The sequence below is a fragment of the Hippocampus bargibanti genome, linkage group LG14 (assembly GCF_051943395.1).
Source record: "Hippocampus bargibanti isolate YZ-2025 linkage group LG14, ASM5194339v1, whole genome shotgun sequence".
Lineage (NCBI taxonomy): Eukaryota > Metazoa > Chordata > Actinopteri > Syngnathiformes > Syngnathidae > Hippocampus > Hippocampus bargibanti.
The window spans coordinates 12,198,640-12,432,626 of record NC_142747.1 but is presented as its reverse complement, the minus strand read 5'-3'; the positions used below and the strand labels follow the sequence as shown (position 1 = coordinate 12,432,626).

General features: G+C 40.4%; 5 protein-coding genes across 25 annotated transcripts; 4 read left to right on the top strand and 1 right to left on the bottom strand.

Annotated features, from left to right (window-relative positions):
• Positions 1-2,152: 2,152 nt before the first annotated feature.
• rap1gap2a (RAP1 GTPase activating protein 2a) lies at positions 2,153-66,884 on the bottom strand. 10 transcript variants are annotated; one of them, XM_089013594.1, is made up of 24 exons: positions 66,795-66,884; positions 57,918-57,953; positions 22,975-23,059; positions 18,283-18,318; positions 15,013-15,045; positions 14,518-14,550; positions 14,210-14,431; positions 14,008-14,111; positions 12,906-12,984; positions 12,758-12,811; positions 12,253-12,336; positions 12,072-12,172; positions 10,838-10,967; positions 10,591-10,746; positions 10,441-10,512; positions 9,824-9,910; positions 9,583-9,723; positions 7,095-7,244; positions 6,703-6,815; positions 6,507-6,605; positions 6,286-6,406; positions 6,036-6,138; positions 5,035-5,108; positions 2,153-4,529 (listed from the first exon to the last, which is right to left on the bottom strand). In XM_089013594.1, the coding sequence occupies exons 1-24, from the start codon at positions 66,833-66,835 to the stop codon at positions 4,521-4,523; spliced, it is 2,163 nt and encodes a 720-aa protein (XP_088869720.1). In that variant the 5' UTR covers positions 66,836-66,884; the 3' UTR covers positions 2,153-4,520. The 10 variants fall into 10 exon arrangements, with proteins under 10 accessions (XP_088869720.1, XP_088869721.1, XP_088869722.1 ...); XM_089013595.1 differs by lacking the exon at positions 66,795-66,884 and adding an exon at positions 59,664-59,844; XM_089013596.1 differs by lacking the exon at positions 15,013-15,045.
• A 5,849-nt stretch (positions 66,885-72,733) lies between these two features.
• LOC148888344 (uncharacterized) lies at positions 72,734-76,175 on the top strand. The gene is made up of 7 exons (XM_089014140.1): positions 72,734-72,988; positions 73,122-73,183; positions 74,117-74,191; positions 74,392-74,536; positions 75,558-75,665; positions 75,732-75,786; positions 75,856-76,175. The coding sequence occupies exons 1-7, from the start codon at positions 72,734-72,736 to the stop codon at positions 76,080-76,082; spliced, it is 927 nt and encodes a 308-aa protein (XP_088870266.1). The 3' UTR covers positions 76,083-76,175.
• Positions 76,176-81,579: 5,404 nt separating this feature from the next.
• Positions 81,580-90,001, top strand: LOC148888343 (uncharacterized). Of its 4 annotated transcripts, XM_089014271.1 has the most exons (10): positions 81,887-82,168; positions 82,293-82,458; positions 82,550-82,835; positions 84,652-84,937; positions 85,013-85,074; positions 85,155-85,229; positions 85,653-85,812; positions 87,313-87,420; positions 87,539-87,593; positions 87,983-90,001. In XM_089014271.1, exons 3-10 carry the CDS (start codon positions 82,567-82,569, stop codon positions 88,111-88,113), a joined length of 1,146 nt encoding a protein of 381 aa, XP_088870397.1. In that variant the 5' UTR covers positions 81,887-82,168; positions 82,293-82,458; positions 82,550-82,566; the 3' UTR covers positions 88,114-90,001. The 4 variants fall into 4 exon arrangements, with proteins under 4 accessions (XP_088870399.1, XP_088870397.1, XP_088870398.1 ...); XM_089014273.1 differs by lacking the exons at positions 81,887-82,168; positions 82,293-82,458 and adding an exon at positions 81,580-81,642 and having other exon boundaries at positions 82,529-82,835; XM_089014272.1 differs by lacking the exon at positions 82,293-82,458.
• Positions 90,002-91,134: 1,133 nt separating this feature from the next.
• Positions 91,135-99,406, top strand: LOC148888342 (transcription factor 7-like 1-B). 2 transcript variants are annotated; one of them, XM_089014126.1, is made up of 8 exons: positions 91,135-91,229; positions 92,610-92,687; positions 92,760-92,868; positions 94,315-94,376; positions 94,465-94,542; positions 96,492-96,651; positions 98,795-98,902; positions 98,982-99,406. In XM_089014126.1, exons 2-8 carry the CDS (start codon positions 92,614-92,616, stop codon positions 99,015-99,017), a joined length of 627 nt encoding a protein of 208 aa, XP_088870252.1. In that variant the 5' UTR covers positions 91,135-91,229; positions 92,610-92,613; the 3' UTR covers positions 99,018-99,406. The 2 variants fall into 2 exon arrangements, with proteins under 2 accessions (XP_088870252.1, XP_088870251.1); XM_089014125.1 differs by having other exon boundaries at positions 92,610-92,868.
• A 2,852-nt stretch (positions 99,407-102,258) lies between these two features.
• Positions 102,259-227,968, top strand: mecom (MDS1 and EVI1 complex locus). Of its 8 annotated transcripts, none has more exons than XM_089014044.1 (18): positions 102,259-102,522; positions 150,389-150,744; positions 203,505-203,639; positions 209,681-209,786; positions 209,891-210,004; positions 210,529-210,637; positions 210,823-210,970; positions 211,097-211,250; positions 213,578-214,967; positions 215,202-215,292; positions 216,665-216,691; positions 219,521-219,687; positions 220,237-220,314; positions 221,247-221,416; positions 222,757-222,901; positions 224,418-224,666; positions 224,745-224,931; positions 226,267-227,968. In XM_089014044.1, the coding sequence occupies exons 1-18, from the start codon at positions 102,486-102,488 to the stop codon at positions 226,384-226,386; spliced, it is 3,783 nt and encodes a 1,260-aa protein (XP_088870170.1). In that variant the 5' UTR covers positions 102,259-102,485; the 3' UTR covers positions 226,387-227,968. The 8 variants fall into 8 exon arrangements, with proteins under 8 accessions (XP_088870170.1, XP_088870167.1, XP_088870168.1 ...); XM_089014041.1 differs by having other exon boundaries at positions 211,097-211,274; XM_089014042.1 differs by having other exon boundaries at positions 211,094-211,250.
• The last annotated feature ends 6,019 nt before the right edge of the window (positions 227,969-233,987 follow it).

The window sequence follows — 233,987 nt, the reverse complement described above, 5'->3', positions numbered from 1 at the left end:
GTCATATTATTTTTTATTTAGTTTTTTTTTGTTCTTTTGACTTCAAGACGGCACCCCGACAGTGGCTGCCTTTCCAGCAGCTCATGTATTTTGTTTTTCTACTTTCATTCCTTTCATCACTTTGCTGCGGTGAAATGTAATTTTCTCCACTGCAAGACTAATAAAGGCAAATCCAATCCAATCCAAGGCAAATCCACTATTTTTATTTGTATGGCTTTATATGTGCACTAACTTTCACTTTCCCTGTGGTTACTCTGGTCTGATGGGAGTACTCTGCCGTCTGGCTTTCCTGTTTTATGTGCTACTCTTTGTGCTTGTTTTTCTAACCCCTCCCCCTTCTCCTCACTGCTGCGTGTCTGTTATTTCCCCTTCCCTCATCTACCACGAATCTTGACCAATTACGTGCGGCTTTAACCGAAGACTGGGGGCGGGGAATAGAGGACAAAATTTCGGCTCCCATTCCTTGTTAGAAGCCGACTCTCTTCGTCCACTTCAGAGATCCGGCTCGTTCGCGAACGACACATCACTTGTGCATTCACCGAACCCCTCTTGAGTGAAAAATAAAATACAGGTATGGTATACACTGACTATACACTGATGAAAATGTTTCTTTAGCCGTCATCTGTACTTCTTTGAGGGTGTCGGCCGTTTCGCCCCTTATCCAAGATGCTTCTTCAGCGAACTAAAGTCTCACGAACTAAAGTAAGACTTTTAGTTCGCTGAAGAAGCATCTTGGATAAGAAGCGAAACCTCCGACACCTTCAGAGAAGTACATGTGACGGCTGAAGAAACCTTTTCATCGATGGACGACTCCTGTACGACTGAGAGTTTACACAGACGTATGGTGTATGATACTCATGGAACGGATTATTCTCATTTTAATGGTTTCCTATGGGACATTGATGTTTGGAAGACACACTTTTTGCCTTCAATCCACTTTTCGGGAACCAATTAAATGCGTAAGATGAGGTATCACTGTAATTGTATATGGTCCTTGAAAATTACACCTGCATTTAGTATACGGTTATCAATGCAAATTAATTCAATGAATCCAAAAGACGAGTAGGCTGCATGGTGTGTGTGCCTCCTAGTTTTGAGTTTAGTTATATTTTGAGTTTGAGTTTAGTTGTATCGTCTCACACTCATCTGTAACTGATTGAGTAAGAGTATCTAATAATAATCATAACAATACATTTTATTTATAAGCATAAATACATATTTGGGGGGTGATTTTGTCTGCTTAACATTCAATCTAATCCCATTTGCAAATGGAAAAATGACAAATGCAAAACTCACACAAAATACATTTTATTTGTTGAATAAATTTCCAGCAGCACATAATGTAATGATATATACATTTACATATTTATACAGCTTTAAAATTCAGAAATCGTCTCCCAACATATCATTTCATTTGGTTTTGTACCTTTCCGTTATTTTTTTACAATGCTCAATAAAATATATTTTAATAAATTAAGTCATTTAACAATCAAAGGGGTGCAAGTCACTAAGGCTGCTGCAAACTCAATGACAAATATTATTCTAACCTGTGTCATTATTTGTGCCTATTTTCTTTTCTCCAGATAACCATTAAAATTCCATTTCCCCCTCAATTTATAAATAAAAATTATTTCTAAAAAAATAATTCTGTCAAATAAAAGTTTAGCCATTGCTAGAATTACAATAATCCTAGGCAGTATGGATATTCCTCTTTTTATCACTACCTCTTGTCAAGTTGATATCAGCCTGTTGTATTTTAAACTAGTCTTGCCTTTCTGTGCATGTATGCAACTACTGTATGTTTGCATTGTACATCTAATGGACGGCATACAAAAAGCAGCAAAAAAACCTAAATAAAAATAATAATTACTTCAACGATGAAAAGGTTTCTTCAGCCGTCATCTGTACTTTGAAGGTGTCGGACGTTTCGCTTCTTATCCAAGAAACTAAAGTGTGCGTAAACTAAATGTAAACTAAAGTCTCATTGGTAGTTTAGGCCCTATATATATATATATATTCCTCAGGTTCCAATATGAGGTCTTTGATCCTCTCTACAAACCCTGTGGTGTTCTCTACGTGATATTCTGTGATTTTGTCTGCTTAACATTCAATCTAATCCCATTTGCAAATGGAAAAATGACAAATGCAAAACTCACACAAAATACATTTTATTTGTTGAATAAATTTCCAGCAGCACATAATGTAATGATATATACATTTACATATTTATACAGCTTTAAAATTCAGAAATCTTCTCCCAACATATCATTTCATTTGGTTTTGTACCTTTCCGTTATTTTTTTACAATGCTCAATAAAATATATTTTAATAAATTAAGTCATTTAACAATCAAAGGGGTGCAAGTCACTAAGGCTGCTGCAAACTCAATGACAAATATTATTCTAACCTGTGTCATTATTTGTGCCTATTTTCTTTTCTCCAGATAACCATTAAAATTCCATTTCCCCCTCAATTTATAAATAAAAATTATTTCTAAAAAAATAATTCTGTCAAATAAAAGTTTAGCCATTGCTAGAATTACAATAATCCTAGGCAGTAAGGGTATTCCTCTTTTTATCACTACCTCTTGTCAAGTTGATATCAGCCTGTTGTATTTTAAACTAGTCTTGCCTTTCTGTGCATGTATGCAACTACTGTATGTTTGCATTGTACATCTAATGGACGGCATACAAAAAGCAGCAAAAAAACCTAAATAAAAATAATAATTACTTCAACGATGAAAAGGTTTCTTCAGCCGTCATCTGTACTTTGAAGGTGTCGGACGTTTCGCTTCTTATCCAAGAAACTAAAGTGTGCGTAAACTAAATGTAAACTAAAGTCTCATTGGTAGTTTAGGCCCTATATATATATATATATATATATATATATATATATATATATATATATATATATATATATATATATATATATATATATATATATATATATATATATATATATATATATATATATATTCCTCAGGTTCCAATATGAGGTCTTTGATCCTCTCTACAAACCCTGTGGTGTTCTCTACGTGATATTCTGTGTTACCAATCAACGGAGTTAAGATAGTTTTTAAATATTTGGCTACATTGTATGTAGAGGAGTCAATGCTACAAACTGGGTCTGAGGGGGAACCCTTCTTTATGTATTTTTGGCAGGCCATAGATACATGGCGTGGCCTCTCCCGGGTATAATCTAAAATACATCTGCTTGTCTATATGTTTTCCTTTCTCTAACTTTTGTAGACAGTCTATCATTTCTTTCTTGTATCTATTGAAAGGGTCCCTTTTTAGTTCCAAGACTTTAGTTTGCTGACGAAGTTTCTTGGATAAGAAGCGAAACGTCCGACACCTTCAAAGAAGTACAGATGACGGCTGAAGAAACCTTTTCATCGATGGACCACTCCTGTACGACTGAGAGCTTACACAGACGTAATTACTTCAACTTCACATTCAGTGTGTTTTTTGCCAGAACTGGTTTAAAGGTAATTCAGTCTTTCTCATGTCATCAAGTAATGACAAGAAAATATATATCATCCACAAAGTGCACACGTAGGGTGATCTAGCAAGCCTCTCGAGGAGGTGAACTGTTTTTGTTTAGCATACTGAACTACGAAAGTCTGTTTCGAAAAAAATATGGGTAGTAAAACAATATGTGGTGACATTTTACTGGCACACAATGTAAATAATAAACGACTAAAGTATAAGAAGAGAATAAAACCATGACATATTCACGCAGTACCATGTACTGCACATAATTTTTCAGACAAAAACACATCAAATCAAGAATTTAACATCCTGACAAAAACAGAAATACTATTCCATGGGTTGACTGAATTCCAGCAGCATTCATAGTGCAGCACCTAGCAAGGTAACAAAAGATTACGCAATACAAATGAACAATTATCATACACATGACAAACTCGAATCAAACACTAATATAAGTTAGACTTCCAATACTTCACAACAGGATCTGTTTCAGGATGCCCTAATTTCCTAACTGGCCAGCAGCTGATAATGCTAAAAAGTAAAACCATGACTAAGCTTTAAACTCATGTTTCCATTTAACATGGGTACATTCTTCAGCTAACAGACGACAACCTGTGAAATGCTTTGGAGAGTTGAGCTCACCGCAACACTCACAGTATCACAGCCTGCTCAGGGTTTCTGAGTCATATGAAAATTTGACCACAAATCTGTATCTGCATCAGATCTGTATCTAAATACAGATATGTCTGTATCTACATACAGATATGTATCAGCATCTGTAAAATAATTTAGCATCTGTAAAATAATTTTCTGTCGACCATAAGTGTATCAAAACGAACCCCAACAACAGTTCTGCACTATACACACAGTTTTAAGAGTTATTTTAAGGGGCTCTGGTGCCCTTGCGAGTCTTGCCGGATCACCCGTGGCTTAGCGACATGGTTCGATAATAATTTGGTTTTGAAATTGTGGTTGTGTTTTGCATTCTCCATTCAACCCACATGGGGCCCATCAAGGCTGGTCATCAAGTTACTCTGACTGAAAGAGAAGTAAAGAGATATTGATCTGTTAATGGTTGACAGAATGTAATTTCATATATCAGGTCAAACAGAATATATTGCACATATAAAAATATGGCTTTGATTGCCTGGGGAAGAGGCTGTTTAGTGTATTTATTCTACATTTTATAGTTTCCAGAGGGCAATGAGAGAATTGGGAATGTCATGGTGGAGCACAGGAGAACATGAGCACAGGAGAACAACTTGACACATGAAGGACGCAGCCGGAATTGAATCTTAAACCTCCAAACTGTGAGGCTGATGCACTAACCACTTGAACAATTTGAGAATTTCTTGACCTTTTTTTCTAAAACTTCCCATTCGCAATTCTCATAACAGTTTTCAAATGGACGTCAATGTCTTGTAAAAGGTCACCCCTTCACAACTGTTCACAGCAATTCATATTATTGGCTAAGAGATTGTTTGAAACCTTTCATCGTTTTTTTACTACTTTCTATCATATAAATGAAAAATAAAAGTCTTACATGTGTGGATGAGTGGCTGATTTTGTCAAATTTAAACTTCAAGTTAGACCTCGGTGATGTCTTATTCCTCCCATCTGCAGAAAGAGGAAAAGGGAGAATGAACAACGCACATTTAAAGGACAACCGGCACCATTTTTTTGTTTCAGAAAAACGTATTATAGCATTTAAAATACCCAAAACACGCAGGGTGATATTTTTAGTCAAATGCAAAATACCAATAAAAATGACTTAAAGTGTCCCAAAACTGCCACAAATGAGCTCGTAACTGGGGAGATTCAAAAAGTCCCGCCCCCTTGTTCGCGATGTCACGCCAGGATACTCCTTCACAAACTACCTTGCTCCAGAATCAAAACAATGGCTTCAGAGAGGTCAGATTCGGAGAAGATGCTTTCTTGTTACTCATCCAGTTATGAATATGATTCAAATAGTTCTGAAGAGGAAAGCTTAAATGTTTGCAATCGATTAAAGAAGTATCAATTCGAGCCATCTGCAGGCGATGAAACCGGTGAAGATCTGAACTCTGATGTAGCGCCCAGAAAATGCACAAGACGGCGCACAAGCTCCATTGGAAATGGGCTGATTTATCCGCTGGGTATTTGTGTAAACTTACACCTTCTTGCGTGTTACCGCAATTGGCTGCCACACACAACAATTCACCATCACGTTATTTATGTAGTTTTCCTTCTAATTTCGCGATCAACACAGTGTTTTCAGACAAAAAAAGGACCAAAAATGCATTGTGTGTCGCTTTCTAGGTCAGGGGTGTTCCCTACGTGACGTCACTTCGGCAATCATCATCAACTCGAAAATAAGACTTCATGAATAATCAGTGCGAGTCTTAGAACGTAAAATATAGCTATATGCGGTGGAATCTTTGTAAAATGCGCTCAGTAAAAGTCATTTGAAGTGATTTTACAAATTATGGACGCAACTTGTCCGGAGGTGTTTGTTGTCCTTTAAGAGGTTCAAAGTGGTGATCATTATAGCAGTATATACTGTACCTGTGGAACCTCGGGACATGATGATGGGAGTTCCTGAGACTGGACTGTCAATGCTGATTGAAGGACTGAAGGCAGAGGATGATGCTAAGGAAGGATGACTGGCCTAGGGAGAGAAGAATAAAAAATGAATGAAACCAACCCCCTGGTATAGTGTTGCTGTATGGAAGTCTTAGTTGAATCCCATATATAACCATGTGGCACGTAAATAGTGGAAGCACAAGACAAATCTATAAATGAAGACCGTACTCACTGTCTCAAGGTCTTCCAAAGCTTCTGGATCTCCCGTAATGCTGCTGAAACTGCTGGTGCTTGATGAAGACCGAGAAATGTTTGGCTTGTTGCCCGTGTTATCCTTCAGTTTAATGAAAGGTCTGGAAGAGGAATTAGGTAAGTTTACCAAGTCAATAGATATTAAAAATAACATCTATTTTCTACTTTGTTCATCATTAGGGTCATGGGAGCCTGTCTCACCTTTCTTTGTTCGGGCAGATCTCGGGTGAGCTGGGGTTGGATAATGTCTCTGACCTCACTTCCTGGGACAGTGGGCAGATCTCTGCTGCCTTTTGGTCACTACAACCCCCCCAAAAAAACAAATCAAAACAAAAATCAAGAACACCATGTATTCAGCAATTGACATAGTAGTGGTGTCTGGAAAACAAAAACCAACCTTCGATTGCATTTTTCAGATTGAGTTTCAATGCTGGAGTGGAGACGGGGGAAGAGTCCAGAACGTCTTTTTACTGGGCTTTTTACTGAAGATTTGGTTGACAATGCTGGAGGCTGAGAAAATTAAATATTACAAATAGCCTGCAGATTTTTTTGACTTCAACATGGCGCCGTGAGAGTGGCTGCCTTTACAGCAACTCTGAGTTTTTGTTTTTATTCTTTTTTTAATTTTTTATGTTTCTCTTCCTTTCATAACATAGCTGCTTTGAAATAGGACTTTCTCCAATATGAGACAAATAAAGGTACATTATTCTTAGGAGAGCGAGATCTTGATAATTAAAATAATGACATGCAATTCCCCTTATCTCCTCCTTCCATGCATACAAAACTTACATTGTAGGTACTCTTGGTACATTCACTGGTGCTCTGAGGCATTGCTCCTCCACTTAAACTGGCTGGCACCCCACCGCCTCCGCCGGGACTCCTAAGGCGATTTGACCCTACGACAGTCTCCATTGAATGGCTCCTCACACGCATCGCCCTCTACAAACAGGAAGAAAACATATAGGTGACTTGTACAATATCAAATTAACATTTAGTAAACAAAATGAAGGCATGTATTGAAAGCCAGCTACAATACATGCAGTGGACATTTTCCCTCGATTAGTTGATGAAGTTGCACAAACTTACCGCAAGAGGGAGGAATTTCGCATAAAAAAAACACCCTCTGCATCATTTCAGTTCGTGCTGGTATTTTCCAACCTCGAAGCCAAGGCAAAATATCTGCATAATGAATATTTTAATTCCTTTATGTAACAAATACTGTTTAATCTCATAAAACATTTGCAGGGTCAAATCAGATCGTTACATTCAGTGCAACGCAGGAATAGCAGGAACTCATTACCATAATGTATTCTATTGTATGTATAGAAACAATTAATACTCTTTTATTGCATTGTCTGCTATATCATATTTTTTATTTGTCACCCAATATCACTGGCATATAAGTGAAATTGATGTTGCCGCATGACCCATGATGGCTTTGTGTGTGGCCATGGATCCCTGGCTGGGCATTATACCGCGTTAAGTCGGTATATCATTGAAAATGAATTGTAATAATTAAGATGTAATTCAGACAGAGCAACGTTACATCACTCGGTATGAAGCACTTGTTTTATTTAATTTTGTAGTACATGTGTGTACTTTGCATGCACTTTGTGTGTACTTTTGCTATGCTATCATTTTATTTCACGAAGATAAAGTGTCATTAGTCATAAAGTTTACATCTATGTTTCGATAGTCTTTCTTAGTGTTCGTACACTCTCCAACTTCCTTCCACATTCCAAAAACATGAATCTTAGGTTAAAATGAAAAATTGAGAATGGATGCATTTCAAGATCCACCATGAAATTGGGGATGACAACCAGTGCAGGCTGTACCCTCACCCAAAGTCATCCGGGATAAGATATTAGCGCTATAGAATATGGATGGATGGATAGACAACAAACGCAGCATATTAAAAATGTTTATTCATGACGAGGCAATCACCCCCTGCATTGTTGACACGCAATACATTGTAACTGCGAGAGCAGCAATGAGAAAAGCGGAAACCGGTACAGACTCCAATGATTGCAACGTGGCTGTCCAGAGTGCCTGTTAAGATTAAGGGTAATGATTGTCAAACAATAACATGGAATAAAAATGCTCTCTTCCCTTGCATATGAACAGACAAATAATTTACAATGAATGTCAGGAGCATTACTGTGCCTTTAGCCAGTACCCAACATGTTCAAATAAGTAATGTGGATTCATCCAAATTCAAAAGTAAAATTAGGATTATTGAAAGATCAACCACTGAAAACCTCCAGGCTGCGCAAACAACTCAAATTGTGACTATCATAAAAAAAATGGACAGATGGGCGCTGTCTGATGAATTGCATGGCACAGCCTAAATGTGGTTGCAAAATAAAATAAGGTTCTATCGATTAAAGTGGTTCAGTTTGGTAATATGGTAGTAGATATTTGTCATATTTTGGTCCCCTCGAACCAGTCGTTCTAAATGGAAGTTCACCAGGATAGTTGTCCATGTTAAGCGTGTTGTTACAACTTCAGCTGTTGCTAAAGCGCTATATAAATCAATGTGTAATGTATTGTATTGTACCTCTGCGTAGTTGCTGAGCAACTGTGATTTGATGTTTTGTAACAGTTACTGAACCAACATTACAAAAACAAATAAAGAAACACACACACACACACACACACACACACACACACACACACACACACACACGCACACACGCACACACACACACACATATGCACGTTAATAAACACACACATAAATAAGTAAAAAAACAAATGAACTAATTCATACATAAAAATAAACACAAATAAGTGAATAAATATATACATAAATAAACATTCAAACAAATAAACAAACCAATAAATTAATACACACATAAATAAACAAACAAATTAATTAATTCATAAATAAGTGAATAAATAAACAAACAAACAAATACATACATACATACATACATACATACATACATACATACATACATACATACATATTTACATAAATACATGAACACACAAATAAATAAACCAATAAATACACACATAAATAAAAAAGTAAAAAACAAACAAATAAACAAATATATACATAAATAAACACATAAATAAGTGAATAAATAAAAAACACACACAAATAAGACAATAAATAAATACACATAGAAATAAATAACTAAATAAGCAAATAAATACATAAATACACAAATAAATAAACATTCTCTCATGTGGTCGTATCCTAGAAAGGTAATTATGGTGTCAACATAAAGGACACAGTTAAAGCAGATTACACATCTGGCATTACATTCACCTTGAACGACTCCAGCAGACCTCCATGCCCACCATTCTCTAGCTTGTCCTCTTCTTCTGCATGGCTAAGGCCCAGAATGGCCTGACTTTGTCGGTGAAGCTCATCATGAAGATTGTCAAGCAATGCAGCTCGTGTTCGACCCTGGAATAAATTCATATTCATGTACACACAAAATCCATTGTAATTGGTTGTCCCTCAAAGGGGTTATGATACTGCTACTCAGTGTTCCTTCAGGGGTCACCTCTAGTTTGGCAAACTTGTCAGATTTGTAACAGGCATTTTCCGCATTGATCAGCTTTGTCAAAAGGAAGTCTCGGAACTCTGGGCCCTGGAGAGAGAAGATCGGAATGATGAAAAAGAAATAGTGGTGGAAATGACTTGCGATCTTTTTTGCCTATATCCGACCAAAATAAACTGAGTCAAACTACACGAATGAAGCTTTTGGGGCTATTAAAATAATGTACTTTTAAGAAACAAGCATAAAAAGATGAATTGTTTTGTTTTTTGAAAGTCTATATATATACAATAAGTACTCATACAATTCATATCTCGTGTCCAAAACCTCTTGGGATGCAAGTCATGTTCATCTAAAACCCAACAAGAGACAGTTTATTTCATTTGATGTCTACCCGAATAGGGACAAATGCCACAACGCAGATGATTAGAAACTCTCTGATGCACAGCATCACTGCATTTGTACCTCATTAGTTAAGCTATTAGATTGATTGCCAAACAAGGACAGTACATGTTTTCTTAGCAAATGGGCTTTGGGCGAACATGTTTAATAGATCAACAGTTAGGTTATTTAAGTTTTATTTCTTTAACATTATATGTTTGGTCTTGTTAAAAAAAATGTACCTTTTTAAAGACAGCTGGATTTGGGAGAAGGGGCCCAAAGGGAGGTACATCCTCCCTAGCAGTCACGGATACCTGTCGAGATGATGAGTAACAGGCTAAGTGGGTAGGTAGCACTTGTTTTTTTTCCTTATTTGAAACCATAGTTTTCACCTTGTACATTGTATTATCGGTGCACGGGTTCTCAACCTGGACCAATACATAGGCATGAAGAAAGTTGGAGGCAATTATGTCAGGAACAAAAGGTGTAGGCTCTTCTTGAAAAACTGCTGCCACAATGTCATTTCCTATGTGCCTTTTCCTCTGAAGCTGAGGGGAAATAGAATAAAAACTCATTGGTCTTCAAACAGATTGATGTCTAAAATTCTTGTCGGGAGATCAAGAGGTGAAGGCCAACTACCTGCTGAACATCACCATCAGTGAAAGGGAGTTTGGTTGACACATGGAACATTATCTCCCGTTGTCTGAATATTGTGTAGACAGATTCCGTCCCAGTTTGTCCATGGGACACATCCAGGCCGCCGCGGAATCTGAAACAGCATGGACACGACAATCTTGATTAAAAAGCCATCATCATTCCATCCATCCATCCTTTGATCCAGAAGAAGTCCAAGATGGTGTCCCAGTAGGCAGCCGTTGGCAAGAGCTCTCACAAGCTTTACATTTTGTTGGTGTTTTTGTGTTGTCTTTGTGTTTACTTTTGTCACGTTGTGTTGTTATGCATTATGTGGAACGGATACAGATTGTTTTTAAGCATTTTTGGCCATGACATTCATCAAGGAGGAACTTCTGAGCAGTTGCAGAAGCAGCACTGTTTTTGATAGGGGTGGATGTCAGTGCCATTTGCTTGTTATCGCTGGATGATTGTGCTTTTTGCGCCTGTAATGGGCAGCTTTTTTGCAGCTCCGTTTTGTTCAGCAGAAAGGTCGATGCATATGTGGAGCTGTTGGGGCTTGGAATTGAAGCGGATTTATGTGGGACAGGAGATGTGAGAAAGTATATTTTCGTCAACGAATGCTACAGCTTCGTGTTTGCTGTCAAAATTTATCTTGTAGCTGACGTGCACATTTCACCATGACATCCCTGATCCACTGGTGAAAAGAACGCTTTGATCATCTCTTTCATCTCAAACCGCTTCATACGACAAAGAAGGTGCAGAAAGTGCTTAGCTTGAATAATTTCCAGTGTCTTTGTGTTGTCATATGATTTTTTATTTTATTTTTGTTTTTTTGTTGTTTTTTAACTTCAAGATGGCGCCACAAGAGTGGCTGCCTTGACAGCAGCTCTTGTATTTTGTTTTTCTACTTCTTTTTCTCTACCTTTCATCACTTTGCTGCTGTAGTGTGAGACTAATAAAGGCTAATATAATATAATCTAATCCATCCATCCATCGTTCGATCTGTTTATTCGCAAAATGGTCTTACTGGCGCTGCGCCGCACAGGATATATCTCACCAAATAGTTTATCATGACATAAGGTACTATAGCACTTTCATGTTTATAGCCAGTCAACAATGTTTTCTGTTTTGCAGTCAAAGCCTAAATTCTTGGTGATCACATTACTTCTTTAAGTGATATTATATATTTGGCTTTGAATCCTAACTTCTTGTTTAAGGGCTTTCTCTCAAATCTCACCCTTTAAAGTCTTGAAGTTCAACATTGTCACCCAGTATACTCAGAAACTCCTTGAAAGCCGGCGACTCCTCATTGTTCCCAAACAACTCTTCTTCAGATGTCTAAATTGAAAGAGGAGTATCGGTGACACAGAGCATCTTAAAATGGAACACAAAGCTGTGACGTCAATACAATGACCTACCTGTCCAAATTGTTGGTAGATCACACCAAATTTGAAGGTGTTGTTGACCTCATGCTCATCAAAAGCTACAATCAACTGAGATCCCTGCGCAACAAAACTGTGATTCATCGCTGTCCAAAACATGTTGTGGTACTTTCAAACATGTCTCAAGGGCAATTTAAGTTGGCTTTTGTTACGTCAGACTGACATGCAAACTCTCAAAGCCCCCTAGACCAACACATCATCATCTTCGTCTCTTGCGTACCAAGACGCAGATGGTATGTTTCCTTCCCTGAGGCACTGGCCAAAGGCAAGCCCCATCATAGCACTCTCTGAGACTTTCAGAGTAATGAAATCAATCCACCGTGTCCATTTTTGTTGTCATTGTTGTTATAACATCAATCTATTGGAATATTGCACTCATTGAGAATGGCAGATGTCAGCTCAGTAGGCTGACATGAGGGATATACTGTAATATGAAAAGGCTCACAGGCTGCACAAGTTGATGTGACTGGAATAAACTTACTCGAGGGTAAAGAACCGGGTTGAACTTTAATCCTGTGGCATCGTCACACAGAAGCTGAAACATACAAAGCTCATCAATAGTAAACAGTTTCTTGTGAAGATCTCAAAAAGATATGACACTCATATTGATGGATTTGTGTGAATCTTACTTTGGCAATCTGAGGTACACTGGGAAGCTGGTTAATGCCTGCTAAAGATATCCTATCATGGACAGTTTTGGTCCTTGACCTGCAATACGGTGACAAAAACTAATCTTCAACAATATTGGCGGCACATCACTCATTCACTGACAGACGTGCAAAAATGCGTCCACTCCAGTGCCAATTTTTTTGTCATTTTCCCTCAAATATTGAGTATTAGGACGACATAAACATTCAATGCAGTGTAAGAAACGTCAGACTATCTTCTTTCATCAGAAAAAAAAGTTCATTTCTAGCTTAATTTGTTCTAGAGTAATATGAGGTGCAAGTGGGGGCGGCTGTCCAAAAGGCAAATGCTGCCCCCCACGCCCTCCTTCAAAGGGAAAAACATTGCCAGAGGTCTAACCAGCCCTTTATCGGTACCCCACGAAAGAAAAGCAAAAACTAGAAACACATTAAGGAATGGCGCTCCACGTCATATTTCAATATCCTTTCATCACTTTGCTGCTGTGAAATGTAAATTTCTCCACTGTGAGACTAATAAAGGTAAATCCATCCATCCATCCATCCATCCATCCATCCATCCATCCATCCATCCATCCATCCATCCATCCATACATCCATCCATTACCCACTGGCAAATGTTGCCCTATTTACACGTCTGTTCTCATGCTAATACACCATACCTTTTAAAGAAACAAACAAACAAACAAACAAACAAAACAAATAAATAAACAAATAAACAAATAAACAAATAAATAAATAAATAAATAAATAAATAAATAAATAAATTTACACGTCTGTTCTCATGCTAATACACCATACCTTTTAAAGAAACAAACAAACAAACAAACAAAACAAAACAAATAAATAAACAAATAAACAAATAAACAAATAAATAAATAAATAAATAAGATCCTCTGAAAGATAACACAATGATGAACATATCCATACTAAACTGGGAAGTTTGATTTTCATTGAGTTTAATTTTCACTTCATTAAGTTACATTAAAAATATCACAGTTGTATTGCTTGCAAGCCGTAATTGCCGCAGGGAACCATCATTTTGTCTGGCTGGTTGGTGTATATTCAGCCTCATGAACTTAGGTACCTGAGCATGATGCGCAATAATTCTTGGCCTTCTATCTCTTCATGTTTCAGAGACATGATGAGGTTTCCTTTGCTGCTGCCAGTGCAGTAGTAGTTCATGTGCTCCTGCACAAAAATATGTTTACATACACGAGATGTGTTGTCAGTACTTTCATCAACAGCTTATCCATGTATGTATATTGAAATACATTATGTCCTCAAACCTTGCCCATAAAGTGTTTACTGTAGGCCCTGGCTGTGCTGTTGCACTCCAGGCGGTAGCTGTGTCCCTCACCAGGACTCATGCCTTCTCCTCCAATCTCATCTTCACAGAAACTAGACTCTGAAGATGAAGGTGTCCCAGCTGGTGCCTCCACATCCTCAATCCAGTAGCCACCAAACTGTGGCAAGATTACCTGGGGAAAGGGGCCACCTTTCTCGAGAACCTTGAGATTGAAGTAGAAGAAGAAAAATAATCTGATCATGCACCACTTTTCATCCTCTTGACATCAAAATACATGAAGTTACTCACATCTTCTATCCGTGGGTAGGGAATATAGTCATCCTGTGTAAGACACGGTACACTTCCTTAAATTTCAACATACTTTGATTTGTAACAACATACATGAGAAATAACAGCTCAAAAAGTAATTCTCAAAGATCAAAAATGTGAGATGTCAGAAAAGCTCAGGCGAAAGCCTGAAACAGGCAGACTGCACCAATCATCAGTTCACGGGGTTGAAGTATTTTTAGGTTTTTGAAGCCTTGTATTGTTTGTGCAATGGGGCACAAATTCATCATACAATCTCGAAATATACTGCTAAGGCCCCTCCGCTAATCCTTTGGACTCTGCAGGAGTGGGAGCTGGTGCAGATCAATATGCTGTTGGAGCTCCCTCAATTTATGATCAATTAGATTAGAAGACAATTGATTTTCGAATGTGAAAGTGTTGAGAGGTGCCAGAGAGAGGACAAAGACATCACAACACAAGCTGATGAACATTAGTAAATCTGCTGACTGGTCACACCTTCCATTTTTTGGTCTCTTCAACTTTAGGAACCTGAATCCATTTGCAGCATGAGGACGGAAAAGCACACGTGTCAAAAGTTAATTTGGATAATGCCAACACTGGATCTTACAGAGCTTGAATGAAATGGTAAATTCTTAAATGGTTATGTCACATTCAATAAGGCATCTGAGGCTGGATTTACACTGCAGTCACACAGGCAAATCCAATATGAATCTGAGCATCAGATTTTTATCCTTCGCAGAGATTTCCTTGTCTTATTTCGAGAAACCACAGTCAAATTGTACTCGAGAGAAAAAAAACCATAAAATAGCAATAATGTCACGTCAACCTTGTAGTGTAAATCCAAATCTACGATTGCTAACACCATTGTTCAAATGAGGCAGTCGAAAACATTTGTTGTCCCTTTGTTGCATCCATTATGTTTTTCATATAAATATCTGACTCCTACACCTCGAAGTAAGAACACACATGGGCCCAAACCAAACAATGGTTATTTGTTAAATTAGTTCGTGGATGTCTGCAATTAACTAATTCACTGCCAGACGTGCAAAAATGTGTCCACTCCTGTGCCAGGGTTTTTGTCATTGTCACTCGAATTCCAGGACCCACAGAATATTGAGTTTTAGGACGACATAAACATTCAATGCAGCATAAGAAAGCTTAGATTTTCTTCTTTCATCGGAAGAAAATTATTTCCTAAATTATATGGGTCTGGAGTTATGAGCTTGAAATGAGGGCGGCTGTCGAAAATGCAATGCAATACATACATATTGGTTTACTTTGCACTCTAACAACATCTGAAGCTGAAATGCTGCCCCCTTGTGGAAGGGTAAAACATTGCCAGAAGTCTGGCTAGCATTTTATTGGCACCGAAGCAAGAAAAAACAGAACTGGAACTAATTCGAGAATGGCGCTCTACTTCTTATTTTCAATTCCTGAATACATTTGTGAAGGGCAGTGAATGAGTTAACAAAGTGTGAACAATTATGCAGTTTAAGAACTTCTCATGAAGCTTGCATTTTTAAATACAGTGTATATATAAAGAAAACATCAAGACTAGGGCTGACTTGGCCGGAGTAAAATAATGTGATTAAATTTTTCTCAGGTGTGTATGTGTGTGTGCGTGTGTATATACATTTGATTTAGGTTTAACCGGGAAAGAAAACCAATCTGCCTTTTATAGGACAATCCTGACATGCTATTAATCACAACAACAACAATAATAATAATAATAATAATAATAATAATAATAATAATAATAATAATAATACATTTAAATTATAGGTGACTTTCAAAACTCTCAAGGACACTATTGCCTGTTATTTAAGTTAGAGAGGTCTTCATAAAAGCGGTTGTACAGTTCCACCTGTTTTGGCTGGTGTATGGATGAATACGTGACATGAATTGCCAATCTGGCACTTTGCTGAGAGGAACATTTTATACAGATGAGCACAAAGCAGAGGAGTTCTGAAAGCAGGCACTTTATCACCATCAATGCCACCAACATCATATATAATATGTGCTTGCTTGCATGACAGTTATTGCGTGTGTACGTGCATATCGATCGCACGAATATTGCAGTCACAGTGGAGCCATTGTCCAAAATATAAAACTGACCACAAAGGTGCACTTATGAGCACTCAATTTTCTCTCTTCGACAAAAGAAGAGGAAGAAGGTAAGAGGTGAAATGTAAGGGAATAAAAAAAACATATGGGTGGGCCAAAATGTGACCTTCAATCAGCACCATTTTTTTCAATGGAACAAAGCAGACTTTAAACACATAGTTCTTATTATTGAGTTTTCGGTTTCTGAGCCCAAGAACAGATCGATGGAAGCCAAGGTTCAGAAAAGATGGATGAGGGCCACTGTTCCTGGAGTGAAACAAACTATTTGATCATTTGCCTGCATTGACTGGCTGTCATTCTCTGATTGTGGTTGAAAAATGTCTGTATGATGTCCACGCTAATCCGTGCACCAGTACATCTAAGGCAATTGTGTCAAACTCGTTTTTTTGCCGCGGGCCACATTGTATGTAGTAATGGTTTCCTCTTAAGGGCCATTATGAATTTAGGAATCCCCTCCACATATTACATACAGATATGTGGACATCAACAAATTGATGTTATTGTGGTTAACATACAACAATTTGAAATTTTGGTTCGGCCTTTAGCAAGCATCATGGAACTTGACAAGCTTGATTTGCTTTTGCGGGCTGAATAAAATGATGCGGTGGGCCAGATCTGGCCCCCGGGCTTTGCCTTTGACACCTGTGATTTAAGCAATACTTGGCAAGTGCAATGAGGGCTCTTTGACTTCACATAACCAGTTTGGGGGCAAGTAGGCATTTTGTCATTTTGTATTTTATGCTTCTTTGAGGTCTGTTCGGGCTTCAGCTTTTAAACATTACATGTAAAAGAGCTTGCGAAATTCTTTTGACCACTTGTTCCATTCTTTCCACTTGAGTATCTTTCGATGTGCTTTTTAAGCCTCCTCTCACAATCTCTCTCCCTTCTCTCCTTATTTATATCCCAATATGGGTTTACTCTTTTCACAGCTGCACCCTTGGGAGCCCATGGATTGAGAACAAACGGGTCACGGAAGGAGGGACTGGTTGGGGGTGGGGGGTGGCAGGAAGGGGGTATTGATCAGGGTGGGTGGTAGGGTTGGTGTGGGGGTGAATCAATAAGTTCCATACAAGAAAATGAGAAGTATTTGGTCGTGCTTTGCTTTGCTTCCCGCAAGCTGTCTATTAAAAGCAATCCGCCACACATGTGGTTTACATTCATTGGTTTAATCAATGTTTTGCTCATCTTTCTATTTTGATCTTGATTTTGGTTGGAGAGATAGAATAGTAGCACATATTGAATCCATGTTGAAGTCAATGTTTAAGCTAATGTCAGGTGAGTTCCTGCTTTTGCAATTTTGGCGCAAAAAAAAACTGAAGGATGATACATCCACTTGCTATTGATTTTGCGAAGCCTGGTCAAATGGAAGTCGAATCGCACGTCACCCAAATCACCTTATGGACCTAGCTTTGATTATCGTGGAACACGCAAGGTTCATCTTCAAACCCGTCCCACAATGCCAGTCAATATATATCGCATGCTTAAAAAAGAAAGAATCAGGGAAATTAAGGCTCAGACTCCAACCCTTGTCTAATTAACTTCTTTATATGGAAGTGCGTCCCAATACCTGAGGCCATTTTGCGTGGTTCAGAAATTAGGCTTGATGTACAAAGACGAAATTAAGGTAGTATGAGATCATACCTGCATTCTCTCCAGCATATCGAAGAATTCTGCAGACTGAGAAAGAGAGAAAAAAGAAAAAAACTGTTATTGAACTCACCATCAAACAAGAGTATTTTGACATGAAACACCAACTCAAAGTTTTTCATTTAAATATCTTACTGTACATTCCCACGAATGAGCTGCGCTGACAGTTGCAGGTTTGCCACTCAAATTCATTGTGTTTACGCAAATATTAGTGAGTCAAGAGGGCAGGACCCGTTTTTCTCACACCCGTGTACATAGTGTGATAAGCAAGCAATCCCCCAGAAAGAAAAACATAAACAAGTGTGTGTGCTTCCATAAAGGCATTTACACATACTCCTCCCAGGTGGTCCAAACCTTTTCACAGAATCATGCTGTGAGGGTGAAAATGGCCTGCACAATTGTGTTTGCGCCGGTTTTGGCACATGTGATGTGTGTGTGTGGAATAATAGACGGTTATGCAATCACAAAATGGAATGACGGAGATAGAAATTGAAAGTTTTCTTGGAGAAAATTAACGGAAGGGTTTCATGATAGTGAAACTCAAATACGACAGTCCACACTACACATTCTGAAGTGCAGAAGAGTGGGACAATAAAACACGGCGTAGCCTCGAAAGAGTGTAGCTCATCAAGACAGAACGGGAAGACATATTACCTGTGTTTGAATGATCCCAGCAGTAAAAAAACTGTAGATTACAACATTTTGAAAGTACTAATAAAATCTAGTATGACCTGAAATTACTTTTGATGAAAACTCATAAATCTACCTCCACTCCCTCCACCTTCAAGCAGCACACACCCTTACCAGGATTATCACTTGGTTAATATTAACAGGATACACAGGATTGAAAATGAGTCAGTATGGAAAATGTAATTAAAACAAAACTCACAAACAAAAATATAATACCGGTAGTCAAATTGTAATAAAATTTTTCATTGTTACATGGTTCTCCGGCATAGGTAATATCAAGAGTGATTAACTCATTCACTGCCAGATGCTGTGCAAAAATGTATACACTCCAGTGCCAGGGTTTTTGTCATTTTCACTCAAATTGCAGGACCCACAGAATATTGAGTTTCACGACATAAACATTCAATGCAGCGTAAGAAACCTTAGATTCACTTCTTTAATCAGAAAAAAAGTTAATTCAGAAAGGTTTGGAGTTATCTGAACTTGAAATGGAAGCGCCTGTACAAAAGTCAAATGCTGCCCCCTTGTGGGAGGGAATAACATTGCCAGAGGTCTGACCAGCGCTTTACCGACAGTCTCCCGCAAGAAAAACTAAAAGCCGAAAAAATTCAGGAATGGCGCTCCACATCATGCTTTTCAATTCCCGAATACATTTGGGAATGGCAGTGAATGAGTGAAATCAAGATAACAGAAATCAGAAAGGCTCATCATTGTGCAGCAAAACAAGCCCACAATGATAGCAGGGCACTTTGCATCAACATCATCTCACAGACCAGATATGAATTGACAATTGGTCAATTTTAACCAGTCGTTGCTGAACCCTGTTTTAGGGTGTCATGTTCATGAGGGACTCCTAATGTTCCTTTTAGCTCGCAGCTGTCCAACTTGACAAGAAACATGTGTGATAGAAAATTCCAAAAAAAGAGTTGAAACTCTTTTCTCCCTGAATCATTCTTACTGCATTCACAGCAGTTCTGTTTTGTTTACACCTACACAAAAGCTTGTTCGAAAATACCACATCCAAATTTGGCATTGTCTTTGCATGACCAGGTGCTACAGCGACTGACAAGCCACAGATACCAAGCAATCTTCCTGAGGCCAGTGTCGTGACATATCAGATTCACACCTGAGCCAGCATCTCAAGTGTGTTTTGTAATGTGACATGTAACACTTCATTCAAAGAGTCTACTTTGAAATAGTACCAGAATAATGGACGTTAATCAAACACAACTTTGCATGCATAGCAGCATTTTACATCTTGTTAAATATTTGACATACCAATCAAGTAGACAAGGGTAGCGATCCTTCTCACACAAAAAAAAAAAACTGAAAACCTTTTGTTGACTTCTTTCCAATAATTAAGTACTGTACCTGGTTTCTCCAAGTTCAAATAGTTACAATCGTCAAAGACAGCAGTTAAATGTCAAGTAAATCCCCACAGAATCCCTTGTTTGGGTCCATGTCACACACATCTATTTTCTTGTGCCCATATTTAATCTCTTTCGAATCTTAAAACAAGTCTGTCTTGAACTGGAAAGTTAAATCGAACATTTGACGAAGTGCTTGCCAAAGTTTGAAACAGGTTCTTCCAGTGTGCATCTTTCTTCATAAAAAAATCTACACGTACGCATACACACAATGTAACATTCTGTTGTAACATCCCTTAGCATCTCACCTATAAACAAAATGTAACCACCAGGACCGGGTTAGTCACTATACATTACTACATTAGATTAAAAAAAAAAGTACAATAAAAAAGGTAAATTGGTCAAAACATTGCATACACACACTCTCTTTCAGGAAGTGGTGGGCCGTGAGGGCCTGCAAGGCCTTCTCTGCTGGAACACATATCTGCATCACAGACCAATGTGAATTGTATTTGGACCATGAATTCTTATTAAATAATTACAAATTGTCTTTCAGCGTCCTTTCATTGCTTTCCCGATGTTGTGCTGCTTCCAGATGTGTTTTGTATTTAAGCATTTAACCAATCACATTTCAGCCATCATTCGTTACCAAGGTCAGAAACCTACCTGCACGCCTTCACAATCAGTTCTGCAGGCTCTTGAGCATAAAAATCAATGCCGGTGATTCAGTTGCTTTCATCAATCAAAGTTCGAGTTGGCAACCCAACGCAACGTCAGAGTTTTCATAAATCATGATTGGCGAGTCACATGATTGGCTATGATCACTAGCCAATCATAGTATCCCTAGAAGCTAATGATAAGTGCATACTGGCCAGAGCTCGCACACTGTATCTGTAGCGAGCTGCATAAGCAAATACATTTTTCTGTTGATTTTATATCGGTTTTGTCCACCCACAAAGGCTGAAGGAGGAGCAGAAATGGATTTTGTTGCAGATATACTGTTCAATCCATTTTCAAGACGGACTTTTCAAGAAAAATGGACATCATTAAGAAAGGTAAGAGAGCACCGAAGCTAGCAAACCTAGTAAATAATATCGCAATATTATGAGGTTGTCATGAATCCACACATTCATAGTAAAAAAAGTTCAATGGCATTATGTCCCAATGACATCCTTTAGTGAACGTGTAGTAATAGCACACCACATTCGCAGCTGATTGATTAAGACATAGCACGACTAAAGGCCTAAGAATGAAATGCACAGCCCACCATTGCTTTCGGGTTTCTGCTTATAGCTTCACATATGCAGGACACCTGCATGTTAAAAAGAGGCTCTTGGCTCTCTTTTGAGAGATTATTTCAGTGTTTATCCACCCAAAAAACGATCAGCGCTAAAACCACCGATTATGGCTGCTCTGCACATATACTCAGTTATATTCCTTTGCAAATATAACAAAGGGAGTGACAACGCATTGTTGACACACCTTTGGTTTGAATGCTTTATAACGGGGGTCACCAATCTTTTTGAAACCGAATTACCCCGTAATATGAAGGGCTTCGAGTTTCAGACATGTTTCACAAATGTGCTCAAATTCCCATCGATACTTGTGCTTATTATTTATTATTTATTTACAGCCTTGGTCTTGCTATTGTTTTTTCGAGATGGGTAGAGTAATCTAAGGGTCACTTGTGGGTTGCAGGGATTCTATACATGTGCTCTGTGTCTATGGTTTGCTTCCTAACCTTTCTGTATTTCAGTCAGTCTTCTTTTGTGTTTTCATTGCCATGAGAATAATTCATTTTTTATTTTTGTTCCTCTTTTCCACACTATTTCTCTCCATAATTACAGCTTTGCTCAAGGTGACATAATGTCAAGCGAGGGGTGGGTTTCTGTGGAAACTGGTTCTTTTATCTATCGTGCTGCAAATCTCCCCTTGGAGAAAAAAAATAGGAGACTTGTGACAGAAAATCCAGGAGATGATTGACAAAACACCACACACAAAATAATTTCCTTAGAAAGCACATACTACTTTGCAGTGTTTCAGTAGCCTTGTGCCCCCTACAACTACCCTCCACCGAACGACAAAATACTATGTCATGCACAAATGGAACTCCACATGTACCATTGCCACAACCCTTTTGGCCAAAATAATAAATTATTAATGCTTCTCACAGGGTCGAATCGCTTCCCAACATGTTCTCGCTTGAGAAAACACAAATCAAACAAACAGTCACAAAAAGAAATGTAACAGGCAGATGTGTTTGTTCTTCCCAAAACAACCGAAAAGGCCACCTTCACCCCAAATATGTAAAAATGTAAATTTCTCCACTGTGAGACTAATAAAGGCATATCCAATATCCAATATCCAATATCTAATATCCAATATCCAAAATAGACATATTTCATGTTTCATAGTCAGTGATCCCATTAGTACAAATTTATGAGCAGGACTGCAACACAAAAAAAATCACTTTTGGAATTGACCAAACATTTGAACTTCACTGTGAATATATATGATGTGATATCTAAAGTTTTTAAACTCCCAATTCGTCAACGTGACTGAAATTCTTCCTCTCAGCTGAGACATTGCATCAATGGGACCGAAACAATAGATTTTTCAGATATCCTACCTTCATGCTGGGGGGAGCGGTGCGGGGCGGTGATGGGGGACATTCTCCCAGAGGGACGCTGGAGATGTTCAACAGTTCCTGTTTCCTGGATAGAAGTTCAAAAGAAGTCACTTTGTTGATGTTTATTACAAAGTAAATTCAAATATAGATAAAAGATCATGGGCTCATCTTTGTCTCAAATCTGAAAATTATAAGGAATATTTATATATTTCAAACATGATGGTATCAAGACATAGATTCATGAAAGTTCCTTGGGTTACTTATCGTACCTCGTAGTTTTCACCTTACACGGGGGCTTTCTGGTCTCTATTAACCGAACATAAATAAATCAATTCTATCCTAAATTGTTTTCCACACACTTTGACCCATCAGGCTTATGCTTGCGTTACTTTCTAGCCAGCCTGCTTTCTGCCACCGTCAAGCGTCACGAGCGTGCCTCTCTTGGTGGTACTTGATCTCTTATTGACATTTTGTTTTTTTCATTCAATTTATCTGAGGTCACTCACATGTGGTAAGTGGGACAATGTTTATAAGATTAATGTTTATGTGACAGAAGCCAACTCCGTGATCCGTCACTTTACCTTGGAGATTATATACAAATAGTTACAAAGCCTGGCAAAGGCTTTAATATAAATGAGCGATGACCCTTCTTGAGGATGAAGGTTAAAAAAAGTAATCTCAATAGTGCAGGAGTCTTTATGAACTAAATTACACCGCTCCCGCTGGGTTCCATGAAGCAGCTGGTGCCTTCTTGCCCAATTTACTAAAGGTTGACAGATGTGGAAGCACATCTTGTAAAAGGGCTGAGACAGAATCCTCTGCCAAATGAGCAAAATTGTCACATGGTTTATTTTGCCCCTCTGAGACACTAGAAATACCTTGTCGTGATTTTTTTTCAAAGGCAAGTGTCTGTTTTTAATGTCAGGTTACTGCAGGACATTTTCCAAATGCATCAAAATTGGAATTTTACAAAAATAATAATATTGAACTATGAGCAACACTATTTAAAGGACAACCGACACCTCCAAGTTGCGCCCATAATTTGTAAAATCAATTCAAATGACTTTGACTGAGCGCATTTTACAAAGATTCCAACGCAAATAGCTATATTTTACGTATTAAGACTCGCGCTGAATATTCATGAAGTCTTGTTTTCGAGTTGACGACGATGCCCGAAGTGACGTCACGGAGGGAACGCCCCTGACCGGGAAAGCGACACACAATGCATTTTGGGTATTTTTTTTACCTGAAAACACCATATTGATCGCGAAATTAGAAGGAAAACTACAAAAATAACGCAATGGTGAATTGTTGTGTGTTGCAGTCAATTGCGGTAATACACATAAAGAAGGTGTACGTTTACACAAATTCCCAGCGGACAAATCAGCCCATTTCCAACAGAGCTTGTGCACCATCGTGTGCATTTTCTGGGCACGATATTGGAGTCCAGACGGCTCGAATTGATACCGAAGGACTTCTTCAATCGATTGCAAATATTTATGGTTTCCTCTTCAGAACCATTTGAATCATATTCATAACTGGATGAGTAACAAGAAAGCTTCTCCGAATCTGAACTCTCTGAAGTTTGTGAAGGAGTATCCTGGCATGACGTCACGAACAAGGGGACGGGACTATCTGATGTCAGTTAGGAAACAAAAAAATGGTGTCGGTTGTCCTTTAAGAATTATTAATTCACTGGTATTATCGGCAGCGGGTGTTTATACATCAAGAGTACAAGAGTTATACATCAAGAGTTATACATCAAAAATTATACACCAAGAGTCTCAAAGCTCACTTGCACTTTTTGGCATTAGACTCAGCTTGATTTCGACTTGATCTTGGTTTAACTCCTTGGTGCTGTCTACTAACTTTGTGACTGCTTTATTTCCTGTATTACCTGCCCATGTTAAGAGCTTTGTTGCAGCTTCAGCTACTGTTGAAGCGCAATATAAATCAATATTCATTGTATTGTATTGTAAGAGTAGAGTTCAGGGATATTACTTGCCACTGAATGGAAGTGTGCAATGCATTTTGGGTGATTGTGTCCATAATAGGGTCTGAATTACCATGCCGCTAAGTTAGCATGTGTAAGGCACCACAGTGAGCATATGATTTAGGAGAATTTATATTGTCTATATGTGCAGCACGACTGTGTCCATTGTCTTTTCTTGGATTGTCGATAAAAATGGGTTCTGTATCCTCTGCATCTCCATTATGCATGTTCAGGTTACGGTCATCGAACGTTATCAAAAGGCAAATACGTGCCTTGCGCGGGTGAAGGAGAGTGCTTGGGTTTCTACCCGTAATCACATGCACACAATGTAACACCTGTGCTGTTCCTTGCTTGTGCCTGCAACAGGATTAAAGGTGCTGAAGCACTTTTTCACACGAGTGTAAGTGGTGTTCTGATCGGCATCTTGGAGTCAAACGTGTTATATGGAAATGGAATCAATCACATTTATTTATGTTTATTTTATTTATTTATTTACCTGTGACTGTAAAGTGTCCTAGTTTTGAAAAGCACCTAGAAATCAAAAGTTTTATTCGTAGTAATAAGAATATTAATAATACATAATTTTATTTATTTATTTATTTATTTATTTATTTATTTATTTGTTCATTTACATTTTTGGCTAAAGGTCTCAGTCAAATCATGGTAATTTTCACTGAACTTTCCTGTTGCTCAATTTGCACAAAGAATCCGCCAGTGGACATTGAATTGACAAATCAGCCACAACTTCAGACTCGGCGACAAGCACATTGGGGCAAGAAAGGTCCGGCAGAGACGGAGAGAACACACTTGAGAAGGAGGGAGAGCCACCCAGTGAATGGATGTCAGACAGATCGCTGAAAGATAGCTAGCTACTGAGAATAAAAAAAATAAAAGAGTGTGCAGACTAAAAATAGAGGTTTCAATCCCCTGAGCACGGCTGTCTTGGTGAGGGGTCCCTGGACACTTGTTAGTGACAATGCTTTCACATCCATTACACTTTGAGACAAGGCTGACTGTTGTCAACAAAAAACACATGCCACTTATCATGTCTTTTTTGGTCTTCTATTTGTTGGTAGGGTGTAGGTTTAATTGGAATTGAATAGATACAGCATATTCATGTTTATGTTAACATACTTGAGTCTCGAGTAAGACCTCTTTACACAATGGTCTATAACACATAAAAAGGCACAATGCATTCGTTCATTGGAGAAGGAATCGAAATATCAGTGAGTGAGTTAAAACAAAATAACATAATGGGGCTTAAAAAAAGCAGACATAAATGCAATATTGAATTATGCAATGGACGACAGAACACATTTCTATCTTTTAGAAGCATTCTCTTCTCAAGCCTTCCACCAAGGAGTAGTTTTCTCTGAACTATAATATCCTTTTATATGGAAAACAGAATGATATTGCAAGAACTGATAAAGTCTCAAAAGTCAGCAGCATTAGATAAATACCTGCTTGGAGTTATGAATCACATACACACAAATACTACGAATGAAACAAAAAAAAAGAGAAATGTCTGGGCTGGTTCATTAGTTTAAAAAAGCAATAAAGTATAAATTAGGTGATGTGTAGTTGCTGAAGCAATGCCGGAGTGGCTGCTGTCTCTACTAGATGATAATGTGGCATTAAAAATTGCAAGCTATTCTTTAGCAAGGACATATGATGGAAAGGTTTGAATATAAATACAGTACTGGTAGTTTTGTTTTTGGACCCTGCAATCTGGCCGAATTAGTCAATGTTGGCTTTTCACAAGGTAATACAGCTGCATTTGGGTTTTTTATGGTGTTCAAAAAATACATACATAATATAATAGGGTTCGCACCTGCTACATGGCATCTGCTTGACTGTTCAGTTAAGCTGTTGGCATGGAGGATGGTGAAGGGGGGGAGTATTTGTGGAGCATTTGTTGGGAAATGTGTCAGCGCACCACAAACATGCTTTCATTGTCTTGAGTGATTGCTCATTTTTTACAGTCTGGGCTCTGCTTCTACATGCAGAAGGAAGCAAAAGGCAGCAAAAGGAAGCAAGATGTAGCGTAAACAACCACTGGCTGGAATGCGGCCATGCTCGCCTGGCGAGTTCCGAGCCCACTTGTCGTAATTGAAAAACAGTCCGACTTGTTATTGGCCCCTATCACTATGTGGGGTTGACACCTGCATGATGTGGCCTGGATTTCAGCAATACAAGTAAAACACAAACACACTCACACATGACACATATGATCGCGTACAGACAAAAAAAATGGCAACAATCAATGGAATTCATTAATTCATTCATTCATTAATCTTCCTGACCACTTTATCCTCACAGGGGTAATGGCGGGTGCTGGAGCCTATCCCAGCTGTCTAAGCATGAGGCGAGGGACACCCTGAATTGGTTGCCAGCCAATCGTAGGGCACACAGAGACAAACAACCATTCACTCAGGGACAATTTAGAGTGTTAAATCAGACTGCCATGCATGTTTTTGGAATGTGGGTGGAACCCAGAGGACCCTGAGAAAACCCACACGGGCCTGCAATAATGTCAAAAACGTGTCAAACAATTTGAAACACTATGGTAAAATTCATGTTTGACATTGACCAATAAATGAAAAAAAAAAAACACATTTCAAAACATTTAACCTATTTTCTGCACTATAAGGCGCACCTTGTACAAATTACATATTTAAAAGCCTTTTCCATACATATTTTCCTTTAGGTGTGCCTTACACTGCAGAAAATACGATATGTTTACAAAAGAAACTCATGTTGGGGAACGATGAAGTCTATCCGACTATCATATTATGTGATTAAAAAATATATATGATTATATGTATTGCAATATGTTGTAAAATAGAAAGAATCACTATTACATTTGAAAAATATGTTGCCCCATTTTGGTCTCAATCAACACTTTTTAAAATACACTTATCGATACACAGTATACACATACACTGTATTGTCTATCCGTATATCGAAATGTATTATATGTATATAAATCTAAAATCCCATATATAAAAATATGTTACTTCATGTGTTGCATGATATCTCATAAGATTCTAAGGTTGGGGAGATCATGCAAACTCCACACAGCGGCATTTGAACTCACGACCTCTGCACTGTGACATTGGCGTGCTAACCACTCGAATACCAGGCCGCCATTAAAGCACACAATTAAAAAGGAGCTGAATTTATGCTGTTTGACTGAATGGAGGGAAAATACACTTCACACCTCAAACAGTTCAAGTATAAAAAAAATGAGTGGTGCACACAAGACTCAGAAAGGCATTTATAGACAGTACCGTATGTGCTGTGCCTATATTTTTTAACACTTGATATTATCCACGAATATAATATAGTCAGTATGTAATTCTCTCCAAATTTACCGTCACAAAAAGCGCATAAAAAGGTCAGGGACAAGCTGCAACTGACTGAGTTGGAAAGCCAAATGGTGTTGATATTAAAGTCTTAAAAGGGTGCCTTCACAGAACAATGGCAAATTAAACCTGTCCTAAATTACCATTATCATCATGTAACTCCACCACAGCAAAAGAAATGACCACATCGAGCGACCTTAACGGTGCTAAAGCCTTGTGCATGGTTCCCATTTGCTATGGAGGCAAAAAAACCCACAGAATCCATGTCACAAATCAGAGGTACTCGCAGTGGAAAATATATTAGGAGCAGGGGGAAGTGCAACATGAAAACACTGTTATTTCTTTCCCTTATGTATTCTATATTTAATAGAGAGTAGTGATTCAATTACATAATTACCGAGTATAAGTTATGTTATTTCATATTTCTCAGTGCTGTCTGGAGTTATTCCAAGGGCAGAGCACTGTCAGTACTCCAATTTTCCATTCAGCCACCTTAATGGTTCGGACTATTTTTTTTAGCATTTTCATTCTTTGAATTCTGCCCAGCAACAAGAAAACTTGGCACAAAAAGTGAGTCGTTGATTGAGGTAGGTTATTCTTTGTTGTAACAATGCTTCTTGGTCATAAATCTGAAACTTGGAGAACTTTCTTACCATTTTAAAGTGGCAACATGCAGATTTTGTTTTTCCACTTATTATTTTTCCTTTTCTCTTCCTATCATAACTTTGCTGCTGTGAATTAGGAATTTCTCCAATGTGAGACAAATAAAGGTGATATCATCATCATCATGATCATCATCACCATCATCTTTAGCATTTGACTCAGAATGATACCGACTTGATCTTGGTTTTAATCCCTTGTGCTTTCTACTATCTTTGTCACTGCTTTATTTCCTGTACATGTATATGGCAGCTGTCCATGTTAAGCGCTTGGTTACAGCTTCAGCTGTTGTTAAAGCGCTATATAAACCAAGATATATTGTATGGCATTGTATCATCATCATTGTCATTTGTGGGATAGGCAGCAGAGCCATGAAAAAAAAGCCAATTTATCTTTTCTTATTATATTATTATTTTGCTTTTGCCATTGATCCTTGTTAGGTTTTCCAATGATTGGATGATTGATGTTTAAATTAAAAAGACATCATGGCAATTTAGCAGTGTATTTATTGAACAACGAGGAACGTCTGGAGCACATGTAACCATGCACAGCAACACAGCTACAATATTCTGGCATCTCTTGCTCATGCAGGTCAGCAGTTATGTCACACATTGCTTGCATATTCCTTACAAATACGGTGGTAAACGGGAAATACTTTGTAAAGAAAATTTCTCAAGGTAGAACATTGAATGTCAAGAAGCACTGCCATAGCAAAGCGAAATTTTTCCACAGACAAAAGGATTCACACACACAATTGTGGACGCGAGACAGTTTTTATTTCCATCCGTACAAAATCAGTCTCGAATATTTGATCAAATCCACTGAAAGAGTATCACATTTACACCAGGGGTGTCAAAGTAATTTTTTGCTGCCGGCCATATTGTAGTTACGGTTTCCTCTGGAGGGTCATTATAAATTTGGAGAAACCATTACAATGTTTCATCTCCTCCACATATTACAAACAGAACATACAAAAAATGAATAAATAACTACATTAGTTTTCAAATCTATAGTCACACGTCATGAGTTTCATTGTGGTTTACATCCGGCATTTTGAAATTTTGGTTTGGACTCCAGCAGGCATCATGGCACTTAGTGGCACTTAACATGCTTAAAGGACAACCGACACCACTTTTTTGTTTCCTAACTGATGTCAGAAAAACTTTTTATAGCATCTAAAATACCCAAAACATGCAGGATGATATTTTTAGTCAAATGCAAAACACCAATAAAAATGACTTAAAGGACAACCGACGTCACTTTTTTGTTTTTTAACTGACACCAGAAAAACGTTTTATAGCATCTAAAATACCCAAAACATGCAGGATGATATTTTTTGTCAAATGCAAAGCACCATGACTTAAAGTGTCCAAAATCTGAAAAAAATTGAGCTGGAAATTGGGCATTTTCAGAAAGTCCCGCCCCCAGTTCTTGATGTCACGCCAAGACGTCTTGCATTGCTAGTGAATCAAAACAATGGCTTCAGATTCGGAGAATATGCTTTGTTGTTACACATCCAGTTATGAATATGATTCAAATAATTCTGAAGAGGAAAGCATACATGTTTGCAATCGATTAAATAATTTATTTGTGCCATTTTGAGGCAACATTGGGGGAAAATCTCTCACCCAAAAAAAGAGGCACAAAATGGTGACATCCTGTGGACACCTCCGTTTACACAGGCTGATAAATTCCTTATATGGCGCTTGGACGCCCTCTTCTGGCCTTCTGGCGGCTTTTGGGTGCAACACGAAGTCCCCAGACCAAACAAGTACAGCAAAATACATTGACGTGATGGAAGGACCGCGACAATGCGTCTTGTTTACAGTCAAGGGCGGTCCTTTAGTGACGTCACGTATGGACTCGTCACCAAATCAAAAACAAGACTTCCTGAATATTCAGCGCGAGTCTTAAAACGTAAAATATAGCTATATGCGGTGGAATCTTTGTAAAATACGCTCAGTAGAAGTCATTTGAAGCCATTTTACAAATTATGGACACAACCTCTCCGGAGACATCGGTTGTCCTTTAAAGTGTCTAAAAATTGAACCCAAAAGTGGACAGTTTCAGAAGGTCCCGCCCCCTTTTCATCGTGTCACGCCAAGACGTCTTGCCTTGCTCGAGAATCAAAACAATGGCTTCAGATTCAGAGAAGATGCTTTCTTGTTACTCATCCATTTATGAATATGATTCATAGTTCTGAAGAGGAAAGCATACTACAAAGTCAAGTCAAAGTCAGCTTTATTGTCAAATATGCTAATATGCATGACATACGAGACATGCGAGACTGGCTGCCTTTCCAGCAGCTCCTATATTTGGTTTTTCTACTTTCATTCCTTTCATCACTTTGCTGCTGTGAAATGTAAATTTCTCCACTGTGAGACTAATAAAGGCAAATCCAATCCAATCCAATACAGCACAGATTAAATTACTGTCCTCTCGGACCCAGCATGCAAGGCACTTATAATAACTTTAACAAACATAATAAACATAAACATAAAAACGGCATGAGAGGGGAGCCGCTGCGTGTTCACACGCCGCCATCTTGGGACAAACAAAAAAACAAAAATAACAAATAATATGACAACACAAAGACACAGAGAGTCATTCTTCTGGACTTGCTGTACCCTCTTTGTGATGACATGCAAGCAGTTCTAAATGAAAGAGGAGAGGATCAAAGCATCCATTTCAGCAGTGGATCAGGGACGTCATGGTGGAATTTGCACGTCTACTACAAGCTAAATGTTAAAAGCGAACACGAAGCGTCAAAGGACAATGTCCTTTGACGAAAGGACATTGTCTCACATCTGTCCCACATAAATCCGCTTAAATTCCAAGCTGTGACAGTTCTCCATACGCATCGGCGCTCTGCGCTGACGCTCCTTTCTTCTTATCGCGGGCTCCTCAAGCCATGTAACCATCCAACCGCAAACTGTGCAACAGCACCGACCTTTCCGCCGAACAAAGCGGCGCTGTACAGATGCTGCCCATTACAAGCGCAAAAAAAGCACAATGGCCCCAGAGCTGTCCAGCGATCACAGTCAAATGGCATCGACGTTCCTCCCATTCAAAAACAGTACTGCCACATTCATGCTGCCGAAAGGCGCAACCGATCACAGTCTCCTCCTTGATGATTGTCGTGGCAAAAAATGCTGAAAACCAATCATACATGTTTGCAACCGATTACAGAATTTATTCCGTGTAATTTTGAGGCTGGAGAGAAATGTAGCACCCAAAAAAGGCAGAAGATGGCGACAAAGCTCCGTGGAAATGGCCTTATTTGTCTCCTGGGATTTTTTTGTCAAATAGTTGTTCGGTGCAACACACAACGATTCACCATCACGTCATTTATGTGTTTTCCTTCTAATTTCGGCATCAACATGGATCAACACGAAGTTTTCACACCAAACAAAGTACCGCAAAATGCATTGACGTGATGAAAGGACTGCTACAGTGTGTCCATTTTCGGTCAGGGGCGTTCCTTTCGTGACATGACGTCAGGACTCGTCACCAACTCAAAAACAAGACTTCCGGAAAATTCAGCGTGAGTCTTAAAAGGTAAAATATAGCTATATGCAGTGGAATCTTTATAAAATACCCCCAGTAGAAGTCATTTGAAGCGATTTTACAAATTTGGTAGGCCTTTAACTCGTGTACTACCAGACCTCAAGTGGACCCTTTCATTTTTTTTACAGCTTGTCATAAATGTGGCAATTAAAAAGAAAGAAACCCGCCATTGGATAGCGTAAAAAAAAATCCAGATGAACCTGACGCCTGATCTTTTCATTTACAATAGAAATTCAGCAAAATATGAGTCTTGTTCTTGGCCTTAACCGCTTTAGGCTTCTTCCCATCTGAGGAGTTCGTTATTGTGCTTTTGTAGTTTAACTCATTCACTGCCAGATGTGCAAAAACGAGTCCACTGCAGTGCCAGGGCTTTTGTCATTTTCGCTCAAATTTCAGAACCCACACAATATAGACTTTTAAGACTACATAAGCATTCAATGCAGCGTAAGAAACATTAGACTCTCTTCTTTCATCAGAAAAAAGAGTTAATGGGTCTGAAGTTATATGAGTTTGAAATGAGGGTGGCTGTACAAAACACAATGCAATACATATATATTGGTTTATATAGCACTTTCACAATAGCTGGAGATGGAACAAAGCACTAACATGGAAAAAAGGCAAATGCTGCTCCTTGTGGAAGAGAAAAAAAAACATTGCCAGAAGTCTCGCCCGTGTTTTATCGGCACCCAAGCAAGAAAAAACAAAACCCGAACAAATTCGGGAATGGCGCTCTGTGGCATATTTTCAATTCCCGAATAAATTCGGGAATGGCAGTGAATTATTTAATTTGCTTTCGCGGGCCGAATAAAATGATGTGGCTGGCCAGATTCGGCCCCCGGGCCTTGACTTTGACATCTGATATTTACCCCATGCTAAAACTGTTAACAGGTGGTATGTTTCCAGCAGGTGGTCTGTGGTTGTAAGCGGTGCACATAAAGATAATATGCACAAAACACAGTTCATTTACTCGAGCAGCTCAGTGTTTACATAGTTGCTGGCAATGGACAACGAATGTTGGCACGCTTCATTTAGAGATTTTATCAAAATTCAAGACCAGCTGTTACTATTACATAGAATCATCGGATGCGAGTTTAATGTTCACTTGGAGTCATTTCGGAAACAGCTAAATGTGTGGTCAAATTGGACCAAAAAGAGAGACTACTACGTGTTGAGTACAGCCTACACTGTACAGTGACTTCCAACTCTAAATGTGCGAGTGAGCAACAGCTACCAAGAAGCAGATATGCAGGACAGGAATAGATGAGTGGGAACTTTTTCCTTTTTATACTCAACAGCCCCTTTTCGTTGAGTCAGTTACAACCTCTTTATTTTCCCCCCATGTTCCTCTTTTACAGCTTTCTTCCCTCCAACTCAGTCCACTGTACGGAATGTTCATGCTTCAAAACCACTTAGAATAGACCTTTGTTCACTCCTGTTGCTTCTGCTCCTCTCCATCTTTTCCCCCTTTTTTATTTCCACTGACCCAGATGCACTTGAGTGCGGACTAGACACACTCTCTCTCTAACACACGACACAATAGCATGCTTCAATAAAAAGAGGACCGCTAATAAAATTGCAAGTATAAATCCACTGGACCAAACGGAACACATACAGGTGACCTCACATAAATTGCAACCAATAAACTTTGCTTCAAAAGCAGGCTTCTTGTCCGACCGGTGAATCTGAGCGTGTGTGTGCGTGTTTCTGTGCGTGTTTACATTTTGCCAGACAACCACTCCAGCCATACTGTTTCATCCATTAAAATAAACTACCTGCACAACCTGCCAGTCTCATCATACAATGAAGTTGACCCACCCTTCACTCTCTTCTTTCTCCTTCTCCTTGGCTTTACGAGACTTGTGCAGGAGTCCAATCAGGATCACTGCAGCCCGAATGCCGGCTTTTTTATTGTGTAAGCGCCCTCTGGACTGAGACATGCTCGGTGCCTCCACAGTGGATTCAGGTGACAATTGCTCCAAGGTCACGCTGGCTCCAGTACTCCTGGTCGAATGGCACGGCTTGGTGGTGGCCTTTTGGTGTTCCAGGGTGAGCTGTAAAAGTCGGTCACTTTAAATCTCAGGGAATCTCTTTTTCAGGTGCATATGGTAAATTTCTATGGACGCTGTTGTTGTTGTTTTTTTTGGCTTGTACAGCTGTCAGATCCTTTGAGGAAGGCTTCTTAGTTAGTAAAAATCCCAAGAGGTCCAAATTGGTCCTTGGCCCTAGACTTCAGTCTCAGGTGAATTAACTGCATCTCGAGCTCCTGCAATGCACCAACACCTTGCTTGATCTTCCCAAAACACACTGCGCTGTTTAATGAGAGAAGAGTTTTGCAGCAGTCATCCTGTCAGACTCTGTAGCATTGCATCTCTCTGCCTTCCTCTGACTGCAACTCCTCTCTTTCGTTCATAAACATGCTTCCCTGCCTCTCCCTCTGTGACTGCTGCCTCTGCTTTGCTCCCTACTTGCTGTCCTCTAAATCCAGTCCCTTTTCACTGATTGGCTGGAGTGAGAGAAAGAACTGCCCACCTCTCCTCCCACTTTATGCAGGACTTTTCCTCTATCCCTCCCTGCACTCTTTTACATTATTGTTTGATTTTTTTTGTATTGTCCCTCGTTCTGTGTACATACACACATACACACACATACATTTTTTTTCATGTACCGTATTTTCCGGTGCTTAAGGTGCACCCAAAAGCATTCATTTTATTCAAAAGATGACCCTGCGCCTTATGCGCAGACGCACCTCTACTGTAGCCCCATGTAATGTGGTGTGCCTTATATTTGGAAAACTTATATTGATTTACATATATGTAGAAAACTTTTTTCATTCATTGAAAGCGCGCCTTATAGTCCGGTGCGTCTTGTAAATGGAAAAAGTTTGAAAATACACCATTCATTGGGGGTGCGCCTTATACTCCGGTGCGCGTTATACACCGGAAAAAAATGGTATTCATATCACGCCCGATGACATGATATTCACTCACATGGATTCTAACACATGTATCCTCACTAAAGCCTGAACTTTAAACCAGGTGCCTTTTTTTAAAACTTGAAAAATGTTTGTTCCTTCAACATCATTTTGCAAACAATTTGAATCCCTAAAAGTGAGGAATAAACGGTACTTGCACCACCGTTCGAAGCTATGGTATGCACAAGCTCATCGGACTTTTACGTGCAGTTCCATCGTCAAGGACGTTGAAACTGAAATGATCCTCGCAAAATGAAACTGCATGAAGAATAAATACTGAGAGAATTTACCAACTGCTACTTAATCTCCCCTCCACCCCCACCTACCATCTTGCGAATAGTTTCATCCATCACTTATAATTTATACATCACCAGTCTGTGAACAAATAATTTCAAAACATCTTTTCGAAACATCCATCCACCACATGGCTGACAGAAGCAGTCACGATGAGACAAGTTCACTGATACACATTCCCCATGCTAATCATCTATCCATTTTTTGAAAAAGTCAATTTTTTAAATACAATACATATAAAACAGTCTATGTAATGAGAAGTAGAATTTTCTTCATGTTATAAATGGATCAGCATACTAATTAGACACACATAAAGAACCAAAGTCACTTGAATACCAGTTGCAGCGATAATTCAATCATGATGTGATGGTGGCCAGGGAATGGAACGGATGGAGCCCAGGAAACAAGCAAATTTAACAAATAGAAGCTTCAATTTCATTCCTGATGTGTTCCCTATCCTGTATTTTATCAGCGCCATGGCAACAGACTAGCAGACCCAACATTTGCCAAAAGGATCCATGACGACACTGTTGAATTTCCAAAAAAAAAGAACAATAATTATAAAATAAATATATAAAAATGCAAAATAAGTGTGATTCTCACTGAAAACCTGCCATGGGCACGCATTGGGAAATTTATTTGAGCCTTTCCCGACTGAAATGTGCTCAAACATGCACACAGCTCAACTGAAATATCGAACACACACTTGGGATTACCTGTAAAAAAATAAAATGCACTCCCTATCTCACATGCCTACCAACTGGGATATTTCTCCCGGGTCCTACTGTGCGTCATCAGGAGGGCAATGAGACACCTTTATCAACACTTTGTGATTCTCCTTAAACCCCTCCCCAGTGTTTCTCGGAACCAAGTAACCCCCCCCCCACACGCACACACATATATACAGTATACATACAAAGCAATATTCCTGTGGGATGCATTCAGTTGCAACACTTTAACATCCAACATCGGTGGCATACAAATAAAGGATTATACGTATATGGATTATTTTAACTAAAGATTAAATGCATATTCAGTACGCAATAGTCTCGTCAAATTAATTGTGAATTTATGCATCCATCCATCGATCATTCATCCATCCCCAATCCCTCTTCCCAGTTGATGCTCTAGGAGGACGGCAAGCATAACAAAAAGTAATGGCTACTGGCACGTAATTCAGTAATTACGTGCCAGGAGCTTCAGTAATAGCTTACTGAACACCCAAGGATATATGTCGTCGTACTACAGTAGGTGTGAATGTATTTTCTGACTGTTAGAGCGTCTGTGTTTGATACTTCCCCGTTCAGTGTTTGACTTAGAGATACAGTTCATACAAAATATAGCACTGAAGCAATTTCCAAACAAATTCACCTTACGAACGACCGCTCAAAACGTATCTCGTTCGTAAGGTGTGGAGCGTCTGTAGTCTCGCAACTTTTGTTTTGATGCCTTTCTGAATTATCATATCCAATAAAAATAATTTGATTGTGCAACTTTTATTAAATCTTTATTAACTCATTCACTGAGCGAATATGTGTCTACTCCAGTGACAGTTTGTCATTTTAACTCAAATTTCTGGACCCACAAAATATTGAGTTTTAGGACTACATACATATTCAATGCAGGGTAAGAAACCGTAGACTCTCTTGTTTGATCGAAAATAAGAGTTCTTTCATAAGTTATATGGGTCTGGAGTTATCCGAGATTGAAGTGGGGGCAGCTGTACAAGAGGCAAATGCTGCCTCCTTGTGGGAGGGAAAAACATCGCCACGGGTCTGAACAGCGCTTGATCCGATTACCCGGCCGCCCCACGCCCTTACAAGAAAAACCAAAACCGGAAAAAAATTGGGAATGGCGCTCCACGTCATGCTTTTCAATTCCCAAATAAATTTGGGAATGGCAGTGAATGAGTTAAATAGTTTAATTACCTAAATTAACCATTGCTGCCTTTTCTACCACTTATCCAGTTTATGGTCATGGGTGAGCTGCAGTTCGTCCCCACTGACTTTCGTCGGGAGGTGAAACGAATGGCCAATTAATCCCAGGGCATTTATTGTATAACAAAGATACACTCAGTCACATCCATGAGTAATTTAATTTTCAATGGACTTAATGTGCCTATTTTTAGAATACGTCAGAGGAAGTCTGATACCATGGAAAGAAAGCACAAGGCAAGCGATGATTACATAGAACTTTGAACTGTGGGCAGACATGAGATTAATACGCTCAACCAATTTTAAGATTAACTCATTCACTGCCAGACCTGTAAAAATGTGTCCACTCCAGTGCCAGGCTTTTTGTCATTGTCAATTGTATTCCAGGTCCCACAGAATATTAAAGGACAACCGACGTCTCCGGACAAGTTGTGTCCATAATTTGTAAAATGACTTCAAATGACTTCTACTGGGCGTATTTTAATAAGATTCCACCACATATAGCTATATTTTACGTTTTAAGACTCGCGCTGAATATTCAGGAAGTCTTGTTTTTGAGTTGGTGACGAGTCCTCACGTGACATCAGAAAAGGACCGTCTCCTGACTTAAAAAAGACGCATTGCAGCGTCTTTCCATCACGTCAATGTATTTCGCTGTATTGTTTTTTTTTTAAACCGTGTGTTACATCCAAAAGCCGCCAGCAGAGGGAGTCCAAGCTCCATGGAAATCATTTATCAGCCTGTGGAAACGGGCTGATTAATTCCTCAGAGCTCGGTGGCCATTTTGTTGCCTCTTTTTGGGTGAGACATTCCCCCCCCCCCCCCCCACCCGTTTGCCTCAAAATGACACGGAATAAATTATTTAATGGATTGCAAACATGTATGCTATACTCTTCAGAACTATTTGAATCATATTCATAACTGGATGTGTAACAAGAAAGCATATTATCTGAATCTGAAGCCATTGTTTTGATTCTCCAGCAATCCAAGATGTCTTGGCGTGACGTCACGAACTGGGGGCAGGACTTTTTGAAAATGCCCAATTCGCAGCTAATTTTTTTTTCAGATTTTGGACACTAAGTCATTTTTATTGGTGTTTTGCATTTGAATAAAAATATCATACTGCGTGTTTTGGGTATTTTTGATGCTATAAAACGTTTTTCTGATGTCAGTTAAAAAACAAAAAAGTGACGTCGGTTGCCCTTTAAATTTTAGGACTACATAAACATTCAATACACCGTTAGAAACCTTAGACACTCTTTATTCATCTGGAAAAAAATACAAATACTAAATAATATGGGCCTTGAGTTATCTGAGCCCGAAATGAGGGCGGCTGTCCAAAATACAATGCAATACATACATGTTGGTTTCTTTTGTGCTTTAACAAAAGCTGAAGGTGGAACAAAGCGCTAACGTGGAAAAAAGGGAAATTATGCCCCCTTGTGGAAAAAAAAAATTGCCAGAAGCCATGGCCAGAGTTTTATTGGCATGAAGAAACAAAACACGAACACATTCGGGAATGGTGCTCAACATCTTATTTTGAATTCCTGAATAAATTCGGGAATGGCAGTCAATTAGTTAATCAACTAATACATAGGTCATGAAAAGTGAGGACGGCGCAAAAACAAATATGAGACTTGGAAAAAAATGCTTGCCATGCATCATGTCAATTTCAAGGTCCCGTCAAGATGTTAACATCCATCCATCCATCCATTTTCCATACCGCTTATTCCTAAGTGGTGTCACGGGGGGTGCGGGAGCCTATCTCAGCTGTCTTCGGGCACGAGGCGGGGGACACCCTGAATTGGTTGCGAGTCAATCGCAGGGCACACAGAGCCAAACAACAGTCACTCTCACATTCACACCTAAGTACAATTTTGAGTGTTCAATCTGCCAGCCGTGCATGTTTTTGGAATGTGGGAGGAAACCGGAGGACCCGGAGAAAACCCATGCGGGCCCGGGGAGAACATGCAAACTCCACGAACTCCGCGAACCCGTGACCTCTGAACTGTGAAGCCAGCGTGCTAACCACTCGACTACCAGGCCTGCGATGTTAACATCAGATTTGTGGAAAATGCAGTCAGCCAAAAATACAATACAATACAATACAATACAATACAATACAATACAATACAAAACATATTGATTTATATCGCGTTTTAACAAGAGCTGAAGCCGTAACAAAGCGCTTAACATGGACAACAATATATTTGTTAATGGAGTGTAATTTTGATCACACGTGACAAGCTATCCAGTCAGCGTCTAGCTGGGTGCTGGCGAGCGTGAGAAACTTACACAGCATTCTACATTTTCACTCGCTGCTCTTCCTTGTAAACAGTAATTCACAAAGGTGGGACTGATATGCATGACGGGTGATCCACAAGCTAGTCACAAAAGGGTTGTCGAAACTAAACCATATTACCACTTTGTTTATTTCCACATTGAGTCATAATAAGTCAGTCCCAAACTGACTTGATACAGAATGCCCATTACAGGAATTCAAACATGAGGCCAATTTAAGTGTACACTGCACGCTCGCATGCAGTGCCCACACACTTGTGCCTGCGCAAATAGTACCTAGCCTCTGCTGGCAACTCCCACAGCCTCTCAAATGTCTTCCAAATAAACAGATTCCAGTGTACAAACGTCACCTCTCTTTGTAGCTCTGACAGTACCCCACATCGACGTAACGCCATGTCACCCTACTCAACGGCATTTATTTGCACACAGGCACACTTGGAGCGAAAGTGCTTGGAACAGCTGCATCCAGGCTGGGTAAAGTGACCTTCACAACTGCTGCTGAGTAACTGCTTTATTCCCTAGACACACACCGACGCCCGCACGTACCCGTATCAACTACACAAATACAGCAAAAGAAGCTGGAGAATATGAGAGTTGGCTACTCATAATCAAGTCAACAATATTGTTGAAAAGTTCATTTTAAAATGCCAGCCGGTGCATAAAATATGAGATAAACTTTGAAATGTCATATGTTTCAATTAAAGTCTGAAAGAAAATTCTGGAAAGACAAAGGTCATATTTCAGGGTTCACTTTTAAGGATTAACACAATGTCTACTTTCATAGAATGTTTTTTTTCCTCCATATTATTGCTAATATTATTTACTTGAAAGTTTCGTTTAATATTCCCTGGTATTGCTTTTGTAATTACAATTACCCATCAGGTTTGATCGCTTCGGGAAGGAAGTCACTTTGATTAACTCATTTACTGCCATTACAGCAATTATTCATGAATTCAAAAGAATGACGTGGAGCGCCATTCCCAATTTTTGGTTGGGGTTGTTTTTTTTTTCCTGCGGGGGGGTGCTGATAAAGCGCTAGTTAGACCTCTGGCAATATTTCCACGAGTGGGCAGCATTTGCCTTTTATACAGCCGCCCCCAATTGCACCTCATATTACTCCAGACCCTTATTACTTTGAAATTAACTCTTTTTTTTCTGACGAAAGAAGAGAGTCTAAGGTTTCTTACCCTGCATTGAATATTTTTGTAGTCCTAAAACTCAATGTTCTGTGGGTCCTGGAATTTGAGTGAAAATGACAAAAAGCCTGGCACTGGAGTGGACACACTTTTCGCCTTACACACTCTGTCTCGGAACCAATTAAGTTCGTAAGTTGAGGTCTCACTGTATATATATATATATATATATGACCAAACTATTTGAAGTCATGCACAGTACGTTTTTGTATTTGTGTTTTTCGGGAACTATAAACGAAGAATTGTAAACTTGATTTACTGAAGATTAACTTGAAAGCTGTCAAGACCAGCTGGCACCGATGGTTGAGAGTGTAAAGTTTAGCTAGTGCACTTTAGAGTGCTCACAGCTTTGACCTTTCATTGAAAGCAAATATGATCACATGGAGCACAGCGTGAGGTTGGTTTGAGAAGGTTACAAAAACTCGAATAGACTGCTTACTGGTTTGCAACAATTTCTTTCACAAAATAGACACAAACTTCCTTTTTGAGAGAAAATTACAAAATAAAGGTGCTATAGTAAGCACTTTACAGCAGCTCTAATAGTTTTTATTCTCCGACTTTGTTCCTTTTATAACTTTGCTGCCGTAGATTCATCCATTGTGAGCCGAATAAAGATTTTCTTATTTTTATTCTGAGAAAGCCTCATACAATCAGGGTCCTCAATCTCATTTCCCCAAGCAAACATAAATCACTGATGCTTTTGAGCTGACATGTTTATTATTTCATTTGACTCATTTTACACCCCATCCATTCCTCTCATCCATTTATCTCCGCCTTGGATTCGACCATTTCCCATTCCATTTATTTCTTAGTTAACTATTACATAGTGTGGGAGCGCCTGACACGACACAAGGACACGCCTAGAAGTATAATAACTCATTATCTAGAGTACATTCAAATATAGGCGATTATCTTGAGTACGTTCAAATACAGGCATGCAGTATTTTATGGAGGTAGACAATGAGCATAAATTGCATGGAATTCCTGTGCAATCCTAACCACTTCCTTGTTTTGACTGTAATTGTTAATATATTTGGGTGCGCCAGTGCATGAGTGTAAATGTGTGTGCGTGTGTGTATTGCAATAAAGCATGTGGTTACTACTCGATGCAGCACAATGTTTCACATTCACACAACTCACAATTGTGTTCTGTGTAAAAAGTGAAATTGGATACATTCCGGATGACCTATGACCTGGTGATTTGAAAAATAGATTGTCATGAGGATTGATAAATATTTTATAATCGGAAATCAACTTTTAATTGTACTTGAGTACAAGTAGAATAGAGGGGAATTTAAGCTTTTTACAGAACAACTACTACAGGCCATTTAAAGCAGAAGTCCAGGATGGTGCCCGAGTAGGCAGCCGTCACCAAGTGCTCTCATGAGCCTTGCTTTTTGTGTGTGTGTGTGTGTGTGTGTGTGTGTGTGTGTGTGTGTGTGTGTGTGTGTGTGTGTGTGTGTGTGTGTGTGTGTGTGTGTGTGTGTGTGTGTGTGTTTTTCTTGTGTCACTTGGAGTTGATGTGCTTCGTGTGGAACAGATATGAATAGTTTTTCAGCATTTTTGGCCGTGACATTCATCAAGGAAGAGACTCTGCTGAGCGGTTGCACCTTTTCGGCAGCACAGATATGCCAGAACTGTTAATGATTTGGGAGGAATGTCAGTGACATTTGACTGTCATCGCTGGACAGCTCTGGGACGATTGTGCTTTTTTTTGTGCCTGTAATGGGCTGCATTTTCACAGGACTGCTTTGTTCAGCGGAAAGGTCGGTGCTGTTGGACAGTTTGCGGCTGGATGGGTGCATGGCTTGAGGAGCCCGCGATGAGAAGAAAGGAGTGTCAGCGCAGAGCGCCGCTACGTATATGGAACTGTCGCGGCTTGTAATTGAAGTGGATTTACGTGGGGCAGGAGGTGTGAGACAGTCTTTTATCATCAATGGATGCTACACCTTCGTGTTTGCTGGCAACATTTAGCTTGTAGCAAATATACACATTTCACCATGACATCACTGATCCACTGGTTAAAAAGACGCTTTGATCCTCTCCTTTTTTATCTAGAACTGCTTCATACAACAAAGAGGGTACCGAACGTGCTAAACATTTAATGGCTTTGTGTTGTAATGATTTTGTTTTTTGTTTTTTGTTTGTTCTTTTGATTTCAAGAAGGCGCCGCGTGTGTGGCTGCCTTTCCAGCAGCTCCTGTATTTATTTTTTCTACTTCATTCATTCCTTTCCTCTTCCTTCCTTAACTTTGGTGCTGTGAAATGTAAATGTCTCCACTGCAAGATTTAAGGCTAATCCAATCCAATCCAATACACGGATTATAAAAGTGATTAGGATCCATTCATTCCTTAAAATGTGTCTGCGTCCGCCTCAATCAAAGACACAGTGCTTGCACTTTGAATTAGACATGGGTTTTGCAAGTCTATTCGACTTTTTGTAACCCTCACAAACCAACCTCACGCTGTGCTCCCTGTGATCATATTTGCCTTCAATGTCTTGAGACTGATACTTTGGCAGCATTTCAGGGCAAAAAGGACAAAGATGTGAGCATTCTAAAGTGCACTAGCTAAACTTTACACTCTCACCCATCGGTGCCAGCTGGCCTTGACAGCTTTCAAGTTACTCTTCAGTAAATCAAGTTTATAATTCTTAGTTTATAGTTCCCGAAAAACACAAATACAAGAACGTACTGTGCATGACTTCTGACATGTGTATTAAATATACGATGGAAGTAAAACAACAGTCTGACTGATGGATAACTTGTTAATGTGGGAGACTACAGTGTTTCTATGAACAACAAAGCTAACAGCATTTATTCTGTCTCAAAAAGCCAAGAGAGAGAATTGAGAGCAGAAGGAATTATATACATGCTGATTTGCAGTTCCAGTAACACATGTGTTTGATGTTCGAAATGGATTTTTCATGGGTTTTAATCGTTGTTTGCTCTCGGTCAAACATGAAAGTAGACCTTGATCTAACAAAAAAAGGTGACCTATGCTGTGCTGATAATAAAACCTGCGCTTCAGGAAGAGAAGTGGCTGTGAGCCCTGCACACGGTGGATTTGGCCAAAGTGGAACCTGATGGATGATCCATCAAGAGAAATGATGGTTCCCGCGTCAGATAGCCTGTGACACACTCATGCCAGATGGCCAGTGTAACTGGATTCTGTCAGTTTTGGCGAGAAAGTACAGTCACCATCAGTCAGTAAATGACAAAGCTTCTACATTACTCGTGTGGCAAAACAAACGTGTGGCTCATTAAAATTGTGACAATAGCTTTTGGAAATTAGGCAGAAATCCATGCCTCAACGAAGGTGTCTTGCCCGCTCCACACACAAACCCACACCAACACCAACACCCACGCCCACGCACACACACACACACACACACACACACACACACACACACACACACACACACACACACACACACACACACACACGCACACACACACACACAAAGTAAAAAAATAAAGCTACAACATGTGTGATTAGTAGAAGGAAATTAAAACCAGAGCAAGGAATGTGAACGAATGAGCATGGGTGGAGTAAAATGACAGCAAGACATCACATCCAATGAGGCAAAAGACATGATTCGCACTTGCCTAACTCACATGGTTTGTGCCTGTGTATTTCGTTCTTTATTGTGTCGTTGTTATTTTGTTGTTGTTGTTTTGACTTCAAGATGGCGTCGCGAGAGTGGCTGCCTTTACAGCGGCTCTTGTATTTTTTTCTTCCTGTGTTTCTTCCTTTTCCCTACATTCATGACTTTAATGCTGTGAAATGTGAATTTCTCCACTACGAGATTACTAAAGGCTAATCCAATCCAATCTAAAAGCACTAGCATTAGCCTGTAGTTCATAAATACTTTGTAAATCACTATTTACTTAATTATTTTAACACACAATTTGTGAAGGAAGCATGCTGACAAGTCCAAAAGTAGAGATGTAGTAAAATGTGCTCCGAGAGGGTTAATAACCTTTTTAAACACAAAAACATTCGTGAACAGAAATCCTTGACCAACTCAATTTAACTTTGCACTGTTCAATCGAGACATTCCCAATTCTTTGTTCTCAACGACATCATTTGGCTTGCAGTTTGTCATTCCAAAGAGGAACATAAAATGCAAGCAGGTGGATATTTTCATATGGGAATCAGGCCTCTTGCAAATGTGGAGGAATATAAAATTGCCGATGGGACTGCAGTGTAAACACAAAATTTGGATGCACTGCGGCAATGCAAGACTAACACTGTCAAAATCAAAATACACATAGGAATGTTGTACTGTGGACATATTTACATCTGCCCAAACAGCTTTTTTAAAAGCACTGTCAAGCTCAACTATAGCTAAAATATAAATTAATGACTTGGCCTTTGTTTATAGCAACTGAAACAAATATACCTTAAATTGAGATACGTTTAACAAAATCAGACCCGAAGATACCAAGAATAAAACATAACTGTCGTCATTTTACAAGTGAAAACTTGCATTTATTGCACACATTTTTCCAGACCTGAATATACATTTTTTAATTGAAATGGAGAAAGAGAGTTAGCCATACAATTACAATCCTGAGTCATCCCTTCAAACACTCGTAGGATATCTAAGCATACACAGAAGTACTGTATGATTTCATTTTTATCATATTATCGTTACAGTGACCACAATTACACTGTGTATCATCAATCGTGATATTCTCTGTTTTGTGAGGACCTGCAATGAATTATTCCTCCAAAGGGAAAATTAGGTTTGAGCTCTGCTCAGCTCAGTTGGAGTAAAAACATCCAGTTACAATTCTGGTCTATTGCAAATGCTGTAAAACTCATCATCAAACATAATTATTGAGTGGCCTGGAAGAGCCGATGTATTGAAATGAACAGTCACAGGCAAATGGCACCTATACATTCTTTGTTTTTACTGCTACAAATGTGGCCTCTTTGTAACTCTGCGGCAACATAGTACATTGATTCCTCATCTTACGAACTTAATTGGTTCCCAGAAAGTGTGTGTAAGGTGAAATGTTCATCTGCCAAACATTTATTTCCCATTACAAACAATTAAACATGAGAAAAATCCCTTCCCAGGTCCCATAAAAACAATTTTCTACTAAATAACCCTCAAAGGACAACCGACGTCACTTTTGGGCATTTTCAGAAAGTCCCGCCCCCAGTTTGTGACGTCACGCCAAGACGTCTTGCATTGCTGGAGAATCAAAACAATGGCTACAGATTCGGAGAATATGCTTTCTTGTTACACATCCAGTTATGAATATGATTCAAATAGTTCTGAAGAGGAAAGCATACATGTTTGCAATTGATTAAAGAATTTATTCCATGCCATTATGAGACAACATTGAGGGGAAATGTCTCACCGAAAAAGAGGCACAAAATGTCGACCTCCTGTGGCCACCTCCGTTTCCACAGGCTGATAAATTCCTTATATGGAGCTTGGACGCCCTCTTCTGGCGGCTTTTGGGTGCAACACAAGGTCCCCAGACCAAACAAGTACAGCAAAATAAATTCACATGTTGGAAGGACCGCTACAATGCGTCTTTTTTACGGTCAGGGGGCGGTCATTTCATAACGTCACGTACGGACTCGTTACCAACTCAAAAACAAGACTTACTGAATATTCAGCGCGTGTCTTAAAACGTAAAATACAGCTATATGCGGTGGAATCTTTGTAAAATACGCTCAGTATAAGTCATTTGAAGCCATTTTACAAATTATGGACACAACTTGTCCGGAGACGTCGGTTATCCTTTAAAACTACACAAAATACACCCATTTTATGTATAATGAATGTGCTATTGTATTGTAATTAAAAAAATAAACTTGACTGTATAATAAAATTGTTTTATTTACCTTTGTTATGGTAGTTGTCAATGGATGACGAACTTCCAGGTTGCCTCTTGATGATATCCGAGTGAAGTTGCTGTGCTTTCTCGGTGATAATACCCTCATTCACACGGTACCCTGCTATCTGATTTCGTTAATCCAAATACACAGAAGTTTTTCAACCTCTTCTATTGCTTGAAACTGTTGCTTACACAACACAGAAACATCCCACCCTTAGCCACACGTAGCAAGGTCCCATAATTGCAAAAGTACTCCACTCGATAGCAAACCACATCTGTACTCAAAAGGGGTGTGGGAAACTAGTCCGCCAGCCACTGTGGCACTGTGTGATTTGGTTTGTCCGCCATTCGTAAGGCGAAAAGTTCATAAGCTAAAGCATTCGTAAGATGAGTTATCACTGTATTGGTAAATACAAAATGCTCCTCTAAATTTTTTTTTGACAAGCACTGGGAAAAGTCCATTTTGTGTCAGGTTGAATTTTGTCACTGCTTCTATATCAACACAAAGATGTGTCATAACCACGGTAACTATTGCAAATAAATCAACAAGGAGGTGGGACAAATGAGATTTGGACACTTGCAAATGACAAAGTAGACAATGAGGCTTCAAAATTGGATTTGATCAACACGTCGCATCTGCCTGTAGTCTTAACATGGCCTTATGTTTCTTTCGTCTCATCTGTCACCGCCACCTTTCTTTTGTTTGCTCTAGCCCACTTAAAGACAGTAATTTGCACCAAGGTTAGTTCAAGTGTGCATCAAACCGCCATCACACAACAGGGCAGGAACATTCTGTTTCCAATGGCTACACACTGAGCCCTTAACAAATTTCGATGAGGACGGCTGGAAAATGAAAATAAAATAGTTGCACAAACAAATGCGTGCACACACACTCACACACACACACACACACACACACACACACACACACACACACACACACACACACACACACACACACACACACACACACACACACACAGTCCAAAAAAGATGTAATGTAACATATAAAACCAAATACTCTATGGTTAACCATACACTGTACAAGGTTCTCAATAAGATGATGGCCGCCAATAGATTATATTTTTAATAATAATAATAATAATAATAATACATTTCATTTATAAGTGGCTTTCAAAACACTCAAGGATACTTTACAGTCACAGGATATTTTTTTTCTGCGGGTGAGCAGCGGCAGCCACACGCGCCAGCGTTCACTCAACAAAACATCTGGATTACAAGGCAAATGCTTTCTACAGTAGGAAATAAATGCGTATTATATATTTAAAGGACAACCGATGTCACTTTTTTGTTTCCTAACTGACACCAGAAAAACAGTTTATAGCATCTAAAATACCCAAAACCTTGAGATTTGAAAGGCTCTTAAAAATGAAATGTATTATTATTATTATAAATGGATACATTATTCCTTATATAGTAACTATAGAGGAAGTAACAAATGTCCACACAGTCTGTTGTATTGAATTAAATCCGATTGTGCAATGGTGGTGTTGTGGAGGAAATAATGCTGTTACTGACTGTGCATATTGGAGATACGCAAGTGTTAAAGGGTTGTTTTCTGTGATCAAAACTGTGCATGCGTGAGCAAACACGTGTATTACATCATATTGCACAATTGCGGACATGAACATGTGCTTCCTTTTGAATCCCTCTCCATAGGCCACCTCTCAGCGATTCGACTGCAAAGGTGAGTGTCTTCTCTTCGAGCCCTCAACAGTGAGCCATCTGACCAGATGGTCCGCTTATCTGCTCTTCTGTGTCTGAGTGCGAGAAGCATCAGGCACGAGGCAAGGAGTAAATATTTGTCAAACACTGAGAGGCAGATGGTTTTTCATGTGACTTGAGAGCAATGGGAATCCGTGTGCTAATGCGTACATACGCAACTGTTTTTATCGGACAGTTTAGGCTAAAAGATAAAGACAGGGTACGCTTATGTTCATGCTGCCCGAGTTAAGAAATAATATATCATAATTTAAAATAAATTTGAGTTATTATAGGGGGCCAAGGAGGGAGGATTTTCACACAAAAAACATAGAATTATCTGTCATGTCAGAGTTTGACAGATTTCTTCATAATTTATTTTTAAAACTGCAAAGTACAGATACTCGTTCCTCTCAACTCACATGAAAAACCATTTGCACACCACTGTTTTGTCAACAATCAATGAAAAATGCAAACATGAAAAAGCACATCAAAGAGGTCGATGAGTAACATTTTTCAAAATAAGTTTTAGTTGAATTACAATTGCGTGTTCTCAAGCTTGTTTCGAAATTTGACCAAACTTATATCTATCCGTCTTGTATAGCATTGCCTTTGGTGTGCAATGAGTTTGGCTACAGACAAAATCGTTGTCTCGTAGATTTACAAAACAAGTATTACATACAGTATTGCTATTTTTTTTAAATGCACATTATTTCAATGGATATTTCTAAATAATTACGAGGACTGAGCTGTCTGGCACTTGAACCTAAATTATGCAAGTGTGAGAATTGTACATGCATTGCAATTTTGCAAACATTAAATTCAAAATCCCTTTTTTAATGATAATGTTTGAACAGTCTGGCTGCGACTGACCCATCACTATGATAATGAATAATACGAAAGGACCATCAGTTCTCGCTACCGTGGCAACAGTCTTAACTGTGTAGCTACATTCGGTGAAGCGTTTAACAAGTGAGTGGAAAAAAACTACTTTCAGTATGCAAATTAAACCCATGAAGCTACAATTATCTTTTTAGATTACAATTCCTGCCATCTAAATGCAATATTTGGAGTGAATAATTTCTCGTGTATAAGCTACAGCAAGTTTATAATAAATACCACCAAAATCATTAATCAACAATTCAATTTAAATACGTTTATTAGTTCCCGGTTAAAAGTACGTAGTCATTTTTTGTTTGTGCTCTGCTACTCGTATTAACGTCAACTGGTGAGTAAACACTGCCCTCTCGTGGTACAAAGTATTTTATTTCCACAACACTGATAGCTTTGCAGTTCAAATGTGACCATGTGGGTGAGACTAGCCTGCCAAAGAGGCAATAAATAAATACATAAATAAATACATACATAAATAAACAATTAGATGTCAACCTAAAACTGTTTTAAGTTATGTTTTCAGTTTCTCACAAGAGGTGTGAGAGGAGAGGAAGTGCAACATCCTTCCCTTGGACGCTTGAGGATGGGTGGAGCTTTACCACTTCCCATCTACTTCAAGAATTATCTCTGAAACTTGAAAAAAAAACATCACTTCATTGCTCTTTCCTCACACGTATTCAAAAGATGCATTATGAGGCAACTTTTTCAAGAATTAATCCTCCGGTATACCACAGAGGAGTCTTCCAATCGTGTTCCTCTTCACATGTTTTCATCTGAGAGGTTAAACACTCACATTGTGTACACAGTCTTCACAACAGCTCTAAATAAACTGAAGTAATACAGCCGACAGCTTATTAAGACTACACACAGGCTCGGCGTTAGCAACCATTGCGTGTTACGGACTTTATTAAATAAACTATCAGCTTGTGTAAACATGATAGCAGTAGACAATAAGGACTGTGTTTGTTTGGTGGCCATAAGTCGCTATTATTGCATGCAATGTACAAGGTTGGCCAGGACACAGCAAATGCCATGCTTCAGAAATAGTGGCAGCACATTTACTCATATCCATGATGCAGCCATAAAGATAATGATTGCCAGATTTCACCCCAGAAAACAAACAGATGTTACGGGACAATTAAGTGAGGTGAGATGTCTTCTTCGCAGGAGATCATAAACATAATTTGTGTGTGTATTCTCTCTCTCTCTCTCTCTCTCTCTCTCTCTCTCTCTCTCTCTCTCTCTCTCTCTCTCTCTCTCTCTCTCTCTCTCTCTCTCTCTCTCTCTCTCTCTCTCTCTCTCTCTCTCTCTCTCTCTCTCTCTCTCTCTCTCTCTCTCAATTATTTCTCTCCTCATTCCTCTCTCTCCCACTGTCTTTCACCCCCTGCCCCATTTCTCTTTCTCACTCTGTCCAATGATGGAAAATGAGGCTCATTAAAATTTCCATTTGAACAAATGTCTGACTGCAATCCGTTCGTGTAAAGCAAAAGATGCTAAGGCCACACACGTGAGCTTCAGTTTGGTTTGAACCGAGGTGCGAAGAGTTCATTCAGTTGAGAGGCTGATGGGAGTGTAAAAAAATGTGTGGCAAGCGTTAACTAATTAGCAGCACATGCGTCATGAGGAAAGTGCAAAGCGCGTTGCATGTGACCAAAATAAATAAAAATAATAAAAAATCAGTGGCGCAGCCTGCTGCTTCTTTGGCAAAATAAAACAAATAAATCAAAAACAGTCTGCATGCAGCATGGAAGCAAAAAATAATATGACACTGTCAATGGAGACTGTCAATGGAGACTGTCAATGGAGTATTTCCTCTTTAACATCTTTCCTAGCGTGCTGCACGACTCTGATGTGACTCGCTGTGTGATTCATTAATTAAAAATACAAGTGTGTGAATTAATTTCCCCTTGAGGAATGCTAATCAGTACAAGGAATTTAAAATGCAACAAACTAATCGCCTCAGTCAAAAACATCGCCGTTATCGTCGGAGTGTATCTGCCACTTAATTATTGATGTAGTTTCAAATGGAAGCCTCGAATCATCACTGCATGTTTAAATACAATGGAGTTGACAGCTGAATGCATGACAAAATCCCAATTAAACAAACGATTGAGACAGTGGTTCATCCATAACAAGACAATACATCCTGATTTCTATAGCGCTTTCACAACAGCCGCAGCCAACCCATCAAAACGTGATAGCAGTTATGTCATGCTGCAATTTTGAGCTTTTCTCTGAATAAACACATGATGCATCCAAGTGCCGTACAACAACTAATGGATCACGAAGAACGAACCCCCCTCCGATCCATGATCACATGAAGCATATCAATGTGTGCAGGCCAAGTGGTTTGTCAATGTTGAAAGCTAATCCGCAAAAATTGACCTGTTTTGGAGTGACAAAATCCAAAGAGAAATTGAGGCTATCTACATCAAAGCAAAACTCCACTTGGGTCATAACTTAACTCATTCACTGCCAGACGGTGTGCAAAAATGTGTCCACTCCAGTGCCAGGGTTTTTGTTATTTTCACTCAAATATCAGGACACTCAGAACATTGAGTTTTAGGACTACATAAACACTCAATACACGTTAGAAACCTTAGACTCTTCTTTCATCAGAAAAAAAGAGTTGCATAAGTTATATGGGTCTGCAGTTATCCAAGCTTGAAATGGGGGCGGCTGTACAAAATAAAAAACAATACATATTGACTTACATAGCACTTTAACAACGACTGAAGCTGTAACAAAGCGTGAACTATCTATTTTTAACCAAATCTGGAACAACACTGGAGAAAAAACACTATGCGGAGATTAAATACTTCTCTTCTGAATCACATGAACGAACAAATTGGAAAGGATATTGCACAGTACTTGGAACATCACGACAACGGTAAAGTTTACCCTCCAATATTATGGGATGCATTTAAAGCAGTACCAAATACAGTAATTGGTTACAGTGCTCACCAAAAGGGAGAAAGGCCAAAACAACTAGAGAAATTGGAAAGGTAATTAAAAAGGTTCGAACAAAATCACAAATACACAGTTGATCCCAAAATTACAGAGCAACTTAACAAAACAAGGAATAAAACACATGAGATCTATACCAAAGATATACTGAAAAAGTTAATCTTTACAAAAGGCAAATACTGCCCCCTTGTGAAAGGGAAAAGACACTGCCAGAGGTCTGGTCGGCGCTTTATCGACACCCCCGCAAGAAATAAACAATAACAAATTCAGCAATGGCGCTCCACGTCACACTTTTCAATCCCCGAATCAATTCGGGGAATGGCAGCGAATGAGTTATGCGTGGCAATTATTTTTGGATGGACCACTGACACTCCAAGGTCAAGAAATTAAATAATTTGTTATTTTTCCTAACTATCGATGATAGGTTAATGGGTGTGGTATGCAAAAATATTATATCTCCAAATATGAGATTGTAAATGCAGTCTGTTAAAACAGAGGTCCCCAAGCCCCGGGCAGCGGACCGGTAGCGGTCCGTCGGTCATTTGGCCCGCGCAGAAAGAATAATTTTACATAAAATGAGAATTACCAGATTACTGCCGTCTATGACTTAATCTTGACGCATGTCAAAACGCTTGTCTAGGTCACGTGATACATCCCGCTAAAATTAGCCCACCGTGAACGAGCAAAATGATTAAAAAACAAACATCTTATTTTGTTGTATTTATCCGTCGGTCCGTGAAAGTATTGTCTGTCATTAAACCGGTCCGTGGCGCAAAAAAGGTTGGGGACCACTGTGTTAAAAGACAAGGCGCCCTATGCGCTGGCCATACTTTGCAAAACTGCAATGACAACATTCAGTTATTTGATTCTCTCATACTTCTTATTTACCTGGAGAATAGGTATAAAAACAAGCAGTGTTACGAACCAAAATGATCAGCAGACACCCTACAATTATTTCCAAATGAACTACACAGAAAGGCAGTCCGCCACCAACTACTCACCAAAGCTTGCGGGGCATCGTCACGCAATATGAGAAGGGCGATCTTCTAAACTCTGTCCATGTTTCATCCCCTCTCTCCCTTAATCCCTACTTGCAATATTCTTCAGCTCTAGCCCAAGACAAAAGCCACAAAGAGATGCCCGTGTTTGCTAATGCATGCAGTTAGAAGCCACATGCACACCGAATTGATTATCTCTTAATGAGACCGGAAGGTAGAAGGATGTTCTCTTTGAAGTAGAGCAGAGGGGATTCATAACGGTGGGAGCAAGAGGAGGGACGGGACGGAAAGCACACGGTGATCTCATTAATATGTGACATATGGCTAATTATCTATCAATCGGTCTAGTATGTGCCATACAATGTAAACATACAATTTACAAAACAAATTGATATTCTAGTCTGGGTGATGTCCTACCATTTATTTGATGCTCTGTGCTCCATGGAGCCCTTTTCTCATCATAAAACGGCTAGATCAAAAGGGCACCCATGTACACACACACGCACACAAGCACACACTTCATGTCAGTCACGACTCGGTCATACATATTCAATGCTACTCCAGAAGCAATGGTCTACCAACACCAAGCCAGGGAGTGAAAGAGACAGGTGTGAGCGTGTACAGTACGTATCCATAACACAGTGCAAAGACCATGCAGTGGTATCCATTTTATGAGAAATACAGACGCACCCCAACTTACGAACGAATCTCGTTCGTAAGGTGAATTCGTTCATAAGTTGCTTAAGTGCTATATTTTGTATAGAATGTATGTTTAAAGGACAGCCAAAAAACGCTTCAAATGACTTCTACTGAGCGTATTTTACAAAGATTCCACCGCATATAGCTATATTTTACGTCTTAAGACATATTCCGGAAGTCTTGTTTTTGAGTTGGTGACGAGTCCTCACGTCACGTCACTTAAGGAATGCCCCTGACAGAGAAAGGACACATTGTAGTTAGTAGTCATTTCATTCACGTCAATGCATTTTGCTGTACTTTGTTTGGTCTGCACCGAGCATCTATTTGATATTCGCTGACAAAAATTCGAAGGATATAATCAGCCCGTTTTCACGGACTTTGTGATCTTCTGCCTCTTTTGGGTGCTACATTCCCCTCCCCCAGATACCTCAAAATGACAAGGAATAAATTCTTTAATCGATTTCAAACATCTTTGTTTTCCTCTTAAGAACTATTTGAATGACATTCATAACTGGATGAGTAACAAGAAAGCATCTTTTCCGAATCTGAAGCCATTGTTTTGATTCTCGAGCAAGGCAAGACGTCTTGGCGTGACGCCACGAACAAAGGGGTGGGACCTTCTGAAACTGGCCACTTCCGGTTTCAAATTGAAGTACTTTTTAGACACTAAGTCATTTTTATTGGTGTTTTGCATTTGACTAAAATATCATACTGCGTGTTTTGGGTATTTTATATGCTATAAACGTTTTTCTGATGTCAGGAAACAAAAAAGTGATGTCGGTTGTCCTTTATAGCTTATATAAGGATGTTTAAGGTTTATATAAGTATGGATTGTATAAGTGACCTGTATCGTTTCTTCTGAAAAATAAACATTTAATAAAATATATGCTCCATAAAGAGATGTACATGAACAAATGGAGAGAATACTACATATGTTACTACAAAAATGTTCGTATGTACCTGGTGGAACTAGTTAAATGATCCAATAGTCCCACTGTTGGTAACTCGAATGTTCATACCGTAAGTAGGGTCTGTTAAATGGTTGCCCATCGATGTGTGCAAAACAGGAAAACTCAGTGGTGGGCTGTCATGGTCTGAAAGGCCTTCTCTGGTGGCCTAAAAATATCTGAATGACAGAAATGTAAATTATATTTTTTCTGTGATTTTTTTAAACGAAATATTTCCCAATTGTCTTTCAGCTTTCTTTCATTGCTTTTCCCTTGTCTGTGCTTCCAGACATGTGTTTTAATATTTAGGCATTTAAACAATGACATTTCTGCCATCATTTGTTACTGGGGTCAGAAATCTACCTGCACGCCTTCACAAGCCGTACTGCAGGCCCTAAAAATCAATGTTGATGAAACCGTTGCTTTAACCAATCAGAGTTCGAGTTGGTACCCAAGGCCTGCTGGAAGGCGCTGGAAACATCAGAGTTTTCGCAAACTATGATTGGCTAGTCACATGATTGGCGAGTCACTCGCTAATCTTAGTATCACTCGCCGCAAGTGATAAGAGCATACTGGCCAGAGACAGCACACTGTATCTGTAGCGAGCTGCATAAGCAAATATATTGTGTCGATTTAATTGTCTTTTTTTTTCAACCCACATTGGCTGAAGGAGGAGAATAAATGGATTTGGTTGTGGATTTACTGTTAAAGCCATTTGCAAGAAGCACTTTTCAAGAATAGATCAGTATCATTAAGAAAGGTTGGACAGCTCCGAAGCTAGCAAAGAATAGCCAATAATATTACATATTTATGAAGTTAACATGAATCCACACGTTCATAGTAAAAAATTAAACAGTTGAATGACAGTATTTTTGAAAGGACAACCGACACCACTTCAAATGATTTATACTGAGCGCATTTTACAAAGATTCCACCGCATATAGCTATATTTCACATTTTAAGACTCGCGCTGAATATTCATGAAGCCTTGTTTTTGAGTTGATTACGATGCCCGAAGTGACATCACATTTGGTACACCCCTGACCGAGAAAGCGACACACAATGCCTTTTGGGTATTTTTTTTACCTGAAAACACCATCTTGATCGCGAAATTAGAAGGAAAACTACATAAATAACGCAATGGTGAATCGTTGTGACGCAGCCAATTTCGCTAACACACATAAAGGTGTAAGTTTACATAAATTCCCAGCAAACAAATCAGCCCATTTCCAACGCAGCACAGCAGTCAAGCACCAGCGGAGGCGAATGAGGAAGCTAACCAGAGTTAGCGATTCAGCGCTTGGATAGGGGAAGTTGGATGCATGTTTACTCATTTAGTCACACTGCACGCTAGAGATCATTTTTTACTCTGTAGCGCTGTCGGAGCTGTCTCTCTCGTCTCAACGTCTGATGTTCGTGTGCTTGTTCGAATTATGGCGGTCTCCTTGTGTGTGTGTGTAAAACCCAGCCCTCTGTCTTCATCCACGGATTTTAACCAATCACGGGATGCTTTACGGCTCTGATAAGCGGCTTCATATACTGGACGAAATGCAGCTTGTGCATTTTCTGGGCGCTACATCAGAGTCCAGATATTCATCGATTGCAAACATTTATGCTTTCCTCTTCAGAACTACAGTAAAGTCTCGTTATATCGATATCGGATATATCGATAGTCCCGGTTATATCGATACTATTTCTATGCATGCACGGAGAAAATTACATGCAAACAGGGTGGGATATATCGATAGTCCCGGTTATATCGATATTTTTTCGGACTCCCTTGAATATCGATATAACGAGACTTTACTGTATTTGTATCATATTCATAACTGGATGAGTAACAAGAAAGCATCTTCTCCGAATCTGAAGCCATTGTTTTGAATCTGAGCAGGGCAGTTTGTGACGTCACAAACAAGGGGGCGGGACTTTCTGAATCTCCCCAGTTTTACTTGAAGTCATTTTTATTGGTGTTTTGCATTTGACAAACAATATCAGCCTGCGTGTTTTGGATATCTTAGATGCTGTAAAACGTTTTTCTGATGTCAGTTAGGAAACAAAAACATGGTGTCGGTTGTCCTATAAGTTTCTTCAAGTCAAGTTATTTCCTGGCTAACGGCATCCTCTAGTGGACGCGTAGTAAATCAAATCACACTCGCAGTTGTGGATTGATTCAGACGTAGCACTATTGAAGGCCTAGGATTGACATGCATGGCGCGCCACTGGGAAAATTACACTAAAACCAAGTAGTCCCATCAGCTCATATGTTTTTTTTTAATGATGCCTCACATGGTTGCTTCTTACTGTCAACCTTCAAAACCACAAAAACAACAACTTGCTCAGGCTTTCAGAACAATCTCCCCCGTAGCCAAAGTCATCGTGGGAATTGCTCAGAAGCGCATGTTGTTTTTCTGATGTCCCGCACATAGCTACTATGATTCGACAGAAATCACACTATCAAGGTTACGAAAGTAAATGCACCAGTCAGTTAAAGCATTATTTTCCAGTTTTGGATTACATTGTGACATGCATTGGTCTCAATTGATCCACGTGTTGCACAGCATTTTACGGATTTACTCACCGCGATTTCAATGCTGACAAGGGAGATTTGTCAATCCTGTAAAGAAACATGAGACAAAAAGTTGACAATCATCATATAATTCCTTCGGCTTTTTGTCTTCAATAGCCAATCATCTAACATAGTTTTGTGCATCCTCTTCTCTCACACCATCTACTTTCATGTCCTCTTTCACTACACCAATATGTGTACTCTCTGGTCTGCCTCTCGACCTCCTTCCTGGCAGTGCAACGCTCAGTATCCTTCTGGCAATATATTTACCCTCACTCCTTTGGAAGGGTCTAAACCATCTCAGTCTGGCCTCCCCGACTTTCTCTCAAAAACATATTCTATATGTTGTACATCTGATATACTAGTTATTGATTATATCCAACCTGGTCACTCCCCAAGAGAACATCAACATTTTCATCGCTTCTACCTCCATTTCTTCCTCCGATCTTTTTCTCAAATTGCACATTCTCCAGCCGAAACAACATTTTATTTGCATTTTACCATGTCCAGTTGGTTTGTTTGAATATGATTGTTTTTTTGTTCATTGACTGCCAGACGTGCAAAAATGTGTCCACCGCATCAGTGCCAGGGTTTTCGTCATTTTCACACAAATTCCAGGACCCACAAAATATTGAGTTTTAGGACTACATAAACATTCAATGCAGCGTAAGAAACCCGAGACTCTCTTCTTTCTTCAGAAAAAAGTTAATTCCCAAGTTATATAAGTTAATTCCCAAGTTATATGGTTCTGGAGTAATATGAGGTGCAAGTGAGGGTGGCTGTAAGAAAGGCAAATGCCTCCCCCTTCGTGGGAGAGAAAAAAGTTGCCAGAGGTCTGACCAGCACTTTATTGGCACCCCTCGCCAAGAAAAAACGAAACCTGAACAAATTAGGGAATGGCGCTCAAATCCATATTTTCAATTCACGAATGAATTCAGGAGTGGCAGTGAATGAGTTGAGTGCCAACATAGAGCGAATGAGTGGAGTAAAAGGCTTCAATTTTAGATAATAATTCAGTTATGTTAGCAGCCGTGGGGGGAATATTGGATAAGATTTAATTTGTAACTCCATTCCCTCATTTTCAATAATTATTGTCCTCATCAGAGTTACAAGTAAGCTTGAACGTCCCCCAGCGGACCTTTGGGCAGAGGCAGATGCACCCAAGACTCAGTGCCAGTCAATCGCTATGTTTATAATCTATCTAAATTAATTTAAAAAGAAAAACACGTGACCGCTCAGGAGATTGAAATAAATTGAATAGTCATCTGCGTTTTGACAAGCGCAGTTCATCAAATACGTCATGGTGTGCTCCTTCAGCAATTCTAGGGATGTGAAGTCCTCCAATGTAATGCTTCCACTGTAAGAATATGACAACCAGCAAGGATATTGCCCACAATTACTCCACTCCAATGCATCAGCACTTACAGAAACAACACTAATTGTGCTAAATGGGGATTTTGTCCTTCACTTCCACCAAGGGAATATTCCCATCCAAGCAGATTGACGGGCAATGGAATTGTGTTACATGAAACAACAATAAAACAAGATGCAGCTGGCAGAAAAAAAACGACTGCATGAACCGAACCAGCACAAGACCTTCACCCGCTCTTCCTTCCTTTCAACAAAACTCCTGCACCACATTGAAATTTCAGCAACATCACTTCTACTTTATGTGAAACCTCCATGATTATGTGCATGAACATGAAAGGAGTGTCAGATGCTTACATCAGTACAATGAAAAGATAAAAGATACGATACCATCCAAAACCGCCAAATGAGACACTTCTCCTTCTCAGCATTTTTACGTCCCAAAATCCTACTCAGAATCCGCTTAGAACTGTGGACTTGGGCTGTCACTCTGTCTCTTACTTTGTCTGTCTACTACTCCTGTCTTATGACTCCTTTATTTGAGCTAGTCCAACGACTGTAGTGTCAGTTTCCTGAAACACTTTTTGCTTTGTCACTGACAGTTAAACACAAAGACACACTGAAACATCAGGTACCGGTGTGTTGAATATGCATGGTGCTTGTTGGAGGGACGGGTGAAAGATTGGGAGGGGCCACAAACCCCATCTGAAGTTAAGAATTTTGTATCTACGGGACAAGTGGTACATATTGTTGTAAATGCTGCATGACACCACCTATGATGAGACCAAAGGGAGTGTCCTTCCTGACAATCTACCTCTTCATGCTTAGAGTTCACAATATGAAAGAATCAGATCAAGTTGTGCAGACCTTGTCACACACCTCTTTGGCTCGACGTGGCGTGAAAAACTATGAAGTGGCGTGTGAGTCATTTCCCCCTTTGGAACAGGTAGTGAGCATAAAAATAAAGAAATAAACAGACCATAAATGGATAAACAAACAAGCAAACTTGAAAGAAAGCTTGTGCTTTACCAATTTTGGGTTTGGTTCCCTCCTTTAGCACTTAATTCTCCCCAACCTTAACCACTATTTGACCAAAAATGGAACCCCTTGAGTTGAGGGATGACTTTTTAAGAAATGATCAAGGAAGTTCCTAATATTAGCAGTAAAACTGACAGTGTCGGTGATCCTCCCCCCACCACACACACACACACACACACACACACACACACACACACACACACAGCTGAAAGTAGCAGCTTTCTGTGTGAGCTCAGAAATGGACTTGAAGTCGATTTATGATTTTTTTTGTAATTTCCAGCTGTCTAGCTGTGTCCTGTAGTGACATGCTGCCTCTCACTGGTCAGTACTGGCACTATACCAATCTGAATTGTTACCAGACTGGACTGAGTAAAACTCAGGATGTCTGTAACAAAGAACCAGAAAAACCACTAGAATTGCGAAAGGGAAGGAAATGGGAAAAAAAGGAAATGGAAAAAAATGCTTGTCAACTAAATGTAAAAGAGAATATGAAACACAAAAATACTAAACCAACATGACTCCACATCTTTGTTGAATGAAGCAGTTCTAGAGGAGGGGAGGACTAGGAGAGGACTAAAGCATCCTTTTCACCAGTGGATCAGGGACATCATTGTGAAATGTCTACATCTGCTACAAGCTGAATGTTGAGAGCAAACACAAATCTGAAGCATCCATTGACAAAAAGAGATTGTCTCGCATCTCCTGTCCCACATAAATGCGCTTCAATTCAAAGCCGCGACACTTCCACATACGCATAAGCTCTGCGCTGATGCTCCTTTCATCTCATCGCGTGCTCCTTAAGCCCTGCATCCATCCATCCAGCCACAGAATGTCCAACAGCACCAACCTTTCCGCCGAACAAAGCGGGTCTGTGAAAATGCTATCCATTGCAGGCCCAAAAAAAAGCACAATCGCCGCAGAGCTGTCCAGCGATGACAGTCAAATGGCACTGACATTCCTCCCAAATCAAAAACGGTGCTGGAATATTTGTACTGCCAAAAAGGTGCAACCGCTCAGCAAAGTCTCCTCCTTGATGGATGTCATGGCCAGTAATGCTGAAAAACTTTATCCATTCCACACAACGCACAACAACCCAAAGTGACAAAAGAAAACACAAAAACGACAAAAAAAGCAAGGCTCGTGAGAGTGCCTACTTGGGCGCCATCTTGGCCTTTTTCCCAATGAACTACAAGGCAAAACTGTGAGGCAAAAATCAACATCTAGAAAACAGAACCACTTGGAAACAGTCATGAGCAAGGTTTAATAATATGACAGTCTGTTGTCAATGTGGCAGCGTTTTTCAAGGCATAATACATTCTTTTTTGGTACATCTGATTTTTATTTATTGCTGATTTTATCAAACGTGAGCGACCTAGTTTTCATGGTTCCACTTTTCGATGGGTTTTATGCAAAGTGACAGCATGCCCACACACATCCACACACAGTATACGTTCACATACTCATAGACTGCAATGCAGACTTTTATCGTTGTAAATTTAACGCATAAATTAATGCACTGAGAGGTGCACTCACACAAGCTGACTTAATCGTTCATATTGGCAAATTAATATGATATGACAGCGGCAAAGAAAGACACACACACACACACACACACACACACACACACACACACACACACACACACACACACACACACACACACACACACACACACACACACACACACACACACACACACATTCAGCCTCACTCAGACAAATAAAACAATTCCAATGTGTTAAAATAGTATTAACTGACATTAAAGTACAAAATGTGTTTTGCAATATTAACTCATTCACTGTACTCAAGAATTTATTCGGGAATTGAAAGTATGACGTAGAGTGCCATTCCCAAATTTGTTCGAGTTTGGTTTTTCATCCTTGGGTGCCGATAAAGCGCTGGCCACGGCAATGGCCTCTGGAAATGTTTTTTTCTCTTCCACACATGGGGAGCATTTCCCCATTTCCATGTTAGCTCTTTGTTCCAGCTTCAGCTATTGTTAAAGCGCTATATAAAACAATATCTACCTATTGCATTGTATTTTGGACAGCTACCATCATTTCAAGGTCACATAACTCCAGAATCAGATAATTTAGGAATTAACTGTTTTTTTTCTAAATGAAAGAAGAGTCAAAGTTTTCTAACGCTGTACTGAATGATTATGTAGTCCTAAAACTCAATATTCTGCGGGTCCTACAATTTCAGTGAAAATCACAAAAACCCTGGACCTTGAGTGGACACATATTTGCATATCGTCTGGCAGTGAATGAGTTAAAATGATTGACATCCGTGTGCTAATAGTCAGACCTGACGCCACGGGTAGGGCTATAGGAGGCCGTGCACATCCCACCACATTGCTTGTGGATATTGGGTGACATTTACTTTTCATATATCACGCGTTGAGACTGTCCTTTGGATCATCACCGTACAACAAGTGAGAGAAGCATATTATTACATCGAGGTTGGAAACTAACGGCCATTTAGACCCCTGCTATATAAGAAACCACAGGAGCCACATAACCTTTTGGAGGTAAAAAATGATTATCGATTTTCTTTTCCTTTTTATTTCCGCTGCAGAAGCTTGGGGAAACCGAGGGGCCCATTCAAACACCAGGTTGCTTTAACTTATTAGGAAAAAAGCAACAAAACGTTTCTTTAACCTAGTAGCAAAAAAGCAAATAAGACACTTTTTCGTTATGGCTACTTTTGTCTTGCCTGGAGGAAATCAAAATGTGGACGGCACAAAACCTCTTGAACTTCAATGAAAATAAGACAGAAGTGATACTGGTTGGTCCCAGTGGCCCATCTACATCTCATCCTGTAAACTTGCCCCCCTGGCTTCTGATCTGGTCAACAGTCCCAAACTTGGGTCTTAAACTGGACAGTGACTTTAAACTTGACCGACAAATTTTAGGCATTTTAGGCAGCTGGCTAAAATAAAACCTTTCCTTTCTTATGAGCACCTTGAAGGACTAATTCATGCCTTTGTCACATCTCAGGTAGATTACTTTAATGCGCTTTACTTTGGAGTCAGCCAATCCTCCATGAAGCGTCTCCAGCTGGTCCAAAATGCTGCTGCTCGCCTCTTGACTGGTACTCGTAAGAGGGTGCGCATAACTCCGACTCTGGCATCCCTTCACTGGCTCACTATACATTTATTATTTTCAGTTCAGAGTTCGATCTTTAAACGGCCGCACTCCTCCTTACCTCTATGAGCTGATCGACCCCCACACATCTTCCCAGCGCCTCAGGTCTGTTGACTGGACATTATTAGATCTGTAAAAACTAAAGACAGGCTCAGAGGGTATTGAGCCTTTTCCATTGCTAGTATCACTCTCTGAAATGACCGGCCACTGAACATTCGGCAAATCCCCTCGCAGCCCATCTTTAAAACCCGCCTCAAAACTCACTTGTACTCTGTGGCAGTCGGCTCAGCATGATTCAAACTTGATCTTAGTTTAGTAGTGCTTTCTACTATTTCTGTGACTGCTTTATTTCCTGTATTTGATAGTTGTCCATGTTAAGGGCTTTTTTTTTATAGCATCAGCTGTTGTGAAAGCGTTATACGCAGTAAATCAATAGATAATGTATTGTTTGCATTAAATGTTGATGACTCATTTTTCTCCCATTTTTTGTCAGCATCTGCTCACCAGGGATAATGTCTTTCTACAGCTTGATTGATACTGAATGTATTTGGCAGAGAATGCATGGAATGCAGTTTTAATTTCTACATTCATATTTCCACTCATAAAGGTCAACATGCTGTGTATTATTCTGAGTAGGTATCAAGCGCACAGCTTGGCAGATTTGCAGACAGTACCTGGCGTTCCTGTGCTCAAGAGCTTCAAGTGACCTCTTGACTTTGTTTGACTATGTTTATTTTTTTGTCTTTTCAATGTATTTTTTTAATTTGCAGTCTAAATATCTATCCATCCATCCAACCATTTTCCGTACCTCTTATTCCTCATTAGGGTCGTGGGGGTGTTGTAGCCTATCTCAGCTGTCTTCGGGCACGAGGCGGGGGACACCCTGAATTGGTTCCCAGCCAATCGCAGGACACACAAGGACAAACAACAGTCACTCTCACACTCACACCTAGGGACAATTTGGAGTCTTCAATCTGCCTGCCATGCATGTTATTGGAATTTGGGAGGAAACCGGAGGTCCCGGAGAAAGCCCATGCGGGCCCGGGGAGAACATGCAAGCTCGACAACCGGCGACCTCTGTACTGTGAAGCCGGTGTGCTAACCACTTGACTACTGGGCCGCCAGTCTAAATATCTAATCAACCATAAATATGCAAGTCCACAAAACAGAAATGCAATGCATCCACTGGTTTTTCTCTACTTATTCAAGTTGCAGGGACAATAGTCTGAACATAGTCTGAACAATTTCCTCATGTCTATGCAACCCTGAACGTATTACCATCAAGTCAAAGTCAGCTTTATTGTCAAATATGCTAATATGTATGTGTATGTATGTATGTGTCAATGACCCCATCTCATGACCCCAGACAAGAACATTGGTGGACCTTTGCCTAAATTCTTTTCACCAAGATAGTCATCGCATCACTTCAGATGGTGCATCAATCTGTTGATGACAGACTTGATCGTCACCTCAGTTGTTAATGAGATGCAACCAAGACAAACTCCTGCCACAATGAGTTTTTTTTTTTTTGCGTCAGGCACCACAGAATCAGCAAAAGCGTTTTCTTCAGCGTGCTTCGTGATTGACTGGAGACCAGTCCGGGGTGTGGTCTGCCTTTCACCTGGTGTCAGCTTGGACTTCGGCTTCCCATTGCACTAAACAGGAAAGGCGATAAGGGAAAAGGACAAATAGGCCCAAATAATAAATGATTGTCCTTCGGGACGTTTTTCACCCTGTTTTTTTTTCTTTTCAATCCTTCCACCTGTGTTGCAGCAAACCTATCAAATCCAATTTGTTTTATTATTTTTTTGTTTTATGTTTATGGATGAATGAGTCACACTGCTTCTGAAATGTTTGCCCAAATTGCTGGAGCATATTTGTCAATACTGGCATGTTATCGATGATGTTTCTTATAGCAGAGCGAATGGGGCAATCAGTGGCAGTCATAGAACATAATCAGACAAAACAAAGAATTAATCAGATTAGCTTCTGTAGTCCATGGCTCCCCCCAACCTTAGAGGAGGGACCTATCAAAAGGTCTGATACCCCCACCTCTGTCCATTAAGGATGCAGTATATATCGGGCCAGAGCTACCAGCACAACTTTAGTTCCCTGACAAACCTTTTCGGATGAGGAGCGAAACGTCCGACACTTTCAAAGAAGTCCAGATGACGGCTGAAGAAATCTTTTCATCGAGATCTTACACAGACGTACTGGAATGTTATTCAATCCAAGCCAAAGTCATTTGACCTGACAAAGAAATGCAGTGGATCAACGGTATTGTGATCAACATTTTCAGCATCGAATCACCAAATATTACCGCTAAATACCAGTGAATTGTTTCCTCCTCAAACAATGTTTGCTATTATCTCTCACACGGATTCAGAGCTGCATATTTCGCTGCACACCCCCCTGCTACTTTCTGTACCGCATACAGTAGGGGATGCACACCCACGGGCATGATTTTGACTCTCTCACCACAGAATTTAGAAGCTTGAAAAATATGCCCACACATGCTTGGCAGTTTATGACTGAACTGAGATTTACCCAGCAACTGACATAGAAGAGTTGTATCATGCTTGCAGTCAAATTACATCAATCCAACCTTAATCTTTCAAGACTAATACCAACAATACATTTTCCTTTCGCCCAATCATGAGCGTTCTTTTCCTTCGCTCTAACTTCACGAGGTGACCAATGTTTTCATGAAAATCGGAAGGTACTCTTAACCACCCACACGCATATGTAGAAACTCCATGCTGCCCACTCAACAAGCGTGCACACACACACACACATGCACACATAGACACGCACTCACACACGTGCCATAAAGTGTTGTAAACCGATACACAACGTGGCAATGATGACGAGACATTGCAGCAGTATATTTAAGACAATTTGCATGCCCTCACACTTCCAATCACACTTATACACATACTACATACATGCACGCACACACACACACACACACGCACACGCACGCGCACACGCACACACAAACACGCACACACACACACACACACACACACACACACACACACACACACACACACACACGCACATACATAATTAAGACATGCACACACAACTAATTAAATATCCACATTTTCTTTACGGTTCAAGGATATTGACAACGGCAAGGTCAAGAAATCCTAAAAATAGCTCCCCACTTCACTTGCTTTAGTGCAAATGCGAAGGAGTCGTACAAAGCCATCAACTCATGCTGCCTCTTGCCTCCATCTGGAGAGTTCTCACACTAATCATAGAAAAACGCCTACTTTTCACATCACTGGGTTGGCGTTGCATATACTGCTTATCAGCAGTGTCAATGTCTTACCTCGCCTCCCCTGAAGATCCTTTGCAAGCTGGGGTGAACATCTTGTCAAGGCGGCATTAACAGTGGAGCAGCTGACAGAGGCAGAATAGGTTGCGGGAATGCAGGAGAGAGAGAGAGAGAGAGAGAGAGAGAGAGAGAGAGAGAGAGAGAGAGAGAGAGAGAGAGAGAGAGAGAGAGATAGAGGGAGTGTAGGGGTGTGGCAATGCACATGGGGGAGGGTACAGCGATGTAGGGCTGGGTCAGGCAGAATATGAGGTGAGAGTGTGTGTGCGTGTGCAAGCCTGAGAAAGATGCTGTTACCATGGAGAGGGATACGCCTAAACTACTTTGAAGCTGTTTTAGACTGTGGGCGGACAAGAGAGAAGCAGCAAGAGGAAGTCTGGATATAAAAGGACAACAAAGGTTGAGTTATATGTTATAAATTGTATATCTCATAAGAATTTAATGACACTCCAGTGTCATCTTGTGCCGGTCCCAAGCCCGGATAAATACAGAGGGTTGTGTCAGGAATGGCATCCGACATAAAAGCTTGGCCAAAACACACATGCAAATCAAATATCTGAAGATGGAGGACACTGATTCGCTGTGGCGGCCCATTGAAGGGAAAAGCCGAATGGAAAAGAAGATGATCATATTTTAGTGACAGTATATAAATGCTTTGACAAGAAAATTCTCAACTAATACTGATGAAAATATGTTCAAGTGACACACCTCATTTGTTTATTTGTGAGGAAAAACACAGAAAAATACATTAACCAGATTTTAATCACGTGCAACCAAAGTGATTATTTTTAAACTCATTCACTGTCAGACGCGCAAAAATGTGTCCACCACATTAGTGCCAGGGATTTTGTCATTGTCACTTCAGTTCCAGGACCTACAGAATATTGAGTTTTAGGACTACATAAACATTCAATGTAGCACAAAAAAACCTTAGACTGTAATTTAATCAGAAAAATTTGTTAAATCCTAAATTTTATGGGTCTGGAATTATATTTGCTTGAAATGAGGGTGGCTGTCCAAAATGCAATGCAATCCATACATATTGGTTTATATAGTGCTTAAACAACAGCTGAATCTGGAATTAAGTGCTAACATGAAAACAAAGGAAATGCTGCCCCTGGTGGAAGGGAAATAAATTGCCAGAGGCCATGGCTAGCACTTTTTTGGCACCCAAACAAGAAAAAAAACAAAACCTGAAAAATTCGGGAATGGTGCTCTTCTTCATATTTTCAATTCCAAAATAAATTTGTGAATGGCAGTGAATGAGTTAAAATTAGCTTAAAAATGCTGGTCTTGAATAACTGCAGGCAGACTGATTGGTAAATTCAGAGTTTATTAGCTATGATTCCTTGTCAAATAAAAAAAAACTGCTCAGTTTTCCAGGTCAAAACAGGCAAACTATAATTATAACTTCTCATTTAAACTATTTGTTATCGATCTTGTTTCCTGCCTACGGCTCTGACAGCACAACACAAAGCCATCTAACCCAGACAGAGGGCGGAAAGGAGAGACAGGGTTTAATTATATCAGCTCTTCCCTAGTGGATAGACCACCGCAGACACCACAAAACCAACAGGTGCATGGTCATGCAACGCTAGTCGCACTGTCGCCTGTAGAACACGTGTCAGAAATATCACAGCGATGAGTGTGGTTCAAGTACGATTAAAAGACAACCGACGTCTCCGGAAAAGTTGTGTCCATAATTTGTAAAATGGCTTCAAATGACTTCTACTGGGCATATTTTAATAAGATTCCACCGCATCTAGCTATATTTTACGTTTTAAGACTCGCTCTGAATATTCAGGAAGTCTTGTTTTTGAGTTGGTGACGAGTCTGTACGTGACGTCATGAAAGGACCGCCCCCTGACCGAAAAAAGACACATTGTAGCAGTCCTTCCAACACGTCAATGTATTTTGCTGTACATGTTTGGTCTGAGAACCGTGTTGCAGCAGAAAGCCGTCAGAAGAGGGCATCCAAGCTCCATATAAGGAATTTATCAGCCTGTGGAAGCGGAGGTGGCCACTGAGGGCGCCATTTTGTGCCTTTTTTTTTTTGGGTGAGAGATTATCCCCCAATGTTGCCTCAAAATGGCACATGTAATTCTTTAATCGATTGCAAACATGTATGCTTTCCTCTTCAGAACTATTTGAATCATATTCATAACTGGATGTGTAACAAGAAAGCATATTCTCCGAATCTGAAGCTGTTTTTTCGATTCACAAGCAAACAACGTCTTGGCGGGCGGGACTTTCTGAAAATTCCCAATTCGCAGCTCAATTTTTTGCAGATTTTGGACACTTTAAGTCATTTTTATGGGTGTTTTGCATTTGAATAAAAATATCATACTGCATGTTTTGGGTATTTTAGATGCTATAAAACGTTTTTCTGATGTCAGTTAAAAAACAAAAAAGTGACATCGGTTGCCCTTGAAGGATTTTTATGCTTCATCTGGAGGCATTTTAATATTGGTGTTTGTCAAATCAAATTATTCGGCTATGAGGTTACCGTAGAACCCTGAGGGTTTATTTTTCAAGGTCTTGACAAGGTTTGGTTTAGCTATTACTCACCAAAAATTTACGCAGGAGCCTGTTTGCATTTTGTCATTTTGTATGTGAGTCATAAGCGGCAAATTTAATCCAAGGGCAGAATTTGTCAGACAGTTCATTGCAAACACTATAATTTGAATTTGTCAGAATGACAGCCCATTTTTATCTGTGATTTATCAGAATCAGAATCATCTTTATTAGCCAAGTGTGGAGAACACGTTGCACTTGTATCATCATAAAAAGAACATGACAAATAAGTAAGGAGGGCACTGATAAAGGCTAATCTAATCTAATCGAATCCCTTAATGTACATTGTACCTCTCAGGAACATCTGAAACAATGTGCAAAGTATCAAGCAGGGTGAAATTGATCAGTGGTGCAATAAAACTCGAGCCAACTGAATACTGGCTGAAAAAGCATCCAGCTCACCTGTGACCTTGGCAATGTTAACTGTTAACAATTTGTTTGTTTTTTGTGCATGCGACCACTGGATTAGGTGGTTCACAACAGTAATGTCACCTGTCATAGTTATGCAGACATCGCACATATTTCTTTAGCTGTGGTGCTGAATGACTACAGTTTTAAGGCAATTCGCTATATGAACAGATTGTAAACATCATTTTATTTTCTTACGCATCGTTTAATTTTCTCGGACCTCCATTTTATAATACGTCCGGTCAATGATGTCACATGACATCTTAACCAAAACTCTCCCAAAACAGCTAGGCTTTCTCTTTTCTTTCCGCCCCTACCATGTGCGTGAGCCGGCCTACAAAGATTCAATAGTCTTTGTTTTCTTATTTTTGATTTCTGCTTCATTAATAAATGGCCCGATGAACGGTCCCTTAGATTCACTGTGCTTAGAGCAAGTAACCTGGTGGATGCAATTTAATTCAGGAATAAATCCTAAAAGGCAGGGAATTTCCATACTACATGTTCTTTTACTGAAGATTTAAATATACTTATACCATATTTTCTGGTGTATAAAGCTCACTGGAGTATGAAGCGCACCCGCAATGAATGATGTATTTTCAAACCTTTTCATATTACAAGGCACACCAGACAATAAGGCATATCTACAATGAATGAAAATGGTTTTCCAAATATCATACATAAATATATAAATGTTTTACAAATATAAGGCACACAACATTATAAGGCGCTACAGTTCAGACTGTGGTTACGCATGACTTCTTCTACAGGGAGAAATGGAGTTGGTAGCTGATAAAAGTAGTTACGAGACTTATTGTGCTCACATATGAGGCCCGCCTGTGTATAAGGCGTAAGGTCATCTTTTGAAGAAAATAAAGGCTTTTGGGTGCGCCTTATACAACAGAAAATACATTAAAAATAAAACGGGAAAAAAATCCTCCCTTGCGTCATGTCGTAAAAGTATTCTTTTTGAGGCATCCTATACCTACAATGCAACAAATGACAAATAATATTCAAACTTACCAAATAATTTTTATTCACTCCAGCCATCAACTCTGCTGAACTTGTGAGATAATTTTCAATGTTTTTGTTGTTAGTCAAATTTTAGCCACATAGTTTCGGTTACTTTATTGTACATAAAGCTCCAAGGGGAATTTCTTGTGCTAACCAGGATAATTTGCACAGAGTCAAATTGTACAAGCTCATGGAAACTAAAGTCTGTTCACACTAGTAGCATGAGAGATGTACAGGCTATTTTTTTAAAATGAATGCGGCATCACATTATATGAGGTGATGAATCGAATATACGTCATCATGTAAAGTGAATTCATGTTGTGTACATCATCATATAAGGTGATGTGCCAAAGCACCCCAAAACACACATGAAAGACCAACAATGCTTTGATTTCTTTGGCCACAAAGCTGTGTGAGCATATGTTGCATTTACAGCGTGTGAGTGTTTAAGGTGTGATGAATATAGACACCAAGCTTCCCGACTTGAGGTGCTGCACATCATTCGAATTCACAGACAAGAAAAACAAGCTCAACCATCAGTGAATTAAGTTGTAAGATACCAAAACAACACTGGGAATAGAGCAAGTAGGTGTCATAACCCAAATAACCCTGGGGAAATGTAGACGTAATCTGACATAAATGGTATATAGTCAGTCGAGTAGGACAACCGACTCTGCAATTTTTGTGTGATCACATCTGTTTTGCACTCCTTCCAGAAAAAAAATAGATAAGGCTTTTAAAAAATAAATCTGTTTTTAGATATGATGAGCAGTCTCCTCTTTTGGTTGGTATTTTGATGTCTACCAAAAGCACGTAGAGATAACTCATATTTGACCACCTAAAGGTGTTGAATGATAGTTGTCACATTAATCTTGACCTGAGAAATTTGGGGACACAAAATGTAAATATTTTTTTGTTCTTTTATTACAGCTTTTTCTGGTGGCATTAGTCTTGTTGGCGGATAAAATAATACCATTGTAATGTACCGATATACAGTAAAGTCTCGTTATATCGATATTCAAGGGACTCCAAAAAAATATCGATATAACCGGGACTATCGATATATCCGACCCTGTTTGCATGTAATTTTCTCCGTGCGTGCATAGAAATAGTATCGATATAACCGGGACTATCGATATATCCGATATCGATATAACGAGACTTTACTGTATCATAAAATGGTGTAGTGGTTCACTCGCCTCACTTCCGAGGGGATATTGGTGCATATGCACTGGGATTGACCGGTGATGAGTCGAGGGAGTAATCTGTTTCACGGGATAGGCCATGACTCCTGTCGACTGGGAATAGACCTCAGCTGTCAAATGGATGGTGTCTACTTGTTTGATATTTATATGGAAGCTGCACATCATTATAAGTACTTCATTATTGTATCACTTTTACAGCATCATATGAATTAAGTGGGCGGCCCGGTAGTCCAGTGGTTAGCACACCGGCTTCACAGTGCAGAGGTCGTCCGGACCAGCGTGGGTTTTCTCCGGGTCCTCCGGTTTCCTCCCACACTCCAAAAACATGCATGGCAGGCAGATTGACCACTCCAAATTGTCCCTAGGTGTGAGTGTGAGAGTGACTGTTGTATGTCTTTGTGTGCCCTGCGATTGGCTGGCAACCAATTCAGGGTGTCCCCCGCCTCGTGCCCGAAGACAGCTGAGATAGGCTCCAGCAACCCCCGCGACCCTAATGAGGAATAAGCGGTACGGAAAATGAGATGAGATGAGATATGAATTAAGTCTCAGTCAAGCACACTGCAATACCACTGTTGCTTCATGTGCGATATTACGATAGATCATACAATAAAACGGCAACAATTCGACGATTTACCACATCACTTGCGGTCATCTGTGCCCATGCATTTCTAGTTGTTGATACTGTCTTTTGAAGTTTTTAGTTGCATTTATTAAGCGTGTGTTTTGTCTTTACAGAAAATGGAAATGTCAGGTTTCACATCAAAAGGTCTACCTCCACATCATGCTCAGCCTGCTGGATCAAGATACACCGCCAACCCACAACCAGTCGCCAGCCAGAGTAGAGGCTTTAACGGGTTCATTCCCATACAAAATTGTTACATGCAAGCAAGTTCAATGATGGCTGCGGCCAGAATGCAATTTGTTCCAATGACCCATCAGAATTTGCAACCGCATCCCCAGAACACGGAGACACTGGCCCAGGTGTTTGACCAGGTGGGTTCACAATCACAGTTTTGGAGTACTGGTAGCTGTTTTGTCTGTCTAAATTATTGAGTTGTGATGCCAAAGTCAAAGCATTTTGAGCTTTTGTCATGCACTGCCTGTTTTGTATGTTTCTACCCCTTAGACAAACTTCGTACCGGAGGTGATGTTACCTAATGGAATGAACATGCGCCCAGTTGGAATACTGTAAGTAATACTCCAGGTATTTGTAAAGTTAAACTCTATGTCGGATAAATGAAAGAAAAAAAATCTAACCTTTCCACATTATTTTAATATTCTACGGGTCAAAACAATTATTCTTAAAAAATGTCAATAGTTCAAAACTGGTTAGCCTGATCCAAAATGAACACTAATTGATTGGTCAATTTTACATTATGTATTTGACTAACTATCATACCTGTGATGTTTTTTTGTCAACCTTGATCAATGGTGAATGCAATATACAGTACAGTCTCGTTATATCGATATCGGATATATCGATAGTCCCGGTTATATCGATACTATTTCTATGCACGCACGGAGAAAATTACATGCAAACAGGGTCGGATATATCGATAGTCCCGGTTATATCGATATTTTTTCGGACTCCCTTGAATATCGATATAACGAGACTTTACTGTAGTATAATTGGATTAGATTTATTAGTCTCTCAGTGGAGAATTTTACATTTTACAGCAGCAAAGTTATGAAAGGAAGAGTAAAGGAAAGGAAGAAGTAGAAAAAAACAATACAAAAGCTGCTGTAAAGGCAGCCACTCTTGCGGTGGCATCTTCAAGTCAAACAAAAGAAACCTAATAATGTAATTATTAATTATTATTATTATTATTATTATTATTATTATTATTATTATTATTATTTTGAAAAAGCTTTTCATCACAACCAAAGCCACTTTAAGAGCTTAAAAGGCAGAATGAAATGTATGACAAAGCATTCCGGAAAATGGATGGAATATTAATATTAATAATAATAATAATATGTACACCTAAAGGCATGCATACATACAGTAATTGACAACAAACACATCTCGATGAACAAAAGGAAAAATGGGTAAAAGAGAGTAACATGTATGAAAAGCATTGCGGAACATGTGAGTTTAATATATTTCTGTTTTTTATTCAGGAATGGAGAGCTGTTGTATAAAGTGACAGCCCCAAACTATGCTCCTCCTCTTCCACCCACCATCCCGAGGATTAAGTAAGATTTTTCATATTGTTCTTTGTCTCTATCTATTTTTTCTCTCTCCTCCGTCTTTCTCTCTCTCATACACACAGTCATTGAATGAGGCTCTTTGTCTGGTTTATTAAAAACTATTTCTATGGCAACAGCTATACATGTCCTTACAATTTCTCCAAGATGCTTGGCAAGTTGGTAGTTACTTTTTCTTCAAATTTTAGGAAGATAACAAAAAAAACGGATCAAACGTATGTCAAGAAGCCCCCAAATGCATTTATGTTGTTCATGAAGGAACATCGGCAAGCTGTTAGGCACCATTCTCATTTAAGAAACAGTGCGGATATAAACAAGATCCTAGGAAGAATGGTAAGTTTAACCGCTCACGTACTATCAAACCAAGTTAATTATCAATGCAGTGGAGTGGATATACAAAGTCAATCTAGATTCTTTGCTTATAAGTCAGGTTCATGGGGTAAACCAATCAGGCATATCGCTCAGGCCATTAGGAGGTCCACTGTCGTACCCAGCATCATCCATACGACTCTTGAATTTTCCTGAGTTTGCAGAGTTCCACCAGTTCAGTTGGTAGGAGCCAAAAACATCGTGCGCCCAGACATACAGTAGAGTAGTTAAGCTTGTTCCTGACTGATTTAAAATTTGTAGGTTCTGAATCCATCCCCACCACTTCACACTGACAACAGCATTGGTGAAATGTTAAGCAGAAATCTTTACTTACAGACAGTGTAGGTGTTCAAATACCTGTCATGTTTCGGCGACTACTTCCGCGTCATACCCAAACGCGGACGAAGGCGGAAGTAGTCGCCGAAACATGTCAGGTATTTGAACACCTACACTGTCTGTAAGTAAAGAATATGCTTAACATTAGATATCAAGTAGACAGGATTAACTTAGTACAACGAGCGTTGTTGAAAGTTGGAGATTGCAGCTTGATCAATCTAACTGAAAAACTAAAAAGCAGAGATGCCTTACCGAGGCAACCAAACCAAACTCCCTCTAAGCTTCACCTAGGAATTATGTCTATAGAGATGATGTACAAAAATTGTTCAAATTGAATATCATTGGCCGTAGCCACCACCAACAAATATCCTGCCACCCCGACCGTCAGTCATGAGTACATCAACAATCACCTCCTAACTTCCAAACATAAATTTTCATGACATCAAATGTTTGAATGGGCTGATTTTTTAGATAACATAAACCCTGCATTTGAACATTAGTGTTGACTTTTTATATCCACTATACTGTACACTCAACTTATTCTATGCATGTTTGAACTGCATCTTGAGCCTACCATTGTTCTGTGATGTTTACATATGCACAACAAAAGCTATAAATGCTAATAAAGATTCTTATTACCAATACATAGTGGCATTTGCTACCTCAGGAAGAGAAAGCCAAATATTACGGGTTGGCTGATAAAGTAAAGCGTCTGCACTCCCAGCAGCATCCAGATTGGTCTTGGAGGCACAATTATGTAAGTGACTTATTGCTGCATCCTATTTATACACTTGGAAAATACTGTTTTTGTTTCGTTTTGTAGGGCAAAAAGGAGGACTGTGATCATATTATGGAAGCAGATGCTAAGAGTGTGCAGGGTAAGATGTGTGAGAGAGACAGAGAGAGCGTGTTGTGGAATTAAATAAGAAACATTTTGGTCATTACAGCAGCACTGGTGCCAGAGGTTGAGGAAGGAAGTGGACAAGCCGAGACTGATTTTGAGGATGATGACCCAGACTCCTTGTCTTTGAGTTCAACAAATGTAGAACTGTCCCTTGAAGAGCATATTTCCCAGATATACCTGAAACAGCCAGATGCCTTGACCCAGATGATTACCCACCCTCCGTCCCGATCGCCCAAGCATTCGTCGTCAAGGTTCCATCCGAACTGTTGATTTCTTGATAGACTTTAATTGTGCACCCTCCCACATATCCCACATCCCCCCTCCCCTTGACGAAAATGTTGGTAAGATTTGATGCACAGCCATGTTTCTGCCACTCAGAGACAATTGACTGAATGACTTGGAGCTGATATGACCCTTAAATGACATTTACAATGTCTGCTTACAATCGGCGCTCTTGATTTTTTTTTCCCTGTGTGCAAACATTTTACATACATGACTCACAAAAAAATTAGGGATACGAGGCTTTCCAGTGAAGAATCAGGACAAGCCTAAAACGCATTTAAACTTTTCCGGGTGAACTTAAGGTGACCTTTTCTAAACACTTGAATGTATATGTCCAACTGTTCAATGTTCCAATACCTTTTGCCAGTGTCTGAAACTCATGACAAAAAGTTAGCGGACATCAGGTCAGATAACTCTGAAAAGTTTCCTGCCCCATTTTTCACAACTTGAAACACAATAACACAACTAATCGCAAAAAAAAAAAAAAAAAACATTATTGGAAGTATAACGGGTTTTTTAAAATTAAGGAATTACCTTCCACAAGTGCTCCCTTGCTGACGATTTTGCTCCAGTTGTCGTTTGTCGTCATGGTGCACAATGCAATGTTTGCGTTGTGTTGTCTGCTAAATGCCACATGGACTCCTCTTTCTAGGCGCCTTTCAAAACTCTCAAGTACACATTACAGTCACGGTATAGCACGAAACAGTCTTCTGATTGGCTGCCGTGCTGGTTATGCAAATTGCCAAATGACCGTTCGGTTGGCAATTTGCATACTCGCCATGGCGGCCAATCAGAAGCCTGTTTCGTGCTTCGGACTGTAACATGACTGTAAAGTGTACTTGAAAGTTTTGAATGGTGCTTAGAAAGAGGAGTCCACGTGGCTTGTAACGGTTTGCTCGTAGCTTTTGCACAAACGTTTGATTGGAAAAAAAAACCTTTTTTTCTTAAAGTTGTCGGCCACCCGGGCCCAGACATTTTGAAAGTTGTACACCCAAGGAAAAAGTTGTACGCCCCGGGCCTCCGGGCACACGTTATTTCAAACACTGCTTTTGCACAAGTTGCGCTTCTCTAACAAGGATCTTAATGACGAAGGAACCGCGGTTTGATCCAATAAATAATCTGGTTCAATTAGAGGTGACGTTTAAACAGTCATCCTCATACTGTTCACATTTTGACAGCATGAAACAAGACGACACCTGACAATGGATAAATATTACCTTGCCATTGTGATGCTTCGAACAGCAAATTGTGTGTCAGAGTGCTTTCAGCAGGTCGCAAAAGAGATACAGAGAGACTGAAAGTGTCACAGAAAGATGTAGACGTGGATATCCTTTGGCCACAACCCATGCTGATGAACAATGCCCTGAGAAATGGGATAATGAATGCCACTCAAATCGACAAGCACGTTGAAGGGAGGCGAAAGACACCAAAGTCACATTTGAAAGCATTTGAAACTGTTTATGTTAACATGGTTGATATCCAAGGGTACCTGGCCTTACCAAGCAACACTGGCCTAATTTCATTTTAATGTATGATAATACCCCAGCTCATCTGGGATGTATAAATGGGGAAAGGATGTTGGAGAATAATGTATCTGAATATGAATGGACTGCACTTTCTCCAGAGCTGAATCAGATTCAAAAACTGCGATGATGTTTAGACTTGAAACTGACATTTCCCCTGCAATGTTCTTATGTAACTGATGTAAGGGAAAGACAAGGTCTGCATTTTTCTGTATTAATATACAGAAATGTTGAGAAAAGGAAACAATGCCTACATATTTTACCTTGTTCCCCTTCATAAGAGCTTAGATTACTAAATAAACCATGGAGGCGTCATAATTCATATTGATATGGATAGATTAATTTGTATTATTACTCTAGACCAGGGGTCGGCAACCCGTGGCTCCGGAGCCGCATGTGGCTCTTTCACCCCCCTGCTGCGGCTCCCTGCGGCGTTAAAAAATAAATAATGTGTCATGAGCGAGTTGACAGCGGGGCGGGGCCTCCGCTCCTGACGTCTGCCAGCTGCTGTCAATTCCCTCATCACCGACTGTTGGACATTTAAACCCGACGCTGGCACCCAGCGTCGGAAGACACGTTGTCTCGTGCCTGGTCCGTATCTTGAACTTTAATTCAGTACGTGGGTTGCTTCGCCCGAGAATTGTCTAGCCACGATCGCGTCTGTATGCACCGCATCGTATGCTGTTTTGAACCTTCGTGTGCCTTTTATTTTGTTAGTGTGGTTGGGTGGATTGCCGCCGCCCGCCCACTAGCCTTGCTGTTTTTGTCACTTTTGTTTTGCAAAATTTTACCGGGTCCGTGTCATCTTGGACCCGCGCTTTCTGTCAATAAATCTTCTGCCTGCACCAACGCCTCTGTCACCTGCTTGGCGATCCACTACCACTCCCTACGTTCCCACTCGTCAGCTGCCACTGTCGTTTTCGGAACGTGACAATGAGTATTTAATTTAATGTATATTATTTTTGTTCGTTCGTTTTTAAAATGTAATTCTAAATTTGAAGATTAGGGTGATTATAAATAATACAAAATAAAACGTATTCACTTTTTTTGTCGCTCATAATATACGTCACAACCATCGACAGTGGACGTATATCCGGTCACAACCACCAAATTGCGCACGATTTCTTGAATTTTTCGACCCCCAGGTAGGCCAACTATGGATAAATCTAAGAAAAGTGTCTGAAGAAAACAGAACGGTTAATGATACGTGGCCAGATTCGTTCGCCTTCACTGCTGACGAGACTGGTTTAGCGGTATGCTTAATATGTAATGAGAAGTTAGCAAACAACAAAAATTCAAATGTCGCAAGACATTTCCAAAACAAACACACAGCCTTTGCTCAAAAATATCTGGATAGAGATGAGAGAAGAAGAGCCGTTTCGGAACTGATGCGGAAGGCTGATCAGAGCAAAAATCGTTTTATGAAGTGGATGAAATCTACAAATTTGATGTCCTAACAGGTAAATGCCCCCTTTTAAATGAGCCTGACGAGTAAGAGTATCGTACACTTCAAGTTGAATGGACGGAAGCATTCGCCTTTGTGAAGGGAAAAAGTTCTCCTGTGATTCTAATTTGCAATGAAACAATACCATGAATGAAACAGTTGAATATCAGTGGCACTTTGACAAGCCCGATGCTAATGTTAGCATCAATATACCTCTGTGAGAGAGCAGAAAGCAAGCGTGCAAGCTAATGAGCAGTGTGAGGGCTAGCTAGCAGTAGCTTTGCCTAAGCAAATTGACTTTAATTCCGATCGTTTGGCTGGATTTTTTTTACCAATCATGAGTAACGGAAAACTATTCACGCGCGTGCGTGTGCATATCTGTGGCTCTCACTGAAAAAACATTTCTAAATATTTTTTTATGGCTCTCTTAGTCAAAAAGGTTCCCGACCCCTGATCTAGACCGACCACAAACAACTCCTCTCCGCCATCCCCTCGGCCTCGACGATGTACCTGGAGCGTGAATTTCGGCACTTGGACTACCTCTCTGCAGTCCGGACGACTGCCTACCAAGATGGCGCCTGAGTAGGCAGCCTCAGCAAGTGCTCTCACGAGCCTTGCTTTTTTTGGTTGTTTTTGTCTTGTTTTGTGTTTTCTTTTGTCACTTTGTGTGGAACGGATACAGATTGTTTTTCAGCATTTTTGACCACGACATTCATCAAGGAGGAGACTGTGCTGAGCGGTTGCGCCTTTTCGGCAGCATGAATATGCCAGTACTGTTTTTGAATGTGAGGAATGTCGGAGCCATTCGACTGCCATCGCTGGACACGAAAGGGGCCGTTGTGCTTTTTTGCGCCTGTAATGGGCAGCATCTTCACAGCCCCGCTTTGTTTAGCAGAAAGGTCAGTGCTGTTCGACAGTCTGCGGCTGGATGAATGCATGGCTTGAGGAACCCGCGATAAGAAGAAAGGAGCATCAGCGCAGAGCGCCGATGCGTATGTGGAACTGTTGCGGCTTGGAATTGAAGCAGATTTATGTGGAACAGGAGATGTGAGACAATCTCTTTTCGTCAATGGATGCTACAGCTGCGTGTTTGCTTTCAACATTTAGCTTGTAGCTTGCACATTCCACCATGATGTCCCTGATCCACTGGTGGAAAGACGCTTTGATCCTCTCCTCTTTCATCTAGAACTGCTTCATGTCATCACAAAGAGGGTACATCAAGTCCTGAAGAATGAATGTTTCTCTGTGTATTTGATTTGTCATATTGTCGCTATGCTGTCATATTTAGTTTTTTTTTGTTCTTTTGACTTCAAGACGGCGCCGCGAGAGTGGCTGCCTTTCCAGCAGCTCATGTATTCTTTTTTTCTACTTTCATTCCTTTCATCACTTTGCTGCTGTGAAATGTAAATTTCTCCACTGTGAGACTAATAAAGGCAAATCCAATCCAATCCAATCCAATCCAGTCCAATCCAATCCATGGTTGAGCGCCTCCATTGCCAACTGAAGGCCTCCCTGATGTCTTCCGACAATGCCAAACACTGGCCCGATAACCCCCCTCTGGTGGTACTGGGAATCCGCTCCACGCTAAAGCCCGACATCAACTCCTCAACTCCTCATCAACTTCTAATAAAGGCAAATCCAATCCAATCCAATCCAATCCAACTCGACTCCAGCGGAGCTGGTATACGGCGCCAGTTTATGACTGCCTGTTGACGCAGGCTCATTTGCCCAGCCGCCGCGCACGTCGTCCCAACCGACACACATGGATCCCGCACTCCAAACGTGCACTCATGCCTTTCTGCGATGGATTCGTGTGCGCAAACCCCTCCAGCCCCTTAAGCATGGCCTGTATCCTGTCCTCCACCACGACGAGAAGACCTTCCAAATTGGAATCAACGGCCGCGAGGCAACGGTTTCCATCGATCAACTCAAACCGGCAGTCGTAGGGCACTCGTTGCCGTGCTCCCAAACAACGACGTCGCCCACCCAACAACGCCCCCCCCACTCCCCGCCCGGCGATCGACCTTTTTCATGCCTGGCCCCTCTGTGTGGCCTTCCCGGAAAAGCTCGCCTCCTACCGGCTCTTCTGAGCGTGTCCGGATCATGTTTTCCTTCATCACTTCACCCGACATCGGATCCAGGAGGGGAGCCCTGTGGAATCACATAGGCACACCGCGGCGCTGACGCGAGTACGCCTTTTTAAGTGCGCCTTTCAAAGGCACCTTTCAATTCTGGACCTTTCAAGTCTTTCAAGTGCATCAACCTGACACATTCCCACAAATGCGAATGCGTATCTCCCGACGCGGGATTGCGGTATAAGTAGCACCCTTCGTGGCGACAGAGGGACAGACTCACAGAGACTCGCAGAGAACCCCATAGGCACGCCCAGGCAAGCACGGACAAGTATGGATACGCCGAAGACAAGGCTAATGCCGGGCGTCGGACGGAGATCACGGCATGGCAAAACGACTTGCTCGACTCCACGCCACGATCAAACTCTTAGACACATTTCGTCTGAGTGTCACTGGCCTGTGAGATCTGACAACAAACCAAGTTACGAATAAAGAGAAACATCAAACTCGTTATTGCCTGTGGCATCAAATGTGCGCACCGCGGCGCTGACGTGAGTAAGCCTTTCATGTGCGCCTTTCAAGTCGGCGCCTTTCAAGTCGGCCCCTTTCAAGTCTGCCCCTTTCATGTCTGCCCCTTTCAAGCCTGCACCTTTCAAGTCTTTCAAGTGCATCAGCCTGACACATTCCCACGCATGCAAATGCGTATGCCCTGACGCGGGAGTGCAGTATAAGTAGCGCCCTTTGCAGCGACAGAGGGACACACTCACAGAGACTCGCAGAGACCCGCACAGGCACACCCGGGCAAGCACGGACAAATACGGACACACAGAAGACGAAGCTCACGCTGGGGGTCGGACGGAGTTCAAGGAACGGCAAAACGACTTGCTCGACTCCACGCCACGATCAACCTCTTGGACACATTTCGGCTGCGTGTCACTTGCCTGTGAGATCTGACAACTTACCAACTTACGAATAAACAGAAACATCAAAATCGTTATTGCCTGTGGCGTCACATGTGTGCACCGCGGTGCTGACGTGAGTATGCACCTTTCAAGTCTGCATCTTTCAAGTCTTTCAAGTGCATCAGCTTGACGCATTCCCACGCATGCATTGCATATGCCCTGATACCGGAGTGCGGTATAAGTAGCACCCTTTGCAGCGACAGATGGACAGACTCACAAAGACTCGCAGAGACCTGCACAGACACGTCCGGGCAAGCACGGACAAGTACGGACACGCCGAAGACGTGACACGGCAGAACGACTTGCTCGACTCCACGCCATGATCAAGCGCCTGGACACATTTTGTCTGCGTGTCACTTCCCTGTGAGATCTGACAACTAACAAACTTACGAATAAAGAGAAACATCAAACTCGGTATTGGCGAGCCAGCCAGGATTTTTTTTCTCTTCCTCAGCCCAATACACTCTCCTAATGGAAAGAGACCAGATTTCCACCGTCTCCCTCAAACTTCCTCCCCCCTGGCACGACGACATGGAGCTCTGGTTCCAAGTGGTTGACTCCCAATTCGTCAACAATGGCATCACCCAGGAGACCACCAAATTCCACTACGTGGTCGCCACCCTCACTCCGGAGTTGGCTGGTCGTTTGCGCCGAGTCATCTGCGACCCTCCAGCTGAGAATCCTTACGCTGCCCTAAAACAGGAAATCCTGAGGCAACCCACCCTCACGGAACACCAGAGGTACGCAGCTCTGACGCATGACGTGGAGCTGGGTCAAAGCCGGCCGGCCCAACTCCTGTAAAACCTCAAAACGGTGGCGGGCAACAGTATCGGGGACCAGGGCTTCTATAGAGAAGCAGCCCCTGATGATCTAAGCAGTCCTGGCGACCACACCCCCCGACTCCACCTTTCATGAATTGTCTGGCCTTGCCGACAAAATTCCGGAGGCGTTTGCGTTGCAGCCCACCGTTTCTGCCATGCAGTGTCCTCCAATAGTGTATATATATATATACACAGTAAAGTCTCGTTATATCGATATCGGATATATCGATAGTCCCGGTTATATCGATATTTTTTCGGACTCCCTTGAATATCGATATAACGAGACTTTACTGTATATATAAATATTTGTGCACACACATGTATATATATACACACACATACATAAATATGTATACATGTATATACACATAAATATACAGTAAAATCTCGTTATATCGATAGTCCCGGTTATATCGATACTATTTCTATGTACGCACGGAGAAAATTACATGCAAACAGGGTCGGATATATCGATATATATCGATATTTTTCGGACTCCCGAGAATATCGATATAACGAGACTTTACTGTACATACATATACACATCCATACATACATACATACATACATACATACACATGAGAGGATTTGAAGAAAACACAATGCAATGGTGCTGACATTAACCCACTAATAAATGATGAGGGGGAAAAAACAGGACAGCATTAAAATATTACTGACTTTAATTGCTTTGCATTTCTGACCTGATGATGTATTTTTGACGCAAACATTTACTGAAATTGAAGTTTCCGACATGTCATTGTAGACTATACTGTACACGAGTAATAGTTAAATTATACAGCACGTGGCTACTTGCTCTCAAATTCCGGCGACGTCAGAACAGAAACAGAACTCCTTCCCAGGCTTTTTCATACTTTTTTTCAAACACTCTTAATGAAAGACTTTAAATGATTAACAAAGTCAGGCAAGTCAGTATTTAGGAGGCCGTCACCATTGCAGGTCCTCCAAAGTGATGCATGTTGAATGTGTTATTATGCCAAATGCAAATGACTGTGCAAAGTTGAATATGATCATTCATACGATCAGGTCCAGTGATGCGTCATATTCATCATTGTCTAAGGTGATGCCCGAAAGCATCCCAAAAGTCACATAAAAGACCAATACTGTTTTGATGTCTCTGACATCACAGCTGTGTCAGAGTGCGTCGAATGCACAGCGTGCAATACAATGTGTGATACAGAGGGCATCGAAACGTTGAACACGTCATGAACCAGACAAGGCGAGAAAAATTAAACTTGCATCACCATTGCGTCAACAGATAAGGAAGGTATGTGTGTTACTTTGGGAACTACCTGAGTAAGTACCTCTGTAAATATGCCACTTTGTCAACATTTTCAACGAGAAGCCTCTTCACAAGAGCTCACAGTAAACTGCTAATTGTTTTATTTGACAGTTAGGTGACTACCACATTCGTAGAGGATGTGATCATTTAATCTAAGAATAATTTCTTGAAATAAGGATGAGTTAAATTGTATCGATTGAAATTTGCTTGAGTAAATTAATAATGACAATATGATTGTGTGTTATTGCCAACAGAAAATCATCTCCCACTCAGTATGTGTCACAAGAGCCAAATAATCCCAAGCATTGTCTTCAGGTGTTGGAATAATGTTTATAACTGCTTTAACGTCACACAATGACTGACCATGCATGCGATGAACATTTTCATTGCATAATAATAAATGGGTTGCTGGTTCTCTTCTTCTTTTTTTAATAGAGACAAGGACATGTCAGGTTTTACCTCTAACCGTTTACCTCCAAATGCTGCTCTACCATCTCGAACTGCGACGCCAGTCTTCAGCGCAAACCCTCGGCCAGTGGGCCAGAGCCGAGGTTTTAATGGCTTTATTCCAATACAAAACAGTTATGTGCCTCTACCGAACAATTTCCTGCAGCCAAATCCAGTCATGGCTCCACCTAGCATGCATTTTGTACCAATGAGCCATCAGAATATTCAACCTATCACGCAGAACATTGAGACACGTCCACACATTCCTGGACAGGTAAAATTGTCATCAAACCTCTTGCAATGTTGTTATCGTTCTATGAAAATTGTTGCATTTCTTTGTTTTTGTTAGACAAATTTTGTACCAGAGGTTATGTTGCCTAATGGCATGAAAATGTGTCCTGTTGGTCTACTGTAAGTACCGCAGATGTGCATTACCAATACCGAAATATTAGAATGCCTTCTAATCATATCTATTGTGTTCATTTGTGAAGAAATGGAGAACTGTTGTACAAAGTTACAACCGCAAACTTTACAGCTCCTCTTCCACCCACAATTACCAAGCCAAAGTAAGATCTTGCCGTTTTATTCTCAACTGTTTGCTTTTCTATGTGACTTTGCATGTTAGCCGAATGCCTGGGTGGGTTTTCTCGGGTACTTCAGTTTCCTCTCACATTCTAACACCTTGCCGGAACTGGGATTAGCTGGCAATCAGTTCAGAGTGTACTGCCAAAAAGAACACAAGGATAGGTTGCAGCGAACCTGCGACTCTCGTGAGGATAAACTAGTTCAAGTGATGGATGGATCTTATGGTTTGGTTTTGGTAAAGCAGTCATGGCAGTTGATAAGGGAAACTCGGGTGTTGTCATAGTAAAATGGCCTCTGGCTAGGCTCTAAGAGATTCTTCGGTTCGGATTTTCTATTTGTGCAAATACAATCCTGTTTTTTCTTCTAATGACCTCACAAACTTAAATTGTCATGTCCTATTTTAGGAAGAAACCCAAAAAAGTAGACGACCAACACACGGAGCAAACGTACGTCAAGAAGCCTCTAAATGCTTTCATGTTGTTCTCAAAAGAACATAGGCAAGCAGTTAAGGACAGATCTGCCTCAACGAATATTGCGGTTATAAATGAGACCCTAGGAAAGATGGTAAGTGACTCTAATGTACTAGTAGATTCTGTACTAGTAGATTCTGTTCCCGTGTACCACTCTGGCTACCTAGTTATAGTGGTCAATGTATGCCTCTCATGCCTGCTGCTGTGATACGCTGCACAGTCACTGGGGCGTTGTTGCTTAAACTGCAACTGGAATCCTGCCTGAGGTGGTCGACCACAATCTATTGATTTTGTGTTTAGGGCCAAGTCTCGTTCTGCTATGTTCATGTTGTCTTCAAGTCAAACATTTTCTGGCTTGACTTTGACCATTTCTCATTGGTACATGCCATGCAGGGGCTTGTCTTGACATGAGAGTCCATCTGGCTCCTCCTCTTTACCAAGCTTGCATTCACCAAGTAGATCATCTCAGGGTTCTGTGAGCTGGAGGCCTATTGTTTCCTCATTGATAGTGCCCATGACACTCACGAGTCCACAGCTCCACTTTCTCCTCTGGGCACAGTCCCACGATGTTTGATATGACAGAGCTTTCTTGTTTTGTTGTTAATGGCGTGCTCTTCTTCAGGTCGCCAGGCTATTGTGCCAGCAGGGCATTTGATTACTGACAGTGTGTGCAGTAGGTGTCAATAGGATCTGTGTCTCTATGTATTTGGCTGTGGCTGCCGTTCAAGAGGCCTCATATTTGCTATATTTCTGTATAATTCCAAGGCAGTTCTAGCCATCCTGCACATTTCTTAACTTATTCAGTGCCATTCCCGAATTTATTCGAGGATTGAAAATATGACGTGGAGCGCCATTCCTGAATTTGTTCAGGTTTTGGTTTTTCTTGAGGGTGTGTGCCAATAAAACACTGGTCGGACCTCTGCCAATGTTTTCCCTTCCACAAGGGGGCAGCATTTGCCTTTTGTACAGCTGCCCCCACTTGCACCTCATATTACCACAGACCCATCTAATTTAGGAATCAACTATTTTTTTTCTGATGAAAGAGACTCTCGGGTTTGCAATGCTGAATTGAATGTTCATGTTTCTCAAACTCAATATTCTGTGGGTCCTGGATTTTTTTTTTTTTTGTGCGGGTGAGTAGCAGCAGGCATTCGCGGCAGCCATTCGCACCAGCGTTCACTCACAGCAGCAAAGTTATAAAAGGAAGAGGTAAGGAAAGAAAGAAGTAGAAAAACAAAAGGAGCTGCTGTAAAGGCAGCCACTCTCGCGGCGCCATCGTGAAGTCAAACAAAAAAATAAAATTAAAAAAATAACAAATAATATGACAACACAAAGACACAGTTATTTATTCTTCAGCACTTGCTGTACCCTCTTATATCCTGTCAGTTGGGGATATTGGACACCTGATTTAAATGCAACGAATGACTCATTTTTATTATGAGAAAAAAAGGAAATCAGTAACCTAGCTATGGAGAAAATGCATTAATTGATATGTTTGGCCACAGAGTTATGAATGTCATATTACAATGAAACCTTCTAGAGTATAATGGAATTGTTTGTGTGTCAATACTGTATATGTGTTATGTCAACACAGTGGCATTTGCTACCAGAGGAGGAGAAAGCTAAGTTCTACGAACTGGCTGAAAAAGAAAAGCGAATTCATTCCCAGCAGCATCCGGACTGGTCCTGCCGTCACAACTATGTGAGTTTAACACATTTGCATACATTGATGTACTACAAAATGTAATGATTTTATTTTCTTGTACTCTACGGCTAATACTCTACCATTACATGTGGTTTTTTTTCACTCCCAACTGAAGGGCAAAAAAAGGTATAATAAAAGAATTCGGGACTTAACAACTGGCAGTGGACAGGGTAAGGCAATATTTATGATTTAACTAAGTATAATTTAAATCTGACAGGAGAATATACAAAAATGATGTACACTAAAGGATATCAAATTGTGCCACCCTCGCTAAAATCCGAATATAATATATAATATATAATATATGAATCCACATTCCTGGAGGTTATTCACTCCATTTATTTATTTTATAAAAAAACATGAAAGAAAATTAAAAAAAAAAAGAAATTGCAGACATGACAAAAACAAAAATAGTTAGCAGTAGCCTTCTTCCTGTGTCATTTGTTGACAAACTTTTTATGTGCCGATTATACATTTTGTATTGTAACAGCTGACACTTGACATACAGTATATGACGTGAAATGTGTTCCCTGAATAAGTATCAATTTGATTTCTACAGCAACATCAACATCCGAACTTCAGGATGAAGAACCAGAACCGGTAGACAGTGACGATGAAGAAAGTCCTGCTTCTTTGTCAGTGGATTCAACGACTGAACAGTTCTCTTTGGACCAAAATACTCCACCGTGAATGCTGGATTGATGCAGCCTGTGAAACTCCCCACCCCATCTTTTTTTTTTTGAAAGTTTACCTCTGCTGTTTAATCACTGGCTTTTGTTTGATGTCTAGTGGGACTCAACTGTCACACATTGTAGAAAAAAAAAACTTATTTTTGTATGAGAAAATAATTTCTCCAATTTCTCAATGGTTTTGGACAAATCACATTAAATGACTTATTCTCACATAGTTTTTACATTAGCAAGACCGGAGCAGTGACCGTTATGGGGTCCCTATTATTTTTTTATGTGTTTTTGTTTTTATTATTTACTTTTGATTTCTGATGACTCTAAAAATCTGCAAAAAGTATCAGCTTACTTTGGTACTTTGAACAATCGGGCAGTGCACAAATGTTTGCTTGCCTTTCAACAAGCCATGAAATGCAGGAGAACACCATCCATAGATCACTTAACAGATGCATTGCACTCACATTAGAAGTTGCTTTTTTTAATGGTAATGATTCCACAAAAACATTGGTTTGAACCACGTATGTGAATTGGGCATCACTCTCGACCATGGAAACATATTTAACAGTAAAGAGTAATGGAAATTCTCAATATTTACATTCATATCCAATCCAAATCCAATCCAGTCCATATAATGAACAAAATAAAACCAATTTAATAGGTTCCCAGACAGTGTCAGGCGAAATGTGTGTATCCCAAAAATTAATTTCCCAGATGAAACTATTAAAATGAGAATAATCTGTTCCAAATAAACGGTACACTATGACAAAGTTTTATTTATCTTAGTGATCGTTGATGGCTTGATGGAATGGAGTGGCCGGTTTCATCAGCATGAAACACTTGATGAGGAATAACCTTTCGAACGACATCACTCATTGAGGCAACTCTGTGTACGAAAAAGTTTGTATGCCAAGGTAAAGTTTGTCTGCCAAGGTAAAATGTTCATAAATGTAACGTTCGTCAACCAAAAAGTTCGTAAGCAAAGGGGTTTGTAAATGAGGTATCACTGTATTTATCTTTGCACATGCATCAATTTTCCGACCTGCTTAAGGTCACAAGGGCGGGGCTGGAGCGTATGATAGGACGATTTCATGGACTCAAACAAGTGATTGCTCTTCAGTCACAAAGTTGGATCTATCAGCCTATCCAAGCAGCCTTTGGGCAGTAGACGGGGGACACCCTGAACACCGCTGGAGCCAGCCAATCGCAGGGTACACAGACAATCTGTGCTCACAAACACCGAGAGAGAATTTGGGGCGGTCAGCCGGCCATGTGTGCTTTTGGAATGCAGGAGGAAACCAAAGTACCCAGAGAAACCCGTACATGGCAGAGGGGACGGTGCCTACTCCACACCAGAAGGCTAGAGCTGGAAATGAACCTGGTACCACTGGACTGAGATTGATGCATGAACCACTACCGTTCTTGTGAATATCATCCAACGTCTGCACCGTCTGCATTTTTTTCTCCTGCCATTAAACTCAACCATTTTTACCATCTGTCGGTTTCTGCCTTTTAAGGCCCAGACAAATGACAAACACATCAATTAATCAATTTTCTCCAAAGCTTAGTCATGTGTTTGGTTGTTTCTAATCAGTGACGGTTCATTTAAGTCTGCTGAGATAAACAATGTTAACCTGACCACAACCATGCTGGCTATCTAGCTTGTAGCATATAGCGACATAAATTGAATTTGTGCTTACTGCACACTTAATGAACTAATCCAGGAGCTACAAATGAACTATTCAGTTAAACAAAGTACCTACGCAGCTACACATAGGGGCAAATTGAAAACTAAAACGAATTAAATCTCATCGAGATATTCCACGGTACATCAAAACTACATATCTGCTGAACATACCACTGAACATGACAGCGAGGCAGTGTGGTAAAGTGATGCTTTCACGAATAAAAATGTGCAGCCTGAGCAACTTTTCCTGTTCACCTCGTCTTTTAGACTCTAGGCCTCCGTGTGGAGTTTGCATGGGATTCCCGTGCCTGTGGTGGCTTTTCTCCAGGTAATCTGGTTTCCTCCTACACAGAGGGCAGGGTTATTAACACATTCACTGCAAGACAATGTGAAAAGTGTTTTTGTCATTTTCACTCAAATTGTAGGACCCACAGTGTTTTAGGACTACATAAACAGCCAATACAGCTTCAGAAACCTTAGGCTCTTCTTGTATCAGAAAAACAGTTAATTCCTCAGTTCTATGAGTATGTAGTTATCTAAACTTGAAATGAGAGCAGCTGTACAAAATGCAATGCAGTACATACATATTGATTTATATAGCGCATAAACAACAGCTGAAATTGTAACAAAACACTAACATGGATTAAAGGGAAATGGTGCCCCCTCGTGGAAAGAAAAAATATTTCCAGATTGATGACCAGCGCTTTATCGGCACCCTCACAAGAAAAAAACAAAACCTGAACAAATTCGGGAATGCCGCTCCATGTCACACTTTTCAATTCCATTATACATTTGCGAAGGAGTTAAACACCGTTAAGTTGTCCCTAGGTGTGAATGTGACCACGGATGGTTGTTTGTGTGTGCCCTGTGATTGGTTGGCAACTGGTTCAGGGTGTCCCCTGCCTGCTCCCCAAAGAACAGTGGGCTAGGCTCCAGCAACCCGCGCGGCCCTTGGGAAGATAAAGCGGGTTCGGAAGTGGGCGGAGATCGAGGGAAGGACTGTCAGAGACCTTTGATGAAGTCACTTGAATAATCTGTACAATTGTAAACATAAATTAAGCCCAGTCCGTCTCTCTTGACATCGGCTTGATAACAATGGCTGAGATTTTAAACGCCATCCTCGGGGTACCAGCTAAAAGCATACCTTTGACCTCAAGCCCCACAAAAATTTGAAAGAAGCACATCATACTTATGTAAAGAAGTGTAGCATCATGTGTATGATGTCTCAAAGGAAACCAAAACCAGACACACGAACAACTATCACTGCCTTTGATGTCTTTGACAGCAGTTTGAGTTTAACAGTGGTGGAAATCTGTGTGTGGGTAGGCATTCCTAGGACGGCCTCAACAACACAACAGCAGATGGATTTGGAGGCAAAGGAGACAGTCTTCCAACAGTTGAACTAAGGTACCACATCTACACTGGGAGCTACTTAAGTAAGTGCTTTAAAGAGTAATTTCTGGTCAGTCAGCGCAAGAATAATGATAACACAGTCTTAGCATTCATACATATTCAGACACATATTTATAAGTTTCTATATACACATTATATATACTTACACAGACACACACGCGAAGCTGGTTAATACATCCAACAAGGAGTGTGGCAGTCATGCTAGTTTCCTTGTCCTTCCTGTGCTTGGTGGGTTTTCTCCAGGTACTCCAGTTTCCTGCCTTATTCCAAAAACTAGGATAGTAGGTAGGTCTATTTACAAATGGAATAACCATTTGTAAATAGACCAGTGACCAGTTTAGGGTTCACGGGCGATTAGAAAACTGTTCTGATCATGAATGTGTATTATTATCTGTGAAGTTTTGATGTTTCCAATTATTCAAAACAATAAATCAATTTCAAATTAAACCACTATTTCTGCGAAATATCTGTGATTTACTATTTGAACTTAAAGACAAATCAGGTTGAAAACGGCACCTGACGCATTGACTGGGGTAAAGGTCACACGAGAAGGCAAAGTACCAGAGTTTTCTACCATCTGATCTTCAAACACACTTCTCTGTCAAAGTGAAATTGAGCTTACTTTGAATTCCATACATCACCCAGGTCAGAATAAGGTTACTTTGAATGGTGTCCATTGCCAAGTTTACTCCCTCAATTATTTCACATACAATTCTGGCAATTGAATTGATATAATTGAGGAAGGTAACTTGGCGATGGACATCATATTTATATGAAAGTGAATTCTGAAATGAAATCCTTTTGTATATTTTGCGGCTAAAGTCAAGCTCATCGAATCGTATTTTACAAGATAGTGTTTCATCCATCGAGCCATCCATGTTCTGATTCGCTTTTATCCTCACAAAAGTCGTCGTGGGTGCTGGAGCCTCGCCCAGCTGTCTTTGAGATGGTACGCAGGGGACACACTGAACCGGTCAGTCAGTGAATCACAGTGCACATACACATACACATGCACGCGTGTGTGTGTGTGTGTGTGTGTGTGTGTGTGTGTGTGTGTGTGTGTGTGTGTGTGTGTGTGTGTGTGTGTGTGTGTGTGTGTGTGTCAGTCAGAGTCAGCCCTGTTACACGTTACAAATTCTGGGGCCTTTGCTGTTCTCACTGTAACTGCTCCCATTCGGTCCCATCTGAAGCAATCATGGCATTTCCTTCCACTGCTATGCAGATGACCGTTACATCTATGTCCCACTGAGCAAAAACAAGACGCTCAATTTTATCAAATTGTTGTTTGTTTTACATATGACATATAAGAAATTGAAAAATAATTTTGATTTCCATTCAATCCAAACTGCATGTCAATGTACGGAGACCTTTCAACGAGGCAGTGTATGTTTTTGTTTTTGCAGGGATATGGAAATGCCTGGGATTACATCAAAATGCATTCCTCAAAATGCTGCTGAACCCTCACGACCTGATGGGCCAAGGTACAACAACAACCCTCAGGCAGTCGGCAGCCAGCGCAGGGACTATAATGGCTTTGTTCCCATACAAAACAGTTACATGCAGCCAACTCCGGTGATGGCTGCTCCCAGCATGCACTTTGTTCCAATGAGTCTCCAGCCGCTTCCCCAGGGCATTGAGACACTTGCTCATATCCATGGCCAGGTAAGAGAAGAACACCGGTATCATTTAATCAATAATTTTATTATGCATTTTCCATGCACAATGAGGTTTAAAAGTGAAATCAGAACTCAACAAAATGTATCAAGAAGAGAGGAAACAAAATGCAAATGGCAAAAATTGCAAACACTTTTTCCTTCATGTAAACCCAGGACGCACATGAGTTTATTTGAGAATCTATTGAGTGTAAATTTGTTTTTGCCAGTTAAAATGCTTGTGTCTACATTCTGAATGTATAGTATTTTGATTTACTTGATTTAAGGAGTCAATTAACTCATTCACTGCCATTCCCGAATTTATTCAGTAATTGGAAATATGATGTAGAGCGCCATTGCCGCATTTTTTAGGGTTTTGGTTTTTCTTGCTGGGGTGCAGTTAAAATGCTGGCCAGGCCTCTGGCAATATTATTTCCTTTCCACAAGGGGGCTACAGCTTCAGCTGTTGTTTAAGCGCTATGTAAATCAATACGTATGCTTTGTGTTGTATTTTCTACAGCCGCCTCCATTTCAAGCTCAGCTAACTCCAGAACCATATAAGTTAGGAATTAACTGTTTTTTTTTCTGACGAAAGAAGAGAGTCTAAGGTTTCTAATGCTTTATTTAATTTTTATGTAGTCCTAAAACTCAATGTTCTGTGGGTCCTGCAATTTGAGTGACAATGAAAAAAAACATGCCGCAAGAGTGGACACATTTGTGCACGTCTGGCAGTGAATGAGTGAATAAATGTCACAGTATTACCGAGTTTGGTAGATTAGTCAAAAGTCTGACTTGGTATCATCTGTTGAAAGGCAAAATCAGCATGGGTGAAGCTACAAGGAAACTATTCAATATTTATTTAGTCCTATATATTTAATGACAACAACAACAACAACAGATGCAAAATTCTTACCTGAAAAACATACATTACTCACCAAATGACTGTATGGAGTGTCTTTCTGTCATCTCAGTAATAGTTTCAACACAGAAAGAGTGTAAAACTCAGATCATGGAGGGCCACCGTCCTGCATGTTTTCCATGTCTCCCTGATGCAACACACCTGATTCAAATGATCAGATATCAGCAAGCTATGCCGAAGCCTGACATTGAACTAGTTTTTGAATCAGGGGTGTTGCACCTTGATGAACTGAGTATGACACCTGCGCAATACACTTTTGTTATGGTACTGAATTGCATTACATCAGTTAGTGTATTTAATTTAAATAGATAAAATAACAAGAAATTATCAATAGTGACAAATAAGATACCCATTTAAAAAACAGTGCATGACGCCACCATAAAAATATCATTATTTACATCAGATTCTATTTTGTGTTGTTTTAATAAAATAAACAAGACCAAATTCTTGATATTTACAAAAGCTCAATTTCCCCCTGCTATTTCATGTCAATTTTTCTGCCATAAAAGTCAATTGCTTTATCTGTCCTATGTTTAGACTACATTTGTCCCAGAAGTGCTGCTGCCCAATGGCATGAACATGCGTCCTGTAGGATTACTGTAAGTACAAACCAGCCTTGAAATAGTCCTCTGCAACTTTCCACAAACGTTTCTTGTATCTGTGTCTTTTTTTTTTTTTTTTTTTTAGAAATGGAGAGCTTTTGTACAGAATTACGGCACCTCCCAACGTTGCTGCTCCACCTCCCCCCAACACTCCCAAGATAAAGTAAGGCAATTAGTCGGAGGGAATAAAATAACAGTGTTGGATAGAAATGGTAGAATATTTATTTTCTAAAATGAATGAATGAATGAATGAATGAATGAATGAATGATGGATGGATGGATGGATGGATGGATAAATGAATAAATGAATAAATAAAATACAAGGCCTTAGAGTCCAGTGGGTCTCAGCTGTTGTTCGCCTGGGGTCAGCCTTATGCTATTGTTGCAGTCACAAACCATTTCAAAACCGCTAAAAACCTGAACTAATTCACAGCCATTCCCTATTTTATTCAGGAATTGAAAATATGATGTGTTTCTTGCTTGGGGGTAATCCATTGTTAAGAAGACACCCTGGCAATGTTTTTTCCCTTTCACGAGGATGCACCTCATATTACTCCAGACCCATCTAATTTAGGAATTAACTTTATTTTATGATGAAAGCAGGGAGTCTAAGGTTTCCTACACTAAATTTAATATTTATGTAGTCTTAAAACTCAATATTCTTTGGATCCTGGAATTTGAGTGAAAATGACTGATGGGTTAAAAATGATCCTTCCCTCTGGTTGAGGGCTCTTCACGGTGTTAGAAGACTGTGAAGAGCCCTCAACCAGAGGGAAGGATCATTTTTAACCCATCAGTAGGAACCAAGGTGTTTAACAACAGGGACAGCAGGGACATTGTGAGGTTGGTTGAGGAGGGCCAGAGAGAGAGAGAGATGGGGCATTTTGCGATAGCTTTTATAAAGACGCATAGGATGCGACGTCATGTAAAGGCCGGCAGGATGTGACGTGACAGGAACTCCCAAGAAACGACAAAATGATGCAAAAGGAAATAGAAAAGATGTTTAAAAATGTTTGTGTAGCGAATTGCCTTCACAATGACAAAAACTCTGGTATTGAATTGGACACAGTTTTGCACATCGTCCGGCAGTGAATGAGTTAGAGCATTTTTGTTGTTGAAGTTGTTGACAAATAACCTCTGAAAATGCATAAACAATATGGTACATTTTTTAAATGCAGCTTATAATGAGTTTTAGTTGCTGCTAGCTGTACTCTATAGCTCGTGGATATAGCACATCTGTGAAACATGACACTTTCCAAATTGTTCAAAGTTCCACGTGTGAACTCCGTAATAAATACCTCAGTACTGTTTTAAAAAAATCCCAATACAAATAGATATGATTTTTAATAATAATAATAATAATAATAATAATAATAATAATAATAATAATAATAATAATAATAATAATAATACATTACATTTAAGCGCCTTTCAAAGCTATCAAGGACACTTTACAGTCACAGACAAGCATAGATACTATAATAAATAAAATATAATCACAAATAGAATGCAATAAATGAAATACAATTATAAATAGAAACGAGAAAGAACTACACAGAAAAAGCCATTTTAAATAGGTGGGTTTTGAGATGGGACTTATGTTACGAATGTTAGAAGGAAGTTTTTAATCTCATTCACTGCCAGATGTGCAAAAATGTGTCCACTCCAGTGCCAGAGTTTTTGTCATTGTCACTTCAATTTCAAGACCCACAGAATATTGAGTTTGAGGACTATATAAACATTCAATGCAGCATAAGTGTGGGCGGCTGTACAAAAGGCAAATACAGCCCCCACGTGGAAGGGAAAAGACATTGCCAGAGGTCTGACCAGTGGTTTATCGGCACCCCCTTGCAAAAAAAAAAAAAAACACAACAAAACCCAAACACATTTGGGAATGGAGCTCCGCGTCATATTTTCAATTCCTGAATAAATTCGGGAATTGCACTGAATGAGGTTTTTATTGCTGTCTGTCACACACCCCAAATTTGCCTGTGACCCGCCGAGTGAAAATAACAGGTTGTGCCATTATTTTTTATTCGTCTAAAATTATGACATCATATCCTCGGTGTATTTCATGTCAGATGTATCTGACACTCATATACTGTCTTGCAGAAAGAAACCTAAAAAAGCGGAAGACCAAGTCACAGGGCAAACCTACGTCAAGAAACCCCTAAATGCCTTCATGTTGTTTTCAAAAGAACAGAGACAAGCAGTCAAGGCCAAGTCTGCCTCAACAAATATTGCTGTTATAAATGAGACCTTAGGAAAAATGGTAAGTGCCCTCACATTCTGTTTCGCAAAATTGAGGGGTGGCAAAAACTCAGGCAGAAAGGACCAGAAGTCTGTCTTGCAAGGCTGCATAAAAATTTGGAGTTGGGACATTTCACTTCTGGAGCACTGCTGAGGCAGTTCATTTACTCTTGAACATATATAACACAAATAGTACCTGTACTATATTTAAAATTGTGAATGCCTTTGGATTGTGCAATACCCAGACTGGCCTGCGAGAGGCAGCACAATGCAACACTTCATCCAAACCATCAGAAAATAAACAACTACACTTCCCTGTCATATTTATTGTTGTGAGCAGAGTGGCAGGTCGTGCATACCACTTGTTTAGGCCTTCAGACTTAAGTAGTGCTCAGACTGAATCAATCAGCTGCAAGTGAGGTGTGATATTACTACACGTCAACTAGAAGGTGGTGTTGGCCAGGAAATAACTTTTGACTTGAAGACATTTAAGAAATAGTGTCATTAAGCGGTTCCAATTTTTATTATGAACGTGTGTATTCATGATAACCTCATAAAATTGCAATATTTGCTCGTTTTGCTAGGTTCGGAGCTGTCCAACCTTAATGATGTTCATCTATTCTTGAAAAGTCCGTGTTGAAAATGGCTTTAACATGATATCTGTCACCAAATCCATTTCTTCTTCTCCTTCAGCCATTGTGGTTTGACAAAACCGCTATTAAATCAACACAAAATGTTTTTGTTTCTGCAGCTCATTACAGATGCAGTATGCTTTCTTAATGATGTCTGTCTATTCTTTAAAAGTATTTCTTGAAATGACTTTATCAGTATATCTGTAACCAGATTTCTTCTCCTCCGTCACTCTATTAAATCAACACAAAAATGCTCGCTACAGATTCAGTGTGCTAGGTCTGGCCAGTATGCACTTATCACTAGCAGCTAGTCTTACTATGATTGGCTAGTGACTAGCCAATCATAATTTGCAAAAACTGAAATTACCAGCGCCTTCGAGCAGGCCTTGGGTTGCCAACTCGAAATCTGATTGGTTAAAGCAACAGTTTGATCTACACTTATTTGATGCTCCAGGGCTTGCAGAACTGACAAATGTTAACAAATGATGGCTTATATGGGATTGGTTAATTGGTTAAATGCTTAAATATGAAAACACACCTGGAAGCAGCACAACAGGGGAAACAATGAAAGGAAGCTGGAAGACAATTTAGATTATTTGACAAAATAGAATTTACATTAGTCTGCGATTCAGATATTTTTAGACCAGCAGAGAAGGCCTTGCAGGCCCTGGTGGGCCACCACTGATAAAAACACTCGCCAAAACTACTTGCTCTTCTATTTGAGGTCCGCAGATGCAGGTTGCTTCCTCTTGGTCTCTTACTGCATTTCACATCACAATTGTGCTTATGTCTGACTTTCGATATATGTGCAGCGAGATAAAGACATGTCTTAAGAGTGTAGACTATTGCCTCTAAGTTATCAAAACAGTGTAGAAAATGAGGGAAAATATCTACCCCACTGTGAATTAACTTTGAAGAACATCCCATAATTTAACCCAGTCTCTGTCAGACGATGTGCAAAAATGTGTCCAATACAATACCAGGACTTTTGTCATTTTAACTCAAATTGCAGGACCCACAGAATATTGAGTTTTAGGATGACATAAACATTCAATACAGCGTTAGACACCTTAGATTGTCTTCTTTCATCGGAAAAAAAGAGTTACAGTTAATTCCAAAATTATATTGGTCTGGAGTTATATGAGCTTGAAATGAGGGTGGCTGTCCAAAATACAATTCAATACTGTATATACATAATTGGTTTATAGAGTGCTTTAACAATAGCTGAAGCTGGAACAAAGCGCTAACATGGAAAAAGGGGAAATGCTGCCCCTTGTGGAAAAGAAAAAACATTGCCAGAGACTTTGGCCAGCGCTTTATCGGCACCCAAGCATGAAAAAAACAAAACCTGAACACATTCGGGAATCACGCTCATGTCATATTTTCCATTTCCGAATAAATTTGTGGATGGCAGTGAATTAGTTAATTATCCTTCTATCCTTATAGGTAATTGATAGATCTCAGCATGTGTCAAAAGTATCCCTCCTTGATGTTCTTGCTGCACGTCATTCTAAATGTGTCATTTAAACGCAGTGGCATTTGCTACCCGATAAAGAAAAAGCCAAGTATTACGAGCGAGCCGACGAAGAAAGGAGACTTCACGCCCTGCAGCATCCAGACTGGTCTTGTCGCCACAACTACGTAAGTGTGACACGGATGCAACATGAACCACTTCTGATAAAGATGCATTCGATACAAAGTCATGTGTGCTTGTTTGTAGGGCAAAAAGCGGTACAATAAAAAGACCAAGGACTGAGAATTCGCAATGCTGCCCTCTGAAGTTGAGAAAACTGAAAAAAAACAGAATGTGTTGATCAGGACAGTGCATCCTCGTCACCGACTTGATGAACCATACCAGTGCCGCTTGTCACAGCAAATCCCACAAATGTCAAAATATTTTCTCGCCATCATTTGCAGCCATAGCTAACATTGGTTCACTGAAAAGGTGAAAAGAGGTTTTGTGTTGTAATGCAATGTAATGCATTGTAATGCAATGTAATGATGTAATTGTGTTGTAATGCAATGATTAAAACGCAAGCAGTAGTTTCATTGAGACATTGTATTTAGCATCCTGTACGTGTACGGTATTTATCAAATAATGATGACACACCGCCGAGCTTCTTTATCGCAACATGTATCTCATCACTTTGTAAGTACAATTAATTGGCTTGCAACCGGGAATTGAACTAGGAATTTTGCTCTGTTACTGGAAAGGAAGGTAAATAAAACTGATCGATTGTCCAATTGATTTTATGTCTTCATGTCTCTGGGATCACAGAACAGATGCAACGGGACTCAGAGGTGAATTGATGAGGATGAGTTTTTAATGTTTGTGGTGGTGGGGGTGTGCCCGCTTCCCTGCCTGCTTGCCTGCATGCCATGTCAACATGTTCTGATTTTCTTTAAGACTCTTGTTAAAAGTCACTAGTCACACTTCATCTGAACTAAACAATTCAATAATAACTCACTCCATCCATCTTCTGATCCACTTTCTCCTCACAAGGATAACACACGGTGCTGAAGACAAACCCAGCCGTCTTCAGGCAGTAGTTGGGGGGACACCATGAACCTTTTTCCAGTCAACCGCAGGGCACACAGAGACGAACAACCATCCATGCTCACATTCATAGCTCGGGACAATTTCAAGTGGTAACCTGACACGTTTTTTTTTTAATGTGGGGACGAAGCCGGAATACCTGAAGAAAACCCACTCGGGCCAGACTCACGACCTCTGCACACTGAGGTCTATGCGTTAACCATTGGGTCACCAGTCCACCCTTAATCAATACATGGATATGCAAATGTTTCTTCAGCTATGGTTGCACTATGATTTACACTTAAGATAAACAATGTAACATTTTAATACAGTATATGCACTTTTTTATGTGCTAACCGTCTGCTGTTGGGTTGCCACCCAAATCCAGATTTATTTTGAGTGGGTGACTTCAGTACAATTGGAAACACTGGTTTCCCAGAATGTCATGGGTGAAATCCAGTACTTTAATTGTTGCAAAAAAAGCTAAGTGGAATATGCCGGCCAAGTTTTCAATTTCAGGTTGCCAACCTCAAACATTACACAAAACATACGCTAGAGGGTAGTGTAGTCTAAAGCATGCCGACGATTTGCTCTTCCGTATACTGTACTGTATAGTACATAGGTTCCAGTTCTACAACGATCAAATATTACTGAATATTTTAGAACTTTATGCTGCTTTACAAGGGCAAGAGCAAAATGGCTGCTGCATAATGCGCCATTATTTAAATGACTAATTTATCATAAATTTGCATTGTCTCGCCTGATTTTTAATTACTACTCAAAAAATGGGTCTTCCTGAGTTGTCTTTTTTAAATAGATGGTGGATGAATGACTAAACATAAAAATAAGAATGTGCCATATTAATTGGTTGACGGGCGCTGAAGCGTCACACAATTTAAAATGCATCTCGCGAGAAGTTAGGTCAAAAATGCGAAATGAAACTGCTGTTCTTTTCCCCCTTTATGATATCCCCACGAACGCTTCCCTCATACAGGAAAGGGAAATGCGAATTTCAAACGGTAATAGGCCGGACGCATATTTATATATTGCCAAAGAATCAATCTCAAAACAATGAGGACAGCCACTAGGTATACATTTGTTTATTCAACGAGACTCCATAAAATAAAATAATAAACAAATAAATAAACGAATTATGCTAATAAAACATTTTTAAGTCACCAAATTCCAAAACAACCCCCAGAAATAAATGTATTATTATTATTATTATTATTATTATTATTATTATTATTATTATTATTATTATTATTATTATTATCATCATTATCATTACATTATCGTTATCGTTATCATTAGGCCCCAAGTCGTATTGATTAAGGTTTTTTTGCAAAGCATTGTAGGGTCTTTGAAGTGGTCATAGTTTGCATTTGAGTTCAGATCTTGCGCGCGTACCCGTGAGAGGGGCGCGCTCTCTGATTATTGTGGTAGTTAACAGTGGACTTTATTAAATTAAATTATATATTTTTTGTTTGGTACTGAGTGAAGTTTGCAATTCTCTGTGTGTGTGTGTGTGTGTGTGTGTGTGTGTGTGTGTGTGTGTGTGTGTGTGTGTGTGTGTGTGTGTGTGTGTGTGCGTGTGAGTGGGCGTGTGAGTGTGCGTGCGTGTGTGTGTGTGCGCACGCGTATTTGTGTGAGTGTGTGCGCGTGTGTGCGTGCGTGTGTGTGTGCGAGTAGGGGGGGGTCTTGATTTATTTGAGTTTGTATAGGCCTTAAGGATGTTTTGGCTTTGAGAATATTTTCTGTTGGTTTTTTCTTGACATTTTGTCAGCTCTAAATTGATGCAGATAAACAATCATGACCAGAATGTGTTCATTTTGCAAATAATAATATTAATAATAATAATAAATTTCATTTAGAAGCGCCTTTCAAGACTCTCGCGGACACTCACAGGATATTTTTTTCCTGAGCAGCGGCTGCCACTAATATTGACATGTTGCTCGTTCCTGCATGTAGTTCCAATTTTTTTAGCCTCTTTATTTCAATTGCTCTCCTCCTGAGTGAACTCAAGTGCGACAATCATTCATAAATGACCGAAAGATAAAGTGTTACACCGGGGCAACAAGAACGTCTCAAATTGGGATTAATGACTACTTTAACAATATCATTTCCAGCACGAAAAAGGTGCTCTATGGGGAGGGCAATCCCCCTGCTCTGTATTATTGCACAATTAAATGTGTGCAATCTTTATTAACTACACTATACATTGCAATTTCAATGGAGTGTGATTAATGTGACTTTTGAAAGGGTCAACCCCTCCTCTCTGCCCCAGGAGAGTGGTTTTATAATGAATATCCTTGGCTTAACTGTAAAAAAACACACACACAAAAGAAAAAAGGACACAATTAACAAACTCCCGTTTATTGAAAGTGTGGTGAAAAGGTTGACAAACCATCCACGATGTGCATCTCGACCACTTCAAGTTCATCCCCAAAATATTCAAACTCCCAAAACTTTGTCTGGCACGTGCAGCCCGCAGACCTTGTAGGCGAGTGCGCATGTGCGAAGGTGTCCGGATTGACAATGCTGGAGAGATAGCGCGTCTGGGATTGAGAAACCTAAGAGGAGGGAAAAAAAAGCGGAGAAGCGAGGGGAAAACGGGGAAAGGGGAGAAAAGGGGGATCCTAGTTGAAAAAAAAAATCCAAAGAAACCCACGCCGAAAGACTGGCACCATGAGGTCCAAAGGCAGGGCACGAAAACTGGCCACAAGTAGGTGCAACATCCCTTTTTTCTACTTTTCAAAACATGTCATCTGATCTCATCACGGCTGTTACCAATCGCTTGTTTGAAGAAAAAAATCCTTTCGGGCATCTTTTAAAAAAACATCCAAAAATTACGAAATTGCAGGATAGCAAAACAAAATCCAGGAGTTCGAAAAGCTATCACGCGTTAAATCTGGAGTTTAAAAAAAGTTGAGCGAGAAGGCGAGGTGGAAGTTTGCAAGTCGCGGACGTGAACGCTGCGTATAGTGGGCGCTCTCGTGTCACCTACTGGAAGGGGAAATACCAAGTGCGTGGTCGGATTCGTTGCACGCACACTGGTGCGCGCGGTGCTGCGTTTAGGATCGAGACTTGAGAGCTGCTTGGAGACGAACATGCAGAAATACGCAAGAAATGAAGATTTGTTCAGGGTGGTGGGGGCGGTGGTGGAATGGGTTGTATGTATTTTATGCTATAGACACGGTAACAACTGTGGATCTTGTTTATGATCGTGCATGTGAAAGTTTTGAAGTTTTATACTTCAGTAATATTTAATGTAAAATGGTAGAAGCTAAAGTCAAAATGTGTTGTTTGTATGTGTTGATCGATTACATTTAACTTATTGTAACTGGGATTTGTTCACTGTTTGTTCACTGTTTGAACATTCACGCGATTCCCAATTGTTGATTTGACAAATGGAAAAGGTCGTTGGTTTGAAATGCTTTTGATAATTTATTAATTTCTAATAGGGACAACACTTTATGTAGTGTGACGAATTATAGTGTTATTGCAGAGATGAGTTGATTCAATAAATCAATTATCATTTTCTCCAAACTGTTCTTTAACTTTTTTTCCTCTCAAATCTCATTCATGTTTAATTTTGTATATATATATATATTTTTTTAACTTTACCATATTACTTAATACATCATTTGAAATTGTGTCATTTTGAGAAAGTCAACAAGTTTAAAAAATAACTGTATTTTTTGTGGTTAAAAAAAATGAAAATACAACGTTCTACAATAAATGTGGACATTGGATATCAAGGAATGGGACGCTCAATGATTTATATAACAAAGAATAAATACATTGACGTTATTTTTACTGAACACAAAATAGAAATAACACCCCCGCTAATTTTCATCACGTGACAATAATTTCGCTTCACATCCTTAATATCAGACATTTTCAAAATATATCTTCATAAATGAGAGTGTGGTCAGAAATAAATCGCTCAATAGCTACACCCAGCAACTCTATTGGGAAACGACTCCTTGGATTTAAAGGCGACTAATTTATGAGATTGACATTCTCTGGAATCACAATGGGAGAATGGAGTGCATCCCCAGAGGAGGGGGCCCGCAGTGGCCCCTATAGCCAGGTCTGCGCAATGTCAACAGTGAATATTTAAATTCCCAGACCCCTCATAAGGGCGCTGCTGGTAAATGCGTTCAGTGTGCATGTGTTAAAACGGCCGTGTATGGCTGTGTGTGTTTAACGGAGGAGGTGGTCAACGTAAAAGAGATTGATGGAGGCTGACTGATGAGTGCGCGCGTCCAGATGGAATGCGGTGCGCCACAAAAACGCGCCTTTGGTTTCCAATTAAATATAGCAAAAATCTGCAGGCCGCACCCCGCAGTGACTTGTGAGCAGGGTGGCGGGGCGGGGGGGTTGTGTGCAGAAAGTAGTTCGGTAGAGATCCCGTTTAAAGGTCCACTTGCCATATTCGAGTGCCAACAAATCCCAGCAAATACGATGCGTCTTAATTTAGGAGTGGTCGACTGATGACTTTTGACCGCAGTGGATGGCAACAGGTTGCCGCTGCAAGGACATTCATTTGCATGACTTTAACGTTGCAACTACAACATTATCAGTGCACACATTAAAATCTGGTAATTTTTTATTTATTTATTTGGTCGAAGTTGGGGGGAAGGGGGCCTCACAAGTGCATCAAGCCCGCTAAGTGCGATGGGCCCCGTGCGTCTCCCTCATTAAAACACTTCATAGATGAGCCCGTTGAAAAGATGAGGGTGGGGTGGAAGTGAAATCGAGAGCCTGTTTAACAAACATTTTGTGTGCGTGTGCACGTGCGTTTTTGTGCACGTGTGTTTGAGCGCACGTGTGAGCTATGACTAATTCCAAGGCTTCATATAATAATAATAATAATAATAATAATAATAATAATAATAATAATAATAATAATAATAATAATAATAATAATAATAATAATAATAATAATAATAGCTTTGCTGCTGTGAAATGTAAATTACTCCACTGCAAGACTAATAAAGGCAAATCCAATCCAATCCAATCCAATATCCTTTTTATTTCCAAGCACCTTTCAAAACTCTCAAGGACACTTTACAGTCATGGGATAAGAACATTTTTTTCCGCAGGTGAGCAGCGGCAGCCATTCGCGCCACTGTTCCCTCAACCGGGAAGTAACACAAACTCACACCACTAAAAACTTCCTTTTTTTCCAAAAACTCCACTAAAGCTGGAAAACAATCACTGTATGTGTCCATGTCACAAAAGGACCGTTCCTTTAAATGTGATATTAATGAAGCAAGTCATTGGTGAGTGAATGGCAAAGTTGTTTATCTTCTTTCAATAACTTGAGTGAGAAGTATTTGGCAAATGTGACCAACATGGCAGCGTAATTTACGCTTTATGTCAAATCAAATGTCCCCACCGGAATGAATTAAAAAGCCAGTCAACTGTTTTTTTTCAATGAAAATAATCCCAAATATTAACATATTAAAACAATCAAATGTATAGTGAAGAAATATGTTGTTGTTGAGGCTGTATGTCACACTCATGAGCATTTCTGTGATCATGTGACTGTTGTTGACTCCAGCAGCATTGTTTGTGACGACAAGAAATGCCAAGAACATTGTAAAAAAATCCCTCCCTAACTGCCATAGACAGTATCGGCATGAAAGCAGTTTGTCTTGTTGATTTTTTGCATTTTGTCTGTATGTGTGTCATTGATCATCACCACTGTCTGTCTGACATGTCCTTTGATCTCTGGGTTTCATGGGTTTCATTCTAACTCCCTCTTTCATAAAGTTACTGTGTGATTGTTAATGAGTCATTTTGGTGTATCAACAGGGAACTAAATAAGTCAGGGGTGGTTTTACAAAGTGTCTCGTTTGAATGGCAGTTCTTGTCTGAGGCAAATCTGAGGGTGCGTATTATTAGGAAATTATATCAGCATCAAACAATAAGTGAGCGTTACCTCTTCGATATAAAGTCGATTCTACTTTGATGTGTCTCTGAGAGGTTGCAAGGTTATAGCGATTACACCGATACAAAAAGCTTGCAGTCTCACTGCACTCTACTCTCACTCCAGTCTATAGCCGAATATGGTGCCAAAGCTAAAATAATCATCATCAACAGAAAAGATAAGTTGCCAGTGTCGTCGTCAAACATTTGCCCCGCAAAGCGATTACTCATCACAAATTGCTATGAGAAAAATGGCATTTTTTGCTGATTTGAAATGTTCCCCTCAAATCATTTTGAGGACTTATCAAACGACTGCTGATGTGGCAGTCCGCTCCGACGACTCCTTGGGATGTATATATATACAGTAAAGTCTCGTTATATCGATATTCAAGGGAGTCCGAAAAAATATCGATATAACCGGGACTATCGATATATCCGACCCTGTTTGCATGTAATTTTCTCCGTGCGTGCATAGAAATAGTATCGATATAACCGGGACTATCGATATATCCGATATCGATAGTCGATATATATATATATATATATATATATATATATATATATATATATATATATAGGGCCAGAGGTACCAGCAGATTTTAGTTCACTAACGAAACCTCTTGGATGAGAAGCGAAACGTTAGACACCTTCAAAAAAGTACTGATGACGACTGAAGAAACCTTTTCACCGATAGTATTATTATTATTATTATTATTATTATTATTATTATTATTATTATTATTATTATTATTATTATATTTATTGTTATTCTTTTAGGGACATTAAATAAAAATGTGCATTGGTTTGTTTGTTTCATTAAGTAGCTCCCATTTGGCTGTGGACCTTGCCAAGCATTTCATTCCTTTCATTGAGAGTTGACAGAAAGAATGGGCCCTTTCCTCATTATTCACTGGAAAGGGAACATTCCTATAAACAGGAATTATCCAACAATTGCTTTACCAATGTGGTGATAACAGCATGTTCCAGCTCTGCTTGGGGATCTCCCCACGTAGATCTTCCTGGCAACAAGCCTAAAATAAGTGAGCGACTTATGAGTGGGAGACAGTTGACTATGATTACGAAGGACCAAACGCGCCATGAAGATATACTGTCGCTGACTACAGTCGGCACATCCCTGTGTTTGTTTGAATCCTGTATACCATTCAGTCGCAACAATCCCAACCTACACACAAAACTCATTAAGAAGTGACCTCCTTGCCCTTACAAGACAGGAGCGATGAGAGGAGGGGAGATGATCAAAGCTTGGTCCTTCCTGTTGGCATCTGGACTGGCCTGCAACATATGCGTACACCTGATGGAATGTGATAGCGGCTGTCTGGCAGTCAATGCAATGCTAATAGTCAATAATGGCAGTTGGAAATATTGTTATCCTGGAGATATTTATTCACTCAGTTGCAGATGGGCTAAGAAATCCCCTGTGGGGAGGCCTTTATTAGCGCAAACACATCTTCAGAATAATCATACTATACAGCACTACCTGGTGATTGTAGTCTATGCAGGACGAAGAGGTCTATGTCAAAATGTTGTTGGTCAACCAAGGTCACCGTAGAGGAAAGAATGTGGCTGGAGAAAGGAATGCGAGGTTGATTAGCGCTTCTTACCTGTAAGTGAACTGGACGTGCCGGCATGTGATGAGACCGAGGAAACAAGGGAACAATAGGACAGTAGAGATTCCTTTCCACACCGCATTCCAGCGATCCTCCAGCTAGGGCCCCCCACTCAGAGCTTTGATGAACCCTTCTCGCAGCTTCCTGGGATTGTCGCTCCTCCACAAACACAAAAACATAAAGCGGTTGGTGAGCAGGGCCCTCCTCAGGATGTCCTGTTTTGATTAGTCTTAGCATCCTTAAAGCACCATTGAAATATTATTCTAACAAGGAGAGAAGCGTAGCGGTGACACATCCACTTCTTTCCACTCAGTGACCTGGGGGGTCAGATGCGCTATAAGCGCCAGATATCAAAGAGGTGCTCCTCACCCAGCGATCTTACCGAGGAATCTGTGACGAAAACAAGGTGATAAAACGATAGCGAGAGGTTTGAGGTCATGTCAATAGGTGGAAGTTTGTCAGGCCAACACTTTCCAAATACAGTACATGTTAATGACTGACACATGTTGACACTGTTGAGTCCGTTATCTCAAATATGTTCCCCATTAATCTCAAATATAATATCCAGCTGTTTATAACTGAGATATTTGCCTTCCATCAACAACATGAAGTTTCTGGAAGGTGTTTTATCTCCATCTATCTCCATCTATCTCCATCTATCATCCATCCATCCATCCATCCATCCATCCATCCATCCATCCATCCATCCATCCATCCATCCATCCATCCATCCATCCATCCACCCTCCCATCCACCCCTTCATTCATCCAAAACCCACCCACCAACCCATCTATCCATCTATCCATTAATCCATCCATCCATTTATATATCCATCCTTCCATCCATCCTTCCATTAACCATCGATCCAAAACCTAACCATCCATCCATCCACCCTCTCATCCATCAATCCCCTCATCCATCCAAAACCCACCCGTCCATCCGTCCATCCATTCATCCATCCACCTTCCCGTCCATTCATCTATCCATCAATCATCCATCCATCCATCCATCCATCCATCCATCCATCCATCCATCCATCCATCCATCCATTCTCTGCTGCTTATCCAGGGTCCCCTTAGGAAGATTGGAAACTCAAATAACATATATGTTGGTTCAGACTTGCAGTATCCTCTTTCAGCAGTCAACTACATCTCTGCTGTCTCCTGTGGAATCAGGGAGCGGTGAAGCATTGCAGCACAGTTTGTTGTTTTGGTGAAGCCTGAGGGCTTTAGTTTGACAGCAGGGCACCACTTTGTTCACCTCGGTATCCAAAAGGGACCCCTTGGGGTTGAGGCTCGCGATGTCATTGTCAGGGCTATGGCAGGACCAGGGCAATGAGGTGGTGGTGGTGGTGGGGGGGGGGGGGGGGGGGGGGGGGGGGGGGGGGGGCTCACTGCTCACTGGGTCAGTGGACAAGCTAATCGATTTTATCTCCGTTTCACACATGCCGCCAAACTCCTACTGGTCTGATATTCACAGTGTTCAGCGGATTATTCTCCCTCAATCTCCTCTCTATCTCCTTTTCTCGCTTTGCTGCTTTTTCTCTCCCACTACATTTCTTGTATTTTTCATCTATCAATCTTGTGTACTGTTTTGTCTGTAACTCTTTCATTGACCCCACCCCCTCACCTCTTGCCAGCTCTTTTTCACACACCCTTTGGAAGAAAATGTTTTAATTTCGTCTCAATATTGGTCTCTATAACGCAAGCAAGTGGTAGGACTCTTATTTTCTTGACCGTTGCTCAAGATGAGGCGTTGGAACAAGGGAATGAAAGCTTTGGGAAAGGTCTGGAAACTTCACATTCATCAGTGTAAGGAGATACTGCGCTGACAGTTAGCAGACCGCCAGCCAAGTACAACACACGATGGTCATGTCGGTCTACTGCGCTCTTCCAGCAGGCAGACATAGTGAGACCAGACCTAACAGCGCTCTCATCTCGTTTTAGAACACGATAGTATTTTAAGCCCTCTAGCTGTCTTGCAAATAGAGAGAACATGACGGATTATGGGTTACGGTAAGAACTAATTCAGATGTCAGTGTTGAACAAGGAGAAAGAAGCCCTGAATAAATCTTATAGTAACTTAAATTACAGCCGGGAAAGCTCAGATCTCCACTATGGCCGTCCAATTCTAAACATGCCTTATTGCTCTTTCATTAAATAAAAAAATCTTCTTTGGGGAGGGGTCACTAATATTGATCTTAAATCATGCAAGTTATAAAGTGGATTGTACCTGAAAAAAGATTATGGAAGACTATAGACAGGGTTTCATACAAGAGGTGCATCGGTGCGCTTATGCGGATAAAATGTGAATCACACACACCAGATCAGTATAACTGAACTGACCTACAATTTTGTTAATTATTTTATTGCATTGCATGTCCTCAATAGGTCCATGTATTGCAATGATATCCCTACCCCTATATCCACGTACATGGATATAGGTGGAAGTTCACAATGACGGCCGAGTAGGCAAATACAAATATTTGTATTAATTTATATATTTTTCAATCAAACTTCCTGTTTTGCTTGTGCTCACATTGTGTTTTTTTTCTTCATAATACCAAATTGTATCTCTAAATGATGCATCAGATCCAGATGTAAATATCTTGGGGCAAGAATGATAAAATGTTGATTTCATGTGTCACAGTCATCTTTTGACGTTGTCCCAAATGTAACACACCGTAACACATATTATGTGAGGCTGCAATAAACATATGAAATGGTCAAACTATGAAATCCATTAATTTTACACATTTTTATATCCTTCAAATGAAACGTAAACCACCGGAACATTAGCCACCCTAAACTCATGCAGTATTTGGATGAATTGGGAAATTTGGTGAGCCCCTGAACTTTTTCACCTTTCCATTTCTTTCCGAGTTCATTAATATTTCATATTTTCATTGTATATCTACTTTTTTTCCAGCCTTATTCTCTCCCCATTGCTCATTGAAGCCAATTCCTGACCATAACCTATCAATCAGCGACCGTGGCCAAAATGTACTGTAAATCTACCTCCAGAGGTAATACATTACACATATAAGAAAAGATTTATCTGCACCCATAAACATGTGGCCTACATTTGCAATATGTTTCCGTATTTTCAAGGAATTTTGCAGTCCATATATGTAATATAATAGAATTAAATACAGCATAAAATATCAGCACTCTTATCTGAGCTGAGCAGGGATATGACACACTATTTTACATTGAAGAATATGGAGCCCTGTCATGAGTAGTACCCTGAAAGTATTTACACTTTTGTATTTTGTTGCATCGGAGTGCGGTAATTAGCTCTATGGACACCCCCTGCCCTTTGTTTTTGAAAGTGTGTTGTTTGAATGAAGTGGTGGCATTGCAGGTATGACCAACCATTAATCGCTGAAATGTGACAGTTCAATCAAAAAGGGGTCGAGTGGTGCAGGTGGAGGGTGCCGGTTAGCATGGCAGATCATTCCCTGGCTTGGAAGCAGTCAGACGCATCAACAATCAGTGGCAAAAGATGCATCGGGGAGACGGCAAAGTATAAAGGAGAATCTGAGGGTGGTGAAAGATAGATTGTTAGAGAATTACTGGAGATCAGGATGAAAAATGAAAGGGGCGGAGGGAGGAGGGGCGTAGTATCACTGATTTAATTGTTCATAACCAGGGGTGTGAATGACTTACATCAAGCAATGTTATGCTTATTTTCATGTGATTTTGCTAATGACATGGAAAATATATATTTTTTTAATTCACCATCTTTGATGTAGCAGTGGTTTAACATGGGGAAATCCCCCCCATGCTTCAAGTCCTATTTTTCAGAAATCATTCATGATGACATTTTGAAGGCAGAATAATAGTCACTGGAGAGATAAAGCAACTTCCATCCTGCAACTTCCAGGAAAGTGTAATACGAGAAACAACATTTCTTAAAGTGGTACAGTCCCATCAGAAGCAATGGCAACATTTTTTTAATTTAGAAAAACCTTATTCACAAATAAAACACAACCAACAGCATTTGATAATAATTTCTGTGTAGCTTTATCTCTTGTTTCTAAAATAATTGTATTTTATTTATTATTGTATCTTTGCTTGTCTGCAACTGTAAAGTGTCCTTGAGAGCGTTGAAAGGCACTTGAAATAAAATGTATTATTAGTATTATTATTACTTGGGCGCCATCTTGCATTTTAAGTAAGAGGTAGGGAACTCTAGTTCCTTCTGCCTATTTTCGACCCAACCCTACTCCAACACACCTGATTCAAATGTTCTGCTCATCAGCAAGCTGCTTGGAGGCCTGAAATGATCATCAATTGAATCAGGTGTGTTGGTGTAGTGAAAAATGGAAAACAGGCAGCAGATGGCTCTCAAAGACCCCTACTTTGGAATTTATGGTGTCCTTGGTCAATATTATCCAGATTCAAATTCTACAGCACCTTTGTTGATTGAAACAATTGACAGAAAATGGAGGTGACTCCAGGAAAAACAGTAAAAAAAGACGTCATGGTGAGTCATGCAGCGAGTTGCACCATTTACATTTTCTGCCTTTTAAACACTGTCAATTAAAGGGCATTAACCGACTGATAAATGATCCAAACTATTCCATCATCCAATAGACAGGTAGAGTGGTTTTGATGCACTTGAATACTTTTATGATATAATGCGAAATAATTGATTTATTTAGCACCGTTGCTGCTTCTCATGATTTAAAATAGTATTACACACCATGTCCAGCTTTGTTCCACCCATTCCCAACTAATACAACAAACCAACCCTCGACTAACTCATTAATCTCATGTCGCGGGGTTGGCAGTTGTGATAAAGAAAAAAAACAAAATAAAACAAAAAACAACTCTAATGATTCTGTGCTACCACCTGAATGGCTGCCCGTTGGTATTTATCCAACCACAAGAAGCAAAGCAATCCTTCTTGAACGACAATGATTCCATACGTTTTCAAACATAAATCATATTTCGGTGCATGTTATTTTCACCTTCCCACTGATGGTTTTCCTCTGAGCCTTTTTGCAAATATTGATGAAAGAACAAATTGACATAGTGGGTGACAGTCTTTGGCCTGAGCTCTGGTTAAAAAATGAAAACAAAGAGGTCTCTCTTTTCTCCTGAGAGGCCAAGAATAGCAGAAGTGGTCGTTCATTCTGCACTATCTCTCACTGATTCAGATTAACACAAGTACGTACATACCTCCCCAAAAGACCACCACGCATAATTTAGCAGGCTGTCCCATCTTGAAAGCCACTGAGTGATGATGAGACATTGCGCAAGGGACGCCCTTTGACACCATCTTGTCTGTATGGATCATTTTCAGGCAGAATAACAGCCCCAAAAGTCAGATTTTTGTCTTTTTTTCTTTTCTTTGCGGTTGTGTCAGGTTGTTGGTTGTTGTTCTTTTTCTCAGCCTTCATCACATTCACACACCACTTCATCATAGTCATCCCACAGTCCCTGTTTGTTTTAATAACAAGAAACAAGGGAAATATCTCCTTTTCCCCACTGCCAAATTTTTCAATGTCATCTGCTTTTTTTGTTTTTGGGTGTGGGTGTGTGTGAATTCCCTGTTGACAAATATGCATAAATTTCATTGGAACCTGAGCTGATAGTTGTGGGTTTATCCAGTAACAGAACGGACTGATTAATTCATTCACTGCCATTCACGAATTCATTTGGGAATTGATAATATAACATAGAACGCCATTCCCGAATTTGATCGGATTTTGTTTTTTCTTGTTTGGGTGCCGATAAAGCTCTGGCCATGTCCTCTGGCAATGTTTTTCCCTTCCACAAGGGGCCAGCATTTCCCTTTTTTTCTACGACAGCGCTTTGTTCCAGCTTCAACTGTTAAAACACACTATAAATATAAATATATAAATGTATATATTGCGTTGTCTTTTGGACACCCGCCCTCATTTCAAGTTCATAACTCTAGACGCCTATAATTTAGGAATTAACATTTTTTTTCTCATGAAAGAAGAGAGTCTAGGGTTTCTTATGCTACATTTAATGTTTATATAGTCATAAAACTCAATATTCTGTGGTTCCTGGAATTCAAGTGACAATGACAAAAACCCTGGCACTGGAGTGGACACATTTTTGCACATCTGGCAGTGAATGAGTTAATAGGTGAAGATGTTTGAAGTGATGCCCGGTATGTGTGTTTGTATATACCAATGGTAGGCTATCAGACACCTTGGATGGATGGTCACCAATCAGATATCCGTAATTTCATATGTTGCTCTTACACCGCCTCTCCCCCCTACCCAAAAATTGATGTGAATGAATGTTGGTACTGCCCAGAGAAAACAGGAACAGGAAGTACATTAGTCAAAACTAAATTTGATTTGTTTAATTTCACTGTTTTGTCGCCCCATATAATCTTCTTTTCCTTTCGGCTTTTCCCTTGTCGCCCTATATAATCAATGTATTATACAGTAAAGTCTCGTTATATCGATATTCAAGGGAGTCCGAAAAATTATCGATATAACCGGGACTATCGATATATCCGACCCTGTTTGCATGTAATTTTCTCAGTGCGTGCATAGAAATAGCATCAATATAACCGGGACTATCGATATATCCGATATCGATATAACGAGACTTTACTGTATTATATAAAAAACAGTCAGAGATGGGTACTGTCATTCTAAACACATCACATTTTGTTTGGTTTGGTTTGGTTTGCAGATCAACTTTGAATTGATTGTAATCAAATGGGTGCAATTGCATTTGTGTGATCCCATTCTGCAAAAAAATAATAATAAACGACTCAATTTTCCATCGGAATGCGATTAAGTCGTTCACTGCAAGCTATATGCAAAAATTTGTCCACTCCAGTGTCAGGGTTTTTGTCATTGTCACTTAAATTCCAGGACCCACAGAATATTGAGTTTTAGCACTACATAAACATTCAATGCAGTGTAACAAACATTCAACTTTCTTCTTTCATCAGAAAAAAAACGATAATTCCTAAATTATATGGGTCTGGAGTTATATGAGCTTGAAATGAGGGTGGCTGTCCAAAATACAATACAATGCAATACATACATAATATTTTATATAGCGATATAACAACGCCCTAACATAGAAAAAAGAGAAATTCTGCCCCGTCGTTGAAGGAAAAAACATTGCTAAAGGTCTTACCAGGGCTTTAACGGCACCACCGCAAGAAAAACCAAAACCCAAATACATTTGGGAATGGCGCCCCACGTCATATTTTCAATATCGGAATAAATTCGTGAATGAAATAAAATGAGTTAAACCAACTATCACATGATTTGTTTTTGTTTAGTTTTGGCAGCCCTTGAGGGAAAACAAGGGGAAAAATAACATAGTTTTACCTGATTTGAATCAGGTGCAATCAATGTGGATGTTCATCTTAAGTCAATCCAAAGGGATCTTTTTTTCACTGCACTCAGCTATTACTTTTTATTTGTGAATGTGCAGAGTTGTTGATAGTCCCCACATGCCTTGTGGATCAATGCAGAGAACATAAACTGAGGAGTCACTTTCTGCACATGGTCTTTCTCTTCAATGCTGCTCCGTCGTCCAAACGCAACCACGACTATGCTGGTTGACGCTAATATAATTGTAGCGCGTGCTAGTGTTTGATCCTCGTCTTCACAAATGGAATTTGTTTGGTTTTATTTGATCATCGGGTATGGTGTGTATATATATATATATATATATATATATATATATATATATATATATATATATATATATATATATATATATATATATATATATATATATATATATATATATTATTTTTTTGTGCAGGCAGGAGCATACACAATGAGGTAAAATGTTTTGTGACAGAGCGAGCGGAAACTCTATTAGAGGTGTGTCGCATTTGTGGGTCCTGCCGTCTCTGATGAAATGCTTCTCGGGTATTTAATGCAATTGTGATTTTGCTTTGCCTCCAGACTTGTTACCTCTGGGGTTTTAAAGCTAGATCAGCAAAGCAGAAAAACAAAGTCTGGACCGTAAAATTAGACGAGTGGAAACTTTGAAGAGCATTTGCTGGTGTGACTGAGTATGTAATCTCCTTTGGGACAACATCCGAAAATGCTTTGTAATGGTGTTAATGTTTGTATGGAATTAAGATTGGTGGAAACTTCATAAATGAAACTTTTAAAATGTTGCTGCTGCACGTACACCATAGCCTGTTCTGCGACAGTTTTTCCACATTGCGAAAAAAAAACAAAAAAACGCACAAATATCAAACCAAAAACGTCTTCCAACAGAAATGATTCGACGCAGTGGCCTATTGTCATGATGCTCTTGAAGTTACAACTCGGGCAGGTCAAAAACTCGACGACATTGTTGCTAGTCATCAACATGTCACGGGCCAAGCAACTTCAGAAGTTCTTCCTTGAGGAATCAATTGCAGAGACCAACCTTTCACGCACTCTTCGAACAATCTTATTCAAAACATTTTCATTTGTCCAAGTCCAAGATGGTGCCCGAGTAGGCAGGAGACTGTGATGAGCAATTGCGCCTTTTCGTTAGCACGAATAGGCCAGCACCATTTTTGATTGGGTGGAATGTCAGTGCCATTTGACTGTCATCGCTGGACAGCTCTGGGGTGATTGTGCTTTTTTTGCACCTGTGATGGGCAGCATTTTCATCGCCCCGCTTTGTTCAGTGGAAAGGTTGGTGCTATTGGACAGTCTGCAGCTGGATGAATGCATGGCTTGAGGAGCCCGCGATGAGAAGAAAGGAGCATCAGCGCAGATGCGTATGTGGATACTGTTGCGGCTTTGAATTGAAGCACATTTACGTGGGACAGGAGATGTGAGACAATCTCTTTTGTCAATGAATGCTACAGATTCATCATGTTTGCTTTCAAAATTAACTTGTAGCGGATGTGCACATTTCACCATAACATTCCTGCTCCACTGGTGAAAAGGATGTTTTGATCCTCTCATCTTTCATCTAGAACTGCTTTGTGTTGTCATATTTATTTTTTGGGGTTATTTTGATTTCAAGAGGGCGCTGCAAGAGTAGCTGCCTTTCCAGCAGCTCCTATAGTTTGATTTTCTACTTCTTCCTTCCATAACATTGCTGCTAAGAAATATAAATTTCTCCACCACGCGTTCCTTTGCAGATTAATATTATAGGGTTTGTTTCAAGAAAAAAAAGTCAAAGTTTAAAAATAGTCTCCAATTTCTGCCACAGTTTAAGCAAATACGTCCCAGCCCAAAGGTGACCCCTCACAGCCCTTTGGGGGTTTTGAGACACAGGGTCATGCTAGCTGTCACATGGGCACCGAGCCCAGAGCCCCAATAGCTCAAATACAGGTATGATTTATGTCCACTGTCGCAGCTTGGACACACTGGGTTCTCCTCCATGGAATGCATTGGCAAAACCGATGGCAGTGGTAATTTGTCTCCTTACATGTGTAGGAGGTAAGGGTCAAAGGTCGGCCAAATGAAAATAACCAGACCTGACTTAATTGTTGTATCTATTGGTAGTTTTGAGACAGAATGTCTGTCTGGAGATCTATCTGTCTATTTGTCCATCTGTCTGACTTCTGTCTTGGCGCCCCTGTTGTGTGTCATTTGGGTCGAGACCCTCCGGCTGCATGCGGCCATTACGGACACTGATCTGATCCAGCAGGAGCACAGGGTTCACTGAGGGGGATATCTCAAGGCCAGATAGGATCATTATCACAACACTGTCTGGGGGAACCGCATGAAGGGCGCGCCGTTGCTTCCGCATTTGCTAAATATGTCAGTCTCTCTTTTATTTATTATTTATGTATTTGAAAAATAATCTCAATTTTAAGGCACATCTTTGCAAGCAATTTCCTCGATGGACCAGCACATTTGACAAGGTTAAGCCCGTAAATGTTGTTGAGAGACGCTTCCTGGGTGTGATTACATTTATCATGTATAATTAGGAAGTTCTGTTCTGTCTACACATGATGACCCTTGACCTTGAGTGTGACACTTTTAAACTGGTATTGCCAGACACTCACATATGATGTCCAGGTCACGGAACCCTAAAAAGACTAGTTTCCGCTCTTTCATTAGAAGCTTTTTTTTTCTTTAACTCATTCACTGCCAGACGATGTGCAAAAATATGTCCACTCCAGTGCCAAGGTTTTTGTCATTGTCACTCGAATTCCAGGACCCACAGAATATTGAGTTTTGGGCGTACATAAACATTCAATGCAGCGTCAAAAAAGAGTTACCGTATTTATTAGAGTATAACACGCACCCCTAATTTTCAATAAAAATTATTATAAAATTTTGTTTCGCTTTTTCTCGCCGTTTTAAGTGACAAGCATTTTAAGTGACAACACATGCGTCTATGATAAAAATTATTTATTGACAATGTAATGTATATCAATTAAAATATGAAAACACTGACTCAAAACTCTGGATATTGGTAATTGTGCAAAACAGCAATTAACTCACGTTTCAGTGCTAAAGAAATGGTAATCAACAATAAAAAAAAGGAATGCGCGTGAATCGAAACTGAAGGGCCTCTGGAGAATAGCCATGGAAATGCTGCCCCCTCCTGGAAGGGATGAAACAATAAATATTCATGACATTTGTTTTTCCCAGGCCTCGTTTATAACGCGCACCCAAACTGTGAGTTCTTTTTTTGGTAGAAAATGTTGCGTGTTATACTCGAATAAATACGGTAATTCCCAAGTTTATGGGTCTGAGCTTGAAATGGGGGCGGCTGTAAAAAAGGCAAATACTGCCCCCTTGTGGAAGGGAAAAAACAGTGCCAGAGGTCTGGCCAGCGCTTTATTGGCACCCCCCTGCCCGCAAGAAAAAAGAAAACCCGACCAAATTTGGGACGGCGCTCAACGTCATATTTTCAATTCCCGAATACATTCAGGAATGGCAGTGAATGAGTTAATGTTAGGTCATACAGAAAGAAGTACACCATTTTGTTCGTCGGAAAGTAAAAAGTACAACACTGTAATATTACAAGGCCGACCAGTGGAGAACCAAATGCAATTGCCCGAAATTCACATCCTGAGTAGAACAAATGTAATTATTTCAACTTTTTGAAGTGACTTTCCCTTTCTGCCTGTAATCATTCTCCACTTCTCCATATTACTTTGTCATCTTTTTTTCTTGCTCTTTCTTTTCACTCATAACCTTTTTGTGTTATAATTCTCACCTATTATTTCTGTCCCGAGCCCTCATTAGTCATGTCGCTGTCAGCCACCAGCTGCAGACACACAAGCTCATATACACAACCACACATCTTCTTGCAAATGCACAGGTATGGAAGTCATCAAGACAAGGTCAGAGGTCTGTCTCATTACCCAACTCTCGCAAAAAGTTTTTTTTTTTCTCTGTGTTTTATGCAGTGCTATCAGACAGGGCCAGGGGTGGGGGGATTTTGTGAGAGGGGCTGTAAGGAAAAAAGGCTAAAAAGGTGAGTCTGAAACAAAAAAAAGAGACTGCATGAGTAGTGTGGAAACAATGTCAGTGCGTTCTGTCTGCTCACCTAGTCATGAAAAGTCGATTATAATCTCCAAGTCAACAGCTCATTGGACAAATAGAGAGTAGGTGGTGGTAAGCATAACAATAAAATCACGATAGGGCTATTATGCAGCTATCAACATATTCAAGGAAACATATCTACTACAAAAACAATATTTATGTAACTCAAGAAAGGAAATCTTGATTATAAAGAATAGAAAGAACATTGACCGGGTTACTAAAGTATTTCACATATTCGGAAGTGCTTTTTTTTTTTAAAGGATGGGCTCAATTTTTTTGTCTTTGCTGTATGCCAAAATTAATGTGGAAACACACGATCAAATATGTTTCAATATTTGGAATTGACTTTTGAAAGTCGGCGTTGCCTGACAGGAAATCCCCTTCTGAAAATACTTTGACAGATACGTGACAATTGTGAAACGTTTCCATAAATTAAGTTACCACCAAAGCCTATGAATCCATTCATGACCAACCTTCCGACACATGCTCATTAATCACTTTTCTGCCTTGAAGGACAACCGACACTATTTTTTTTTTTCCTGACGTCAGAAATACGTTTTATAGCATCCAAAATACCTAAGACATGCATGCTAATATTTTTAGTCAAATGCAAAACACCAATAAAAATGACTTAAAGTATCCCAAAACTGCCACAAAATGAGCTCGGAACTCGGCAGATTCAGAAAGTCCCGCCCCCTTGTTCGTGACGTCACTTTTGGTCACACACTGCCTTGCTCCAGAATCAAAACAATGGCTTCAGAGAGTTCAGATTCGGAGTAGATGCTTTCTTGTTACTCATCCAGTTATGAATATGATTCAAATAGTTCTGAAGAGGGAAGCATAAATGTTTGCAATCAATTAAAGAAGTCCTTCCGTATCAATTCGAGCCGTCTGGACTCCAATGTCGCGCCCATAAAATGCACAACATGGCGCACAAGCTCCATTTGAAGTGGCTGATTTGTCCACTGGGAATTTGTGTAAACTAACACATTCTTCATGCGTGTAACCGTAATTGGCTGTGACACAAAACGATTAACCATTGCGCTATTTATGTAGTTTTCCTTCTAATTTCGCCATCAACACGGCTCAACGCGATATTTTCAGTACTCAAAATGCATGTGTCCCTTTCTCGGTCACGGGTGTTCCCTCCATGACGTCACGTAGGGGATCGTCATCAACTCGAAAACAAGACTTCCTGAATATTTAGCGCAAGTCTTAAAATGTAAAATATAGCTGTATCTACTCCGGTCAAGGATGACGCTTCGTACTGATATCACAACGTATATTGTGAAACACTTGAACACCGTGAAAACTACAAAGGACATTGAAACGACAACATTACAATAAGTTCGACAAAACATTCAGTCAATAAGGAAATTAATAACGTACCGTGTGCACCTTATTAACCGAAAGTAGGTATGTGTAAGCTCTTAGTCGTACAGGAGCCGTCATCTGTACTTTTTTGAAGGTGTCGGACGTTTCGTCTCCTATCCAAGAGGCTTCGTCAGCAAACTAAAGTCTTACTGGTCGTATCGGCCCTATTTATATATACCTAATGTCCAGACATGGCGGCGCCGGACACAGCTATGATAGGTCCCTACTCTCAGGTTGGGGGGAGCAGAGGACCACTCCCTGTGGCCCCACTGATTGTTCCTACATTCCGGCAGTACATTTGGACCTAAAAGCTAGCAACCAGTCATTTGACGAAAATGAGGTTAAAATCTTAGCGAAAGAACATAGATGGTTTGAAAGGGGAGTAAAAGAAGTGATTCTCATAAAACAACTAAATCCTTCATTAAACCGGTCTGGTGGGTTGAGGTTCAATTTGGATCGTTCATACAATAGCCTGCTTAGGCAAAACAGGTTAGGCAACTTTCGTAATGCTGATGAGGTGATACCGGAGGGAGTGGGGCAAACAGGCCAGTCGTTAGTCAGGAATGCCCTCATTTCAAGTTCATATCATTCCAGAACCATATACTTTCGTAATTAATTCTTTTTTTCCGATAAAATAAGATAGTCTAAGGTTTCTTACGCTGCGTTGAATGTTCATTTACCTAGTCCTAACACTCAATATTCTGTGGATCCTGGAATTCGAGTGACAATGACAAAAAACCTGGCAATCGAGTGGATGCATTTTTGCACGTCTGGCAGTGAGTTAATTCAATCTTGAGTTGACATGATTATTAAACATTGTTTTCACGGTGAAACTCGTGCTGTGTCATTGCTGTCGGCAGACCTGAACAACAAATTAAATCTCGTATTATTGTCATGTTTTGATTCAGAGAGGTTTTTTGTTTAACAATAACGATTATTCCATATTGATGTCATTTTAGGAGCCAGTCAAAAATAAAGAGCCCAATTTAAAACCTCCTAATAAGAACAGATTTTTTTCCAATAACGGTTACGGTACTTTAAATATGTGTTTGGAATTATTTCTTCTTCTTCTTCTAAGGCTTAGATGAAGAAGAAGAAATAAGCTCTGAAGAAAATTCTCGTTTTGGATATTTCACTTTAGATAGTGTTTCAAATACAGTAGGACACCATTGCAGACGCCGCTTCATAAGAATCACTCATTTAATGATGACGCCTCTGAAATTGTCAAAATGACTATCATCTGACCGGTACTTTTTTTTAATCAAAAACACAACTTGCTCATACATTCTCACATGCACGATATTGTGTATGGTTAATGAGTGCAAAAAAAACGAGACCAAAGTCACATAGCTCTTTAAATTGTTAACAATTGTACTGCTGAAGAGCGTGCAACAGATTTATTTGCTCAAGATTTGTAACTGAGTTCCAGAAGGAGGTAAAGGTGTGCGGAGGATATGAGGGTGGAGGTGTCGGAGACAGTGATGAGGTGTATGAGATGAAATGGGGGAAATTTGGGAAAGGGTGCTCGCATCAACAGGGTGCTGAGGACACACGAGGTATGCTTTTCTGGATTTGTGTTGTTTGTGTCCAGGCTTAAATTTCTCCCCAAATATTTTCTGACACCTCGACTCTGCATACCATCTCATTGAGAAGTGAAGCCCTTTTTTTGGGTTTGAATCTTTGCTCTTATAAGTGTATTTGCCAAAAATATCAGGTAAGATTTCACATGAATTTTTTCAAACTGTCAAATGATCGATTTGCATACCTGAAGCATTTTATGCAAAAGCCACCATCGGCGCCAGAGTTGCAGTTACTACTACGTCACAACAAATACTGACAAATTACATAATCATGTTTTTACAGGATTGACTGTTCTATTAAAAAGCCTTAAGACCACACTGCTTGAAATGTTTTTATAATTTGGCCTACTGTTCACACACACAGTTAATCAAGCACACACACGTGGATACTGGCATGTACGTACACACACACACACACACACACACACACAGACAGTTGAGGTTTGGATATTTACGCAATGGTGGGGCCAACGAACCAATCTTAAGTGTGAAATGATTCTAAAATAATGTAAATATCCACAATCATCGGAGCAAATTGAAAGACTGCCCACGCATGAAAATATACTAAATGTACTTGCTGCCGGACTTCAAAAGAAATATTTGAAGCGCTGCACATGAGGAATAAGAGACGCAGAATGTTAGTAAGATTTGCTCTTTGCTTTTTCACACACAAAAAAAATTACTCTGTTATTTTGTCAAGAGGCTGCGAAGAATAGAATAATAGAATTGGATTTTTTTTTAAGTAGATGCATAATCTATACCAGGTGCTGGGAACCTTTTTGACTAAGAGAGCCCTAAAAGTAAACTATTTCGAAATGTTTTTCAGTGAGAGCCACGCACGCAAACACGCATGTGATTTCAACAAAATGTCAGAATGTGTTATTTAAAATAACTTTGTGATAATACTCACCATTAATATGAATAGTTTTCCGTTCCTCATAGTAGGTAAAAATCCAGCCAACCGATCGGAATGACAGTCAACTTGCCGGTTCCATATGCGAAGTTACTGCAAGACTAGCCTGCACACTGCTCAGTAGCTTGCATGCTTGCGTTCTGCTGTCTCTCGCAGAAGAATATTGATGCTAACGTTAGCATGGGGCTTGTCAAAGTGCCACAGACATTCCACTGTTTCATCGATGGTATTGTTTCATTGCAAATTAGAACCACAGCAGAACCTTGTCTCTCCACAAAGGCAAATCGTTCGGGCCATTCAACCTGAAGTGTTTGATACTTGTCATGTTTTTTAAAAGGGGGTGTTTACCTATTTCGACATGAACGGCACCTAGGTCATTATCATCCAATAAAAATTGTTCTTTGAACAAATCAATGGCCACCTTATCACTCAAATCAAAATTGCGCTTTCCGCCAACTGCCGCCCAAACAGGAAATGAACAGCGAAAAAGCGAGAATATGTATTTACTTTTATCGGCGAGCCAGATTCAATCATCAAAAGAGCCATATATAGCTCGCGAGCCATAGGTTCCCGACCCCTGCTCTTCCTGAAAAAGCATCTCAATCCAGGTCAATTTATTTCACGCACAATATAAAATTGAGTAAATTCAAAACATTTTTGTCAGCATATGCTAATCTCATAGCATGACATTTTACATTGTTTACATGAGTCCCAAGGAGGAACAAACGTCAATGCAGTGTATCATAAAATCAAAGCAGATCAAATTTGGATATCTGCCCTTGAATGCCAAACTCCACCCCCACTCCCTCTTCGCGTTTGTATAAATGCATCATAGAATGCCCCCCACAATAGTCGAGGAGGGATAGATGTCAGTGGTCAGCGTAGATAAGAATGATAAAGCTCTGCACTAAGCCACATCACCAGCAGGCTTCTCACCTGCCTGTCTATCACTCGGGTGCACTCAACCATCACTGAGCGATTGTGTGTGTCCATGCATGTGTGCGTGTGCGCACGCATGTGTGTTATTGATGCTTTTCGCTTTGCGCTGACTACACCCCCACACCCCCCCCCCTCCCCCTTCTTGTCACACCTCAGTCGGGGGACTGTCACGGAAACATGAGGCCTTTGGAGACAGCAGCCACTCTCCTGGCCAGCCCTCGCCTTGCACTGTATTTTTCTCCAGTCACTTACTGCTGTGGGAAAAGCAGAGGAGATGAGGCCTTAAAACAGATCATTGTCCGCCTCCTAGATTAAAGCCAGAGAATGTGAGCATTGTCCACTGAATGGCTAAACCTTCCTGCTGTCACTCAAACGCTGCTCTGTGCGCTACTTCATGTCTAAGAGGCTTATCTGCAGTGAAAGGCCCCTAGCTGCTCCGGGGAGAGAGGACGTAATGAAGCGTGTTTTTTTTCTCTCTCTGTCTGTTGGGAGAAACCTGCTGCTGAGTTTGGTAGTAAGACTTGGGAGGGCGGCGGGGGTCTTGCGGGGTGGATGCGGCAAGTGGGACAGCTGCCGCAGCCCTCCGCCGCCACTCCCTTTTAGCCCAACTGCTTCTTCTAACTGCCCTTCTCGAATGAATTGTCATTCATCTCGCCGCACATGAGAGCCAACCCCGGCGTGATCACCGTGCCATTCTGAAGGGGGCGGCCGGGTGGGTGCTCGGGGCCACGGGACATTGAGTCGGGTATCCAGGGACATGCCTGTTGTACACGCACAGCCGTCAGGGGATGAGCGGGAGGCCGTTGATGTGCTCCTTGCTTTGTGATGCGCTGATTGAGAAGGGGAAAGTTTAAGTGGCTCTCTCATTGAGAGCTGAGCGACGGATCTGCCGGGAGGGTTAGCAAAGCTGTGAGGCCTCAGAGCCGTCTGGTGCTTGTAGATGCGTATGTCATTACCGACGCCAAATACAGAAGCGACAGCTGTTGTTTCGATTGATGTTTGATAGTTAGCAGGATTTTGTGTGCAAACAATGTTTGTATTTATACATGGGGAGAGGAATGAGGCCTGTTCATTGTGATCCAGTTCCTGATTTTTGCCAAACTGCACGCGACTGTCAGGTGAAGCCTCCACTCACCAGACTCTTTTTGGAAAAAAAAAACAACAACAGACAACTTTTGAGAATTTTTGACAATTTGCATACATGTGCCGGGAATAAAAACATAAAAAAACTCAGACAAAATCCGACTTTAACGCACAGCTCGGACGACAGAAAAAAATCCTTGGCACCGCCCTTGACGACTTGCACACTGCAAGAAGAATCAAGACAAGCGCGGAAAATCCTACTGGACCCTCTGCACCCTGCCCACCAGCTTTACCACTTACTCCCCTGAGCCAGGCGCTACCGATCCATGCGTACCAAATCCATCAGACATTTAAACAGCTTCTTCCCCCTAGCCATCAACTCTCTCAACAGTAACCCAAATATAACTGGATAGTGCCTTTTTGCAACTTTGCACAACCCTATGGAACAGCATCCCGTTATAATAATTGTAGCTCCAGCTCTGTTCTCACTTGAACCACTATCATCTTGATACTTTACACATTGTCTCAGAGTTTTTTTTTTCCTGAGAGGTACCACAAACCTTAAGGGATTATATTAGATTAGATTAGCCTTTATTGTTGTCCTCCATAATTATTCGTGATGACTTTTCTATGATGATACTAGTGCAGCATGTTCTACCGGAGACAAATTCCTTGTGTGTTCTACGTACGAAGCCAATAAAGATGATTCTGATGATTCATATTATGATATTGTATCTTAGATGAACATTTTGTCTCTTGTTTTGCATGATTTATCTCTTAAATTGTGCCATGATCATGGCGCTCGTATTTGTTTTGGGGTTATGAATCATAGCGGCTATGAAAGTACCCAAGAATTTAAACGTGGTTGCATTGGACGAAAACTGACTATGATGTCATGGCAATGAGTCAAGCAATTGAGTTGAAAATTGTTCAGCGTTGGTTGAGATTTGTGTTCCGCTGACTGCCACAACTGTAGTCCAGTGTCAACCGTAGAATTATAAAAATCTACCCAATTTCCATAAAACATCCACTTTTTTTCCAACAATTCCTTCCTATTTGTATGTAGAAATTGATAAGTGTAATGTCCCAAAATTATGGGTGTTTGGCCTTAGTCCAAAATTTCAAATATGTGCGTTCTATTGCACTGACCAAGAAACATCTGGCCAACGTGTACTTTAAGTTACGAGAAAATTAATTTTGCCTTCTAATGCCGAGCGTCTGATACGATCGATACTGTTGGAGGAGATTCCTGTTTTCACTGCAAAACGCAATCTAATAGGTACTTTGTTGAAGTACTGGACTTGAACTGTCATTGTTCTTTCCATCCTGGTGCACATGTCATGACTAACTTCACCTTAATACGTGATCATTCCAAGGATGGGCAAAATTCAAGATTCGCTCTCTCAATATGACCTTGAGACCTGGCTATATTCTGCGCCTCGTCCTGTTCTGTGATGTGTCGAGAAGTTGGGTGGGCTGGAGAGTGCTCAGACTCAACGTAATGAATTGTCTAATGCAGGATGTTAAGTGATGTAGCCCAACTGTGACGGGTGTCTCAACGGTCCATTTACAGTTCCAAACTCGTGCTGGGAGATGGTACATTCCGACAGGATGAAGGGATGCTACCCTGGTGCCAGCATGTTCTTGGTTTTGTCAAAATATGAAGGTCAAATTGTAGGAACATGGCTTTTTTTTTTTCCATGTCCCGGTGTTGACTTGGAGTATCCCTGTGGCGCGCGGGCATTATTTACGGCCTCATAGTGCAGGCTGTAAAGAAAAGCCAAAGATGATTTCATTGGGAAGAATATCTATTTTTCTATCTCTGTAGAATTTCACTCGAGTGTGTTTTGTAGCAGCATTCAGACGATGGACTTTTTTCTCAATTTTTGTCCATCAGTATCATACCTGTCAACCTGCGAGACACTGTGAACTTACTAACGGTTCAATTGTTCCTTACTGTAAATGAGAAAAAAAAACACGTGTGTAATATTTTATTAACAAAATTTCACATGTTTACATGAACACTTTTAACAAGTTAAAACAGTTGTATTAAGTTCATCCTGTATACTTGATATCTAATTAAAAACATATTCTTATCTTACAGACAGTGTATTGTCAGTGTTCAAATATCTGACATGTTTCGGCGTCTACTTCCGCCTTCGTCAGAGTGGTATTTGCACACCGACAATACACTGTCTGTAAGATAAGAATCTGTTTTAAATAAGTTAAAACTTATTTCTAGCAATAATTGAGTATGTTCTTTGTTGTAGAGCATTGAATTTGAATTTGTGTTCTTACGATGTATGTTTATAAAAAACATCAATGATATTATGGCAAAAAAACACGATAAAATGTGTCATTTATTATTATTCAAAATAAAATTCCTGTTGTTTTTTTATTTCTCCTCGACTTGGTTTCTCGGTGGTCCACTTATCTTTTTACAAGTAGTGATATTTTTTATAATTAGCATTAGTGATAATATTTTATGATGAAAACGGAATCGAAAATATCTCAAAATTATATTTAACTATTTTATCTTTTCCCGTATAAACTTTGCTGTATGCCATACACATCTAAAAAATGTGCAAAAATCTTACAGAATACGGCAAAATACGGCCTGTTGAGAGGTATCCAGTATCATGTTGAAAGTAAGAACATTGAATCGGAAAAGATTGCCGCAAACAACCGCTACATGTCAGCGGTTCACATCAAACCTCGTGCCCACCAACTAAAGAATGATAGCTGTCGCATTGTGTACGAGTAGAGTGGAAGGTTCTTTTTCAGTAAACATTTCAAAGAGTGGAGAAGTGAACAAAAGCATTAAGAAGGAGCTGTTTTGTTGCCCCGTTTGGAACCTAAATAGGCGGTCTGGCCCAGCAAGGCCTTGGCTTCAAAGTATTATCCCACACATGCAATTACCATTTCTATCAAGTGGGCAGACAGATTATGCTTTTGGGTGTTCTTCTGCATTTCTTCCAGTGGCTTCACTCGCTGAATGTGACACGTTTTGTGTCTCCCGTTCCCCTATTGAATTTAAAAGTTCTCTATTCTCCGACAGAGCAGAGGAAAGTCCAACACGAGGCCTGAATAGACACTAAATCTTTCAAGGTTAGGACTTAACCCTTCTCCCGCTCGAATTTGTCTTCAAACTGTTGTGTGAAACCAATCAATATTAGATTGGTAAACAATATGCAATGTCTGATAGGCAGGTAAAGAGGGGTCCTCGGTGGGATTGCAAATGCTTTATGTATCCCCACTTGCTTTTGCTTGAACGCGCCGTCACAAAAAGTGAAATTGCCATTCGGTTGGAATGATGCCATTCATCTTTGTCAGAGCGCCGAGCGCAAGTCGCTCCCCTTAAATTAATTCCTTGTTTTGCATCAGCTGAATTTGTCCAAGTCCAGGAGGATGGCCGCTTCGGCAACTTGCCCTTTATTCTTTAATGTTGCAATTCCAACTGGTTTTACAATGCGAGAGGCCCCGTTGCTGCATTTGCCTAATTTACAAAAGAAATAGATATGAAAAGAAATTGCGGAAATTAAATAAATAGTGCTGCGAGATCTCGGCTACCTGACGTGTTAACAAAAAAACGGAGAATCGGAATAACACAATTCCCATGCAGGGTCTTGAGAGTACAAAGTGATGTTGCTGTTGATTTGTTATTTAATGTTGCAAAAACTGCGAGTGCAAGCGTTGTCCCGGTTGTGGTGGTCCGCTTATTAGAAACAAACGGCAATGTTGAATCATTAGTATTTGAGTGTTTGATTTGTTTCTACAACATGAATAATTGATTACTAATTGCGGTCATTTTTAACTCATTCACTGCCAGACATGGAAAAATAGTGCCAGGGTTTTTTGTCATTGTCAGTCGAATGACAAGACCCACAGAATATTGAGTTTTAGGACTACATTCACCTTCAATACAGTGTTATAAACCTTTGACTCTCTTCTTTCATCAGAAACAAAGAGTTATATTAGCTTGAAATGTGGGGAAAAAAGTGAAATGCTGCTCCCTTGTGGAAGAATGGAAAAAAAAAACGAACAAATTCGGGAGTGCCGTTCAATGTCATATTTTTTCATCGAGTTAAGACTGTAAACTTAACACTGCATAAGATTATTAAATCCACCTTTTTGATGTGCTGGATTAGCCCGGTAAATTCCCAATGGTTCCCATTGAAGAAATTTGAACAACTAAGGAATGTAATTCTCATCCTGCTTCAAGAAAGGAAAGCGAAACCACAATCGCAACATAGCCATTTGTTCTATCTTTGAGTTCCTTCCACTCAAACCACTTGCTAGCCACTGAAGCCTGCTGGGCCAGTCGGATTCTTCCTGATTATCTTTTAGTTGTTTTGTCTTTCTCAAGCTCTTGTTGATGTTGCCCAAGTGTCGTTTCTGAGAGCAAAGGCAGCGGTGATGAGATTTTAAAGAGCGGGTGCCCTCCTTCTTTGCTGTCCTCCCACCGTCAAACTAACGCTAAAAATGGTTACACCGCATTACGGTTCAGCTGCCCGACCGCTGATTTGTGATGTTTTTGTTTATAGAACTCTGCTCATTTTCTTCATCTTATCTGTCAGTAGATGGACGGTGTGTTTGACAGAGTTTATTTCGCTGGTTGCTTTTTCCGTCGCAAAGTGTTATAGAGTGCATTTACCAGTGAGGCCCTGTGATATAAGGCCTTCATTTCATTCTTACCCCCCGCCAACTTGTAGACAAACCCTGTGCCCAATCCTGTGTTTGAGTTAGTTATACAACTCTGTCATTTGTTAGAACCAAAAAGGTTTCCACCGAGGAGACCACACTAAGGCTGATAAGGAAGGGATCTCCCTGAGATAAGTGGGTCAGGCCCGAAAGGCACTTGTTCATCTCGGACACCTGCGCCTCTCCACAGATCCCTCTTCAAGGATCACTTTGTCCCAGGATTGCTCCATTGTCAACTGAAGGGCCCTTCAGGCTTTGCTCTGAACACATCTCTGTGCTGTTCCAAGAGAGGGACAAAACAGGAGAATTTCAAGGCATCGGCCTCTTGGCATTCCCCTTTCCTTTTGGCGATAAAGAGAGAAACTTCGACCTGATTCACTCCTGCGCTCTTCATCCCTCTCTGGAGTTCAACAGAACAAGGAGATGAGGAGGAGACGTTGAGGGGTTCAGGAGGGTGCTCTCATAGGAAAATGATTAGCGGGAAGCGGAGAGGTGCCTTCAAAATCTTGTATGAGAGTCAAAATATTTGATCAAAATTGCTTTCACGTTCTAAATGCTGACAGTTCTGTTAATTATTATCATCTTGTGTGAAATACGTGCGTCTATCGGCAGATTGTGTTTGACCTGAGAGGTCCTGGTGTATAAATTGCACATTTCCACCAAGACTTCGTAGTTCTGGTGTGGTCAGCCTGTAGTTGTACTGCTGTGGAGGAGTTGGAAGTGATTATGGAGAAATATCCGTGTCTCCCTGTAATGCCAGTAATAGGCAACAGCACATCAAAGTCCTCCGCCTGTCAAAATCATCCGGATCAAACTAGACCCCATCTGGAAGCCATAACTGACTTTTCACTCATTTAAACACACTTGAAACACACTGAACAGACAGAGAGCTCCTGTCTTTGCTCACGACAACTCATATCAGCACCCTTCTGCTCGTTGGTTGGGAAGGTGTTTGTGTTTATAGGTGGAAGACATTTTGATTGCAAATGTGATCGATTCCTGCTTCTTTTTTGCATCAAAATATCGCATATGTTACACATCTGAAGCATGGTGGCCATTTCTTTTTGATGAATGCCTCTGGCCAAGGTCTTTAATCTTATACCAAACTCCAGACTTGTTTTCAAATGTCGAAGACTGAATCTTATTTTAATCTGAAAACAAGCCCAGTTTGTGAAGACCACACATTTTTCAGAATAAGCAGCGTAATTTACATGGTGCTTTCAGCCTAAATCGTGACAGACCTTTTCCTGAACAGCTTATTCTGCTGAGGTTCCAGTTGTGTTCGAATCCACCTGTTTGGAATGTTGTGTTCGGTGATGATGAGCACCAAAAGAATTTGGGAGGGGAAACAATGAAGTGACCTGTCAAAAATCCTCACCTTGACCAATCTGAAAATCTGATGGATCATCTTGTGTGTGCTATTACATTATTTTTGTTTGTTTTTTGATTACTTTGTTCTTTGAACTGATTTATTGTACCTCACAAAGGTTAAATGATGCTTAAATTGGCGGATGAGCATAGTTACTGCACACAAATAAACAAATAAGTCCAGTCTGTGTGAGACTAGATGAGAGCGACTCTGAAAAGAAGCAAGGTCAATAATCCGTTAAAATGAAGCCGCCTGGTAGTTCTTAAATAGATGGCAGGCTTTTTGAGTAAACATGGAACAGGTGCACCTGTTGGAGGGAAACGTCCTTCACTCTAGCTAGGGCTGAAAACAAAACAGACGGACATTACAGAAAAGGCTCACTTTTTATACTCGCAAAAGTTTGCCAGGCGGATCGCAGCTTGTGTTAAAGTAGCAAATATTTAATTATAACAATAAAATAAGGCATTTCGGCGGAAATTCCCCCGGTGCGCCAGAACGGGGGGAAGCACCTCTTGTCATCTCCTCCAGACGGCGAGACTGAGGGGCATCCAGATCCGCGCCGATCATGTTGCTGATGCTGCAAATTTGTAATGTAACAGCACGTGACATTACGTTAAATGCTTCATGAAAATGTCATTCATTTTGCTCTCTTTGGAATACTGTATGACCTGGAAAATACTATCAACTGAATAAGACCATAAGACCGCAATATATTTCTCGAAATGCAATGCACACCCACCAAGAACCACCTGGAGTTATTCTTACACAACCAGCATCACCGCTTCCATTTTAGCCTCCGTAAGTAGTTATAAGGCACGAGATGGCCAACCCTGCCTCTCCATCCCCTACCAGTTGTGGTCGTGTGCATCCACTTGGTTGCGTGCTTTTCAAGACTGCAACTCATGGTGCATCATGATGGATGGCCAAGACGAGTGGTGGAGGCTGTCTGTTGTTCTCCTCTTCTGGGATATCCCAGACGGACAAGCACTGAGGATTCTCTGCTCGCTGGTACAAGCACAGGCAACTCCAGAAAAGGCCCATTTTGCTCTCTTTACTGAGGTGCAGAAAACAGAGCTTCTATAACCACAAAGCAGCATTGTTAAATAAGCTTGCGTGGGTCACACATCACTGTGCACTCCTGGAAAGACTTTTTTTTTTTAAAGGCCTCTCGGAAGGCTCAAACGAAATCAATGTCGCAGCTCAGGCGGGTGTTGTAAAACAACTCCATCTAATATGTGTACCTGTACTGAAAATTTGCCCTCGGGGTAATGTCGCATTTCAACTTCATTTGGTGAAGTTGTTGCAGTGAATGGCATGCAAGCACTTTTATAGAAAAATACAATCAAATATAATAAATCAATAATATAATGTTGCATAGTATATAGTACCTTTTGGCATGACTGCCATTTGAAAGTACCTATTTCAAAATAAATAAAAGTGCTGGTTAATTCATCCACTGCCAGACAGGTGCAAAAATGTGTCCACTGCAGTGTTTTTGTCATTTTCACTCAAATTCCGGGACCCGCAAAATATTGATTTATAGGACTGCATAAACATTCAATGCAGCGTAAAAAACTTGTACTCTCTTCTTTCATCAAACGAAAGAGTTAATTCCCAAGTTATATAGGTGTGGAGTAATATAAGGTGCAAGTGGCGGCAGCTGTACCAAAGGCAAATCCTGCCCCTCTAGTAGAATGAAAAAAAAAACATTGCCAGAGGCCTAACCATTGCTTTATCGAGACCCCCATGCAAGAAAAACAAAAACCCAAACAAATTCGGCAATGGTGCTCCACATCATATTTACAATTGCAGAATAAATTTGAGAAAGGCAGTGAATGAGTTAAATATTAATATTTCTCAACCAGTCTGATTTCTCAATACGCTAATAATTGATGAAAGAGAAGCGATCTAGACACTGCGCTCTGTCTTTTTCGACTTTGTGTTAAATGTTTCATGCGGCCAGAGGTTATATGCATCTAAGGCTAAGGGCGGAGAAAAATACGGACTAAGTGTGAGTGACCATGACCTGAGAGACACAATCCACGTTTGTACACAGGATGTCTTTAACATTGGGAAAATGTCCACGTGAACAATGACTTGTCAGTGGGTGGGGGGTGCAGTGGAGAAGAGTGAGATGCGCTGATAAAATTTCATATAAAACACTTGGTCTCACGATAAATCCGCAGCCTCACAGTTTTCTCACAATTTCCATTGTACTTTTGCGCCTAAATAACATCCAGGTTAACTTTGTCACATCAGATAAGTGCCGGCTAATGTGATGAAATTTATGTCTTGGCATGGCAACAGTCCCGACACAGCGCTGGATTGTGTGAAGCCCTTCTAAGTGCATTCAACTGTCAGCTCTTATTGTGGTGTCAGTTCTGCCTTTTAATTAGTGTCCTCAGCAGGCAGGAAGTGGGCCTGTGCTGGACTAATCTGTCAGTGAGGCCAGTCCATCCTTGCCCCAGCGACTGTTTCCTTAGATAAACCCAGCGCACTTTATCTCAGAGAGTCGTCAAGCACAGGGGGTCTGGGAAGCCCCTGGCGATTTTGTTATTACTTGTCCGATCTTCGTTTTACACGTGCCGAATAAAGCTGTTTTGAAAATGTGTCCAAGAAGCATGAACGAACACTCAGCTCCCGGTTATCAGATCACTGTGGTGACAGGTGTTGATTGAGCATAAGAGGGAGGAAGCTTTGCCAAGGACACTTCCTGGCAGACAGTTTTATCAGGGAGGGAGCGTAGGGGTCAAAGAGAGGTTGGACGAGGTTATCATACCCTGGTAGTCAAGTACTGTAGGGTGCCCTGAGACATGACCACATTGACTTGCTGACCAAGGTAAATGTCTCTTTCATATAAACATGCTGATGAGTTATAGAGACATGGCTGCGGTACCGATATACAGAAGGACCCCCGCGCCCACTCACACACATACACTCACACACTTAACTCGTTCACTGCCAGACACGTGCAAAAATGTATCCACTCTAGCGCCAGGGTTTTTGTCATTGTCACTGAAATTCCACGATGCAAAGAATATTGAGTTTTAGGACTACATAAAACTTCAATACACTGTAAGACACCTTTCACTCTCATATTTCATCAGAAACAAAAAGTTACAGGTAATTCCTAAATTATTTGGGTCTGGAGCCCGAATTGAGGGTGGTTGTCCAAAATACAATATAATGCATACATATAGGTTTATATAGTAGTGCTTTAACAACAGCTGAAGCTGGAACAAAGCACTAAAATGGCAAAAATGGAAATGCTGCCCCCTTGTGGGAGGGAAAAATGCCACAGGACATGGCCAGCGCTTTGTCGGCACCCAAGCATGAAAAAACAAAACCAGGGCAAATTCGGGAATTGCATTCTACGAAGTATTTTCGATTCCAGAATAAATTCGTGAATGAATTAAATGAGACTGTTTAACAGTTCATTAAATACGTTTTACATACAAGATGATCAGGACACTTTGCCATCAAGGAACTTAAAATTGAAAGAGTTGCATCACAGGGGTGTGTTAATCCAAAATCCGGATCATTGTTCAAATCTTGGTTTAGGCCGTTCTGTGTAGGATTTTATTCTTCCTGTGCTTGTGTATCTTGTTTTCAGGTATAACTTTTAATTTTCACCCAAGACTCATAATGGGAAAAAGTTGTGAATAAGTGTGTCGGTTTTCCGTGGTGTCTCCCGCCATGCTCACCCCTTGTCAGCTGCTTGACTACCCTTAACCGTTCAAGCAGTACAGAAATACGAGTAAATATCGGGATGCCTGAACTGCGTAGTTTTTTTTTAAAGTTTGGCACGCAATGAAGAAAAAGGGGAGGAAAATAGGAAGAAAGCGACAGGGACGTTTCAACTTGACTCACTCTGTCCTTCCCCCGGTTCCCTTCCTTTCGTCACCCCCAGCGGAGTCCAATTCCTCCACTTGAGCGCTCAGGGCTAACAGCGGGCTGATTAGTCGCACACCCCCAGCTGCGCTTAGCCGAGGACTCTGCGGCGGGACAACTTCAAATGCACCTCGTTTCGTCCACCCCAAATAAAACCTGACTGGCCCTAATGGACACGTTTTAATCTCCCTGGGTTATTTGAAGATTTATCCACTCTGCCTCTGGCCCCAGCAGAAAGAAATTCCTCTGGCTTTGTTGATTAAACCATTGCCTCTCCACCGTTGCTTATCATCCGACAACGAGCCTCTCTTTTTAATTAAAAGTGAGACAGCACAAGTGTGCAATTAACAGCTGGTAATTATAGAGTTTTTCAGAAGTGCAACACTCCACCTCCATTTCCATGATATAATGGACAAGTGGCGTTTTGATCTGTAAATGAGCGAAAACTCTTTGTTTAGCGCAGATTTGGAGGGTTAATTGTGGCCCGTTTTTGCCCTCACCCCCCTTGCTGATGATTGATGCCAGAGCAAAATGAGGGATATGAAAAACTGGAACACTCCATCAGCAAATGCAAATGACACCTTCATGTTTATGAGCAGGCGATGGCCCGACCTGGCTCGTTCTTGTGTTTCATGTGAGGAAAAAAATACAAAAAACAAGCATCAACTCTGCTGCAAACTGATTAGTGTGTTTGAATATGAATGTTTAATTAAGTGCGCCTAATACAGTTTGTTTGGGAGAATGACACAAAACAGCTAATTGTATGATATTTAATTTGGATGGCTTTTGATCGCAAATCAAGCAAGAGTGAATTTACCAAGCGGTTCCGGAGGCGCCGAGCGCTATCCCAAAGGAGGCAGAAGACGTTGGACGTCGTTTAAATCCTTTAACTGATAACTGACGAAAATGGATTTAATGAGCAACGCCACCTTTGAGTGAATCAAGCGGAACACTTGTTCAGTTTTAATTACAATTGATTTGCATCTAAGTACATGGCAGTTGCTTTTAAAAGTTGTGCAGTTCTTTTAGTCTACAGTGTGAGCTCCATTGATTTTTGCAAGCATGAGTGCAAAATGTCAAATCTTAATTGCCAGCCGTGCTTTAATGTTGGGGTGTGAGGAGGGGATCTATTGTCCATGTATTTTACTGAAGGGTTGTCAATGTATGAAATGGTTCAGAAGTACTTTAGTGGTGTAACACCGTTGACTATAATTGCTTGCTTTAGTAGACAAAGTTGGGACACTCTTGCCAGTAAAAAAAACAAATAAAAAAACATTTTATCCACTTGCTGCACACATTTTCGTTCAGTAAAATAAATAAATGAACGAATGAATAAATAAGTGAATAAATAATGGATAATAGATACCTGATAATGAGTGGGTGTAATAGGCCAATCGTTAGTCAGGAATGTAGGAACAATCAGATAATGAAAGGGACCTATCATAGCTGTGTCCGGCGCCAACTGGACATTAGGGATATATAAATGGGGCCGATACGACCAGTCAGACTTTAGTTCGCTGACGAAGCCTCTTGGATAGGAGGCGAAACGTCCGAAACCTTCACTTTTGTACAGATGACGGCTGAAGAAACCTTCTCATCGACTGATAATAAACAATAAACAATAATTAAACAATAAACAATAAATACATGCACAATAAACAATAAATAAATGTCCAATAAATACATAAATAATAAATACACAAACAATACATAATAACCAATACATAAGACATACTAATAATATACATGCATGAATAAATAAATACATGAATAAAGACATTGACGAGATTGCCCTACCAGAGGATTTATTCAAAATCAAAACTGAATATTTATTATCCTTGAACAAAATCACAGTGACAAAAAAAAAGAAAAGTGGCTTTGCTTTGATTGATTGAGAGAAGTCAAAGCGAGGATTGAAATCCCTTTCCCCTGCTGCCCGAAACACTCTCGATGAGACGGTGCATCTCCTTAACCCGGCGCCCACCCCCATCACCGTCGTACCGATGCTCAACCGGGGGCTTCAGATCTCACATGTGCTCTCCGTCTAATCTGGCTTGCTGTTACTGTCATGTTCCTCTGCTTCCATCATTGTCGTTTTGCATTCCCACCCCAATCTCACTGGCCTTTGGCAGCTGTCACTCTCAATATAGTTCAACTCCCATCTCACACAGACGCGCGCAAATACACACACACAAGCAAATACAGGCACACAGTCCAACCATCTCTTTCACTTTCTACATTGTCTGCTGAAAACACAATTTACCCTTAACTACTTTGAAAAAGTTTTTTTTATTTTGTTGATGCTACAGTGTTACAAGCAAGTTTATGAACTTGTTTGCGTTTAAGTGGACATTTTTTAGAATTTTAATCAAATGTTAGAAAAAGAAGCAGCATGGCCTGCCACAGGAGGTGCTACGACATTTCTACACGGCAGTCATCGAATCAATCCTGTGTTCTTCCATCGCGGTTTGGTTCAGGGCCGCCCCAAAAATTGACAAAATATGACTTCAATGAACAGTTAGAACGGCGGGAAAAAAATCATTGGCACCGCCCTACCCACTCTTGAGGACTTGCACACTGTAAGAATCAAGACAAGAGCGCGGAAAATCTTATTGGACCCTGCGCACCCTGCTCACCACCTTTTCCAGCAACTTCCCTCACTGTAGCTCAAGCTATGTACTCACTTGTACCACTGTTTGCTTGATACTTTGCACATTGTCTCACAGTTGTTCCTGATAGGTTCCACTGACATTAGGGATTTTGATTAGATTAGCCTTTATTGGTGTCCTCCATACTTATTTGTCATGGGTTTTTTATGATGATACTAGTGCGGCTTGTTGTACTGGAGACAAATTCCTTGTGTGTTCTACATACTTGGCTAATAAAGATGATTTTGATTCTGATGTCACTGTCATTGGTATCTCAAACCTGACATGACATTCCACTGTCTGTGCTGCCATGCCAGAAATTGGCCCATTATCTTTTCTTTTTTTCAGTGTACCATCATGTATCCCATAGGGTAGAGCTGAGGTTGAGGTGCAAGATCATTTGTTAGTTTTTTTTCTGAAATTGTTATACTGTGTGTCCCTATCAACTGTACAAATGTACCGTTGTCTTTGAAGGAGATAATGGTTTACTGGCATTAGATGTAAGAACATATTTGTTTTTGTACTTATTCCTTTCCTCTTACTTTCATCTCTTTGCTGCTGTGAAATGTAAATTTCTCGACTGCATTACTAATAAAGGCTAATCCAATTTAATCCAATCAAAATATCTTCTTGTCGTGGAGTGGTTCAGGACATAATCTCAAAAATCTATTGATATAATAGCTCCCTCGGTGACAGATATTGTGTGGCCGGGTATATAGATGTAATTGCCATCATCGGGAGGAAAGATGAATTGGAGGAAGTATTCCAAAGAAATGCCAAAAATAGCATTTTACAGATCTGTAAACTTTCGTAACCTGTCTTAAAATATACCCGAACCACTGCCATCCCTCACAACAGAATATGTGTGCTTTTCGAGATTTCGTATGTATAGCTGACGGTATAAGTGTGTATGCGTGTTTGTGCCCAAGTGATGAGTCTGAGTTTGTCAGATGTCTCAGTTTGGACTTTAAGGCCATTTGTCATTGGTGGGATTCATTACATGTGTCCTTAACCCCGCACAGCTGGGTAGTGTGATCAGCACTGACCTCCTGTGACAGCCACAGCACCTTCATTATGTCTCAGCAACCACCCTGTCACTACAGAGACTCTCTAACTGTCTGGGTGACACCCTTGGGTGGGACTCCAATCGCTCATCTGGAAGCCCGCCTGTCTCCGGGCGCCGTCACTGTATGCCTTGTTGTGGGCGTTTCATGTTTATTTGTTTTCATATAGGCGTTACTCTTTTTTTTATCTTTAGCATTATGTCAAAGTGTCAATTGCAACATTTTCCGCCTAACCCAATAAAAGTTTTAGATTTTTTTAGACAATAAATAGCGTTTCACTCTGAATTCATGGAATTGTTGCTTAATAAGGACATATTTTAATCTTCATTCATATTCCTTTTAATTACATTTGCTTTCCCAATGGTATCATTTGCGATAACACACACTGTTATGTTATTACGCCTCCTCCCCTTATTTTGTAATCAGCAATTATTCAATTATGTCCCATTAGTTGGGGGGGAGGAGTGTGGCCAGCTTTGCCGCCCTGGGCATTTACCCCCTGCTCTCTGTAAGGGGTGGACCCCGAGGGGCCCTGTGAAAAGCCTGTGATTAGTGTTGCTTCTGCAGAGAGGTGACAGAACCCCTCTTCAAATATTTTGTCTTCATTTTACAGCTTTGAGATGCAATTATGGAGCAGCAGTTCATTACGGCAGCACGCAGCGCTTCATGTTTTATGCATGCTGCCTCATTTAGGCTTTTATTAACGAGCACGCTCTGACCAGGCTGCCCGCAATGATCCCGCAGGCTGCACCACGGCCGCTGCTGCTCGCGTGCGCCGCGCTCATGCGTATGAATGAATGGAAAATATAGAAATGAGATTGATGATGAAATGGAAAATAAAATCCCAACAAAAGGTGTGATTTCAAGACTCGGGTGAGGTGTGGGTGGTCAGTGAAGTGGTCACTTCACCCACTCTGCCTTCTTCATCCAAGCAGCCAGCACATACCGTGGCTCTATCACGGAGCAGTCTATCTCGTTCTTAAAAGAGTAGATTGGAGGGGTAGAGCCAGGCGGGGTGACTAACTGCGCCTCCCTCAGCAGAAGAAACTCCATCTGCATCCAACATTGAGACAGATGAGGCCAATTTGGCTCCTTAAATTTCTAGCTTGTGATGGATGTGGAGTGGCTGCACATAGAAAAAAGGTTTGTGGAAATGTGTGCAGGGGGAAAGAGGGAGACAGGTGAGAAAAAAGGGGGGCTGTTGTGATCAAATGAGGGTGGAATAAGAGAAGGAAAAAGGCTGACGGATGAATGTATAACTTGTTTTCCTCCGAGAAAAAATAAAATGTTGTAGCCAAAGCTTGATGATATAATTGACGATTTCTATTGGTGGTACGAATGAATCTCTCTGCTTTTTTTCCCCTGCCAAATCAAAATCTAATGTTTCATGCAACCAGAAATTTGTCTTGCGAATAATTCTATTGCATGGAAAAGTTGTGGACGGCATACTGCCAAGGTCATAATTTGCTATGCAGAATGCCCACTATTGTGTTCAATGCGGGGACAAGGCTTGCTGTGCAATTCCAGGACATGAAGTGTGTTTGATTTGCATTGATCACCTGTGTCAAAAGCCAACATCTATACACATACTGTATCGTCCACAGTGCACCCCTTCCAAATTTGGCTCATGTTCATATTTTTTTCGTTTGTACCGCACTTGATCTCATGAGGAACAAATCCAGATGGACCTTTTCATACTGTATATTCAATGACGTTCAAAACAAAGCTCAATGTTCATTTTGATTACGCCGAATATCAGGACCTGATTGTCGCCATGGCATACATCGAGGGTGACCGTACATTCCGGGTTAATTTGGCATTTGCGGACACATTTACCAGCGTGAGCAGATTTCCCATCTGTACCACCGAGCTGCGCCCCCTCCCTTTTGATAAGATCTCCCATCCTCAGGCCTACATAAATATTTTATCAACTATAATGGAAATTGTCAAATCAGTCTAATTGTGTAATGTATTATGAAGTCATCAAAGGTAAACAAAGCACATATGCTATCATTTCTTTTAATGACCTGGCTCGGCTGGGGAGGGCTGAAGCTGGTGCTGTGGTACCCGGGGGGCCCTTCGGAGGGGTGAGGAGGGGGGTATGTCAGTAACCATATAATATATGTCCCTTTCTGCTGTGCTTGGACCTGCCTCACTCACATTTCATCGAAGGAATCAATTTCTCAAATGTGCACAACTGTAGGCCATAATGATATTAGCGCGTCATGGCACCCAGCCATGGCATGGAATGGTGTATATGTAAGTGTGAGTGTGCATGTGTATGTGTGTGTTAATGTGGTGGTAAATAACACCAATATGTGTGTACACGTTACGGTAGAGGCGACCATTTGAAAGTAAAAGAAATCAAAATAAATTAAATATTTATTGAAGATATGACATGTTGATTCAGAAGACTTTACAGATGACGAGTGCTAAATGTGGCAAAAGGCGGAATTGATAGAATATTGTAGAAAGTCAGTGGCGGACAATGCATTTCAGCCCTTGGCCTTCAGAAGTACTACATCTGAATCAATCCACAGCTGCAAGTGTGGTGTTATTTACTACATGTCTACTCGAGGATGTCGTTAGCCAGGAAATAATTTATGATTTCGAGAAATGTAAGAAATACTGTTAGAATTTTTACTATGAATGTGTGGATTCATAGCCTCATAAAATTTTAATATTATTTGCTGTTTTTGCTAGCTTCGGAGCTGTCCAAGTTTTATTAATGAGGTCCATCTATTCTTGAAAAGTCCAACTTAAGAATCAGAATCATCTCTCTTGCCAAGTATGTCGAACACACAAGGAATTTGTCTGCGGTAGAACACGCTGCACTAGTATCATCAAAAAATTGAGAACAATGGAGGCACTATACAGTTCTTTTTGGGTTACTGTTTAGAGAGTTAATGGTTTGGGGGAAGAAGCTGTTTAAATGCCTGCTGGATTTGGTGCGCATGGATTGGTAACGCCTGCCTGAGGGCAGTAGCTGGATTGGATATGCATTAGTCTCGAGAAGGTGGTGGGCAGGGTGCGGAGGGTCTTGTTTGGATTCTTGCAGTGTGCACGTCCTCGACCGTGGATAGGGCGGTGCCAATCTTGAAAATGGCTTTAAGAGTATATCTGCAAACAAATCCATTTCAGATCAGAATCACAATAATCTTTATTGCCAAGTATGTAGCACACACAAATAATTTGTCCCCGGTAGAAAATGGTGGCCGAGTATTTCTTCTCCTCCTTCAGCCATTGTGGGTGGACAAAACCACAATTATATCGACACAATATATTCGCTTATATGGCTTGCTACAGATACATTGTGCTAGCTCTGGCCAATATGCTCTTATCACTAGCGACTTTGATTGTCTTGTAACTAGCCAATCATGTGACGAGCTAATAATAATTTGCAAAAACTCCAGAAGGCCTTGAGTTGCCAACTCGAACTCTGATTGGTGAAAGCATTGGTGAACTACATGCTCCAGAGCCTGCAGAACTGTTGGTGAAGGCATCCAGGTAGATTTCTGACCCTCGTAATAAATGATGGGTGAAATGTGATTGTTCAAATGCTTAAATACGAAGCACATCTGGATGCAGCGCAACAAAAGAAGAGCAATGAAAGGAAACTGAAAAACAATTAGGAATTATTTCATAAAAAGTCATGGACAAAATAGAATTAACATTAATCTGTGATTTTGATATTTATAGGCCAGCAGAGAAGGCCTTGCCCTTGACGGCCCAGCACTATAGTATATCTGACCTGAAATGCTGTCAGTCATTCAAATAGATGTCTTGCGCCCATTCAATAATCACCACTTGAACAAATGCACTTGAACTCCTCTCCAGATGTCTCCCTCAAATAAACATGTGATGGAATTCTACAGCTCGGCTTTAGAATAAATGTGTCGGCTTGTTTCCCTTACATTCTGTTGTCGGCTTTTTCAGTCCGTCATCATCTCTATCCTGGCCCCGGTCTTTGATGTCAAATAACCTTTTGTCCATACACCAGCCAATGAATGGATTTCATTCACACCATGAAATTTAGTTGTTATGTTGTTTTGCTCTTTACTTTCTACGCTATCGACTTGAGTGTCCAACTGAGATCGTATCTCATGAAAACAAGCGAGGAGATTATTTGGCTAAATTCCTCACTTTGGACAGAGAGAGATGAAAATGCCATCAGTGACTTGTCTTTTCATTGGGGCTATTGAGTTTAGCTCAAGCGTGTGTGTCGCTTTTCTATCTGTATTTTTAGCAGTATCCCATTTGTTTGCATTTCATTAAAAAATGAATGCACTTTGTTAGTCTTTCGTATTGATTATCTCAGTGGCTTAGTCACTCTCTATTCCCGAAATTAAATTCGCATAATTCTTGAGTGCACGCACACATTCGGTACCTCTTTCTCCTCTGATGCATCTTCCTCTCCGCTCCTTGTCCAAACATACGTCTTTATCAAGTGACTGTTGTCAGACATTAGATAATTAATAGGCCATTTGTCAGGCCTGTGAGAAACATGTTAAATTCCCCCACCTCGGACAGCTCGCCAGATAAATCCCGCCATGGACACAGATGCCTTTGTTGTGTCAGCTTGCCATCGAATCTGCAGATTTACTATTAAAAGACCCCTTATTATTAATCACAACTAATGCTAATTAATTAGGTGTCAAAGTGTGCACAGAGGGACCCGTTCCGAGTTTTAGCTTCCTGTGAGATGTTAATTGGGTCTGGGGCCTAAATGAAGTGTTTTCCATTTGGGGTAGTAGTTGAGTCACTCGGAGCTGCGAAAACGAATAGACGATGCTCATCAATTAAGATTGCGTTGTGCACTTGTTACTCTGAGTGTGTGCACACATGCATGTGAATGCATCTGTGTTTGAATTTGAAGTTGAAGTTTTCAAACGGTCATTTTTTGAGAAGTGCTGCTGGTTGCACTATTTAATTCTTTAGAACAAGAATTTGGAAGGAAATGAATACAGCAAACGTGGAAAAGTAAATCGAAATAACGGCTGCTGAATAAAACTGTTGCGCTCAATCAGTACATGCGGTTTCCTCTTCGTCAACCCCACTGGACCTGCAAAAGTAAATATTGTCCAACGGCCCCTATTAAGTACAAAGAGAGTGTTAATTAGGAAGCTTATTGCTTCTCCTGAGGGCAGGCGCGCTCAAAACATTCAGCCCCTCCACCCTGCTGAGGGAATGGAGGCACAAAGTGATCCACTGTAATTAACAGTGCTTCGTAAATGAACAGCAGCCCCTTTCTGATAGGGGCTCGCTGGAATTGTTTTTATGTTGTTTTGGATTGGGCCAATATGAGTTGTTTCTCAGAGGATATCCACATTTTTCCATGGTCACAGCCCACTCAAATGATAAGGTTGTCAATTTGACACACACATTTCAATGTATTTTGGCTCAAAATAATTTTTTAGCTTTGTCGCAAATTGGGTCATCTTAAGTGTCTTGAATGAATCATGCAATTTGCTTCATAATTAAAAATATCTCATGTTTATTATGTTCCAAAGCAGTCTGTATAGGACTGGATCTCACAAAGGTAGACAAAGTTCAGAGTGCTTGTCAAAAATATGTTTATCAACAAGCACGTCTGGACGACTGAACCACGTGGAGTTATGAGCAAGGTTTAATAATCCGAACACCCAGTTGTCGGCCTGATAGTAACTTTAACTCATTCACTGCCTTTCCCGAATTATTCAGGATTTGAGAATATGACGTGAAGGACCATACCCGAATTTGTTTGGGTTTCGGTTTTTCTTGCTGGGACTGCCAATAAAGCGCTGGTCAGCCCTCTGGCAATGTTTCTCCTTTCCACGAGGGGGCAGGATTTGTCTTTTGTCCATGTTAGCACTTTGTTACAGCTTCAGCTGTTGTTAAAGCTATATAAACCAATATGTATGTATTGCATTGTATTTTGGACAACCACCCTCAATTCGAGCTTTTATAACTCCAGATCCATATAATTTACGAAACAACTTTTTTTTGATGAAAGACCAAGATTTTTTTACGCTGCATTGAATGTTTATGTAGTCCTAAAACTCAGTATTCTGTGGGTCCTGGAATTTGACTTACAATGACAAAAACCCTGGCACTGGAATGGAACATTTTGGCAGTCAATGAGTTAAAGGCAGCTCGGAGCTTGGTATGACTACAGACAAATTGGTATTATTACAGACAAATAGAAACAGGATCACCAGAGTGTCATAAAAGCATGTATGTTGCATACTTGCCTCAAAATACCCAAAGAATCACGACTTTTACTTTTTACACACACCTTCTTTCATTTCTTGCAAATATCTGGCTCTGTCTGGATTCATCCATCTCATCAAAGTGTTCAAGCCACACTCCTGGCTCATATAGTTCCTGGCCAGTCGAAAGTCTACTATTCAGTAGAATGACAACCAGTGGGCGCAATCACCGATACATTCCAGACAGCGTTTAGCTGTCTCTTCTTCTACCTCGCTTCTCCTTCCAGAGGCAAAGCCCAGAGTGTGGAAAACAAGCTTGCAGCCAAGACAATAATGACATTTTTGTAACTATGCCTACCTTTTGGCTTTGATGTTTCAGCCACTGCTTGAAGGTAATACTTTGGAACTTTTCCAGCTTTGGCTCTTTAAGGTTGTTATTATGTCAATTAGCTGTGCTGTTTTGTAAAGTACACAAGGGTTTGCTCACAGACACAATTTCAGAAATGAACAGCTCTTATAAACACATCCCCAGTCCCCAGTCAATTGCCTGTGCTCGCCTGATGGTAAGTCCACCTCTGCCCTTCAGATGGAGACATGGTTTTCCAGGCATGCAGATAAACGAGCAGTCTACAAAATGATGAAGGGAGCAGGTTCAAAATTATGATTCTGACTGATGGAGGGGAAAATATGTGATTAGGTTTTGCAATGGGCACACACATCCCCTCTTCTAGTTATCTACATTCACAGGAAATAAATGATATCTACAAATGAACATGAAGGTCCTTTCTCATTAGTCACAGAGTTCATAAACAACAAATTGCTTGTGTGTTCTACATACTTGGCAATAAAGATGATTCTGATTCTGTTTCTGATATTTCATGATCTTCAAACCTTGTTCGTCAATAGTTGGGCGTGCTTTCTCTTGATGTCAGGAGGGGTGTGTGAATTAGGTCGTTATTTAATGGATGAACAATTCTGCATCTTTTATCCGCAGTGTCAACATTTTTGGTTTCAATAATGGGCTCAACATTTTTAAACCCCTTCAGGAACAACGTGGAAAAAAATGGAAGCTGTTCCCTTGGAGTCACAAAGGCTCATGAGCCGCATGTTTCCCACCGCCGAAGATGCAGAAAACAGGAAGTCACGGAATGCCTTTCCTCCAACGGCCTTGACGCGGTGTCAGTCATCTTGCCGTGTTTGCATATTAGCCGCAGCGCGGGCCTCAATCATCATTGTGTGCCTTTAGCCACCCTCCAGCTATTTCCGTTTCTTTTTGTCACATGATCGTTATGAGCTTTCACAATAAAAGCATGCCTACGAGAACATGCAGACTCGACCAAGCACACTAAACGTTACTCGACTGTTTTCACCCGTGATGCGAGCTCATTATATTATGACAGTTGAGCTACCTAGCTATCTGTTTGCTATCAATTAGCTGGCTGGCTATCTAGCTAGCTAATAGCTATCTCTGGCAAGCTAGCTATTACATTATATTATATTAGGTATCTATTAGCTAGCTGGCTAGCTTTCTATCTATTTGAGTGACTTCCGGTTGAGTGAACGCTGGTGTGTGTGGCTGCCGCTGCTCACCCACAGAAAAACATCCTGTGACTGTAAAGTGTCCTTGAGAGTTTTGAAAGGCGCTTAGAAATGAAATGTATTATTAGAATTATTATTATTATAAAAAATAGTGATAAAAATACCCCTGTGAATCAACTCATTCAGCTTATTCCCAGCGATGATCAACTTGAAATATTATCATTACACGGACAAAATGAAAGCAACCGATAACCTAAGTGGCTTTGTAAAAGGGAAAGAAACGGGGACAGCAAAAAGGGACAGTGCCATCGACAGTGGGGGTAGCCCTCGTCCACAAGTAGGTTATTTGGCTCTGTAAACATATGTATCCATTTGTCCCGTGGGTGCGCCCCGTCGGCAGTGGCTGGGTCACACCTCCATTAGGGGCTTTGTCACAGTGATTAATAGCTCTTTCTATCATCTTGAATTCACTCCCTGAGGATGGCAGCCCTCCTCGCGACTCGGGTAATCATGTGATCTATGAGTGCGTCCTACACCTTGTGGCAGAGGTGAAAATCATTCCACCTATGCAGATAGTAGATGTGTGAATAACAGTTTCTCTTGTGAATAAAAATGTATGGATATGGGATTGAATGCAAATATGTGACCTATTTGATAAAAAGGATGATATAAATGCAGTTATTTTTAAAATACACTTTAAAAGATATTTAAATACTGGGACTCTTATCTTTTAGCTACCATACTATAAAATGGTTTGTTTCTCAAAATGTTGCATTTGTAATGTTATGCATTCTTATTACAGTATTATTAAGCTTTTGACATATTTTATTTCGAATCCACGCTTTTATTTGACACTTTTGTTCTTCCTGCATTGTGGTGACTGTCAGTTTCCACTTGCAGCTATCTTAGATGCAATTCAAATTATTAAAAAGATTGGATAAAACGGTACCATCCTGTGGTCATAAGCAACACTGAGAGAAGAGAGTGACAAATATACACTGCTATGTTCATTCGAGTATTTATCGGAATCAAAACGCCATGAATAGTCCCACAATAGGGACATTTGCAGTTCAGGGCAGCAATTTGAGGGTGGGGGTGAAAAGAGAAATATATATATATATTCTAAGCACAATACAGACATAATACAAAATGTCAGAAGACTGAGGTGTACTGTGCAAAATGTTTCATGAAAAAAATGTACATAGTGGAAGTATTCTAAAAAAAGCATATTGATATATGTAACTGTATCACCTTCTGTGTCTGAGCTCTTGCCTTATCTCCACATGGAAGTGCAACATTTAGTCTAAATTTGCTCGCAGTGACTGTTTACCTTACCAATACGTACAGTCAGGTCAAAATGCTCCTAATGAGAATAGTGGACCAAGGACATTTCCGATCTAAATTTCATACAAGGATCCGAGGGGGAAATGCCAATGGAGGAAAAGCTGAGGCGGAGATACATTTACCTATAAAAGCTCTTTTTCCCTCTCCCATATGGTTAGTTTCACATTCTGGACTATAACCCTGTTACACACAATGTGTCATTAGGCTGACTTCTTTTGAGGACCATTCGGTTTCAACAGTTTCCCAGTTTGGTTTAGTCTTGCTTCACTTAACCATTTCCTAAACATATGCTACGCAAGCTCAATGTGTCGATGTCAGGGTACAATTTATTGAAAGCGCGAGATTTTGTTCAGGTATCAAGTTGGGCTTTGGCGGTTGAGGTCAAAGCCACTTTTGGCAAATCACAGTGATCTTTCCAGTTATTCAGAAGAGAAGTTGCTTCATGCTCGGTGAACAAGTAATGCATTTGTATCCTTGGGCGGATTAAAGGTTCCATGGCTTACCACACAGTGAGGCAGTGTCACATCAGCAGTCATTCAGGAATGTTCCTGAGCCCAGAGATGGGTTGCTGAGCCTCATTAGCACTCTGCACTCTGTCAGCCCACGTTAGGCACAGCTCACCACAGATGCACACCAGGGAGTGACCACTTCCTGTGGATCATTTCCGTATCGGAGTGTCTCCTCCTTCCACTATTTACCTTGGTCATCAGAAATTATCACATCTGCTTCCCGGTGATTTTTGATTAGCGCTTTATTGGCATTGATGTTTTATTTCAGTTTCATTTCTTTATTTTTTCATACTGATGATCACTGTGTTATCAGGAGGAATTGATGGAAAAAGCTGTCAACAATCGATTAATCCGCGATCTAATACCCATTTGCGGTTAATAGACTCCAACCGTGGACCTGTGACATGGTGGTAATATTACACAGAGAAAATGCTGCCCTACAAACAATAACAGAATGTGATTTTCTGATTCAAGAAAGACAATTTTGTAGTGCCCGAAGCAATTTCCGTAAAGGCAGGCAAAGACACGTTTTATGTGGAAGAATTTAACAGACAGACCAAAGCTTTTGAATTGGGGTTTGATACAGAGTTGATGTAATTAATTATGAGTACCTTGTAATGAAAGAAACAAAGTCACAATAAAAATGTAATGTACCCAAATGTCATGCTGAAGAAGCCCCTGTGGGAGTTGAAAGGTTATTTCCCATGTCCTGTTTGACCATATTCATAATTAACCCCTGTACGCTTCCTTCTGTTTTCACTGTATGACAAAGCTCAAGTTCAGGAAAAGGAAATATAAAACAGTCAGAGAAGTACAATGCCCAGTTACTTCTGTTCACCCGCCCGGGTATCAACTCATCTCATTGCCATAAACACTTGATCCTGTTGCTCACATTCCATGTGCAGTATTTTGAAATTGCGAACTTAAGCTATTTTGCATCACAGTATAATACAGTGAGACCTTGGCTTACGAACTTAATTGGTTCCCAGACAGAGTGTGTAAGGCGAAAAATGTGTATCCCATTTTTTTTCCCCATAGGACACCATTAAAATGAGAATAATCTGTTCCCAGGTCTCCATAAAATATACTTTTCAGCTAAATAAGCCTTAAAACTACACACAACATACCTTATTCTATGTATAATAAATGTGCTATTGTATTGTAATGAAAGAAATACACTGCACTTATAATAAAGTCACTTTATTTACATTTGTGATGGTCGTTGATGGCTCTTAATTGACACCTGTTGCTTTCTGACTTGTAAGGTCTTACGAAACTGAGGCATCAAATTATCATTCATCATGTTGATGATTCTCATAGCCACAGTCTTTTCTGGATGGAACTGTTCAATAAAAGCAGGCACATCATTCCACTTAGCAAATCAAATCCTGTATGTTGAGGACCTCATTATGGCCAGCAACAAGCTCCTCGATGGCATCTGCATCCACTTCGCGTCCCATGTTCTGTCCAATGGAAACAACGTCGTCCAAAACAACAGAGTCATGAGGATCAAATCCTTCAAAGTCGCTCTCAAGCATGCATGCGGGCCACAAATTCTTCCATGCTGCCTTCAAGGATCGAACGGTAACATCATGCCAAGCCTTTTCTATCAGCTGAACACAATGATATACATTGAAATGGACTCAGCATATCCGCTAAGTGGCTAAATCAGACAAACGCACACCTTGTTCGTGTTTCTCAATAATCTCCTTCTTCTCCTCGACTGTAATTTTCCTTTGTGTCTTCTTAGTCTGAACACGAGCCTGTGGTGTCTATTTCTTTTTCAAAAAAGCAAAAGTATTTCGAAAAAAAACTCCTTGGAGGCGATCGACCTCTCTCTCTCTCTCTCTCTCTCTCTCTCTCTCTCTCTCTCTCTCTCTTTCGCTATGGAGCGACGTGTGCATTCAGAGAAAGGGGGTGTGGAAAGGCAAGCCGGCTGGGGCGCTTTTCGCTCATGCGCTTTGGTGTTCTTCCGCGGAAGATTACTCCGCCGCGGTGGGGGTGTGTATCGCAAAAAGTAGTGCGTAATCCAAGGTTTAATTTTCATAAATTTAATGTTCGTAAAACGAAAATTTCATAAGGCAAGGCGTTCGTAAACCGAGGCCCCACTGTAATTAAGGCTTGGTTTGTCTTGAGAACATTATCTGATGCAGTCAAGGTGACAAAGAAAGGAAAGAAATGTTTTATCAAGATATTAGAGCTCCCTCCATTCTTTAGTACACCAGTAAAAACCTCCCTTTAAACATAGTTAAGGCATTATAGTACGCCCACTCTACACAACACCTCATGCTGAGGAAGCTTCTTATTGAGGAACTTTCTTATGACTTAGTCAAATGCTGTGATGTGACACTCGATCTTTTGCCGTGCACTTCCCTCACAAGAACTATTGTTGTCTTTCATTTGTGCAGATGATGGAGATGACAAGTCCACTTGTCAATCTACTGACATTTTAGATGATGCTTGTGGCTCAGATGTTGACCCTGCACTATCCTCGGGCCGGGCAGGGGACCCGACGTCCCTGTCGCTGTCTGAAGAGGAAGCGTCACCTCATAAACTTGCATTCATCCAACGACAACAACCAACGGACATGTTCTTACCTCAAGAAAACTTAACCATTCCCCTGGACTTTGAATTGCAGCAGTCAGCTGTTCTAAGAGGTGCTCTTGGCATCTGGAGTCGCAGGAACCTTTACGTCAGTGAACGCTTTGGACCGTACCTTGGCGAGCGAACGCTTTCTCTCAAAGACCCAACTCAAGGCTGGCAGGTAGGAAAACAAAGTCTGTTGTAATGTAGAGAGATAATATGTTGACTCAAATTTTGTTGGAGTAACCTTTGGTTCACGGTTGGCAGGCACTGTCGATTTGAGCGAATATCTTACTAAGCACTTTGACAGCTGTGATTATATCCTCTTTGTTTTGTGCAGCCAAAGTAACAGAGAAATCACTGACACTTGGATAGTGCATTTTCCCTCCCATTTCACCGTGTGTACTTTTAGTTCCTTGCACCACCAGGTGGTTATTTCTTTCACACTGATATAGCATTTAATTCGAATCATTGAAAGCATTGCAGATGAGATTGTGCTCTTAACTCAATTAAAATGAAATGCCATAAATCCTTGTTAGGGAACCAGTGCCTCCATTGGCAAATCACATATTGGTCAGACGACAGAGCAAATCGAAGATAGGGTCACGGGAAAAGTTCAAAGGTTAGATGTTGTGTGTCGTTGTTGGACCAGTTTGGTTTTATGGAGGCGGTGGAGGGGTCTAAGCTTCACCAAGTTTTGTTGGATAGATTCTCACCCATTTGGAAATCACTCACACACACACACACACACACACACACACACACACACACACACACACACACACACACACACACACACACACACACACAGTTGCAGATCCTTCCTGTGTAGAATTGTCATGTCTATTTGTCTACATGGGTATTACTCTGTGTTCCTATACGGTTTCCACCCACGTTCCAAAAACATGATTAATGTGAATATTCAAAATTAGCAATAGCTAATACTGGTGTGAATGGTTGTTTCTCTATATGGGCTCTGCAATTGGCGGGTGACCATTTTCGGATTTACCCCACTTCTCTCACAAAGTCCCAAAGTCAGCTGTGAGAGTCGCAGCACACTGCACGAAAGGTTGGATCTCACCTTCTCTCTGTTTCTTGATTTCTTGTTTTCTCTCTCTCTCTCTCTCTCTCTCTCTCTCTCTCTCTCTCTCTCTCTCTCTCTCTCTCTCTCTCTCTCTCTCTCTCTCTCTCTCTCTCTCTCTCTCTCTCTCTCTCTCTCTCTCTCTCTCTCTCTCTCTCTCTCTCTATCTATCTATCTATCTATCTATCTATCTATCTATCTATCTATCTATCTATCTATCTATCTATCTATCTATCTATCTATCTATCTATCTATCTATCTATCTATCTATCTATCTCTCTGCCAGGTTATATGTGAATGCGGGAGATGGGGTTGTGTTTAATCACCATCTTGACAGTGAGCCATAAGTCTCTCCATTAAAAAAATTAGTTGTAAAGAATTTATGATGAAATGCATATTATTCAGAATGGATATTCAGTGATGACATCCCTGCATTAAATGTGGTAAATGCGATAAAGGCCTCTTGGACGTCCACCCTCCCTTCGCATACCCATCCCTTGCCCATTGCCAGCACCCCTCCCTCCTTCCCGCCGTCAATATGCCAATAAGCCTTTTTGAAATCAAAAATTGATTTGGCAAATGTGAGTTAAGACAGAGATGTTTGCTTTCATCATCAAATCCAGCATGGTGAGGTGATGTCACCGACCGGGGAACGATAAAGTGGAGCTCCCATCTGGTGCGCTTGATGAAAAGCCCCGAGCGGCTGGTGGCTGGTCTTGACAGATCGAGGGAAGTTTGTCACCCGAGAGGCCACAGCTCCTCAACACCATCACCTGAAATTTATGAGATTTATTCATAAAGGGGAAGTGTGAGTTATGGGGACCATGATGCTTTATGAATACAGGAATGGTGACTTATGGGAAAGATAGCCTCAGTAAATAAAAGGCACAGAAGCAGCAACAAGGGGTCCAGTGGACTGAGATTGCTTACCTCCACTGTTTTAGAGCTGGACTGCTAATGCAAGACGACTCACTATTGTGTGGGTATTACTGTACAGAGGGTCCTCGGTTTATTGTGATGTTGGATTGGATTGGATTTGCCTTTATTAGTCTCACAGTGGAGTGTTACTCAAATTTGTAGTCAAACAACCAATACAGCTGTGAAAAATCATAACAGGCCCAAATATTAGCCTGCAAAACACTTGCGGGCCATCAAATCATATTTTTTTCCAAACATTTCAAGTGGTAAAATTTTGGTAGTTGAACAGTAGCTTCAAATGACACAAGATAAAAGGCCAAAGATTTTGGGTTAGAGATATTCATTAACAAATGTGCATTTTCTAAATGTCATGCAGTTTCCATTGAAAAGATCAGTTTTCGCCAAATTGTCTTGACGTTATCTAAAGTGACAGCAAACATAATGGATTTGAAATATCTGCACTGAAAGTAAGTAGAAAGAAATTCACAAATATTCAATCATTGGCGCTGATGTGGTCTGTGTGTAATCATTATTATTATGATGATGATGATGATTATTATTATGGTGATGATGATGATGATGATGATTATTATTATTATTGCAGGGCTTTTGGTATACAATAATGCCAATGCTCAGATGCCGTCCACAAGTTCATATTATTCCGTCTCTTTCTGTCATCTGGCACATTCAAATTCAACTCATTTTGTGTCAAGTAAGCACCAACAATGAGAAAGGGAGCTAAAGTCTGAGAGAGAGTTATACAGCACTCAATGAGTCTTTGGCTTCAACCAAAAACCTGTTGCCCCGTGGGATTTCTGGGTCGTGTTCTTAAAAAGATGGGCGCCTCCTGCAGTATAAGGATGGGCGGAGTAAGTTAGGGGTGCGGGAAGGGATGGGAAGGTAGGCATGGGCGGGACGGGGTTTCTTAAAAGCTTTTATGCTTCTCTTAGTTAGAGGCGGAGGCGATAGTTTTGGTGGTGAGGAGGTTGGTGGTGGAGATTAGCAGTGATAGTGAATGGGAATAGAGGATTAAGTGACTGGGCCAGGCCTTTCTTGGCTCTGGCTGGTCTCCTGAACCTCCTGAAAGGATGGAAAGAGGAGAGGCAGATGCCTGCTCACACATCCTTCAAACTGCTGTCAACTTAAGTACTTTAACATTTTTATAACGTGTGAACTAGATCATTCCTGTACTTCAATTCGCTTCGAGTCATTTTTTTTCCTCACAGGCAACAGCAAGTTTATGGCTAGCCAGGAGTACAGTCTTCGAATGACTTGCACACTTTACGTCTGCACTTTCAGGGACTTGATCCGTTATTGCGGTTATTTATTAAGCACAGATGTAATCACACTTGGAGAATCGTTGCACAGCTATTACATTCTATTACACTCTACAACATAAACTTCCAGTATTTTCCAAACCCTAACTGTCAGAGTCAACAATACTCTCTTTGATTAGCATATGTGTCATCACAGGATCATATGGGTCTCAGACAGAGTGTGGGAGTGTGGACTTGAGGGTGTTTCAAGACTTTTTTTGTGCATGGATAAGCCGCTGTCCTGAATGAATGCAGATGTCTCTGGCCGTCTGTATGTCTGTCCCCTGTGCACTGACGGCCTGTCACCTCTCTCTGTCACAAGGAGAAAGAACTACTCTCATGGCTTGCGAAAAGCCCCTTAATCCCAGAGGCCCTGGCCACATCCCATCCACTGTCAGAGAAGAAGGTTCAACTCGTAGCAACGCTTAGAAGGGGAACATGCTTGATGGATCAAATTGTCTGTCACTCATGCACCTATCAATATGTATATTTATTTTACTAGTGATTGATCCTACAATGAAAAAATAATTCTTCACATTTGCAATTTAGTTTTATGATTGTAAAAGTAGTAATAGTGAGTAGAGTCATGCCCAACAGAATAATTATAGGAGTCCAAGATGGTGCCCGAGTAGGCAGCCGTCAGCAAGTGCTCTCATGAGCCTTGCTTTTTGTTGTTGTTTTTGTCTTGTTTTGTGTTTTCTTTTGTCACTTTGTGTTGTTGTGCATCGTGTGGAATGGATACGGGTTGTTTTTCAGCATTTTTGACCACGACATTCATCAAGGAGGATACTGTGCTGAGCTTTTGCGCCTTTTCAGCAGCATGACTATGCCAGTACTGTTTTTGAATGGGAGGTCATCACTGGACACCTCTGGGGCCATTGTGCTTTTTTGCGCCTGTAATGGGCAGCATCTTCACAGCCCCGCTTTGTTCAGCGGAAAGGTCGGTGCTGTTGGACAGTCTGCGGCTGGATGGATGCATGGCTTGAGGAGCCCGCGATAAGAAGGAGCATCCGCGCAGAGCGCCGATGCGTATGTGGAACTGTTGCGGCTTGGAATTGAAGTGGATTTATTTGGGACAGGAGATGTGAGACAGATCTCTTTTCGTCAATGGATGCTACAGCTGCGTGTTTGCTTTTAACATTTAGCTTGTAGTCGACGTGCACATTCCACTATGATGTCCCTGATCCACTGGTGGAAAGACGCTTTGATCCTCTCCTCTTTCATCTAGAACTGCTTCATGTAACATAGAGGGTACAGAAAGTGCTTACGAATAAATGACTCTCTGTGTCTTTGTATTATCATATTGTCTTTGTGTTGTCATATTATTTATTTAGTTTTTATTTTCTTTTGACTCCAAGACGGCGCCGCGCCAGTGGCTGCCTTTCCAGCAGCTCATGTATTTAATTTTTCTACTTTGATTCCTTTCATCACTTTGCTGCCATGAAATGTAAATTTCTCCACTGCGAGAATAATAAAGACAAATCCATCCATAATTCCCATGGAGGTAGAAAACCGAAATGAACAGATGGTGAATAACATTTCTTCATACCTAATAATGTAATTCAGACCATGATGTTTATTTTTTTCTTTTTAGAAAGTTATGTGACAACATCTTGTACATATTTAATTAAATAGTTACATTCATTCATTTCATCAGTGCAATTTCTTCATCGGGCCACTTTTAATTTTTATGTATGTATTTTTCTTTTGACAAAGACTGGCCATAATCCTGTTTGAGGTGAGCTGTCCAAGGGCTCTAACTTGTTGATGCTGAGTATTCAACCTCTGTTCAATCATGTGGGTCTTCTTTTGTCTCACTAGGAGCCCGTGAGGTGTCTCGGAGAGATGAGCTGCCTGTTCAGTGCAGCCAGAGCTTGATTGTCTTGGAGTGATGTCCATTGAAAATCCCAAAGACAAAACAAGCGAAGGGTTCATCGTCCTGACTCTCAATTTGCTAATCCTTTTCTTTTGGGTTAATCTGTTGTTTTTTTGGTGCTGGTGGAGGCCAGTGTGTGTGTCTCGCAGTAGGGGTGACTGACGTTCTAATCTCATGTGAAAAGAGCAAGGATATTTTTCTAAAATAAAGGGTGCGGTGTGGACTGCAAGCACGGGTAACATTCATTGCACGTCTCACAATTTGTCCAAAGTCCTCTTACAGTAAAAAGGATAAATAGCGCACTGACTACTGATTTCCCCTATGTCCTAAATGGACTAACCAAATCCTTCATCATCTCCCCCTGATACCCTCCTCCTTCTTCTTCTCTCTGTTTGAGTTCTCAGCAGGGAGGGGAAGCTAGGTTAACTAACTGAACAAAGTCAGAGTGAATTGCCGAACGATAAAGGCGGCCGTGAGTGGAAATCCTGGCATTTGGAAGGTATAGCTCGCAAACAAAGCCAGGTGAAGGAGGCGTTCATCGGCGCAGGGCAAAGGTCATAGAGACATTGCAGATTTGAAATGAATGGGGAGACCAAATTTGAATGAAGAGCGCAAAACAAAGAGATGAAGGAGCAGTGATTGAATAAATCCGTGGGGGGTATTGTTAGTCCCAGTTAATCTGACCTGCCTTGATGAAGACAAAAGTCCCACTGATGCTTTGGAGTGGGAGGTACAACACATGCATACGACATTGTGAACTCAACGGGGGGCTGATCAAGTTGGGGACTCATTCAAGAAAGGTTCAAGAACATAATGTGAAGTGTCTAGACTGAAGCAAATGCACACAAAAAAAGATCTCATATTTTCCAATCAGTTACGAGGCATCCAAAAATATTGTATTTTCTGGTGTATAAGGCGCACCCCCAATGAATGGTGTATTTTCATTTTTTTTTCATATATAAGGTGCATTGGACTGTAAGGCACACCTTCAATGAAGGAAAAAAATAATAAAGAAATATATAACAGTTTTCCAAAGGCACATACATTATAAGGTGCTAAACTAAAGGTTGGGGTTACACAATATTTCTACGGGAGAAAATTAAGTCGATGGCTGCTTACAGTAATTGCGAGGCCTGTTGTGGCTCAATATTACTTCACATATAAGGTGCACGTGCGTATAAGGCGCAGGGTCATCTTTTGCAGAAAATGAAAGCTTTTGGTTGCACCTTATACACCGGAAAATATGGTAATCGCCACAGTGAGGCAAGTGATTCGACAAATTACCTCATTTAGGAAAATATTACTCAAATGTTATATTTTTTTAAGCACAGCCTTTTATACAGGGCTTCAACTGAATAATGACAGTTATCTAAATTATATCCTCTTTTTACAAATGATATGCACCAGTGGCACCCTAACAGGCATACTGCAAAAAGTGTTCTGAGTGTCAAGCAGCTACACAACTATCAAATTGTTCTGTTACATTGTTCGTGAGTGCAAATAGTCCCGGTAACACAGTTACACGCACTAACATGGTCAAAAGGTGGAAGCGAAATTGCCGGGCACTGTGACAAAGCATACAGGAAACCTAACAGATTAATTCCTTGTGCTGGGTCAATACATATCTTATCTGTGGGGAGTGTGATAGGCTAAGGGACTTTTCTTAAAACACATGACTGCTTGTTTCCAAATGTCCACCCAATAAGGACAAGTTTAGAAAGTGCGAGAGACAGCAACTCTGGGGCAAAGCTTGAAAGCTCTTTATTGGTGTAATTCAAGGTAAATGAAGAGAGAACAGCCACTCAATCCCAGCTTTGCTGCCTCCAGTTGCCACTGGTGGTTAACTATCGCTCAGATCACATTACCAGGGAGCAAATCTAAGTACCAGTTAAGGCAAATAATCATGCACACCAATACTGCCGTACCAAATCACCTCTCTTGAAGTCTGTGGTCAGAGTTATACAAACAGGTATGATGTAAGGCAGAGCGGAGTCTTAGTTTTTACTTCACCGTTGTTGTAACCTCGAGTTTTTCTCTAATTTCATGTTGTTTAAGAAGTCCACGTGTGTGTGTGTGTGTGTGTGTGTGTGTGTGTGTGTGTGTGTGTGTGTGTGTGTGTGTGTGTGTGTGTGTGTGTGTGTGTGTGTGTGTGTGTGCGTGTGCGTGCGTGCGTGCGTGTGCGTGCGTGCGTGCGTGCGTGCGTGCGTGTGTGTGTGTGTGTGTGTGTGTGTGTGTGTGTGTGTGTGTGTGTGTGTGTGTGTGTGTGTGTGTTTGTGTGTGCAATTTGTGCCGATGGGATGAATCGCATTTTTAAGAACCACTTTTTCTTCTGCACCTAAAGTTCAAAGGGTAATAAAATACCAGGATCATGTTTGAACATTTTAAAACGCAGGCACAGATTTATCACATAAATACCGCACCTCCAATTACGCCATCTTGTTGATCCAATTGCAGTCAATCCAAAACCAGAGCTTCAAGCTGCCAGGTTCGAGGAGAGAGAAAGCAGAGGCCCTAAGTGGCATTAACCCAGACGTTGCTCTATTATATCATAATACTTTAACTCGATAAATGCGACAGATTGCTGGGCACACTTGTGCACATGTGGAAAGTGAATATTTGTGAGGGGTCCTTGTCCATTCTTTGAAGAGATGACATGGTAATTAGTGTAGGTCGCTGAAAATAGTGGAAAAACAAATGACTGACAGAAGAGAAAGTAGATACTCGGGAAAGATATTTCCTTGTTTATTGGTGAGATCAATAGAGCGACTGACACAAATGTCATTGAATTGAAGCTGGATTGACTGAGGTTTGACATCACTTCCTTTAGAAGTATAATTATTAGTTATAGAACTGGAAAAAAAGGTTATTTGGTATCTTTTGAACTCCCTACAGACAATAACGTGTGTAATCTTTATAGCAAGCGGGGCATAATGTGATTCAAACATACTCTTGTTCTGTAATTGGCACAAAGCCATTATTTTCTTCAGTGATTATTATTAGTTGAATGAATTACTCTACTGATTTGTATAAGGGCACGGGACTTCATAAAACATTTTAAGAGACAGGACACGTTTGTGAACATTAGAACTTGAGAGCCTCATTAATCCCATGTATGAGTTTTTTTCCGAACATGGACTGTATAATAGATATGCCACAAGTCACTTTTCATTTGTGTTCTCCAGAGGAACATTTTTTGTTTACACTTGGTTCAACTCCAGGAATGTTTTTTTCCAACAATTATAAGCCGTTTTTGCAACCATACGAACAACTATTCACTGTTCCAAATGTAAATTTGACCAATAAAAGGAATGTGTTACACCTATCAGATTAGCTATAGAGCGTGACAAATGGTCGTATATATTGATTTTGATTTGATTTTTCTGTGGGCAAGGAATTCAAATTTCCATGTTGCAGTAATCCGTGTATGCACAAAGAAATACAATTCACTCATCCATATATGGAGCAGAAAAGATGGTGTTTGCCCTCTCGGGGAAGGTGGAAGGGTGTGCTTGGGATGACTTTAACCTGATGTATAGTGACAAATAGTAGCCTGTGATGAGACAGGATCGGTTGGATTCTTACCCCTACATAGGCGCCAACCAAGAGTGATAGATGATGTAGAGTGAAAGATGGATTGATAGAGTTAAAGAAGAGAGAAATTCAAAGCGAGTGAAAGTGTGTTGGAATCAGCCAGAAAAAATTAAAAAAGTATCCAATGTCTAGTCTTGTGTGTGCCAAGGGAGATTCGTTTCCCTCTGGAGCGTTCCACCTGAAGTCTGTAATAGGATTTTCCACACTGCAGCAGATAGACCGTGAGAGATCTTTTTTTTAATGGATGCTCACAGATAAGGCTCGATGCTACTTAAGCATTCCCCAAATGCAACACTCATCCGTCTCAAAGTATTTCACCAGCAGAACTCAAATGCCATGACTGACATCTCCAACAAACTAACTATCATCTCCATTTCTGGTAAGCTCTATAAGTGTGTTATGACATGTAATGTATAATTTTATGGGCAGTTTCAGAATCTCCTGCCAGTTCTCCTCCATGCCCCTGTGTGAAACTGGTACCAGGTCCAAACCCCAACTTGGACACACTGGCATAAATCATTTTACTACACTTCATGATATGTTGTCCATTGGAGTCCTTTAGGGGATTCGATGTTCTTCATTCTGGTAATTTTGACTAATATTATTGATTTAAAAAAGATTAACGTTATGAGAGCACAGTTTGTGTGTATTCTTTCACAAAACAATTATGTCTACCTTCCATACATTTATAAAAATAAAAATGCTTGTTATGACCCGTCCATCTTGATGCAAAGTTCCACTGTGCCTTAATTAGATCCTTGAGGCCAGTGTTTTATAGTGATACAACATTTGAGTTGATACCCCCTTTAAAATTGCGGTGTTGTCTGCCTCTCACCCAATCCCAGTGGGATATTATCCCACTCCCTTGAATGCAAAAAAAATAAGCAGGTTGAACGTTGGAGAGAAATTTGAGGGCTTGCTCAATGGCACCTTCCGAGTAATATTCATGTGGAAAATTGAGCTTGCCCCCACATCCATTCTCAGTTTGGAGTTGCCGTTGACTCCTGATTCCCTTTCCAAAATCACATTTAAAATGCAGCCACCCCAATGAACTTTAAAAATATTCAGTGATTTTCCAAAATGTCATCTACACACCTAAAAAGTAAAAAGTATTGTCCTTGAGTACAATATAGTTGAATTTAAGAGGGGAGCGGGCATTTAGGTTGCGTCTTTCCATTTGTGAGACGACCAACACTACCCCTTTTCCTGCATCTTGTAGCCAAGATAACCAAGACGTACAGTTCATTTGACTGCAACTAAAACAGAACGACGACAAAGGAATTGGCAAGAAAGTGATGCAACTATCACCAAAGTATGAGGCTGTATTCACGTTGTTTTATCTGGTCTTGTGAAAATTCAAATCCCTGTGTGATGCGTCAACTTTAAGTCAGCACAATGGTCCAATTTGACGATTTCGCCACAGTTACCATGAAGTATCTGGCCAAAAGTGGCCTCCGCTCGCCCCGTTACATTCCACGTTTCCACTAGTCTCCATCGTCCCTGTGTGTTTAGATGGCGCCGCCACTCTGTCAGAGTGTGAGGGACTGCTGTTTTTCTTATGGGCCAGATCAAGAAAAGGGATAGGCCTCAGGGGGCTTGAGGATGTGAAGCTTTTGACATGTCTCGTAAATCTGGGATGTCCCATCTCCATTGCCCGATCAGTTCACAGCGATGAGAAAAGCAATGAGGCGTGATGATGAACATTCCTCCGGCTGTTCTCCCAGACAAACCTCAGAGTTTTTCTTGTAGATTTTTGCAACTCTTTTCTGACGACTGATGTGTCTTTCTTTACATTTAGATTACGTTTGATTATATCCATTTTCACAGACCAGTTGTAATTCGAAATACGTTTCTGAATGTTGTCAGACGAAGGTTTATTGTTCAAAGTTCATCATGGGATGTGAACTCTGGCCTTTCATTTCTGTCTCAATTTTGGAGGGACGCTTGGAACCGACGATGACATCTATACGTCTTACATATAATGTACTTACATTTTCTAGTTCAGAAATGTCTTTCAGAACAATTAATTTAATGAGTAGAGGTACCACCGTATACCTAAAGAAAAAAAAAACACTCCACCCACTGGAAACTGCTCCGAACGCTGGAATTTCACTGGGCACAAAACGAATAGACCAGAAATCTTGTCATCAGCAGTTACTCAAAAACTCTAATGTTGACGAAGAAGAAACAATTCCATAGGATGTATAAACCATATCCACAAACAAGAAAACATCCTTGAGCCTCAGTTTGCCTATTGTGTCCTTCTTCCTTTGATCCAGTGAGCCACGTAAGCAACGTTCACAAGATTTTTCACCGAAATGGAAATGCAACCTGTCACTTTACGCAGCCTCCAACTGCTATGTCTGTCCAATCCGTCATCACGCACAGGCAGGCCTGCAAATAGGCCTGCCACTCTCACTGTCATCTGAGTAACGGATGACCCGTTACCAGTGGGTGGGGCCAGATTACACTCAGGTCCACTTTCACCCCTCTTGCCCTGAACCATTTCTCCCGGTTGTGTTCTCAAGGCTCTCTTCCTCCGGTGATAACTTCACCCGGTTGTTTTATTGCTTTATTGGCATTTATTTTATTCATATGCATATTCATTACAGGCTACTTGACCTCTAAACAAACACACACGTCACGCATCATTTCGAAATCATCACTCAAGAGCAGTTTTATAATAGGAGCAGACCTGAGGTAAAATAAATTGTGTCCTGGATTGGTAACCCAATGGCCATCATAAATAATGTAGACATATTTGAAGGCAAAGATAGGGCATTAGAAGCTATTAACACCCTAGGAGCTGGGCTATTTATCAGGAGATGGTCCATAGATAAGAATAGAATGATGTCATGGTTATTTATAGGGCTTTTTGATGGGAAGGCCAGAAAGGAGGATTCACGATGACTTAACCATTTTTAAGGAGGGTGCATTTTTCCAACAATGGAAATTAAGAGAGCGGCCGAGAGATCTAATTGTTCGATACATGACAATATTCAGGCAGAAATAAGCTCCAAAATGTATACTGAGAAAGTAAAGACAGTGTGTCCAGCCAAGTGTATTGTCTTTGCATCTTTACACACACATACCTAAGGACACATAATGCCTCTTGTGTGATGAGGCCTGATAAAATGTCGTGAGACAGAATCGCTAAGAGGCAAAACAGTACATCTCTGTCTTTTAGCTCTATAAAACATTGGTGCTACACCAGGGTGCTATCAAGTGAGCCAAAGGCCATATTCAATAGGAGTCTGAGAAAGAATTGCCATTCAGGGATCACTTTCTAGTCCAATGTAAATACAAATGAGCTTCTGGTGTGTCAGAAGTGGAGTGAGAAATATGAGGTTCAGAGTTTAGTTTCTAACTTAAAACAACTTGTAATACGTTAAATAATTTACCGGATTTCTCAGCTTTAGGGGCAGTCAATTTAGTGGGGTGAATTTGTTAGTTGTTATACAATTTAAAAAAAAAATGCAGCACAGTGGGTAGTGGTTGAGTGGATGGAAAATCCTCTTCACAGTTCTAAGTGTCGGCGTTTGTATCCTGGGTATGGCCATCCTTAGGGAGTTTGTACGTTCTGCTCATGTTTGCAGGGGGTTTGTGAGTCTACTCTCCCTCCTTCATCCATTCTCAAAATATGTTTCTGACGTTAATGGAAGAATCCATATGAACAGTTGTGCCATGCCTTTGGGTGGCAAGGTCCAGAGTGTTCTCCCCCCTCTGACCCATAGTTTTTCAAAGAACTGTTTGTGTTTTACTAATTGACACGTTTTATTTATAACTGGGAAATGCGGGACTATATAAAATTGCATTGACACTTAATTAATTTAGCTTGAAAGGAACACTGTGGTCTCAGAAGTAATACACTGGGGATGACTGTATTTGTGTCACATATCTCTATTTTTTACTGTTTATAAATAACGGTTTTCTCAGTTTTTTCTTAAGTTTGCAGCCATTTGAAGGAGACCCATATTGAGCAATCATTTTTAATTGCCTTTCTAACAACTGCTTTAAAAAGTATGGGCACAATGCATAAGGAACATTTCTTTGCTTTAAAAATGCCTCTAGGGTGTCAATGTTTCAACTCTAGGAGTGACTCCCCAAGTGCAGTGACGCATAGAGAGTGAGAGTTAATGCTGGCCACACTCCACTGTGTTGTTTTGTCACTAGTCCTTGAGCAACAAACATTATTGTGAATATTAGTTCAGAAAAGTTGGCCGCCATCCAGACACCGCAGTGCCTGTGCAGTGGGGAGGCTGGTTGGACACAAACACATACATATCCACACCAACAGTGTTGATCACCTCGGTCACCAAGACACACTAAAAAGGCTCCAAAACAACAAGATGTGTGTCGTCTAAAGTCCTGCCCGGACCTGATAACAAGTCGCAGCGTTTAAAAATAAGCGTACACATATGGCTGTTTGATGTTCTCCTCTGCTTATCTATGCAAACTTGAAATTCTTTGAGAGTTTCTCCTGTGAGATCAAGTTCAGTTGCTAATCTACTTGCTTTTTTAATGAATCATTGTTGTTGAAGAGGCTGGTGGGAGAGGTGGGTATTCTAACTGCTTTCATAAAAAGCTCACAACTATGTTTCTGCACCAATGGTGTTTCCAGCAGTCTTTTTTGTTTGCTGCTAATGAAAAAGTGGTGGCAAGGCCATGAAAAGTCCCCTCAACTCTGCAGGATTTGTTTAGCATAGAAATACACAGATTGTTACCTTGACGTCAATCACTAGTGAGTGAGGTTATTGCCTTCAATTTTGTGGTAAACCTGGATAATACAGTAGTCTGAATAATGAATTTCCTCAATTGTCAATTGCTGTTCAATTTCACTGGATATGGAGGTGGTGCAGTAAAAACCTTTTTTTTTGTGGCAAACCACCTTTCCACCTATAACACGCGGCACCACACTCAATTAAAAAACTGGACGAACTGTTGTCGGATCAGCTATCGGATCAGATCATGCAAATACTGACTTTCAAGATTTTCAACTTACAAACATACATTTCCTTGTTTGTTCTTGAACAAGGTACATATGTACATTGTCTGGAGTCCAATAGGTAGTCCTGCAGACTAAATTAGTGTTGTGTAATGACGGTTGCTTCAGAATGATGCTACTCACCTGTGCTTCTGCAACTTGGCACAAGGTCACAGAGAAATACTGGGACTGCAGTTAACATTGATATGACACCTCTCTTCCAGGGACCAAGAGCAGGGGGGAGGTTGTTAATGGGTTGAAAGTGATCGTTCGCGAATTACCCCAACAGTTGTAGTGCCTATTCAAAAGGGAAAGGGAAACACAATGCAAACGGGTCATAGCTGGGTCAGTGAAGTCCGTGAACTCTCAGCTGTGAGATACAAGTGTGAAGAGGCATGCGACTGCAACATTGTTAAACTGTTTCTGTTTTGCAGTACTCTTGCAATTTTCTTGGCCAAATCGGTAAATATTTGAGGGAAATCAGAGGAGAGAAAGTAAACAAATATCTTGCTAGCCTCTTCCCAAGTTGCCGTTTACGTCTGTGTAGGTCTCTGCTTGACATCTGGAGATTGCTATGATCTGCTGTGATGTACAGTAACAACAACCCATTCTTCCATCCAGAGCATCACGGGGGATGCTGGAGCCTATCCCAGCTGTCTTCGGGCAATAGGCCGGGGACACTGTGAAACGGTTGTCAGCCAATTACATCGCAAATAGAGACAAACTCGGTAAATAACAAGCCTTGATCCATTCATATCTTTGGTGTTTCAGCTTGTGGACATCAACCAGCATTCATATGAAATGTCTCAGATCTCTAAAGTCTGCATTGTATTTTCCTCTACACTTATGGGCCATGGAATTAATTGTGTCATAAGGAAACAAAAGTAAAATAAATGCATGCAACTAATGGTGAATCTTGTGTATGAAGCCCAACAGAATGGAAAAGATTTATGAAGCTTTTTGCTCCTTGGACCTCAATCAACAATACAATGTCATGCAGGGATGCACTCGCGCTTAAACCTGTGAGCCAATCACAAGGACAATATATCCGTTTCAGATGTATTCACAATACAAACGTGTGTGTGTGGGCACACATTCATTTGCGTATGTCGGGTGGACCTTTTTTGAGTGAAGACGTTTCAAGTTTTGGGCAGATCTCTTTGACAAGGCCATCACAAAGGTCATGCAGCTCTAAGTATGTCTTTGACCTTTCACCCATGACCTCTTGGCCAGCCAAGACAACAAAGCGCTGGGTGAAGGGTTACTATGGTAACACGACCAGTGGGTCAGTGAGGGGACAGATGGCATCTCGATAGTGCTGTGATAGCGTGGCACATTTAAACATGATCTAGTGTGAACGCCCATGTCTCACGCCTACGTACACCTGCTCTTCAGTCAGATTAACTTTCCAAGATAGCATTAACTTCTCAATGAATGTTTTATATGGAAATAATACAAATCAATCACAAATCAATTGTATTATAGAAAATCACATTATATGAAAATATTATCTTGTTCATCCACTAATTAAAAAAAAAGAAAACATCTAAAAACAAAAGTCAAAGTCGCTACGGTTGCACTAAGTGCCTTTATAAGCAATGTATTTTTTTAAATTGAACCTTCATTTTTACCACATAAAAATATAGATTTTCTCTGTGGTAATTGTTTCCTTTGGAAAGGTTTATTTCGAATTACGATCCAGGCACTTCCCGTGTAAATTGATGGTAAACTCCAGATGCGAGTTATTTATAAGTTTTTTTTTTCTTTGGGTTGGCAGGGGGTCGTTTCAATCCTATAAGTCAAGAATTTCAAGCCCAATGCAAATATATGTGCAGTTCATCAAACAAGCATGGTAATCAACTGCAGCTGAAATGAGCTCACCATCAGCACTTGACATTGTTTGGCTTTATAGGATCGATGTGAAGCAGACACCTAAGCCACCCTCATCCTCACACAAGCCCAGTGAGGATGACTTGCTGCTCTCCCAGCCCGACTTGCAGAAGGAGGAGGGAAACTGGGTTTGTGTCTCTCATCCCCCTCATCTTTGTTAGAATAACCGCTATAATAAATCTAGCGCTAGTAAATAGCCCATGAATAAAGGGACATTTTATCCTGTGTGACACATAGAAAGATTTAGTGGGAAGAAGCAGCGTCGCCTCTATTTCTGAACAACTACAAAGTGGTCACTCAGCGAGCCTTAAGAGGCATAAAAAGCCTGCGGCAGTTCATTAAATATCCAGAGTGAAGATGGGACTGCTGGGGTGTTGATTTAGAGTCGTCAGGTGCAGACATCGCGGACACACTAGGCCCAACCTCTTATCCTGTCTGTCCCGTAAAGGAAGAAACTGAGCGTGTTGTACTATCTGTCGTATGTGTGGTTAGAAAGAAGAAACGAGAAGTAAAGATAGATATTATAGATCAAATTTAGTGTTGGCTTCCTTGCAGATGTAACCTAGTTGGATTTTTCAGCGTTCATTTATTTATGTAGTCATTTATGTATTTATTTGTTTGTTCAGATTTGTATATTTTGTGAAGGGTAACGCAAGAGTAAGCAAAGGGCCCTTAACACTAAAGTATGATTATAGGACCTCTCAAATATAATCAATAATAATAATAATAATAATAATAATAATACATTTTATTTATAAGCGCCTTTCAAAGCTCTCAAGGCCACTTTACAATCACAAAACAGGGTCACAAATAAAACCACAGATAAAATTATAAATAAGAACAAGATATCAAACTATACAAAAAATGCGGTTTTAAATAGGTGGATTATTAACCATAATATCAATCACATTCAGGAACATCAAAATTCCTTCTGGATTTGCAGTAACTGACGTATGGACTTTCATTGTCCCCTCCTCTCTTTACCCTTCAACCACCTCTCCGGTCTCAGTATAACGATATGGGGCCTGATCAGTGGAAGCTGATGTCTTAATAAAAGAAGTAATGAGAATAGATCTGCTGGCTGTCGGGCCGTCCTCTTGCCCTGCCGTGTCGCTGTGTTCAACCACTTATGAAAGACATAAGGGGCGGAGAGCGTACGATGTGCTTCAGCTCTTAGCGCAAAGATAATATTCACTCTTTTATTCACCTCTCCTTGACAAATGGCTGTCATTTATCAGAAGCATTGTGCGTATGTGTGCGGAGGTGAAAACTCTCACGATGTGGGAAAGGAAAGAACGTGCGCGTACCACTTAAAATTTTAAATACAATAGAATTATCTTGGGAATGTGGTTGTGGAAGTGTTAGAAAAAAATACATGTGAAACATCACAGAAACATGGAGGCTGTTGCTTGTGCTCTCAGTTGATATCTTGGCAGTTATTGTGTGAATCAATGTGCCGAAGCCACATCCAACTTTATCATAGGGGTAAGTCATTATTCATTACATTGACACCATACACACAGACAAAAAAACAGACATGCATCTCTCTCTCTCTCTCTCTCGCTCTGTCTGTCTGTCTGTATAGCACACGCGGACCTCCATAGAATTTGTTATTTTAGCAATGCTGTTATGACTGCATACAACGAGCATTTCCCTCTGAGGAGCTTCAACAAGTTCACCAATGTTCGACACAATTGTGTTGTTACTCAGCAGGATGACAAGGATTTTGAATTGGTTACATTGGTGCAATGAAGACATTCTTTGGCAATGCTTTTATCAGGTCATTACCAAATGTAATTTTTTTCTCAGCTCGCAAACCCCACTTTTTAAAAACTATGGATTATATTTTACTCTTTTGTGTGGTTGGTACCCATTACTGAGTGTCTAGCAAAGGGATTGGTGAGAGATATGTATTTAAAAATACATTAATATGGAGAAAAACACACAATCTGTTTGTATACTTAAAAGCATAGTAAAACGTTTAAATCAACTAGGTAAAAGTTACTTAAACGTGAAAAAGAACCCACGGATGTATATTGTGCCGATGATCATTTTATATGCAAGTTCAAATGATGAGTAGTTTTACTTTATTTAAATTTTATTCTGCCGATGACCCATTTTATATTTGACTTAGTAGTGTACTGTACACTTCCGGGTTGAGCTTCTCACCCACAGAAAAAAAAAAGTTCTTATCCCTTGACTGTAAAGTGTCCTCGAGATTTTTGAAAGGCTCTTATGAATAAAATATATTTTTATTATGATAGTTCTTATTCATACCAAATTGTACCAACAGTGACAGCCAAAACTAGCAGTCACCATTCACTAATATAGAAGCCTAATACTAAGTAATGTCACTGTAGTGAAGGTCACTTTTTTAGTTGTTGGCATTAATTCATTCACTCATTCATTCGTTTATTCATTTGTTCATTTGTTCATTTATTTATTTATTTATTTATTTATTTATTTATTTATTAACAACCTGGCAGCCAGTAAATGCCGACCTACAGAGAGGCTCCCCTTTGACTTGGCTCTTTCCGTTGGCTTCAGTTGGACTTCTGCTCTGATCCTGCTTTTTCACTGAGCTGCCAAATCATCACCACGTCCCCGAAGAGCATCACTGCATGTCTCAGCTGTGGCTTGCCAAACAGACACGGCAATGGGTCAACCAAATTCAGACATAATCTGAAAAGCACGCTGCCTTGATAGTGAGCAGAGAAAACTTACTGGTTATTTCTGGACCTGTTTCTTATATGTATGGGTTTTTTTTTTGCTATCGTAGTTGATTCACACATATCTACAGCAACATACGTAACTCGAGGTGAATTGGCATAGGCTTCATCATTTGCGATCGAGCCAAAAACTGTTTTCATAGTAAAACTCTCTCACACTGAGCGCACTTACAACACACTTTTCCTCTAAACTTCCCAAAGACCCCTATTTTCCATTTCTGGTTCGCTTTATCCTCACAAGGGTTGCTTGAACCTATCCCAGCTGTCTCCAGGCAGGAGGCGAGGGACACCTTGAACCGAATGCCAGCCACTGAGCACTGAAAGACAAACAACCATCCGCACTCACAATCAAACAGTCACTATCCTGAAAAAAAAGATACAGCACTGCCACATATGAGAGCATTTAACGGGGTTATAGCTGTAGTGTTTAATAGTTCTTGTGACGATAATGGTGGGCCGTGTGATGGTTTGCTCGTTAAAAGTCCCCGCAGTAAGGGCTGATTTCATGGCTATAATTGCAGCTTCTTACGATCACGCCAATCAGGAGCTTAAGCTCGCTTCAAATATTTTTTTTTTGTTTACATCCACCCGCTCAAAGGTTCCGCAACAGATAAAATAGGAATAGCACATGCAGAAAAGAGTTAAGTTTGGATTGCTGGTCCACCAAATGAGCCTCATTTGAACAATTTTCCGTGTTTAATAAAGCCGTCACCTGCTGTTTTTATGAACCATGCATTGTAAATTTTCCTTGTTACTCATAATATTCAGTATACAATCAAAGTAATAGATTTAGTGTACGCATTCACCATATGATTTTTGAATAATATTTAGGTGAACAATTATTGCTAGTATACTTTCATCAGTATTTTTTATTTTATTGATGTATTATTTTTTTTTCATTATTATAATACCCAGCAAGAATATTGCAAAAAATGTTCCCAGTATCGTCCAGAAAGAAAATGCTCTAAACGGTCACATTATTGGAGTGATTTTGCTTTAATCAGCAGTGTTTGTTGATGAATAAAATCCACGTTTACACCGGCACTTCTTTGCGCTATGATATATCACTATGTTGTGGAAGAGCCAGGTTTAACCATCCAGGCCTGGAAGTGGCAGCTCTGATGTGGCCTCTTTTCTGGTGCAGATTCATAAAATTTTGAATTTTTGAGGAGTTAAATAGCATTCTTACTCAATAGGAAGTCCAAGATGGTGCCCGAGGAGGCAGCCGTCAGCAAGTGCTCTCACAAGCTGGTCATTATTATTGAAGGAGGAATCAAAAGTAAAAACAAAAAGATTCTTTGGGATGGCACAAAATGTGACTGCCCATGTGCAACAAATTGTCTTAACTGCTACCTTTTCAGCAGCTCCTGTATTTTGTGTTTCTACTTCTTTCTGTTCTTTACTCATCTTTCTATAAATTCGCTGCTGTGAAATATAAATTTGTCCACTGCTAGACTAAAAAAGTAAAATGCATCTGGGCCGAGTTGGAGGCTAGGTGGCTTGTTTGGTTCTTGGAATGTCTGATACAGGTGGTAGAGGGCTAAGGTCCTTCTGGATTTGATTACCGAACATGAGTTTCAGCTTGTTGCTATATTCTAGCAGACGGTGTCCCCTGAGCGCATATGTCTCAAACTTGTGGCCTATGATATGTAGCCATTTGTTAAATAGTGTGAAATTAGCCCATCTTGCAAACATTGTGTTCATTGTAATTTATAAGGCCAGTCACCACCACTAAAAGTTACAACAAATCACTGTTCGATGTATGACCGGAAACAGTGCCACTAGACTGTGTCTTTACAAAATAACCCATTAGAAAGACATGACAACAGCCAATTGTGATGCTGAGCACTGCATTCTCTTCTCTTCTCTTCTCACACCACAAGGCTTTCATTTTGCATGATGTAATACACATATGACGACACTAATTGCACATTTCAGATGTAGTCCAGCAGCTGCCCTACCAAACTATAGACCAGGGGTGTCCAAAGTCGGTCCTCGAGGGCCGCTGTCCTGCCTGTTTTCCAGCTCTCCCAGGAGCAACACACCTGATTCAAATGATCAGCTCATCAGCCAGCTCTGAAGCAGCATCAAAATGGTCCTAATGATTTGAATCAGGTGTGTTACTCCTGGGAGAGCCTGAAAACAGGCAGGACGGCGGCCCTCGAGGACCGACTTTGGACACCCCTGCTATAGACTGTCTCAGGACATTTCGTAACTTCATCTACATGTAGCTCGAAAACGGTGTATCTTGGGTGTTAGTAGCTATTCTGTGACGAAGAGACTTGACATTGATTGTGCCAAAATCGGTCTTTTGTGAGAGTAAATATTTTGAGACAAGTCAAAATTTCTGCAATTGCAAATGACGTTTTTTTTTTTTTTTTTTTTTTTTTTTTTTTTGTCTGTGTTTTACTTCAATGTCAACTTCTCAGTCAATAAATGCATTGTATTACTTTTTGGTATGACGATCAAAGGCCAATTTTGAATGGGCAAGAAAATTATTTTTGTTTGTCCGTTCTGGCCGGCAGGCCAATCCCACGTTTCGACACTAAAGATATGATGTCATATCCGCTCTTCACTGGTTGGTTTCATTGTTCGTTTCCTCAGGTTTGCCTGACTTCAGAAAAGCACTTGACCCTTTGATCAGATTAAATCACTAGTATTGCATTGAGTCTGGATTTCCAGGCAAGTTCAACACACCACACACATGTGAATCTACAGCAAGTCGAAATATTTTCTATCCACATCCACCACCCCCATGTTGATGAAAGTTTAGCATGTGGTCTCTCAGAAGCGGGCATCCAGCCCAACTGCCAGTGGCTTGTTTAGTCGTCCATCTGTAACAACCACGCATCTACAAATATTTTTGTCCGAGGCGATTTCCCCCTCCCCAAAGAATCAATAATAATAATGAGAATAATAATAATAATAATAAAATACATTTTAGTGCCTTTTAAGGCTCTCAATAATGATAATAATAGGGGTAATGTGATAATAATTAATAATAGTGGTAATGTGATAATAATAATAACAATAATGATGATAATGAGAATGAGAATGAAAACATAAATTAGTGCATTATTTTCCCATTTACATCAAGTATACCCAGGATGAAAATGTTTGCATGGAATACATTTTTTGAACACAGTGTGACATACAGCATGGACTCACATTGACTTTCACATACTTGCTCAGGCTAGACAGGACACACAGAAAAGTACATATGCATGCCTGCAGACTTGCCAATCAAGCTGCGCGAGTATCTATATTGAGAAGTTTTAATTTGCACTGTGTCATTTCTCTTCACAAGGCGGATACCTTCAATTATTTTGTGTTTGCGGTCACTGGCAAGCTGACTTGTTTGCCCGATTAGAAAATCCATTCCAAGTACTGAATAGGATCATGCCTGAGTACTTGTCTATTGGTTATCATCCAGTTTATTATTTTTCTTTTCTGCTTTGTCAGACATTTGCACTGCAAAGAAAATATTATAATGTGAATATCTCGATAAGCAACTCCAAAATAAATAGGATCTATTATCATGTGTACGTACAGTCTTGAACTCATACCTGTATGCATGCTTAAATATACACAAATGTGCATAGACACGCAAACATACGTGCAAGAGTGACTTCAAGTTCTTGTGACTTGTACATACGTGACATACTCCAACATCTGCTCTGTTAGAATTGGTCTCTCAGACTTACTGTGTAAAACCTGCTATAACGTTGACTTTTTCAATTTCAGTCAGGTCCAGGACACTGTCGGATCGGCTAAAATTACAAGCCTCATGCTACACTACAAAGTGACCAGTCAAGCGGCTGCCACTTTGTCTGTGCCCTTGTTGTTTTTGTCAAGTGCATGTTAACGTATTAATGGAATCCAAGGGAGAGTGTTGGGCCATCCATATAAACGGCTAATTAAAATAACGAGGAAGGAAAAATCACGTACCGTCGTGTCACTATTGATTAATTCATTCATAAAAAATAAAAAACGAACAAGCAGGCACAGCAGGGGGAAGGACACTGACAGTCGATCTGCTTCACAAAGTTCTTCCCAGAATTATTCAAAGGAAAAGGAGAAACATGGGAGGGAATCAAAATGTCAGTATAATGCTTTATGGACCGCTCTGGTAAAGTTCAGAAAATAATATGTCGTATGCAGAAGCTTGAGAATACAGCTCAGAGACTATTTCAGACTTTTTTTCCCTTCTAATTATGATGACTACAAGTGCTCCCAGTGTGATGCAGTGAGAAAGATTGAGCCTTATAAGGAATGTACAGCATCCTTTTATTTATTGTTGTAAAGAATGTGTTTTTTAGTCACATACGCTTTGCCGTGTGACATGACGTTTATTGGACATTCGAACTTTTCCGTCACTACCCTGTCTGAAGGTGACTTTCAGCATTGATGTCTTTTTTTCAGGTCATTCGTATTTGTCGTAGCTCTTTGAGACAGATTAGATTCCGATTGCACTTGAAAGCTTGTGCCCCCTCCGTCACATTTGAAACTGTCTTCCTTGTCGACTGATTTAACATACGAACGTTGAAGTTGTTCTTTTCCATTTCGGTCCACCTGTCTGTCATTTAAGGGCGTTCATAATTACAGTCTGTCTGGCTGTCACAATATCTCTCTTCTTGTTTTTGGAAAGGGCAAATACATCTTTATTTCGAGAGTTCTACCTCAAATGTACACCGTTGTGCCGTATGCACATTTCCCGTGCAAGTGTTTCACATTCACTCTCCGCGTTTGTCACTGAATCTTTTTCAACGTGTCAGACTGCGCAGGCAGCAGCGGGGCAGCTTGACTGCAGACAGACATTCTCTGCTCCCTGCAGGATCAAGGCCCATCAATCATGTTAACATGTTAATTACTAGGATTTATTTTATTCAGCAGAAATAACAATAAGGATCCCATTACAGAGACTGGCCTGAGGGCGTGAGATTGCGTGTGTGTGTGTGTGTGCATGTGTGTGTGTGTGTGTGTGTGTGTGTGTGCGTGTGTGTGCGTGCGTGTGTCTGTGTGCGCGTGCGTGCGTATGCATAGTATATGTTCACAAATAAACTGAGTAAGGTCCTCTGGGGGAGTTCTTTCATTCAACTTGTCTGGCAACCAACTTCATTTAATGGAAAAGTACTGATAACACAGAATGTATACTGTAATCAATTGATAAAGGTTTCATGAAGAAATGTGAACATTACACATACCCACATTGCAAATAAAAACAAACAGAAATGCAAGTTATGCAGCATAGTCCCTATGTTTAGTAAATACATTTTGCGCATGAACAAAATACAATGAGATCCACATCCAAGATTCACACTCCACTGCTCACTTTCAGACTGTGAAAACGATTATCAACTAAGAAGTGGTGTTCAGGTTACTCCAATTTCTGTCCAATGATAGGTTTCTTATTGCCTGAATAGCAGTCATGGGCCATATTACACCCATTTGAACATTTTAGGTGTCAACTTCCAGTCACAAGTTTTGTGTGTTGAGAAGGGGTGTTGAATTTCAGGAATATTAAGATTAATTTATTGGTAACGCCTCACTGTATTGATCTGTGTGCGCGTGTGTGGTGGTGGTGGTGGTGGGGGGGGGGATTGGATTGGATTGGATTGGATTGGATATGCCTTTATTCGTCTCACAGTGGAGAAATTTTCATTTCACAGCAGCAAAGTGATGAAAGATTCCTGTTGTTAATTATGTAGCTAGGTCGAAACAAATTACAAATCAAAATTGCTTAATTTCAACTAATTTTGCTTCATGTGTAAATCTAACCCGAATGGCATCTTTGTACTATTTTTTCAGATTAAATTGAACATTGAAATAAAAATGAATTTTCAGTTATTTCTATAGTTGGGGACAATAGGGGAAAGGTCATAAAAATTCAATAAAAATGTATATCATTTAGGGTGTTTTTTGGACATTTTAGCACCGTCTCGGGTCATTATGACTACAAGACCACAGGAGGGCCAATTTACTTGTGTATACATATTTGTGTAGTTATCGATTTAAAGCTGGAATTCTGTTCTACTTTGTTTTTATCTAGCCGAGGAAAACAATTGCACTCCATTCATTCTACAATGGATATATACAAATGTCCTTGTGTAAAAAGAATTCTCCCTATACTATACTAGATTGTAATCCACAGGCATATTCTGTACACACATTCAGATACAGAAATACAGTACACAAGTATATTTATTTGTGTATGAATATATTTATTTATCCATCATGCTTCTTCTCATTCAGGTCAGGGATGTGCAGAATTAACATGAACACATATTCACACTGAAGTTGACACAAAAGTACAAAATGGAGTCTTTAAATTCAGCAAACATGTCTGATTTATAATACCCACAGTATACCCACAAAAGCACATGCACAGGCAGGCTGCAGACGGAATTGGAATACCCAACCTCTGAACTGAGAGGAAGAAGTGCTAATCACTTGGTGCATAATCTTTGTCAAAGAAAACATGAAATTAAAAAAAAAAGTATTTGACAACGTGACCTTTTCACTTCATGTTCTCAGCTCATGAAAATGAATAATGACCAAACGACCTTTCTTCAGTGTTCAGTAATTTTAAATGACACTTTAATGATTTGCCTCTTTACTTTTATTGTCACTTTGTATATCATTTTTCCTCCCACAAGATCAAAGTAGGATTCCAATTGATGTTATAGCGTGGTTATTATATGACTTGAATTCATCATATTCAGGAAAAAAAATTTGAGTATGCAATGCTTATTCTAGAATTACATCTTTGCAAGACAAAGCGTTGAATTTAAAGCAAATATTTAGGCAGAGCTTTGAGATAATCCATAAAAATCTCAAAACACATTTTTTGGGATGATTTCTTCTGTGATTCTTGTTTTGGATTGAATAACTAACGTATTTATTCGAGTATAACGCACACCCATGATTTTAAATTAAAAATCGGCATAAAATATTGTTTCCCTTTTTCTCGGCTCAGACCAAGCATTGTAAGTGACAACACATGCGTCCATGATAAAAATCATTTATTGACAATGTAAACTTCTTCACTTTCTTCGGGTAAGAGCATATCAATTAAAATATGAACAACACTGAATCGAAACTCAATATTGGTAATTGTGCATAACAGCAATGCATAACTTACGTTTCAGTGTGTGTGAGGCGAGGAAAGGAAATGAAGTGTAGCTAAAGAAATCGTAATCACCAAAAAAAAAAAAAAAAAAAAAAAGAAATGTGTGTGGTCCGGGTCTTTCCGAGAATTGAAACTGAAGGGCACCTTAACAACAGTATAGCTATGGAAATGCTGCGCACTAATAAAACATTAAATATATATATTTTTTTCATAGGCCTCGATTATAACGCGCACCCAAACTTTGAGTTCTTTTTTAGGTAGATTATGTTGCGCGTTACACTCGAATAAATATGGTAAATTGGTCATATGAAAAAATCTGTTGAACTGCTTTCAAATCAAACAATGACAAAGGCTTTTATTTGCTTTCTAAAATATCTTTTTAGTCATGAAAGTACTTTATGTATGGGTTTCCAGTCGTATCCATCTTGACTTTCCTGCTTAACGTTTTAAAAGTGCTGTACTCAATTGTGTGTAACTAAAAGATATGCGCGAGGCCGCTTTGATTGTTTCACCACCTGTGCCCGACGTGTCTACAGATTAGTGCCTCCCACACCGACCCTCAAATCAAACGCGGCTCAGGTTCCTCAGCTGTCTTTTGTGTCGAGCGTGTTAAGCGATTTTTAAAGTGGCCCTATCCAGTTTCTCCTACCGGGTGACCAGACAAACTTCCGTAGGCATCTAACTTTCGCTCCAATTCACATTGCTCTTCACAGGCCGCCTGCTCTTATTGTGCCTTGGAACAAACTGTACTTTAAACGCCATGTCTCTCTTCATCCAGTGTGTCCCCATACCTCAGTCTAATGGAAAGCTAATATCTCAACCCACTGTTCACATTTAAGTGGCATCCAATTTGCATAGCGGAGAACAGGAGTGGGCAAAGCCGATGTTGTAGAGAGTGTATAGATGGATACTTGCCAAACAAACACCCTCCTTGCGACCATCCCTCACTCCCTTCCAATGTAGATGAGTGTACCCACTCTAAAAGCTCACAAATTCTGTTCCCTGTGACAATGGTTAGGTCAGCCTATATAAAGCATGTCCATTAATGGCAATCGAGCCGGGGAGCAGTGACAGACAGGAGGGAGGAGTGGGAGGACTTTAACAAATAAAGGTGGCCATAACTCTACCGACCTCCGTCGCATGTATTTTCCCTTTGGACTCTGACAAATGTCTTGGAATCAAATAGGTTTTAATTAGCAGCTCCTAAGTGGTGATTGTCATTAAGAAACAAATTAGCATATTCCATGGCTGAGATGTGACGAAAGATGGTGCAGCTCTTTCGGGTTAAATCAGTCCATTTATTCAAAAGATAGACATACACGTCTGAGCAGCACGACACTTATCGCACACCTCAGTAAATCCTTTTGAGATCCTTCTCTTCATTTTTCTGTTGGGTTGGATTGTCTCACTGTCTCTGCTCACGGTTAGCTTGTGGTTATGTGGTGTTGGAAGCTGATGACTGGTGGTTTGGTGGAGGTTCTGCAGGGATTTTGCAGGAATTCGTCTGTGACCGTGTGGTTTTAATTTGGTCTGATGGTGAAGGCCGGCCTGTGGCATTGCCATCGAAGAATAAGACTACTATTAGAAGCAGACAAGAGGGTTATCAGAATTGTTTTCGGCTCAGAGACCCAAACATGGCTCCTTGTTTCAAGCTGGATTAGGCGTGTTGTGACAGAATTTCCCGTTTTCCTCCCATGGTTGTGTTTTCATTGAATGAACTGAGAGGTCAGCGACCTCGACTTGACAAAAGCTTTGACCTCATCCAGACTACAGACCAATCATATTGACACATGTATCAGGACATGCCAATACTTGAAACAGAATCAATGCAGTTTAGACATGTAAATGCAGACTACTATTTCTGCACAAATCCATCTGAGACTCTTCAATGTTGGTGTGTGGGATGGCTGGACATGTCAATGCCTTACGGACGGCTTGTGAGTAATGAGATGAAAGGCAAAGGAAGTGGGTGAGGAGTGGGATGTCCAGTGGCTTTTTCCTCACGATCAAACGTCAGCATTTAGCCATCCCAAAACCTACTTCTTTTTCAAACCTACTTTCCGTCTCTACTTTTCCTGTTTGTGTCATCTTCTTTGCCCTTTTTTCCATCCCACTGTCCAGTTCACTCCCATCTTTGTGCACTGATGTTTAATATTCTAAAGTTGGCTCATGCCACCACACTCCAGCCAATACAGGTTGATTAGCTATAAATCTGCCTGTGTTGACCAGTTACCTCATCGAGGTCAGCAAGAGACAGAGTAGAAAAATCTGTCTTTGTATTGTCAGTCTGTGACGACTGAGCACATAGTGAGAACTGTCCGACCCTTGATAATGTAGACAACGCTGATAACACCCATGTTAAGTCCGTCAAGCGTTCAGTTTAAAAATTAAACCATAACTAAAAACTAGAGGGATGAACTCGGCTTTTCTATGGATCAACAATTCTGCCCTGTTTGAAAGGGAAACACTTGATGAAACGGTCTCAAGTTGTTTGACTAATCTCATGTGTGTGTGTGTGTATGTGTGTGCGCGTGTGTATGTGCGTGTGTGCGTATGCGTGTGTGTGTGTTTCTACGTGGTGATAAACATATGGAGAATATTAAAAGCTATGATAAATAATGCATTCTATTCTATTATAAATAAAATGTACTATCCTGACTATTTTTATTTTTATAAAATAAAAGAGAGTGAAAGATTGAAATTAATATTTTGTCCACATTGGTAGCGGAATCAGCAAAATAAATTGCAGCATCATGAAATAAATATAAAATAGAACATATGCAAAACAATTCCCCCATTGTTGTAAATGATTTAAAACTATTAAATATAATTAAAACACAAAAACAACATATCTCAGTTTTAATATCACGTCTTTATTAAAAGTATTATAACATTTATTGCTCAACCCTTCAAAACTTGATTTAAACTGTCTTTCAAAATTGATGTTTTACCGTCAACAATGAAAAAAATAATTTACAGGAGTGGCATTTCATACTAATTATTCCATGTTAAAGGCCATGCTATCAATCACGCATTCAATCAATTCATCAATTAATCAATCAATCATAAATATTTGGTACAATAATTGACATCCATGTTCTTTTAAATCTCCAGGCATTTCTTACACTACCCATTCATTCCATCCATGATCCAAACTGCTTATCCCCACAAGGGACAAAGGCTGTGCTGGGGCCTATCCTTGCTATCTACAGGCAGTAGACAGAGTACACGTGAAACTGGTTTGGCATGATAGCGGTTAAAACTATGAAGTGATCGACACGCTCTGGAAACACCTGCGAGAAAGGGTTTTCACTCTCTATGAGGTCGAAAGATAAAAAAAAGGGATTTGTCCATAAAAAAAGCAGGAGCAACAATTGCAAAAAAATAAATAATGTTACTTTTACAGTATATCACTCTTTGAATATAACATTATATTTTGTTAACAAAATGAATTGCAAAGGATTGTGTCTGTTATATTTGTATTAATGTTTTAGACATTCAACTTCTTTTGGATTGCTCCAACAAAATTATTCATCGACCGCAATCTTGCACAACAATGCAGAACATATGACGCTTGAATTTGGCTATCATATACAGTGGAAAAAATGTTTTTTCTTCACAATTTTACTTTTTGTTTGAAACACCAAACTATCTCTGTCAGGGCTGTTAAGTCAGTTTTTAAGCTCACATACCAGCCAAGTGGTACACACTTTTCATTCAATTCGATCGATAGAAGGATGAAATGCAATCGTAGCAACTAGGAACCAGTCGGAGCCTTGTGATAAAGTAACAAATTCTCTGTGAGTATGCGCAAGTCTTGGAAGCATGTCTGCGTTGTGTGCGCATGCTGTTCCACTCAGCACACTTAAGTCCCACTTCACCCGTTTTGTCTCTACGTCTGTTTCTTTTTCAAATTGCATTAATATTAACACATGATAATGAAGGCGCAGACGCAGACAGAGAGGCCTTTTCTCTCACTCATTCGCGCCGGGCCTTCCCCTCTGCATGTCTCTGTAACACTCTTCCTGTGACAATCTAAACCAGATGCCACGGGTCATAGAGTTAAGGTAGAAGGCGATGGTGGTTGAGGTGTGTGTGTGCATGTGTGTTTGCGTGTGTACGTGTGCGTCAGTGTCCTGATATGTGTGGCTGTGCTTATGTGATTTGGAAGGGATCAAAAGTCAGGGCAGGAGGGGAAGCAGGGAAGGAAGGAGTGGCAGGGAAGTGCCAAGCTAGCAGTCAACCGTTGGGAGACCGTGGCTGGAGGGGGGAGGGGAAGTTACTGGTACACGGGTCATTAATTTGCTGTCCTTTGTTTTGTCAGTTTGTTTTCATGATGATCGGCCTGAAAGTAAAAGCAGTCAGGCTGAAAATTGTCTGCCTGCTCTACAGCGTGTTCTCCCCTCCGGGCCGACCGAGCCACCCGTGGGATGAGGGGTGATGGCGAGAACAGAGAGGATCTGAGCTGGGCTGTGCTGGGCTCGGGTGGGGTGAAGAAGGCTTGGTGAGAATTGGGATTGACCCCTACTCGCCTCGCATACCATCCACTTGGACCAAGATTGATCACAGATTACGGATAGCAGACCTCCTCTTTCTTGTACTGCATCTCTCGTCTCTCTGCTTGGCTTCTCTCTTAGGAGAGATAAGACCTTGACTTTACAATTAAGATCAGGAAATGAGTGCATGTTGTAAAATTAATTAATGCATAGACACGAATAGGCCAAGAAAGGGTTTTCAACCGTAGCAGTCTTTGTCCTTTTGATGAGATAATTTTGTTGCGATACTTTGTGAACCGTCATCATCAAATCAATGAAGCAGTATAGTAAGATAAATACTAGAGTGAGCAATGTTATCTTTTAAATATAATTCTCGACAGGCCTAGTATTAGCCCTCTTATTTTTTAGAAAGACTGTGTCACATTTTGTTTTAGTTTATGTGTTTAAAGGTGTTGCACTCTTATTTTCTGTCTGCACTCTGAGAGGCCCAGTGAAGCGAAATGACTGAAAGGAGTCGACTGAAGTTTCACAACATGTAATTAGGAACCAAGTAGCAAGGGTAGCATCGCCCAGGCCTTGTGGCCCTTTTAGCCCAGTCCCGCCGCAATTATCTATCTCCTCTCATTTCAAATCACTTTTTAACGACGTTGCATTCTTCTCTTTCGTCTGTGTAAGCTCTCAGTCGTACAGGAGTGGTCCATCGATGAGAAGGTTTCTTCAGCCATCATCTGTACAATTCTTCTCTTACTCCTTTCCTCATTTCCAGTGCTTACACTCCTTTCTTTCTCCCCTTAAAAGAGGCCTCCCGCTCATCGCAGCTCCATGTCATTGACATCATTCTCTCCGCATATCCTCAAAAAAGAATGAAAGATGTGAACGTCTTTATAGAGACGTTTAGCTTAATTGTCGTTTTTTTTTTCTCTTGTAAATGGTTAATTGAAATGCCAGAGGCTAACCTGGTTCGAAAGTCAATAAAAAAGGGTCCTTAGAATATAACTTTATAGGGGTTGTCTTGCACATAATTAAACCCTTCAGGCAGTTTAGAAAAGAAAATCTGTAAAATGAAAGATGATGCAAGAGCTGCCTGCTTAGAGGAAAGATTTGCACATAGAGTAGATGCAAAAGAGCAAGAGAGAGCTTGTAAAACAGCTTTGCTCTCCAATCGCATCGGTTCTACCTGTGGTGTGTTGATGCTTTCACTTTGGCTGACAACACAATAGCTTGACAATGTTCCTGTGGGGAAGAAGAAAGACGTACGGAAGACTTTTATTCACTTTTTATTGACCATTTAAGAAGTCTGATGTTTGGTTTTAAAGTACAAAATGGAGGTTTCTCAATCAGTGCCAACATTACAGATTAAAAACATTGTCATTTGAGTATTACTCCATTCCACATACAATACTGTTGGGGTTTTTATTAATGAAGCAGATACAATACAATAGATATTGATTTATATAGCACCAGGGGTCGGCTCTGAGCCCCTTCTTATTTGCTATGGTGATGGACAGGCTGGCAGACGATGTTAGACAAGAATCTCCTTGGACCATGATGTTTGCAGATGACATTGTGATCTGTAGCGAGAACGGGGAACAGGTGGCGGAGAAACTAGAGATGTGGAGATATGCCCTGGAAAGGGATGAAGATCAGTCGCAGCAAGACGGAATATATGTGTGTGAATGAGAGGGATCCAAGTGCAAGAGTGATGCTACAGGGAGAAGAAATAAAGAAGGTGGAGGATTTTAAGTACTCGGGGTCAACTGTCCAGAGCAATAGAGAGTGTGGAAAAGAGGTGAAGAAGCGTGTCCAGGAAGGCTGGAGCGGCTGGAGAAAAATGTCAGGTGTGATGTGTGATAGAAGTGTTTCAGCTAGGATGAAAGGAACAGTGTATAAAACAGTGGTGAGACCAGCCATGATGTTTGGACTGGAGACAGTGCCACTGAAGAAAAGACAGGAAGCAGAGCTGGAGGTAGCAGAGCTGAAGATGTTGAGGTTTTCTTTGGGAGTGACCAGATTGGATAGAATCCGAAATGAGTACATTAGAGGGACAACTCGTATTACAGGCTTTGGAGAGAAAGTCAGAGAGGCCAGACTGAGATGGTTTGGACATGTCCAGATGAGAGAGAGTGACTATATCGGGAGAAGGATGCTGAGCCTTGAACTTCCAAGCAGGAGACCGAGAGGAAGACCGAAGAGGAGGTTTATGGATGTTGTCAAAGAGGACATGAAGGTAGCTGGTGTGAGAGAAGAGGTTGCACAAAACCAGGATAAACGGAGGACATTAATTCGCTGTGGCGACCCCTGAAGGGAAAAGCCGAAAGGAAAAGGAGAAGTTAACAACAGCTGAAGCTGTGCTTAAGATGGACAGCTATCATATACAGGAAATAAAGCAGTCACAAAGATAGTAGAAAGCACCAGGGAGTGAAGCCAAGATCAAGTCATGGATCTTATCATCTTATTTAATGTCTCCTTCAATGACACACGAGCACAATATTTGTTTCTTTGTGCTACTGTTGCTGTTGTTGATCATGATAATGTGGATATTTTCACTGGTATTTTTTTTTTTTTTTTTTTACAAATTGAAATATGGGTGCTAGCACATCTGCATGTGTGTTCTGTTTACACATCTGTTCACGTGTGCGGAGTTATAGGTTCCGACTGCGCTGGCCTAACTACTCCTGACTGATGATAAATGACAGTGCCAGGAGCAGATAACCCTCCAGGAGTTTTTGCTCCGGAGAACAGCGGAGGAGAACATTCTAAAACTCCCCAGTGACTTGACACACACTGCAGCCTCTGTCCTGTTTGTTTTCTCTGCCTGGATCTCTCGTCCACGCTTTTTTAACATCCCCGTGATTGCTACCTCTCTCTCGCTCTCTCACTCTCTCTCTCTCGCTCTCTCGCTCTGTCGCTCTCTGTCTCCCTCCTTACACTTTTTGCTCCGGCCATTGATAAAGGGCCCTGAGCAACCTCTTCACCGTGGGCAGCACACCATTCTTGGCGCCAGGCTGTCGCGTGAGCCCCCCCCCCCCCCCCCCCCCCCCAAGAATTGTTGAGGGAATGGGGGGGTTGTGATTTTACTGCTCTGCTCTTCTGCCAATGTCTTACATAGAAGAGGAGAAAAGAAAGGCCAAATTTGGTTTACTCTGGAGATTTGAAGAAAGGCGAATGTAGTATAGGGGCAGCGGAGTGTTGCAGTTGGAGACCTCCAACAAGACAATCATTTGTCTGTTAAATGAAATGTTTATATACATTTTTTTTAGAAGATGTTGCTGTTGGTGTGCGTGTTTTGTTGCAGGCTATATCATAAAGGCGCTGCAATGTGGAGATGATGGGGGGAAGCAAGGTGCGGTGTGGTGCTTTTACAGTCGAATAGCAGCAGGCTCTGTTTAATCTGAAGTAAAGAACAGACTCAACTGCGTCTTTAACTCTCAATTACAGCTATGGGGCTTGCAGTGTCGACTGAACTAAGAGCAATCTGCGTGTGCGTGTGTGTGCGCATGTGTGAGCTTTTGTGTCTTTTATGAGGGGCAAAATACCACTAAGCTCAGCTTTAAATTGATGTCAAACAATTATATAGTTTGTTGAAGGCATGGTGGCAGCCTCTTCTGTTTAGTTTTATGGTACTAGTGCACAGTAAGTATTTTCCATAGTTGAAGGTGTGTTAGGGGTGTTGTTAATCATACCATATTAAAGTATTTTTTTGTTTCCCTCCCACGTCTATAACTGTGTGTCGTTTTATCACTGTTTGTTTCAATGCAAAATTATGGATTTGGTCAGTCTGGGATTGAGAAAAGACCCAAATCTTTGGTAGTCATGTCAAAGACAAGTTTAAAAATCCTCAAAATGTTGTCTCACACATACACACAATTGACGCAGGATATTCTGAACCGATTACATGATAAGAGACAAACAGTCATTAGCGCTCACACTTGCACCCACGATTTGGAGTTTTCAATCAGTCTACCATGCATGTTTTTGGAATGTGGCAGGAACTGGAGAAAACCCACGCAGGTACGGGTGGCACATGCAAAGTCCACCTGGAAAGGCTTGAATCCATGAACTCTGCACCCTGGCTTTAAATATGCTTGTCAGTTTAATTTAGTCTCCCTATGTAAATGAAAATAAATAAACACAAATTATAATCATCAATCAACTGTCAGCAAAACCAAAAGCAAAAGTCATGCGCAAAACGTGAACTCGCGGCACAACTGTAATTCAAAATGGTGCATACTTTTTCTTGCAGCTGCGCATGTCTTGGAGTTGTTATCAATCAAATGTAGCTCCATGTGATGACACAACCACAGTCTTGTTGGTTTTCTTTGAGGACGTTGACATTTATATTGGCTCGCCCTCAGTATTTTGGGTTCGTGACTTGGAACTCTTCCAGCTATCAGAGGCCTAGCCTGAGCACCCCATGGCGTGCCAGGCGGGATGTTCACAGATTTGTGGACGGCAGCTTGGCTTGGCATTGCTTAATTAACAGCAAAAACAAGGGTGACGTAAGCCATGCTCATCAAGAGCAACAGTGACAGTGAGGTTGACAAATCAACGCCTACTTTATAATGTAATTATTTGTAAGAGATCAACCGAGTACCAATCAAACCCACCGACCCCATGCAGAGCAGCTGCGGTGACCATTATAAGGTTGTGACAATGGACGCTGTCTCTGTACAATAAGCACAGTATTCAGCGTCTCATGTTTTCTTATTTTCACACTGTCCTTGAAAGCTTCCCTCTATTCTAGTCCTTTCCAGTGTCTCCCTCTCATCCTCCCACTGTGTTTGTGTGAAGAAGCTTGTTCCCCTGCTGGGATAGAGTGCATGGATGCCAGCCTGAAAGAACCGAAGGGACAGCGCTTTTTGAACCCCTCTTGTCCTCCTGGTTTGATGCAGTGCATCTCTCTGTTGCGGGTTGTCTTTGTCACGCAGAATGGGAGGCCCATTATTTCAAATCCAATGACAATCTCTGCGTACCCGCCTTCACTCTCCTTAAAACTCACACTTTCCCTGAGTTTTGCAAAACATTTTATGTTACATGAGGGGTAGCTTGTACGTATATATATATATATATATATATATATATATATATATATATATATATATATATATATATATATATATATATATATATATATATATATATATATATATATATATATATATATATATATATATATATATATATATATATATATATATCGATATTCAAGGGAGTCCGAAAAAATATCGATATAACCGGGACTATCGATATATCCGATATCGATATAACGAGACTTTACTGTATACATATATATATATATATATATATATATATATATATATATATATATATATATACAGCAAAGTCTCGTTATATCGATATCGGATATATCGATAGTCCCGGTTATATCGATACTATTTCTATGCACGCACGGAGAAAATTACATGCAAACAGGGTCGGATATATCGATAGTCCCGGTTATATCGATATTTTTTCGGACTCCCTTGAATATCGATATAACGAGACTTTACTGTATATATATATATATATATATATATGTGTATATATATATATGTATATATATATATATATATATATATATATATATATATATATATATATATATATATATATGTATATATATATATATATATATATATATATATATATATATGTATATATGTATATATATATATATATATGTATATATGTATATATGTATATGTATATATGTATATATATATATATATGTATATATATATATATATATGTATATATATATGTATATATATATGTATGTATATATATATGTATATATATATATGTATCTTTTGTCAAAAATGTTTTTCAAACACACAATTACATTTCATGTACTGTTCTGTGTCTATTTCTTACTACTGCATTTCATAGCATTTTCTTCTGTGTGAGCACTGACAAGCTTTTACGGTAAAGGGGTCGAGAAGCTGAAAGGATGCATATGTGTGAAAGAGACAGAAAGAACACCCAGATATCCGTGCCCTCCTTGTGTGAATACATTAATTCATTTACCACTTCATGGCTGCCAAAAGTAAATATTTACTTCTGTCGATATTTAATATTTATGATGTCGAAAGCAAATATTGGCTTGAGGATTGAGTGATATAGAGAGGTCAAACTCTGGGTTTGGCTAGAGAGGGCAAAAGCAGGAAATGTGTGTGTGGCTGTGTGTATGTGTGCGTGTGTGTGCATGTGTGTGTGCGTGCGCAATACCTGAGAGAGCCAATCCACATCACAGAGGTGCAAATATGACACGGTTTTGCAAAGAATTTACAAAAATTAGCTTATTATAGATTCATAAGCTCAAACCTTGATCCTCTGCTCGAAAATGCAGCTGTTTGGATGGAAATATGTTTATGTGGATTTCGGACGAAAGTGGATGGATTTGCCCTTTGCCTTCATGCGTGTGTACACGCATCCATGATTGTATGCACACACTAATTTACATCTTAGTATGTCCGTGACTTTCGCATAGACGTTTCAGGAAGGCATCCATTGGTGGTGGAGAGTTTTACGAGCTGGATCAGCTGAGATAAGATATTGTTTCCTTCGAACAGATCTCCCTCACCACCAATTCCGGCTCAAGAGCTCCATGACTAAATGGAGCATACCTAATCTCTTTTGAAGTGACACCCTGTAAGAAGCGTCAGTCAATTGTAATATCAAGTTTCCATGACAAGATCTACTTTCAGATAAGCTTGCATGCAGCTTTTGTGAGGAAATATCAGTTTGCACATACAAACATTCAGAGTATTGGACAAGTTGCCAATACGAATGACCTGAGTTAACCTCGGAGTTTCATAGAACACAGCACACATATGTACAGAGGGTGATGAATTGAAATCCTCAAGAAGAACAAACTTGGAAGGATCCACAGATTGTATTCAAGCGACTACCTTGTCAACTGAGTCATCACAAACACAAAGCAATCCGATTTTTCTTATCGCTCCCATTTCTCCCTTTTATCATTTCTACCTTATGATCTACTTTGCTTTTTGCCTTTCTTTATTTGACCTTTGATAAGACATTTTGCAGGTGTGTGCAACGCATACAAACCAAGGATCTCTATGAAACGTCATTTTAATATTTGTTCTCTTCCAGAAATGAGCGGAAGAAGGAAACACCTTTTTGTGGCAGAGTGATAGTCTTTCTGTGAATAAAATTCAAAAAGTAACAACATCCCATGATAACATTTGAAAGTGATGACACTTAGATTCACACCAATAACAATCAATAAGATAAATTCATATATGTGTAGAAATAAAACCTTTTTTTCCATTTATTATTTTGGGAAACAAATCTCTGCCTGAATGTTGATTTGTAAACATCCTTGACTACATGTCATTTCAAAGGGCAAAATCATTATTGAGTCAATTAAACTGGCATTAAATGGTGACACAACACGTGGTACAAATAGCGAAGTGATTGAGAACTGACCAAACCAGTCAAGGACTCCTCTTATAAAAGTAAACTTTAGCTTTGTCAGAGTAGATGTTTAAAAATAACTTCAGATGGATCCATGTCGAACACCTGCATTTTTTTTAAATCAAATCCAGAGTTGATATGATCATGTTTTCAAGTCACATCGCTTTCCAATAAAATTGCAGTCGATCAAGTTGAGATGATTTTAACCCATTCTGCGGAACATTAGGGGTTTGGGGGAACAACAATTGGATTACCACAATTTACTTGATACAATAACGGGTCATCTTTTGTCCCACCGGTCATTTCTTAGAGTACAGAAATGTTTCCATACTCCAGAGAGCAGTCAAGGCACGGGACTCACCAAAACTGACAAAACGCATCTACATGTGCCAATTACCTCCTGTGAATACAAATACATGCTTAGTTTGAGATAATTAGCAAAGCAAAATGTGTGCTGTCCAAGTAAGAAGGCCAAGGCCACATTCATTGTTGCGGAGTGAAATTAAATGTCTGTGTGGGAATGATTGGAGTGAGGCAGTTGGTAACGCTTCCTCTCTTCTTTTGTTGACAAATTCACTTGATGCCATTCAAATAAAGCGGGACCGAATGAATTCGAGAGCAGGGCTGATTGCTAGTGTGAAGGTGCACAGCAGTATGATGCAATGTGAGATAGCAGCTGGATAAGAGCTCTGTGTGGGTGTGTACTCGTGTATGCCAGTGGGTGCAAAGGAATGGCTAAATTCCCCTTAATCGCATCAGCTCGCCAGCCTATTATAAATGCCTTTCTTTCAAAAGCTGTCATTCATCCCGCACCCGCTTGTCCATCTATATGTGACTTTCCTTTCATTTTGCCAGAAAGTGCAATGGGACGCGATGGGATGGGGTGTGGATATTTTGATGCCGTTGACAGTTCCACACCTGTGAGTGTTAGACAATTTGTAACCTTATCTTTTTGGCTTTGTGCGTGGCCCTTTTCTTTGGCATTGGATATGAACAAATTGTGCATTATGTTTGGGCAGAGGCGATTGGGGACTGTGGGGAAGGAAGTTCACAGCCCCTACCTCTTCACAGCAATAGCCTGAGACAACAGATGAAGAGTGATTCCATGTGTAAAAGTGCTTCCTTCTCACTGACGGTGCTAATGAAGCGTGTGCACCTTTTGTTTGACAGGTCCCTTGTTTGAGGCCAAGGGCTCTTAGCGCTACAACATCATGCTTGCACACCTCAACAAATTTAAAAGTATATTCTCCCAATCCCTCTTTAGTCAATACCTGATGAATAATTCTGACACACTTTCACAGCATTGTGATTCTCCCTTTTTAGCTTCTGACACACACACCCACATAACCGGTGAAAACTCGCACAACGACTAAACAGGTGTGACCCATTGAATTTTGAAGATTAAAAACAGGAGAATATGTGCGGAAGGGTGCTCAATGTTTGGGATACAGTTGCACTCTGGTAAATCTTTCAGTCATCCATTTTCAATCGCACTTCTCCTGTTGACGTTCATGGAAGTCGAAGGTATACACGACTTGCGATTGGTTGCCAGTCAACCTGTCTCAAGACAGAACCTTTGATACACGCATTCACATTGTAACAGAGTATAAACTGAACCCAATGGGCTTCCATCAAAGTCGGCTGAGTGCACAGCCACCCTATCCGCACACACAGTCACACATATTTAAAAAAAAAAAACTTTTCGCAGACAGCACTGTGGTCGACTGCTGAGCACATCTCCCTCACAGTGCAGAGATGGAGGCTTCAATTTCGGCTCTGGTCTTCCTCTGCGAAGTTTGCATGTTCTCCCTGTGTCTGTGTGGATTTACTACCACAGAAGAGAAAGTAGATACTTACAGGAAAGAAATTTGCTCATATATCCATGAGATCAATAGAGCGAGTGACACGAATCTAATTTAATTGAAAATTAATTTACTGAGAATTCTTATCACTTCATTTGGATTTATAATGCCATGCTACCTTCCTGAGGATCAAGCTAATTCAAAAATAGAGGAATAATGTTTCACAGTGTGACAAAGTGTGGACATGACCACCCAGGCCACCACTTTGCTCCACGCCTGCATGTTCACAGTTGACTTCAATCAATTTTCTAGAGACTTGTGTATACATTGGAGGATTATGCATACTCAAAGTCATCTGGACCCATGTCCACTCTCTTGCCTCGAGTGAGATACAGCGATGTGCATGTGTGTGTTTTGAAGGAAGGCTGGGCAATGGATTAGTCAGTGTGGGAAGATCAGAAGAGACAGACACCCGTTTCCATGCATCCTATTAGGAAGACTCCTGTTTCCAATTATAACTGGCTGTAATGATAACAAAATGTGACGGCAGCAAGACAATTGTATCACTCCTGGATCCTCGTTTCGTGCCTGTGTGGTACTTAGGCTGAGCGATGAGGCTCAAAAATGAACTTGAGGAGCGAAGCAGTCAATGGTGAGAGAACTGGAGGGAACCGAGTCACTGGGTATGTTTTTTACAAGGACTTTCACACACTGTCATGGATGAAGACAAACAAGGTGAAGCCAAGAATACAAACTAAAGTCCAAATCAAGTTTTATACACAAATAACAGGAATAAATCAAGTCACTTCACTGTGTTTTTATTGTAAATATGCATTACTTTTATCCGTATGGCAGCCAAAGTCCTCATTGTGTTTCATCAATGTCCAGGACCATAGCTCAGCTCTGCAAAACCATTTTATTTTACTGTCTCGCTCACCACAGCATGACCCAAACTTCTGATCAGTGACTGTGTTTGCTGGACATTTGGGGTTAGGAATAGCGGCTCCAAACCAAATTTCAACCATGCCAGGCCCAAAGAGGAAGGAGGAGCCTCTTTTTTTAAGGAAATCATCAGAGAATCCAAATATCAGGGCCATCCCACTTGGGGCCCACTGTCAGGCCAGTGATCGATGATGGAAATCTCAGATGCCACGACCAACTGGCCACCGGTGAATAAAAAGGGTCAAATATATGACACAAGCGGGGTCATCTTTGCAACGATTGGAATGACAGACTGCTGGACAAATGGAAGAATCAGAGAAGATAGTGAATGTGGGAGGGATATGGAACAACATGCAGTTTGTTGGTTGTTCGTCTCTATGATTTGAAAAAGCAAACGTGTCTCACTGTTTTGTTTTTTTTCAAGGGGAGGGAGAAAGGCATGCAAAACAAACTGATGCATCATTGATATATTCCATAAATTTCAACAACAAGTCTTTTTATCCTACTTCATTTTCTCTAAAGTACCCCTTTAGGGACTTAATTGTTCTCTCGGGGTTTGACCAGGGCAGGCAATAAAGACAGCTGCTTTACTCACCATGTTCCCTACAAAGATTTCAATCAGCTCTGCGCTTGCCAATAATGACTCAGATTGTATCCACAGACTACTTCCCTCCCAGGTCATCCAAGAGAGACGCTCTGTCTTCTGTCTTGCATCTTTCAAAAACGCCGGAGGATTTCAGTATAAATTTGACGCCAATATGAGATACTTACAGAATGACCGAAGTGTGTATTGGTCTCAATGGGGAATGTCATGATTGGAAACTGGGAATGAAACAACCTCCTCCCAGTGTGTGATTGTAGTCAAGGTAGCTGGAATCTGGTGTGTCCAAATGTCTTCTCATGTAGAGAAGTTTACGTTTGTTTTACTATCAAGTCATTTTTCTCATAGGTCCAGACAGAGCCAATTAATAGGCAGGAAATGAGTCACGACCCCGCCGCAAGTGGGGTTGATGTCTAGAGGAAATTACCGCGAATGATCAACTGAGGAAGAAGAATGAATGATAGGGGAGTGTGTGCATGCATATAGGATTCTCGCCTAGTATGATCGGTTCCTTTCTGTAATGTGATATTCCTTCATATAATCGTGAATAATGAAGCCTTTATGAGGCACACTCAGTTTGGGTCCAAAGTGAGTCCAATATATGTACAGAAGTTTTCCTGCAAGTCTGTCTTTTTCAGACAGCATTCACGGATGACACATTTCTTTACGGGGACTCCATTTGTGGATTCATGTTTCGCACAGAAACTTTTAGTTGAGTCTCCCAATTTGACATTTTTAACTCTGTAGTCCCCAGTCTACTGCAGAGGTCATCTTTATTCACTTCATGCATAATTTTATAGCGATAATATTCAGATTTTCAACTTTTACGTATAATAAAAAATACGAGTGAGACATATTGCTGTTCTATACAGCAATGAATTTCTTTTCCATTTTTTTTCTTTGCTCATGTTTTGCAGTTAAAACATTGCAATTCCCTTTTTTTCTTAAATTTGCATTCCCATTGAATTCTCACTTGTCTGCCAACAACAAGTCAGGTGTTTAGAGTTTTTATTCCTGATGGTGGTCACATGATTTGGTCTGCTGCATAAAAACAAAATGACCTGACTCCCATGACCAGTCTACCTTTTGCCGGTGGGAGGAGGAAGCGAGCAAAATGACATTGCTTTTTGGGCTCTCTTACCGTCACTCCTCCAGAGTACTTTATATCAGGGTCAGTGTAGTTAACTAGTGGCAGGCGTTCAGATGGCTTGTGCCTCAACTTCAAACAGACAGCATTATGGCTCTGCACGCGCACAGGATATTGCATTGTAAGGCCACTGGAAGGGTCTGCGTTACAGAGAGGAGGCTTTGTATCAAGCCCATTAGAGCCCTAAACCAATCCTAATGAAGCTGTTTCCTTTACAACCCCAATAGCTCATGGTAAACTGGGTTTGGATCTGAATAAGCCTTCCACCAATCCCTGCTAATACACTTGATTTCTTCTTAAAACAGTTTATTCAAGGTAGTGAGCGGGCGACTAGTGGTCTCACAAAGTACCTCCCTTGGAAAAGTTAATTACGCATGATTAATGGAGCGCTTTCCTTGCAATGATATCTGTGACAGCACAAAGCTGTCGTAAGGCTTGTCAGGCCCAATTCGAGCTGAATAAGTATTTATGTGATCGCATGTGATGGGGCTCCTCTCGGCAGCACCAGCCCTCATCAATCAAGCCCTGCTGCACGCAGTAGTGGGAAATTGGTCTATCAGCGTGGCTGCCTCCCCCCACCCCCCACCACAACCCCAAAACCGCCGTTGCCACCTCAGCCATGCTCCTCCCTCCCTCCCCATTCAATCAGGCCTGGGGCTACAATGCTTCTTTAGCTCTTACTTCTGACCAACGCAGAGGTCACGGGGGAAAGTGGGAGCCAGAGCCGAACCCATCCATTACAGCTCTTGTTTCTCTCAGTGGCAGCCGGACGGCGGGATTCTATTAAGAGCTTCGTCTATTCAGCACTGAGATTACACCAGGGCCCTCTCTCAGGACACATCGCACCACCAGCCCTCGCCAAACCCTATACCAAGCCTGGGGGCCGTAGGAAGTCCCCCCCCCCCCCATACTATTTTTTTTTTCAACAGCAGTGGTGTTTTTCTACAGTCATAATGAGAAAGCCCTACAGAGAGCATGAGACTGAAAGACAGGGCAAGGAGCCTGGAGAGGAATGAAAGCAGACAGTTTAACCTGATCTTGTTCGGGATGTGGACACCCTCGTGGTCTGCTCGCCTGCATAGCGTTTGGCATTGAGCCTCCGTCACAGTGACACACAGCAAGAGGAATTCTAACTCACATGCACTAAAGAAAATCTTCCTCTCAAAGTGAAGATGAAATGGTTCAGTAATAGTGCAAATGAATGGAGCCCATCTCCACTTTTATAAACACACTTCCATGAGTATCATCACAGTCACGACTCCAGTGCAATCACGCAATAAACACGTCTCAATGCCATATCAAACCGTCACTCAGCCGAGGTTTAAGAACCCAGTTTGTCTCACCCAGGCCAGGAAGGACTCCTCAATGAATTCATATGCACAGTCACAGTCACAGTGAGTGTGAATGGGGGGGAGTGCTGCCAAGGTCATGGCCCTGCTTGGATGGATGGGGGGTCTTCCCGTCAAGGAGGAGGAGAGAGACAGGGCTTCTGTCAAACAAACAGAAATTTAAGCCACTTCCTTCTATCATGATGTCCACTTTGTGTACATACTCCCTTGAGCTTGGTTATGAACAACCCTTCTGTCATATAAACAACTGCAGCTAAGGCATACATCAGGGATAGAGAGGTACGGGTGTGAAAAAGGTGGAATGTTCTCTCCTCTGAGTAGCCACTCACTGTCAAGTCACTATATGAGAAAAAATATGACAGAAGAATAAAAAAAGAATAGCACTGGACAGGTGTGTTGAGGACAGTGATTCTTAACCAAGTTGCCATGAGAGATCATCAGAGGAACTTACCTACTTTATTTATTAGAAAATGTGCCTCTATCTTTGCCAGGACTTTGGATAGATACCTTCTTGGGAGAAAGAGATTTGGCCAACTTTCCGCAAGTTGTGGTTTAGGTCCGTTCCACTTTAGTCCATGGGTGTAGAATGGGGTTTAATAGTGGATCTCTCCTGCTTCCATGCCATACTCATCTAGCCATGTGTTTATTGACATTGCCTTTTTCACTGGGGCCTTTTCCAAATTGTCCTCACAATGTTTCAAGCATAGATAACATTGTGGTTCTGAGAGGGAAGTGTCAAAGATTTGTCTCTTGACTCTTGAGTTTAGATACTAAGAATAGGTCACCAAGTGAGGATCACTCTCACAGTGCTTTGTTGCCCCATTTGAAATTTGCTGTCTGAACACCAGTGAAAAGGATTGGAATGCTTCTTCGAAGGCAGCGCAATCAGCACCAACTTCCTCCGATTCAGAAACCATAAGCTTTGCTCTCCCCCTCTTTTGTTGCAACCGAGTAGTGTTGACAGCATGGAGGAAGCAGCCATCTGATGGTCATAGATGATGAACATGAACCATGTCCAGGCAGGGATCAAAAGAAATGGAACAAACCTAGATGTGACTCCTATGCCTGTGTGTTGACACATGCTCGTGTCATCAAGCCAAAGTCAAAGTCAGCTTAATTGTCAAATATGCTAATATGCATGACATACAGCACAGATAAAATTACTGTCTTCTCGGACCCAGCTTGCAAGGGACTTATGACATCAGACTTCATCTGTCCTCTCACATCTCTGGTGAGAGTCGGGTGAAGGATACTTGGTATTTGCTGCATTGGAGGGTCAGTCATCTGCAACTAAAATATTTTCCAAAGGATGCATGGAGAGAAAGAGAGAGAGAGAGAGAGAGGGTAGAGTAGTTGGGGGATTTGGATAAGAGCTGAGATGGTCTGGTCATAGTCCCGCAGCTGTTCATCTGTGCCTCAGCACTGGACAGATATGCTCTCCGACTCTAAAGAACTCACACACAAAGTCACTCCTTCATCATTTTCGTCTTCACACACACATGCAATGACACCAACTCATCATACCACACTCACACACATACACACACTGACAATCACACACACATACAGCTCCATTCCATCACCGCAGTCCCAGATCAACCATCGATCCTTTACCTTCACCAACCCCACAGCAGACACATGCAGGTGATTGATCCCCAAATCAGTCTCACACAATGCCAGTGCAGTATAAACCATAACAACCCATCATAAAAGCTGATTTATCCCCAGCAGGGCCTCAGCCACACAGTTAAAATATTAACCCAAAAGTGTATAACACCTGAATGATTGATTTGGAATTGAATAAACCGACAAGCGCCAATGCTCGTATTTGATGGGTCTATTACTGAAATGTGTCATGTAGGATTCACTTATGTTCGAACGGAGACAGAGAAAATCATCGCAGTCCCAAAACGATATACTCATTCAACCTACATTACAGTGGCAAAGAGAGGATCACATTTTCAACACTTTGGACAGTCAATAAATTGTTATAGCCACATGTGTGGATTGACCAATAATATTTGTGAAAAAATATTTGAATTGGCTCTGACATGCCATTGTGAGATTGAAGCAGATTGGAAAATGGATGGAAGGATGGATTTCGGTTGGTGGATGGATGGATGGATTTTTCAAATAACGTATTTGCCATTTAGAGGGTTAATCTTAAGTGGATATCTTTCCTCAAAATGCAGTCGTTTTTTTTTAAGATTCATATTTGAGTAATACTAAAGTGTGGAAATCTATGAGAAAAGTTTATCAGGAGAAAGATGGATGAAAATGGCTGTATTTTAGTTTGACTCAGAAAGTTGTGATTAGATTTGTCTTCATTTAAGGGGATGTTTTATTATTAAACATAATGAAACCATTTAAAAAATAATGAAATGTTCAAAGGAGAGTAAACACATCAAATAATAATAATAATAATAATAATAATAATAATAATAATTAATTAATAATAATACATTTCATTTCTAAACGCCTTTCAAAACTCTGAAGGACACTTTACGGTCACATGATATTTTTTCAAATCACCTTGATGTCTTGGTTAAGTGTTATTGTAGAAAAAAAATAAAGTGAGTGCTGCTCTCAGTGTTGGAGTGTTAGTCACATTGCGCAGCAGTGCCTCAGGTTGAATATAATTCCAGCCTAACTCAGGGCTGCTTTGATGCTACTGAAAACCAGTGAAGCCTTTAATGGGAGTCACTCAGTGTCACTATGTTACCGTTACTGATTTGTTGTTTTCTCTGGTAATTCAGACTTTAATCATCACACTTAAATCTCAGTGACTGACCTGAGCTGCCAAGCAGACCTAGCAAGCTCTGGGCTCACATTCTCTCATTTCTCTTCAGTACGGTATTTTCAAAATTAAAAAGGAAAAAAACAGTAATAGTCCTTAACCGCGTGAATGTGTGTGAGAGTGTATATACAGCATATAGGATTGGATTTGGATTGGATTTACCTTTTATTAGTCTCTGGAGAAATTTACATTTCACAGCAGTAAAGTGAGATATATATATATATATATATATATATATATATATATATATATATATATATATATATATATATATATATATATATATATATATATATATATATATATATATATATATATATTGTGATGTCACGAGAGGCTGTGTCCTGGAGGGGAAATACATCCCCCTAAGATGGCTCCACCCAGAGAGAGTCTTGGCCCCAGCTGGTGGAAGGCAGCAATTCAAACCACACACCTGCGGCTGATCACGGCTTGTTTGGCAAGCGAGGCTCTTAAGGCAGAGAGCCTCTGAGTGTGGAGCTTGGGGAAAGACAAGCTCGATTGCTGTGCTCTGTGAAGAAGTTGATTGCTGCGTGGAACTCATCGCCAGTTGGGACCACACGACTGGACACTGGATTTGAACCTAGCTAAGGTGGCTACGCTACATGAGGAGGACGTCAAGAGGGGTGAGGCCTAGAGAGTCTTGGAAAAGAACTCCGTCTTCAGTTTTACCTCAGAAGAGACTTTATTTGGATTTAAGTATCAGAAGAGACTTTATTTGGAATTAAATATCAGAAGAGACTTTATTTTTGATAAGTATTGGAAGAGACACTATTCAAACCTTTGTTGCCTGTGAATTCCCCCTGGAACCCTTGATTAAAACCTTTTGTTTGTATCCAAACCTGTCGTCCATTGCACTTCTTGTCCTGTCCCGCTGAGAGCTAGCCTCTCATGATATCACAATATATATATATATACAGTAAAGTCTCGTTATATCGATATCGGATATATCGATAGTCCCGGTTATAGCGATACTATTTCTATGCACGCACGGAGAAAATTACATGCAAACAGGGTCGGATATATCGATAGTCCCGGTTATATCGATATTTTTTCGGACTCCCTTGAATATCGATATAACGAGACTTTACTGTATATATATATATATATATATATATATATATATATATATATATATATATATATATATATATGTGTATATATATATATATATGTGATGAAAAAAGTTGTTTTGAGACTTTCATCATATATATATATATATATATATATATATATATATATATATATATATATATATATATATATATATATATATATATATATATATATAAATATAATGAAAGTCTCAAAACAACTTTTACAATTAAAAGAACAGTTGTTATTTCCCTTTGCTTTGAACCTCATATCCACCAACATTAAATATTAGCCTTACAATTGGGCACACCAGAGCAAAACTAATTATCTCCATATTCTATCTACAATAGGACTTAAAATGTTACACTGGAGATAAACGTAATGAATGTGTGACACTTGCTCTTGCGTGATCTGAAGCAGCGTGTTCAATTTCAACATGCGTTACCTCCACAGCATAAAACAGGTCTTTTAAAGATGATATCTATGAACGTTTTAGAGCCAATTTGTTCACCCTACAGCAAATGGCAACATTCTCTAATTACCTACAACCCCCCACTCCTTCCCCCTCCCCTGTCGCAACAGGAATGAGTGAGGCTGTTTAAGTTTCAAGTCTATTCTGTTTAGGTCGAATCTGTACGGCCATTCGATTTATGTCTGAAAAAGCTAGCCTTTGCCCTTTGTGTAATTTTATCACATCCCATAGCCTTCACGCAATGAGGGCCTGTATGCAAACACCCTGTAGAGGAAGTGTCAGTTATTACTCGACAGTACTTTCTGTACATCTTTGGAGTTCCACCATCGCCACCTATCGATCGATCTATCGATCGAGTTCCACCATCGCATCTATCTATCTATCTATCTATCTATCTATCTATCTATCTATCTATCTATCTATCTATCTATCTATCTATCTATCTATCTATCTATCTATCTATCTATCTATCTGTCTGTCTGTCTGTCTGTCTGTCTGTCTGTCTGTCTGTCTGTCTGTCTGTCTGTCTGTCTGTCTGTCTGTCTGTCTGTCTGTCTGTCTGTCTGTCTGTCATCCGGCTATGTAACTATAAGGTCTCAAAGCCCCGAATGTGAGCCTGGGTGGCAAACCTTAGTTTTGGGGCTCTTAAGGTGACTGCTGAATGTTAAAAATCTTATTTCCCAGGGCTTCTGTCGGATTTTTTTTTCCCTCAGTCTGTCTGTTTTTGCTTTTTTTTTTTATCTGTTTGACTATCTTAATAAATGAGAGCCATATAGTTCATGTCACGGAACAGCTGAACTTAATATGGATGTAGTCTTTATTTAATGAACAAAAACAAATCAGTCTGACCTCTTGCTCTAGTGCTAAACTGATGTTTAAATGTCATGATAAGGAAATGGACATTTTGGCCGATAGACTGTGTCTCAGAGCTTTCAAAGGCAAAACAAACAGCGTGAACACAAAACATCCAGGTGCTAATTCAGCAAACATGTCAGGCCTTTTTCTCCTAGGCCATAGAATTTGTCAAAAAAATCATCCCAGCTCGTTCCTTCTGCCGGAATGCCTGACTGACCCCCGGCAAATGAAAATAATCCACAGTAATTAGAAGTGGGCAGGTCTGGTCCAGAGAGCCCCCGGGAGGCCGGGTAAACATGGCGGAGGGGCCAGTGGAAGGGGAAGGGGGTGAGCTGACCTTGTCCACATAAAGCAGTGATTTATGAAGTGCAGGGCACAGCAGCAGGGCTTCTGTCTTCTGCTGCAGAACCAAATTACTTGAGGTGGAGATTAACACGCTGCTCACGACAGGCCCATTTCCAGGCGATTTTTTGGTATTTACATTTTCCACTTTCATTTCCTCCCTTCTGTCTTAATGATAATTGGTATGGACCGATTGGACACAAGGTCTATCCGAAGCAGTAGGATTATTCTGCTGTACACTAATCTAAGGTCAACGATTTTGAGGTTCGAGGTAAAGTTGGGGTGTCCTGTTTTAGGATTAGTGCATCAGCAGCTTTGCAGCCCATCTCTGGGAGGTTTTCCAAATGAATGGCTGATCATTTCATGTAGATTTAGCTGCAATGTCGACTTTCTCTCCTTTTCCTAATGGTGTCCTCTTATGATGGAATGTACCGCACAGGCCTCCACTCTGTCTCCATGTAGCCCCCTCAGCTGCAGCTTGGAGCTGTCTGTACGGCTGGAGTGGCTGCAATCCACACGGGAATCCCTTCCTCTTCAGTGCCACTATGACTAACAAAGAGCCAGCAGCAAAAGTCAAATTCTTCTGCTTCAAAAACACATAATCAATCTCAATTTAAAAAGAAGACATTTGACCATAAAAATTGTCTGTATTTGTGCATGAATATTTTTTCCATGCCTGCACTCTTAAAACAAACAAGGATGCCGCAAGAAAATTTCAGTGATATCAAGCCACACCACTCAACACGATTTGAACACTTGTGAGATTCGCATTAGGTATGAAAATGCAAACATGGTTGAAAGAAGTACAGCCTGAAACTTGCATGTGTTGCCTTGTGTGTTGACAAACAGCTTCCCACTATCTTGACCACAAAGCAAATTAAATCATTGTAATCAATCAGATCAATTTCCTCCGTGCAAATCAAATATATCGCACAAATAAAAATAAATTCTTTCCAGGTTTATCGAAGCCGTTTGAACAAACTGTCACCCATCTTAAAGCAGCTGTTTCAAGCGTTTTATAGGAGCACGTTCATGGCATTACCATTCAGATCCATACAGTTTGAATTTCAAGGGCGGTTACTTTGAATCTTTTACACTGAATTACTGCAATCATTTAAGACTAAACACCGACTTTTATGATAAGTTCCATCTTTAATTTTGTTTTAAATGCCATTCTGCTGCCCAGTGGTCCATACTGAGCGATAGAAAGCTCGCTTCAGTAGAGCACGCCATCTCCTGGCAGGGGAAAGCAATGACTACCGATGGAGTCAGCATTCAGGGGTCCTGCTAGACTGGTACCCACGTTTATATCCCCCACCACTATCACCACCCCCAAATCGGGAGCGTGCGTCTTTCCTTTTCCATACAGATTCAGAATGCTGGATCAGACTCGAAAAGGCTATGAAGCATTCTCAGATTACTTGTATTTAATAAACAATGCATCATAAAGCAAATCCCTCATCCTGACAGGAAGAAAATAGAACAGCTCATTCGACTTGAGCTTTCCCAATTTATGGCTAAATTAAAAGGACTTCCAACAATGGACAAGTCGGGGAGAGGCAGGAAATCAATGACCGGGCGGACCGGGGTCTCTGCTGGGTTCTCAGGGAGCCCAAAACGATGGGAATCGGCGGCGGGGTCCTGCCTTATTTACACATGATTTTTCCTGTCCTTCCTGCACATTTGCTCCGCGATTTGCCAAAACAATGGCTATTATCTCGAATGGAAGGTCAATGTCACAGAGTTGAGGCATTATCCATCATCATCTGCTCTCATCAGCCATGGCTGAGGCCCTCCTCGGCTTTATGAGGTAGCTTGCATAATAAACTGAGCTCTCTCTGACAACAGTCGCATCTCTTTATTCTTTGCACTTTGTAGATTCAAACGGCGTGTCCGAGCCTTCTTTACAACAGTCACACTAATTCTTAAATCAACTTCTTGCTTGACATTTCACTCTGCAGGTGTGTGTGCGCGTAAGTATGTATGTATGTATGGATATATATATATATATATATATATATATATATATATATATATATATATATATATATATATATATATATATATATATAGTAAAGTCTCGTTATATCAATTTCGGTTATATCGATAGTACCGCTTATTACGATACTATTTCTATGAACGCAAGGAGAAAATTACATGCGCGCAGGATCGGATATATTGATAGTCCGGTTATATTGATATTTTTTCGGATCCCGAGAATATCGATATAACGAGACTTTGCTATATATATATATATATATATAACAACAGACGACAAAATAATTGTTTGGTCACCATTGTAACGAACAGCTTGAATAAGTGTGTGGACAATTTTGGAGAGGATATGAACAATGAATCCCTTTGAAGCTTCTGTTGATTCATTAAAGTGTGCCGGGCCAGTTCATCCCTTTAGAAGCCCCATCTCGACCTGTCTCTGACCCTGTTCAACCTTAGCGACCCAGGGCCCCCGTCATTTTACGATTTACTGCAGAGAGGCACCGCTTCCGTCGGACAGTTACCCAGAATGGAGCCGTGAGGATGGATGTCGCTTTTGCGTAAAACAAAAAAAGAGCGAGACAGAGAGAGGGATAGACAAGAGAGAGAGAAAAGGGGAGATAGACATTCACAGAAGAAAAGAAGAACGTTTAAATCGCTGCCTTTATTTTATAATTGATTCACAATAAGAGGAGGAGGTGGGTGGGTGTCTGAAGGAGGCGGAGGGAGAGGGGGACACCTGGGTGCGTCGGGACAGGAGGAGTGACAAGAGAAAACGGACGAGTAGCGCACAGTGAAAAGTTAGAGGCAAGTTGATGTCCCGGAGGGAATTGCAGCCGGGACGTCTCCGGCCACCGCGAAAGAAGGGAGATGCACCAGTCAGACGGGTCCATGAAGGCAACGCGGCGATGAGAGGACTGGAGTTGAGAAAGCAAAGCGACGTGTGGCGGACGGTCATTTGGAATCCGGAGAGCCTGATAAAAACACTGACCGTCTATTTTTGTGGACGATGCTGACTTGTTCCAAAAAATAGAACGAAAGTAGAATCCCAAGATAGAGCGATTTTAGAAGCAGAGCTCCATCACTTTTGCGCACTTCAACACGCGCACTTCTTCAACCGCACGCTGACACCAATAACGTTCAACGGTAAGAATAAACCGACTTCAACGAAAATCTACATTTTTATAAATATATATTTTATGTATATATTGTTGTCCTGGTTAATTCAGTCCGAATTGTTCAAGACGTGAAAACAATGCTGGAGAGCAAGAGAAAATGACTCACTCAACCCTAAAAATGTACCTTAATTTTATGTTAACACATTTTTGTATCTTGAATAGTGTCGTTTTTTTCACCCAGTTTGGATCCAAATATGTATGAATTATTTCACAATTATTTGTGCTCAGAAAAAAAAACGAGAAACGAAAATCAATAAGACATTTTTAAAGCGCCTTTATTTGCTGTGTCCACTTATTTTGTCTTGTCCTATGTTCGAAATATTTTTTTCGTTGTTGATTTTAATCATGCATAATTTCCTATTCATGTCAAGCGTCACAGGGCTGACCTAACTATTGTTATTTGAGTTTCAATTGCTCCTGTTAATTGATGTCCTTCATGAAAAGATGTTTCGTAACATGTAAAAAAAATGTGCTCTTATTTTTAACCCTTTTGTGTGTCTGAATCACTGAATAAGTTTTGTGTCATTGCTGAGTATTATTTTCCCCACTCCACATTATTATTATTATTATTATTATTATTATTATTATTATTAGCATAGATAAAATGTATCTTTGCATACACAAACAATCAATTAATATATTTGCCAATGACTTCTGTAAAAAATCAACAGTTTTATTGTGAGCAATACATTTATTTGCTGTCTGGGATAGATGCTCTGTTTTGTTTTGTTTTTTTCTTCCCTCATGTTTAGATGTTGAAAATTTTAAAATGGGGCTTTGGCATGAATGTCAATTTCCACAACGACTCCAAACATGATAGTTATTTCTCAGTGGGAGTTATGGTTAGAACACAGTAACCTGGACAGATATTGATCTGGATTTGTCTCTGTCTCCTCAGATCTTGGACAGGTCAGGCCATGTGAAATATTGTGTTGATGCCAGTAAGCCAGATATCGGGAGCTGGCTGAAGTACATCCAGTTTGCCCCCACTGCCAAGCAGCATAACCTGACAGCCTGCCAGATAGATGATCAGGTAAGTGGAGACATATGCAGCTTGTCCTGGAGAAATGAACACCGGATTTTCTGATGAGAAATGGGGAGGGCCGGGGCTTGGTGGGTGGGGTGATTTTAAAACCCCTAATGATTATTGTGCCCATCTATGAATGTTGGTGGGTGACTGAAGTAGATTCATTATTGTATTATATTTTTAGCACCTTTTTCACTCTTGCTGTATTTCCAACTCTTCATCCTGCTTGCTGTTGTTGTCTTAAAAGGTGTTGTGATCCATGTCAGATTGCCTCATGTGCGACTGCATGGCCCACCCTGATCTCACTTCTCTCACACACGCACACACACAATGCAGTGCGCTGCAGACACTCTGTTATCAGCATGTGTTTTCATTCTGTAATTGTATGCTGGCTTCTGCCGTGCGAGGACCACAGGGCAGGATCAGAGGAGGCCTGTCGAGATGATATTTCTCCACTCTTCCCTGTCACGCTGGCGATATAAACTCTTAGATATGTCAGGAATGTCATCGTCTATTGCTGCTCACCTGGCTGTGGCCAGAGGTGCGTGCTGCCCACATGGGGGTCTGTTCACCTCACAAACCCCACTCAGTCATTCCTTCATTGAGGGCGGTGGACAAGAGACTAAACTTTCTTTGACACGCGTGTAGCACATTCCGTGGCACGACCCGTGCAAGAAAAAAGGAATTTAAGACTTATGCCCGTCATTACCTCTCAGTAAGGAGTCACTAAACGGGGGGACAAAATCTGTAAGTCATATTAAGCAGAGACCTGCAACCAAATTCAAAGCAAAGAGATGTGTCAGGTATCTTTGGTATCACGGGGCCTTTAGGTGAACAACCGAAACGGATATTCATGAACAAATAAGCGACTCCTCTGTCACCCCTCTTCTCACTTTTCTTAAGAGGATAAGTATCCCTCGAGGTCCCCCCCCCTTGTTCTCTTGAAAGACACCAAATATCTGGAATCACTTGGCCTCTGGTGTTTTCAAAGTGACAGGGAGACAAACAAGCAAAGAGAACCGTGTGCGAGGTGTGACTTGCTGTCAACGCGATGGTTCTGCTCTGCTGCTCGTGTAAGGTTCCGACAGGTCTCGGACATGGCTGTGATGAGGTGATTGTTAACTATTACACACTGTCACAGAGCGGTACAATGTGCCGTCTTTAAGCCTTCCGGGCCAGCATTGATGTTTTTTGAAAACACACTGTAGCGGCTCACAATGTCTGTCTGTGTGGTTAAATTGAATAGACTAAATGTGGGGTGGTCTTGCAAAGCCCCTGTCATTTTTTTTGCTCCCGTGTTGCTTATGAGGGCGTTTTGATTGTGCTTTTTCAGTCTCCCTTCACACATTCCGGTTTGAGTGCAAAATGTGTCTCGTTTGCGTGCACGTGTTCGGGTGTATCCGAGCATCCACGGTAGACTGGAAATGGTTCATTTTTTTGGGGGGGACTCAAAGTGCTGAGGATAAACTCAGCTTGAAAACACACGCACATATGGTCCACCAGACGAAACAAAGTGGACTACCACTCTCAAGTGTAAACTATATCAAAATCTTTTCTGAAAACGGGATTGTAACCAATCCACTACAGTATTTTTAACGGAGTTGATTTGCCGCATGACTTGGATGACGACAATGTCATACACCCTCATCCATTTCCAGGTGTGTTGGTCATTATGGTTCTCTCTTAAGCTCCAATTCAGGCCTTCCAATGTGAAAGTAAAACAGGCCCCCATCCTCTTATTTCTGACCCAGTTCTGTTTACCATAAAATTTTATGAGTAAATCTCAGAGGGGGTGAGCGTGTGAGTGAGGAAGGAATGAGTAAGGAGAGAAGGGGAAATAGCTTGTTTTGTCTCGCTGGAGAAACTGTGCATTTTTTTTCCCCGTTTGACACCTTTTACTACATTCTACATGATTTGGTTCTGTTCAGTCCTTGTCATAAGACTTTGAAAAACATTGCGTTTCATTAACATTAGATACAATGCTGCATGAGACAATGAGCTAAGCAAACCCTACCTATGCCAAACAATGTGTACAATTTCAGAGAGGAATATATGTAATGATTATAGTTTCATAACTGAGGTGAAAGCATTCTGAGAATCAAGGTTGTTGAATCTTGTCTCAAAGCTAATGATGAAATTTGACCAAATCTCTGATAGAATATGGAAAAATTATTTCATTTTCAAAACTAGTCTTTTTTTTATTTTTTGAAACAAAAATTCTCTGACTAAGCCAATTTCACTTTAAACTGGTTTAAGCTGAGTCATGCACAAAACCTGGTATAAATGTAATCAATTTGAACAATCAAGATTAAAAAAAATCTTAAGCAGTGATGTCTATTTTTTTTACCCATCCACGATGCAAATGCACTATCATTTATATTGCGCTTTTTTGCCTCGGGTACTCAACGCGATATTTTACTGATACTACATTCACCAACTGATGACGCAGCATCATGAGAAACTGGGTGTCTGTGTATGTGTAAGGGGGGGTTCAGAATCTTACTCAAGGACACTTCAACATGGTCACAATGGCCAAAAATCAAACCATTAACCTGTGAAAACTACGATAACACGTAACACCACATGAAAGATGACTGGAACCATTTTTTTTTTGTTTCCACAAAATGGAACTTTTGCAGCCAGAGGAACAATAAACGGGCATGCGAATTAATAATCTTCGTCATGAACCTTTCACATCCTGTGTGCAGTCAATGACAACCCTTTTCCATTCTACCCCATAATGCTGGCACTGTCTTGATGTTCCCGTTTCTTTGCTGATGCATTAAAAAGAGCCAGTCTGTAGAAAAACTCCCCAACCATTGTGGTTTGTCATTAAGATAATGTGGGTAATTAGTGCTTAAAAAGCCTGTGCCGCTGTCCCCAGTCTACAGACTGAACTGGGTGGCAAGTGGATTATTAATGTAATTATCATCATCCACCTTGTTGAAGAACATTTCATAAGACACTACAATGAATTATAAATGTCACTGTGTACTCTCAGATCAACATGGATGCTTTTCTTAAACCCATCTCACACCTAGCCTAGTACATTTTGTCATCCAAAGATTAGGACACATCCCTGGGCATGGTTAGAAAAGTTGACCCGGTTTTCCAACGTGCTTGCAAAGCAGACATGTCGGAAAATGACTGTCAGTTGGTTGCTCTTTGCCAGTTATTTAGGATTACTGCAGTCTCGCATGATGTCAGTTTTGTCTGTCTATATGTAGCTTGGATTGACAGGCACCTAGTCAACGGTGTACAGTAAACTGCCTCATGCTCAAAGCTAAACTCCAGATCGGTGGCGATCCGAATGACGTTAAATTCCGACACACAATACAACACAATACATATCGATTTATATAGCGCTTTAACAACAGCAGAAGCTGTAACAAAGAGCTTAACATGGACAGCTATCATACACAGGAAATAAAGCAGTCACAAAGATAGTAGAAAGGGAGTAAAACCAAGATCAAGTCGGAATCATGCTGAGTCGAATGCCAAAGAGTACAAGTGAGTTTTGAGACGTGTTTGGAAGATGGGCAGCGAGGGGGCTTGCAGAATGTTCAGTGGCAGGTCATTCTCGAGAGTGGGACCAGCAACGGAAAAGGCTCGATCCCCGCTGAGCCTCCGTTTTGTGATATATATCCGTTTACGTCATGAACATGGTTCGAATGGCCTACTCTGAGTTTTCCCTTTATCTCATTTAACCTATTGATTATAACTTAGTATCGGGCCAGGATGTTGATGGATTTCACAATTATTGTCATTGATCTGTTTTCCCCAACCTCCACAAGACTTGCACATGTTTGTCTTCAAAATAAAGTTTACTAGGATTGAATTTGGTTTCTCTTGCTTGATTCTCATTAGCGTAGGCAGACTCCATTGCGACTCAACCACCATGTTTTTTTTTTTCACATAGCAATATACCCTCACAAAAAAAACCTCACAAAACAGTCATCACAAAACGCCTTACAAACACACACTGTGTGCATATTACACAGGACTTCATTAAAATTAAGTGTTTCCAGATGTTGGGGTAAGCAAAATTAAGAAATGGTCAGATGTATATCGCGAAACATTCAATGTATTCCACGATGGTCAATGACAAACTACTTCAGTAAATCTTGACTTATTCTTTTTTAATTGATAAATCTGCCTTCAATGACATGCCTATGTTTGATCATTTGACCTGAGAGACATGTTTATATAACGTCCACTTACTGATAATTCCCAAATAAAATATCCTATGACAATGGGGCGGTAAATCTGTGCTCTACCTTCATACACTGAACATTTGTTTTGACTGGACAACAAAGTAAACAGCTTGCTGCCTTATTCCGGGCAATCTTTCTTTATGTCTGACACAGCAGCGCTGCTTCACAAAAGTTTCCAACAGCAGACTGCGATAGCATTTCCAAACTTCAAACCTGTTCATTTACTTTGATTGAGCAAGATGCTGTAAAATCAAGTTGCTGTCTTTTTTTTTTTACTTGGCCGGTTTGGGTGAAGTACGGAGGTGAGCAGCATAATACCAATTAAAATACTTTGTGTGGGTTCAAAACAGACCGCAGCAAGTGTTTCTTGTCATATAATAGCACCTCTTCATTGCACACACCCCTCAAATAATGATCATGATAATAATATGGTAAAACATATAGATACATAGTTTTTTTCAGTGGCTCAGTGTTACTGGTTTATATATTCAGTGCTTCTAAACGTTGCTGCTTCAGCTGTCAAAATTGCTCGTCATTTCGACTGTGAGCATCCAGGCCAATATTCATTTGCATTTGTGACCTTTCACAACATGAAAGCTCTGCCTAATAGCTTTTGAGCGCAAAGGAGTCCCCAGGGTGTGACCCGAGAGAACGTGCTAATAACCTGGCTAATAACGAATGGTTAGAAGGAAACCAGTTGGATTATGTACTTGTGGTTGTGCCCTTTGCTGGGGAAAGTAGCTTCGCAGAAAGATCATATACATGGTTTGCCATTCTAGTACATAATTGGTTTTATTCAAAGCTCTTGGAATGTTGAAATACAAACACATCAGAATGGGAGTGTGTGTGATGTAAATGGCCTCTTAAAGACTGTCCTAAATCGTTGTCATTGCCAACTCCACCGCCCCAGTTATCTAATCTCTGCAATAACCTGATAATTGAAACCACTTGAGGTCGATGAATGTGTGTGTGGGGGTGGGGGGATGATCTGATAGTGATGATCCTTTTGATCAAACAGTGGGTCTTCTGTTTTGCAGTTAACCTGTGCTTGTTTGTTTGTGTCTGTGACGATTTTCCTGTTTTTCTGCTGTGGCCTACAGGGAAGAGGTGGAGCTGTTAGGGGAATTCCTCAAGTGTGCCTCTGCTTGTGCCCATGAAAATACCTTTACTGCTACACTACCACAAAATTTAGTAGCTCATTCAGAATTATTGAGTCAGTAGAGGTTGTACAGATGAGTCGGCTTTGCTACTTCAAAATGACATTCAACGGCTAACATTGACTGGTCATGATGATGACGCTTGTGACATTGCGTACTCCTGTGATTTTTTTTTCAAATGGTAGTGTACCAAAAAAAAGTAAAAAATCAATGACAAAATAAGTTACTTCCGGTAGTTGCTCCGCACTTGAATTTCATCACACTCGTGTTGACTGGAATAAGTTCGAAATTGTTCCACTGCGTATAAACCACCAAAATAATACAAAAATGGAAAAAGCTCAACATTTTCACTCCAATAGGACTTTGGACCATGTCCCATTTTTGCGTTCTTTGTTTGATATACATAGGTACCTCTTAACTTCTAAAGTCCGATTCATGATATCTGAAGATGTCAATTGTCTTTGGTTTTGTTCAGATTTCAAACAATTTGCCTATGCTTCTCAAACGCCTGTATTTCCACGATTGATCCGTTTCATGGGATGCCTTTTTTTCTGTACCTGTGACTTGCGACGTGTGTTCATGGTGATGTATTTACACTTGAGTCAGAAAATACACTGTTAGTCGCATTTGTGTGAACTGCGAAATAATTCACAACGTATCTGTGCTTGTCTTTTAGATCTTCTACAAAGTCACTCGAGATATTTATCCCGGTGAGGAGCTTCTAGTATTCATGAAGGCAGAAGAGTATTCATGTGATACTTCCATGGCTCCTGATATTCACGGTCAGCATCACGCATGTATACAGTACATGATGTTGCTCACTGCGACAATTTGACAAGACGTCTTTTTCAACAACTTTCTCATTTTCACCGCTGCCACCTTGCAGAGGAAAGACAGTACCGCTGTGAAGACTGTGAGCAGCACTTTGAATCCCGCAGCCAACTGCTGGACCACCAGATGCAGCAGTGCGGGATGCCACCATCCTCCTTCCATGATGCAGGTTTGGATTGTTTTTTTTTTTTGTGTTTTTTCGAGGTGGCAAGAGGAAAAGGTTTCTTCAGCCGTCATCTGTACTTCTTTGAAGGTGTCGGACGTTTTGCTCCTCATCCGAAGAGCTTAGTCAGCGAACTACAATTGTGCGGGTAACTCGGGCTTTATATATGCTCTGATAAGTCCCTGTTCTAAGTTAGGTAAGGGATAGAACAATAGAAGTAATCAGATTGCTTCCAGAAAGTGCTCCACTGCTCCCCCAACCTTAGAGCAGGGATGTATCAGAGCATATATTGGGTCATATTTGCCAGCACGACTTTAGTTCGCTGACAAAATTCTTCGGATGAGGAGTGAAACCTCTGGCACCTTCAAAGAAGTACAGATGACTCCTGAAGAAACCTTTTCCTCTGTGTGCCACTCCTGTACAATTGAGAGCCTACACAAACCTAGGTGCCAATACTTCCTTCTAGTGGATTATGTATGACTATTTCCTGGAATGTTAATTGTATTTGACTTGATCTTTGTATCGAGCAGAAGACAGTGACATCAACGCCCAGGAAACTCAAGACCTGCGACCCCTCCACATGTCTCGTGACTATCATGAATGTAAAGAGTGTGACCAGATGTTCCCAGATATCCAAAGGTGACTTCTAAACTACCTGCGCTTGTGTTGCTGTACCTTGGGTGTGAATGCGTAAATGATTGATTCATAGTTTGCGTGCGCAGCCAGCCAGAAAAATAAATGTGGAATGACAAACGTGAACAGAATCAGCTGTTTTTTTCTCCGTCTCGTTCTCATTGTTCTGTTTATATCTGTGCTTCCTGCAGCCTTGAGAGTCACATTCTGTCCCACTCTGAGGAGAGAGAATACAAGTGTGACCAATGTCCCAAGGCTTTTAACTGGAAATCAAACCTGATCCGACACCAGATGTCACATGACAGTGGCAAGCACCATGAATGTGAAAACTGCTCAAAGGTAAGGTGATGACTTTTGGGGTGGGTGGTGGGGGGGAAATGTTGCTTTAATTTCTGTCTACTTGATAGTGTTTCTTTGCTCAATAATAACAGCTCTTGTGTATTTGTGTGGTTCTTTCCCCAGCAGGTGTTCACAGACCCAAGTAACCTGCAGAGGCACATCCGCTCGCAGCACGTCGGGGCGCGGGCCCACGCCTGCTCCGACTGTGGCAAGACGTTTGCAACGTCTTCGGGCCTAAAGCAGCATAAGCACATCCACAGCAGTGTCAAGCCCTTCATGTGTAAGTCACTAAGACCCTACCTATGTAAGTCTACTCAGTACATTATAATAACAACAAAAATAACATGCTTGTGAAAAGAGAACATTTGTTCTTGGGTATTCTTATTTTCAGCTTCTCCTGTGGTTTCAAACGTATTGTTCCAAAGGAAAAGGAGGAAGTTTTAAGAATTGTGACATTGTTTACGAGAAGTCAAGAGTTACTTGTTCGGCACATAGGGGCATGCAAATACACTGATGATTATTTGATAAGCATGTAATTGGAACCAGTCACACTTGGACCTAGTCTGACAAAAACAAACTCATGCACACTTGCATTTAAATACACACACTCACCCACACACACAATCACAGTTTCCCCCCTCTTGCGTACCCCAGCAAGACACATTTTGACCTTTCACACTCTACTTTCCCAAAAGCATTACGACCTTCAACATTTGGCTCTTCTATTACCCTGACCTGCCACATGTCTTCATATGAAAAACATTCCACATAACAGATTTTACGCTCCTTTTCAATTAAACATACACAGATTAATAATGATGTTTCGTTGTACTAAGTTCATCCTGTCTACTTGATATCTAATTTAAAGCAGATTCTTTACTTACAGACAGTGTAGGTGTTCAAATACCTGACATGTTTCGGCGTCTACTTCCGCCTTCGTCAGAGTGTCACGGATGCCTGATATCGGATCTCATCATATCGGTGAATAAACATCCGTGACACTCTGACGAAGGCGGAAGTAGACGCCGAAACATGTCAGGTATTTGAACACCTACACTATCTGTAAGTAAAGAATCTGCTTTAAATTAGATAATGATGTTTATTCACCGATATGATAAGATCCGATATCGGGCCTAATGATTTTACACAATACAACATTTTGCTTTTTTTGGAATGATACAATTCAATGTAAATGTGCAGCCAGCATTTGTATATACCAGTCCATTGCCAATCAATGGAGTTTGTGGTGCTGAATCTCGAGGCGCAGTGCACCCTGATCCGGTTGCAAGCCAATTACTGGGCACGCATAGAAAAACAAGTGTTCTCACTTTCACGTAAGGACAGTTTGACAGTGATTAATTAACCTATCATTCATGTTTTCGGAGTGCGGGAAGTCACCAGAGTACCCGGATAAACCCCTCCTGAGTTTCTGAAATAATCTGGATTTTGTTTTCAATATATTGTCGGTCTGCATGATAATTTTGACGATTTCGATGATTTTGTCTTGAAGCAGCCGCAAATGCAGTCAACTTCCATTTTGGCTTTATGAAAACTATTGCAAAAGGAATGACAAGAGCAATTCCAGCATTTCTTTGCAACCCTGATATTAATTACAGTTGGTTCGGTCATAAATATATTGCTTGGATGGTGTTTAAACTCTATTGTCACCATCCATCTGTCAGGGTCAAATGGTATCACAAAGCATTTGAGTGTGCTGTGGGAAGGTTACCCAGTACAGGATGACAAGGACCGAGCTTGGGGACAAGGTGTGGGAGCTGAAGTGGTGATGGGAGAGACTCAGGGTAGGCAAGTGGGGTGGGGGGCAGTATAGGACGTGGGACCTGTCCTGGGAACCAGACTGCAGGATAGGATTCATTCAACTCTGCTTCCTTCACAAACTTAAAATAGAGCCATTGTACTTCATATGCCTAAGAGTGTGTGTGTGTGTGTGTGTGTGTGTGTGTGTGTGTGTGTGTGTGTGTGTGTGTGTGTGTGTGTGTGTGTGTGTGTGTGTGTGTGTGTGTGTGTGTGTGTGTGTGTGTGTGTGTGTGTGTGTGTGTGTGCGCGTGCGTGTGCGTGTGCGTGTGTGTGTGTGTGTTTGTGCGTGTGTGTGTGTGTGTGCGTGTGTGTGTTTGTGCGCGTGTGCGTGTGTGTGCGTGTGTGTGTCTCAGTCCACTTGCATTCTGTTTGTGTCCTTCTCTGTGATTTAGTTTGTCTGTGTTGTCGTGTGGTGTGTGTGTGTGTGTGTGTGTGTGTGTGTGTGTGTGTGTGTGTGTGTGTGTATGTATTTTTGTGTATGTATTTTTGTGTATGGAATCCCAGGGACACAATGAAGCTAGGGATGCCTGGGAACTATTCCTGATGTGCAGGTGATGAGCGGCAATAACCTACTCACACTGTCATCCTGTCACAATACCAGGATCTGGACACACCCCACCTTCTTATTTCGATGGAAACCATTGTCATAATATTGATGGGAACTCTAGGGTTTCACATTGCATTTCCTCCGTGTCACATGTTAAGTAGATGTTGATCGTGTGATGTTCTTGTCGGGACTTTATGCGTCTTTGTGAAACCCTTTTTGTTTACTTCTGTGTGCCCCTGTAGGTGAAGTATGCCATAAGTCCTACACACAATTCTCAAACCTGTGCCGTCACAAACGCATGCATGCCGACTGCAGAACACAGATAAAGTGCAAGGACTGCGGGCAGATGTTCAGCACCACATCCTCACTGAACAAGCATCGCCGCTTCTGCGAGGGAAAGAACCATTTCACAACAGGAGGAATATTTGCTCAAAGTATGCCACTCCCCGGTGGCCCCGATTTGGACAAGTCAGCCTTGGCGATGGGTCGCAGCAGTGCTGGATTGGCTGATTATTTTGGAACTAGCCGCCATCATGGCGGGCTTACGTTCCCTGCCGCACCAGCCTTCCCTTTCAGCTTCCCGGGCCTTTTCCCGTCTGGTATCTATCACCGCCCACCACTGATTCCAGCCACTCCTTTGCCGGTTAGGCAATCGGCTCACGCTGCTGTTGCTGGGCATGGTGCAGAGTTAAGTAGGAATCCACTGCTGCCACCTAGCCCTGGAGCTCAGGAATCCAGAGAGCTTCTTAAGGCGCTTCGGAAGGACACCAGTGTTCCTGAAAGTCAGATCGCAGCTTCAGACCTACACAATCAAAGCTCACTATCATCCACAAAGCAATGCAACAAGCAAAGTGACCAATCTGAAAGCAGTGATCTGGATGAAGTCAGCACGCCCAGTGGAAGCGATTTAGAGAGTATGTCAAGCTCCGAGCTCGAAAGTGATATGGACACTGAACGAGATAGAGGGGCTGCGCGGGAAAATGGCAAAAGCCTCAAACTGAAAGCGAGTGATGAAAGCCCCCAAAGTCGAAAACTGACAAGCAGCTGTGCTGATAAAAACTTTGCCGGACCTTCACTTCTCCCTTCTGCACTGGACGAGCACACGGCTGTTACGGGAGCTGTCAATGACTCTATTAAGGCCATCGCCTCCATCGCTGAGAAGTATTTTGGCTCGACAGGCATAGCTGGCTTGCAAGACAAAAAAGTTGGCACACTGCCCTATCCCTCAATGTTCCCTTTACCTTTCTTTACTACTTTCTCGCCGCCAGTTTATCCTCTTCGAGACAGAGATGTCAGTGATCAAGTTCTGAAGAGTGAACCGCTCTTACAGGCCGACAATTGCAAAAAGGCTCAGAGCACATCGTCATCAGAGTCACCGTTTGATCTCACCACCAAACGAAAGGAGAAATCGCCCCCATTTGAGCCTTCCAAACTTGAAGCCTCCCACTTTACCGGTCAGGATCAACCTTTGGACCTCAGCCTAGGCACCAGGGGCCGTGGATGCAGTGAGAGAGAAGAAGAGGAAAAACTGCCTTTTCATCAAGATGAAAAGGCAGTTTTGGGAACGCCAAAGCCTGACTCCTCATTACAACATGCCAGGCCGACGCCTTTCTTCATGGATCCCATCTACAGGTATTGTTATTCCCAGTGGTTTTGTCATAAGACTCATTCTTAATAATAAATGTAATTTGATTCAACTCAGTACAAATAGCAAGAAATGAGCTCTCTGGTTGCTTCACTTTCTACTGTCCTGAAAGCCAATGAATAGCAGCAGGCTACATTTGGAGCATTTCACTCGTTACTCTTTTAATTGTAACCTTCAAATTTGTATTTGTGTGTTACGAGCTGATAGAAATCTACTATTAGCAGGGTTGAGAAGAGGAGAATGAGTGATCCGTTTGAGACGCTGAAAGACAAGTACTTGCGGCAAGCTCCAGGCTTCCTTTTCCACCCTCAGGTATGTTATGACTGTACCACCAACGTGGAATGGGACCTGCAACTGATCTCTTTATCTCATCAAAGTTTGTATTTATGTTCATGTTTGTGTATCAAGTGATGTGTACTGGGATCCATCGTCACTTTTCACTTGAAAGTGCCAACTTCATTGTCACAGCCTTTGGAAGTCAGCATGTTGAGAAAGCACAAGGGCCATAAGCAAATAAAAAAGGGACAGGAAAATTGACAGTGACAATTCAAAGACCAAATGTCAATTTTGTAAGGTCGAAAACAAGGAAAACCTTGTCTATCATATGAATAAAATTGTGTGTGTCTCTGATCCGATAACTGTTGCTGCTTGATCCTGAATGGAGATCACTTTGGAGCGATGTCAGTCTCTCCTCAGAGAAGAAAAATGGCTCGATAATTTCTGACACAAGGAACCAGACCAGTAAATAATGTTTACTGCTATTCACAATGTGAATTTAAGGAGGGAAAAAAAATCAATTTTATATATTGTCACATTTTTATTTTTTAATAAAATTCTTGCCTCAGTTGCCGACCATCGATGCCAAAAACAAATAAATTACTCAACAAAGGGCAACAGTTGCTCCCCAAGCTAATTGATTCATAAAATTGCTCTACAGTAAAGCAAGAATAAAAGAAAAATCAAGACTTGTGAATGTATTGAACGACATTCGTTGAATCAATCTCCGTTGTGGGTGCGAACGGCCTCGGAAAGTGAAAACAGCACTCTCCCAGGCATATGATTCCGTTCCCCCATTTTCTCCATTTCCGGTCTGTTTTTTTACAGGCTGTTTCATTTGCTTGATTTATGTCTCCTGCCCAGATTGCGGCAAAGGCCTAGCTTGCAACGACCACATGGTCGTCTCACATGCCTTAATGAGGTGTCCTATCAGTAGAAACACTAACAGAGTGCTTAGGCCATCTTTATGACTTTATGATGTCTGGACACACAAATTATTCCCAGAAACCCCAGACTAGTGTAGGTCCAAGACAAACCAGGCGAGGGGCCCTTCCATATACTTTTAAGTGGGACTGCGCTCACCGGACTCACGGCTCGGCCTTATATCAAGTCAACGAATAATATTCGAAAGACGATATACTTATTTTTTAGCCTTCTTGTCATTCACCGTTTTACATCCTGATGGGATATTTCATTGCAATTATTAAATTCTGGCTGCTATTATAATATTTTGATGGTGCACGGGCAAGTGATCGGAATTGAGAGCCATCTACAATTCCGCCATTGTAACTTTGGAGTTAGGCATCTCATTGTTCCTTGATAGTTAAAAATATTTGACCCATGTATTTCATCATTGTAGACAGTGATTGCTGCCACTTTCTGACTTTTTTTTCTTTTCTCCCTTCAGTTTCGTTTGCCAGATCAGAGCACTTGGGTAAGATATATGTATATTTTTTTCCTCTGTAATTCAATATATACCATAAGAGCTTAGTGGTTTAATTTTCTTTTCAATGAGGTTGTTTTGCATGATCTTGTTACTGCACTTAATTCGTCAAAAGGTACAAATGAGTTATGGCTCCTTGAAATTCTGGATTTCGCTGCTCCTCTCACACAACTGTGCAAATTTGGCATTTCAAAATAAAGACCAAAACATTTGGTCCTTCACTCTACAATGAAGATGAAATGATTGCCTTTGATGTGACAGAATTGATCAGTTCCTGGCCCAAACTATCATCATTGTAAAACTTTATTAGAAAAATAACCGTGGCAATATGTTAATCAGTGTTGTATAATAATAATAATAATAATAATAATAATAATAATAATAATAATAATAATAATAATAATAATAATAATAATAATAATAATAATAATAATAATAATGGGTGGCCATTGGTGTGGAGTTTGCATGTTATCCCCGCACCTGTGTGGGTTTTCTCCAGGTAATTCGGTTTCCTCTCACATTTCAAATACATGCATCAGAAAATGGTTGGATAATTATCATAATATATTCGTAGGGGGATGTTCGCCATCTCACAAAAAGACGGAACTATGGGCTTTACATGAGTCCAAGGGTAACAGTCTCTCTCTTTGGGACACCCCCGTGGAGTGGGGAGGGGGCTCGTGGGGGTCGAGGATTGAGCTTGTTTCTCTCGACCAAGCATCTGGTTGCTGATAAAGATCAACAATTGAGAATGCATCTCACTAATTAGGCACTCGCAGCATCACCGACTTCTGAAGATAGCCAATCAACCACTGGTCCCACTGCGACGCTACAGCAACAAGCAAGTTCACAAATGCCTCGGGGAGAATGAAAAGGGGTTTTCATGAGGTGTGTGTCTGTGTGTGTTCAAAAGTAAGTGCAAAGGGGCCTGTTATACAAAAGAGTAGAGTGTATGACCTTGGGAAAATTACCGCAGAGCACAGTCTGGTCTCTTCTTGACATTAAGTAGCTTCAACATTTCACACACATAAGGCACTGTGACAGAGCCAAATAGACTTAATCAACCTAATCCATAAAACGTACACATCCAACATTGAAGTACAATCTGTGTGTTAAAACTTTTTGTAAATCCTTAATTCAGACAATGTGCAAAAATGTGTCCACTCCAATGCAAATGTTTTTTGTCATTGGCACTTGAATTCCAGGACCCGCAGAAGTTTTAGGACTGCATAAGCATTCAATACAGCGTAAGAAACCTTCGACTGTCTTCTTTCATCATAAAAAAGTTAATTCTTACATTGTATGGGTTTGGAGTTATATGAGCTTGAAATGGGGGCGGCTGTCCAAAATACAGTGCAATACATACATATTGGTTCATATACCTGTAGCGCTTTAACAACAGCTGAAGCTGGAACCAAGTACTAACATGGAAAAAAGGGAAATGCTGCCCATGTGGAAAAAAAACATTGCCAGAGGCCATGGCCAGCGCTTTATCGTCCCCCAAGCATGGAAAAAACCAAAACCTGAACAAATTCGGGTATGGTGCTCTATGTCATATTTTCAATTCCCGAATAAATTTGTAAATGGCAGTGAATGAGTTAAGAACAAATATCGGATAGTCAAACTTATCAGATGAAATGTACATTAATAAAGACAGAACTCTATCACAATGACATTGGAAATTACGATTTTAATATATGATAGTTACTTTTGTCGTTAGCTTGAGTGTAGGACTGCATCAAACCTATTTTGGAAGACATTTCTGTGGTAAACATTTTTTTTTTTCGATCTCAGCTATCATCCTGTCTTTCATGGCGCTTCCCCTCAGTACCTCTTTACCTCTCCGCTCTCCATTTACCCCGATCTTGGGGTGAAGCCGGAGTGTAACCGGGGCTGAAAACAGGAGATGGAATGTCAGAGTAGAAGCGATGCTCCCGTAGAGGACCCGTATCACCACTGATTTTGTTGCCCTGATGAAATAAGAACAAGCTGAAAATTGAATACACGTAAAATAATGCCAATTTTTCTGGACCCATTGGAAAAGAACAAAAAAAAAACTATGTGTGTGAATACATTTTGTGTTCATGTGTGTGTGCGCGTGTGCGTGGGATGGCCTGTCAGGCCCAGGGCTCTACTGGGACCACCACCCCTCTGTCGCCCCCCTTCAAAAGCGACTCTGCTCCTCCCCCACTCCGCCCCTTTCAGCACAGCGATATCATTATTACCCATGTCTAGCCCTTGATCAGCAATGTCAACATCTTTCATATTGACGAATGTGCTGTCTGCCCGCATTGTGCACAAAATGGTTTACTGCCCAGCAGTGGACATGAATCACTCCACACACAAACACAAACACACACCCGACATGGATCTGACAACACTCAGATACACACTTGGCACGTAGAATCCAACTGGCGGGCAACACGCATTTTGGTCAGCAGGCACACACTCTGTTCGCTCACATGCATTACAAATACATTCTTCTCACTCACACACAGACATTTTTTCACACACACAGATGGCAATGAATCAATTATAACCATCACGAAATAGTTTCTTGTATCCATACCGCCACGTACTCAGTAGGCCAAGAACGCATAATTTTTCCTGGGATATCTGATGAAAGCAACTTCATTAGCAGATTGGCTCCAGTCGTTAATATCTTTCCTTGTGGCTGGGTCTGTCTGTTGAAGTGTCAAAAAGGGTGCCATACTCTTGAATCCGTTCATCAACATAAAATTCCAACAGATTGACATTTTTGGGAGTTTTTACAGAAGTTTTACAATAATCTGGTCTTGTCTTCCTTTTGCCTTTTTTCAGATGTCTGCTATTGAGAACATGGCTGAGAAGCTGGAAACTTTTGGTTCCTTGAAGCCAGACTCAGGTGGTCTGCTACGCTCCGTCCCCTCCATGTTTGACTTCAGAGCTCCACCTTCAGCGCTTCCGGAGACATTGCTCCGCAAAGGCAAGGAGCGCTATACATGCAGGTAATCGCAACACGCGCTGCGGTGTTTATGATCAATACTTTGACTCAATTTACGAGATTGTGATGTTTGACTGATTCTTATTCACTGCTAAAACACACCTAATCAGCGAATTATTCAATTTCAAATGGATGGATGAAAAGGTTTCTTTAACCGTAATCTGTATTTCTTTGAAGGTGTCGGAAGTTTTGCTCCTCATCCGAAGAGCTTCGTCAGCAAAGTAATGTTATGCTGGTATCTCTGGCCCTATATATGCACTGATAGGTCCCTGCTCTAAGGTTAGGTAAGGGATAGAACAGTAGAAGTAATCAGATTGGCTTCAGGGAGTGCTCCACTACTTCCCCAACACAACTTTAGTTCGACACCTTCAAAAAAAGTACAGATGACGGCTAAAGAAACCTTTTCATTGACGGACCACTCTTGTACGACTGAGAGACTACACAGACGTTCAAATCCTGTGGAAATCAAAAACATAGCCGAGACCATATTTTGATTGACATTTGCATTTGATTGACAGAGGGTTTCTGATGTATTTTCAATTATGTTGAATAGATATTGCGGTAAGATCTTCCCACGTTCTGCCAACTTGACACGCCACCTTCGGACTCACACAGGAGAGCAACCTTATAGGTAAGAAAGACTCTTGATGTGACTTACTTATGGTCATTAATTGTCTGAGCGATCTTTCAATGTCCAGCTAAATGCCTCACAAGGAGAATCCGTCTCAACCAAAGGCGGAAGCTGTCAGAAATCCATCTCCTTTCTGATATATCATCACCAAAATATTTACATTCACCCTTTCTACTATGTCAGCGTCAGCAGTTGCTGAAGAGCCAACAACGAAACTAATCAGTTTTTTTTTATTCAAGTACCTTTACCATATTAAAATAAGGAGTGATCCCTTGCCAGAAGGCAGTTTTATAGTTACTTAGATGGAATGTTGCCCCCGACGCTTGCAAGAGGCCTTTTCACCACAGGAGAGGGAAAAAGGCCGACCCTGGCCTCTACTGCCCCAGCCTGATAGCCTCCACTCCACACACTCGCATGCCATGAAAGATGACCGCTGTTTATGGTCATTTGTTATGTTGATAACTAGGGGGGGAGGGGGTCCTGAGGGAAGGCCAATCCAGCAAGCTAATTCCAGCCGAAGAAAAGAGATATAATCTTCTGGTATAATTTTGCATGAAGAATCTTGGCAAGGGGCGGCTAATTTTGCTGGGATACGACACAATCTGTTGCATTCTTATTGAGTGAGAGAAGAATGCAATTTTATTTAGCTGGCTGGAGATAAGAGGCAATTCGGTTTCACCTTCAACAAGCCCCTGCATCATGTCTGGATCTGCGAAATTGCTCGGACTGTGTGTGTATATGAAGGGGGGTTCTGCATCAGAGATGATTGTTGCAAAACAAAGCAGGAGTTCCAAAGTCAAGTTTTCGGTGAACGTTTGTTTTTTCCATTTAATAATCTCTCTCTCTCTCTCTCTCTCTCTCTCTCTCTCTCTCTCTCTCTCTCTCTCTCTCTCTCTCTCTCTCTCTCTCTCTCTCTCTCTCATTCTCTGCAGATGTAAATACTGCGACCGCTCCTTCAGCATCTCTTCTAACTTGCAACGGCATATTCGCAACATCCACAACAAGGAGAAGCCTTTTAAGTGCCACTTATGTGATCGATGCTTTGGTCAGCAAACCAACTTGGATCGTCACCTAAAGAAGCACGAGAATGGTAACTTGTCAGGTACGGAGTCGAGAGGACTCATCTGTTATACCAAATGAGAGCTTGAATACGCCGAAAGTCTACTGACACGGTTCGCCTCCACACTGTGAAATAATCTTAAAAGCAGAGAAATGAAATAATTACAGTAAATATAGTATGCATTGCAAATTTCTGACCAAAAATGAAAAACCTCTTCATATACATATCGACAGCTCTCTTGTATTGTATTCACACTGTATAAATTTCTAATATCTGGTGTCTGCCAAGTCTTAATCTGCATTATTCAAGTTACTTATCAGTCACACACTGAGAGGTGTTTAGTTTATGTGAGAACATGGCTCTGGTCGGACAATATTTAGTCTAACAATCGGCCTGGGTTTTTTAATTAATTTTTGATTTAATTTTTGAGCTCCCACAGGTCCCACTCATGGCCTCTTTCGATGAAACTTATTATTAATTAAACTTATTATATTATTTATTTGTTTGTTTTTTGTTTGTTTGTTTATCGTATTTGCTGATGTATAAGGCACCCCCAAAGACCCTTTGTTTTCTTCCAAACATGACCCTGCGGCTTATACGCCTTATAAGTGAAGTAATATGGAGCCACAACAAGTCTCGCAAGTACTGTCAGCAATCACCGACTCCATATCCCCCTGTAGAAGAAATCGTGCCTAATCCCAGACTCTCCTATAGCGCCTTGCAATGAGGTGCACCTTATATTTGGAAAACATGTATATATTTATATATTATATTTGGAAAACCTTTTTAATTCATTGAAAGTGTGCCTTATAGTCCGGTGCACCTTATATATTGAAACAATTTGAAAACATACCATTCATTGGAGGTGTGCCTAATACACCAGCAAATACTGTCTTTATGTGTTTGTTTGTTTGTTTATTCATGGAGTTATTTTTATTTGTTTGTTTTTGTCAGTGGCTCCCCAACATGTCTGAATGCACAAAGAAAGTTAATCCACTCAAAAAAAAAAAATCAAACCGTGACTCAAGGGGACATGCTGAGGAGTTTGCCGAGCACCAGAAAGATTCGAGATTAGATTACATTTTACTCACATTTTGAAGAATGAGTGTTCTGACTGTTATTAAGGATTGGATCACTTTTTTAATACTTCAACAACTTTTTTGTAGAGTACTTGTTGTGACTGAAACACTCCCAAAGTTTACAGCAGCACCCACATAAATTGAGTTTCAGAACCTTGGTCAGCAGAAACAGTTTGTCCCGAGAAATAATGTGCAATGAGCCACATGGTATTATCTGGGTTGAAGAGGGTCATCGTGACTCATGCGTTAACTTCCAAACTGTATCTGAAACTAAACATGTTTCTCCCTGCTTTCTCTGTACAGGCACTGCAATGTCTTCGCCGCAGTCAGAACTCGACGGTGGCAGCGCCATATTGGATGACAAAGAAGACTCTTACTTCAATGAAATAAGAAATTTCATCGGCAACACAGCCCAAAGCCAAACATCACCGGAGCCGTCTGAAGAAGGGTACATTAACATCTACATGTTCTTAACTTTACTCCTTGAATTTGATATTTAATTTTTGGTTGTTTTTTTTTTCTGGACATAAGGGGTGGAAGACAGAAAAACATGTTCTACAGTGGTTTGTCTGTCTCAGACTTGAATTTTACTATCACTCCAGCCCATTTTAGTAATTGCGAACTGTTGAGAGGGCAATCATGTGTGTCAACATTTAAGGAGATCACAGTTCTTCCAGGCATTAAATTAGGTGATGTCCCTGTGCATGCAAGTCCGTCTGCGCATTATGCAAATACATTCTTGGAACTGCGATCAGGTCAGATAACGGTTGTGCAATCTGCTTGGCTCTGAGAGTTTGTTTTCACGCGCCTCCCGTCGGTGTGATCACTGTCTGGATTGTACGACCCGATAGAAATCTTGTAGACTGCTCGATGATTGGGCCTCCGTGAGCAGGAGCAGGCTCAGGAGCCTCAGGAGGATGGGAAGAGAAGCCCAAAGGGGGAAGCGAACCAGTTAGCCCGCCACATCTGGAACCAACATGTCTGCCGACAGGAAGAGGGTAAAAGGGTTCGGGTCACAAGGTCGGCCTGTGTTTCCTTTCAAAATGGTGTGCTTCTGACTGCTTCTGATAGATACTTTATCCCCGGCAAATTACCACGTTTGAAAGCATAATTAGGGAATCTGTTTGCTTAATCACAGAGCTCTCTCTGGCTCTTCGGGAGTCACAATTCAGAGCCGTGTGAGCTCAACACGACACAAAGATCAGCATTTCTGGCCATTGCTTACCCTGTCCCTGTTCAAAATTGATGTAAAACACAATGCTGTATTGACGGCTGATAAAGAACAGCAATTGATACATATCTTTTATGTCTGCACACACCGAAATGCATTTCCATCAAGTTACGTATCGTTCACACGCATAATAATGATATGATGATGTGTTATTTTCCTATCTCATCATTTCTTTTTCTCTGGGCGTTCTTTGTGTGAAGTTTTTATGTAACTGGCGAGTGTACACCCTGAGTGTAATTAGTAAATCAGTCTGAATGTGGTTCCAGGTGATTTAGCAAATGGTGGTTCCCTGTGGCAACAAGAAGGAAAAATTAAGACTCAGGCAGTTTGTATAGCTGGTTCTCTTTCCCTCCAAAAGCAGAGAAGAATGGACCGCTTGGCAGCGTATTCATAATTCATCTTCCAAATAGGGCCGTCAGCTAAATATTTTGCCTATTAGATGATTACTAGATAGTAGTGAAGATAAACAAGAAGAGAAACTAAGCACTCCGGTTAAGTGCCGCAATGATGAAGTTGCTGCTGCTATGGCCGGAGGGGCCCTGCGGCCTCAATGACGGATGAGATTCCGGCTTTGCTCTGTCCCTGCTGCCATGTCTTTCTTCGCTGCTTTGTCCAGTAGACGATTTAGCCCAAATGCTTTTCCACACACGGAAGCAGAGGAATGTTGCAAGAACATTTCAAAAACATACACCCAAAAAATAATAATAAATAAATCATATGGTGTATGCTGCAGAGTCAATGGCAACGCCTTTGAAGAAGAAAAAACTCTCCAGATGGCCAGCCATGGGTCACATGACTTGGAAGATGAGGAAGCGGAGGAGCAAACTGCTGATGATGAATACGGGGAAGATCCCAGCAACACCCCGCATAAATACCAAGAGGAGATACCCAAGAGCAGCATTCGTGATGACATTATACAAGACGAGATGGACTTCAGTCGGACAAATAACTCGAGCCAGAATTGTAAAATCTCTCCGAGGAGGTAACGCTTATCGTGTGATGGTATCCATTCTTTCATTTCAATTTTTGACATGAAGATATTTTGGTGGGGGTTTTCCAGGTATAAGGCCGAGGAAGAGCCGAGCGGCGACTCCGCCTTAGATCAGATCCGTCAGTTTCCAGACATTCACAAGATGGAAGAGAGTGAATTGAGCGATGGGGAAGGTGACGAAGACGACCAATCGTTTGTCCATGCACCACTGGAGGACGCAGTCAAACAACCCCTCTTTCGGAAATCAAAGTCACAGGTATCAGCATTTTGAGAGGAAACTCAAATTCCAAAAGGGTTTTGATTCTTCATTTGTATTTATTTATTTATTTATTTATTTATTTATTTATTTATTTATTTGTTTATTTATTTGTTTGTTTGTTTGTTTGTTTGTTTATTCATTGTTTTTTGTTTGTTGATTTACTGATATATTTATAATGTATTCATGTATGTGTTTTCTATTTATTTATTTTTAATTTATTCATTTTATTTTGAATTATTTCTATTTTTATAATCATTTTTATTTTTCATTTAGTTTTTTTACATTATTTTAATTCTTTTAATTCTTTATATTCGTTTTATTTATTTATTTATTTATTTATTTATTTATTTATGTATTTATGTATGTATGTATGTATTTATTTATTTATTTAAGAATGTTTTAAAAAGTTGCATCATTTGAATCAGGGTTGGGGGAACTCCGGTTCTTCGAGAGCCATTTCCTGCCTATGTTGGATTGTAAATTAAATGTATTATTATTATTACTATCCCTCCCTCCTTCGACACATCTGATTCAAATGATCAGCCCGCAAGCAGGTGCTGTCAAAGCCTGAAACGATCATGATCAATTGAATTAGGTGTGTCGAAGTAGATTGATGTAAAGGATATGGCGAACCACATTTCCCTCCACAGCTTTTAAATAGAGTTATTTGGAGGGTTTGAAATCAGTTGAAATTCTGTGTATATTTTACATGTCATTACCTTTTTCTGTTTAGTTATTAAAAGAGAACTTTGATCCCACTTCCACTTGACATTCAATCAGTACTGACATACCTCCGCATATTTCCAAATATCTTTCAAGATATATCAATTAGTAACCGATCAGAATCAGACTCAGAAAACCTTTATTTGTCCCACAATAGGGACATTTGCAATCCACAGCAGCAATTTGAAAGGGGATGGGGTGAAAGGATAGAAACAAGATATTCTAAGCAAAGCAAAATAAAAATGTCGACTGCATACTGTAAATGTGCAAAACCATTTCATAAAAAACTATACATAGTGCAAGTATCAAGAAAGACATATTGATATATTGCATCAACCCATATTTACAAGTGTCCAGTTGTTCTTTTTTTTGTTTTTTTTTTCACATGTGCTCATTGAGAATTGCGAAGCCTGACAGAAGTCGGTCGGAACTTCATGCAGCGTGGGTGTAATAGTCTCTGGCTGAAAAAGTAAATAAATGAAAAAATAGAAAAGAAAGGGAAAGAGCTGCTGCGGAGGCAGCCACACAGGAGGCGCCATCTTATACCTCACTGCTATTGTGTGTTGTGTCTGACAACTAAATGACCTGCTCATCTCTCTCCTTTGCCAGGCGTACGCCATGATGCTGTCTCTGGCTGAAAAGGACTCTCTCCACCATGTCACCCATACGCCAGCCTCCATGTGGCACAGTCTGGCTCGGGCTGCTGCTGAGTCCAGTGCCCACGTATGATGACACCTGCTTTTCATCCCCTCTCACCCTTGACTCATGGAATTGTGAACCCATTGTGGGGCGTTCTTCCTGTCTGCAAAGCAGAATGATGCCCCTTCTGACTGCTGAATGGAGCGCTTTGTAAAAAAGCCAGGGTCCTTGCAGACCCCAGAATTCAAGAGAGAAAAAAGATCCCTCTGAGACCTTAAAATGGATGTCCTATTACGACACGTAACCAGGATGAGGCGATTGTGGTGGAAATAATAAATCTAAAGTAATAATAGTCATATTTATTCTCTTCGTTTGCACACCAAAGGCATCTATCTGATGGACATGGAAGATGTGCTGATGTATCTTGGATAGACTGCATTCACTGCCCAGTTCACACAAAGGAGGGTGAATATATGGAGTCTCTTGTCTCAAAGGCAAAGTTTGTATCACTGTAACAAAAACACTGTCTCCAATGACATCATGTAAATTCAAACTGTATTGCAATTCAAATCCCCGAAGTCCACGTGTTGCTTGTATTAAAAAATGCACTTGATGTAATGAAGGGTCGTAATAACCTTGGTTTCAAAGAAGTTCTAAAAGAAATACTAAATTGAAAGGCTAAATCAAGCCAGTTCCCCATCTGTATTCACAGTGTCTCTGCACAATCATTTATTCTGTCCTGCGTTCCATCCTGCCCATCTGCACTATCCGTGATAGGTGATAAAAAGATTGGCATTTTAGTGGAGAAAAAGAAATCACTTTTTTTTTTGTTAAACTGAGATGAATAGCCAGCGCAGAAGTTAAATGTTGTTCTATAAAGGGCATTTGTATTTTTCCACACCCTTAAATTCATCCTAGTCAGACGACAATACCACTAAATAGCCCGAATGCTCGAGTTTAACGACTCATTCTTGACCTTCATTCATTTTAGACAATCACGATTTTATTTTATTTTATTTCAATGAATTCCTATTGTTAGGTTTTTATTTGTTGATGTTGTTAGTGTTGTTGGTGTTGTTGTATATTGTCGTATGTTGATAAAATGTATTTATTTCATGGCAAACTGTAGTTTGTTTACTGAATAGCACTGCTCCTAGCCTGGGCAATGGCAGACTCCACTCCCGGCCTTTTCCAGACTTCATTGGGGTATGTAGATTCCATTTGAGTGCCAGATAGTATTAAACATACAACTCACTCTTTATTGTTTTGATTATACTGGTTGATGAATAGATTAGTTTTTTAATGACAATTTAACGATTAAATTGTTAAAAAAAATAAAGAAAATGAGAAAAAAACTGTACATAGAAAGAAATCATGAATCGACATAACAATCCAGGTATCATTTGTTCACATGCGCATGGTTGGTCTGCTAAGATTTGTGTTGACATTTTCTACGGTTGTCTGCAAGCTTGTGTGGTGTTCAGTTCATGTTAAAACCCTTGTTCCAAACTAAAAAAAATTACGGGACAACCTTTTTGGTTTTGTCTTTGTTTGTAATCAATTTTAAAAAGTAATCGGCAAGGTGTGGTACTTTTATTTTAATGCTTTTTACAATGTAACTGTTACGCATTTCAATTCAAATAATGTGGAACAATTAAATAAAGGACTACAATGTGGATTACATGTCTTCCTTCCACTCTTTATTCTTCCACAGACATTTTATTCACTCATTAATTTGGAACCTCATTCACAGTACCCCATATAAACCCCCTTCCCGTGCCCATAATTACGGCGTCAACAAGGTTTTTCCTACATAGGAATCAGAGAACCACCTGGCATTTTATTCCGACACTCCCATGGCCTCTGAAAGCAAGCCACCGCCTGAACTCTGCTCCTTTTTTCCTTTTTTTATTTCTTAATTTTCATCCTCGGGCATTGGCTGTGGGGAGAGAAGGCCAGAGTGGGCTTGAATGTGGTAGTGGGAGCGGAGGCAACAATGTGTCCTCTTCATTTGTGTCTGTTTGTGAGGCATGATGGATGAGGTGGGTAGATGTGATGACCTGGCTCATCGCTCAAACGCTCAATAAGTGTCCTCATCCAGTGCAGTGGTTCTCCCCGTCCTGCAAACCCCTTTTCTGTCACTGCTGCCAGCCAACGTGGGCGGACATTGTAGCTGTGAGGGTTTGGAGGTCTTAACGGTTCCATTATCCACAGGCCAACTCGCGAAGAGGGCTTGGATGAATTGAGCATGACGATGTCGATGACTCCCTGCCTTTGACGGACCACATTTACAGTGCTTTTGTTACCCCGATAATGGTGAGTTTTCTTAGGGGCTGTCGTCACCCTTCAGGGTTCTACGGGCCGTGTACCTTTGATGAGGTCGTGGGGGGTCAGGCATTGTTGATGAGGTCGGAGTGGGTCGCACAGCTTTGATGAGGTCAGTTGCAGTCATGGTGCCAGGCAACTTCATAATGGAGTGGCCATGACAATGGTCCTGAGTGGGAACTTTTGCCACCTGTGTGTGTGCATGCGTGCATGTGTGTGCGTGATTATACTAATATACTATACTAATATATATATATATATATATATATATATATATATATATATATATATATATATATATATATATATATATATATATATATATATATATATATATATATATATATATATATTTACAGACAGTGTATTATAGGTGTTCAAATACCTGACATGTTTCGGCATATACTTCTGCCTTCGTAAGTAAGTAAAGAGTCTGCTTTAAATTAAATTATGTAGATATGTACCTGTATGGAATGAATCTGAATCAGAAATAGACATATAAAAAATTCTTATCCCATGACTGTAAAGTGTCCTTGAGAGTTTTAAGGCACTTAGAAATTAAATGTATTATTGTTATTATTATTTATTACATATCACAAGTATTATTATTTTTCATATTCAATGTCTACTGCCCCCAAGTGGCATTAAGTTACTGTAACAATTAAATTGGGGAGTTTGGTGGTGTTCAGTTGCTGCTTATTTAGTTCTGACCAGTGTGGTTTAAATGTGTAACATTGCATTAAAATTGCAGAGAACATTCGCTATGCCACCCCCACCCCCACTTGCATGTTATATTAATAATACATTTTATTTATAAGTGCCTTTCAAAATTCTTAAGGACACTTTCCAGTCATGAAGATAAGAACAATAAAATCATAGATATTACTTACATAATTATGATAGCTCTTAATCTAATACCCCCCCACAAAATTAGTGTACTGCCTCTGAAATTACCTTAACTGTAATAAATAAGTAGCAACGTGTGTAATAACATGATCATCATACCATCTGCAGCAGGTGCACCAGTACGTCGTTTCCTCATCAAGATGGGATGCGTATTTAAGGACCATAGTTCTGCCCTGCTTCGTCACATTATTGAGCTTAACTGCTGTTGTACTTCAAGTATGATTTTTTTTTTTTTTTTTTTACGGCCTCTCTGGACCATTCATTGTTGCTCTATTGTTCTTTTATGCATTGTTGGACTTTTGGGTATTTTGTTGTAGTATTTTGTGGGGTGTTCGATTGATCCATGCCTTTCTTAGGCCTTTTGGTTTCATGCATTGTTTTTCCTAGCTCCTTGTGACCAACAAACTCACGTCATACTGTGTGGGTGTGATTTTATTTAACTCCTTCACTGCCAGACGTGTAAAAATGTGTCCACTTGAGTGCCAGGTTTTTTGTCATTTTCACTCAACTCCAACTCAACTCCAAAAAACAAATTCTGGAATGGCGTTCCACATCATATTTTTAATTACCGAATAAATTTGGGAATGGCAGTGAATGAGTTAATATTTTTGTTGAGCCTGCATTTATGGAATTCGAAAAAATTCTTCAGCTAGGTAAGAAACTTACAGAAGGAAAATTTAGTGTTTTTCTGTGACCTTCCATGCATATTTTCGGAATGTGGGAGTCACTCGGCGAAACCCACGCAGGCACAAAGACCATGCAAACTCCACACAGGAAGGCCAGTGTTGAGCTGCTAATCAGTACGCCGACATGCCGACAGCTATAAACTAGCAACTTCTCATAAATGCCAGAATGGGATGGCCATGCATAATTATTATGAGTCATGATCCAAAACATGTTATGCGATAGAATGTATGCTACTAGACAGGTGGGCACAATGTGGGCCGGGGGCTTGAAGCCACTCAGCTAATAGGGCATCTGGCATATCCTCATCTCCAAATCCATCAAGCAGGCCTCAACATAGATCCAAGAATAGCCTCCTCCTTTTATTTTTTGCGACCTCCTTTCTCTTCTTTACCTTTGCCGTTGGTCCAGGCAATCATCCCTGCATGGCATGTAACTGAAACATACATCATGCTCCCAAGAGAGTGAGGCTACTGTAGCTGGCAGCTCTCACATTGATTGACTTGGCAAACATACTGACTCAAAACCCAGGGGAAACAATTTAGGAACAGTGCAACAAGGATGTGCGTGGCCTGAATTCTATGCTTATCGTCTCCTTAAAGATCCCTGGCTATTCGTAATAGAAAGTAGTTTAGCTTAAGTTGCCCTTTGAAATAAATTAAATTCAAAGTGACATCCATTCTATTACAATTGACTTATTTCACAGTACAAATATTTTCAATTTCAATTATTTTCCACCTTTTGGCTTTGTTTTTTCCTCCGTTTCACTGTCATGAGCATTAGCATTAGCTTAAGCATCGCATGGGAATCACTGGTTAGGCCCTTAATTGCGGCCACCACTCTCCAAAGTCTGTATCTGAGCACTTTCGGATTTGAGGTGGCGAAGGGATGTATGTACCGCAGCACAAACCACACAGCTAAAAAAAAATCCTTTATTTCTCACTTTGCTGTTTGTGGCTTGCTAATCCATCTTGTTTGTGTATTCTAGTCTGTTGGCACTTGTTTGATTCCGTTTGCGTGACTATTTGATTCAGTTGCTTGTAAATCCTGATCTTATTTGACACCTTTAAGGGAAATTTGGCACCATAGTACAAATGCTGATCAGTGGTTTATTTAAAAAATGCAAATGATCCAGATAATTTTGAATATAAATTCAGAAATGTGAACAAATATAAAATATATACATTAACAATTTGTACAGCGTATTGTCGCAAAATTCCCTTGATCTAAAAACATCAACAATATCTAAATAATTCTACATAAATAATTAAGATCAGCTTTGGAAGTGACCCGCGTCCCTAACTTGAACGATATTTTACATACACAAGAGTGTTTACAATTACAACATGACATTCTCAGGGTGCTGCCAAAAATAATGGATGACAGGATATGATTAAAAAACATGAACAATAACATCTTTTTAAAACTTTGCTTAATCACACATGCACACATACACGCACACACATTTATGCAATCACTGACTGTGGGAGACTATTTGATCTATAAATTATTTGCCATCTTGACATGGATTAGTTTTTAAAAACATACTTATTTTTCTTGGCAGCAACTAAACTAATGGCACATGATCACCCTCATTCTTTTTATCTCGGCCCTCAGCGCTGTCAGATGGAGCTTAAACATGCCGCTGCTTTGGGATATCTGGTTCAACGCAGAGGTTAGAAATGATCACCGGGACGTGAGGCGAAGGCTGTAAAAGTGATAGAATCTCCATGCAAAAAGTGGTGCATGCCTAATTACAACGAAAAAGTACCCATGATCTGATCTTACCTTTTCCAGGCTATTTAATCTCTTTCCTGCCTGTTCCCTCTTCACCCCCCAACCCCTAGATAGGCAGACTGCTTTTGACACTAAACCATTTACAAATGACCTTAAATACAATTACCTTACTTGGTTGCTTTAATATGTGTAACATTGTGGGATGATGAAATGGAAAAGTGAAGTGAAACCTCTGTACTCGCAAAAGAAAAAGTTATAGTTAATGGCTACGCATTGTTAGATGTACGGTACTTTGTGAAAAGTCCGACACCATTAATCGTTTTGATGATGGAAGGACCTATTCTTAGGAATCATCTATTACATCATAAAACATTGAAAGCTGGCATTTACAGTTTGCAACATTTTGACGAAAAAAAAAAAACAAAACCACTAAATAGTAAAATGGATCACATATGCTATTCTCTCTCAACTCATTCACACATTCACTGCCATTCACAAATTTATTCGGGAATTGAAAATATGACAAAGAGCGCCATTCCCAAATTTGTACGGGTTTTGAGTTTTCATGCTTGAGTGCAGATAAAATGTTGGCCTCTGACAAAGTTGTTTTCTTTTCCGCAAGGGGCAGAATTTCCATTTTTTCCATGTTAGCGCTTTGTTCCAGCTTCAGCTGTTGTTAAAGCGTTATATGAACCAATACAGTAAAGTCTCGTTATATCGATATCGGATATAGTGATAGTCCCGGTTATATCGATACTATTTCTATGCACGCACGGAGAAAATTACATGCAAACAGGGTCGGATATATCGATAGTCCCGGTTATATCGATATTTTTTCGGACTCCCTTGAATATCGATATAACGAGACTTTACTGTATATGTATTGCATTGTATTTTGGACAGCCGCCCTAATTTCAAGCTCATATAACTCCAAACCGATATAATTGTGCAACTATTCTTTTTTTCAGATGAAAGAAGAGAGTCTAAGGTGTCTAACACTGTATTGAATGTTTATTTAGTCTTACCCCTCAATATTCTGTGGGTCCTGGAATTCAAGTGTCAATGACAGAAAAACCTGGCACTGGAATAGACACATTTTTGCACGTCTCAGTGAGTTAAAATGTTAGCTTATGTCGACAACCACATTGTAATAATCACAGACCAGCATCCCATTTACCATTTTAAAGTGAGATTATACAGAAAATTTTACATTTTAATTATGCCAGGTGTAATGCAAACGTGAAAAAAACTATCAGTTTTGGCATTACTGGATTTAAGTGCTGCATTTCACACCATAGATCACCACTTTTTATCCAACAGATTTAAAGATCTGGTCCATTTTGGATATTGGTTCCTTCATGAAATTAGTTGTGGGGTTACCCCGGGCTCAATTTTCTGCCCACTACTTCTGCTCTCTTATATTGTATTTAGATTGTCATAAATGGTTGGGAATTTCAGACATCGTTCCCCAACCTACATTAACTTGAACCCTCAGAATGAAATGTCTGTAATTCTGAGTTATTGATGAAGTTTGTGAAAACTCAAACTCTCAAAATTTTACTGGAAATCTACTTTTTAACTTTTTTTACTGGAAAACTGGAGAGTATATGACATTTTTAAAGGTTACTTTCAATAGTATTAGAATAAGGAGGTTTGATACATAGGGATACAGTTCTCCCCCAGAGTTTATAGGATGGATGGCCTTTCTGGGCCTTTTTGACTAGAAACAGGTGTGTGTCATCTGAAGAGCTAGGCTGAGCTAGAATCGCCCCCATGCCCACCCCTCTCCATCAATCACCGACACCAGAGGGAGGATGCGTGGTGATTTCCATTTGCCGCTGCTGGGTTGTTCGCCCATCAGTCACACTGGGGGATGCTAGGATGTGTGCACATTTAGGCGCAGGCACCTGCCCGCCTTTGCTAGACCGCAACCACCTTTAGCTGACGGTAAAGAAAATGCAGCGGTGCGCTTGAAAAATGCTGTATCTATACTTTCTCGCAAAAATCCATTGCGTTCAACACTGCGTTCCAGTGCACAC

Coding starts and splice junctions, on each gene's coding strand:
- rap1gap2a (XM_089013592.1), bottom strand. CDS start 34,496: ATGTCTCAGTCCAGAGGGCGCTTACACAATAAAAAAGCCGGCATTCGG. Junction 10,968..12,071: donor GAACTTCAAGACTTTAAAGG/GTGAGATTTGAG, acceptor ATGCTGTTTCAG/ATTCCGCGGCGGCCTGGATG. Junction 6,407..6,506: donor ATCTGCCCGAACAAAGAAAG/GTGAGACAGGCT, acceptor TTCCTCTTCCAG/ACCTTTCATTAAACTGAAGG.
- LOC148888344 (XM_089014140.1), top strand. CDS start 72,734: ATGGAAATGTCAGGTTTCACATCAAAAGGTCTACCTCCACATCATGCT. Junction 72,989..73,121: donor TGGCCCAGGTGTTTGACCAG/GTGGGTTCACAA, acceptor TCTACCCCTTAG/ACAAACTTCGTACCGGAGGT. Junction 75,787..75,855: donor AGATGCTAAGAGTGTGCAGG/GTAAGATGTGTG, acceptor TGGTCATTACAG/CAGCACTGGTGCCAGAGGTT.
- LOC148888343 (XM_089014273.1), top strand. CDS start 82,567: ATGGAAAGAGACCAGATTTCCACCGTCTCCCTCAAACTTCCTCCCCCC. Junction 85,230..85,652: donor CCCACAATTACCAAGCCAAA/GTAAGATCTTGC, acceptor GTCCTATTTTAG/GAAGAAACCCAAAAAAGTAG. Junction 87,594..87,982: donor AACAACTGGCAGTGGACAGG/GTAAGGCAATAT, acceptor TGATTTCTACAG/CAACATCAACATCCGAACTT.
- LOC148888342 (XM_089014125.1), top strand. CDS start 92,614: ATGGAAATGCCTGGGATTACATCAAAATGCATTCCTCAAAATGCTGCT. Junction 96,652..98,794: donor ATGAGACCTTAGGAAAAATG/GTAAGTGCCCTC, acceptor ATTTAAACGCAG/TGGCATTTGCTACCCGATAA. Junction 98,903..98,981: donor GGTCTTGTCGCCACAACTAC/GTAAGTGTGACA, acceptor GCTTGTTTGTAG/GGCAAAAAGCGGTACAATAA.
- mecom (XM_089014039.1), top strand. CDS start 102,486: ATGAGGTCCAAAGGCAGGGCACGAAAACTGGCCACAA. Junction 210,005..210,528: donor ATCCTCCTTCCATGATGCAG/GTTTGGATTGTT, acceptor TGTATCGAGCAG/AAGACAGTGACATCAACGCC. Junction 222,902..224,417: donor CCGGAGCCGTCTGAAGAAGG/GTACATTAACAT, acceptor TGTATGCTGCAG/AGTCAATGGCAACGCCTTTG.